The 216280-nt window shown below is 44.6% G+C and overlaps 3 protein-coding genes and 1 non-coding gene across 10 annotated transcripts; 1 reads left to right on the top strand and 3 right to left on the bottom strand.

Moving 5' to 3' along the window:
- Window positions 1–277: 277 nt before the first annotated feature.
- LOC142560198 (integrator complex subunit 12-like) lies at window positions 278–20161 on the bottom strand. Its single transcript, XM_075672121.1, has 8 exons — window positions 20028–20161; window positions 16408–16638; window positions 12863–13075; window positions 10979–11145; window positions 9787–9853; window positions 9188–9280; window positions 6080–6205; window positions 278–5343 (listed from the first exon to the last, which is right to left on the bottom strand). Exons 2-8 carry the CDS (start codon window positions 16585–16587, stop codon window positions 4930–4932), a joined length of 1260 nt encoding a protein of 419 aa, XP_075528236.1. The 5' UTR covers window positions 16588–16638; window positions 20028–20161; the 3' UTR covers window positions 278–4929.
- Window positions 20162–20614: 453 nt separating this feature from the next.
- Window positions 20615–105452, top strand: LOC142560196 (F-BAR domain only protein 2). Of its 7 annotated transcripts, none has more exons than XM_075672113.1 (23): window positions 20615–20834; window positions 39656–39747; window positions 44169–44343; window positions 49762–49974; window positions 57196–57475; window positions 63125–63358; window positions 71166–71258; window positions 79772–79865; window positions 84390–84572; window positions 85981–86005; window positions 86135–86195; window positions 86348–86389; window positions 87958–88091; window positions 89167–89202; window positions 91351–91424; window positions 93372–93541; window positions 93857–94002; window positions 94937–95149; window positions 97071–97216; window positions 100786–101002; window positions 101763–101930; window positions 102708–102960; window positions 104127–105452. In XM_075672113.1, the coding sequence occupies exons 1-23, from the start codon at window positions 20805–20807 to the stop codon at window positions 104147–104149; spliced, it is 3102 nt and encodes a 1033-aa protein (XP_075528228.1). In that variant the 5' UTR covers window positions 20615–20804; the 3' UTR covers window positions 104150–105452. The 7 variants fall into 7 exon arrangements, with proteins under 7 accessions (XP_075528228.1, XP_075528227.1, XP_075528231.1 ...); XM_075672112.1 differs by having other exon boundaries at window positions 84360–84572; XM_075672116.1 differs by lacking the exon at window positions 71166–71258.
- A 3337-nt stretch (window positions 105453–108789) lies between these two features.
- LOC142560197 (dihydropyrimidinase-like) lies at window positions 108790–169736 on the bottom strand. The gene is made up of 13 exons (XM_075672120.1): window positions 169451–169736; window positions 141121–141215; window positions 140675–140748; window positions 139693–139803; window positions 138903–139070; window positions 136059–136201; window positions 133831–133899; window positions 132181–132458; window positions 130997–131138; window positions 125582–125665; window positions 123967–124230; window positions 121708–121936; window positions 108790–109099 (listed from the first exon to the last, which is right to left on the bottom strand). The coding sequence occupies exons 1-13, from the start codon at window positions 169451–169453 to the stop codon at window positions 109014–109016; spliced, it is 1746 nt and encodes a 581-aa protein (XP_075528235.1). The 5' UTR covers window positions 169454–169736; the 3' UTR covers window positions 108790–109013.
- On the bottom strand, window positions 149392–149466 carry TRNAS-GGA (transfer RNA serine (anticodon GGA)). The gene has a single exon. It is a non-coding gene; the product is annotated as a tRNA-Ser (tRNA).
- Window positions 169737–216280: the final 46544 nt, after the last annotated feature.

The raw sequence follows: 216280 nt of genomic DNA, 5'->3' as shown, positions 1-216280 counted from the left end.
AGACTCACCGTCCTCAACGCGCGGGGACTGCTTCGTCCTCCCCCCCTACCTACGTGTAGGTTAAGAGGCGGGCACCCCGGCTTGGTGGAACAATAAAGTTTTCAAGCAATCAATCAATCAATCAATCAATCAATTGTCTGTGCTTGGGGGAGTACAAAAGACTAATGGGATCTGAGAGGCACGATATTTATGCCAGTTACAGCTGCACAAGTTAACAGGAGCTAAATGAGACCTTCACGTGCTTTAACTGTGTCGCACAGAAACTGCAGTCAGCAAAACAGTTGTTTCAGCATCTTTAATCTCATTTGCTTCTACAGTTAGTGTTTGCATTTTTGTGATGCTTCGTTTTTCTTTTTTTCTCTCTTTTATTGCTGTGATGGCGGTTCACGTTACATGTGTCTCGAGGAAGCAGGCCTCATGCAAAGCAGGCATATCACAATTTCAATTCCTCTACCTTGGAAAAAGAAATGGAAAAGAAAAAAATATTTCCAAAATACTTGTATGTTTTGATGACCCGTTATTCCACCGACAAGGGAGCAGTTGTGATTATAAATAACGCATTCCCCAACACCCATAGAAACAACATAAAACAAATGCCCTGAAACCAGCAAAGCACTTGAGGGAACGAAAAAAAAAAAAAAAAAATTGCCGGCTTACAACACTAGTTTGTGCAACAAAGGGCAATGCAGCTATGCAACCCTGCTGTAGGGTAACCTAATTTTTGGCATCACAAACAGCCCATGGCATACATTTTCTGCATTGCTTTTTTAAGACAACTGCTGATTCTTCCACAAAGTACCAAAGCTCATCTAAACGAGCCCTATTGGTTGCTTACTGGCAGTTCCAGCGAGCAAGGTGACTGACGTGGCTGGTGTGAATAATTCCATGGGAGTAATCAACAGGCATAATTGCAGTACATGGACTCGTCTAATCATTCTGCTTGTAGCTTCAGACATTGTTGTGGCCTTATCACAGTTCATCTTTCCATGTTTCCAAGCAGTCATATTTTTCTAAATACGTGAAGGCAATAATTTTTTTTGTGCACAATCGTAATCGTTGCGAATTGTAGCACTTATAATGCAATATCTTGCTGAAAATGATCAATTTTAGAAGTCATAAACCAGTTTGAAGTCGAAGCGACAATTTTTTTTTCCAAATCCATGTAACTACCAATCATTCCCATTCTGGCTGAACCTCAATGCTTGCAGCTCCCACAGACACTAGTGCCAAGTTCCCTCTAGTGGTCTTTGTAAAAAACTCAATGGCATGTAGCTGTCTGTAAACTGCACATGACACCTGTGATGCAACCATCGACTTTATCGCGTCCTGATGTTAGAGAGTTTGACCCTGTCAATATACGTATTACCATTTACAGGTTACCGAACTGCTGGATACACAGACATGGGCAGCTTAAAGCCCTTGAAAAATAGGGCAACTGTGCTGGCAGTGCCATGTTGTGGCACTCAGTTCAACTACAGTGTACAGAATTGTTACAGCAGTGGCAGATTACAAGCTACACAGCTGCTGCTGCAAATTCCTTGCCAGCAGTATAATCATTGATGTACACTTTGTGGCGGTCCTTCTTATTTTCTTTTGGTGAGAACGTTCATGGAACACAGCAATGTTTCTTATGCACTGTGGTTGAACAAAGCATCACAAGGGGGCGCTACCGGCCCTGCTACCACCTATGTCTCCAGTGTTCTGTAATTCTGTCCAACAGTGACAGTATACAGACTCACCGAGACATTAATTAACAGGGTACTGTACTAAAGAGTAATGCACCGGGTAGCAAGCACATTTCATGTTACGCCATGTCACGAAGACAATATCTCAAGACACTCTGCAGAGTCCACGTGAAGAGTTCTCATTTCGGCAGCATTCACTGGGTAATCCGAGCAGGGTCGCACTATCTACGTCAGTCATCCAACAACACACAATGCAGTGAATCCTGCCAAGGGGGCGTTACATGACAAAACGGTGCGTCTCGATGTCTTCTGTCTGTGACATTCTTTGCGCAACTTGGATCACAGCAAGCAAGCAAGGATGTGCAAGATGACAAAATGATTCAGCGATGAGCAATTCGCACAAGTATGACTAAGTCTTGCATCACTTCAGAGTTCATTTTCTGTATAGCCGCAGACAAATGAAACATAATGTGGGTGCTTGACTTCCATATTTTTTGTGCTGTGAAGCATACTGGATTATCTATTAAATTTAGTACAAACAAACACAATATTTAATTGAATGTAACTTCAGAATTTCCTTAACCAGAAAAAAAAAAGCTGTTATGATTTTCTGGGTCAAATGACTATCAATGAAGGATAAGTCTGAATAGCAGTGAGGTATTTTTCCTGGGAGTGGACAGCGTTGTATATGCTTCTGAACCCTGTGTGTAGTTATGAAGATGGTGAAAAATGCACCAATCACTCACTCTCACCTCGAGCTTGCAATGAGTAGAATGTCGCCCTCTAAATGAAGCCGAGCCGCAAAATTTACCAAGCGATGTGCGCTTTGATTATCGCATTTCATTCACTGAGCACTGGACTATATGAACAAATGGAATATGAAGAGGAAACTATAAAGTAGACCACTTCTTACGAGTAATAACTCAGTTGTGCTGGCACGTATCTGGTCGCCGAAAATGCTGTAGGACCTAAACGAAATGTACATCTGAAATTGTGCAAGCATCGCATGAAGTGGTGAATAGGGAAATGAAAGGATGTGCTCTAGTTAGCTTTAACTTATTTCATTTGTCTGTTATAGTACATGCTGCATGAGACACAGTTTGCAAATGTATAACAATGCCTTTTGTCCATCCAGAGCGCATATAGTGCTACAGGCTGTGCTCAGTTCCATTCATGCTGAGGCAATGTAATGCTTTTTCAACCCAGCTCGACATTCACTCAAAGGCTCATGGGTAAAAATGATATTGTGTGCTCTCACTCTAGACAGACGTGTGCACATTTGTATTAAAGTGGACCAGGTGACAGGTACTCACAACCAAACTCTGGGCAACATGAAGAACTGCTTTGCAACTGGATGCCCAAGGTGCTTTTTTAAACATTAATGTCTATGTCTTCTGATAAATATATGAGAAAAAAAAAAAAAACCGGGAAAGCTGGCTACTCAATATGCACACTGAAAACCATTCCTGGACGTGCCAGCATTGAAAATAAAAGCAATGCGCAGGATAGCCAACGGCTATGTCAAACGTGCAGGGTTGTCGACTATTACGGGAAATACTTCCTTGGTATGTAATACTACATAACTTCAACATTCCTTCTGCATTACAGGAAAATTTCGCCGATATGATGCCTCATAGAAATTTAACGAAACATTAATATGTGGGCTTGTATTTCAAATGTAAGCTTTCTATGAGTGCCTGAATGCTAATGAAATGTCAAGCCTATAGGATGACTGAAAGCTAAAAGTCATTATTGCTTTCTTAATTCACTTGTCGTATGGAACACACCATTACTTCTTGCACATCATACTTTTCCACAATCTAACGGCACCGGGAACAGCTCCATATCAACATTCAAGGACCGAGGCTTGGAGCGGAGAACAGATGAACCTGACTTGGAAATTTTACGTACAGACAGGGCTCAACCAATCGCTCTCTAGCACTAGAGATGGCTGACTAGATAGCCAGTCTGTGACTATGCCCTTGACATCTTTACTCAGTGATATCTGTAATCCTGGACTAAGAGCAATTAATGCACTAGCGATGTGTTGTTTCTGCATCATCTGCCCTCAACCAACCAGCAAACACATACAGAGAAAGGTACGTTATAAGTGTTATGTTAACGCACCTCCCTGGTGTTTGGAAATCACTCAGTGACTTCATCCATTTGTTCACTGACTTCACTACAGTGACATTTCAGACATGTGCATTGTTTGTCCCCCAATGCTTCACCCAGTGGCAAGCGTCCCCTCTTTATAAGTTTCACTTCCTTTTCATTCATGCATTATTTGGACAGGACTGAACTGACAACCTCGAAGCAGTCTTTGAAATCACCAAGACATTTTGCGGCTCATAGGGCTAAAACGGTTCAAGCAAGGTCTTGCGGTGATTAAAACTTCAAAACTTAACTATCTTCTATGGTACCTTCCCCACCAGATGAACTACCATTGAACTATTTTGACTGAGTGATGTAATCACACTGTCACCCACGCTCTAGATGCAGGTCAATGATGGCCTCCAAATACAGCAATTACCGTTTCCTTCAGAATGGAGAAAGTATTTACAATCATGGACTTGGAACATGAGTCGTGCTGGACACATACTGGACATATGTACATCTGTGGCAGCTCTTCACAATAAAACCTGCACAAAAGACATGCAACTTGCCACAGTTGTATGGGGACAGATCCAGCATAGTCATGATTAATTGGAAATCAGTGTTTTTTCGGTAACCGTATGGTATACAATATTATATCAGTCAGTGTCCATTACGCATTTACCAGGCACCTGGTATAAACGACAGCGCTTAATAAGGTGCACAAATCTTGACACTTTAAGCAGCAAGCGTCATTAAATGCAGCATGAAATTCTCGCCAGTTCAAACTTGCTTCATGCGTCAATACGAATGTTTCACGACGCTCCGCACAACAGGCTGCACTGTCGGCGCAGTACCTTAAGTTCACAGCGGATGTCTTGCCTTGCTGTTGTGTCCGGTTGGCAAGGCGGTCGCAACTTGGCTAGAGATCAAGCAAAAAAAAAAAAAAGTCATATAATCCATCAAGCTGAAGAACGGATGACACATAGTCTTATGATGTCCCATTTGGCCAGAAGTTCCAGACATGTGGCGCTTTTAAATCAATGCAGTACCGGGGTTGACACTATCGAGTCAATACAGCGTCCCGCGCAAACCATACTCCGGAGCCAGCCGCTGAGAGAGAAGACGAGAGGAAAAAAAAGAAATCGCACTACTTCGACGTTACTCGTCGCTTTTCCTGCATCTTTGCTGCGGCTTTCTTCTTCATTATTTGCAGCCGCTTGTCCGCAGACATAAGTAGAGATGAGGATGCCGACTTCCCATTGCCACCTGCAGTGCTCACGGGGACGAGTGCCGGCGGCGACGGGCCGGAGGAGCTCGATGACGAGGAATTGCCGTTGCCTCCGTTATTTCCTCTGGAGGTTCCGGTAGAGGAGGAACCGGACTTTATGGCGGTGGCAGCCGCGGCTAGGCTTGAGAGATTCTGGAATGCGGTGGGCAGCGGCTTCTGTGGCTGCGCGGTGGAGCCCATCGGCTTCAGCGGCTTCGGTTTGCTCAGGTTGGCGGCGAGGCCAGCGAGTCCGATGGGCTTGTTTGGGCCAGCAGAGGAAGACAGTGCAGGAACCTGGACGAAGAAAAAGGGTGGGGCGAAGAGGTTTGTGTGAGAGTGCGAAGCTGGGCGAAGCAGCTACAGGAGCACATGATGATAGCCAATGCAACCTGACATGCCTGGTTCGCTCTTGCTTGCAGCTTTAAGTAAGGAAGGTGCAACTTTTGAAGCAGCAAAAAGAACCAGCAAAAATTAGATTTTCTAAAAAACGATGCAGTAACTTGACCTGACATTTTCTCTTGAGAGACCACTGTGTCCTCTTTCTGGGAACAAAATGATGCCACTCTGAACCTGCAGATGACTGACATGTACAAGATAGCACTGTCATTCAAAAGGGCTGCCCACATTTTCATTATTTATGCTCTTCTATACCTTGCAACATGAAAGTATGAGATTTAATTTTGCATAGAATTACATGATGTGCACCTATAACTTTCTTTAATGTGTGGTGCACTATTTCTAGTGAGAAAAGTCTCTCCCCTTCGTATCGTTTCATGCTGTGTATTAAACAGAGTACAGCAATAAATGCTCTGCTAATTGTCATAGAGGGCCACTATTGTGTTAATCTTTGGCTGACTACGCTGGGAGGGCCAAGAATTTTTACATCGCCTGAGTGCCAGTCAAATCACATTGGTATGTCACCTCAGGACCAGGCACTCAGAGTGCGAGGCCATGCCTGTTATGCCGATTTCATGCTTGCAAGGGTGTGGTCTCCTCACAGAGTTACGATTGTGCGTCAGCGCTGGCTCACCTTCAACTCGGCGCGCTTGAATGGCTGAGATGTCAGTGGTGGGGGCGTGTCTGGTTTGTTTGGTGGCGTCAGCTCTCGTGGAACCCCAAAGGGTACCTTTGATGCTGGCTTTGGAGGCTTGATGGTCTGAAAGGAACACAGATGGACAGATGGACAATGAACTTTATTGATGATCCTGAGAGCTGAAAGGAACACACAAAAAATTCTCCCTTGAAAGAAAGAAAGGAAGAAAGAAAGAGACCATGACAGAGAGATATGTTTCTTGTTTTTCCAGCATTCCATTGCATGCCCAAAAAGCTAGAAGATTCATACTAGGTTTGGTAACATCGATTAACGATTAATCACTTCAAAGTATCTCGCAAAATGATTAATTGTCATCGATTTCCACCTTTCATTTAATTGACTTAATGGATTGGACATGTTCAATTCATAGTTTTCTAGAGTTTGACAGGAGTGGCACAAAAATTTTGAAATTGTACTAGAATGGCGGAGCACCAGCATTGACTGCGTGGCTGTGACAGAGCGATTGTCGACTGTTTTTGCAAGTCCTGAGTGATGCGAAGCGCTTCCCCTCTCTTCCTCCACGTGCCACCATGCTGCCTGAAACCGGAGGCTTGAAATGTCCTCGCAACTAATGGCATACTATAGAAACCCAGTCGCTAATTGTCATTTCACTCCTAGTTCACTAAAAAAGTGGCAGAACGTTCGCACCGGTTTGGAGCATGTATTTGACACAGCAATGGAGTTCATGTGAATTCCAGCAATTCTATAGCTTCCAAAAAGTGTCTATTCTCGCATGTTGGTTCTGTGGCCATTCAAAGAAGGTGTCGGTTTTACTCAAACAGCTCAGCCAATTGACATTCCTTCGCTCTGTTGGAAAGAGCATGTGGCTTCAAATCCTAAACCAGTAGTGTTCTTTCCCCCTGTGCGTATTGCAATTTCTTGCATATTTCAGCTTTGCCTTTGACTTTTGCCATTTTTCTTATTTCTTGTCTAACCGTACAGTACAGGAATTCACTAGTGCCATGTAACTTGTTTAATTCTGCTCTAATAGCCATTTTATAACATATGTTGTTTGTCTTTTCAAAGTGCCAACTCTATTTAGTCTTTAACAAATTAAAGATTATTCTTTATCAAATTTTATTAGCCTCATGCATGACTGACGGCAGCACTGGGAAAGGCGCTCCAATGAGGCAAGTCGGGGGAGCCGCCTCTATCGCCTGCTACGCTCCGGCTATACTATAGCTTCATTTTCACGCATTTTCTCACGCTCTGACTGCATCTTGCGTAGCGCGGTGCTCACCAATTACTATCTGTATTCTTTTTCTTCTAATTTTAGTTCTATATGACACTACGAAGACATTAGGAACATTAGGAAGACAACTGAATACTGTAACACTAGGGTTTTACATGCCAAAACCACCATTTGAATATGAGGCACGTCATAGTGGGGGACTCCGGATTAATTTTGACCACCAGGGGATCTTTAACGTGCCCTCAATGCACAGGACGCGGGTGTTTTCGCATTTCACCCCCATCGAAATGCGGTATTAGCAACACAACTAAAGTTGTATAATTAATGTGTCTGCCATATTACCACACATTGTGGTAGCCCAGTGGTTGTGACGTTGCACTGCTAAGCTCGAGGTCGCTGATTTGACCGAGCCTGCGGTGGCCACATTTCGATGGGAGTGAAATGCGAAAATGCTCGCCTATACTTAAATTTAGGTGCATGTTAACGAACCACAGGTGGTCAAAATAAATCCGGAGTCCTCCATCACGCCGTGCTTCATTATTATATGGTGGTTTTGGCACGTAAAATCCCGCCGCTTCATTTCTTTAATAAAAAAATTTTTGTATAACAACAGCACTCGCGGGCAGGGACAAGATCTCGTGACTCGGTCATAAAACATTGTGCTGAGCAAGTAAGTGAGAGTCTATGCAGCTTGTGAAATGAAGCACGATTGCAAGACTCATTCACAAGATTTTGCGTCGGTTAAGTGGTATTGTAGGTGAGTACAAATTTTAAATTTCACTCACAATTCTAGTCACTTGGTGTTGCATATATAAAACCTTTCCCGAGCAGAAAAATTTATATATTTTTTTCAGTGACAAGTGGTTTATCTCAAACACTATTTGCACCACGCACTATCACGTTTTGCAATTGTCAAGCATGCGTTACACTATATTCTTGCAAGTAAATCTCATTACCACTTTCTAATGCAAAAATATTGTTTGTTTAGGTCAGCATCTGTTCAGTGTACTTCTAGATTAGCGGAGACCACTCAGAAGAGATTGCTTCATCAGCATAAAAATAAAGATATTGCTATAAAAAAAAGGAAAACGCAGGAATGCCAGTGAACATCTTATTGTGCTTTGTATGTCTGCCCTTGCTTTAAAAAGATTGTCATAACAAGTACAAAATTTGAACCTGAAAGCTACAAGTCAAAACGGCAATTTCTTGACTACTAGACAACGCCTCTTGAGATCCATCCACAACACCATAGCGTGATTATGTAGGAATTTTTCAGTGTTATGTTATTATATTTGTCATTTCAATACTCTTTCTTTGGTGCAATAACCTGTGTTCATTTCTTTATGATGCCGTGAAATTACATAATGGAGGTTGTGGGCTTGTCAAGCTGCCAAATAGCAGCTTTTATGGGCCGCTCCTTTGTTCGTTTGTTGAAATAGACGGAAATCTATTTCATGATGGAAATGCTAAACCTTAATATGCCATATAATAAAGGTGGCACCAGTGTCTCGTAAGGTCAAACAGTATTTAGAACCAAGCACCTGTTCGTGAAAGGGATAATTAATGTTGTGTTATCACCCGGCCATGTGGAAGGAATGCTTTTGTACAAGAGAAAAGGAAATGAGGACAACAAGACCTAAAAGGCAAGGACGAAAAGTTGGCACATTGTACTGCTGAAACCGTGTTTCTCAAAGTGAGAGTGAGACAGAGAAAAATAATAAAAAAAAATAATACTTAGCAATGGTTCTCCAGAGTTTCTCGAGTGATCTCAGTCACTTTTTCGCAATTTGAGTGAAAGCGTTGACAAACCGTTGTTTTTTTTTTTTTTTTCAATTGCCAACAGGTCGACTCACCATTTTCTTCATGTTTTTCGTACACCGGGCGCAGTACCAGACGAGGCGAGGGTCGTTGACATCATAGTCGGTAGCTGGCGGCCTATGGCACTCCTGTATTGTTAGAAAGAAAGGAAAGGATTGGTTGGCTGATTGATTGATTAATTGATTGATTCAGTGGCATTACCATCCCAAATCAACACAGAGGCTACGAGGGACATTGTCAAAGAGCTCTGGATGATTTTGATCGCCTGAGTTTCTTTAGCGTGCACCGAAGTTCAGCGAACAAGAGTACTTGCAATTTTACATGGGGAGGGCCTCCATGCTTTTATTTAAGTACACATATGCAGCAGGGCGAACTGCTCAGAAAAAAAAATGTATCTGCGCTCTGTCTGATCAAAATGTGGCTGTCACGGCTGGGAACTCAAATAGAACTCAAACTCACAATGTCATTCTCAGCAGCGGCACGCCATGGCCACCGCGGTTGATTAGAGAAAAAGAAAAAAAGGTGAGGCCAATGCATACAACAGTGGAATAGGAGCAACAGTTTGTCCTGCTGAGCCAACTGTCACAGAATTAGCGAATCTGCGGACAACGCCTTGAAGTTGACAAAAACACACCTGGTGGTAGAGGCAGTGGCACTCTTGGCACTCGATCAGCTGGTTCTTGGCAGTTACATCCTGTTGGCTGTGAAGAGTGAAAGGTAGGAAATGCAGCTTTGAAGTGAAATTCAGCATTGCAACATTTATCAGCTTTCTTGTGGTATGCCTTCAGGTTCAGTCCTTAGGCAAGGTTTGGGTACGGGCTAGCTGGTATTCCATTGTTTCAAACATCACTTACAGCGCATGCAAGGACAAGGGACCAAAAGAACGATGAACACACGTCGTTGACGCAACATTGTCTTCATCATTCTTTTGGTCCGTTCTCCTTGTATGCGCTGTAAGTGATGTTTGAAACAATCAGTCCTTAGGTCTTTTTAACTCCATAGTCCAGGCTAAGCCACTGCAACTGTTCACTACAACATCTACTTGCGTGATGTAGATAGACTGTTTTATGATTGCAGCTCTTTGCATCACAGCTGCGGCCATAAAGTGTGTTTTTATTACAAGTGCGTTTCTTGTGATAAAAACACGAAAAGGTAAGATGACCTGTAATTGGGCACATTGCATAATGCATTGTTTTCTTGTAAAGTCGTGAATCGGACAGCAGCTTTACAAGAGTGCAGACGTGGCCTCTGCATACTTTCTCAAGAATAAATATGATTTGATTTGCCCACCAATGTGAAGGCCAAGAGACTTCTAAGCCAATAAGGTTGGTAGGATCCCACAGCTACAAGCTTGCAACTAGAAAGGAGATAAATTGCTTAGGCAGGATTGAAGGAGGGCTAGTCAAACTATGATTGCCAAAAAGAAGTAAAAAAGAAAGACGACAGTATAAAGGTTAGAATAAGAAAAGCAAAAAAAGTGGGAGCAAAAGTTTAGACTACCATGGCGTCAGCCAAAAATTTAAACTGTTCTAATGTATCGGCCATGCAAGATGAAAGTCTGTCAATGCAATGCATTAGTTGATCAAGAATTAGCACATGAGCTGCGCCATTTGAGTTCAAGCTGCATGTGTAGGCAATCAAACAAAAAATACTTTTCGCAGCATCTCTGGTCTGCACAATTTTGCCTGCGACTGTGAATGCACTCTTTGCATCTTCGCATATTGTGCTTAGTATCGTTCTGTATTCTTGCTGATGTGAAAATACTATTTGAAACAAATTCATAAGATCAGAGATAACATGGAGAAACAGCATCTCGTGTTACTCACTTGCACATCACACAGACTTGACCCATGTCGACGGTGAAGTCATCTCCGTCGCTGCTTGAGTCCGGGGAGGAGGATGAGGCGAGACGACTAGCTGGCGATGCAGACTGGGATGAGGCTAGTTGTGGCGACTCGGTGCGGGCACGTTTGGCTTCTAACAAACCACTCACCTGTACAGAGGAATAGTTTACACATTTGGTGATGCAAAAGTGCACACTCGAATGGTTAAACATTCAATCAAAATCAGTCTTGCTGCAGAATGCTTTCAATTAGACCAACAGATGACGTCCGAGGCCATGACGTCCTTCTAGCAGCTACATTACGCAAAAAACATGGCCTTCGAGATCAGTCTCCGTTACTCTCTGGAAGTTTGCGCTAAATGGATGGATGGATGTTATGAGCGTCCCCTTTGGAATGGGGCGGTGGGTTGCACCACCAAGCTCTTGCTATTATACTGCCTAATATCCTACCCACGTAAAAAAAAAAAGGGAAAAAAAAACACGATGAATTCCCATAACCAAATTTCTGACCCCCTATTGTGAACTTTGTTTTTGTTTGTCTCCATCTTTTGCTGTTTCCCTACTTTTCTTTAAACAATTTTCCGATCACCTTTTACTAATCTCTATTGCGGACATGTTTACTTTCCCCCTGCTCTCGCTGAACCCAAGGGCTTCAAGGAGGCCAGTAGTGCCTAAATCGACCACTGGGCAGATATCTTCACATTCTAATAAAAATGACTGGAGGGAGTGACATGGACACCACCTACTGGATGAGCACCAACCAAGTTTATCAATATTCAATCCAATGTTTTAAAGTCCTTCCAACTACTTCATCAAGGGTAAATTTGGGAAGCTGCAGCAGCATTTCATTGACCCTGATTGCGACCCTGGTGTTATTTTTTTGTGGGAAGTGACCTTGCGAAGGCCTCTGCATGTAATGTAGGTGACAGAGCTCCTAATGACTGGCTACTGTACTTCCTGCAAAAAACACTGTTCGGATCACAAGCCAGATTAATAGAATACTGCTGCAACTTCCCAATGCCAACCCTGGTAAAGAATTCAGAATGAGTGTAAATTTGGGTGAAACTTAATAAAACTAGTTGGTTGGTGTTTGCATTATTGGTCATATATTAAAAGTGCAAATGTAACAATTTTGGACACCAATAACAAAAGGAATGCTTTCATTCTTCCTATAAATTTGCAGTTCAGGTGAACAAGTCCCAATCGATGCGAGATGAACTGCTAACATGAAATGCTGCGTTTCCTCATGTCTACTCACCTGCACATGTGAAAAGTGTGTAAGCTGTCATTCTGTCAGAAAAACCTGCCTGATCAAATGCAACTGTAACCGAAAGCATCATAGAATAAGTTCTCAATAAAACATGCTAGCTTGTTTTCTTTAAGAAGCAACATAGCAACATTGTAAATTTGCAGATATTGTCAAGTGTCCACACCCATGAGGGGCATGAAAGGACACACTGAATTTGTGGTTGAGCAATCATTTCTGGTGACATGGGAATTCAAACATGACATGAACAAATATGATGTTGCTTTCCAGCTGAACATTTTCTCTTGTGAAACACCTTTATGTTCGGCTAAGATGTTTAGCTGCTACGGCCTTTTCAGTGGAAATTTGGCTGTCCCCTCTCACACCATTCACGTGGGTGTAGTAGTTTACTAATGTTTAAGAACGGCATCATGGCATGAAAGAGATGCAAGGAATCTTCCTTGCCTCTCCCCTCCTCCCCAAAAGAAGGAAGAAAAAAAAAAAAGAGGATAAGACCCCTTCCCCTCTCGACTATTGGCTCTGGTTCTTAGCTACAACTATTGCTAATACTAGCTAATACTCATTAAAAGGTAGCAGCGTCTAAATTCCGCAAATACTTGCCTCTAAGACAGGCGATGGGCTATCCGCCTTTGTCGCCAAGACAGGAAGAGGAGGTGGCTTGCACTCTAGAGGTGGTGGGTCTTTCCTTCTTGGCTCATCGCTGGATAGGCTTCGGATGGCCGACAGGGCGGGCGGACCTCCATTGTTGCCAGTTCCGGGCTCCTGCTTTGGCGACTGCCGCCGTGCCAAAAGGTGTGCCTTGCCATCATTCTCCTGTAATTACGAAAACAATGACAACAAAAAGAAATGCACGTAGAGAAACACACATACAAAAACCATACACGAACATCATACACGGAAATGCTAGGAAAAGGATAGAGGAAATTAACTTTTTTTTAAATAGAAAAGTTGAAATAAAAATTCCGGCTGAAACCATCTTAGGATATTTGAAGTAGTGGCTTAGCGCAAATAAAACCACAGAAACAAGAAAGTCAGACAAGGACAAGCGCTACTCACAATTGTTTAATGGAAGGAAGGATAGTACATATATATATATACCCTCTTGTCACGCATGTGCCTACCAAGCAGAAGGGAAGCCGGTACATGCACATCAAAGGCGGTTGCGTAAGAAGTTTAATTCGGCATCTAGTAATGTGATAGAAGGCTCACTCACACATCTATCTCTATACTTTCTTTCTTGTTTCCGTGGTTTTATTCACCCTAAGCCACTACTTCAAATATGGACGACCAACTAGCCCAACAGTCAACTCTCCTAGAATTCATCTTAGTATGACTGTCGATGTTAATGTTACTAGCACTGAAGCAACATAGTAACCATGCCATACTGCCATCGCCGAAGTATCTCGTGTATGAGGTGTGCTGCAGTCGGGCTGTAGCGGTGCTGCCGCGAAGTCTGCACATGGCAAACGTTGGAATATTTATTCAGAAGAGAGTGTCTGAATATATATGACATGAGTTCAATTCTACCTGGCACCGAAGAAATCTTGAAGAATCTTTACTTTTGTCATATAAGAGCAGCGCATACCCAGTGGCACATATCCGGTGACGAAAGTTGGTGTCATAGGTTTGAGCAGCATTTCCAATTGGCTTTGCTGAAAGTACAGCGTTCTGTGTCTATTTTATGTGTGCCTCTCCTCGTCTCGAAGAAGGAGGGGAACTGAGGGGCCCGACTTTTGTTAATTACAACCATATGAGGTCAAAGAGATAATGGAACCAAGTTTAAGCATGGTTTAACTTATTTGTATATCTAATTGAAGTGTAGAAATGATAAAGGGAAATGAAAGCGGATGAAAAAACAACTAGCCACCGGTGGGAGCAGAACCCACAACTTTCGCATTACGCAGTCAAAAGGACGTTTGACATTCTCTGTGATGGACTGAGTTGCGCTGGCTAAGGCTCCCAGAGTAACACAAAAACAAATGCCCAAGAATGTGAACGCTGGAACAGCCGCTGCCTTGACACAATTGGTAGTGCAACGCACGCATAATGCAGAGGTTGCGGATTAAGCTCCCACAGGTGGCAAGTTGCTTTAGAGCACAGCTCTTAGGTGCCCATTCCTGTGGCGAGCGTCGGCAGCGTTTGCGGTGTAACGAAGCGAACAAGCACAGCGAAAGATGAAAGAGGGAACGCAGAGAGGCAGATGAAAGCCGCAGACGGCGGAGACCAATGAGAGTGGCCCCTTCAGTGAAGTGCGCGCGGGAAACTGGTGTCATGCAAAGCCGCCCGACCGCTTGATGCATACTTGTATCTGGTCTCAGCCAGACTGGTTGTTTCGTACTATCGTCTGCTCGTGTCAGCTTTTGCTCGTGCTTGTTTCGATTGTCATGGTTTGCGATTGTTTTAGAGCGCAGATCTTAGGTGGCCATTCCTGGGTGAGCGTCGGCGGTGTAACCGAGTGAACGAACAAGCGGAGAGGAGGGCGTGGCGACAATGGCTACGAGATGATGCCAGAGCAGTGCACATCGGCTGATAGATTTGTCGGAGGTGGCTGCTGGCTCTCGTGGTCTCCAGGTTAGCGAGGCAGTCGCGGCACACTTTGCTCCGTTTGCAACATGCCGCACGAGATGGATTGTCCATGCCAGCCAATATATCGTGAAATGAAAACAGGTATACAGCTGCACTCAAATTTTGCATTAGGGAGTATCATAATGGTGAATTTTTTTTTACACTTGCATTCCCATTTAATTTATCATTTGTACACTTCACTTAAAACTACAAATAACTTCCCCTATGCTTTCTCTGGCTTCATTATTTGTCGGCTTCTTTGGGTGGTCTCCTCATCTTCATCAGATTCTGCGCTATTCCCCGTGTACGGTGCCAAAGAGGTTCATTGAAGCGCAGCATATACCTAGTGACACATGCTCAGTGACCCAAGCTGGCGTGAAGGGAACACAATTAGATACCTGCATAAATACTGCAAAGTGTGAGGAGTATCCTAAGAATGCTAATCGCACTAATACGAAAAAGGGAAAGGAAAGTTAACAGAAAGACAACTTGCCAGAGGCGGCAGTCGAACCCACATTGTCTGCATTACATGTGCGCGATGCTCTGCCATTGAGCTATGGCGGTGGCTGTCCTCATGTGCACTTTCTTGGGCACTTGTACTAAATCTAGCCCTGGGAGTGTTAGTCAGCGCCACTCATGAATTAAACACACACGCACACATGCACACAGGTATACGCTCTTTCCACTTTGAAACACAGAGACGGGTGCCTACCAGTGCCTACCACTGTCAATGTGTTGCAGCCAACTTTGGGAGGTTCGGGAAACTACTTAGTCCATCTTAATCGTCTTACTGCAGAAGGCTAAGCTGGTGGTTCGCCATGGATTGTCATGTTGACTATTTGAAGCGACTTTGACAGAAAGAATGGCAGATGGCATTCCCTGCCCATGCTCCTGCGCACTAGCAACGTCATGGTGCTCATGTTGCCAAATGTGAAGGATATCGACAGCTTGCACATCCGAAAACAAAGAGACTGCTGCAATGCATTGAGCACGAAATAGGGGCAGCCATCTTTACTGCTTATTTCAAAAGTGACTGTAGTACTGCCGCATGTTCGTGACGTGATATGTGAGGACTGGTGCAAAGCTGTGAAGACTGCAGAGGACTTGTAGCACAATCAATATTGTGTTATCGTTGGGATTGGTTACTCAATGCTACAAATGACAAGAAAAACAAAAGAATCAAAGGGAAAAAAATCGGGGACTCAAGTCACACAAGCCCAGGTGTTGCTAACCATGTCTGGGTTGCTGGCACTATCTCAGGATGGCCCCCACCAATAGACACAGCAGTCTGGATATAAAAAATGGGCATGTTTATGACTATTAACGCCTTGTGGTTGTGACTACTAATGCCTTGTGAACTCTGCCCTCACTGAATGCTTCCTGCTGCATTGTACTGCCATGGCAAAAAAAAAAAAAAAATTCAAATCTTGCATGAACGAAGTGGCTTAAAAGATTAGATGAAAACATAGTAGGTCAACTCAAAATTTTGATATTTCTTAGAATTAATCAAGTTTGAATTATGGTGAGGTAGTACTATATCAATAAGTAAATAAATAAAGTAATTAGAAAAGGACACTGACCAGCTTGATGGTGGTGAGGAGCGTCTTGGTATCCCTCCCCGTAGAGCCCCCACTGGCGCCCTGGCGTTGCACGAGCGTGTCTTCGATGAGCTGCCGCAGCTGCTCAGCCGAGTCCTTGGCTTTCGAGTGTAGCAGTCGCAGGGCCTTGAGGAACAGCGGGTCGAGCTCTAATTGAGCCATGGCAATGACGACGATTTTGCCTCGATCTACCCACAAAAGTGGCGCTCGTTCCTGTCAATAAGAGAAATTAAAGCTTGACCATTCCAATTCCAAACATCAGCAATGTGATCAGCAAGGTAGAAAAATTGAGCCTTGGGCCAAAAAAATGTTATGCAAGCGTCCATTACTTAAAGTAACTTTGAAAAAAAAAATCAAAAAATCAGTTCTCCACATCAAATAAGGCCAACCATGTTGCTTTGTCTACCCTGGAGTAAAAGCTGTGTGACTTGGAAGCTGACACCCAGAATAGTGTTCTTCTGGAAGTCATCTTCATTCCAACCCTCACATTGAATGAAGACTTTATTGCTTTGCCTATCCTAAAACGAGTTGTGAGACTTCAAAGTTGATACTCAGGAGAGTGTTTTTCTGGAAGTCTTTATTCAATGCGAGGCTCTGAATAAAGATGGCTTCCAGAAAAACACTCTCCTGTATAGTAAAATCTGAGGAACTGATTTTTCATATTTTTTTTTTTCGGAAGCAAAGGAAATGTAAAATTAGAACCAAGTGAGACAAATGAAAATGGGCCTCATATTCAAGACGAACACATAAAATTACATATATCTACAAGTTGTAACTTAAAGCATAATGATAAGACCCAGTTTTAATCCAATGACAATCAACACGTGCAGTATTTGTCCTTGCCGTTTGTACCAGTATTGCCAAAGGAGAATTGTACTTCCAAAGAGATGTGCAATTAATGGAATTAAGAAGAGTGGCAGATCATGTACACCCTTGAACAAAAGCACTTGGAAGCTAGAGGGTTAAAATGACGTTTAAAAGATAAAGGCGAGGGAAACACAGTTGATACTAGCAAATAATTTAACAGATTGGCTCAGGACATTTAAAAGATAAAGGCGAGGGAAACACAGTCGAGACTAGCAAAGAATTGAACAGATTGGCTCAGTGATAAAATTGGTAGTTGGAGTGTGGAATTGGTTGGTACAGGACATGGTAAGCAGAGACACCTGGTACTGGCCTTTGTCCTGCTGTAGACGTAGGGTGGTAATGATGATAATGCAGGCAAACAGTAAATGAGGTTGAGTTGGTTACCAACTCTGCAGACTGCAGGAAAGTGCCACTTGGCACTTTCAAATTGGTTAAATTATGAGGTTTTACGTGCCAAAACTACGATCCGATTATGAGGCATGCCGTAGTGGTTGACTCTGGAAATTTGGAGACCACCTGGGAGGTTCTTTTATGTGCACCTAAATCGGAATACACGGGCGTTTTCGCATCGAACAGGGCCACTCGTAAATGCAAAAATTGCCGAAAGGCATTCAGGTTGAGATAGGCATCGCTACAATATAGTTGCCCTGGACACTGCCCAATTCCATTATGTTTGCTGCTCTTTGATCCAGAGAGGGTGGAGCAACCATGTGAGGCACTTGAAGAAGGTAAAATGGCAAGTACAACAGAGAACTTTGGCGTCAATGTTTTAGGTGAAAACCAGTATGGAAATGTGAACAGCAGGCCTGGTGGAGACACCTGGTGGCACAGTGCTGAACTAAACTGTGTGGGCCTGCCGTTGTGTTTTACAAATTGGTTAAATTATGAGGTTTTACGTGCCAAAACTACGATCCGATTATGAGGCATGCCGCAGTGGTTGACTCCGGAAATTTGGACCACCTGGAGGTTCTTTTATGTGCACCTAAATCTGAGTACACGGGTGTTTTCGCATTTCTCCCTCATCGAAATGCGGCTGCCATGGTCGGGATTCAATCCCATGACGTTGCACTTATCTGTTGTGTTTTGTGGCTGTAAATCTGCCTGCTGTCAAAAAGGCATTTCTTAATGTGAACTCCCTAACAATATAGTTTTTTCTAACATGAAGTCTCACACAAGCGGTGAATGTTTCAGTGCATTCCAATTTGAACGTAGCATCACAAGATGCCACCACCAAAGCTGCTGTTCATGTCTACATACTGGTATTCTGTTAGGGTAGCTGGTATGGGTGTGCCCCTGGGGTAGCCATATTGTGCTACCCGGAGGGGGGGGGGGGGGGAGAGAGAGAGAAATTGAAAAGCTGCCCATGTTTACATACTGATATTCTGCTAAACAGTAGAAGCTGATACAGGGCTACCCCCGGCGTAGCCCTTTACTTGGCCAATTCGGGGGAGAGAAAAATGGAAAGCTGTTCATGTTTGCATAATGGTAGTCTGCAGAGTGGGCAGCTGGTGAGGGGCTACCCCAAAGGTAACCCTGTACCAGGCTACTCCTGTGGAAAGAAAGCTGATGGATGTATAGCTATAGACAATATTGCTTGAGGTTAACGCAACGAAATGGAGTTGGGCAGGCAATGTAATGCACACGGCAGATAACCAACGGTCTTTTTAAACCCTCTACTATGGTGGAATTTGAGATTGTCTTGAATACCACATTTTGTTTAGGGAAACTATCTTGCACCTATGATACAAAAAATCATAAGCATGGATTGAATTGCCCACGCTTCCTGAACTAGACCTGGGAGTACTACTTGACTGCTATTTATTGCACTGGTGCAGCATCTGCAATTTGTTTCACACCATACAGGCTCCTTTAAATTCTGAATGAGTTGCACAACTACAAGGAGTGCACTTGTGGAAGAGGTACCGCACGCCTCTTGCAGGAGCTGCCAGCCCTGTTCTGCATGAGGCAGCACATTACGATTATGCATGAACTGGCTTACAAAGGACACCGAGACTTGGATATACCTGATACACTATTTTTAATTGTTAGCCAAGCAACTTTATCATAATGAAATGTGCATGCCACACTGTTCTGGCTTTTTCCTGAAGCATGGGTATAGATGAGTTAATAAATAAAACATGAACAATAAAGCTAAATTTTTTCAAAAAAAAGTATTATGAAAAAAAAAGGAAAGTGTGCTGTTGGAGTTCAATCTGCAATTTATGCAGTAAAAAAGTGCAGTTCAACTAATTAAAAAATTTCTTTTTCTTGCATAAGTCTTTACAATAATGCAGAGGTACTAATGATCCTGTGCCATACATTAATAATAATAATAATAATATAACAACAACAACAACAACAACAATAATAATAATAATAATAATAATAATAATAATAATAATAATAATAATAATTTCAATGCCAATTTTTTGGTAGCTCGTGGCTGGACGATTAACTATGGGATCACTTAAACTGCTACACGCAAAAAAAAAGAAAAAAAAAGTTATCGAAGTGCGCAATTAAAAAAAAAAAATGAGTAAGTGGACGGACGTCTAAAACAAACCCGACAGGGGCAAGCGAAGGAGCGCTGATGGAAAGAGGAGAGAAGGATGGACAGATGAGAGGAGGTGAAGGACGCGATGCAAACAAAAGAGAAAGTGGGCTCATGGCGGACGCCTAGTTATTCATAGGGGCGAGAAAAATGTCTGTCACCGACTGTGACGGGCGGCACTTACGTTTTTGCTGGGGAAAATGAATTTACCGGACCTTCCTACGTTTATTTGGGGACTCACACCAGCGTGCAGCCCCTCCGATTAAGTTTTTTCGGCAATTTTTTGGCGAGCTCCGGCACGTCCGACTTGTCGGCGATTGGCGATGCCGATTGCGGTGCGACGGCCATAAAAGTTGAACGGCCAAGGAAGGCCGCCCTTGGACGCGTAGAATGTTAAAATATTTTGCGCGAAAGCACTTCTGTGCTACAACCATAGCTCGATGCTTTTATTAAGACCATAACAGCAATTTGTACAGTTGTCCGAAAAAAAAGTGGCACACACAGAACTTTCAGAAGCTGAACAGATCTGAACAAAGGGCCCTCTTACCTGCACCGCGCCAATATATGTCGGCATCTTAAATTTAAAATTATCTGCCGCTGTCGGAGATCTGTGGACGGTACAGTTATTAATTGAAACAATGTTTGACTGTTCAAATTTGTATGTATTTGCTGCTGGTTTTCGTTTTCGTCGTGCGACCAGTACGACACTGCGGCGCTGTACCCGACAACGGCCGATTCGACAAGCATGCGATGACGATTTCTCGTCGAGTCTCGTTTCGGGCTCTCGTTCGCGTTGCCTGCTGGCTGCTCTGCCGTTGTGGTGGCTGTGCTGTCCTGTGTGTGATATTTGGCCAACGCCATCGGTGAATCGGAACTCGACCCCCTTCCCCACCCAACGACAAGACAGCGAGGAATTTTCGCGGTACCCTCACACCACCCCTGCCATTCCCATGACTCCAAAATGACTGTGGACTTCCGCGACTACTTCTGGGTGCGTACCGATTTTGCCAAACTCGACCGCCGCGCGTTCGCGCAGCCCGCTAAGCGGGACACCACTTCCCCGATGTGTCGTTCCGATCACCCCTGACGATAGTGGCATCGGATAAACCCTGGCGAGTCCGCGCTCGCTTACGCCTAAATATTCAACCGAAAACGCTGCCGGACAGCGAGCCGCCGGCGCTACAGTGACAAGCGCGGCGAGTAATTCGTCCTGTGGCTTCGCCGCGAGCATTGGATGCATACCACGGTGGTGCGGCGGTGGTGTGTTGCCGCGGGTACGCGATACCATGCTTCAGGAGTGCTGTTTTATTAGTTTTTTCTTTCTGTCGCCCTCCCCGTCTCGCGTTGAGCGCCGTCGATGCGTGTAGACGCATCCACACCGCGATTCGAGAGAGGGTATACGTCCCGTCGTCGGCGTAGGGAAGGACGAAAGTGAGCTCGCAACGGAAATACATAAATGCACGCTTTACTACGCGAGAAGCGAGAAGGAACGCAGAAAGTAACCACGAAAAAGTCGTCGGACGTGATTAGTGCAAGCAGCATGCGTCCTCGCAGAGTTGCCCAAGAGATCCTCGTTAGTCGAACGGTGTTTTGGGTTTGCTTTCGTGAGCACGGAAGCATATGCTTAGTGCTGGCGCAAATCACCCTGCGAGAATGCGGTCGTGTTTGTGTGCGCAGCCGGGGTCTTGTCACACCGCACTGATTCGTGCTTGGGGCGACGGCTCGTTTGTGTGTGTGCGTTGTTTTGGCTTGTCAGGTGGTCGACCTCTCGTTCCGTGCTCGGGCGTGCTTGCGTAAAGTCCAAATGCGCACGGGATCGGCCCCACCGGTGCAGATAGTGCGGAGACAGGGATGGGCTGTTTCCAAGCGCATGTGCGGCGACTCCGGGTCTCTGCGGCAGCGGCGGGGTGTTAACCGCGTGACTCAGCTGTACGCGCGGTTTGTTTTTCGTGCTTATTCTCATCGGCTGTAAACGGGAGCGTTTACGACTGTGAAGCGCGTTTGCTCGCTTGATGCGGGCAACCGAGGCCGCTGAAACGCCTTGAAAGGCGAAGCTATGTTGTAAAGATATCGCCGTAGCTCTATGTCCGCTCACCGCTGAGGTAAACCTCGCGCTCTATTAGGTCATCGCGCAGTAAAACGAAATGCCATATGTCGTCTGCTCTCGTGGCACGAAAAAAAAGAAAAACACTCACGCACGTACGGTGCCAAAGAATTAAGCGCGTCGCACGCATCCTGTGCGAGCGCGCTTTGGCAACGACAAAAGCTCGCCACGATTGCTTCGTTTCACGCATCGCATGAACACAAACTGCGGTTCGTGACCGGAGACGGAGCCAGGCCGTCGTGGTTCGTTGAGCCGACGGTTGAGCGGACACGCGCACCCGTGTTGCCGGCACGGAGGCCTGTGGCAGGCGCAAGATGTCGAGGTTGACGCTTGCCGAGCGCCTCAAACACGCGGTTTCGATGTTTGAGCCTCTGTCCGCCGTGTCTGAACGTTCCGTACGGGCTACCGATGCGGCGTCTTTTAATTAAATGTGCAGTTCGGGCGCCGGCGCTGCTGGGTGCGATAATTGTGAGGGCGATTTGGGGGTTTGCGTTATAGTGGCGAGTCACGGCCTTCATTATCGGCGACGCATTCCACGTGATCGGCTGCCGAGAAAGAAGATGAATGATAAAAAACAGAAGCGATACAGAAAGAAGAGGCGCGCATGTGACGACGTGCCGACACCGTTGTCGCATCGTCTAGTTTTCTCCGTTCGTGCGTGATCTCCTATCGCGCTAGCACAAGCAGTCGTGCGAGAAAGAACGAAAGAAAAGGCGAGCAGGCGCCTACGATCAACTGCGTACTAGCTCGACTGCCGCACGGCGTCGCGAGAAAGTCGATTTCCGCCCGCCGTGCCCCCGGCCGCGACCGTTGGAAGAGATTCGAAGGCCTTCCATCGCGGCGATAAACGTTTGAGCGGCAGTGCCTGGCCAAGTGACGGCGGTGAAACCAATTACTGTGCGCGCGCTAACCTCTTTCGTAACAGTCGTGCAGCCAGCCTTTGCGCACTGAGGAGCGAGAGAGTCGTGATGTTCAGCCTAGCAACGGCGGCGTGCCCACGTTCCTAGGACACGCGGGGTTTTTGCACGAAACGACCGTGTGCGTGCAGCAAGCGTTGACTGTCCCATTCCCGCGCCTGCGGTATTGACCAAATTCTTTTGTCTTCTCTGTTCGCGCAAGTGGCACTTCCGTGCTGTGTTTAATGCGAATTAAACCTTTTTGATGACTCATCGTGTCTCCTTGTGCAGCAGGGCGCCACTGCTGGTAGTACGGACAAAACATCCGGTTACTCCGTCATGTTTCAATATGCAGCTGTAAGACGTCATGTTGCTTTCTTTCTTTATGTAAACATCTGCAGACAGTAGCTGTCCATACCCTTTGTTAGGCAGTTTTTGTGCCCTTGGTTGGTTCTTTATGTAATGCCTTATGGTCATGAATACTTTGTTTAGCGCGAAACGACAGGCACAAGAAAGACGACAGGACAAGGCGCTTGTCCTGTCGTCTTTCTTGTGCCTGTCGTTTTGCGCTAAACAAAGTATTCATGGATTCGCACCAACTAGCCCGCCAACGCACTGTGCCTTATGGTCAGTTATGTTGGGAAACATTTTTACCACATTTTAGGTGGAACTGTTTATGATGTTCATAACTCCGTCTTTCCTTTTTTTTTTCCTTGTGCATATGTACCGCATAGCTGCATGTAAACAGGACATCATTTTATCATATTATTCGTGCCCACTGCTGTCAGGCGGAATCGCATCAACTCCAGCTAGGGCCCTGGGGTTGTTTCACCTCTGAACAGAGCCTTTGAACAGCTGAACATTCAGAGTAACTGGGTGCTTGGTAATTTTCGCTGCAGCAGCTCTCTGTTCTTCGGATTAAGTACCAACACAAGGAGCTTCCAGGAACTGATATGACAACAAAAGTTTCATTTGTGTCTGTACAACTTGGACTTAGCATTTGTATTTATCATGCCTTATGTGTAGAAGCACTGTGGCGGCAAGTTGTGAGGGAAGGAGGTTCTCGGCAGACTCTTTTGCTTTCTGACAGCTTGAGATAATGAAGGTTCGTGAAAGCGATAAGGAATTTGTGTCAGCAAGAAAAGATACTGGAAGATTCTGTGTCACTGAGTTTTTTCTATGATGCAACTTTGTGAACAAGCGCACAATGGGTCTCGCTAAGACAAAAATAAAAAGCTTTTTTTTTTTTCAAAGGTCGTCTGATAACTTTGCACATATGCACTGTTTATAAACATTTATCAGTTATTACAGGAAAGAAGCCTGGGATCGTAGTTGGAAGGATATTTTTTCATTTTCCATTCCTTTTGCTTTCATCGTTGACTGGCATGGTGCCAGGTCTTCACTAATGTCATTGTTGGCCACTTGCTGCAATGGGTGATAAAAATGAATTAAATTGAGGTAAACGAATCCTTGCATGATACGACCCATGATGTGTGCTTATTTAAAGAAGCAGCAAATCGGAACGTATCCATAGTAGTGGCATGCAGTAAACAATGTGTACCGAAAGAAAAAAAAAATGCACAGATAGGGTAGTGCATTTCTAGTATATTTTTTTTGTGGGCAAAGGGTTAGATCCTTAAGCTTGTGCAAAATCCTTCTTGCTAGCTTTTCAAAACCATACGTGACCCCTTTCTCCAGTTTTAAATCTTATAAAAGTGATCTGTTACTTTGGCAAGTGTCTCCCAGAAGAGTAGCCTTCCCTTGACGAATTACACTAAGCAATAACCAGCCTTCATGGGCAGATAGTGACAAACAGAATGGGGGCAAGGCAGAGTCATTCATAATGCATACGGTTAAAGAACTGGCGCTGTGCCCAGAAAGTTCTCGACGGAAGAGGCCTCGAACACCCAACGTCGAGATAACGGTCTAAAGGCGGAAACCTCCATGACGTAACGTGTTTGTTTTGCTCTGCACATTGTGCAGAAAGTTTTCTGTTTTTCTTTTCTCTCGTGCGTACTGACTGACATTTGCAACAAAGCAAGGTTTAAAAAGGGCTTTTCCCGACGTTGCCATGTGTTGTTGGCTGTTGGGTCGATAGAGGACACGTTGTATGTTGGCTTAGCTTTAGAATTTGTGCTGTTGTGTGATAACCAAATGATCTTAACCAGACCCTAGAGGGATATGCATATTGTGCCAGACTGGTTTGGTGTTCCTTCAGAAGTCTCTCAGTGTTTGTTTAGTGGGAAAAAAAAAATCACTTGCAAGTAGATGGCATGAGTCAACAAGCTGTTAATTCTGCCTGGTTTGTGTTTTCTTTCTTTTTCTCAAGAGCCAGGTAAAATAGGATGGCAAAAAACAGACGCATGTGTTTGCTAACTTTAAACTGAATTTGTCTGTAGTCGACAGGAACAATATATAAGAACAGAAGCCGAAGGGGCAGTGAGGAAATGTAATGCGTGAAATAGCGTAGCATGACACCTAATCTTTCACTGTCTTGTATACTATCCTTATTTGTTCATAAGGGCTTACAAGTGCACACTTCATATGGGGCATAACAAAAACGCATGCAAACCAAGTTTTCATAATACAGAAGTTTACGAGAAAAATTGAAAATGTTCCACATGACTTTTAAATGCAGGAACTCTTTAACAACTTGGAATAATAAATGTAAATGACAATTATAGCTATCATTTGCTGCAGTCTTATTTCTCGGCCATAAGTAGAAAGATTCATTTTACACTGAGATTTCACAATTAAGGAAAAACATTACCATACGCAATAGGCTTTGTCCCAGTATTTGGCACATACCTACACCTCATGGCACCTACATTAAACAATCAGTTTGGCTCTCAGCTTTGCTTAGTTGTTTTGCAAATAAGTCTGTAGATGTGTCACAGTTGTCCAGAAAGGCAGTGCGAGATTACTTTCTGTGAAGCATGTTGTATATGCATGCTAATTTTAGCTGCGTTTCTTTGTATGAAATAAAAAGCATTCCTTGGCAAACATTTGCCACTTTTACACTATCTATTTAGCCGCCTATGCCTTCATGCTTTCATGGTAGTTACGTTAACTTGGTATGTACCAAAATTGACATAGTATGACAGTAGTGTATGACGAACATAAATGATAGATCATGACATAAATATCATGACGTGTGTCGTGTAGGTAATAAAATAGCCACCTACGTCTTGGTGCTCTTATGGTCATTTCGTTAACTTGGTCTGTACCAAAATTGGCACACCATGACAAAGAGTGTATGACGAAAATAAATGATAGGTCATGACATGAATGTCATAACACGCAGATCATGTAGGTCATGAAACGGCTGCCTACATATTGGTATGTGCCAAAATTGGCATAGTATGATGAGAGTGTATGATGAACATAAATGATAGGCCATGATATGAATGTCATGACATTCATGTCATGTAGGTTATAAAACAGCCGCCTACATCATTGTGTTCTCATAGTTGTTTCGTTGGTAGGCGCCCTGCACTCTGCTTCGCATAACATTGATTCCCACAAGGCATGGGATCTGCTGTTTTTTTTTTTGTTTTTTGTTTTTTTTTGTAAAAAGTCAGTTCCCTTATGAATTCGCTCACTGTAATAGTCTGTAGAGTACTTAGTCCGTGTGAGAGTGTCTGTAAATTACTGCTACCGTGTAAAAGGACAGCTGCCCACTCAAGTCGTCAATCTCGATAGCTAATCTTTCCTTGCATCGTTTATTCAAAGAGAATACATTAAATATGTACCCGTCGATCATGAATAATGTGAAGCACAGTTAATGCTCGACTTTTGACAATAAAAAAATGAGACTGAGGCTCCACTGCCTTTTTAAAGTATTGTACTCAAACCATGCCATCAAAGGCAACAGTATATGATGTCGCATACATTGCAGTACATTAACTGACGCGGCTCCTCTGTGCTGGAAAGGTACCGCAAGAGTTGCCAGGTGACTAGTAGTTGTCAGTATAACAACATACAGATTTGAAATGGTTGGGCAAAGAAGTGCTGGTGTGATGCATAATGATAAAATGTACTTGCATAGGAACAGAAATGCTACATGACTGTGTAATTTGGTGTGCGTGACCAGGGAACAACAGATCACACAGTGGAGGTGTGTTTCCCTGATATACATGAGCCCTTTGTCCATCAGAAAACATCCGAGTTACTAAATGACACTGATTGCAACATCTAGAAAGGCTATTGTCGGCTGGCACTTATGGCAGATGCCTTGTGACCTGCCAAAGGAACAAAGAGCGTGGTTGTTTGACACCATTGATGGTTTTGCTCTCGAGCATCACGCTGACTGCTGATAACTCTTGCTTATCTTGCTGGCCTTGCTCTTATTATTTATGCCACTTTATCTGTAGACCAATGGTCTTTCAGTTCTAATCTAATAATAGGGCACATGGGAGTCAGTGCAGTTTTATTGACTTATGCTTTAATTTTAGAGCTTACATTTTAGAGCCATTTTGGCCTACTCCCTTATAGTATGATTGAGTTACTGATAAATTAAGTTTGTTTCTTGAAGCTGTCCCTGTGTTTAATTTCTTTTGACATTAAAGTAGGTAAGTTTTGAAAGCCAAGTAATACCCATGCCACGCCTTTTCATAAGCGCAACACCACACAAAGGGAGCCCTCCACCCACCGGCGGCTTGCTGACGCCTACTACCTCCGTTAGCCATCCCGTGCCACACGGGCACAGAAAGTGACGCTAATTTGGTAATGCCTTAAATTCTAATGCCATTTGCGGATTGCCGCACGGACATGCTTAGTCATTTTAGTCTTCGTTAGTCTTGGACATGCTTAGCCATTTGCAGCGCAGTGCATACTCATCTCACTTGGCCATCAAATGTGTACTCTCGTTCCCAATGTCTCCACATTCTGACCACGCTAAACGAATTTGTAGTGAAAAACAATGAATACTGCCTCCACCAAGATGTTACGTGGAGGCATGCATAACAGGACAACACATTTACAATATAATTACAAGGCAATCAAGTGCTGAACCATATGGTCAACATTACATGCCAGATCAAAAAGTGTCTTCATTGACACTCCTCTTGAGGAGTAGCACCGTCACAATATATTCTTCACTTTCCTTGAAAAAAGAGCTGTTCTTTCGCAGTGTAGTGTGTTCTCGCAACCATCACAACTCACTTGGCCACAGAATGCATCGAAAGCCTCGGCTTCAAACAGCTTGCGGCTGGGTGCAAAAATGACATTCCTGAAGTAAACTACATAAAATATGCCCATTAATGTTTTTCACGCACTTTTTTAAACATGTGCTCCCTAAATAACTTTTTTGTATTGTATTATTGGCAAGCAACCTATAATGCTTCACTGCAGCTATCGCCATCACGACATTTATAGTCATTAAGTATGCACACATAGAAGCGACTTAAATATAATGGCATGAAGAAACTTAAGGCCCTACACTTTTAATGGGGCCAACCTTGCCCGTATGGCATGGGTATAAGTTACATGTATGAGTCAGAGAATGTGCAAATGCCATGCAAGCACCCTTCAGCCTAGCTGGTATGAAATCCTGCCATTATAAAAATAGGGATACGTTTTTATGCCCCTAATAACTGGTATTTATAATGTGTGAGCATGTGACATAGTTTAAGCTTCAAGGTACTTATGACATTTCCTTTCATAGGTTCATTTTTTAGAAACAAAGCAGTTGACCAATCAATGTGTTAACTGGTTGAAAGCTTGCAGTTGTTTAAGTATATGTATTTGGGGTCTTGAGGATAACAAATAAATAAACAAACATTAGAAATAATTGCATCTGTCAGCATTTACAGTGGTAGTCAACACTTATTGCTATTGGTGGTTATGTTGCGCGCTGAATTGGAGGTTTCAATCCTATCTCTGACTGCCTCTGGTTTTGTGGGCAGGTGTAGAAGTTTCCTTTCTGCGCTTGATAAGCCTGACAGCCGCCTGCGTTTTAAATGCCGAGTTCTGGCCTCTATGGTAATTTAATTTTGCACAGCAGGCTCCAAAGGCCCTGCCTGCTCCATTCTGTATAAAAACAGGTCTATATAAAAACAGGCCTGGGATGACATGCCAGCATAACTGATTTTTTTTTTTTTTTTACATACGGCAGCAAAGCACATTATTTAAGTTGTTAATCTCCCTGCATTTTCATTTGCTCTTCTCTCTTGAAAGGAATGAAGGCTTTAGCTCGGGGCAAACTTTGTCAATTCAAATAGTACATGTAAAATGCAGAAATGCTTTTATCAGACAACTGCTGGGCCGATTTGAATTAAATTTGCATTTGAGAGAGAAAGTTAAATTCTAGTGACTCTAGGGAGCATAATTTTGATTTTAAGACCTGGAATTTTTCTATAGAACTTGTCCAAAATCAATGAGTTTAAAATGTATAAAAGCACAAAGTTTACAAAATTATAACTGCAGTAACAGCAGATATAACAGTTCAGTAAACTGCATCTTTAGGGCATCTCAAATTGACAAATTTAAAATATCAGTTTGCAGCTTATGGGAAGTTGTATAGTGATGTTTACAAAAGTGTTGCAAAAGTCCTACATTGTGAAGTAGTTGTGATATCAAATAGCCCACTTTACAAAACAAGGAACAGAATAAATGCGAGGGAAACAAGGACACATGGCTGATCTTCCAACTAAATTAAATTTAGTGTCGAAGATCAGAAAATAAGAAAGAAAAAAAATGAATGAAACTTAAATGTTTGTCAAATAAAGTTTAGTTGAAAGACAGCCCTGTGTCCTCATTTCCTTCACATTTCTTCCATCCCTTGTCTCTCGTAGTGCGCTGTTCGCCATCATGACTGAACTGTTACAACTTGCCCAAATTACCACCCTACAAATTAGTACTGTATTTGAGAGCCATGTATGATACATCAATTTTGTCGACTTTAAACATTCACAGAATTATTATATTATTTTTACCGCTGAGTTACAGAGTTGTGAACTTGGTATTAGTTTAGGAAATTTAGCAATACTTGAACGATAATTTATGGCATAAATTGAAAATTCATTTCCTACAGTTACTAGATTTTAATAAAATAATAAAAACAGATCCAGTGCTTACTGAGGCAAAATTTCTCCATTGCCATGTAGTCTTCAGATAGGAGCTCCCGAGCTAAAGCTTCTTTTTATACCTGTGTCACACGGCCTTTCTTTATCACAATCAAGCCTGATCCGGATCGAAATTCTTGATTGTGATTGGCTCTCTCCTGTAGATTGCGCAAAGGGAGGGCAATAACGACCAAGAAATTTGATTGAAATGGCACTGTGTGACACCTGTATTAAATGTATGTTCATGCTTACAGCCAATAATCTGTACTATCTGCAACTGAGCATTCTAAATATGATTGCATTGCACAAACAAGGAAGGACGGGGTGGAACAAGGGAAGAGAATGGTTTTTACTCACAAGGTACCCTCCTCCAATTCATTGCAATTTTTAGATACCAGCATCACCTTGCAGACGAGTCACACCTGCTGGCTTTATTTGCCTTGGACAACAAAGGAATTACTGTCTTGGAGTCGGCACATTCCAAGGCTGTTATGAGAACTATTGCTAAACTTTGCCTTGAATCCGCTCTTGTAAGGTTGTGCCCTCACGCATTGCAGGCAAGCTTTAAGAATCAATTGGTTTAACTGTCTTCCACTGGGTTTCCCTGCGCGCTCATTACTGCCATTACTGCTGTTGTCGAGTCACTCCTGCAGAAATTTAAGAGCGACAAATACAGGAGAAAGTCTGAGCAAGCGCAGAGATTGGTGAGGCCGGAGGTCTTACCTTATATGCACTGTGTAACTCACAATTTAGCGAAGGTTGCAGACAGGCATGGGGTGCCAGTTGTATTCTCCGCGCAACGCAAGCTCGCCCAGCTGTGTCTATGCATACTTTGTGATGGGAGCAAGAAACGTGGTTGTTGTAAAATACATGCCAAGCCGTACACAAAATGTGCTACTGGAGTCGTCTATGTCTTGCAGTAACACATGTCAGCCACACTGGGCGTTGCGTAAATGAACATGTGCAGGAACATGAGCTGTCACTGAAAGCTAAAGACGGAGCACATTTGCCTAAGCACTGCAATTCACGTCCGTGTGAGCCACGACTGGACAAGATGCGGATTCTTGGAAAAAGCAGAGACACCACGGCACATGAATTGTTAGAGGCATTCCATATTAGAGAGCGAGATTCATCTTGTATTAGTGACACACCAGTTTCACTTTTTCATGCAGAAAGAAGGTTTTTTGATAGCTGGCTGGGATTAGGATGTTGCACGATTGAAGCTGTTCTAAATGTTGTGCATTCGCTTGCTTCTATATATTGGATCGTATACAGTATAGATTGAACAGTTGAAAGTTGGCGCACCCTTTATTCCCTCCCGTCCTTCCTTGTTTGCACCAAGCTATCACATTTATGGTCTGCTCAGCAGAATGAACCGACTAGCCCAGCAACATGTACTTCTGAGCATAAGTCTGCGGGTATGCCCTTCTATAGCATTGGAATGTGAAGACCTGTTCATTATTCAAGCAACCTAACCTATTCACCATTGGCCTCTCTGTTTTGCCTGTTACTGTTACCCAACGTGATGGTTTACTAGCTATGACGTTGCACTGCTGAGCATGAGGTCAAAAGGTTCTATTATCAGCTGTGATAGTTGCATTCCAATAGGGCAGAATGCAAAATAGCTCATTTAGCATGCCTTGGGGGGCACACCATAAACAACCCCGGGCAGTTGAAATCAATCCATAGCCCTCCACCATGGCGTCCCTCATAACGCAGTTTCAGAATGTTAAAAACCCTACAGTTTAATTTTTATTTCAACTGTTGCAGAATTTGGTTGGTGGGGTCACGACCTCCTCCTGTCTTATATATTAAATTCCTTTTCTGCTTTATTGAGCCTTTATTTTGGGGGGCGTGTTAATTTAAGCGCAGCCCACTAACGTAGCCTAACTTTAGCGTCCCTCTTCAGTACTTGAAAACCATTCCAGTGCCACCAAAAACTCTTAAGTTAAATTGATTATATTACTTACTAAAAGTGCAGTCCACTAACTTAGTCTATCTTTTGTTTAGTGTGTCTTTATAGATAGTTAAAGAATCATGCCAGCCCAGTAAAAGCAGCTATAGCTCCTTCACACAGCTCTGATAACCGGCGAACCTCACGCTGGGAAATTTGCGTCATTGCAGCTGCGTAAATCGCAAGCAGCACTTTCACAAGCTCCTTTCCTGTAACTTTGTAGCATTTCGCTGAATCTGACAATCACTTGGCAGCTGTTTGGGACTCTTCGAAGGCACGTAGACAATGGTCTGAGTCACATACGTTGCTCGTGCTGTCACGTGCACAGGCACAACGGTGTACAGATGCTTTGAGTCACGTGTATAGTGGAGTGAAAAAAAGAAAAAGAAGAAAGATTAGTGTTACGAAAGCGGAAGAGAGAAGCCCGCAGGCCGTGCAAATGAATGACAAGAGACTGTCACTACACTTACTCGTTCCACAGGATTGTGCAACAGGGCGAGGGCAGAACTTCCCCAGGGGTGAAACAGATGCAAAAAGAAGGAGGGAGCACCTGGGCAGCTGCTGTTGCACGTGCAAGTCCGTGCTTGGCTTGGGAGGTTTGCACTGTGGCCTGACTAGCTCAAACTGTGAGAATGAGAAAGAGAGCACCTCCCTAGGGGCAAATAAGATTGCACTTTTATAACGCACAAGCCTCGTGCACGTTTCATAATCTGAAAAGGACATGTTTTGGTTAAAGAACACGTGTCTGTGACATGGGAATGTGTGGGGCATTCTAGAAGGCTTAACTGAATACCCTAGGGAATGCTTGCAGCTATCTCCGAGCAAGGAGGAAAAAATAATCGTGAAAACAGTTGCAGGAAGATTGTCGAAGTCAAGTGACAGCTTCCTAATTGACCTCTTGAGAAAAGCTGCTGAGGAGGCTTATTGGTTGGCTCTTTTGATTAATGCTATGAGGTGGGGGGGGGGGGGGGGAGTGCTGCGACATTGCATTGTCTGCAGGATCAACCCGTGTTACAAACCACATTGAAATATTTGCGAGGGCATGCAGGGTGCACTTAAGTTTGGTGTCTTCATTTTATTTAAGGCACCTATGTTGGGGGTACTATATAAATGAAAGATCTGTTAGCATTTGCAGAAACCTGGATGGACAACTGTTAAATGCAACTTGGTGGGGAAGCCCTATCCAGTTTGATGGTGCCTGCAAAAAAAATTAGCCTGGAAAAGTGATAGAGTGGGAGCGCGAAAGTTGAAGTGGATAACCGGTGAATTGTAATATATGTGTGCAGTGTACTGTGTAAGGTGTGAGATGCAGTTAGCTTTAGAAAAGCTCATGGGAAAGACAGAGGCTGGCAATGTGACGACGACGAGAAAGCAGTAATAACTTGCTTTCAGCTTTCAAAAACTGGTATCAGGATGGGCCCACCAAGTCACCATCTTTGATTACGTTACCTCTGGGATCGGCCCAGATTATTTGACCAGACAGCCATCTCCATGCAAAGTGACTGGAAAACTAAAAGAATGTTGCTCTTAAAATAGTCTGTGCTGGGCTTCAGTTATTCTGTGCAGCATTACAAACATTGAGAGTGGGAATATAACTGCTTTGATGAACTTTTTTTTTTATTTAGCGATTTACTTATGTTTGAGGGTACTGAAAATGACTTAGCATAGTTGTATGAGAGGTGCTAAAGAGAAAATAACACTTGGCAGGAGGTGGAAAGTGATAGTCCACTTGAAGCTATTAGAGGGGCTGATTTTGAGTCAAAGAACGTTTTTTTTTATTGGTAAAATATTTTACTGCAGTATTCACCTGATAAGGGGGCTTAACTTAGTCATTTTTGTGTTTCATGCAGCATATCACAAACTGAGTCTTTTTCTTGTTGCGCTAGGGAGAAAGAATACTCACTTAAATGTGTAGCTTTTTGTCCCAAAACATTATGATGGCCATGACAGATTGATAGCCAGTGTAGACTTTATCAGAAATCTCTAAAAAAAGGAGCATATTCTCTGCGTGGAACATCACTGAGATTGCAGCATCTCACAAGAGTGCTTGCTGCTCTTGCATGTGATGTCATGTGAAGTCATGTGATTGTGCCTGCTGTTTGCTTGGATGTATGCCGAGTGGGACTTATTCAAGCTGATTCTTGTTTCACATGAGTAATTTAAATTACTGTACTATTTTTTTAGTACTATTTTGTTGTACAAACTTGTTGAATTATAGTAGTCTGCACATTGTATTTTGGTCCAAGCTTGAAGGCATAACAGAAATTGCGACTCATCTCCAACTTAGTGTGACAACAGTTCTTTTTATTTGTAGGTTCACATATTGTATGTCTAGCTATGTTTTTACCAATATTTAATCAAAATGTAGCTTCTTGTGGCTACTTCTTCCTTGTTGAATGTTTTAGGCTGCACTGCTTCTTCTAAATATTGCATTCAAGCCATGTGCTCAATGATGGCAGTGTATGACGTTGCATACATTGTCATCCCTTTAACTGATTCGGGTCATATTTGTGCTGGAAAGATACCGCAGTAGTTGCAGCGGTGTGTCAGCAACCTAACCTAACCTATCAATCTCCCACTTCATTACATTTTCGGCTTCGCACACAATTTGTACTCGGAACGCTTTCTGAACACGTACTCTAAGATGTGTGAGCAGCTTCACAGCGCAGCTTCTTGACATTTTTTAGAGATGAATGATTGGGCAAAAAAGTGCTGGCATGATGCATAATTGAAGAATTGTGTGCCTAGCTATGTTTTCGCAATAAATAAATCAAGCATGCTTTAGTTCCAGTTTTCTTGCAATTCGTTCCAAGGTTGAGATTACAAAACAAGAAGGCTTGGTCATGAAATGCTACAAATTATTATAGTTAAATTTAGTTAGCTGCTTAGCAGCCCACAGGGCACATCTTTGAGTTTACTCTGAAAGCCTCTTTAAAACATATGGAAAACAAACTATATTATTTTTTTGCATACACAGCTTACCATGCAGGGGTATCTAATTTGTTTACACATGATAAGCTCCAGGACTTTGTATGCAGCTTCCTTGGTCATAAGACAGCTCAACTGATATTACAGACTAAAGTTGCAGTTTTTGTTTGTGTGACTCTTGTACCTTTGGCGCTTTTTTTTTTCTTTTGAAGCGCTGTGTGTAGTGCCCGTTTGCTGTAACATTTCAAACATCTAGTCTGCATTCTTCGGTGCTTTCCAGGCTTCAGATCACAACATTTCTGATTTCATATGCAAAATTTTACACAGTGGCTGTTCTGTGTCTGCGCTACCTGTATCAGGCCTTCTTATATGGTCCGAAATTTCATTGTAGTTGGCCTTAACCTTTCAGCGCTGATGATTCCTGTAGGAATCATGATGTTTTGCAGAAAATATCTGACATTGAGAAAGTCAAGCAACAAAACTATTTTCAGTAATGCGAGTGTCAGCAGTGCTAATTGCATAATTTGTCAACTTTGAGCTGTAGATAAATACGGCTCTCCCTGACATTTCACATATGTCCATGCATTGCATCAAGCAGATGTTAGGCCTCCGTGCTCAATTTTTGGAGCCTGCTGAAGCCTAATGCATGCCTTGGGTGGCACAGAAATGTTTTTCTAACAATCCGGGGCCCCATTTCACACCATTATGATTGTGAATTATCTACTCTGAAGGACCATATTCACAACAACATAAGTTGTTGGCATTGGCAGTTAACGAGAAAAACCTTAGATTCATTGCCAGAAACTCTAGCGGGAATATTTTTATTTATTTCCCCCTTTATTTTGTCATTGAAGTGCACATATTATAAAATTTTCACTTAATTGAAACAATTTTGGACCAAAGAAAATGAGAGAGGCCCCCTGCATTCCAAGAAAAATGGCAGCAGCAGAGCAGAGCAGGCTTTTAGGTTTGAGGCGCGTAAAATGCGGATGAGCGTAGAATAAGCAAGGAGGGAATTACCAACACGGAGATATGTGGCCAACTTCGGTGATACCGTCATTGTATGACCTTTAACCACTCTTTCAAGCCAACTGGGAGCCATGGGGTTTGCGACACCACGGGACCACCATCTGTGTTTTTGTTGATGTATCCACTCTTCATCTGGACGTCTGAAAGCACTTGGCACGCATTTTTAACTGGTCTCTCCAAAAGGCAACGTAATGATTGTTATGTTTTCGAGCATCTGAGTCTTCACATCATAATTACACAGCAGGCAGCTGCATGAACATGAAGCTCAGAATTTTCCTGCCAGTATTCTTTTATGTTGAACCAACCACCAAGCTGTCAGACTTTTGATACTGCAGGCACGTAGTAGCAGGCATGGGCGTTTCTCTCGTTCGCACGCGCACGAGATTCAGGATTGCGTGTGCGACTTCCTTGGACGTAAGCCAGCTGCGGCCTTGGCGGAAGGGGTGTGGGGGCGGGGAGAACGGCTCCTTTTTCCATCTTATGTGTACGGCATGCCTCCCTTTTCTCGAGTTTCAGAGGCTGTCTTCTTTGTTCTAATTTTTCTTAGGCCTGTCGTTTTGCTTCTTTTTGAGACACCGCATATGCAAAGGGATGGGGAGGCGCCTGACATGTAGATTACAGTGCCCCCTTTTGGAGCATGCTGCGTGTTCTGTATTACCGGTACATTTCCAATGCATTGCCAAGGCTTTCTTGTGTCTTCAGCAAAGTGTTTCGTTGGTATGCGTGCGCGACGGGGCTTTGCATTTTGGAGGCTTCATAGAACAACCGTTTGGAAGAGTGCTAGTGGAAGGAAGGTAATTGCCTCACGTTTGAAGGAATCTAATTGCCTCAGGTTTGAAGGAGTATATAGTGACATTTCAACGGTACTTGGTTGATCGGCAGTTTATGTGCCTTGCACATGGGGCTGTGCTAATTTCACAGTGGTTAAATAAGGTTAATCGAGGTCTCCATTTAAAGTACGACATAACAACTGCATTGTTGGAGTTCTGATTCAGTGGCTCACTGGCCATTATGCAAGTGTATGGCATCCTGTTAATTAGATTGAGTAAACTTCATTTGAAAGCAAATTGTTTTTGATAGGTTGTGTAACATGTAAATTTAAGGCCTAGTTGTTTTTTGTCACAGGTTTTATTTGCTTTTTTGACTGGCTTACCTTGTCTGATTAAAAATGGGGTATTCAACACAACTTGTGGTATATAAATGAAGACATGATTAGATTGTGGGATTGGTTGGAATTTGTTTCATTTGGGCTGCTTAACTGTGCTTCTTTGTACAACTAAGCCTGATGTTGAGCTTTAAGCTGCATCAAATGTTTAACCAGTAAAAATGCCAGAATATTGTTTTTTCATTGTGAAATTGTTCAGCATTGCCATTTGTTGGGCGTGTTGGTAAACTGAAAGCATATTTAGCGCCAGCAAACAAGGACGGAAGTGAGACGACACCACAATGCGCTAACAGTTAGCGCATTGTGGTGTCGTCTCCCTTCCGTACTTGTTTGCTGGTGCTAAATATGCTTTGAAATTGTTCACCTGTGTTCAAATCTCATTTTAGGTGGTAGGCACGTTAAGCAAAGTTCGATTCATACCTTTCATTTCATTTATTCCATCGTAGTGAACTTGAAACTGTGTCGTGATTCACATTGGCGCTCTACGAGGCCATGCTGCCTCATAAGAGAGCGAAAAAAAATAATGAATGCAGGTTTGTTCTGGCTGTGAGGTGTGCCTGTGTGCACCTATTAATGTCATTAGGAAATTTGGGGCTGAGTGTGTTTCTTGGGCATTTGTTGTAGTGTACCCGCCGTGATTGCTTAGTGGCTTTGGTGTTGTGCTGCTGAATATGGGTATGCAGATATTCAAAACTTTAGAATAATGAATTGAATAGTGTCCTATTCAATTTGGTTTTCGAATTGAATAGTCACTATTTGTAAATGTACCCGCCATGGTTGCTCAGTGGCTATGGTGTTGGGCTGCTGAGCACGAGGTCGTGGGATCGAATCCCGGCCACGGTGGCAGCAATTCGATGGGGGCAAAATGCGAAAACACCGGTGTACTTAAATTTAGGTGCATGTTAAGGAACCCCAGGCTGTCGAAATTTCCCGAGTCCTCCACTATGGCGTGCCTCATAATCAGAAAGTAGTTTTGGCACATAGAACCCCATAATTTAATTTAATTTGTAAGTGTGGATATTTTTCTAAGACATTTCAAATATTTAAAGATGTCGGCTGCACCCAATTAAACATAACATCGGAGCAAAAGTACAGTAAATGTTCCCCCCACCGGGCATAGTATAGGCATAAAACAGAACTCGCATAGTGGAGCAGGCTACGTCACTTAGATAGCCATACCTTACATTCAATACAGCGATCATTCGTACTCTCTGAAGAGACCTGTGCATGTGAAGAAACTATTGTTCTTAATGCCCCCTTTGTGCTTTTAATGAACAATGCTTAATGTAGTACTATGTAATGACAGGAACTTGCTAACTCGTTCGAAAACTATTTGAAAACTATTCAAAAACTATTCTACATTTGATCCTGTTTGATTCACTTCTTGCATTTTTCTATTCATATTCGATTCGGTCTCAAAATCTCTATTCACACGCACCTACTGCTAAACATGAGCTCATGGGATCAAGTCCCGGCTGTGGCGGTCGGATTTTGATGTGATGAAATGCAAATACGCCTGTGTACCATTTATTGAATGCATGTTAGAGAATCCCAGGTGGTCAAAATTCATCTGGAGTCCCACTACGGTTTGCCTCATAATCGGATTGTGGTTTTGGCATGTAAAACCCCAGAAAAACATATGTTGCAATATTTTGCATACATGCTTTCTCACTTGTGTTTTATGTTTCGGCCTTCATGTTCATCCTGCCTTGTTGACAAACATTTGCTATATTCTCCACTAATTGTAAGGTAGGATGTGTTTACTATTTCTTTACTACAGGCAAATTATATTGTGCAAAATTGAAATTTGCCACCACATTATGCATGGTTGGGAAAGTTGTTGTAGAGGGGATACATCGTTTGTCTGCATCAGCCAAGCTAAGGTCCTTTTTGTTTTTCAGTTGATGAAACACGACACACTTGGGACCAATAACCTAAACTAGCTTGGTTTCAATTGTTGAATGTCATGGTAGGGATTTAATTACAGAACAGTTCGACTTGAAAATGATCAGGTTGTTCCTTTTTAGAGCTGTGAATGCACCCAGCAACTATTGTGAAAATGCATTGAAGCAATTAGCCCCATATCCCACCGTATCGTCTGTTACAAGCTGAATTTTGTACCTCAGAATTATTATTTAAGTACTGGAAACTTAACCAAAGCTCACAGCAGCATTTATGATAGGCTGGAATCACACATATTTATTTGATAGTTCATATAAACAATTACTAATTAATTAATTATTATACTAGCAAACTTTCACTCAAATAGTATTTTTTTTCCTTCTTTTTGGCACGGTACTTTTCTTCATGACCAGAAATAATGGTGAACAAAATCTAGCTTTCCTTGATGTGGAATAGTGTTCTGCTTTGTGCAGCTAACAAAGCCACATTCAAGGTCAAAATGAAGATTTGTCATGCTCAATTCACTTTTTCGCACATACTATGGTTACACAATTCTTTGACCAAAACAGTAAATGTAGTTCTTGCTGTCCACTCCAGCAAGACGCTGCAATTGATGGTCTGGGGAGTGTAGCAGGTATCATCTTTGGAAATGACTGAAGATATAGACGCATGTTCTAAAGGATAGGGTCCTCATGGGATTATTGCAAAGAGGCATTGGCTTCATGGTGCCATGTTGTCACATGCTCATGCTTCATTCTTTTTTTCTGCAGGGAGAAAAGAACAATGGCTTTGATGTGCTCTACCATAACATGAAATATGGCTATCTCGCAGCCAAAGACTTGGCGGAGTTCTTCCGCGAGAGGTAAGACAGCTTTCCTTTCTTGTCAGTGTAACAGCATTGCCTTCGCTAAGGTCCTGTTATTGTTTGGAGTATGAACGGAAAAAGAAATTTTCTTGCTGCATTACACTGAGCTGGCTATTAAGCTACGTTAATAACTCTTGAAGCCATGTGACGATCTTAGAAAAGCCTGCGGGCGTTTGCAAAGCATGTCCCAAAGGGAAACTTGCTCCTTGCAATGCCGGTAAGCAGAAGGGACTCCCAGGGTGTTGTCTGTTGAAGGTTGGGAAACATGTTGAACATTACTGGATGCTGGCTTGGAAAACACCTGTTTTGAGAGTTTCTATGAAGTGCTTCCGTGTTAAAAAGTTTCATGTGCATGAAAAAATTGTGGTTTCTTAAGCCTCTTATACTGCAGACTTGCTTTGAGACCTTTTTGTTGGCAGAGTTATGAAGAACCATAAATTGTCCCTTGCCACCTTTTTGGCTTCTTCCCTGTCCTTTTGTCATTTGTAGCACACCAGAAACTGCAACCCTTGGCTACGAGCGACATTCTTTTGGTTTCTTGTTCAGCTTGCAACTCAGCTCCTGCACTGCTCTGCGAACCGTGACACATTTTTGTTCCAGTTATTTAGTCTGTTCTGGCACTACCCTTCATCATATTTTTGCTGCTTGCTCTAAAGAATACAGGAAGTGTGTCAGTGAGGGATTAACTTGAGAACCAAAAGTGGGGTGGTGTCATCAACAATGCACGCTTCAGGGAACATACAGTGGCAATGAAGGGGTTTTTTTGTCAAAGGGTGTCATTAATTTTAAACTTTTGTTTAGATTGATAGAAAGTGCAGGAGGTGATCTTGTCGTTTTTTAAAGAATGATGGAAAATGCAAGAGAAGACGAATGTTGTTGGAAAGGATCAAACCCATGCCTCCCCTAGTTGCATGCAGTGCTTAGTAGACTGTGCCATGTATGCCTTGGTTGTTGTAAGTGCTGTACCCACTCACTGCACATATTTTCTTTTTTCTACTTCTGTTTTATATTTAGTTTAGGTAAAATCAATGATTAATGACTGCCTCTGAACAAAAGCACCCGCTTCCTGCCATTATTTCATTGGTTGTTTCACTACTGATCATCTCTCCTCTTGAAGATGCGGCTACACATCCTTGTGTTGCTATATATTCAAAGGAGCTCCATTCTATGTTCATTAGTTTTTGTAATTCAGTTTATGCAACATCTTATGGTCTTTATGGCGTTGTGACGTGCACTTGGCCAGTGTTAATTATGAAAGCCGCTAACGGTGTGTTTGCTTGATAATGTTGAGTACAAGCGGGAGTTGCTTCATTGGGTTAACCAGTGCAAAAATGGAAATGAACAAAGTACTGTTTCTCAAGACTAGCTAAGTACTGTGAATACTGGATGTGCTGTACCGAGCCAGGACAAGTGTGTGTTTACTATGAAGGAACATAAAGGACAGTGTTTGGCAGGGGAAGCGAAAAACATGTCGACAAGAGGCCCTGCAGAAAGCCTCTTTAACGCACATCCTCAAGCCTAACAGTTGCAGTAGCAGAGTGCTTCAAAGCTACCAGGCCGTTTCAGCAGGCCTGTTTGTTCTCCCTGCTGGGCTGTCCATCCTCCGTCACCGCCCGATTATTATCTTTGAGCACGGCCTCCTTCCCTCCTGCATGGCCGTGCACTTCCATTCAGGAGTTTCGTTTTCGTTTCTTTGTCTGCCCATTGGCTTTTGACGTGTGGTGGCTGCAAGAACAATGGGCCATCTGAAACAATGCAATTGCTTCTGAAAGGGGGCTGGCGATTGGAGCTGCTGGGTTGACCGGGAAGTGCAGTGATTGCTTATTGGGAGTGGTGGCAGCTTTGTCTGGGAAGTGAGTCTGCGTGCTTTTGTATGTGCTAGTCGTAGACAAGTGGGCATGGTGTGTGGCGGACAAGAAGGCTGTTAATACTACTGGGGAGAGGGTGTTCGTGTGGCGGAGCTTGGAAATAGTTACTTGGAGCAACAACCTTTCTTACTTTTGTGTGCAGTGCAAAATGCTGTTCTCTGTTTTGGGTGCACTGTAACACTTTGTGCGATGTTTCAGACAGATGTAGCAAAAAAGAAAATATGAGGTACTGTCAGTTTCTTAAGTCTTAATGTGTTCAAAACAGTGGAAAAAGAGGGGGGGCATCGAAAAAGAAAAGGTGAACGGCAACACACCTATAAACACTGCACAAGGTCATTATTTATATTAAAGTGCTGTGTCTATCATTTGCCTCGCTTTCTTGTGGTCCCGTCTGTTAGTGTTGCTTTTCCATGTTAGCCTAATTCAATTCAGTTGTTTTGCCATCTTATACACTTATACAGATGTTGCTTCATTTTTTTTTTCCACCAGCTATTGCCATTAATAAAAATTAAAACTTTGTTAACATTGTCAAACATAATACATTTTTCTGTCCCATTTTGTTAAGTTTCAACCTTCTGGAAAGCACATGAATTTTTTGCACTTGTGAAAAAATGGACGCCATTGACCTTTGAAAACTTTGCTGCATTGAAGCAATATAACTGGGTGCAAGAGAGTGGCATCCTGTCAGACAAGTGTGATGTGTGTCAGCACATAGGGGTGGACTCTCTGACAGGTTTTATTGCAGTTGTGGGTAATGCATTGTGGCAGACACATGTGCTATCTGACAGTGACGGGTTACTACTCCATCTGTGCATGACTCACATAGCTTATCCAGCCAGTTATTTTGTTTCACTGCATGCTTCTCATTGCTTGTCCAGCAACAGGAAGTATGCTTCAATAGGCTTGGAGTTATTGCATTCACTGAACAAGAGCTTTTCTAACCAATTATTTTCAATCTCTGCTGCTTTTTCAGCTCGCAAATTCATATCTTGTCACTATGGCCCAGTGGCTATAGCATTCTGTCGCTCAACAAGAGGCAGTAGGCGTGAATCATGACTTCTGTGAGCGCATTCTTGATGGCAACAGAATGCACAAACATTGTGTACCAAGCTTTGGGTGCATATTAGATGATCCCAGGGGTCAAAATTAAATGCGAACATAATCAATTGTTCAATCAATCAACCGTTCAATCAACTAATTTGTTGCATTTTTTGTGCCAGATTCTGTTTCGTCGTCTTAGAGTGTTTGAGTATGAAGAAGCTAGCCCAGCAACATGTCCTTTAAGCTTCAGTGATAGAATGAATCAATCAAGAAAATTCTGGTTGCGATGCCTACAAAGCAGGCCAAATGCAGACTACTCTTCATCAATAAGTTTTCGCCGGTACATGTACATCTTAGCATTATCACTACGACGAAATAGTGGTATGAAAAAAATGAGCACCAGTGCTTCTGGTTACATACAGCAATGCTGTGTTCAAACCAGAACATGCTGAAATGTTCTTCAGTTGTGCAATTCTTCTTGTTGGAGAAAATTTTATTTCTACAAACTGCATCACCGCAAAAGCATTTATGCCAGTATATAAAAGTACATAGCTATATAATGCTGTAAGGTGCCCACAGCAGTTTGATTGAACACAGCATTGCAAGGTGTTGCCATGAACATCATGTTATGTTCTCCTGGTCTGGGCATAAGTGGCAATGATGAAATTTATATCTGCTGATTAAGCCTCTCTGTTCTGGCTGCTTGCACTACTCTGAGCAGAAGACATGCTAGTGCTTTCAGTAGACCAGAGTACAATGAAAAGTACTGACAAAAAAAATATAAAATGCTGACCTCCAACAAGATTTCATCGCCATGCAATGCAAGTGTATGTAAACTAGTGCAGCTTGCACATGCATGATGGGCCAGTTGCCATGAAACAAGCAAAAGGTGAGTAACAAACAGATTATGTTAGAGGATGAGAACGTGTGGAAGAATGCCACATGCTTTTTATGTATTGCAGTCCAGACAGACCAGCTTCTGCTCATGGCTGACAGCACATTTAACTGGTTGCTTTTGAGCACCTAGAGCACTGTGCTATTGCATTTTGCATTTGGCTGGTTGTAATTAAGCGCTTGGAAAATATTTGCCTGGTTCATTCAGACTAACACTCCAGCTCAGTGTGCTCGGAGGCATTCTCACCTTTGTGCTGGGAAAACTATCGAGGTCCTACAGAACTCCGGCCACATGGCTTCTCCAATTACCCTTGGAGCAGCTGAAAGTTCAGCTCGGGCAGGCTTTCTATGGCTCTAACCTTGAGAAGGCATCACACCACTGTAAACCGAGTCAGAGCACTGTAGGAACCACTCGAACGTTTTATCAGATAGCCACGCTTCTTCTCTGACAACTAATTCAGAGGTCCACTAACCTCTGTTACCACCACGCCCAGTCTTACGTTCAGACATACTGGTAGTGGCCTATGTGTTGAGGCTGGTCAACAGAACTTGTGAGTGTCAGTCTTTGGGGCGTGGAGCAAGTGTCCTCCCATGAAAGGCCACGCTCCTGCGCAGGTCCCTGGTGGAGGAGTCCCACTCGAAGCTGCTGTCGAAGCTTGCCCGCCAGGCAGCTGGCTCCTGCTCGACGGGCACCTTCGGCCCCCTATGGGGGGTGCTGCGCTCTACCTCCGAGAAGCTCTCTTCACTCCACGCACAGATGGTGGCACAACTGCAGGACCTGGTCCGGGAGGTACATGTATTTCTTTTAAAGCGAAGCTTTCTTGCCGAGTTTCAGGCACTTTTTCGTACGTATCTGGCCTCTAACGCCAAACATGCTTAACAGGAAGGTGCATCTAGGAACGGTGCAGCAAAATAGTTTACGAGTTTGCCATTTCGAGCATAGAGTTTCGTACAATAATTACTAGGGGGAACTGTGGCACCAGTCTCTGTGGACAATTCAGCTGGCATGGGTTTGATGGTTAGTACATGGATTGGCCTAAACTTCATCCATTTGGCTTCAAACGGCTTTGTGACAACATCAATAATATTGTCCGACGGCCGGGTTTGAACTCGCAGTTTCTAGCATACAAGCCTGATATGAAAACCATTACACCATGGACACATGCTTCGACAAGTGGCTAGAGCACCCATTCTTGCGGGCAAGCCAGTGCGTTGAGATGCTCGGTGCATTTTGATCCACAATTGCACAAGATGAAACCAATGCATCAGAAACACCGAGAGTGCAACATGATACTGTGGACATCACTGAAAATTTTAATAAATTATATATATATATATATATGATGCACTGCATATAAGTATGCTTATATACTATAAACTTGCAGGGGCGCCTACGTCAGCAGGCATTTGGTGTGTTGCAGCACCATGTACCCGAGCACACAAGGGTAGGACACTCCCATGTCTAATCATGCACAGCTTAGCTATGTCTGGGGAAAGGGGGATCCTGGGGGTTGAGTCGATGCTGAGTGTTTTTGTACCTTTTGGTGGAGGCAACACGCCCCTTCGGCCTCAGCTTCACGTAGACGGCACCCCCGTACTCACCCACCAGCGGGAAATAGTTGCCTTTTCCTGTTGCTCTCTCTCTCCAACCTTCGTCTTTCTCTCTCACTTACAAACTTTCTGTCTTAACTTCTTTTTACTTCTGATCTTCCCAGATGTAATGGTTAACCTTGTGTGGAACAACCAACCTTGGCTGTACATGTTTGGTTCTAGCGGAAACATACAGTTGGCATCCGCACGACTTGTTTTTCATAATACCTGTGGTGTCCCCTTGTTGCGCTCCATGGTGGGTGGCTGGCGTTACTCCTGAAAACTGAAGACTTCCTGTAGATAGTTCCTTCCTCAAACATCCTGATTGACCTCGAAAATGAGGGTGCACTTAAGAAGTATTTAAATTTTTTGCCCCAAACACTGAAAACTTCCCCCACTATCAAGTAATTCACTCTTGAGAAACCAGGAAAGACACCGAGAATGATATTGCCTTTCCTCGTTTCCAAATGTCTAACTCAAACTATTGGCCCAGGCTATAAGGCATTGAAAGTGGCTAGTGGCGACCTCTTCTTGGAACTTCGTGACAAACAGCAATATGAAAAATTATGTAACCTTGTGACCTTCAGGGCATACCAGTTTCAGTGAACCCATACTGCACTGTGAATACCCTCTGCGGTGCCATTTACGATGGGAATCTAATGGAGCTGACCAAGACTGAACTTCTGGAAGAATGCAAAGAACAAAATGTTGTTAACCTAAGATGCACCAAAATGAGGCGCAATGGGTAAGAAATCTACACTAAGCACCTAATTCTCATGGTAAAAGTAGCACGAAGATAACAGCAACACCACGCAGAGAAATACACTGCACAGGCACTGAACTAACAACTAACTGGTTTATTGCACACAGAAAGGAATAAATACTGACACATGCACTTATTTATCCTTCCTTAAGGACTGCATTACACCTACAACTTAAAGGGCCCCTCACAAAATCTGGCCATTTTGAGCAGACAAGTGCAGAGCATACATAGTGTGATAACGATTGTGTCTGCAAAGTATTACATCGCTACGCACTGTGGAAAGACCTGAAATTTCAAACTGAACGCCGTTTTCCCTTCCCCTTGCGGCCGCCGCGCTCCAAGCTGGAGGATGACGTACACATGTTAGTGCGCCTACATACATGTGTTTGCACTGTGACACCACTCGTGGTGACACGTGACTTCGAGAATTAATCAAGGCAGGTGACTTCGTGAATTCTTCAAGGCAACATCTGTTATTTGTGTAATATGTTGCTTGAATAGACGAATTAAAGCTTAGAAAAATAATAAAACACACAAACTGTATGTCTGCATGTCTTTGTTTTACTTCGCACCACAGCAAGAGAGATGTATTTTCATTTTGTCCGCTTGTTCCCACGTCATGCAGTCACTTGCGCAAACACTGAAGCTATCTAATTTTCTACCGTGTTCCAGCACGGGATCATGCTCTGTGATCTGCTTGTGTCTGCCTCAGTATTCGTGTGGTATTCTACCTGACACCTGACCGCTAGTCTGGTGTCCTCTTGCACGTGCACAAAATCGTGTGCTGCACGAAACGAAACAATCACAACAGCTTGCACGTGACGCCATCAGCGGAAGTGCACTGTGCCGAGGGGCGGGGCGAAAGGAGAAAAGAAAAGCGAAGGCGGGGCCCATGATGTATGCATCACGCGATCCTCGAGGTCTGGTATGAGAGAATGCAGGGAAGGAACTTCGCTTGTGGAGGCTAGGTGGGGCAAGTGGAGAGAGTATCTCGCTTGTCAGTGGAGTTGCCTCCTTAATTTAAATCATGGGTTCGCAGCACTGAAATATTTCTATCTCATCTATTAATGAGCCGATGTGAAAAATTTTTGAAGCAATACGCCCCCCAGAGGATGTAACACGTAACAACTTCCAGTGTATAACCAAAATTTGCTATGGAGCCTGGTGAAGGGTCCTTTAAGGTTATTGCTCACCACAAGACATGTCTGCATGATTGGAACTTACTGGAACGTTATCAATGATTCTGTGCATTGTCTGTTTTCGCCGAAGCTTGTGTAATCCTATTGTATGTGGGAAGTTTATGGTGTAGCACTTTCTGGAAGACCCGTGGGCATTGCCGATTACTCTGGAAACTTCGATGACTCATGTATAAAAGCTGACACACTTGACCAGCAGATCAGATTTTCAACTGTCGCCGACTGTGTTCGCCGCTGTTGTTGTTCTTTGAGTGTAGCCTGTCTTTGAGAACACAGGTTCGCCCAATAAAATGCTAGTTTTGTCATTCACAGATTTATTTATTTCTTCACTGTCGCTACTGCGTGACAATGTAAACAATCTGTCTGCGCACACACCCTCATGCTACTGGTATTTGGCACATCTTTCGAGGAGGCTGAATTCACAATTGTGCAGGTTGATAGATGAGATGGAAATGCAGTATTCATGGTTTTTCTTTATGTGGAGAGCTTCAATGATTTTGCGTGCTTCCTGATCCACATGCCTGAATATGACGTGTTTGTTCACAAAGTGGTTTACAGCCACAACAACAACAATGTGCTGACAGATGGGATAAAGGTGTGTCCTTTAAAGCAACGCTAAAAGCAAATATTAAGCCAAGCTAAAGCAACAGATTACTGTTTGTGAATCTCTAAGGCATCAATATTATCGCGAACAGAGCCTTAATAATTGAGAAATTTAGGCAAATGCAGGACATGCTTAGAGACTCCCCCGGGACATTCAAGCACTTGCCCAATGACGAAAGCACTTCTCAGTTACATTGCATCACTAGTGCTCAACCACTCGTTGCAAAGTACATCCTTGCATTGTATGATAAGGTGAAATAAAATGCTACTTGTCCACATATATTTCATTTCTTGAAAAAAAAAAAAGGACTAATTGAAATTGTTCTTCACCACGATCCGAGTGGTCGAAAGGTTTCGTTTTCACTCGACTCTGCGCTGCCCACGCTTTTACGTTTCAGTAGTTTCGTTATTGCATAGTGCTGCGCTGGTTTTGCTGGCTCAGGAAACTCACACAAACTGCATTTAGCAGAGAATTCAACTGCCATGTGATGTTGCGGATGCCGAAACGGTCTGTGTCACTTGACCAAAAAGCAGCTGCAACGACTAATCCACCGCTCTATCTTGGCTCGGCACTGCCGTCTCTCGGGTGCTGTTTTACTTACCGACGGCAGGAAAGGCTGGTGGTGTTGTGCAACTCACCACTCCCCCGATCGGGTGGCGAGAGATTTGAATTTCGAAAAAGGTATTCGGACTCTTCAGATGCAATTTTCTCGTAAACTAAGTATTTTCTTGAAATGAGACAAGCGTTGCGAGGTTTCTGGAATGGTATTTAAACAGTCCTCGTCAACTTAGTATTTGCCTTTAAATTGTTGTGCTGGCATAACCTTTCGTTAAGGCAGGCATTATTCTGTCCAATATGCAATCTTCCACACAATAGTAGGATGTTATTAACAACACCACAAGCACAGGTAACGAATCGATTAGGATGGTAATCATGTCGTAAGTGCCTTTTCATTCCTTTTGCAATTTTTGGTTGGGGTGCCTTGGAACTGCTTGCTTGGTGAATGTTCCTTACGATTGTATTGTTTGGTGTTTGCTCCTTCCAACCTGTGTTTGATGGAAATTAGGCTGTAGGAATTCATCTTGAATGTTTGGGTTAATTCTGATGGCAGCTACACTGGATTGAACAGGACTGAAGGCTTTTACTTTCTAATGTCTAGTTAACATGTTCACTACGACAGCACATATTCAAGTCTCCATACCTGTGATGTCACACTGTCGGTAACTCGTCATATTCCTCTGGTATATTGTGGCCCACCGGTGAGTCACGAGGAAGTTGTGCTCCTTGAAAATTTTCCCAATGTGCAATGAGATGGTGCCACGACACATCAAACCAGACATGACACGACAAGAACTTTACTTGAGTCCTGAAGGACTGATATCTGGCTCCCCAAGATCAAGTTGGTGGCTCTGCCCACTATAAGACCGGGAGATGAAGTCCCGCCGCAATGTCGTGGGTCCTCTGGACAGCCTGGAATTGAATGAGGAGATTTCTGCTCTTGAGTAATTCCTCCCATTGTTCTTTCATGATGGATGGAGAGGCATTAAGGGCTGAGCACAGCCAGAGCATGTGTTCAAAAGAGCATGAGTCATGACCACATTTGGGGCACGACTGTGAGTGGTCAGGGTCTGTCCTGTTGAGGGACCGAGGAGTGGGATATGAACAAGTTTGCAGAAGTCTGAGTGTGCTAGCCTGAGGTTCGTTACAATAGGGGGAACTTTTGAGCTGTGAAAAGCCAGAGAGGTCGCCGCTTCCGTTGCCACATGGGCAAACTTCGTTATACACAGAGGCTGCATTAACCAGAAGCGACAATTTTTTCTCCATTGATTTCTAGCAGGGATGTCGCTTGCGCATTGCAGGAAAGGCCTGCACAGGGGAAATAACTGCTGTGACTGTTACCCGAGTAATAGTGAATGTGTTAAGCGGAGCACCCACCTTTTACGTTCTTCATTGTCATTGATTGATCCTTGACCATATTTTGAAGTTTGCGTCACAGTGGGCAGTTGAGTTTTGAATCAGTGCCCTAAGAGAATGGATGCCGACCACCATGTGCAGGTGCAGCGCTACTGCGAGGAGCAGCACCGGCGGCACAAGCAGGTGAAGGAGGAGGAGGCGCCAACGCTAGAGGTCGTGCAGGGCCTGCAGCAGACGACGGGGGCCTTGGCCAAGGCCCGCGAGGCCTATGCTGCCCGGTGCCTCGAGCTGGAGAAGCTCAGGAGGGAGTCCTCACCCAAGGACCTAGACAAGGCAGAGGCCAAGGCTCGCAAGGTGAGAGGTGGTGGCGAAGACCGCCTTCGTCCTGACACTGTTCTCCATCATTCACGATTTCCTCAGTTGCAAGATCCCTTGTTATGGTCTGCCTTACTTCTGCCTTTGCCTTCTTTCTACTGCTATGGTGGTTGGAAGTTTGAAACTAACTTTGCAGTGTCCATGCACCTGTCAGTCCGTTTTTGTGTTACGCCGACGACCATTGGCCCACTACATCATGCACAGCTTCACTGTGATCTTTGCCATAGGGCGAAGAAAAACAATCTTCTGCTTGACTTTGCCACTGGGTATTAGACATGTGCCTCTGTGGTAATGTGCAGTTGAAAGTCAGCCAACTTCCGTTAATTAGATCCTGAAGGGACAGTCGAAACTGGTCAAATTATATGGTGGCTTGAATGAACCCCTTTCGCCCATTCGGAGCTCTGCTGCACCTGGTGTTCCGTGGCACATTTTCCTGGTTTGTTGAGAGTGGTCCGCTTTGTAAGGAAATTGCTCTAAAATATGCTACAGACATTGCATTCACAAAATGTCTGGTTTATTTTGTTTGCAAAAGGCTTCTGTATCCGTTGCAGTAAACCAACTAGAAAGCGAGCGTAAAAGAGATTAAAACATGTGTGAAGGCAGTGTGTACTTTTGTGTTTTTTGCACTCGGAATGCCTCTTGGACTTTCGAACTTGGCCCTTGAAAACTAAGCACAGCAGTGAATGGTTCTGCTTCAGTTTTCGGTGGTATGTGGTGAAAGAAAGTGAGCCCACATGCCTGTACGCTTTTTTTCGAGCCTGGTACTCTAGTTGCGACGGCTACAACAACAAAGAGGAGTCTGGCGAGCCGGAAGCTTTCCAATGCTTTACAAACAATTCCTGCTGAAAGTGTAGACAAATATGTCCATCTAGTGCGTGAAACCAAACGCAACTAGAAAATATCCTGCAATCAGCTACCATCTATGAAAAATAGCCAGAAACAGCCGTTCTTTAAGCGGTCTACAAATCGTCGGTTACTCGAAGGCTGTTGCGGCCTGTGGATCGCCGCCTGTGGAAGCAAATGAGTTGAACAGAAGGCCGAAAAATATGCGAACAAATACTGTTGAACCACTTGGCAGTATTTGCCTTTAATGTTAGCATCGTCGCGATACAGAAAATAGCCTTCAATCAGCTGCCATCTATGAAAAATAGCCAGAAACATCCATTCTTTGATCATTCTACGAATTGTTGGTTAATCAAAGGCCGTCGCGGCCTGTGGATCGTCGCCTGTGGAAGCGAATGAGTTGAACAGAAGGCAGAAAAATATGCAAACACATGCCGTTGAACCACTTGGCAGTATTTGCCTTTAAAGTTAGCATCGCCGCGATACAGTCGTGTTATGCGGTGAAGCATACCAAGCTGGGAAAGGCGCTTGGATAAATTTTATTAAAGGTCCTGCAGGATATGTGTTACAGGATATTCGGTACTTCAAGTAAACGCTCACCACCTAGCAGCCACATCGAGAAACAGCCTATCCAGATTCAGGCTTAAAGCAAAGGAGTGAATTCTATCACGCATGCGCTGAATGCCTTGTACTTCTCAAATCGTTGTGATGCCAGGCATAAGTTGGAAGATGAAAAAAAAAAAGGATGTTGAAAGACTTTTGTTGTGTGCCATTATACATGTCATCGTAGTGGAAAGGCAGCAATGTACGATTTCATCTTTCTCCAAAAGAAGCAGGCAATGCGCGTCAAAGAGTGACTTGTATGAGAAACTTCCACATTGGGAAATTGCGACTGACACTACAGCGTAGTCCACTTATAATTGATACCACTTAACGATATATCGGTTATAACAATGAGTCGACTTAACAGTATCAACTTATGCATTATGGCTATGAAAAGGAAAACGATATATAACTATATTTTATTCACCGCGTATCTGATATAACGATCGAAATTTTGCCTTCTGGGTGGCATTTTCTATGCAGAATAATTGTCGCATTTGCTTTGCTAAGTTCTCCTGAAACGAACGAGGCTGAGACAGGGCGAAAAGTTTGCCTACATGAGTTCGCATATGCCGCAATTACCGTGCAGCACGTCTCGCTTGTGCACCAATTGCGAAAGCCACGGAAATGGCACCAGCTGCTTTGCATCCGCATTGCTCACGATTGTGGTCCATGCACCCGAAGAAGAGAGAGTTTAAAAAAAAAAGAAGTGAACGGCAAAGCGGAATTTCCACGCTCTCTCAGCGAGCGTGGAAATGCGCTGCAGATGCAACCCGATGCAGTGGACAGCCCAGTTAGTAGAAGATGGTGCCGACAAGCGCAAGGCTGTGCTGCGTGAGACAAAGCTGCAAATTTTGCAAGACTCAAAGAAGTATGAGCTCGCATAGGGGTGCCGTGATCATAACGGCTGCAACCAGGGGCCATGCCGAACAACTGAATATGTGGGCTTTGTGCGCTAGAACAAAACCTCCCATGATAGTGAAACCAACATGGTGGAATTCGCTGACATTACTGAGCTCTGGGAGCACGTTGCCACTGACGATGAAAGAGGTGGTGCTGCCTTGTTCTGCGAAGAGAGATCCGACGAGGCGATTGCTGTTGCGACAGACAGCGGCATTGTGCAGTGGAGGTGATGACAGCAGCGGCATTGACGACGAGATTGACAACGGCCCATTTTTGACACCAACTCCGACTGAGTCTCTTATTGATTTCATGCAAGCTAAATAATTGCCGGCAGTTTTGGCACGGCAGCTGGACGCGATGCACACCGTGCTGGTGAACCTGAAACTTTCGCGAAAGCAAGTGCAGATTTCTGACTGTTTCAACGCTCCTAATGCTTGACATGCTGTTTAGAGGTATAAATGTTTTATTTTTCCCTGCCTACTTTCTACGTCTATTGTTAGCACGAGAGGCAAATTTAGTTACGGAACTACAGAGGTATTTCGTAGTTCTCTCTTTTTTTTCTTTTTCTTTTTGTGTGTGTTACGGCAGTCCAGATATAGCAATGATAGATTATAATGATTAGATTTTTCGTTCATGATATCATTATAAGTGGATTGCTCAGTATGCTGGTTTGTTCAACACACTTTACTTGGGGCGACTTTTTTCTTACTGGAGTATAGATCAGCACTTTATTTTTGTTTATTTTAAATATCTTGCTAGCATTCAAATCGTGGTGTGTACTTAGTTTATAGGTAGGTGTTTTAATAAATTAAAGTGATGTATGGTTAAACTTCATTTGGTTTCGTTTGTTCATAGTTTTCTGTCCCAACATTAGTGTTACTAATGCTTTAACACTTTCCTGTGTGTGCCTATACGCATCAATGGTGTCACTTCAAGCTTTGCTGTGCTCGGGGCGCTTTTGGACAGCTAGCATCATCTAGCACATAAAAGAGGAACTATTGCTCTAGTTTCGCTTTTGTGTTTCTTTTTTTCACTGCGGGGGGATCTTTAAAGCGCTTTTTATAGTTGGGCGTAACAAGCTTTCGTAGCTTCCGACATGGTGTCGACGTCACGTGGAGGTGCCCTTACAAAACGGTGAATTTTGACAGATCCCGATGAGTCTGTGTCAGAATTTTTTTATGGTGATAGCAGCACGGTCTTGGAAGATTATTTTCATTCATTGGACTCCAGCATGGACGGCAAAAGTGCGTCAAACAGCCCCGGAGTGCCAACAGGTATCTGCCGGCAGGTTTCGTTTTCTGCTCCAAACCGTTTCATCACTGCGACGTTCAGACCTAAAGATAACTGGTGTGTTCTAAAGGTCACAGTTGTCATCTGCAGGGTGTCAATATCGTTTGAGCAGGACCGCTTGCTGGTGGCAGTGCAAAGAGTGTAGTTCTGCACAAGAAGGCGGCTGGGAGCGGACTTTGGCGTTGCGCAATTGCGCTCTGCAGTGCTGCGCGGCATTTCATAAGAGAAGCCGCACAATCACAATAGCCACTAGGGCTAACATTTTCCTTTGTATATGAAGAACTTCTACAGATAGAAAGCTTATATTTGCAGGAATGTTGTATATATAGCCTTTTTTGTTCAAACTGTGTATTCCAAATTTTTGTTTATGTTCTCTTAGTGCAAAGTAGCATCAGTGTTCCTTATGGAGCTCTCTTATTTTCGTAAAAAAGAAATTATGAAATTTTTTTTACAAATAATTGTTAATAAATGTTCGCTTGAATATTATACCATTAAAAAGCACGCTCCTTCTTCTGCAAATTGATACCATACATTCTAATATCAAGTATTTGCTGTAGTTAAAAAAATCATTGACTAGACTACTCAAAAAATGCCAATTTATCTGCAGATAGGAAAGTGTTAAGCAGCAGGAAGGATAACTAAGCTACAAGGCCTGAAGTTGATCATCACACATGTTATGCCGCGAGGTGACATATCATTTTCATAGCATGCTTAAGTTTAGGAGCAAGCAGAAGGTGCTGTTTTCTCATTCAATGGGATGGGTTGTCCGTTTATTTGCTTGCAAGAAATTTAGAAGGAAATGCAAACAGCACTCATTCCCGCTTTGGAACCTGTGCATAGGGCAGCTATATTTTACTTTCCGAATCTGTGCATGCAGCTATAAATGACATGACAGCTGGTTTAATTCGTTTACAAGTCATACACTTAATTTCACTAATACAAATTACTTTGCTCGAAAGAAACTACCAGTAAATTTGGGAAACCTTTTGAAAGAAACATGATTTGGTCCGATTGGTTGTTATTGACTTCTAACATTTCACAGGGGTTTGAGAATTCCTACGGGTGGCAGGTGTCTGCTGTGTTCCCCAGCCTGGGCCCTACCTCAAACACTGCGTTCTGCCAGCACGAACATTGTCCAAGACATTATCACATGTATCAGCTAACTATAAATTGTGCATCCCGACTTCTAATCAGAACCTAATCATTTGTTATTAAACCAAGACACGTTGACGAGGTAACATGACAGTTTTTAGCATCATTCTACCAATGCAGAACAACAGTATTTAGCTTGTGAAAGCACTGCAGACGTCACTGTCTATATATTGTGAGATGCTATATGTGGTATACTACAAGACGAGTCGCAGTGCAGAGTTGCCTATGAAGGTTGGAAACAATCAAGTATCGTACCTGCACCAGTGGAGCAACTGCGCCAACAAGTACTTGCACCTTTCAGGGAGGCTCGCTACACAAAAACACTTACCCCTCCGGCTTGCTTGAAAGGCTCTTTCTCTTTAAAAAAATCTGATGAAGCTCATTGGGCAGGCCGGACGCTTGCACGCACAGCGGAACTATTTCTGCAGTTTCATTGCCGAAATTCTTGAGAGTGATATAAATACGGTGATCCGCAGCAAGGACCTGTTCGGCTTCGGCAAAACATCTTGATTTGGCGTCATAAACGAGAGACGTGAATACAGCACCAAGAGAGCTGCCGTGAACCTGGATGTTGTAGCCATCCTTGTTTATGTGGACAGTGTTGCCAGCACAGGTAACGGATTCTGGAGTTGCCAATAGCACGTGTTCCTTAATTTACGCATGCGCATGCACTGTCTCTGGTTACAGTACAAGCTCCGAGATGCTTAAGTTTACTGGCAGGCCTTGGGAGTAAAATTAGATGGACCCCTGCTCTTTCGTTCGCTTTAATCGTCCCCTCAACACTTAGTTTTTTTCATCTGCCCACCTTCCTTTTCGCTAGCTTTACTAAAACGCAGGTGGTTTTTCTTTCCTTTTCGGTGCACGCTGCGTGCATGCTTGTATAACTAAGGAACACATACTACTTCCTGTTGATGGTCTCGTATATGAGCCACACATAATGATCCTGTTGAAGGGAGCTTGGGCCTTGCGTCAAACACCTACCTGCCTTACCAACAGCCAAGACTGCATAAACACTGAGTGGTCCATGGCGTCACCTCAAGGTGTAACCATGTGCATGCGATATTGAAGTGACACACTGCATGGACCCTGTCGTGCTTTCGTGTTTCTGCGTGGGGGCAACCACATGGATACAACATTGCGATAAGAAATTAGGAAAAAACTTACACCATTATCCAATTAGATATGATCACATGCCCATAAAGAGTTGCAAATGTGCCGTGATGTCAACACTTTAAAGGGACGCTGCAGTGAAAAATGATTTCTTCTGCATCAGTAAATTACCGTTCTACAACACCAAAAACACCACTCTTACAAGGATCAGACGTTTGGTAAGCCAGAAAAAGCACAAGAACGAAATAGGGGTGGCGCCGCCTACTTAAGTTCCCGCACCTAGTGTCTGTGACATCTTGGATTTTGGTGGCATCTTCTAGGGCCTACTAATTATATATAGCAGTACAGGTTGACTACATTGTGTTCTAAAGGAACCAAATAATAAACATGGCAAGTTTCGGGAACCTTTACTCAGGCAACGCGGCCCAAATGCGAAAGCATACTTTGGAATCCCTGACATCACGCTGACGTACTGGCGCTGGGGTTTCGGCGTGAAATTCAAATACTGATACTTGGACCTTCATTTTCTCATCTAATAATCAAGCTATTTTTTTGAAATGACTTCCTGCAGGGTTCTCAAACAATGCTTTATTAGTCTAAACTGGTTTATTGTTTCGCCTTAGTGTCCATTTAACTAGAGCATACTAAATCTAGCTTTAATACCATGCTTGTACTCTGTGAAAAAGTGTTCCGCATTGCCAGCATTGAATGCGGTGGTGCCATCTGATGTGTAGAAATCAAGACACATACGTAGCTCAGCAGCACCTTAAGCCTAACGGTTTCAAAACAAACTGCTGATCTCCATAATATTGACAAAAGATTCCTAATACTTTGTCCTCTGTAATACTCAGTGTTGCTAATACAGATTGCTAATACTTTGTCCTTAGTCAGAGACAAGACTAAGCGAAGCCACTTGTGCCATTTGTGTTTTGTTGTCATGACAGAAAGCAAAGTAGTAAGGACAAATTCAGATCAACGCACGCAGCCTTGAGGCTTTCACATTGCTATGCAGTCACGGTAACTGGTGGAAGCTATGCCACAGGCTTTCGGATGACAAGATAAATTTTCTGGGTGGCCAAAAATTGGCACTGCAGTAAGTGAAAGCGACAGATTGCCCTCTGCAACGGCCAAACTCGTCGCTCGAAGATCGCATGCCTGCGGTTGAACCTTTATTCATTGATTGACATGCTCTTCTGGTAAAATCATGAAAACAGGACACTTCATCACCTTTGTGCTTGTTTATTATTTTCTTTTTTTATGCCTCCTGCTCAACTCGTTTGCCACATTGTGTGTCCGTAGGCATGCGAGGAGTACCGGCAATTGGTGGAGCGGCACGGTGCGGTGCGGGCAGACTTTGAGCGGCGCATGGCTGGCTCCTGTCAGCGGTTCCAGGAACTTGAAGTGGGCCACCTGCAGCATATGAAGGAGTTCCTGGCGGGGTATGCGCGTGTACTCGACAGCAGCCATGCCCTCGTGGGGCAGGTGCATGCCGAGTTCCGGCAGCAGTGCGATGCCCTGGATGTCGATGCGCTGCTGCGTCAATTTGCAGCTGCCCGTCAGACGGGCTCCGAGAAGCCAGGTGAGGGACTGTTGTGGCTCTGTTTTCCCTTGTGAGTCAGTCACTGGATTGGTCACTAGTAGCTTTTCAGTGACGGCTCCTGGGTGCTGCCATTATCTGCACCGAACTGTTGCGACGAGCGACACCTCGTATTCTTGCTTAAAATTGTCCGAAGAGCTTGTTCCAATGCTTGAATGTATGCATTACAGAATTGGGCATCAAGCTGTAGTCATGTGAATTCATCACCGTCATGAACCTATTTACTACGTAAATGTCAGGATGGAGGCCTCTCCCACTTTGATTTCTCCTGTGTTGCACGTGCAAAACACCTCCTGTGACTTCATAGTCATGCACAAATAGAACCCCATAATTCAAGTTTGCGACTCCATAATGCCATAAAATCTGGATTCGAAAATAAATCGTTACGAAATGTGGTCCTGAATTTCGATGGCCATAAAATGAGGTGGAGTGGGGAATCTGGTTCGTCATTTCATTCAACACTTAGTTTTCTTTTTTCTTCACATGGAAGGCTGCTAGGGCAGCTAGCAGTTCATAACTAGGGGTTTGCGAATATTTGAATATTTTTAATATTTGTATTTGATTAAAAACTTGGTATTAGAGAATTTTAGAATATTCGGCTCAATACAAATATATGGAACAAATAGAATATATTGATGGCTATGCAAAAGCAAACACAGTTCTTTGTGTTTGCCTCTGTTTACCATATTTACACAATTATAACGCTCCCTCGATTGTTACGTGCACCTGTTTTCCTAGACGATAAATGAGGGGGGGGGGGGGGGGAGGGCAGGTGCTTTCGTTTGTAATATGCACAGCCATTTGCTGTGAGCTAGAAAAAAGAAAAGTCCTTTACAGTACCGCGCACCTTATGATTTCATACAGAAATACAACTTTCTCTGATTTGTAAGAACAGATTTACTCCCAATGAACTGAAGTTGCAATGAATAAAGAAAGTCGCAGGTTCACCCGGAAAGCAAAGCATCGATTGCGATGGTAAATTAGTGGACAGCAATATGAAATAATATAAAATAAATTATTGGCTGCATAAACTTGTAAACATTCACTTCGTAAGTTAAGAAGCATGGTGTCATGCGCGCCATCGATGACCGTGGATACTCGTCAAAACATTGGAGTGAGGAAGTGCGGTAGCAGGAACCTTCGTGTTGCCGCTCACTTCACCGGGAACCAAGTGACAAGAAAACAGCGCGGTGCGCCTAGACGCGTAGACTCTGTCCCCATCGCAGATCGTTTTCAACATAGCGCCCGTGTGGCCGCACCGTATGCAGCAGCTGCCGGAGTGGAACGCCTCTCCTTCTGTTTGCGCCAGTCCTGCAATCCTGCAAGCTAGTTTCGGGAACTTCGAAGGCCCATAATGCGGCCAGATTTTCGTCCGTCTCTGCACACGAGATCACTTTCCTTTAATTGCGGCACCGTGATGTAGTCAGCTTGTCTTGGCAGTCGGCACTTCCACGCTGATGGAGCAAACCCAGAAGATGGGAAGACAGACGGTGGACTAACCTAAGGACATGTACTCATTGTTGCTCAATGTCAACAAGCAAAAGTAGCTAGATGGCGATGTAAAAGTAGGTAGAAGTAGCTAAAAAATCCAGAAAGGAGCTAAAAGTACTTAATTGTTTTTTCAAGTGCATTTTTAACATATTCTGGGTCTATAACGCATGTATTGGCAGCTGTATTATCGTAAAAGGTTAAACACAGCTTTCAAGTCATGTTTTCTTGCAGGCAACTAAGCAGAACAAGTATGAACGAATAGTAAATGTGCTCCCGTTTTGATACCGGCAATTTAGGGCAGGCGTAGTTTTTGCAAAGCGTCAAGGCTTGCGCACTTACAGAAGACAAACCACGAATGCATCACTTCTCTGTAAACTTGTAAAAAATGGGCTACATATAGTACTTTAGGGACGTACCGAAAGGCCTGTGAAATCGAAATTGAAATTTTTAGCAAAATGTACGACTGTAAAAAATTAAAAACAAAAAACTGCCTCGTCGACACTGAGGACTTCTTTAACAAAATATAGGATTTTTGGTGCCTATTCTGTAGCCCTACGCCAAGCATTTTATACAGTAAAACCTCGTTAAACCACAGTTGGCCGGAGCTTGGAAAAAGTATGTACTAGACAGTAGTACTGCTTAACCAAAATAGTGTAAGATTGTCCACTTACCTTTCAAGAACGGAATTACGAAAGAGTGCAATGAAAGGGCAGAGAACACTCAGTATTTATTCACTTCGTGCGACAAAAGTATGCTATGTTCATTTGATGGCGCGGCGAGCTAGCAGTGATGACAGCAGCCTCAAACTCGCTCAAGCTACGAGCCAGCTTTTCCGCCAGTCCCCTCTACTCTGCAAACACCCACATGAGGCTGGCGTAATGCGCAGCATCTGCCACTGTCGGGCCTGAATCGCCCGTGCTGTCGGTTTTCGTGTCCTCCTCATCACTGTCGTTAGGCGACACTTTGGCATTAACAGAGGCAACGATGGTGAGCAGTCGAACCTCGAAAAGTCGTACCTCGTAGCTGACGTATTTTCACTGTTGCAGCCGCATTGCTGACCAACGTCTCCTTCGCGTTCCAAATGCCACATACCGTAGTTAACGGTAGATCCCTCTCGCATGATTCATCAATTTTTCTGCTATGCTGAGCACCTGGTTTTTGTCGTAGCTTGAACGACACCACCACACGGGTGACAATGCTCCGACTCTGGCACGGCGCCGAAATGATGCTGATGTTGATGTGGCTTCACCCTTCCAAGCGCCCGCTGCATTTCTGCTTGGAGGCTGCTACGATCTCTAAGGCTTGTTGAACCACAACGAGACGGCACACGCAGTGGCGCGAGCGCTAACCAGCCGCGCTGCTGCAACCGACCGTCCAACGTGGTGTAGTGCCAAGGACTGCATCACGACGTTCAACGAGTTTACACAGTTCCACCGCCTGGCTCGAATGAATTTCCCACTCCCGCACCCGGGGCTGAGCACGTGATGGCCCGGTCCCGTGTCATCACGTGCAAACTTATTTCGCGACAATATTACCTACCCGCGCATAGCTAGCAGGCTCCAAATTGTACGCAAATGCGATTGCATTGCACTAAAATTTCGCAAAATACCACCAATTTACAGTGGTGTAGGTGCCGCCTTTTTTTGTTTACAAAAACAACCAAGCGCCAGAAGCGGCCATGTATGCCGGAAACACGTCATGGCCGCCATCTTGTTTGTTGATCGTCTGTTTGAAGCTGAACGCATGTTGCTACGGACATGTGATGACAGTTTTCGCGCACCTTGTGCAGAGTGTGGTCTGCGTTTCGGTGAGAAAACTGCAGCAAAAACAAGAAAATCCATGTCCCAGCTACGTGGAATCGTTTATGGCGCTTGAGATGGTGGCTGCTTCATGGAGTGCCACGCATTGGTCCGCGATTGAGCAATTGTCCCTGAATACGCATCCCTTTCTTTGAGAACGCTGGTTTTGGGAGCCACCCGACAGGCATCACATGCGGATTCGGCGCCGGACGTAGATTTGCGCGAAGCGGATGTAATCTCGATCGATTGGCTTGCGGTATACGAGATACAATCACTTCTGCGCTCAGCACCGCACGCATTGGCACCTACGGGCGACAGCGTGCGCTGGGGAAATGCTGCTGCATGCGTGGAGCGCTGTTGCTCTGCGTCCTGTGCCAAGTTAACGCAAAGTCTCGCAAAAGTGATCGCATCTCCGAAGGCGAATGACCGAGAATACTGCTCCACAGCAGCACTACCACTGCTGATCGACGCATGTTGCGCACTTTGTACTGTCGGCAGTGCAGTTCTATATCTTCCAGCAGAGCTTGCCAAAGTAGGCTAACGGATTTTTGACAGTAAAGTTTAGTTCTGCAAGGCATTACCTATCTGTGCGGTCTCATTTCACAACAACAAAATTCTCGCAAGACCGACTTTTTTCGTGTTCCCCGCCGATTTCGTCATTGTGAGGTTCTACTGCATACACATGCAGGCATATGAAAGCCATGAACGCCTGGCAATAAGGTTCACCAGAGTATGATCGTTAGGAACATTGATTTAAACAAAACTTAATCATAGACTTGCTGAAGAAAACATGAAAAATGCATGTTTCACTGCATCACGTGTTGATAAGCAAAATACAGCACAGTAGAAAAACAAAGCAGGGTGCAATCTTCTGCACCAGACAAACAAAATGGTGGCATAGGCTAAAGCCGCGCAGTTCATCTGGAGTGCCAAACATTTCCGTGCACATGAATTGCAACATGCCATCACATGTGTGAACTTGCAGATTTGCAATGAATGAAACCATTTAGAATAGCATTCGATACACATAATGTGCAATAGAGATTTTAGCATACTTCTAAGTGTGCAGTCAACCACATTGGCGAACAAAAAAAGCACTATCTTACGTAACGGTAATCCGTAACATATGGCAAGGCCAGTGTGATAAAGATCTGTTTGCAGACTTGAGAAGAACAAAGCAGTTATACCGGATGAGTACAATATATACAGCACAATAAACAGGAAACTTACAATATGCACTACAGTTACACCTGCCTATAACGAACCTCCATACAACGAATTCCTCGACACTCCGAAGTTTTTCTATTCCCTGCCATCACTCCATAGAAGCACATGTATTTGTGACCTCTGTGTAACAAAGTGGCTGCGAGAGACACCCTGAAAATAACGAATTCCCTCCTATGACCACCTGGTGATTTGACCCTGAATTTTGTTATTTTAGTGCGAGCAGCAGCCGCATGCATCTCTTGTGGTTGCCCTGCCCCCGACGGAGCGTGAAGCGGTGTTATCGCATTTGACGCGCACATAGTAGCCCTGGTGACAGCGAAGCTTCCGCAGAGTGCTGCCGGTGCAGAGAGTGCGAGCGACGACACTTGTCTGTATGTGTCTGCATGCGTGTTGAGGCATCCCCTGTGTCCCTTGAGCTGGCCGGCAACGCGATTCTTGCCGCCGCGACCGTGTCCTTTCTCCTCCCTTCAAATATCCCGCCGCTCGCTCTGAGTATTGTTGCTGCCGCTTGCGGGTTGCCGGTGGCTGAAGCCCCTTGACAATTTCCAGTGGTGCGTCGGCAGCGCCACTCTCTTTGGTAGCTGCAGAAGTCTCTGCACTTCACTTCGTTAACCTGACATCAAGTGACACTGCTGAGAAGAAAAGGACTGTAGCTTTCCATGTCTCATGGTCTCCCTTTGTCTCTTCCTTCGTTTTTGACGCCGTGTACATGTGCGAGCCAGCTCCTGTGTCCACACATCCAGTCATTTCGGTGTATCATTCCAAGGATGAGTGCCTCGACAAAGAAACATAAAATATTGACTCTTGAAGACAAACTGGCCATCTTGGACGCTGTTTCTGGAGGCGAAAAAAAGAAGGCTGTGCAGCGAGAGAGGCCACTGCTGCACGTGCAAGAGGAGTCGGCCTTCGCCTTCACATTCTTATAAGTTCCAAGCATCCCCGTAATTTTTGTCAGTGAGCACACTACCTGTAAACACATAAGGGATTAAAGGAAAATGAAATTTTTTGCAGTTCTTTATGAGATTCTGGGAGTTTAGAGTTTAAGGTGCTAAGACTATATTGTCATTAAAAGAGGCACATGCGAGAATGATTTGTTCCCTGCCTTGTTGTGCAGAGGCGATCACCTTCGAAGAGCCCGACCCGAGTCTGCAGTTGACGCCGACGAATGCGGGTACCACGGGCTCACCACCATTCTTCACGACATCCACGCCTGCGCCAACCGGGTCTGGCTCCGAGAACGGGCCTGTGCTGCCAGCCGACTTCTGCCCGGCTGCAGCAGCAGCGGCGGCGCCGGCGCCATCTTCAGCTGCCACCAACGGTCCGCAGCCGCCTGCGGCAAAGAAAGAAGGTAAAGGGCGGCGTCACCGCGCCATGTCTCTCCTGGACCTGTTTTTTTTCTCTCCGTCCCTGTCGGCCACGAAATCGCCGGCCCCTTCTCCTCCCCCCGTCGCCAACAACATCAACGCCACTGCCACCACCACCACCACCACCGCTGCACATCCTGCTGCTCCCGCCGCGGGTAGGTTCTAACTGTTCCCCCACCTCATTGACATCGGGACTGAAAGGAAAATGCCGGACCTTTGCGCATATACTCTGCACCCAAAAATTCTAGATACGGTTGAACTTTGATAGAAACGAGCACAGATTAACGAGTTATCGGATATATTGAAGTAAATGAAATATGTGCTTATATCGAATATTTGATATAACAATTATGCTTCTTTCGTTTTGCGCGTCGGAGGCGGATTTGTCTTAACGAATTAGTATTTCCCAAGTAATGCTGCGTATCGAGCCTGATGAGCGAATTTTGCTTTGCGGTGCAGCTTCACGGCAATGATCGAGTTGCTGCCATGAAGCTGCACCAAAAGGGAAGGTTTGCGTTGCCGTGAAGCTGCATTGTGCTTCAACAGAGATCAGTTGTGAAAGCTTTGATGATGGAACATGCAAAACAAAGTAATTGTTTCTACAGCTTTGCTTTGTGCCAGCAAGTGTGCTTGCTTGCTTTTATATAGAATAGAACATTGCTTCAAACAGATAGCTTTGCAATTGTACTTTCCTATCGCCCCCTCCCCCCTCCCTTTCTTCTTCAAGGGTTGGTATTGAGCTGTTGGTTGCATGTATGGCAGGAGTATATGCGCAAATATACGGTACGTCATCCACAGGGTTGAGTTTTTAAGCAGCATACAGCTGTTTTCAAGCGGATGACACATTTTCCTTTCATGAAACCTCCACCTCACTGATTTCCACTCAACTTACTTCAACATCCCTGTTCCTTTGTCTCGCCTGCTGCAACACACGTGAGAATTGAACTCCTGTGGGGCTTGCTGCCATGCAAAGGGAACACATGAATACAGTAGAGCGGGCCACAATATTGTTGGAGATCAATTGGCTCCCACTTTTTATCACTTGCAATGGCTTGACATGTGCCATCGCCTTTGCAATCACACACCGTTGTATTCAATACCAGTTGAATCGTGAAGGTCTGTCAAATCCACTAAAACTATTTTGCAGTTATCCATATGGACTTCATTGCAAAAGTTTTAAACTTGCATAAAGTTCTTCTTCACTTCATGACACTTCCTTCTCTCTACTTTTCAGCATGTTGGGCATTTCTATGGTATTCTGATACTGGCAGGTAAACAACTTTCAAGGACTAACTTTACCATGGTTCATGAAAAAAAAAAAAAACATTGGGAAGCTTCACTTGAAGGGCAAAGCATTGAAGGCGATAGTAAGGGTCTATGTTGTGCTGAAGCTTTTTGGACGATGTTCCAACAATGTGTGGGGGCGACTTGCGACACAGCACGTGAGGCAAAGTGCTTATGTACAACAGAAACTACCTCGGCAGCTACGAGGCGTGTCGGAATGTTGGCAGGATGAGGAGGGCTGTCAGCGACGTTGCAGGTGCCGCACCTTAACGATGCATGAGATCAGATGAGATGGAAGGAAAACCGTTGGTGTTTCTAGTTCGAAGTTTGCCGTCTGTTCCGTTCAGACTATTGTACACTACAGTGCGGCATGCACACAGCTGCTGTACAGGAACGCTAGTGTTTGTTCACGCAACACTCATGCCAGTGGCAGAAAGCAGAATGCTGCTCCGGTTTTGTCGCAGAACTGATTGAAAGGAGCATGATAATCCGCCCACTTGGCTTTGTCACTTTTGCGGCCAAGCGTACCGTGTGTCTGTCGTGTCTGTCATGTCTCAGAGAAAAACCTTCTAACCCCCCACGCACAGACTGTGCACAAACTATTGATACTGGGAACAGCAGGACAACTTCATTGCTATTGGCTATTGCAGTAGAGATGTGGCTAGGTTTTTTGCTAGAGTGAGAATGCAGTAGAACCTCATTCATACGTTCTGACAAAAAAAAATATGATAGGAAAGTGTACTGATTGGGGTAACGTACAATCCGAAATAACTAGAAAATTATGAGCCATTCTACACTGTGAAGGTGGATGACCAATGAGGCTGTGCAGCACGCGACAAAGAGGTGACACAGAATTTTGAACAAAGGGGCGAACACATTTATTGACTTGATCAGTTGTCATCGTGATGAAAGGTGCGTGCACACATTTATTTTTATACATTCACATTCATTCGTGTTGTATATTCATTATACACATTCATTGTATACATTTGTGTTTTCATTCTGCGATATATCGAGGCAAAGAATTCGAGACCAGAATCACCGCACCGACTGGCAGTGGGCCGGTATTGTCAGCGCATTTGCAGAGGGAGGGGCAGTACGGGAACATTGGCATGACGAGTGCCATCGGAGCCAGCTGTGGATGACGACGACGACGACAATGACGAAGGCACGAGCAGTGGTACGAGTGTGGGAGGCAGTACGGGAACGCTGGCATGTGTTAAGTGGGAATGGACCCAGCCGTACCTGAAAGGAAAAGTTGAATTGATATGGACACTGGCTCACTCTGGGCTGGAGGGCAACGAGCTTGCCCACCAGTTTGCCCGAGAGATGGAACACTGGGTAGAGGAAGGTAAGCCACAGTCCATAATTAGTTATAGAGACATTACGAATCATTACAAGACGGAGAGGCGCCGTTACCCTGATCCTCACGAATCGCTTAGCAGAGAACAGCAAGCAATCTAAAGGCAGATACAGGCAGGATCCTTCCTGCACCCTTACCTTCAAAACAAGGTGTACCGGAAAGGTACGAGGAGGATTGTACTTTTTGCAAAACTCAGTTAGGCACGCTCCAACACGTCATTGGAGTATGCGATTTCGTCAAGGCGATCCCCCCCACCTCTTAACCCCATCCCTCATCCGTCCTTACTGAGCGATGGGAGACCTTGCTAACCAGCACCACCCTGGATTAGTTGTGTTGTTTCCTTATTGCGCAAACAGCGATCAGAAATCCTAACAAAAGCGTATCTGGCAGGCGATGCCAGATGCCCATCACGATGCCTGCATCAGTGAATGGTGGCGTGTTTGGGCTATCACCTACTAAAAGCATGCAGTACACTTCCAACGGCACTACACCCCATGCACTGTGACACAGATAGGTGAAAATGCTTATTGCAATAGGGTTGGTGGCGATAGCTGTGGATGGGGTGTGCAACTACCCGGGAGGAGATTTGCTGGTACCGGAATGAGAAACAGATGCTGTGCCGGCATTTTCATGTGCAATGAGTCGGCGAGTATTGCGGGGAAGCTGCCACGGCGTGTGGCTGCTATTGATAACGTGCATGTCTCACGCATTTTCTTGTTTACATGGGATTTATTGGCTGGAAAACATATCATAAGATCACTGGTGATGCAGTGAACGTTAGTGCCGAAAGATCGTGTTTTCTGGGAATGTATGAACTGGTAAAAAAATAAACATAACTAAATTCAGCCATTTTTTGTGTTCTGAATTGTGAATGTTGGCTCTGGGAAATCGGTGCGTAATGGGAACGTATCAACGAGGTTCTACTATAATCGCTACTATACACCATGACTCAGACTTAGCTTAACTCTTAGAGTGCCTGCGTAACTAAGACATTACTGCTGCTTTTTCACTGGTGGAAATTTTGGTCAAGCAGTTCAAGAAAAGCCTTGACTAATATCTAGGAATTTGGAAGGAGCGATTTGCAAGGCAACCCTAGTTTATCTCAAGGGACCATTTGGTTGTTTTCTTTTTCTTTTCAGTCATTATTACTTTGCACCCTGACTTGGCTGTTTTGACTCTTTTGTTTTAGCAACTAGGTGCGTTTCTCTATTCGTTGATGTTTGCTGCAAAATACCCCTTGCATAGTGGCAAGCCCTGTGAACGTTCATATCTCACATCCCTGCCTTAACCTGCCCGTTCATTCTTTTCTTTTTCTTTGCCAATCAGTTATTCAAAATTTCCTCTTCACTTTTTTTCTGCCACCACCAAGTATAGTTGAAGTCACTTTACCTCACTGATTTTTTTAGTTTTATAGCACTTGCTGATTATTTTGGCACTTATTATTATTATTACACGTCATTGTGAAGTTGAAGCGAGTTTTTTATGGCCTTTGTGCTGCTGGTACTAGCGCTTAAGATATAATAAGATGTAAGATGAAACAAGTCACGGTACAAGAACATTTGGCAGTAGGAGGCTGAAGCTGAACCTCGTTCAGTCTCGTTAATCTAACCTGAAGCTTAATCTGATTCCATTTTGTAAAGAAATGCTCATTGTATACACTGCTCATCTAATTTCACTCAGGTGCCACTGCTTCAATAAAAAATTGCTCAAGGTTGGCACCTTTTAACCTTTTACTGTTTTATCAGTATCACCAGCAAAAAGATCGCAAAGAACAGTTGTCTTTCTGCATGAAGTCAGTGTAGTTGCATTGTGCATATGTAATATTTGTTTGTCGCTGGTAAAATTGATGAGATTACAGTAATGAAGCAAATTTAACTTGTGTGTGAAAGAGGCAGGATAATTTTTTTCCCCCCACACTACCATTGTAGCATGCTGCACTGTCATTGCAGCTGAGTTTCCACGATTCATAATGGACATACTACATAACACTAATGTGAGGAATCAAGAAAATGAAAAGAAGAAGCCTTCTTTTTCCTGTGTCCTCATTTTTTTTTTACACACATCATTTTCATTACGACGCAGTACCATCTCACCTTTTCACCGCTCTCAGATGTTTATGCTCCTACTGACATTTTGACTTGCCTCTTTTGTTTCTTGCATGGTCCTGTACCCATCTTTGTTGTGCCCGTATATATATATATATATATATATATATATATATATATATATATATATATATATATTATTTCCTAAGAGTAGCAAGGACAGATGTGCAGGTGTTATGTAACGAGTACCCTGTACTGATACTGCTTGGTTCAAAAGTTTATTAGCCATAATGGTTGAGGGGGAAGCACTTTGCTTGTGGCCTCCACTTGAGACATCCATTCTGTGTATTGCATGCATCTAGTAACAAAGGGTATCTCAATAAACATTTTATCCTATTAGTAACACAACATTCCCAGACTGCTTCTTGTAGAAGAGTAAAAATTGGCAGATTTTGCAATTTTGTTTCTGAACTCTCTTGAGTTGAAGGGCTAAGTGCTAATTGTATGTTCAGCTCTAGGGCTTTTTTGTGTGTTTTGCGTATTTGTAGAGCCTGACATAGATTGTGTACGTTGTTAATGTCTGCCCAGCTTTAGTGATCAACTTAGTGAGCAGTTTTCCGGACAGTGACGCTATGCTTAATGGCCAGCATGATATTGCAGCATGAATAGGCCACGAGGAGATTGCTTATTTTTTATCACTGAATAATTTCTGTAGTTACATAGGGCTGTAAGCTTTTGTCCCTAATAGCTTATTCTGCCGACAATTCTTGCTAGTAAACATGTTGAACTTGAAGTATAATGTAGCTACTTTCTCAGCAGCACCTTGAAACTTTTTCCCAACCATAAGGATATATTGGGTTCTGTGTAATATATATATATTTTTTTCGTTTACAGGAAAACTGCATGAAATACAAGTTTATATGGCAGACAGAACTGTTGTAAGCAAAAGTGTGAATATTGTTTGGTAGAAACAGAGCTGGTCACACAAATGACAAGGTTAAGACATGCCTGAAATATGAAATATAAATTTCTCTGTAAAAATGTATGAAACAGTTGAAGCAGGGGGTAGTCTGCAATGAATACAATTTAGCAGGAAGGCAGTTTCAGATGTCGTTTGTGCACAGAGATTAACGAATAAAAGGAGCAATTTGTGCAGTGAAAAGTGCATTCAACCTAATGCTGGAAAATTTTTAGTTTCTGTTCAGCTACTAATCTAAAACCATGCACTCTGATAGTTGGCAACAGAATAACCAGTTGCAAGTTTAGTGCCTGTCTTTCTGTCTGATCTTTCCTTTAACTGGTATTCCCTTTTCTGAATTTTTGCGCTACAAAAATCATGTCTTACCGTGCATAATGAGTTAGGAAAAGACAGAAACAATAGAAAATTAACTCCACAAATGCCAAAGTTTGCGTGAGCTTGCAATACACATTAGACTGTCATATTTCTGTCATGTCAGAGAGCCCATTACCATTGTTAATTCAGTTATTTACCACATAACAACTTGTTGCTTGTCTCCTTTTTTTTTTCTGTCTTTTAGGCCTGTTTATTTTTGTGGTGTGTTTTGTTTCAGTGCTTGTGTGTGCATTCATCTGTGCCATTGTCATGCATGGAAATTCACTGGCTGTGTTAAAAGGAACACCGTGTTTACTTCCTTTCTTCCTACGTTTTGTTTCCCCTTATTTTGTTCCTTTCCCGGGTGGGCTGTTTGTATGTTCGTTGTTTCCGCTGTCTTTCTGTTGCACTACTTTGATGTGCTTGGTTGGTTTTTCATGCCTCACTTCCTGTTGTCTGGTTTTCTGCCCACTAGTATGTCAACAGAACTTCAGTGTGCCTTTACATTCATGTTTGCAGCAGACTGCTCGTTATTTTTTTCTCCCAACCCCCCCTGTTGAGCAGCGTGCAAACACGCAGACACGCCGCTAAGCCTGGCTGGCTTCTCGCTGGCTGCATTGTTTCAGCTTCGGTTGCTGCGCCGCCTGTTTTACATTTTTTGGCTTTGGCTTTGGCTTGGCTTCTCGCTCAGCCAAGCCGCAGGTGGTGAAGGCACTTTTTTAGAGCAAGATTGGGAGAAGTTCCGTTGAGTGAGTGGGCCCAGACTTTTACAGGCCCTTGTGCCTGTGCTTTTTTCTTTGAATTAGTCTATGTTTTGCAACTTAGGGAGTGCAGAGAAGAAATTAATTGAATGTGATGTTGCAACACTTAATAATTTGGATAATTAATTCACCACATTACGTTAGGCTTGGCACTAGGCATATTTTAGAACGGTATAAAGAAAAAGTTCCTGGGAGTGAACTGCCTAGACATTTACAGGCCTTTGTGCCTCTGTTTCTTCTTCTACTTAGTCTTTGTATTGTAGCTTAGTACAGAGAAAGTGTTAATTTTACATGATGTTGCAGGATTTAAAAATGATAAGTCACTGCAGTGGCTTTAGGCTTAGTACAAGGCATATTTTAGAGCAAAATTGTGAAAGAGTTCCTAGGAGTGAGGGGCTTAAACATCTACAGGCCCTTTTGCCTATGTCTTTTCTTTAACTTAGTGTTTGTTTTGCACAGTGAGCACCGAGTGGAAATTAATTCAACGTGATGCCACTTATTTAATATTTATAATTTAGTCACTGCCCTCACTTTAGGCTTAGCACCCACAGGCACAGGATGCGCCTGGTGTTAATGTTCAGTTTCCCCGTTAACAGTGCAAATCTTTCGAACTTGAGTTCTTAATCCTGTTCACTAATGATTTTAATGCAAATTGCAACAACTCTGCTGATAAGGATAGGTGTTACGTACATGTTGTGAACAGAGCGTTCACTTAGCCATTTGTTTGTATGAGGCTTAATAAAATCGCGCGTGTCAAAGCAGGCACGATAGGCATTACACAAGGTGAGCCTCAGCAGTGGAAGTGGGCAGGGCTGCTTTTACTTCTTATTTCGGATTTGTGTTGCTTTCGAGGCCATTAGAGATACTGGTCAATGAACAGGCCCTCCGGCGCAAAAGAAGCAGCAACAACCGCAAGGGAGCAACGGAGCATCTTGTGCCGGCACTGTTGAGGAAACGGCCAAATGTGACACCAAAGTGTACCGGTGGTCTCTCTTTCCCCCTCAGGCGCAGGAGTCGATGCCAACGGCAGCCAAGCCAACTCCACAGCTGCTCCCAAGAGAGAGTCACTTGCCCGAACCTCGCTGCGATCATCTAAATGTAATGTCCATAATTTAGCTTCCCCCAATTCTCTTAATCCTCGTATGGTAGCAGTAGCAATGCGTTGTAGAAAAGAGACTTTAAGAAGGCAGGGATGACATACCACTGAAACTGTTGCCGCTGGTATGGCAAGGCGCAGAAACTATCGCAACGTAGCTGATGTAAGCGTGGCTTAGCAGGGCAGGAAAAAAAAGCGGTAGCAGTGATGGCTAAGGTCAGTGCAAGTGAAAAGCAAAGCAAACTCTGGCTGCATCAGGTTCACAATGCTCTTCCTGTCAACTGTGTTGGCAGCTGGCCTTTGTGCAATTCTGTTTCCCAGGTAGGCAAGACTCATTCAGTCGCAGTAGTTCTTCATGGGTGCCTGTATTTGCAGGTTAAGCTAATGCTCATTGTATGCTCAGGTCATAATGTTTATTCAGACATTGCCTGTGGTGTTCGCTGCTGTCGACTGCAAATTGGGATGGAGATTGGCATGCACACAATAAAGTACAAAATGTGCCACTATGAATGGGTAGATAGCAAGTAAATGAATATGGAAACGTGATTGAAACCAGTTTAAAATGAACACTCTCATCTTCCTTCCAAATTTAGTGACCCATTGGTACTACTATTCACATTTTGTTTGGCTACGCTGCAACAGGGTTGGCTGTACCTCAGCAGCTGTCGCTGATAAAAAGAAAACAAAGACAGCATCTTACAGGCTGTTTTTGTAGAGGGGGCTAAAACATTGTGACAGACTCAACATTGGTTGCCAGATGCACCTTCAACTTGCCCTGAGTCTTCTGAGAACGACATCGATTTGCAAACCCATTTCCTGGCATTCTCACGTGTTACAGTGCCGCTCCATCACTTTTGCCTTTGGGTAATTGTAAGGAAGTGTACAGTCCCCACTGTGCAAGCAGTGTTCTTGCATTTCGGGTTTGATGTATGACCCATTAGCTCTTGTTGGCAGTACAAACCTGCTAGGTCTGCTAGAGACGTTGCGATTGTTTCTGCATTTTTGTCACTTGATGCAACATTATCAGTCTCTTCTCTCTTCACAAAACATTAAAACATTTTTTTTTTCTTTGAGCGATGACATCTGCTCCCTGCCACGCACCCTCCGTCCTTTGGAAGCACCCCACGCCACTCGCCTCCTTCACCTAACACGCAAACGCTTTTGACTAACCCGAAAAGCTCCTCTGCATGCCTTATTGGAATGGGAACGTGCAATGTTGGTCTCTCTGGCCTATCTGGCAAAGCGCACGATGAACCATTAACTGCTTTAGCCAGCAAGGCCGGTCACTTCAGAAGTTCACGGAACACACTGTTGGAGTAAGTAATTTTGTGTGCTATCTGAAGTTCGCCGGTTTTTAAAGATGTCCACTAAGGATGTCTGCATTCACTACAATTCGATGCACTCTGACTCCTCAGGAAAAGGAATAGTTTCAGCTCGCACACAAGTTCAAACTGTCAGAGCTGAACAACTTTGCCAGCACTAAAATTAAAGCAATTTATTAACTTAATTATGAACTTTAAAGTTATCGTGAACTAACGTCTTCTATGGGTTCACTTGCACACAGTAATTGTAAGAACATCTGAAAAACTGTAAGCCATGCTTCAACTGAATAGTAAGATATGGCATGTGCATTATGCAATAATTTTACTGTATGGAAGTGATGGATGCAGATGTGAATGGTTTATTGGGTGAACTTGTGCCCTAGAATTATAGTAAGAGCTAGAAGCACTCGTGTATGGTGCATTGCGTGCATTTTAAACAACTCCAGGTGTTCAAAATTAATCCGGAGTCCCTCACTATGGTGTACCTCATAATAAGATCGTGGCTTTGGCACATAAAATTCTGGAATTTAATTTTTAGTAGTAAGAGCTAGGCAGGTGATGGCGGCAATAGTGTCAGTACCCTGGTTGGTAGATTGGATGGTGCTGCTATCAATCAGCCTCTTGCTTACAGGGTGCTGTTGTAGATTCTGGACCAAACCAGTGGTGATTTCAACAATCCTAGGATTTGCACTCTGCGTCTTATGTGTTTGTTAACAATGGGCTGGGAGAGCTACAATAGTTGCAATGTAATAGCACTCCAATATGTCCACCACCATGAGTATTCCTGCACAAGGACTACATAGTGATCTAGGAGGCAGAGCAGTAAAACATAGATGGCACAGCAAAAGCTAAAAATTAAAACAAGTCGCATGGAAGTATGCGCAGTGCTGTAGGGGATCTAAAGAAAGCGTTGCTCTCTAGACAAGCTGTAAATGTAGGGCTGCACAGTTCTGGTTAAACATATAACTAAGTTGCAGTCTAGGTAAAAAGTTTTCAGTGCCACCATGCACATAACTCGACCTAGTTTCAGGCTGTGTACCAGAGCGCTCGTGCAAGTTTCATTGCTGCAATGCCTTATACTTTTTCATATGAGGGACAGGGCTGCTTGCACTGAAGGGGAATGAGAGATAAGGTGTAATATAGTAAGCAGCATTTTTAAAGTGCGTAGTGCATTTAGAAAGTTTCATGACAGTGATGTTGCAAAAGCTGTGATAATGCTTCCAAGATGTGCCACTTACAGAGTGGCATTTGTTTGTCAACGACTACAGCTTACAGTTTGGTGAGCTTATAGTTAGGATGTTTTTTTTTTTTTGCAAACAAAGCACCAGAGCAGCATTTGTCATAATTGCTTGAATATTTTCGTGAAGTTGCCAAGAACTCGCCAATCAGGATGCTAACCAGAATAAAGCTGAAATGTGTAATATATATATATATATATATATTATTTGCTATAAACAAGCGAGAAGAACCAAGAAAACTGAGTAGCTCAATTTATTCTTAGTAACAACCAAATGGCTTCTGTTGGCTTCATTTGTTTATCCACTATAAGTGCATTTCTTGCTCTAAACAAACATAAAATCAGCTAGATATCAGCTAGAATCAGCTAGCCAGTCCAGTTTAGTGGCTGATCTTCTTTATTTATTCATTTTCAGTACCCTAAGGGCCTTAGTGGGCTTTACATAGGGGGGAATTCGACTGAATGCATATATGCAATTTCAAAACAATAAAACCCTACTAATGGAATACTAACAAAGAACAGGGTTTCAATAAAAAGTAAAACAGACAGTGTGTGCTTGCAAACTAGCTTTAAAATTTTTAGCAGTAGCAAAGACTGCAAGTGGGCCAATCTGATAGCAGGATGACTGTTATGCCTATTGTAGCACCTTTGTACCTGTGTTCACAAATAATAGCTGCTTTATTTTTTAATAGACTTAGAAAAGGGCCTGTCAGCCACAGAAATTTGTTCGAAGTTGCATAACTGAACATCTAAAAATCCCAACAATGAATCATTTTAACGTTTAAAACAGTGTCTAGCCATTGGCCTTATACACTTGATGCAGCTTCATAATGTAAAGTTCAAGAAGGAAGGCATGAGAACAAAGGATGGATTCTGTTCTGTTCTTGTTCTGCCCTTGTTTGGATTTTTCCTGCACTGCAACAATTTTGTTCGGTTTGGCCAGCTTGGCCAGATATTAATTTTCACTTTATCTTTCTAGTTTACTTCATTGAGTATGAAATACCAATCAGTTGCATGGCAGCATACAGTTACATTGCAAGTACGAATGTCTTAATATACTCATTTGCCAAATGAACGCAATAGCAGCAGTTGAGGAGCCTTATGATAGGGCTTACTGTCGGAACACGAGCTAGACAGTTGTTAAAACTTTGACTTCCTTAGTATTTGAAAGCTACCCTAGTTACTTTGTCATGTTAATGTCATTGGCTATCATGTGAACTTGTAGGCATTTTATATGTTGCTATGGCATTAGTACCAGTTGTTACGGTATCCACTGAAGCAGCAAGTTTAGAACAGTGTCTGTGCCATCATATCACCACTTAGGTTTTCTTTTTTTGTTTTTTAATGCTGCTCTTGCAGTCTGCATTTACATGAGATTAGATCTGTCAGTTCAAATAAGTGCTCTGATAATCAAAATGAGTATGAAGTCATGATTCCTAAGCAGCTTGTTATTGTAATATTAGAGTGATTTTTTTCTTTTTCTTTTTTGGAGATAATGTGCACATTTTCCATGTTACAAACACATACATGCATTCCAAATGCACCTCACACCTCGCCTCATTTTTTCTTTATACTGGTGTTTTCCCACCACTAATGTTTTCTCATATTTGTTAACACTTTCCTCTTACCACTATTCGTTAATAGTATGGCATAGTTTGATAGTGTACCACTAGGTAAATTGGAGCATAAAGAATGAAAATGAGTAAAAGGTGTTGCTGCACAACCAAACTATAAGATGCTGTACTGTAATTAACCATAACCATGCCAAGACTAGTGTTACACCAGTGTCACACATATACACTGGTGTATGGCGTGATGTAAAGGTGCATTTCTCTTTTATGATTACTTTTTTGCATTTAAACTTCAGTGTAAGTTTTATCACACTTATAAGTTTGTCAATACATACTAGCACCTGCCCTTGCAGGTCAGGTTATTGAAAAATGGTTCATCCCTTCTGACCTGCTTTTGTTTCTGTCAACACAAAAAGCTTGTGCTTTTTGCACTAGGTGCACGGTAGTGAAGAAGCATTTCATGAATGGTGGTGGCAGTGCTTTTTTGGTTCATAAATGCTTGGTTGCTGAGGTGATGGTGCTTCTTGCCATCTGGCATAGCTGACATGTAGATGCTAAATTGCTTCTTCCCTTTTACCTCAACTCTTTTTCTTGTCATCACTTCACATCGCCACCCACCTCACCATCCTTTTTTTGCACCCTTTCACCATCTCTTGCATCACGCTTTTATTTTTTCACCCTTTGGGAGCAGCAGCAGTGGCAGCAGAAGCAGCGCGCCGGCGGTCACGGCGGTGGCAGTGGTGGTGACTCATCGCTTTTCTGTTATTCTCTTTTTTTTCTTTGAAATGTTCTTTTTTAGAAAAACAGTAAGAGAATCAGCAGATGGGTGAATGTGACAGTGGTGATGTGCTTTCAAGCCATGTTCTCCTCAGTTTGCACTCGCGGAATAAAAACTAAATATCTGTCAGCATTTCAAGACGTGCTGGTACCAGTACTTTTCCACTTCTGGTACTGGGATATTGTCAGTGTTGGTACTAGCAGAAAACTTCAGCATTGTTCAAGCGGCAACTGGAAGTGCAGCCTTATTGTGTAGTCATTGCTAGAGGGTATGTGCTGGTATCAGCATCTCTGCACTGTTGGTATTGTAATCTAACTGGTCTTGGCACCAGAATTTTTACACATGCTGGTACCAGTGCCTGCACTGCCGGTACCAGCAAGAAACTAGTTTTGTACATGTGGCCAGTGGAAGCAGCACTACTGTCTTTGTGCTCATAGATATTCGAGCATTTGTGCTATGGTGTAGTCATTGGTACAGCACAGAATGAGTCATTGAGGGCAGGGCATTATTACCTCTCATGAGATATTTGATGCTTTGACAAAGCATTTAAGTAGATATTACACTGAAGCAAGGTGGGTGGAAGGGATTGCCATTGTTATCAGTTGGCTATCCTTGGCGTTTATGTTTGAATTTCTTGGGAAAGAAAGGAAAAGCAAGTAACATTGGCTTAGATAATTTTACATTTCTTTTACAGAATGAATTGGTACCAGCTTGCCCTTGCCACTACTTCCTTTACTGTACCTTTTGCGACAGTGCTGTGAAAGTGACTTCTACCTCAGCTAGTTGATTATCTGCTGGGCAATAGGATTACTGTACAAGCTGTTAAAAGCAGAATGGGCTGTGCTGGATAATGTTGCTGACTAGCAAAATGAATGGTTACTGTGATAATTTACTTCTACCAACACACGAAGGAAGTGTCCAGCTGTTATGCAGTCATATTTGTACTGTATCTCTCACATTGCCTTGCGATTTTTCTACATTATGGTGACATGATGAGATGTCATTACATGGGCAACATTCTTAGTAAATATATTAAATTCTGGGGACATTTGAAATTGAGACTTGATTTATTAATAAAGTGCTACTGCTTAAATAATAGGCACATGGGCTATGACAGTGGTCAGCCATGCTTTGCTGTGTTTCTTTCAGTAGTCAGAAGGAGAGTTTGGCTTGCAAACATATCACCATTTTTTTTTTTTGAATATGCAGTTTTTTTTATGTGTGAGATTGAATTGATTCTTTAACAGAGGACTTCTGGTTCAACCCCAGTGAAGTTCTTCACCAAATACTGAAGCATACAAATGCTAAAGCCAGTGCTTCTTTTTATCCCTGTTAAGTTTTTCTCAGACAGTTTGATTACTTCTCACAGCTACGCTGGGGTTTAATTAGGGAAAGTTAACTGTGGTGGATGTAGTCTTCATGCGGCTATGAATGCATTTTTAATATTTTCTAAAGCAACATTCCCAGCATTGCAGACATTTAGTGTTTGGATTTTGATTCTGTAATAGTTGTCAGATTTGTTTTTAACAGTACCAAAACATTTACTGTAGCATTTCATACAGATAAGTAATAATCTGGCATGTTGAAATAGTGTCAGTGATGCATTGTTGCTTTTCCAGTCAATATTTGATAGCTGTCATTCATGCAGTAATAATTTAACCTTCTGCAACATCTAGATGTGCTTGAAGGAGTTGCAGAGAGAGGGCCCTTCGTTTTTGGTCAGAACCCAGTGTTTTTCATGCTTACATCCCATACAAGTTCTTTTAGGGTCAGCTTATGCATGCCTACATCTCTAATACTGAGGCAGCAAATGTTTGTAAACTCAGTAATGCCTGAAAATGAAAACTACGTCTCTAATGTTCATGGATAGCTTATACGTCGGAAAGGGACAATTTTATATTCTGAATCCATGCATAACCATTCACGGCAAGCGAGAAATGGAAGTTAGCAGCAGGCTAACATCTTTTTAACTTGCGCTGGCATGTGTAGCCCGCACTATTGGTACCAGCAGTTAGTCAACTGACAAGCCATTATTGCAGTCTTAATTCACTGCAGTGTGATAGCAAGCCATGTGACATTTACAGTATGTAATGCACTTTTTTTTCCATTATGTTAATTACAGCAAGAGTGCATCCAAATTTAAGCATGGCGTTAGAAATTCAAAAGAAACATAAACCTATCTTAATCATGGGACTGTGTACAGCTTTTCTGACGCCTGAATTTCTAAAACTAAAAGACCAAAAATGGAGGTCTACCTCCATAATGCATGCAACTTAATCTAATTTGTGCAAAAAGATGATATTGTGTTGCATGCACAGTTGTCCTGCGGACTACAGCATAACTGACCCAGAACAACGTAATTAATTATGTCACTAGTGCCTACATGAGTGTTAGCGCAGGTTTCAATATGTATCACATTGTACTGGTTGGTTAAAGAGGCAGGCCTTGTATACATTATAAATATTTTTTAGTATGCATAAGAGTACGCAATGCTTGTGTTTGCTTTTAATCTACAGCCGCTAGCTATATTGTAGTGAGTAGTTCTACCGTGCTTTGCACTGGTGCGTGCTGTATCTGTAAGCAGTGTCCGTTGTCACGTCCTGTCCTGTTCAGCTTAAGTATGCCCACAACAACCACGAAATACGTATTCCACTGGAGGTAGTGCCACTATGAGTTTAGAAGCTGTGTGTTTGTTTTGTGCAATACGTATATAGTAAAAGCCGAGCATACATGGAAGTGTCCAGAAACTTAAAGGACCTATTTGACTCAAGTGTAACATGTAGAGATACTGTATACATTTAGCACTAAAGACTTTAATTCGGTGCGTCAAAAGCAGGAATAAATACATAATGTGCCAAAACCAATAATGCAACTGCGGTTGCAGCATGCACGTAGAGGCATGTCCGCTGTTGTTGTGGATTCAAAGAAAGCAGGAACACTCAGTTTGGTGCTACTTAGGATAAGCAAGAGGGACAGTGTTCGGGAACTTGCTCATTCAAATTCAGAAACAGTAAATGCAGAACACAGGTGCAGTGAGATATAACATCTTGAAAGCCCTTTGTTCTGCACTGAACTGGATCGCTCTAGTGACAACCATTGTCACTGCTATGTTGGCGTATTGGAGTAGTAGCAGGAACTGTAAAGCAGCGTAGGGGACGTGGTCAGAAAGGAGGACATAAGCACTCACACAAATGCAAACTAACCAATTCACTTCATTTGCTTGTATGACATTGTTAGTCAGTGCCACTTTGTATTCATACGTCTTCCCTCCTGTCCACATCTTTTGCACAGCTTTACTGTTCCTAATGTCGAACCAGCTAGCTCACATGCTTCCATTCTTGTAGCAGCAGGCACATTTTCTGGCTCTGGGTTTCAGTGTGCAATCTTCAGACAAAGGAAATAACCTTGATGCACTTTCAATATTGAAATAAAATAGTTTAGAACGAAAAGAAAACCAGCGGAACTACACTCAAGCATCTTGGCTTAATCGTTTTGTAGGCTTAAGAAAAGAGAAGCTGTTTTTTTTTTTTCAGCTTCATTTGCCATTGCAAAAGAGAGGAACAGGATGTGTGATGGTGTTGTTCTTGGTGGGCAACTGGGTCGGCAGGGTTCTTGAGGACCAAGTGGGAGCGGCAAAAAGAGAAACGCAAGCGCAAGAAGGAGATGTCTTCCAAGGACGCATCGACCACGAGCGGAGAGGCGTGAGTGTCGGACTTGTTTTTTTTTTTTTCGCTTACGTTCCTAGTTTTTTTCCCTCTTCTTTCTTTCTTCCTGCATGGCTGGCTTTGCATTGCTCTGTGTGCGTCACCTCTCTTATTGTAGAAGGGAAAGAAGTACTAACTTGTAGATGAACCTGAGGCACACGTCTATTCAAGCTAAAGACAGGATTTTGTGACTGTGTTTGTGTGGAATTAGGCACCCCTTTTGTTTTTACACACAGTGATCTGTATCTTTCTGAAAATGGCCATCATAGACAAGGGAGTGCTTAGGTTTGCAGGGTGCTTAATATCGAAGGGATACAATAAAATGTGGTAAATTGTTTTACAGTTGTGCGTAGTCTTCAAAGAATACAAACCTTAAGTGTGTGAGGGCCACCTTTATCTGTACCAGCGATGGCTAAGTTTGTCCATTAGTAAATGTCACTACAGAATTTGTGCATGTGAAAATTGGTGAATGTGTGACTGTCACTAGTGTTGGCCATGACATGCACCCTCTCAATGTCTTAGTATCAGTTCGTAGAACAGTTCATAAACAGGTCTTTCTAAAAGCAATGTGTGACAGTTGTTGTTGTACTGTTTGCTAAGTTCTCAAGGCTGCTTGATTTCCCTATTGCGTTGCCTTGCTTTTTTTTTCTTGGTGCATTTCAACTTTAAATTTGGTCATGTACCTCTTGCTCTAGTTTACTAGTGACAAGTTTTATGGTGAATAGCTGGCAAGGGTTCATTACAGTAGAATGTCAGTGATACGATCATGCCTGATATGAATTTCGGGATGGTAAGAATTTTTAAGAAGTCCTGGCGCAGGTCCATTAGCTGAAAACATGCTAAATTTTGAATGTTTTGAACTGCTTTTTGAGCCACGCCGTATATGTACAAAGAATTGAGCTGCTGTGTGATATCCGGTGGAGCTGGCAAGGAGGTCCCGATGTGCCGGTAGCACCAGACACTGACTCTTGTCGGGCTCGCAGAGCGGCTGCGCCGATGTGCTGGCTGCATCACTATTGCCAGAGTGACAACCTACGTCACACTGCCTTTACTTCACCAACGTGCATCCCCTCTGTCCCCTCAAAAAAGAAAGGAGGAAAAAATACTTGTGCTCTGTGTAGTATCACGCAACTTGCTGGCTGTTTTTCAAACACCTTGCATGTTTATCAAAAACCGGCAATCACACACAACCCAGTCTTGTTGTGTCAGCAAGGTCAGTGGCATTCGCTTCCATGGGTAGCTTTACTTCCGTTGTCTTCGGTGCCTGATGACAATTCGAAACTTTGCTACCTTTGCACCTGTCAGATGCACGATACAAAGTAGCATTGCCACTGCAAAGGAAAGCACTCAGATTCCCTTGCACAAATTGTGTACTTATCACCGTGAGGCAGCAGCTAGAATGCAGCAATGAAATAAACTCAAGGTAATCAGATAACCAGGCAGGTCTTGAAATGTCGGCCTTCGAACATGCGGAGTGCGCAGCTTGCTGCTGCCGAAATGTGCTCGAAACAAGCGTGCCAGTGATTCAAATTCGTGCCAGCCAATAGGAGTGCTCCTTGCATGCCAAGTGACTGCAGTGACAAATTGCAATGCCAGTTTTCCCTTTTCGCGCTGGCTTTTGTAGCTTTTATATCTGCATGGAGAAATACAGCGCTGTGGCTACCGGAATTTTCCTTGTTGTGTTTACGGCGATACCAAAATGGCAGCTCTTGGAAAGCCGTGCTCACGCTATCAGCGGTGTGATAGGACCTCCAGAAGCTTGATTTTCTTCCCGATTTCAAAAACACCACACTAAAAATGTGCGGGTTTCTCAAATTCTGCTGCGCATTTGTTCCAAATATTTCGCTATAAGATAAAGGAAGGCCTTAGGACTGCAGAAGAATAAATAAGTGAAAAAATCTGAAATTTTGAGCAAGTCAGCGACTTCATTGCCGCGCCCCCCCTTACCTTTTAGATTTTTAAAAACATTCTTGGGTGATACGAATTTTGGGGGTTATCAATTTTTGCACTGTCCTGAGAGGCTTGTATCATGGAGGTTCCACTGTAGATGGTTTTCAGTTTCTCTTATAATTATGTGCTTAACTCACATCGCAAAGTGCCTCGTGTTAGTGATCGGCATAGCTCTCATATTGGGAAGTCGTTATCTTGCAGGCGTGTAATGCCTGTGAAATTATTTGCCAAATTTGCTTGCACTTGGAGCTGCTGTTATGAGCATTCATGAAATACTTTGACAAAGTAGGTAAGAGAACTAACCGGGGTTCTGAGTCATAGCTTACTGTGGAAGCACTGCATTTTTTGGCTCCTCTGAGCAATTGGACAGGATTGGGTTTTGGTAGGTGTAGCACGAGCTTGAGTGCATTCTGCACTAAATTGCACATTGTTGCACCAGGTCTAACACAGCTGTACATTCTGTGTCCGATTTTGTTAAGTGCTAACACATGTTAAAAAATGAACTGTGGACCCGTATAGCTGCTTTAACACTTTACCACTTGAGAAGTATGTGTAATGAGAAGTAGGTTGAACTTGCAAAATCTCTACACTTTCCACAAGGCAGTCGTTTTTCAGTAAGGGTCTTTTCACCTTGCACAGCTCAAGGATTATCTTTCACCATTTTTGTAATATGTGTTTTTTGTAGCACCTCACTTTTGCTCATGTCTAAGATGGTGTTGGTCTGTTTGGTGTGCGCGCAAAAGCTAACTGCACCCCTTGTGTAAGTTTTGCCACTTGACAGCTGTGTGTGCTCACATGCGCCTGCTCCGTGTTCACTAACACTGCTTGTTGTGCCAGCTTCGTTTATGTAGTGCTGTACGTGCTCAAACAATAGTAGACCTTGAATCTAAGTTGACACCCACATGCCACAAGCTTTTCTGTGATGATAGGCCACAAAGGAATAAGCAGCCTGCCAAGTACAACCGTATAGCTACGCTGTAAAAACAAAAATAAAGCGATTTAGCAGCAGCACAGCTTATCATGCAAGCACGCCTACAAGGTCAACACTACAGACAGAAAAAAATAACAGCACAATAGTATAGTATTATTGGAAGCGAAACAATAAAACTGACAAGTCTTCAATATGGTTAGTTGTGTAAATAAGTTGATACTTTTATTTTAAGGATGGAACTGGGCAGGCCATGTAACGCATAGGATGTATAACTGGTGGACCGTTAGCATTACAGAATGGGTGCCAAGAGATGGGAAGTGCAGTTGAGAGCGGCAGGAAACTAGGTGCGGTGATAAAATTAGAAAATTTCCAGGCACAAGTTGGAATCAGTTCACGCAGGACAGTTGTTATTAGAGATCGCATGCAGAGCCCTTCATCCTTCAATAGACATAAAAATATGATGATGATGGTGATGCTAACGACGACGACAACAACAACGACGACGACAACGATCTTTATTTAAGGTATGTGTTAGCAACAGCAGAAAATGAACTCCAGGCAGAGTGGCAGGGAGGGTACGAGAGGAGCACTCGCATTGAAGGCAGGTCTGTAATCGAGGAAGATCGCAATTTGTCTCAACGCAAACTCACAAAGCATGCCCTGCGAACATATTTAATCTTCTTAGACAAATAAAACAAAGCAACCTTAATTTTGAACTGTGTAAGTAGGTTGATCATTCTTTTATTTCTTAATTTTACGGCAGCATTTAGCAGCCAAGGCAAATAAGCTTCAAGCAGGGCACAGGTAGTTACAAAATTTTTGGTTACATTTAAGTTGGGGCTGTAATCAAGGATGATCACAACTCAAATTAAAGGGGCCCAGCAACACTCTTCTTTAATATGGTAAATAAACTTGCGTGATAGCTACAGAATACAATCAGAAATGCCTGACCACAATGTTATTCCCGTACATGTGCCTTGGAATCTACAGTTGTGCCTGGAAGACTGCCTGCCCTTTCCTTCAACTTTTTGAAGCCTCGTGCCACCCTTTCTTTTACACAAGTGAAAAATGCATATTAGTATGACTTCCTTAATTATTACAGCCGAGCAGTGCTTCCAGCAGAAGCAGATAAATGTTATTATTGATAAGGCGAGTGGCAGCATGCGGTGGTGGCGAATGATAAAACTGTGCTGATACAATGCCCTGTGAGATAAGCAGTGCTGCGGAGAATTGCGCCACTGGATCTTGAGGTTGTGCTAACACAAAAGCTTGATCCAGTGATGTACAGGGAGCCAAGGGCATTGGTCTGCGTAGACCTGGCACATAGCATTGAGCATGATAAGGTTGACCACAATAAGGGGAATGGTTTCAAAGGTTTGGCTGTGGCAGCATTTATAACTGCTTATACTAGGGGCGCTTAAAAAAACATTTTGTTTGAAAAGATTCATGAAGGCGTGCCCTTTGTAGTACCAGATGCGTTGCACACCGTCTGTAAACAGGTGTTGCAAGGCTCCCGTAACGTAAGTGCGTGAGAATCTCATGTACAAAGCAAATGCTGACCCTGGGCGAGTTTCAGATTGAGCGCAAAACACGTCTTCTCCTAAAGCAAGGCGGCCGCCTGGGTGGCGCTCGCTCCTCAGGGCACGAGCCGCTCTGGGCCGAGCCGGCGGCAGTGGCACTCTGCACGAACCGTCGCCGCCATGCGAGCGTAGCGCGCTCCGACGGCTTTCTGTTGAGCAGCCCCGAGCCACCTCCGACCTCGATTCGCTCTTCCACGTGCCGGTCCCCACGGCAACCACCTCAGTTGCACCGGTGCCCACCAGGTTAGTGGCTCTGGTGCAAAAACGGTGGCAGCGAGCAGTAGTTGGTATGCAAATGTAGTTCGTGCAAAAATGGTAGGCTTAATGTTTGATGTGTCCATCAGCAAAATTTTTGAACTTTTTTCCTTCTTTGAATTGTCCTGTTCACACGCCTTTTTAGATAAAATGTAGCATACCTGCCATGCAGGCTCAGTAGCAGCACCGTTCCGCTGCCGAGCAATAGGCCTTGGGTTCAATTCCTGGCTGCCACAGGTACATTCTGATGATGCTGCAATGCAAAAACGCACGTGCTGCACTTTGAGAACCACAGGTGGTTAAAATAATCTGGAGTCTTTTGCTACGGAACCTCTTTTAGCCCTTGAGTTTCTTCAGGACAACAAACCCAATCAATCAATCAATCAATCAATCAATCAATCAATCAATCAATCAATCAATCAATCAATCAATCAATCAATCAATAGTAAAAATATCTGAAATTGGCATCTTCACTGCAAAGAATAGCTCACATTGGTACCTTATCTACCTTCTGCATAAGAAGGTAGTAGTGCACACATACGAGGACACTGCTACAGGACTTGGTATTGTTGCTGTCTTAGGTCAAACTGTATGTGTGTGGCATTCACACTGGTCCAGTGAGGTGCCCCTTCACCTAGCGCTACAAAAGTTCCATCTGTATCGGTGCGTATTGTGTGGTGATGTTAAGTTCATTGACTAGTGGTTGTGTTGGCTTTGCCTACTAACGTTGCTGCTACGTTGCTACTAACAAGCTTATTGTATACCACGGCTACTGCACGTTTTTCACTGTGCTTGAATTGGTGTGTTCACCACTCTCCACCCTACTTTCTCACTTGTCTGCTAACTGCACGTTTCACACGTGACTACAGATTATCTATTGAACTGTGTTCTGTTAATTTGGACATTATCTCAGTGCACGGAACAAGGGAAATGAAAGTGTTTATTGCAAACTTTGTACTGTAAGGAGCCAGCTTATTAAGTTGTTGCAAAACCACCTTAGTGCATATAGCAGCTGTCTCGATGCTGTGTTGGCACAATAACAGACATGTGCTTTACATAAACATGATGCAATGTATGTAGACACAAACGGCATTCCATTGTTCGTTTCCCTCTATTACTACAAACAACAGTGATACAGTGTCATTTGATATTTTGTTCCGCAAATTGCTCCTTGTAAGCAGCTTTCAAAAGAGCGCACCAGCTAATCTTAATAATTTTCTCAGGTAGTCATCATAGGTCATGCAGATGATGTGTAATTGTATTGAACCATGCCTGGCATTTCACTTAAATGTCTAAAGATCATCCGGTTTATGAGGCATCGACTACACAAGGCGTTCAAAATGTATTCACACTGGTTTTGCATCTGTTCATTTCCCTTCCTGGCTGGCCTTCTCAGAGACAGCAAAGAATCTGAAGAACAGGTGAGCTCACCTTTTCTAACTCTCAGCTGAGCAGAGGCTTGACTGTTCATTGTCAGTGTACAGACTGAGTGTCAAAAGCGCTCCGTAGAGCTTTAGGACAGGCATTTTACATGGCGCTTTCTTCTGTAGAATGCCGAAGTCGACGAAGAAGGTTACACAGTACGGCCATCATCAGAGCGTCACAAAGAAAGTATCCTTTCTCTCGTACGGTGATATCAGACTTTTGTTCTTTGTGCTGGTGGATAGTAACATAGCAGTGTGCTGCAAGTTTGAGTGGTGCACTATCCTGTCAAAAAATGTGCTACCTTGTGTTAATATTTCCTTAGCCACCGGTTCCTTTAGATGACAGGGACAGTTTCTACTCAAGTTCAGACGGCGATTCAGGTGAGACATTTTTTTCTTCATTTATGTAATCTAATGATAATGTAATACAAATCTTTTAAAGTTAACAGTTGCATGTGCGAAGCTACAAGTGTTTTTGAAATTTTGGAACAAGTTGCACATGGGATATCAGCAGACCAGTGATAAAAAGCTCACCCTCTTTGGGAATCAAACCTGGCTATACTTTGCGGGAGACAAGCATTCTACTTTGAAGCTAGTCCCACACCTTCTAGTAAAATGTCATGTAAATTGCTACGACTAACTAGGGTACCACCTCCACAGTTTTTGTGTAGCACACGGCACATTGCTCATAACCTCTGTAGTTGTTCTACAAAAGATATTTCGGAGTCTCATGCCTGCTCATGTTTGAGTTGCGCTGCTCTTGCTGCCTTATCACAGCACTGTAATATGAGCATAAGCGCACTCTACCTGCAGCTTTCCATCATTTCAACTGGCAGATCCAACGGTAGGTTAAAATATAAATGGTGTGAAGCACAGCCTATCTCATGATGGTGATTATAAATATGAGAGAATTACTCTTTGAAACAGAGGCATGGCATGGTGCCAGCGCACTCCAGCATATGCTGTTGAAGTTCACACGCAACTGTTCTATCATTACGTAGTAAATCCCAACGTTGGGATTGAAGTGCCACTTGCAGTTTTGTTGAGGCGAACTAAGAATGATTAACACCCCTCCCGCATGCTTCTGAGATTAAAGACACTTGGGTGTTGCAACACTTGTTTCTCAGCATATTGTTACCATAACCACACATTTCATTACCACAGTTATGCTCTTCTTAAAGGTGCATGTATGTTGCAGTGAGGATACTTGCACACCATTAGTTGTTTCATTGCATCATTCGGCAGAGAACATAGCAGGTCAGTAGCACGTCTGTAGGACCAATACAGAAGAGTCTATAAGACGATCTGCCTAACTTTATTATAGTGCAGTACACTCCCTTGTGAGTGTTTTCTTTCCTTACGCTCCTTTCATCTATCATGCAGCTATGCCTCTCTCGCACATCGTCAGGCAACCGCTCCATCTGTCTGCCACTAGGGGATAAACATACAAACTCACACCAAACAAAAAGAATTCTAGCCTTGTTCCATTGACTGAAACAGTCACTATCGACATCTATGCACCAGCGTGTCTGGTATTTTTTAAATGTATCCTGGCAGCCGCATACTACTACAGAGTTCACGACAGCATTTCTACCAGATTTACCAAAGCCACATCAAAATGACAGTCTCGAATTTTCAACATATGCACCTTTCCAAGTATATACGTATGAATGCGTGCTGTTTGGACTGTTGCAAGCAGCTGCTGTTGATTTTCTAGCTTTTTCGAGGAGGTGCCTGCAACAACAAAAAATCTATGAGCGTTCGCTTGAATTTTCTGTCTTCCATTTGCAGTGTTTTCGCTGGAAAAGGTTCATGAGATGAGTTGGTGATTTTTGCCTTTTGTTAAAAAAGAAAAGCTCAGCATTCAGTTGTGTTAGTTCGGAAGAGATCTGTTGTTGCTGCTACATTTCATTTAAACATGCCTCCGCATGGTGTACTGTGACATGCAGACGATGAAGAGAGAGACAGGAGGATCCACATAGAAATCAAGCCCTTGAGCAACGGTGCACCAATGAGTGCAAGTGTTGACGAGCTGCGCGCCACCATTGGCTCACTATCACTGTCACCAATTCCCCAGCACTCTGTAAGTCTGGCATTTTTCTTTTGCGTGTGTGTGTGTGCACGCACACACACTCTTGTTTCTGTTTTACTACTGTCATGATGTATAGCAGCTATTGCACTGTAAGCATTGTTTTCACACACGCCACTATGGCTCAACGTCTGTGATCTTTTGCTGATGTACAAAGTTTTATTCCTTGCCACTGTTGCCAAATTTCACCGAAGGTGGAATATGAAAATGCCCAAGCACTGAGTTTGAGTGAACAATAAGGAGTGAACATTAAAGAATCTCAGTTCGTCAAAATTAATATGGAGCCCTTTTCTGTGGCATCTCTTGTGCTCCCTCTGTTAGGATGTTAAATCTCATTCAATTGATCATTCCGTGTTGCATAGTTCTTGAATTTATTTGACTGAATGCTTGTTGCTCGACTAATGGTGTTATACATGACATAACACTTCCGAAATAAGAGTATTGCAAAACATTTGGGAACTATGGCCCCTGAAGTCTTGTTGAAGCTAGCAGCTATAGAGCTATGGCTGTCAACTTTGGAAGTTGGTGCTGCTGTGTGGAGTTGGTTGCAACTTTATAATTTGATTATTGGCTTGTATACATGCAAAACTTTGCATGTCATATCGGGGGAAGAAACAAGTAGGATGCAGTTCAGAAAGTAAACTATCAGATGAACTATCAGACCAGCTAGACCAACTGCACTAGCACGCTAACTGTAGCTGTAGCTCAATTACTGCGTGCCATAGTTACATGCAGTTCCACAAAACATTTGACTGCATTTATTCCATTAATCGTGATTATTGCATATGGGGACGCACTTTCTTGTGAGTGTAACTTCAGTAAGCCTCAGGTCAGGTTCAGCTTAATCAAATTTAATGCAGCCTGCGTAACCATGGTAATTGACAACTTCACTGGTTTGGCTGGTTTGGTTGCCAGCCAGCCACTTGCGAAGTGAAATTTTGGGGCACTTGGCCTGCTGTCTGATATGTGTCGCACACTTCTTCAAAGAAGAGTTCTTGTCTACGTCTTCTTTCTTATTTTTTCCCTTTGCCTTGTCCTTTCTCCTTTTCCCACCAATGCCGTTCTGCAGAGTCGGAGGCCAGAAACGCTGTACATCAGGCACAAGGTAGCTTGTAGTTGCTTAGTGGCATGCGGCTGGCAATGAGTGTGTGGCCATAGCTGTGCCTGTGTTTGCCCCAAACCGCTGCCCGAGCAGTCAGGAGACCCTTTTTCTCGTTTGTAAAGCAGGCTTCATTGCAGGGCGCTGTGCCAATTTGATGGAAGCATAAGTCGCTTTCGCACTCAGAGTGTTTGTAATGCTCGCTTTTCTGCAAGTCAGTTGACCAATCTGACAACAGTGCAGTCAGTTTGCATTTGACACATTTGTAAAGCTGGATTTCCTGCAGTGCACTTTGCTTATTAGATAGCAGCATAGTCAGTATTGCATTCGATTTGTATATGAAAAGATTGTGCTTCTTATAGGATGAAAAATGTAGACATGGCACTTTGGTGAATCTATGCAGCAAAGCACCACACACTGGCTGCGCTTTGCAGTCATCTAAACTTTGATTGGCACCGCCGTTAATTGGTTAACAGTGCGTTACAGAGGAGCATGTTTGTCAGTGCATTTGCAAATTTGAAAAAGGCTCTGGTGTGGCTGTTTTTGAAGATGCCTTTTATTTACCATTCTTTTTCTGATGGCATTTGCTCACCTAAAAACCTGGCACGTGGCCTGTAATTGAGCTTGACATGTCATGAGCTATGCATGGTCACTTACAGTGAAAAAGACGACTGTTGCTAAGTTGTCTCATCACATTCTATCTTAATGCAAGTGTGTCCGTGGTTGCACATTAACATGTGAACTTATCATTGAGAGCTTGTCATTAATAACTGCAGCTGTTGATCTTCTTTCATTGTTCAAAAAAATTTTTTTTATGTGTGTTTACCGTGTGAAATGTGCATGTACGTGTGCATGCATCTGTGTGTATATACCATGAGTGTGTATGCATCTACATGTGTGCATAAATCTGAGCCTCTGTTCTTTTGGTTGGAAAAGGGAGAAATTTAGGTAGGTATTGCAGTTTATGAGACAAGTTCTATGAAAGGACATCTTGATTGCAATGTGTGTTCTTTACATTAGATATGGCATACTTACGCAATCTCTTTTCAAACTCATTGCTTCTTGATCCCCATTAGAATACTGTATATTCTCACAGTTCCCAGTAATAAGATACATAGTAATTTCTCTACAAATGGAGAATGTGAGTGGGTACTAACTAATGTGCCATTAACAACTTAGATGAATGCCTGTTACTTGCTCATGTGGTAGGGATCACAAAAGAAAGGGCTGAGTTCCAGACTTCGCTTTATTTAGCCTAGGTATCGTAAGTAACTTGTCCCTCCATCTGTGTTGGATTAAACCCTAGCTTTCTACATGAGGTATCTGTGTAGATGTTTGAAAGAGAGAGCATGGTATATCTAATGTAGGTCATTAATGATGAACGTCTATAAGTAGGTTGTGAAATAGTGAACAAATCAAACAAGGGTTATAATTTATTTTCAGAATTCCTACATTGGAAGGTGTTCAGGCTTAACACTCATGTTCATATTCAAGTGCAATACGTGAAATCCTGGAAAAAGATCTTGACACTCTGCAACGCTTGTAATTGGGTTGTTTAATTCATGCAGCTTTGTCTCATAGTTTAGTTAGGTAAAGCAAGGCTAATCCTTGTGCGATTTTTTTTTTTGCAGCTGTCTTTTAGTAGTGGTTAACATTGCACAGACACATGGTAGCACATGCACTTGGTACCACCTACATAAACTTGGGAAGATCACGAACCTTAAAAGACAGTGCTGTTTATTTGTGCAAGGCTTTTGCTCACTGATCTCAAATATAACCTCAACAGGTCAATCATAGTGGTAGCAATAACAATGTCTGACAACGACGAGGTGAATGAGGCAGCTCACAATTAGCGCTGAATTCTGGATTGCAGGGCATTCCAGATTAAGTGTGAAAAGAATATGATACTGTGAACATGTTGCATAGGTGCATGACATTAGTGATAATGTGCCAGAAGCAATAAGTAAAGGAAGCACATGACAAGCATTGCATACATGCATTGATCAGCAGTCTGTACAGGAAGATCGTGTTGCATGGCCATGTGCTTGGAGCTGGACGATTCCTTTTTACTGTCTCCCATGCAGCAGTGGCTTGCATGCCAGCTGTAGTTTCTCCTTGTGTGTGAATGCGAGATTGACAGTGCTAACACTGCAGGCACGGAGAGCGTACAACAGCGCCTCGTCGACGCCAGACGAAGCACCCAAGAGGCCAGCAAATCAAAGTTCAAAGTGAGCCTACTTTTCCTGCATATTGGAATCATTGCCTCTTGTTCTTGGCTGGCAGTTTTTTACTGTTTAGAAACTTATTTGTTTACAAGCTGTTGCAAGCCCTAAAAAATCGGATTGCAATTGTAATTGGACAGGCAACAATGGGCTTCGACATGGAGCTGACAGTCATAGGCGGAAGGTTTTCATTCTTCGGAGGGGGCTGGGGCCCAACCAGCTTTCCAAAACCCTTTTATATATATATATATATATAACCGTTGGTAACAGTTGCACTTGAAGAATGGTGCACTGAAGTCATGGCCTTATATGAGCATTTACGAGACCTCATGGTAGGAAACAGTTCAATTTCACAGCCCGAGACCTCTTGCACCACCAAGAATCTGGCATGTCTCGGTGGTGGAATGTTCCTTCGTGTAATTGTCGTATACTTCACTATCACTAATACTGCTTCGCCTTTCCGGAGAAACTGCAGTCTCTCTCTCTCTCTCTGTGTGTGTGTGTGTGTGTGTGTGTACACACACACTTCTTTTTTTAACTGGGAGTTTCAGTATAAGCGCTGCTGCACATATGACTGCTGTCGATTCTGATTTCGAGTGAATCCGGCTTCGCCTCATTTCGGCTACTGAGTGAATTATACAGGGGGTCCCCGCTATCATGCACAAGACTTAAAAAACGAGCAGTTGCGCTACTCGAAGAAAACCTAGTGCATATTGTTCCCAGTACAGTGTAGTAGCCGCTGAATGGACCTGTGACATCAAACTGGTCATTGGCCATGAAATGTGCTGTAAGGTAAGCTTGAGAAGTTAGTTGTATTGATGGTCGCTCATGTAGCAGCTTCTCATCTGTCAGTCACTCATGGCATCGTGCAAGTTTTTGAAATAGTAATGTGTCGTTTCGATGCGCTGCATTCGAAATATTTAATTTCATTCCAGTACCTATTTCTTACGTGCCTAAAGTGGGTGCCAGCATTCGTGGAACTGTTGTAACACTAAATACATTTTTTGCTCTTCTTTTTTTTGCCCCGAGGGCTCATTTCAGTGAAGTCTCCTATGCCAAATGTGTGTTAAAGGGATACTAAAGAGAAAAATAATTCTAGCTGTGTTGACAGGTCATCCTTCTACGACGCCAATAACTCTTACTGTTACAAGATGTTAGGAAAGTCGGAAGAAGCGCAGGAACTAAAAGTGTGCAGCGATGCCGCTATGGAGTTTAGGCACCAGCTCGCCTTGGTATTTGGGATTTTGATGGCATCTGCTCGCGCCTGGCTTATTGTTTACCTTTAACAATGGACTACACTCTGTTTTAAGTGATCCAAGAAATGAACTGGGCAAGTTTGAAAAATAATTACTGAGCCACAATGGCTCATATACAAAAAAAAAAAAAAACATTTAAAATCTGTGATGCCACACAGACGTACTGGTGCAGAATTAAAAAAAAAAGAGAGCGATAAATTACCTTTATTTTCTCTTTCAATAATAATGAGCATATTATTGTGTAGTTAATGAAAATCTAGTTTTACAAGAAATGTATTCATTGTCAGTCTAGACTGATTTAGTGTTTCTGTTTAGTGTCACTCAAAAAAAATATTTTTGGCAGGGCCCGCGAGAGGCCTGTCACGTTTCACTTCATAGTTCCCGAGTGGGCCCAGCCAGGTGACGCTGAGTTTACTCGCATCTATTGTGGACCCAATAAAGTTGTTTCGCTCGCTCGCTCGCTCGCTCGCTCGCTCGCTCACTCACTCACTCACTCACTCACTCACTCACTCACTCACTCACTCACTCACTCACTCACTCACTCACTCACTCACTCACCCACTCACTCACTCTCACTCACTCATGTGCAAGGCACAGAATCAGAACAAAAGAATTGTTACAGAACACAGGCCTTTGCTGCTGTGTTTGATGGCCCCAGTGGGTGCATTAATTTTTCTTTTTCTTTTTTTATTCGCAGGGACAGTGCAGGCATAGGCAGCGGCACGGAAGCTGACATGCTCGGCTTGTTCCCACTGGACACGAGCGCATCAACGCCCACCACGCGACTTCAAAGTCCGCTGGGCCAGGGTGAGCCAGCGTCGCAGCCTTCTGCATCGAGCAACGTTCCCTCCTGGGACCGATATGCAGGTCAGTGCAAGCATGATTACACATATGATTAAGAAGAAAAGAACAAAAAAGAAAACATGCATGGAAAGCGATATCAAGATTCAGACAGGGCTGAACTGCTGAGATATCTGAAACAGCCCGACTGTTCAAAAATATCTGGTGCCTATCACATTTGTAATCACATGTTACATCAGGTCTTTTCGAGCTTTTTTCTGTTGCGTCTTGTCTTTGAGCTTAGCCTCTGTTGTTAATGTAGCCATTGCGGCCTCCATTGTTGCCTGCTTGATATGAGAAACTCTTGTAAAAGTGGCATTTTTCTCTCGAAAACGCTTGCAGCATTGAGTGACTTATTCAGCGACAAGGCACCGGCCGACTCGTCGAGTTCAGAGGCTAGCAAAGGAGCGACCACCAGCAGAGGAGGAACGCCAACAAGTGCCTTCACAGGGCCTGCGCTACCAAGGCCACCGTCTAGACGATCGGAGGTGGGCCATCTTTGCGGCCACTGTATTTTCTGTGGGCTTTCTGAAATGCCTTGCTTCTTCATTCAGTAACTTATGGACTCCCTCATTTACTAAGCGGAGGTCCAAAGGAAGATGGAGGATTGAAGTGAATAGCAATGGTCGAGCAACAGATGTCGCTTGAGTCAACTTTCAACAAAGGGACTCGTCTTCTTGTCAAAACATTGACTCAAGCGACATCCCTTCTTCAACCACTGTTAATAAGTTCACTCACTTACTGTGTCACTCATCCACCCATTCGTGCATTTGCTTATTTTTTTTTTCATTTATTTATGGATTCATTTATTGAGTGATTGCTCACTGTCTCACTTGCCCGCTCATGAGTTCATTTACTTATCTGTTTGTAGATTGGTTTATTTGTTCGTTAGTTATTTTTCATTTGCTAGTTTATTGTATATATTTTTCTGATTCCTTACCCTCTAACACATTCATTCATGCATTCCATAACTAATGTGTTCATTAAATTATTAATTCATTCACAAATTTATTGTTAGTTCACTTTGTCTACTCGTTCATTGATTCACTTGTCTATTGATCAATTGAGCAGTTCAGTGGTTAGTTCATTCATTGATATGTTATTGATTCATTGTAATTCAGAAACATGAATTTGTGTTCTTACAGGACTTATCCTGTAAATTGTAAAGTCAGCTGCATAAGTTTGTGTGACGCGGGCTTCACAACAAACGTGAATTTGTGCTCTGTTATGGCATGTCTTTTCTAATTCAACGGCTCCCTGGGTATATCACAGAGGCTACTACATATTGAAACTTTGGATTCCTAACCGTGTGGCCAGACCTTTCGGGAATTCAGCTTTTTTCGGCTAGTTTTGTGTCCCATGAACTGTCGTGGCCGACTGTACATGCTCCCTCTTATGTGTGTGTGTATACTATGTGAGCAGGCCGTACGTGGTCGGGCGTCACCACTGCCCATGAGCCGGACGGAGAGTGTGGGCAGCCTGAGCAGTGACTTCAAGACGACGCCCATGCCCCTGGGGTCGTCACGGGGTCCCTCACCACTCACGATTGGCCTGTGCGACTCCATACCACTGGCTATCGCCTTCCAGGAGGTGGTACATGCCCGCTTCCGAGGAACTGACGAGACCCTCTGCCAGGTACTACATGGCTTGCTTCACAGTTTATGTACCATCATCATCATCATCAGCCTGGTTACGCCCAGTGCAGGGCAAAGGCTCCTCCCATACTTCTCCAACTGCCACGGTCATGTACTAGTTGTGGCCATGTTGTCCCTGCAAACTTCTTAATCTCATCCGCCCACCTAACTTTCTGCCGCCCTCTGCTTCGCTTCCCTTCCTTTGGAATCCAGTCCGTAACCCTTAATGACCATCGGTTATCTTCCCTCCTCATTACATGCCCTGCCCATGCCCATTTCTTTTTCTTGATTTCAACTAAGATGTCATTAACTCGCGTTTGTTCCCTCACCCAATCTGCTCTTTTCTTATCCCTTAACGTTACACCTATCATTCTTCTTTCCATAGCCCGTTGTGTCGTCCTCAATTTGAGTAGAACCCTTTTCGTAAGTCTCCAGGTTTCTGCCCTGTAGGTGAGTACTGGTAAGACACAGCTATTATATACTTTTCTCTTGAGGGATAACGGCAACCTGCTGTTCATGATTTGGGACTGCCTGCCAAACGCACTCCAGCCCATTCTTATTCTTCTGATTATTTCCCTCTCATGATCCGGATCCGGAAATAATCCGGAAAAAGTTTATGTACCATATCGATGCAAATACAGATTCAAGACATCTTGGGCACAGCTAAAAAAATTTTGAGCAATCATGGAGAGCTAATGGTGAGTTTTGAATAAAAACAGAGTAGAATATGGCCTTAAATTATTGTGTGGCAGTATTTTGCACAATATTTTATGTAATATTCACCCAGAGGTAAATTAGGGCGTAGTTAACCTGTTTGAGGCATTGGGCCTCGACCTTATGAAGGTTGAATTTTTTTGCAGAAACCGTGCCCTCATGGTCTTTTGCACTTTGCAGTAAACAAATCGAGTTGTCGGGGAACTGCGAGCACAGGAGAAATGCTGTCGCCTATAGACGCAGAAGCGTACAGTATGAGCAACAGTGTTCCACGCATACAATAGCGCTCCTCCAGTGCATGCTGTTGCCTGTAGACACCAATGACAAATCTGCACGCAATGCCTGTTGGGTGGTACATAAAGCAGCATTCTTGAAGCAGGGGTCACATATTCTTGGACAATCACTTTCAGAGTCACAGTACAACCCTAGTGCTCAATCATGGCTGAAGGCGTGACAGCCCGTGTTGCGGCCACCACCTCAAGCGCCATAAACAAGTCCATGTCGGTGGGATTTGGATACCTTTGTAAAGGGATGCGGCCAAGCCATTTGAAATGGGCGATCGATGAATAAGATGGTAGCCATGTTGTGTTCGCGGTGCACATGGTCGCTTCCAGCACTTTGCTGTCCTTGTAAACAAAAATGACGCCGGCCTCGCATGTGCTTTAATAGTATTTGATGCAATTTAAGTGGGGAGAAAGTGCATTTCAGCACATTTTTAGATGTGTTAGAGTTACATGGGTGGATATTATGGGATCTAATGTTCCGTCAAATTTCATCGATACGGGATTACAGTTTAGTGACGTTTCGTTGTTGAGAGATATGAAGTGCATTGAATCCTATGGGTGTTTGCTAGGGGTACAGAAATGTTACATTGTGGCGACAGTTTTATTGTCCAAGGGTGTTGTTATTGGGGGGTTCCACTGTAGAGGAAAGTTTGATGAATTTGCGATTGAGGTAGTAGAACACTGGAGTACTAGTAGCTTAAATGGAGAGAACACACGGAGTGAAGGGGCAATACTTTCAGGGCAATAAATTTCTGTTAGGTTTGGTGGTTTGTTAACCTGAAAGATGAATCTTAAGGGCCAGTAATAAACACAGACTAAAGACAGAAATTACGAGCTCGGTGGCATCATCCAGCACCATGTTTCAAAGGGATGCTCATAACATTTATCCATCCACATGAAATTGAACTGACTCCTTGTTTTCAGGTCAAGCTCCTGGGCGACATGAAGGTGTCCTTCCCTGCGGGTATTGTGCACGTTCTGACAAACAACCCATCGCCAGCCACGCTAACCTTCAGGGTCAACACAGCCCGTTTTGACAATGTCCTACCCAACAAGAACCTCATCACATTGTAAGTTGTAGTTGTGGGGTTTTTGGTGATTCTGAACAAGGCCACTGCTGCAAATTTCTCAGAAAGGTTTTGCTGGCACATGTTGAAGGAACATGCAAATGCTAACTCAAGCTGAATTGACAGCATCTCTGAGATAACTTAGTTGACTTGTGATAATTAAAAGGGCCCTGAAGTACTCTTTGAACATAGTAAGAAACATTGCCGATCTGTTAATGAGGCTCCTATGAACATGTGAGCCAGATGGTATTTCACTGCACGCAGCAGGAAATTTACAATTTGAAGTCAAGATCAGTGAAAAATTGGTCACCAAGTCTGTCATGCAGCGTCATGCTAAGCAGGTGCATCCACAACAGCTGTTGGCTGACTATGCGATTGCAAGAATGTTCTTAGTACTTATACAATTATTGCTCATTTGAGTTAAATAAATGAAAAATATATGTCTGCGATCTCAGAATGACAGAAAACCCCTTTCGTCTTTGCACTGTTGCACACACAACATTTGGGCATTGCTGTGTCTCCTGCACATGGCCTTTGAGATAGAAAGCATAGTGTAGAAATCGTGAACCCCCACGAGGTGCTGCCACAAGCCATCTTGCTGCCAAGGCTTTCAGCCTTTGGATGAGGCCAGCAGGGCATTGCTCCCTTGCCACCTCCCCTGTGTAGCTTCCAGCACACCAGTGGAAATGAAAGGCGAAATAAAGCCGCTCATCAGTCCGATAACTGCATCTAACTTTACTTGTACTTGAAGGATTGGAAAAACTTTTGTAGCAGGAGATATATGAAAGTGACGTAGTAATTTAGTAGTGAGGTCATTCTGTGATTAGATAGAAAAATGTTCCTGTGCCGCATTAAAATTCAAGTAACTGTAAATTATTTTTAAATCAAATTTTTGGGGCTTCCCACGACAGAGCAATGCTGTCGTTGCTGTTGATCAAAAAGAACTTGGCTGATGAGAGGACATTGACACATAAGAGTCGTCCAAGCATACTTGTGCGTTACGTTCTGGCTGCTCTGTGTTGCCATGAGAAAGCACCACTACACTAGTTGCACCTTTGCAGATGTGATATTGGTTATGTTGGAGAGAGAGACAGGGGCACTTTCTTCCTGCTCCTCTTTCACAGAATATTCGTAACTGCGAATCATTGGCCAATTTCATTGAAAGAGCTCCAGAAAGATGCGCCAAACTGCCTTGCACGTTTATCTATTTTCATAGCGACCTCTTATGACTGTTTTGGAGCACAAGATTTAGTAAGCATGAAAATGGTGTAAAAATGTAAGTGGCAACAGCAGTCTTTATATACGAAACCAGCTCCCCGTAGTGCATATGCCATTGCTGGCAACTGACCTTGATAGGTAGTTTGGCATCGTGTTGACTCAACCTGCAGAGTGCTATGCAGCCATACTAGAGACACGAGCTCTTAAGAATGTCTCATGCTTTCTTAGAAAGTATTAAATTACGTGCAAGGCTTCTAAGGTACGTTGAATGAATGAGGAAAAAGTCCATTGTCTAAAGTGTAATACAGTGAAACCTCATTACTATGAACAGATTAACAAACTTTTCAGATATCCCTTGCTGACTTCTTATGGTTTCAACGTAAAAATGTTTCAGTACTACAAACTTCAGAATACCAAACTTTTCAGAATAACGATCATTATTCAGCTTCTGTGTCATCTTAACAATGCCTTGGTACTACAAACTAATATTCCGAAGCCGAGGGATTCTTAGATTTCCATGTATCCCTCACCGCAGCCGAAACAGTAGGCTAGCGGACTACGCTTACGTCGTGGCGCACGGGTTTGGAAACATGGCAGAGAAGCTTTCTTTTTGTCTATTACAGAGGCTATTACACATCGGGTTTTGCGAGCGCGTGCTCCGCCCAGTGTATCATAGCAATGTAGGCGCGCCTCTTCCTTCTTTCACACTTCTTTCTGTGGCCATACCAGCTACGCACACGCGGTGAAATGTAACCTACATATTCGTATTCGCGGGGATGCCACACGGTCACACTTTGCACTTTCCGGATAGTGTTGTTTACACCCGCTTGCACTTTGGAATAGTTCAGATATCCGCCTCGAGTGACACAGTTGCGGTGTCACGGCAAGGGATGGGGAAAAAAACAACAACAAGAAACATTGCGCTTTAGAGGCAACATGGAGTTTACTCTCTGTCAGTAGTTGTCAGCGTCTGCTCTGTGCATGTCGCTCTATTATACGGTAGAGCACGGTGGCAGAATCTATAAAGAATAGCAGCAGTGCAGGCTGAGAGCCGACAGTGACGTTTTCGTGGATAGCTTGAACGGTGAAAATTCATGAACTGATGGATTGATGGGTGGAATAGTTAATTTTGGGGCTTTTGCTATAACGACCTTTAAGAATAACGAATGATTTTTGGCACTTCCATGTAATTTGTTACGTTGAAATTTGATTGTATCTGGAATCTAATTACTATCCAAACGCATTATAATGAGTTATGTAAACTCGTTAACAGGATGAATGAGAGTCAAATCGTAAATTCATGAATTGAAATGAGTTGACTGCTGTATTTCATATATGGTATTTCATATGGTAAATTATGGTAAGCAAATTGAAAATAGCTGCAACATGGGTAACTGATTTGTTGATGAAGCTGGTACGCACCGGTAGGACGAATAAGCTCCAGGCTTCAGGACTAAAGAGTTAATGGGACACTAAAGGCAAATATTACGTCAAGCTAAAGTGATGGAGTAGTGCTCGAGAATTTCCAAGGCGTCAACGTAATTGCAAGCAGAACTTTAATTAATCGAAAAATTCAGGTAAATGCAGGACATGATTAGAGACTCCCCTGGGACATTCGAGCACTTGCTCGATGACGAAAGCACTCCTCAGTTATATTCTGTCACTAGTACTCAACCACTCGTTGCAAAAGAACATCCTTGTATTGTATTATAAGACGAAATAAAATGCTGCTTGTCCAGTTCTATTTCAGTTTTAGAAAAAAGAACTTTTGAAATTACCCTTGACAAAGGCGCGGGCGATCGAAAGGTTTCATTTTCGCTCAACTCCGTGCCGCCCACACTTTCGCGTCTCAGCCGTTTTGTTATCGCGTAGTGCCGTGCTCGTTTTACTGGCTCGCGAGACTCTCACAAACTGCAAGCAGCAGAGAATTCAACTTCTGTGTGATGTTGCGGGGTGCCCGAACGGTCTACACCACTTGACGAAAAAGCAGCTGCAGCGGTGAATCCACCGCTCTGTCTTTGCTCCGTACCGCCATCTGTCGGGTGCTCTTTTACTCACTGATGGCAGCAAAGGGTGGTGGTGGCATATGCAACGTCACCACTCCCCAGTTGAGTGGTGGGAGAATTGAATTTCGAAAAGGTATTCGGACCTTTCAGACGTAATTTTCTCGTAAACTAAGTCTTTTCTTGGCACGAAACAAGCGTTGCGAGCTTTCCGGAATGGTAGTTAAACAGTCCAATTTGCCTTTATTGTCCCTTTAAAGGTTAGTGCTATGGCGTGCACTTGGTGGTAGCATATTGTTTGGTCAACGTCACAGCCAGCTGTCTCATTTGTTTCCTGCTGGTGCCTCGCAGGGACGCGAGTCAGTCAACGAGTGACCGGTGTGTTTACGAGTTCAACATGTCGTTGCTGACGGGCTTGCTGCGGCGGCAGCACGAGCAGACACCGTCGGCGTCCTACTTCAACATCGACATCCTCAAATACCATGTGCGGGCGGGGCCTGGTGCTCGGTCGGCACCCCTGCACCTGGTCGCCTATTGGAAGACGCAGGAGGACAACACCAACCTCAAGGCAAGTTCCTCGCCACACACCATTAGGTCTTGGCACGCCCACATACCATAATTATTCGAATCTAGGCTGATAGCTTTTTTCAAATAATCATATACCAAACTCTAGGGTCAGCTTAGATTGGAGGTTATTAAACAACGCTACAGTTTGTAATTGAAAATGATAAATAGTATGCATAGCTCGCACCACCTAGAAAAGTCAGTATTGCAGAAACTACTAGCTGCACCAGTAGCCAACTGAAGCACACAAGCGATGTCACTATTTTGACCTGTGTCGTGTCGGCGTGCGGCGTGGCCTGTAGCGTGGCGTCCCGTGGCCCATTACAGAAGAAGTAACAAAATCGAACTTTCACCATGCAACAATTTGCTGTGTCGCAACAATGTCTTTTTGTGTGTGTGTGTGTGTGTGTGTGTGCGTGTGCGTGCGTGCGTGCGTGCGTGCGTGCGTGCGTGCGTGCGTGCGTGTGTGTGTGTGTGTGTGTGTGTGTGTGTGTGTGTGTGTGTGTGTGTGTGTGTGTGTGTGTGTGTGTGTGTGTAAAGTGGGGGCACCGAAATGGAATAAAAAAGTGCAAAGGAGAGCATGTGGCCACAATCGAATGCCTACTTTGGGTACCTAATGTGGCTACCAAAGAATGTCGAAGAATATGTGTAAATATGACATGTAACGTAGTAAACGGTTGCTGCTTTTGCTATTTTATTTATTTCCCCCTCTTGAGTGCTAGTTACTCTGTCTGTGAGTTAATGCGCTTTCCCTTTTGCTGCAGATTGACTACGAGTACAATGCCAAGGCCCTGAGCCTGCCGGCAGGCACTGGGGCCACTGGGGTGAGCCAGCCTGCGTCAGCGAATCCGGCACCATCAGCACCGGGGCTTCCGCCATTGACAGGACTATGTCTGGGTGTGCCCATGGACGGTGGTGTAACGAGTGTGCAGGTCTGTAACATTGAACTGTGCAAACATTGGAGAACTGCGCGGAGTCCTTCAGTGACTATGTCTGCATAAATGATTGAACCTGCTGTCTTTTGCTTTCATTAGTGCAAGAAATAGAACAGAAATATGTATCTTGCCTTTGGCACTCTGTGCAACGAGAAATGACACACTTTCAGAGTGCCAGAAAGGTCTCATGACCTCTGCATTGCTTTGCCATGGTAATCAATTAACAGAACAACTTACCAATTAGTCAGTCAACTGAGCAACTGACAAATCAATCACTTGATCAGACAACCAACTTGTCAATCAGTCAGCCAATGAATCAACTGAACAATCTATCAGTCAACAAACCAACCGACTAACTGAATCAATCAAGAAATCAATCAACCAGTCAACTGAGCAACTGACAAATTAAGCAGTCAACCAACCAATTAACAAATCAAGTCAGTCAACCAGCTGATCAACCATCCGATCAATCAGTCAACCAAACAACTGACCAATCAATCCACTCATCAATCAATCAACTGAGCAACTGACCAGTCAATCAATAAATCAAGCGACCAACCAGCCAGTCATCCCGACAGTCAACCAGTTAACTTATCGAACAGTCAGTTAATCAGCTGACTAACAGGTCAATTAGTCAACATAACAACTGACCAGTCAGTAGGGCGACAAACCAAGCAACTGATCAATAAAAAGAACTATTCAGTCAATTAATCAGTCAATGAGCTGCTTTGAGGAGGCCTAAGAAGTTTCTGCTGTGACCTTGCATGCGCCCAGGCCAAGCCTTCGTGTGTGTGGAACGGGGAGACCCAGCGCGCCCTGTGGAGGCTGAATGACCCACTGGGCGGGACGGCAGGCGGTCAGCGGGGCGGGTCCGTGCTGGCACGCTTTGCCCTGTCACGAGGCCCCTCCACGCCTCGCCCCCTGGAGGCACGCTTCCTCTGTGAGGGAGCAACACTGTCCGGTGCCAGCTTTGAGCTGATTGGCCAGGGCTATCGCGTGTCTCTAGTCAAGAGGCAAATATTGTCGGGTGAGTAGCCACTGAGCTGTCTTTTATGTTGTGCATGTGTGTGTGTGTGCACGCACCTTCAAGCAGCTGCTGTCAGTGTAAATTCAGAGAAGCTGAGAATGACTAGAAAACCATTGCAGTGTTTCTTGGTTTGCCTGCTCTTGTGACAGTGACCTTATTCAGGCTGCTAAATGTACATTTGGGGCTGTGCCACACTTAGAAACGGGCTGCAGAGCACTATTGCTCTTATGCAACATGCATAACAGGGTATGCTGTCCAGTATTTTTTTAATTTTATTTTTTTCAATTTCAACATGCATTGATGGTATTCATCCTGTAACTTCTTAATACATGCAAGTTTGTTTCCACGAGATCTCAAGGTTAATAAAAGGTGTAGTGAGAGAGATGAGAAAACACATTAAAGTAAACAGGGGCTCTTAATAGAAACGAAAAAGGAGATTTTGGGTGGGCGACGCAGGTGGGAGCCTGGCTGTAATGGTTTCCTGAGCTCCCCATGTAACCCTGAAAATCAGTTTCAATGTTTCCGCATTTCTACACATGTCACAATGTTGTGACTTCTACACATTCGTGTTGCTCTTGTCAGTTATCCTTTTTTGAGCTTCCGCACCACATTCACCATAAGGTGTGTGAGAGGCTCAGTTGCTGTTAGAAAATTACTAATAGAAAATGTTTTTACTGCAAATGTCAGGTCAGTTGACAGAATTACTTCTGCCTGGATTTATGCCATCTCCTTCAAGCACGTCCCTAGGCAACCTTTGTTGAGGTGTATTCTCTAGTAATTTTAATAGTTCTGGAACCTTCCTTTGGTTTCCCAAAGATACAGTGCATCGATGTTAATGTGAAATTCTTGTATGATGAATAGATTTCTAATGCCCGTTCGTATTTGATCCTAGGGGTCATCTGTATGTCCTATGCGGAAGTGTAAAAGTAATAAGGTGTTCTTTCACATGGCGCCTTCACAGTTGTGATGAGCACCCATCGATGCCCCCGCATTTCTGCGGCCTGACCTTATCAGTCAACAGTGCAAAAGTGCACGACATGCAAATTTTTGTCACAGTGCGATGTTTTAGAGTGAAGTTTGTCAAGAATGCATTATGCAACCGTTTAGTTCCAGTACTACTAAAACTGGTCCTTTCCATGCCTCATATACGCTCGGTTTACGTGCAGGCAAATACCTATGTGAGCCGTGACATTTGCCCGCGACGGCGATGACGGGCCGTCCCCTACCACCTGTCCCCGCTTCCCCGCCGTCAAGCCCCGACGAACAAGACAGCAGCGCTCCGCAACCAACCATGGCGGCGGCGCCCGTGCCGGTCGCTGGTCCGACCGACGAGCGTGTCGCCACTCCGCCTCCCCCCTCCTTTGATCCACCTCCTCCGCCCCTGCCCCCACTTCTCCTTCGGAGACCTTCCTGCGAGGTCCTCCAGCCTCCTGTAACTCAAACCCAATCCGCCCCTGAAGCTCCGCCTCTTGTCGCTCAAACCCGATGTACCGCGCCCGATGTCCAGTCCCCACCCCAGCAGCAGCAGCAGCAGCACCAGGCCTCGCCTCCCCCTATATTCGCCCCGGCTCACATCTCGGCCCTCACCGTCACCGTCGTCGCAGCCAGCGTCTTCTGCCTAGCCTTGCAAATTGTGGCACTCTGGCGACGTAGCAGTTAGTAGGTCGACGAGGAGAAAACTCGATAAAAGTGTGCACCCATACCCGTCACTAGGGTGTGAGGACAGAGAATGGCACACTTATTGCCCTTCTCGATTTTTCTTCGCTCCGTGTCCTCCCACTTGCTGAGACGAGAGAGAGTTTGACAAGAGCCGACGAATGTTCCCTCTTGTAGGCAAAATGTCGAAGCGGGCTATCTTGTGTCCGTTTACTTGTGAAAACTGGCAGTCATTGCATCGTGCCCATCCTATTTCATGCTGCGGAGATGACCTCTGGAAGGTGCCCGTGGTACACAACGGTTGTGGTAGATGCCCGGTGGATACAGACCTTTCTTTCAAGACGACGCGAGCCAGAACATGTTTTCCCCGAGTGGCGACGGTGGTGGCGGCGGTGACGGCGGCAGCGCAGGTGTGACCGGCTTCATGGCAAACCTCGTGCAAAAATGTTTTCCTTCTCTTGTTGGCTTGTTGCCGACGGTGTAATATAAACTGACTGACGGTCGCACCTGCCCTGCTGTGTTTTCACCGTGCATTGTGTACATAGAGAGGATATTTTTTAACGAGACTCGATCCCTGTCTTTTTGCCTTATGCCTCCTTTGTGCTTTGCCTTCTGTTCTGCCTGCTGTCTGCCAGTTGCCATTGCAGACGACGTGCGTTCGCAGACTAATTACTGCTGCGGTTACCGTTGCCTCCGCCGTCGCATTGTCTGTGTTTTCCCGCGTGACCTTGTAAATATTGCAGTTAAAGAGAGACCACCTCAAGAACAGCCTGAAGTTGCTGCTTGCTCTTTCTCCCTCGTTTTAATTAAATAACTTGTCGCTTGTTCGGCAATTACTTGTTTGCTCTAGCCTTTATCTTTATTTTTTGGAATGAATGCGTTGTTTAAATGTACCATCCGTTGTTGCTTGACACTTGTCTAACCTTAAGTATATACATAATTATATACATTATATATATATATTATATATATATATACACACAATGTTGTTGATTTGATGGAATGCTTTGCTTTACATGAGCAACAAAAAAATAAAACTCGGAAAACAGCTTGTGGAGGAAGCAATAAAATTGCTGCCTTTCAGAGCAAAAACTGTTTTGTGTTATTTTTTCCAAGGTCCGTTAGTAGATTGTGAAACCCTTGAATGTGAAACTGCCATTTTTCAAGGCTTTGAAAGCCCTTGATTTTCATGTCGTACTTTAAAATTCTTGAATGCTGGTTTGGGCTGAGCTTAGCGAATTTCATTTGTGTATCCGACATTGGGTCTGTGGAAGCCAAGAGCCAGTCCAATCAAATTAGCATCTTGTTTGTGGTGGCCATGGCAGTATCACGCAACGTGATTGAAGCCAAACTTGTCGACCCAACATGTGATCGCATGTCAAAGTGCACGGTTAGTTTTAGCATTCCCGCTCTGCAGGAAGAGCCACAGCAGGGCAGCCAAACAAGTGGGTGCCGAATAAAAACTACTGGCATAGCTACTGGGAACCAAACGTCTCGGCAAAACTAGATTCTTGCTTCATGACCTCGACGCAAGAGGTCACTCGTTGGGCTGCCACTGAGCAAATGTGTGGGCTTCGCGGACCGTTCGTATCCATGCCAGTATCCATAGAGCTTCCTACAAAATTTACTGGAGGGAACTCTGGTGCTAGTTTCTATAGGAGCTGCAGGCAGGGTGGTTCAGCTAGCATCAGAATGGTGGTTAGTACATGGATGTGCCTAAACTTTGCCTTCGAATGGCTTTGTGACCCTCAAGGCGTTTTAAATGCGATAATTCATCATAATCTGTATGTGCACTCTTGTTGTGGTCTGCATTGAGAAATATAGGTCTGCTTTGAAATTGGGCCAGTACAGGCAGAAAGAGCTGCACAAGTAAAGCCACAAGAATGTTTGAAGCCGCAAGCTCAAAGATCAGATCCATGTACTACAGATCATTCCCGTGGTAGCTGAACAATCTCGGTGCCCTTTAGTAATTTTAACAGGAATCTCCGGGGTGGTGGTTTATGCAAAAAGGGCTTAGGAAACACATCTCGTTTTCGCTGTGAAATAAAAAAAAATTCTGATTGTTCAGGGCAGTGCTCAATTTTCAAGGTGTATGGCATCTTAGTGCTTTAATCCTTGAAAATACTTTGAAAAGTCCTTGAATGTCCTTTAGTTCTCTCCAGAAAGACTGCTACGGGCCCTCTTTTACACACTTGCTTAGAAACAGTGGGCAACTGGTAGGCGTTTCAGCTCAAGCTGGTTGCTGTTCCATGTCTATGTACTAATGACATTAGTTTCGAAGGCTGTAAAAATCAAGTGCCATATGAAGAAGCTTGGCACTTCCAACAAAAGGTGCTTCCAATAAATGAGCCCCCCCCCCCCCTCTTTAAGGGACACAAAAAGAATGTATGAAGTCGAGCTGGGACTGAAAGATTAGGTTTCTGCAATAACGAATTTGTCATTCATAAAAAGAAGAGAGCTTTTATAGGTGATAAAATGGCGCAAATGGAAAATTGGTAGTGACACCTGTTGTGGACTATGGTACCTCATGCAACGTCAACACTGACTAATTCAGAGGGCAGCAGCCTAATGGGAGGCCGCATAGAGATTCCGTCGGCTTGTCTGTTTTGGCTTGGGCGGTTCAAATTAAGTATCAGTGGGGCCTTTGTTGGCAATATTCAATGCAAAACTGATATATTGGCAGACAGAAATTGACGATAGACTTGTTGACAAGTAATCTATTGATCTAGGTCAAATATTTTCCTTTGGTGTCCCTTTAACCCATGTGATGTCACAAAATTCAGAACAAAAAAAAAAGGTCGAACCATTTTCACCACTGTATCGGCAGTCAGAGCCTCTTTGGCTGAGCAGTTTTTTCCTTCCATACTTCAGGCATACAAATACTCGACAAGCTCGGCTCATATGTACCAGCAGAATCAAAAGATTATGGATGCGGGATCTAAAAAAAAAAATTTCCAGGGCCTGTGCATGTAGCCTAGATTTCAAATGTGCTACCTGTACTAGTCTATGCTACCAACATAATGTTGTACTGCTTTAATGGCTGCTGGGTGAAACTGAGTTGACATTGAGCTTGCTTGCAGAATCCACATCCAAGTTTACAAACTTACGACCCCACCTGTGCAAAGAGGGTTCATGAGCCTTTGTGCATGTCACAAAGGGCTTCTTTACTGTTGCTTACTTTTGTTGTGTTTCTGTTCTTGTTTTTGGCACATAATCTCTATTTGGAATTATTTGCTTGCAACTTCGAGCACATTAATTTCTTTTGGGCTCAGAGGTGTCTGGGGTTATTCTCCGCTTGAGAAATGGAGCATTATGTACCCCTAAAGTATTGGTGGCCTTTGTGAAGGTTGGAATGTGCGTGTCAGTTTGGCTAAAGCTAGGACGAATATTCAGTGGAACATCAGTAGCTTTCCTTTACGGTACTGTCAAAGTATCTCATTAAATGTGATTCTGATCACTTGACTCTTGAAAAATCTGTTGGCACACTACATGTTCTTGAGGTGACCCGCAGTAGTTGCTATGCAGCCATGATATTTTGATGACTGAGCACGAGTTCTTCAGAATGCAACTGTCAAGGACAGGGATCGAACTGATTGGGGCATAATGCAGAAGTGCCTTAGATTTAGGTGCATGCAATAATGAATGCCAGGCAGTCAAGATTTCCAGAGCCATCCGTTACAGCGTCCTTCACAGTCCATTGAGCAGCTTTGGAACATACCATCAGTTGATCTCGGCACGAAAGTTGGAGAAAATTTTTTTGCATGAGTGTAACCATGCCCTTTGTCCGTGATTGTGCTTAAGCTCACTTAGTGAAGTCTTCAGAAGGTGTGTACTCAATGGCAGCTAAGGCATATTTGGCTGGCCATATTATAGTGCTTTGGCAGTGATTCAGTGGTTATGCAAGACAGTAACTAAGCTTTACTGAGTGCATAAATGTGGGCTTAAATGATGACAATGAAGCATGAATTTGAGTCGCTTACTTTTATAATACAGCTTTAATGCAGTATTTCACAGCACAGCATTAGTACCTCTACCAGAGCACTTCGAAGTGACCACTCGAATATGCGTCATTAATTGTAGGCATTGTTCTAATAACATTAGTTGAAGGGTACTAAAAGACAACTGGTGTGAGCCAGTGTGCTTTCCATATGGAAATAAGGAATGACTTTGATCTCATGATATCGATGCTACTTTATTTAGCGAATGCCGCGCGTACTGCGTTAAAAATAATGAAGTACAGATTGGTAAGGGCGACACAACAAGCACAACAGGGAGATGGAAAGAAATTTGATCGCAACCACTTCATAGGGTGGTGGGACAGCTGACAAGCAGCGGCGGCGATTAGGTGGCAGTTAGCGGAGTCAAATGCCACCGTCATGGAAGCAACGTGGCGATGTCTACCAGATGCCGGATGATCGTCCTCCCGGTGGGTTGTGAACACGGATGGCAGCTCTAGAGCCTTTGTCGTCATCGATCTGGGCACCTGGATTGAAAATGAACACACCATTAGAAGGAGAAAGAAAAGGGAGCTCTTTAACAAATTTTCATGAATGAATTCTGTCTTGTCCCAAGACCTTTTTGCTCTCTGTATGTTCATCATAAATGCTATGCTAACCATGCAACTCGCCCAATTTGCTGTATTGCTGGAGTCCTCAAGAGGTTGGAAGGACAGCTGTTCAGAAACAAAACAATCTTTAAAATTTCTATTTACATAGGGCTGGTTTGGTACCCTCGCCAATTTGTTCTTTTCACAGAGAAGATGAGACCATAGAAAATTTGTTTCGTGTCGGAGATTTATAACTAAGAAAACAAACCTTAGAGACGTCGCTCTGCTTTCTTGGATTAGCTTGAACTGCTCTGAACTTGCTATCCTAGGGTGCCTCGACTCTTGGGCACAGTGATGGGAAGGTTATCACTGCATTCCAGATTTTTTTTGTAGGATCAGTGATATTTAAACAGTAAATGCAAAATTTAATGTTTCCTTTTCTTTCAGCAAAATTGGTTTCAAATTGTTTTATTTTTCGTGTTTTCCACTTAATCCTACATTCTCCCAAAATCATTCTTCCAACACTTATCTGTTGATTCTAACATACATATACAAAAGGTTTGTTTTGTTATTCCTTACATTTCATATCTGGCCATTACCCCAGAGTGGGTGCGCCAATAAACCCAAAGATCTACATTTACAAAACCATGTACAGAGCACTAAAAAGTATTCTACAAATAAACGGCTATATTATGCCTAAATTCGTGCGAAAATTTAATTGGACCCTCTTTAAGTCTGATAAGTCGGCCTCGCCGTGCTGGAAGGGAATCGAAATAGGCGGAATTTAGTTCAATGAGCTGTGAAGATTGACGTCAGAGCTTCACCACGCTCCGCAGGCTCCGAGACCGCCAGCTAAGCAGCGCAGTCAATGTCAGCAAAACCATGACAGAGTTATGCATTTAACGGTGCTGCATATTCAACAATTCCGTTGATCTCCGAGATGGCAGTAGTGTTTCGCTTTGCCTCAGTCAAGGCCTTCCTCGAGCACAGCGACGTGCGCCATTTTTCCGACGCTGTGCACGAGCTGAAACGCGCGAAAATTACTCTAATTCGGTTCGGCCAGGTTCTGTAAGAGGGCACCACTTTCTCACATTCAAACAACAGTTTCATGGGCGTAGTTAGCGCAACGTCAACTTGTTGCTAACGCACACGAATGACAGCAACTGCAGCTTATGGCTGCAGCAACGCGTTGACTGCAGCCGGCAGGACACGGCGAAAGTAGTCCGTACTCTATAGTATTGAAAGGTGGCGCCGCGGCATGGCGCGGCAGTTCTTGTAGGCAGGCCTGTAAATATAAAGCGGGGTCTTGTTCTCTTTTCGCGCCTTCCGCTTTCGCATTGCGCGCCAAAAGTCAAGTTGGGGAGGTTGTGGATCGAGTGAAGGTGGAGAGTGAAGCTTCTTGGCTGCATGAAACGTGAGGTACTGCAACAGCGCAGCTTTATTTTGGCAAGTAGCTCTCCTTTTTTACGTGAAACAAGTACATATATTCCTTGAAAGCCGTGAAGCGCGATTTGAACCGCCGCAACACGTAACGTAATTCGAGGTTTCGGATTACCATGTTCCAGGCACGATAATTGATGTAACCTGTTTTAGACTCATCTATTTCGTTTCTGCAAGTTTATTGAGATTGTTTACACCATTTTTCACCCATTTCAAAGGTGGTGTGGGGGCTAGAACTCTTCTACGAACGCGAACTCTGTGTTCTAGCTGCCAGCGGCTCGATAGCGCAGTAAGTATAAAATAACACTGTTGTGTTCTGCAGTGATAAGCGCTTTTTCACCATCTATCTGCTCTACTAAAGGCGTGATTTATGTTAACAGCAGCCAAAGAACTTCTTGGCCCAGTTTGAACCGTGCCAATCGATGTAATATATAGGTGTTTTGACCCCGGCAGGCACACTTCTGGAACCTTGCAGAATTGCAGACATTTTCTAGCTAAACTTAATTTAATATTTATAAGATAATCAAGTTGGTTTTTACAGTTTTTGATGGAGTGTAATTGCACGGTACGAGTAAAAATGCTAGCATTATGTTCTTTGTTATCTACAAGAGCGGTCTTCACAGTGTTGTGGCATCAATGTGTTAGACATATAGATGTCACATGTTATGGCGATTTGAAAACTTTTCTTTTATGATGGCACACAATACACGTGCCTATATGTACTGTCACTGATAGCATTTAAAGTTGTATTAATTTGCCAGTCTGTGGCGTTCAGCCTACATATTTCGCATATTACTTCTGCTCATCATAAGTTTCTCAAACTCGCGTTACGTTCAGTGTTGTGCGAAATTGCAAATGCAGAGGGTTATTAAGTTGGAAGATTGAAACAATGGCCTTTTTTGTCTTTCATCTGAGCACCCTGATTCCTCAGTTAGTTAACCAAATTTATTTGCTACTCTTCATAGACAGAGGCCGCAACAAATGAAAAGTGTTGAAAGGTAATTTATGTGCGATTAAATGGGTTTGGAGTACATGTTCCCCACGAAACACAAGGTGACTGTCATGGATTTGTACAACCTGACATGCACAACATTGCTAAGGGGTGATAGTGAGGCATCTTGACGTGCTGTTACATACAAGGTATTTCCTTGTAAAACAATATCTGCCTAGTTGCTAGGCAAATTTTAACCTTTAAATCTGTCATTCAGAATTTTCCTTTCATATCATTTTGCTATTTCAAAGCTGTGTAAGTTGCACAATGAAGTGTGGCATATTTAATCCCCAGTATTATATTGCACCTTCTTTTTTTATTGAGTGTCATGCTTTGTGGTTTAATTACAAGTCTGAAGCGGCCTACCCACAGTCCTAGTTTAGCCTAAGGAAGTCGTCATGGAGTGTCCCAAGTAGTATAACAGCACTATGGATGAAGCAAGCTGCAGCCCGCAAGAAAGTGTGATTGTCGAGGACAACCATGCATTGGACAGGCACAAGGAAAGCATGGAGGGTAGTCTTAGCAACCTGCCTTATACCACTGCTTGTCAGTTGGGCCCTTTTTCTGTGCAGACACACACATGTTTAAACATTCAAGTGTCTCTACCGAGTATTTTTCTAGTGTTCCCCAGCTCTAGTCAGGTACTAAACATAAAAAGTTAATAGAGAGCTGCTAGAGTCCGGACTGTTAGAACGTAATACAGCTTACAGAATAGTGGAGACATTGATGACTGAAGCAGCAATGGTAGCCATCAGCTTGTGATGCTTTCTTCAGAATATTTTATCCACTACTATACACTAACAATTGTTGCTGCTGACACCTTTGCACCAGCACATAAATGCAACATAGTTGTGGCAATTATAGTTCTGTGTGCTCTGTCTGATGCCACTGTCACAATATAGCGTCACCAGTGCTGCTGTGTGAGGCAGCCTTCATCCACACATGCACTCAAGCGCTATTTTAGGGTGCTGACATCTCCAAAAGTACTGCCATTATTTACCACCAAATTTGGCAAATCGTCATTTTGATTCAAAAGGCACGTTGCATTGCAATCTATTGACATGTTCCTATAAGGGCATGAGATAATGAAATTTCTTTACTTCATTTATGTTGCAGTCTGCGAAGGAAACCTGCATACACCTACAACAAATATGTTGCCTTTCAATAAGAAATGTCTTTAAAATCAGTCAGAGGGGGTTGGTTGCTAAAACTGCATGTAACGAAAACATGTACTATTATCGCCTGTTTTTGCAACCGTACCATCCACACACCTTACTTTGGCATCATTGTGTAGAGGCGAGAAGCTACTACCCATGATGCATGTGTCATGTGCACAGATGGTGTTGTTGTAGCACAACGTGTGATGCAATCAAAGCTTAATTTGGCCTCTCCCTTGTTTGACACGAAGGGTTCAGAAATGGCATGAGTAGACCCGGGCAGCAAGACAGAGGAATGCTGATTCATGTCCACCACCTTTGACCATGGCGGGCCCACTACGAATAGGGAGCGAGTACGGTTGCAAGATTAGACTAAGACTTCCACTAGATGTATCGTACATTAAGCATGTAAGCCTTCTAATGCCTGAATAGATGTAATACACTTTACTTTGGTATCGTTGTGTAGAGGAAAGAAGCCAGAACTTGATCATGCATGTGCTGCGTGTGCAGATGGCACCATTGCACGCCATGCTTAACGCCACTGCACGCCAGCTACATTTAGCCTTGCGCATGGCGTTACGTTCGCACATAGCTTGGCAGTACGTTTTTCCATTCAAGCAGGAATGGTTGCATCTGAAGAGCTCACTGTGCCATAGTAGGTATAATTTATCAAACCCAAACTGGTGTTCCTCAGGAATTACAAGGCCTACAAGTGTGCAACTTGTTGCAGAAATCTCACGCTTACTCGGCTACGGCCAGTCTGCATTCAGCACTTGCAGACCAGAAATGGCGCGAAGAGTCTTGGGCAGTAAGACCATCCCTTTTGACAATGGCAGGCTGTGTCAGTCTCCATAGGGAGTGCAAGTGAAGGAGATGGCGAGGCAAGCGCAGGAGCCCCAACCATCTACGAAGGCGGTCAAACTCGAGTGCCAACAGTAGGGGTATCATTTGTGCCCAAACACTTCTTGCAAAACAAATGGGCCCACACTACGAATAGAGAGTGAACGCAACTGCAAAGTTTGACCTTAAGACCCCCATTAACAGTAGCATAAGTTAGGAATGTAAGCTTTCTAATGTGCGAATACATGTAACGTAATTATGCATAAGCATTCTTTGGCGAGTATCCCAGCAAAATCTGTCTGTCACGCAAAAAGTGTAATGCCCTGTATCTGCAAAAAAATGTGTAATTTGCAGAGTTAAGACATTTAATCGTTATAATAGTGAAAATGTATTCGGCTGGTAGCTTTAGAAACGATAAGGAACAATAAAAAAAGAAAAGAGAATTGATCAGAGAGAAAACTGTTCTTGTCAGGGCGCCTTGAAAGCTTACTTTCCCACATTACAGTTGTTATGCGGAGAAGCCTACTGTGGGGATGCAACGTACGTATAAAAATAACTGATTGGTACATATGATAATAGTATAATAGCAATAATAAATGATTGGTGGCATCAAAAAACTGGTGACGTTGCGGTGTCAAGGTCGTAAAAAAAAAGCAGCTGTGGGGAAACCGGTTGGGACTACGAAGAGGCCATGCAGCTTGCTGGCGACTCATATTCACGCTAGCTAGGAAAAGCAAGTAAGCAAGAGCAAACAGCCAAGCCAGAGAAAGCTTACGCACTAGTAGACAAATATTTTTAAAGTGCAAACAAGAGACACAGCGCAAAAGGAAAGTTATACACAGGACCTTTCTTTTGTGCCATGTCTCTTGTTTGCACTTTAAAAATATTTGTCAAATATGCACCAACTAGACCCACAGAAAGTTCTAAACTAGTAGTCAGTTCTGAGAATTCCTGTACAATTTTTCGTTCTGTCATTTCTGTACCCTTGCGCTAATACAACCCCTGCAGTATGAGCAAGATGTTTCACGTAACCCCACTGTGGCTGCATTTCCGATAGTTTTTTTATTTGGACACATGAAATTTATTTCTTTATGTTTGCATGTAGCACAAAACACTCAAGTATCGGTGTCCTTTTGAATGCTGAAAAGTGTGTTTCAGTTTGCCTGGAGCTAGGATGAAAATTCAGCAGCACGTCAGTAGCTTTTTTTGTGGTACTGTCAAAGTATCTCATTAAACTTTATGCTGACCACTCGACTCTTGAAAAATATGTTGGTACACTACATATTCTTGGGGTGACCTGCAGTAGTTGCTATGCAGCTATGATATTCTGATGACTGAGCATAAGTTCTCCAGAATGCAACTGTCAAGGACAGGGATCAAACTGAATGGGGCAAAACGCAAAAGTGCTTCGCATTTATGCACATGCAATAATAAATGCCAGGCGGTCAATACTTCCGGAGCCATCTACTGTGGCGTCCCTCACAGTCTACTGGGCAGCTTTGAATGCACACTCAGTCCATCTCGGCACGAACGTTACCCAGAAATTTTTTTTGCGTGAGTGTAACCACGCCCTTTGTCTGCGATTGTGCTTAAGGTGACGCGGTGAAGCCTTCAGAAAGTGTATGGTGGCATGGTGGCACGCGCTTGGTTGTGTAATCTCGTATCAGGAATGTGAAGTGCATTATGGCATGTTTTTGTCTTGCACTTTACACGTGAAATAAATGTGTTTTTTAAGTTATTCGCTAACAAGGAATGACCTTCTGTTGACTTCCGTCAATTCGACCCTGGCGGCAGTGACGAAATTTGTCGAATTATCCAGCAAGTAGAATTACACATGATGCAGAAAAAGTGCCCCACACACAGCTGATGTACTTGGCAGTATGCACCCGTGTCTAACGTACCCCAGAATCAAACATGCACCCACTTTCCATTGTCCAAAGCAGAAAACTAACATAGAAATGACATTCAAGCTCCTGAACAAAGTAGAAATATTATGCGCACCTGATTTATTGGCAAGAAAAACGGGCAAAGGGTCCAAGTTGTGTTGCACAATGGTGGCTGGTTTTCTGCAGCTTTGCTGCACGGCTTTTAAAGTCAACTTCGCCGCAGTACACTTCTTTTATGCGGTAAAGCATGCGAATGCCTTGAAAGTGGTTTTGGTTTCATATCCGATTGCACCTTTTCGGCCCAGTTTTCACGAAAAAAGAAGCAAAAGAAGGCACGCTTTAAAATCAGGTAAATACAGTAATTAGACATTCGTGAGGTATGGTTATTGCTTGAAAAAGCTTCCTAGGGCAGACTGAAAACATGTTTTCGAAGAGAGATGACACGTCTTGAGAGCATACACTGTCCCCCAAGGTCCACCTAGACAGATGCTGCCACTAAAAGTGGTCGCTATTATGGTCACTATAGAGGTCAGGCATGTACATGCTGACTAATCAAGTTCAAATTATCCCGCAAAAACCAATTTTTGAACTGAAATAATGAAAGTTCGGTCCTATAACCAGGACCTTCAGTTTGAATAAAATTATCCGAAAAATCAAATTAGCTGGAGTCGAATTAAAAGAAGTCTACTGTAGTTTATAAGATGTACATGTGTCTTGTGCGGAGCTTACATATACTGTATATTTTGGTGGCAGGGTGCAAGACATTTTCCTATTTCAAGAAATGTGATTACTTGCTTGGAACCAATGATCACGGGTACTGCAGATTGTTTGGGTAGCTTCTTAGTGGACTGACATTTTGATTATCAAAAATTGCTAAATTCTGCGGAAAGTTTGCCAGAGCATTTAGCAGGTGGTGGCATGTACCCTTTCAAAGGCTAATGCCACCCTAAAACATAGCAGGTGGTGGCATGTACCCTTTCAAAGGCTAATGCCACCCTAAAACATAGCAGGTGGTGGCATGTACCCTTTCAAAGGCCAATGCCACCCTAAAGCATAGCAGAGGCATGTATATGATAGTACCCTATGCTGTGCACTTCTCTGTTTCTGGTGTTTTCAGTATTCCATTAATGGTAATATGCATACAGGCAGGCTAGAACTCCTTACCAAGTTTCCAAAGCCTGTGGTCTAGTGCAGCCGTCAATAATGCCCTGCGACATTGCCACATTAACTGCATGAAACTGCACTCTCTGCCAGTGCTGAAAAGGCAGCTTGACAAAGTTTGGTGCATTCATAGAAATGTTGGCCTGCCTTTCCAAGGTAGTCTTATTTTGCCCAGCAGGGTGTCCACCAACTGGGAGTTGTCAGGGAATTTGAATAGTCTGAAGATACTGAGGGAAAACTTGGGAAACTTGTGCTTCTATCAGGGGAAATTTGGTGTAATTTTATTGAAAGTGAACGAAAGTCGCGCTAATGCTGGTTCCACTAACAGGAATCACAGCAAATTGTATTTGACACAGTGTTATTGGCTCGAGGAGTTTCCAGACTACAATCAACAACAGATTTTCCAGACGCTCGATTTTTCTGACATGCCTGATAATTCGCACGGCTTCGCTTCTACGTTCGCTGTTAAGCTTCTTGCTGTGTGGTGCTGTGTTTTTCATTGAAAGAATTCGCTGCTGTCAGCAATGGCATCAACTTCGCCATTGTAATCCTCCAGATTCGCTTCGAAGCTTGGAAAACACAATGCGTTGCATACGCTAGTTCTCAAAAAGTCAGCTTCGCCTCAGTACAGGAATGTTACGTAGTGAAGCGTAAGCGAAAGTATTGCGGTGAAGCATAAACATGGTAAAAGGGCGGTTGTCATAAGACACAGTATATATTCCTTAATTATACATGCATGCATCTGCCATCTCCTGTCACAGTACAAGCACCGATATGCCTAATTAATAATAATAATATTTGGGGTTTTACGTGCCAAAACCACTTTCTGATTATGAGGCACGCCGTAGTGGAGGACTCCGGAAATTTTGACCGCCTGGGGTTCTTTAACGTGCACCTAAATCTAAGCACACGGGTGTTTTCGCATTTCGCCCCCATCGAAATGCGGCCGCCGTGGCCGGGATTCGATCCCGCGACCTCGTGCTCAGCAGCCCAACACCATAGCCACTGAGCAACCACGGCGGGTGATATGCCTAATTAGTGAAACTGGCAGGCCTCCAAAGCTTTTTCGGACATGCCTGTGGCGATTTGAGCTCTTAAGGTTGACATGCATTCATTTTTTCAGACTGCCCGATTTTTCGGACATTCTCGCGGTGCTTAGGGCGTCCGAAAAATCGGGCGTTGACTGTACAACCAACCAAGAGGATGCTTCAAATAATCCATGGGGCGAACACGGGGCGAACGCATAGTGGAAGGAGGGAGAGAACAGAAAGGGATCCGTGCATTGAGGAATGAACAGGAAAGGAAGCATGCTGCCGCCTCTTTGAAGAAGCTTAAACTCAAAAAACAAAGTGTTCGCTGACGCCGAGATGCAGGGCAGGTATCCCTCATCTAAACCAAAATAAACTTTAAAGCAGTGCAACCCAACACTGAGGTGTTGTGTATGGGCTGGCAATATTTCAGGACAGTTGAGGCTGACTTTCCAGCTGCTGAGAGAGAATCTTAGTTGTGACAAAGTTCAGGCCTCATACCAATGAGCTTGCTATCAGTTGATAGAAATAGCTCATATTCGAAAATATTTTCTGTGTGCATCTACTTTTCATTGGTATTTGAAAATGTTCAACTCGATTTGGTATGGGGTTTGCCATTTTTTTTTTTCAGATATATCTTATTCGTTGCGCATTTTACTAACACCTTGCTTCTGTTTCCCTTTTGAATAAAATAAACATTACACCTTGGTATTCAAACTGGGGTGTTATTTTTTGTTTCAACATGCTTGAGTGACAGAATCGGGCAACATGGTGTCAGCCCGTCTTGACATATAACAAAGTTCTGTTTCATTTGGAAAAACTTGCAAAGGCACTCAGGGAATTTGGAAATGAAATGTCTACTTGGTAGACACCCTGGACTGGCCCAGTCGTACTTCCACTTGAAGGCATACTAAGTGTGCCGCTTCAACAGCTTTTTGTCTTGACAGGTAAATGGTATGTGTATGATCATGGCTGCTCACAATGGTGTACCTATGTTACTGTAGTACTGACAATGAGCAAAAAGAATAAAAGGAACCAAGGGGTTTAACTTTGGTACAAACACATGAAACCAAGTAAAGCATGAGGGAAATGAATTGCTCTTTTAAAGTGAAATGCAGAGTTAATCAGGAAAATGAAAATGAAAGTGGATTATAAGACAATTTGCTGCATGTTGGAATCGAACACATCTGCATTACGTGTGCAATGCCCTGCCATGTGAGCTTTAGCATTGGCTGTCTCGTCATCTGACCCCCTGGGCATTTGTGTATGTGCAGACTTGGGAGTGTAAGCACTCCTTGGGCCACCTGACAAGGAATTCAGTCACTGTGTGTCGGATTCATATGGAGGATACAAAACATCTCTTGTTTTTTTCAGTACTGTTCTCACTTTGCTTTCAGGTATGGATGTATTCAAATCACTCCTGTCACATTTCTGACATTCCACTTGGCATAAGCAGGGGGCTACACTTATGTATGCCTATGAGCAAAAATATACGGACCGCAGGCTCACCAAACAGCTGAATTCATTGGTAATCCACACACACAAACTAAATTGTTGAGTGCACTGGAAAATTTGCAACGCCAAGGCTGTACTGCAGTACTCAATTTCAAGTTACATCATAGGCAGAGAAGCTAACTGGCTTCATTGCAGAATCCCTGGTTCGTATACTTTCCCTCATGGCAGTGTCATATTTACTTGCACATTGCTCACACCCTCCACATTGGCCATTAAAAATTAAAAAATTTTTCCCATGAGTAGTCACGAGAACCTTGAACATTGCTGCAGCAACAGTTGTCCACTTGTTCTGATGTCAGTATTGACATCGACTTTGAATAGGTCAGGCCAGACTATCTTTATTTATTCATTTAGTGACCAACTTCAGCTAGTGCCTGCAAATAAAAGAAGTTAGTAGTTTCTGCTTGTGCAGAACCTGTGCTCTTACTACAAAGGTATGTGCTGTTTGGAAGTAATATTTTGTTTGTGTTCACATTAGCTGACATGAAAACCCAGATTTACAGCCACCGTATATTTCATTTTTCTGTTTAGCTCCAAAAACGTTCCATCACCAGATTTCTTACGCATAATTATTGCACCCCCAACTTAGCATCAATTTTCCTCAAACAAAAGCGCGAGCATAATGAGAGTAAATATGGCACATCAGTCCAAAGCCAGATGCCATTCAGCTGCGCTTGACAATAACGAAGAAGCCACTCTCAAATGAAATAAAGTCAAGTAATGAAATAATTGCTAACGAAAAGGGAAACCTGATGGAAGCAACTAAGGACTATGTAGACAATGTTAGGCGACTAAGAAATTAGGCACAGCACGATTCAGTTGACGCAAGGAAAGATACAAGTGAACATCTCTGGGAAAGGTCTTTCCAGGTCTTTTCTTTCGCAGTGGACATTAAGCAGGAAGCATTGTGAGTGAGCTAGTTAGTAGGAATTCATAGTTGTGTTAGTGTGGACAAAGAACAGGAATATCTGAAAGAGCATGTGTTTGTTCCTTACTAATGCGAAAGCATATTTCCCATGAGGCAGAAAATCGGGCATGATCAAGTGATGGTACAAAAAATTATCATCAATGACGTTATCGGTGTCTTGTATGATGTCATTAGTAATACAGAAGATAGCAAATTGCAAAGTAATGTTAATTAGTTGTAATTATGGGTAATTAATGTTAATTAATGTTACAACAAGTTAGAGTAAGGTGACTTATGGTGGAGTAAGGTGAATGAAGGTGGATTAAGGTTGGCATGAATTAGAGTAAGGTGGATTGAGGTCAGTACAAATTACAGCAAAGTAGATTAAAGTAGAGTTGCGAAGCACATGTGACAATTTATTTGCCAGCTGTGATTTGCCCCCTTTAAGATGGTTACCTACAGGCAACACATGAAAAAAAAAAAGATATTTTTCTTGATGAGTTTTGGTTTGGAGTGTGGAATATTAGGCTAATCATCTTTGGTAAGCACTGAATGACAGGCTGCAAGTGTCATTTGTAGGATTAGAGTAGGAACAGAGGACAGGGAAAAAGAAATTTGGCACACAACCTGCTTTCTTTTGATAGCGCAGGCAGATAAAAAAGACCGGTGGAATTTTCCTGGCTGCAGAGGTATCAGACAAGTAATGTAGAATAAATGCAATTTATGCCGGTTTCACTTGCCGCGAGAACTGTCTGTACAAATTCCACATGAAGTCATAGCTGGCTTGGGGGGAAGCTCACTTTCTATGTTCTGTTTGGTGTCGATCACAGGCAACAAACCTGTTGCTGAAAAATATTCCCGAAAATATTTTACAGCAAAGCTCTTAAAAGGACTTCCACGACCATTTTCCTTCGTGGCATGTTAGGTATCAAATGTCAGTTAAAGAAGAGCCAGCAACATAGCCTGCATCAGAACCTCTAATTCGCTTTGAAATGAAATGATCAAGAGTGATAGAAGAAAAGTTACCATGCATATACCTTGCTTGAATTGACAACTTCTTTGCATGTTTATCTTACCCATTAATTAATCATTTTTGGTTCTCACGTCGCATTTAACAAACTCCACCGTGGAGGTCAGCTAGGAAGGGTTCAAATTGATAAACATTTTGTGGGTATCGCTTTTGGGCCTTTCAGGTTTAGCATGCCGGCTTCATGTTCCCATGCAATACCTGTTCCCATCAGTATTTCATGGGCTTTTGCTTCTGAATCCAAGGGCCTGTCAGGCATCCCGCCTGCTGCTGATATAAGGGGCCTCAGCCCATCATCGCCAGATCTTCCCTGGGGACCTGTGAGGATGGTGTTGAGACCTCTGCCCCCGATGCCCCTCAAGGAGCACTGTTTTACATTTGAAAGGTGGGAAACATTTTTTTACTCAGCTTTGCTTTCCTTGATGTACGAGTTGCTTGGATTGGCATAGATCTGCGAACATTTCTTTCTTTACATCAAATATCCTTGTTCTAGGTGTATTTTGCACATTGACAAAATTAAGCATTTCTTTCAGGTATTTTTATGTCCTATCCCTAAAGGGTTAACTAAGTGCAATGAAGGCGACAATGCTTACCAGAGAGGCTGAAGGTGGAGTCCTGGAGGTTGCGGCAGCCACTGCGTGTCAGAGGCCGACTGTGGAACTCTCGGGGCGTAGCTGGGTACAGGGGTTCCTTGTAATATGGTGCGGGTGGTGGAGTCGACTGTGTCGCAGGGGCAGCGTTTGCGGGCGACACGGGCGGCTCTTCTACAGTCTCCGGTTCTGGCGTTGGGGCCGATCGATCGATCTTGCGTGGAATTGAAGCCTGTAAGGGAAGCCAGCGTCAATGGGGTTAGAAGGAAGCTTCAACTTAGGCGACAAAGGAAAATAAAGTACTTAATCATGTAAGGCACACCCTCGTGTAAAACCTGGCATGGGGCCTCACTCTGGAGTGCAAAAATATAGAAAAAAAAAAGGTTTTGCGAAGTGCATAACGTGTACCATAGTGCTACAGGAAAGCTGAAGCAGATATGTGTTGGTGAAGCAAAGTGACAAAATTATTTTGTGTGAGCCTTTTTTCATCTTGCTGACAACTGTACTCCTGCAAATATATTCTGTAAATATACTCCCTCGCCTGTTGCCTCCTTTCACAAAACAACTTTAGGGGAGGTGCTGGTTAATAGCCATAGTAGAAGCTGGGTACGATGCAGATCAAGTTCCTTTGTCAGGAGCATTGGTGAAAACAGGGACACAGCTTCTACTGCAAAGCTGTCTTGGGAATGTAAGATGTGCACCTCCCCCAAATGTGGACAAACTGAAAGAGATTAGGCTGCATTATTGCATTTCCTGCTTTGCCAGGCATTTGTGACAGTGAATTTGTTCAAGCTCCATGATGTCTGTTTTGGTCTGCATTATGCTTGAAGACTGGTTGTGGAACGACTGCACATAGCACTTCCTTGTGGTTATAAGGAACAGGTATTCATATCGCTTTTTTCTTTTTCAATTCAAGTTATGCTGATAGTGCCTTTGTTCTGGTTAATTTCTGTAAGCCATTGCACACTATCGAATGTGCAATGTAATTATGAGGTTTTACGTGCCAAAACCACTTTCTGATTATGAGGCACGCCGTAGTGGAGGACTCAGGAATACTCGACCACCTGGGGATCTTTAACGTGCACCTAAATCTACGAATGTGCAATGAGAGATGCTTGAACAATGAGTTGATATTAACATAAGGACTTGTTTATCTTTTTGGTTGAGCACTTTTTGCCGTCTGACAAATGTTATCACTCAGCGTGGGACAGATGTATCGAAAGTTTCTGGAGTGTTATCAATGGTTTTATCCGCTGTCTGTTGTCACCGAACCTTGTGTAATCTGATTGCATGTATGCGTGACGGGAATGGTGTACAACTTTCTGGAAGACACGTGGGCACCAGCGAATACTCTGAAACGTTTGATGGCTCGTGTATAAAAGCCGACGGGCTTGACCGGCAAATCAGGTTTTCGCCGATCACCGACTGTGTTCGCCGCTATCGTTGTGCTCTAAGTGTAGCCTGTTTTTGTGGGCGCAGGTCCGCCCAATAAAAGTTAGTTTTGTCATTCACAGTATTGCTATTGTGTTCTTTACCGTCACTACTCCGTGACGATATTACTTATTAACGTCATGTAACACAAACAGAGATTATTTGTCACTCCAAAAAGTGCGTGCATGTTATTGGTAGACTGTTTATGCAAAATTGCAGTGTTACTGGAATTTTGCTATAGTACTGTGACATCTAATATTTATTACAAAAGTAACACAACTCTAGAGGGACCAAAATTTTTGTTGCTAGACATTCTAAAATGGAAACCACATTGATGCAAAACCTGCTGCTACAGCTGCTGCTAGGATTACTATTACAGTTCTGCTAGTCTCAACAGCAGCCTCTCCTTTCATGGGTCAAGTCTGCCTGCTATTTATGCATGTATCATGGTACATTCCAGAATAGCTGCACATGCTCACTTTCATTTGAAATTGTACTACGGCTTTTGCATCACATACGTAATCTGACCAGGCCCCTTTGCTACAGGATCCTAACAACATTTAAGAACTTCCCAGTACGGTATGCATGTTTTGCGCCATATGATCCTTGATAGAAGTAATAATCTGGTGAAAAACGTTCACCGGCAAGAAGTTAAATAATGTATGCAAGACATATCTTATTTCACAGCAGTGCTGCCAACACAAGTACATTACAGCACATTCAGCTACGAGTGCTCAGTTTTACTGCATGTAAAAAAAGGAAAAAGGAGGGAGAGCAATGAGATGTGTTGTCTCTGCAATACATTTATGTGCACATAATGTCACCACTTGCCTCCCTCTGCCGGACAGCTGAATAGACGTAGCTGCAGTTGGGCGCCATCGGGATGAACTTGCCGACGCCCTTGGCAGCATGCACTTCTCCATTTTCAACGACGACTCGCCCCTGGGATATCACGAAAACCGGAGCACCTCGGCACCGGAATCCCTCGAGAATGTTGAAGTCACTGGCAGACTGGTGAGTCTGGGCCGAAAAGACGTGCTCCTTTTCGGGGTCCCAGATCACAACGTCTGCGTCAGAACCAGCCTGGATTCTGCCCTGCAATGTGGAGCCAAAGAGGAGATATCTTGGTGGGGATGCTGGTGGGTTAGTTCATTTTTGAAGTAATTAATAAAAAAAAAGCTAAGGCAGCACAACTAAATGACGACAAGAAAGCAATTGCACATTTGTGATCTGCGTTTGTTTCAATTTTGGTCCTCGTCTAGTTGCTAGGTGTGTGTGAAAATTAATTTTTGAGACCAAATTGAATGTGAATTGAATATTGCCAGAAGCGAATCCAATAGAGCATTCCATAATGTCTAATAGTTTTCGAATAATGATAAAGCAGTTTTTAACTATTAATGTAGAACTAAGCTCACATCCTTGTATGTACATAATTGCAACGTTAGAAAGCTTCTGTCATTACATTGCGCATCATGAACTGTTGTCCAATACAGGAACAAATAGGCAGTTTGTTTACATAGTTACTACTCTTCAGTGAGTGCAAATGATGGTGGTTTTGCCAGAATAACTTGGCTCCCTGAGCAGCCTAACAGTGCTCTGCTATGCAACTCCTTTGTTTCTTTAGCAAAGTACGATGTTGGGCTAATTGGTGCACCTTGTTTCTTGTCTATTGTGGTCGCCAAAATGAAATTTATCACACTTTTGCGTCAATTTTACGTTTGATTGCACACAATTGGTAATTTAAGATAATTTATTGAAGACCGAGTATAATTGGACAGAATTCTATTCGTAATTCGAAAGTTGAATATTTGCACCCCTTACTAGTTGCACTGTTTCGGCTTACTTTGGGGAACAAGACAGCTGCAAGGTTAAGAAATGAAGAAATGAATTTGTCATCAACTTGAAGCAAACTTGAAGCAACTCAAAGCTTCGAGTTGTTGACAAATTCGACTTCGCCCTGCCATCTGCTAGCTGCCTGGCTAGCTCAGATGGTAGAGTGGCTGCCCTTTTAAAGGCGGTGGTCCCGGCTTTGAGTCTCGGACCAGAATGGATTTTTCTTCAACTGCAAGGCTTTTCTTTCGACGAACCCGTATGGGTTTCCTTTGTAGCAATTGCTACGATTGGGTGGATGTCTCACTTTCCCTTAATTAATTACTTCTCTCCACCTTGCGGGTTTCTGCAGAACTATTATGTCATACAATAAATTACTTGAAAAGTCACTATTTTGCCATTGCGTAGCACATAACTCAAGAACTATAGCAACTACAGAGAAACTAAGGACATATTTGAAATCTTGTTGAAGTTCTCTGCGAGTGAGTGAATTTTCAAATTTCTAGTACAAATATTTAAAAATGTTCTTTCGAGGAGCATCTGCCCTTTGGGAGCACCTCCCTTCCCGACTTTTGTACGGCTGTGTGTGTGTTTGCCAGTGTCGCATCTTGCTTACCTTCCGCGGATAGATGTTGAAGATCTTTGCAGCATTGGCACTGGTAACGGCCACAAATTTGCAGGGATCCAACTTTCCGGTGTTCTGAAATAGATGTCGTAATATATTAAAGTACAGTAATGGCACAGTCCAAAATTTTTTCTGACAGGTGACAGTACCTCCTTTTTTTTTTTTTGCACACTAGCGATGTATTTTCTTGCGCCATGTTTGGCAGTTCAATCTTTAGCATCTGTATTAACAGTTCTTCACAGCTTAGGCAAAAAGGGCACTTCAAGCAGTGGGCGATGCTCCTTTCCAAACTGGCTGTGAGTTATGAAGTTAAGAATTACGTCACCAAGGCAACATGGACTAGTCAGTCCCTTCTCATTTAAATGGTAGCCGCTACAGGTAGCGTTCTTCTGACATCATCTCGTTGCTGTAATTAGCATTGGCCTAGTGTAATTATAATTTTTTTTTTACGATTCTTGAATGAAGCACTGCCATGTTTTATGTGTCGCTGTGCATTTGAGTGATGCTACAGGTGGAACCCTGTTATCCAAATGTGCCTTATGGTTTACTTTAAGCAATAGAAAACTTATCACTCAGGCTTCTATCATATTCTTCACCAAACAGTAAGTACTAGATGAACTAAAGCATTGATGCTATGCCCCTGTCACATGTCCCTTATCTCCTTGCTCCCTTGAAATACCTCTTATCTCCTTTGAGATAAGGGAGCATTAATTAATTAAATTAAATTATGGGGTTTCATGTGCCTAAACCACGATCTGATTATGAGACATGCTGTAGCGGTGGACTCCAGAAACTTGGATCACCTGGGGTTCTTTAATGTGGACCTAACTCTAAGTACACAGGTGTTTTCGCATTTTGCCCCCATCGAAATGCAGCCGCCGTGACCAGGATTCGATCCCGCGACCTCGTGCTTAGCAGCCCAACATCATAGCCACTAAGCAACCACGGCAGGTAGATGAGGGAGCATGAGGCTTCACAAAGGAGTTCAACATCACACGAGTTCCGTCATGTTAAATGGCAACATACTAGTTTTTAATGAAAGCTACCAAGGTTCTATTATGCATTGTCTAGCTTATACACATGCACATTAATTTTGCCTCTAGAGATGCTTAAAACTATTCTATTTAATGTTTCTGAAGAAAGAACATACAAAATTCATGGGAGATATTGAGTACTTCTATGAGAAGTAAAGCATATTCCCTTACTGTAATGCCACCAACCTTGTGCTCATTCATGTTCTTATGTACTGCAGGGATTGGCCACTGATTTTAGCTGTTCTTGCAGTGACCATTTAATGATGTTAGCCACAGCAAAGCACCCAAACAAAAATTAATTTTTCCTTTACATTTTGAGTGCCCTGGGAACAAGAGTACTCCCTTCGGTCATCACGGGAGATGGCTGTGCTCAGTTCACCAAAAGCTCCATTAAAATTCTTGCCCAAGGGTGACTTTGTGACAGCCAGTGTATTTATCTGAAGATAAATACTAGGGGTGTGTCATTATCAAAATTTTCGAATACGAATCAAGTATGCATGCTTAGCTTCAAACATCGAATTGGAATATCAAATAATGATATGCACATGCATTTATTAGCAAGTTGGGTTAACTTGTTGTATTGGAACATTGCAATAGCGTTGTCAATGTTAAAAAACGAGACTAGTGAGCTGTTATACTAAAACACTATGTGTTTGGATTATGTTGGAAAATTTAGCATCATTCCCACTAGCTTTTCTCGCCAGCCTGTGCTTTATTTATTTATTTATTTATTTATTTATTTATTAAACATACTTTCAAGGCCCAAAGGCACTACAAAAAGGAGCGGGAAAAAGATAGCAAGACGTGTAGCTAATAACAAAATATTACAAGGCATCTTGTTAAGTGATCTTGAACTCATGGTCATCAGTTATGCGGGTGATAGTAGAGGGAACATAGTTCCATGCGGTGCTTGGAAGTATGTTCCCTCTACGATGCTGGGAAAAAAAAAAGGGTCATTACACAATTTTGTGCGGTAAGACGGTAGACGCACCTTAAAGCTATGATCAGTCCTTGAATATATATAATGAGGTGAATGAAACAGGATGTCCTTCAAATCGTTGTTATAATAATAGATTTTGTGAAAAAGATTAAGATGAGGTGACTTTCGATGTAACTAAAAGTCAGACAGATTGAGGGTTTTCTTCATAGACGTGACACTGGAATGATTTAAATAATTCTATAAAATGAAACATGCTGCGTGATTCTGAATGCCTTCAAGAGTTTAAGTGTAGTCCGAGTAGGATTCCATATATGACACATGCGTACTCTAATAGAACGTACCAAGGTTTTGTTAAGTGTTTTTAACTTCAGGGACTATGGGGCATCAAAACAGTTTTGACGCAGATAATCAAGCATGCGATTTGCGTTGTCAGTTGCATATTCAACATGTGTATTCTACGAAAGATTAGTCCCCCTTTTAATATTGCCCACTGTCTGAACCTATGACGTCTGTCTGACTGAACTTTGTTGATGTATTTTGTCTGTGTATATTGCGCAAGGGGGCCGGGGCCCTTGTCAGGTGCTCTGTCGCCTTTAGCCTCGGCCCCCTCTTCGGCTGTGTCTGAGGAAACAATAAAGAAAGAACGAAAGAAAGGAAGAAATGTGGACACTAACTTATTTATAACTGTCAACCGATGGTAATAGAATATTATTGAAGGACTATGTATGTGGACTAAGACTAGTGGTGTGGCTAGAAACTTGCATTCTTTTACATTTAGTTGTATTAAGTGTCACTAGTCATTTACTTCACCGTTCAAATACCTTATCGAAATTGAATATCATATTGACCAGAAATAAAGACGGGAACAGCGGGAGAGAACACATAAACAACACGGGCGGTAACTTTCAACTGTTTTATTCCCGGCAGCCCGTGGGCATATATAGACATATAGAACATGCGCAGATCGCAGCAAACAAGAACACTCATCAGCCTAGCGTGGTAACCAATTATCAAAAAAATCTATTTACGATTGAAACAGCCTAATGGAGGTGTCACTAACACCGTCTTGGCCTTTCTTTTTTATGTGATAAGCCTCCATCAGTTTGCATGCAGTCTGGTCATGGCTTTTCCCCGGAATCTTTATCTCTTTAAAGAGAGGTGCACAGCGACAGGCATTGCAGTGTGCAGGCAAGTGCACCAATTCATCTTTCGTTAACTTTTGTTCATGTTCATGTTTGTTCATGGATCTGGGAGCAAAGCAAGGGTGAGGACAACTACTATGGCCGTAAGACCTAAAGTGGTGCCGTATATTCACAGGGTCACTCACAACCTAAGCAAGGTGGCAGGCAGGCTTGGAGTCCCCCTTGTCTTTTCAGCCCCTTTTAAGCTGGCGTGGCTCTGCCCCCGCACCTCCCATGATCCTAAAGAAAGGCAAGGCTGTGGCAAGAACCACACCAAGCCGTATGCAAAATGCAATGTAGGAGTTGTACATGAAATCCCCCTGGCGTGTAGCAAGTCCTACATAGGGCAGACAGGACAGTGCCTGAATGATTGAGCCAGGGAACATGAGCAAAAATTAACGAAGGGTGAATTGGCGCACTTGCCTGCGGACTGCAATGCCTGTTGCTGTGCAACTCTTTTTAAGGAGGTAGATTCTGGGGAGAAGCCATGACCAGACTGCACACGAACTGATGGAGGCTTATCACATCAAAAAGAAAGGCCAAGACTGCGTTAGTGACACCTCCATTAGGTTGTTTCAATCGGAAATAGATTTTTTGATAACTGGTTGCCACGCTAGGCTGACGAGTGTTCTTGTTTGCTGCGATCTGCACATGTTCTATATGTCTAATATGCCCACGGGCTGCTGGGAATAAAACAGTTGAAAGTTATCGCCCGTGTTGTTTATGTGTTCTCTCCCGCTGTCCCCATCCTTATTTGCAGTGAATATGATATGCAGTAAACAACTAGGCCAAACTGAAGTTCTTCTGAAGCACTGTCTAAATTGCGTTGAAGATCGAGATCATCAATATGGTTAGTAATTTTTTGGTAACCTGCACAGTCATTTGCAAACAGTCAGGCAGTTGAGGAAGAAAGGCAAGTAGGAGGATAATTGATATAATGAAAAGCAGGGAGCCCAAAGCAGACCCTTGCGGGGGCACCAGATGTTATGGCAGAATTAGATGAACAAAAGTCATTACTGTTGCATACTGACTACGGTTACAGAGAAATTCCTTAATCCTTGCAAGTACAGTGGGGTTTATGTTAAGTTGATTAAGCTTAAAGATAAGTAGATCGTGTGAGACAGAGTGAAATGCTTTAGCAAAATCCAAATATATGCATTCAGTATCAAAATCATGATCTGCATTAATAAGTCATTAGTAAAACATAGCAATTCCATTTTGCACGAACTGCTTTATGGAATCCATGCTGATAAATACTGAAGAAGGAATTTGATGCAAGGAATTCACTAAAGCGTAAGTATATTATATGTTCCAAGATTTTTACTGGAATGGATTAATATAATATGGGATGATTAATATTGGGAAAATGCACAACACCAGATTTATGCACAGGGGCCACCGTTCCTATCTTCCAATCAGAGGGCAGTGCAGACATCTGTAATGACTGTTTAAAAAGCTTTGTCAATATTAATGAAGAATAAACATCTGCACACGTCAGCATTTTTGATGAGATACAATCTGGACCGACCGATAAATATGCTTTTAAATTGACAATCAGCCGCCTTTCGACACCAACTGCAGCAGTAGGGATGGGATCCATTGGTAAGAAGTTAGTTAATGATATATGTGGAAATACTGTGTGGGTGCTCTTATGAAAATGAGTAATGAATGAGCTATGAATACCGCATCAAATGCCCGACTTGGAGGCATTTGACCCTGTGCCAGTCGTCACTCATTGCACTTTCTGTCAAGCAATAAACTCATAATCCAAGGTGGCGCGGCAAGAAAAAGAAAAGAAAGAAAGTCCACAAACCGCGTCTCTTGCTACCGAGAGGCTGGCTTTCCCGCAAAGTTTAGGTGTTTAGCGGCTAAGTGTGCTCTACAGGCGAAATTTCGACAGCATCACGAGAATGTCACAAGATTCCGCACAAAATCTACCTAGTATTCTTGGATTACATAGAAACAAATGCTAAGAACCATGTTTGCTCCCGCACAGTCAGCAATATATCCGATTTGATTCGAATATTCGTATCCAGCCGAATGTTCTAACATCTTCAAATATCTATTTTTCGAATCAGCTACACATATTAAAAATGTGATAATCAAACTTTCTGAGTATTTGCACACCTGTAATAAATATGTGTAAATACAAAGGAATTAAAAGTAGTGCTTGGGTGCCCATGTGACTGTGGTATTAATCTAAGTGAAAAAAAGAAAAAAAAAAAGAAAAGGAGGGTGAAAGTTTCCTCACCACTCCATTCTCCCACACAACACCCATTCGTTCTTCAACGCCGTTGACTCCATTTGGAATGCGGGTGAAGTCGTCCTGACCGACCGACTTCTGGGTGGTAGTGAAGGTGCAGTGGTCTGAACCAGTCGTCTGCAGCTCTCCACTGGCAAACACACACGCAAAGAAGAACAGTTGAAAGATGGCCTTACCTTCTTTTGCAATGATTCATGCACAGCTCATGACTCTCTCCAAGTGTAATGCGAAATCACTTTGTTTTGTTGAAATTTGAAATGAGAATGACAAAGTTTGCATCAGCTACCAAGTAACCACACCATTTTCCCAAACGATACCCATGCTGCATTGTTTGACTGGCGCCTTATGCTGCATCATATGGGTAGAAGTAAGCCATGTGTGTGGCGGCAAGGTTTTTTTGTGCCATGGGTGCTTGTTTCTCAGCACTGAGCATGCCTTTACCTCGAAAGAATAAAAATTCTGCAAAAAGCTGCAAATCAAATGATCTTTGAATGCCAGCGCGAAACAGGAAGGGGCAAGACACGTAAGCTGTGAAAGTGATTCTTGAGCGAGCTTAAAGGGAAACTTTACGTCAAATCCTTTTAAACATTTCTGCAGTATAGATTTCACCTTGCAGCAGAGTAAACTGAACACTTAGTGACTCTCAAATATCATTTTGAAAAATTTGAAGGAACACTAAAAGTGACTGCTAAATTTGTTCAAACTGATCAAATATTCTTTCATGGTGGCGACAATGAAGGTCGAATTTTCCCGTTTTGAATTTTACACTTAAATTGCAGTGTCAGGGTCAAAGTGACGTTGTAGATTTCAAAGCATTTTCACATTTTATGCCATTCTTGTGCAAAAAGGCTATAAATTGAGCCTTCAGTTTCTTTAGTATGCAATGTGCTGCTTGTTTATCCACAGACGATTAACACGTCCTGAGCAGTAGCTGTCAAAATCCACAATGTCATGGAAAGCTCGTGCAAAAACTTCGAAGCGTGTTGCCACCCGTCTTTCGTTTTTGCATCTTTTCTCATTTACCAAGATTCCTCATGGCAGTACTGCCAGTTTTGGTTATCCCAGAAGCATAATTTACCAATCCACACTAAGTGATTATATTTCTGATCAGCGTGGTCTTAACTGCATCAGTTTTACTTGTAGGCATGAGAGCAAACAAATAAGAGCGCCACCTGGCGAGCAGGTCCATGAGGTAACCTCGGGTGGACGGATCAGGCCGCAGAGGGGGCGACAGGACGTGAGCGGCTGCATGCTTCCAACATCGATTGAAGTAGTGGCTGCCGTCAGTGCCCAGGCCCACTGTAATGGGCTCGCCGAACACTACGCAGCCTTGAGCGCGCTTCCGCAGAATCACCTCGGCGGCACTTTTGCTCATGACGTGCACCACGTACAGCGGGCAGTTCACCTGGTTGGCCAGCACAATAGCCCGGTGTGTTGCCTCAGCCTCCACCTGTGTTTACAAGGGAACAGCGATCGATTATTTATTGATTAGTCGCTGCGAGACGCTCGTAGTAGCATTTTGCTGTGTAGTTCCAGGGTGACGAATAGGAAACCACATCTCCACTACTTGCAAAGAGGGTGTTTGCCTGGCAAGACTTAACACAGCTTTACAGCAGCCTGCCTTAACTATGGAGTGAATAACTGTGGGGAAGGATAAGCGAGCATCTTTTATCCTCTTGGTCTAGTTTCACTAGCATCATGGTCATCGCCTTCAGTACAGGTTGACTGCTTGAATCATTGCTTGACTGCTATGAAATACGCTTGAAACCTGCTAGCATTGGCCTTTACCTGTCTCACAAAGAGCATTGATTGATTCAGTCATTATTGACTGATTGTTTGGATCATTAACTGGTTTGAAATACTCTCAAAACCTGCTGCCATTACTGAGAGTTTCTCTTTTTTGAGGGGAGGGGGCTAGGAGGGTTGAGGTCAACAAAAACATTGATATGGCAGCTTCGAAGGACAGCTGGTCAGGGTTACAGGCAGCTTAGTCGGGAGGATGGTTCCAGTAAGAAGCTGTCCTTGTAAGGAGAGAATGCAAATGTGTTCGTGTGGCAGCTTGGGATCTGTATTTCAAGATCAGAGTAAGAGTAGGTCCAATTTAAGTTCAGTGTTGATAAAATGGAGTTTCTGAAAGTGTCATAAAGATTGATTGATTGATTGATTGATTGATTGATTGATTGATTGATTGATTGATTGATTGATTGATTGGTTGATTTGTTGATTTGTTGACTGGGTTTTTAAGCCCCAATACTATACTCATGCTGTGGGGCAGTGGAAGGCTTCAGAGGCTGGAAAACTGATTAAAGAAACAAACATTACCAAACACTCCCTGCCGCAATAATATATTTGAGGAAGTGAACACCAATAAAAAGAAATATGATATAAATAATTTTATGTTGAGCTGGTGATCATCAAGTCAAAAGGAATGCAAAGAAAGGTGCTGTGGAAATTGTGGGCTCATTGTTTGACTTCTTAATTCTAGGAGTGACTAGGCAGTGGCTGGCTTTTCATGCCTTATTGTTCGCATGTTTTCTTTTTTTCAGCAAGTAGAACAGTTCTGGGGTGTTAGATGCCAAAATCGCGATATAATGATGAGGCATGTCATAGCAGGGGTCTCTAGATTAATTTTGACCACCTTGGCTTCTTTATCGTGCAACCGATGCACGGTACACAAGCAGTTTTGCATTCCACCCTCATTGGAATGCAGCTGCTGCAGCTTGGATCGGACCTCGAGCTCAGCAGTGCAACGCCATAGCCACTGTGCTGCTACCAAGCTTTTTCTTTCTACTTTCTTTTTTTTCAAGAACCAAAATACTTACCTCTTCTTCTCGGCTGTAGAGATGGCCTTCTGGACCAGTAACCTCCATGCAAAGCAGCTTGCTTTGGTTCTGGAATAAAAAAAAAGAAAGGGGGGGGGGTAAAATAGGAAGGCCATCACTGTCCTACATCGCTCCTTTTTAGAAGCATGACAAGCTGTGATAAAGTCGGGGGACATGCCGTGTGACCATCCTTCAATTGCTGGAATTATGAGCTACAAAAGCTACATGGACTGCTATAGTGAACACACATATAAAATGATGCACTGCTCTTCAGCAGTGACCTTAGTGTCAGTGCACAGAACACTGTACTCATAAACAACTTTCTGTGGCAAGGAAAGGAAAGCTACATAGGGCAAAGTGTGCCTAAATTAAGAGCATTTCCGAAAGAAGTCCCACACTTTCATCTGCGTGAGTTCAAGCAGGAGAAGAGAAAACGCAAACTGAGTGTTAATTTTGACTTAATTTTCTGCTTTTCTCTTCGAAATGTAATACCGTTGGCAAATGTGAAACCGTCCTGCCTGGAAGCTACGCTGGCTTCGTATCTGTCCCCCAAAAGAACTAAAGCACCGTCAAACTCTGCTGCACTACTTGGCATAGTAACTGGAGTGCAGCCCTAATAGATTTCTCTGCATTGCCTTAAAAAGTTGTCTGCGAGTATAGCTGCGACTGCACAGAAAGGGCAAGTGTAAAGCAATATGTGGACAACATCGGAGAGGTTATGAGATCACACGTGATGCGGTCATATTTACCTCATAAAAGGTGAATTCACAACGCGACTGAATGCTTAATTCCCCTACAGAGTGAGTGGTGCATAAGCTTTAAGAACTTTTTGCCTAGTCAACATACCTCATAAGACGATACAGAAATACTGGCTTTTTTCATGTGCCTAATAACATCTTTAATGAAAGTAAATACTAAATTGCAAAATCAATTTACTGTTGGCTCTTGCACATTTAAACATTTAGAGACCACATGTTTTTTAATTATCATAAATGCAAATTAGGCAAAATTAATTTTAATGTGGTACAAAACAGAATTACTATTGGTTATTTGATGTACAGGTATACACCGCTTCATTCTAACAGATATACAATCACAACATCAATGCAAATACATGCACAACCAAGTCACTCTTGCTGCAACCAGTCAATGGCACAATTTGCTAGTGGTGCTCATGCGAGATCCACATTAATGTGGCCTTGGAAAACAAACACCTCAAAACAGTGAGTGAGCTAAAACGTATGTATTTGTTTGCATTAGATCAAAATTTTGAATCGTCACAAGCACTGTGTATTTCAGAACATTGTGTCGGTGGCTTAAAAGGCAACTTCACATTTTTCTAATTGGAACAAAAAGTCGATGCCACTCTATACATGTCTATGCGTTAAACTACATATGTGGAGTACAAATGTGAATGAATCGCCTCTTCAGCAGCACATTAAAGGGACTGACAACTGGCCAGAATGTGTTGCGATACGTTGATGGAAATGAAATGACCATGATTTATAGTGATAGATTGCAACACACTGTTTGCAATTTAAGTAGGAATTGTAAGTTTAAATTAGAAAAGAAAGTCTCAAAAACCAGTAAGTGGTGAGACGTGGCGGTAAAATCTTGGTACTTTGAATGTATTCTACGAGATTACTGTACATATGTCGACTGTTATTTAGTACAGCATAATTGTTGCTTAAAGTTGCAGTTGGTACATTATTAGACATTTGCGCATTATTCTATGTTTTGTAAATCAAAAAACGCACGCTGAACTCAGTTTCACGTGTAAAGGCGTCGTTTCACTTTCAATCCGATTGGTTTCGATTTTACTGGTTAAATACCTAAGCTGTTGGTCAGGAAACCACAAAAACATGTAGCTATTATCGCAGAAATCATTTAAAAATTTGGAAATTCGGAATAATCGCTATTGTGCTCACCTATCACTGTTTTCAGCATGCTTCCAGTGAATGACTACATCCTTACTGCAGATAGAAAAATTCTGATAAAGAATGTTCCACAGCGTTTTCCACGTTGGCACTTCATGATTAGACACTATGACTGGTAAACTTTCCATTGCACAAAAGAAAATGGCTACCATTAAATTTGGTTGTCAGTCCCTTTAATGCTTGAGTCGGCATAGGCACACTGGTCTCGTCCACATTATGGAAAGAGCTGATGGGAAAGGGCTCCCTCATTACATAACGTCGGGTATCATGTCTTGCATACATCACACAGACCTCGTAAATAATGTCGCCGTTCTCGGCATGGATGCGAGCCAGCGCTCCCAGTTTGCTACACGCCTTAAGTGCCTGGATGAGCTTGTGATCCTCCATCATGAGCGTACCTTTGTAGGCCATGAACATCTTGAAGGCATTCACGCCTGTGTAGGTCACGAAAAGAGAAAGCAGTGTAAACAAAGCTAAAGGTAAGACAAATCACGTTTGTCATCTCTATGCATCATTGAGCTAAAGGGCACTTCGAAGCAATGGCAGCTGAGATAAATACATGTTGCGAAACGGAAGCAGACTGAATCTTTTTATTTGGCCAGGCAAGAGAGAGAGCATGCTAAGAAGATAATGGAGTAACAATTGTTACAGACACATGGAATTGATGAAGTGTGTGCACACCATTCACAATATGTATAAACACTGGACTATGAGAAAGGGGCGTGATACAGGTTTCAAACACATACGGGTGAGAAATTTGTATGGGCTTCTTTTGGGGCTTCATATATTTTCAAGTGGATAACACTTTTCCCTTTCTCCATGTTGCAGATTTCTGAAATAATTGAATTAAATTAAATTCTGGGGTGCTACATCTAATAATCACAATCTGATTATGAGGCACGCCCTAGCAAGGGTCTACGGATTAATTTTGGTCATCTAGGGTTCTTTAACATGCACCCCATGCACTGTAAACGAGCATTTTTGCGTTTTGCCCGCACAAATATGTGGCCGCCAAGGCCGGGATTTGAACCCGTGCCCTTGGGCTTAGAAACGCAATGCCAAAGGCACTATGCCACCATGGCAGGTGTCCTGGTTAATTCAAATAGGAGAATGACTGCCCCCATAATGCAATGGTCCAGGTTTTGACCTTCAGTTCAGAATGATTCCTTTTTTCAACGGTGAAGCTGTCTTTCTATGAAATCCGTATGGTTTCCCTATATAGCTTTGTGCTACGCTCTGGAGGGTAACAGTATTTCCCGTTTCATGAAATACAACGCACATGATTAAAGGTGGCTGCATATTGGTGCAGGCAAAATGCAAAAACAACCATGTACAGTGTATGGGGTGCACGTTAAAGCACCCTAGGTGGTCAAAATTAATCCGTACTCTCCCACTAGAGTGCACCTCATAATTAGACTCATATCGCATCCGGTGTTCCACAGGGCAGCGTGCTAGACCCTTTACTTTTTCTAAATTACATTAATGACCTGCCTTCTAACATTTCTACTATCAGCCATCAGCAACTATCAGTCACTGCAGCCATCAGCAACTATTTGCTGATGGCTGCATTGTATACCGCACTATTGAAAGTGATGATGACCACCTCATCCTCCGAAAGGACCTTAGCCTTGTTTGTGCCTGGTGTGGTAAACTGCCTTATGGTGTTGAAATTGGCTAAGTGCAAAACAGTTTCCTTTATTCGTAAACAACCACTTTCTAACTTTACGTATTCTATAAACTGAAGAATGAAAGCAGCTACTTTCAGGAATTGCCGTTGGAGTGCTCTGAAATGACCAGTCGAATATGCCATTAAACTCCGAGTCTTTATCAGTGACTGTATCAGTCTGAACTGATTTACTGTTTTTCTTTAGGGTAGAGTTCCAAAAACCTTATTTTTAGGGGTGTGCGAATATTCAAACATATAGGATATTATCGAATATCATATTTTAATATTCATACTCGATTTGAAAACTAGGTGTTGCACACTTATGAATGTTCGATTAGATACAAATATTCGAAACAAATAAAGTATATTGCTGGCTGTGCGGGAGAAAGCATGGTTCTCAGTGTTTATTTCTGCCTAATCAAAGAAAATGTGATTTTCTGAGGATTTTTGTGGTAATTTCATGCTGCTGGCGGAACTTCGCGTGTAAAACATGCTTAGCCACTGGACTTCGAAGCTTTGTAGTAAAGCCAGCCCTCTCAGTAGCAAGGGACACGGGTTTGCGAACAGCAAGGATGCACTCGAGAGCACAGGTCTCACCTCCAATTCTGAGCTTATTGCTTGACAGCAAATGCGATGAGTGACGACTGGTACAGAGCCAAATGCCTCCAAGTTTATGGGAAATTTATGCGGTACGGTAAGGCACAGGTGGGCGAGAATATACTAGCAGAAATTACTAAATTTTTCAAAGCTAACATGAGCCAAATACACAATATTTTAATATAGCTGCTTACTAGATGAATTTTTTTACCAATAGCAATGTAACTTCAATGGTCCAACATGTTTAAGTAATTCAACTTGCTAACAAATGCATGTGCATATCATTATTTGACATTCAATTTGATATTCAATGTGAAGTATACGTAGTCAATTCGTATTCGAAAATTTTGATATTTGGACACTTCTACTTATTTTTGTTAATTTTTCGGTAACAGGGTGATTGATACAATAGAAAGTGAAGGTCAAAATTTCTTTTACCAAACTTTGGGCCAATGCCCCAGCACCAGAAAGTCAGTGTGACGTAATGGATTTCGAAGTATTTTGTCCTATTTCGGCTGTTTTAAGAGGTTATGAATCTTGCAAAGTTCGATCTCTGGCACTTTGAGAACACAATATAGGCCACACCAGCTGGAAAAAATTTAACTAGGCTCAAGCATACACTGTCGAAATTTGTGACATCACGACAAGTTGGTACGGACACTTAAAGGCAGTCTTTCATTTTTGTGCATTTTCTGGCTTAGCGAGCCTCTTCTCACAGCAGAAGTGGCTTTTTTGGTATTGTAGCTGGGTAATTTGCTAATACAACTAAAATTATTTTTCTCTTCAGTGCCCCTTGTATTCAAATGAAACTGTTATGTATCAATAGAAAAAATGATAAAGCAAGCAAGGATAGAAACACAAAAGTCCTCTACCTTTCTCCTTGGTCAGTGTTTCCATCTCCCTGAGGACATTCTCGTTATAGTCATCGAGGATAACCGAAAGGCCATAGTCGCAGCAGATGCGCTCGTCAGCCCTGCTTCGGTAATCTTCGTAGGCTTCAAGCAGGCTCATACTGGGAGACTTCTTGGTGACAAAGTCGACTGCATACAAGTGAGGAAGAAAAATTAAAGTATTAAATGCTGGCAGTTTTGCATGCCAAACCCATGATTTGGTTATGAGGCATGCAGTAGTGGGGGACTCCAGATTACTTTTCTCCACCTTGGTTTCTTTAACATGCACCTAAATCTAAGTACACGAACGAGCGTATTTGCGTTTCATCTGCATCAAAATGTGGCCACCGTGGCTGGGATCAAAACACTCTCTCAATGTCAGCAGTGCAACACCACAGCCACTAAGCTACCATGGCGGGTGTGAGAAAGGGAAAATAGGTACCTCTGTGCAAGGATGCATCAAAGAAATTATTATTTGTGAGGTCGTAGAGACACGAATGAGAATTACTGAGCTGTTAGCGCTGCATGAAAATTTAGACTCAAGATTTGTAAGCTTGTAACAAAGTGGCCACCTACAGAGCTACCATAATACTATATATAGCGTGATAATACACTAGCTGTGCCAAATAATTTCTAGGCAGTTTTTTTACAAATTTCGGGGGTATGTTAGCAGTGTTTAACAAATACGAGGGCACATGGGAATAGGCTGAGCAAATGCTGCATATCAGTTTAAAAGTATGTCAGTGAATGTTGCACTATGTGCGAGGCATACCGATCATGGTGGTTCCTCCGGCAAGTGCTGCCTTGCTGCCTGTGTAGAAGTCATCGGCAGTGCGTGCTCCCATGAAGAAGAATTCGAAGTGGACATGGCAGTCAATGCCACCTGGTGGAGAAAAATAGCGTGCCTTCTGCTGAACTATACGTTAGCTGAAATATTTCACCCATAGAGTAAATTAACTTTAATTTGATGCAGCAAGCACCAAGTCTTGAGCAAAATGTGCAGATCGTCTAAAATGCAGCACCACTGCTAGAAGCAGACACACAGTACCGGAAGACATTACGGAACACTGACAGCAGTTCACAAAATGACTACTTGTGATATTTTCAGAAGTATCCCTTGCTTTTCTAAATTTATTAGTGCTCAAAATCATTTACATAAAAATTCTTTTAATGTCTGCAACTTTTTTTTTTAAGTGTCTCACTGACAACTATATGCGCATACTGTTTTCTTCTAACTTGTTTTGATTTGCAAGTCATTATTCAGAAATCATTTTAAACTGCCTGCTTCTTGGCCTGGCCTCCTTAATGGGGAAACGTCATTGATTGGGAACAAGTATAATATCTCTTCGCTATGACATGCCAGCATGCAGGGCCTCCACATCAATGCATGCAACTCGTGAGCCTTGGTCCACCTGCTAAAGTGAACAATTATTGTGTTGTGCACAGCAAACTTCGGTACATGCTGTATGTAAGCAGAATATTAGATTAGCTCTGATAAAATTTAGACAGACTATCGAGATAAAATGTACAGAGAGACACTTTCAAAAGCCAATGTAATAACACAAAAAATTCAAAGAAGACACACAGAGAAAAGGTCCTGCTATATGTGTCTCTTTTAAGTCATTTCGCACTGTTATCACGAGTATTCAAGGTGAACCACCCAGCCCAGTCATTGTGCCTTTAGAAGTGTTTGTAAGGCTGTTTGAGGCACTCAAGCCTAAATTCTTTCACTTCATAACCCATTACCTGCTTACCTGGCATGACGTACATCCCATTGGCTTCTATAGTACGAGTCCCAGCGGGCACGGACAGGTCCTTGCCCACCTGCCTGAAATACGAAAGAGTCCTAAGTTTTTGTTTTATACACACATGAATGATTTATGCAAATAAGTTCTACAGGATATTGCAAGGTGGACAAAGCTTCACGTGCAGTAAAGTTGCCATGACCTGTTTGTACAAGATGTAACACAGTGGTATACTTAGGTTATCAAAACGCAAAAACTCCATTGTCGACGAAAAGTTTGAAATGTGTATCTTCCTTCTGTGAAGTTTGTGTTCTGGAAACACTGACAACAACTTATCTAAGTGCGAAAGCTTTCTCCACCTTGCGTATCTTGGCAGAAACATTTCAAAATAATGAGTGATGCAATGCATTATACCGCCTGGCAGAAGTGCATAGTGTCAGTCACTGCCAACTCACTTAATGACGCCATCTTCAATGAAGACGTCAGCATCAGCCATCATGTCATCGTTGACAACCTTGCCGCCCTTGATCAGCAACCTTGTCTGTGCACTCTGCATAAAGAACAGCAAATTTGTTTTCACTTAGACAATAACAAGTTTATTTTATTTCCAGATAAGACAGCTGGTTGGCAAGAAAAAAGCAACCTAAGCGACTGCTGAACAGACAAAGACAAGCCTTGGGAACCTGATGGATAAACATGCTCTTCAGATGCTGCGTGCACAATTGTGCATGTGAAGGTGATTGATCGAAATTAATAGCACTGATGAAAATAATTATATTCAAAACATGTTGCATACATGTTCCGATTGGGCCTGTGCTGCAGTTTTGAATAATATATAAGTGTTTTAGTAAAACGAGTTTGAAAGTAGTAGGCGAGGTGTTTGCTCTTGGTGTCTGTAAATCGCTCTGTATGTGTTCACTTTCATTATTTTTTGCCATGTTTCACATCAGGCCTATTTTTCAAATGGCTAATAGATGTTTCTAATGCTATGAATGAAATATTTGATGCCCTCACATCTTACATTCATGTTGAGAGTTCTTGCATGGAGTCTGAATTCTGTAAATTTGAAAAAAAAAGCTAAACGAACTCAATGAATAATTCAGAATTAATCTTTTTTGCAAGATGTACGCTAGTAATTATTCCGGAGATGCAAGAAACGCGGTGAAACTTCAACTCTTAATGGACAGAATTAATTGGCGCACGAAAGGGATAATTTATAAAATGGCGACATGGACTCCGAACTCCAATCAGAAAACAAATATTAGGAAGAAATTGTGCAAAAACCACCGACGATGATCGTCCGTGTAAAGCAAATCGAACGAATGAACGTTTTCCTTGCCGAGTCCGACCAACCACGAAAACGGGGAAACAGGCAAATAAATCTGTTAGCTTTAAAATATGACCATTGCTGGAGTCTTGGAAAACACTCTGGGACGAACCCTTTTTTTTTTCCTCGTCTCAATAATTTTTTCTTCCGAGCTGCATTCGGCAGTGAAGGAGACTTGCGGCCGTGACGGAAAGCGAGCTGCGCGCCGCGCAAGGAAGCGTTGGGAGAAGCAGACTTTAAGCGACAAAAAAAGGAAACGAAGAACCGGTTATTACTTTTTTTTTCTCAACCCCCCGCCTTCCGACTTTTAGTTTCAAAATCGGCAGGTTTGCAAGAGGGGAGATTCAGCAAAGTAAAGGCGCACAGCCAAGGCATACGGAACGAAATGTTGCCACAGCTAGTGAATATCTGAAGCGTTAATTCCAATTTCGTCAGCCTTCTGAAATGGCCATTTTATTTCCCACAAATACGGCTTTCTCGAAGCTGATATGAGTTTGCCAAGCGTCACACCGAGCTATTACTTTTTAAAACATTTATTGAACAGCATTGCGTCGCTCGGACTCAACTGCTTCAGAGTAAATAACAACGCCTATATCGTGCACAGCGTCACTTATATACTTGAGGTGTTTAGTCAGCAATTATGATGAAACTGTCGATAAACATGTCACAGTTGCATAATTTAATCGTTTCAATATATGGCAACCTCCGCAAAGGTGCACATTTCTAAATATAAAGGTAAGTTTAATTTGAGTTACAAGCTTGTAGGTGAAGATCTTAAATTCCCCTCAAGTGATCGGAACAGGATTTGGAGGAGCGCGATGGGTTGGGGGGGGGCAGCGCCAAAAAGAAAGAAAGGAACAACCGGTGTTGTCTGGCGCCGCGTCTAGTTCTTGCAAAATGTATGCGAGAACGTCATCATATCGTTACGATCAGCAGCAGGGATTGTCCATAGTGGGACGAAGGCCTTTTCCCAGAGGTCTCCAGTCACCGCTGTGAAATGTCACGCAAGTTGCCGTGCCGACGTTTCATTGTGGAATTAACGTCATCTTGCGGCACTTGAAACGTACTTCACGGCCCTCCTCTTCCCTGTTGGTCCTGATCTGATGTTGAAACATTTAAACTGTGTCCATTGTGATCTGCAATTAAAGTGCGAATTTTGGGCCGGTTGGTACATGTATTGCATAAGAAAACGAGCAACAGCGCAATACACAGGACATAAGAACGTGACATCGTTCGTCTCCTTCTTATGCCCAGAGTGTTGTGCTGTTACTGGATTTGTATGTCCGTTATGATGCGCAGAGTGTCCTTCCAAGTTTACTGAACGATATATGCACCGAAACACGCGATCTCATTGCACTGTCGGAACAATTAGTGTCATAGCCGAAACGATGTTCTAACAAACGGTTATTCTCTTCCTTGAAAGTTGTTGCGCATTAAAAAACGCGCCTCGCTGTACATAACGTCACCAGCTCGATTCGGGCCAACGGCCCTTATCTGGAAAGGCCACCGCTTCGCGGCCAAGGACAGTGTGACACGGTAAAAAAAGACGGCGTTAATCCATCTAATCAAACCTGTCTGCTTATCTAAAGTCGTTTCTGGCTGCCTCTTCCAAATGATATGTACAGTTAGCCAGTGTGCCAACACCTGCTTTTCTTGCCGTCTGCGAAGCGGCGCAAGCGGCGGCGTCGGGCTCCGATTCTCATTGTTGCCCTTGGCGGGGGCAATAACACCCTTGTTTCTCGTCCTGTCTACCGGACCCTGTGTGGGCAACCTTTATGTGCGTTAGCCACTTATCGAGACTATTAGGTTACCGAGATGATAAGCATGGTCGTGCCACATAAAAGACCTGTTGCATAAACAGCGCGAGCATGCACTAACACGCGCAGTGTAGAGCAAATCTTGACTTTCGTCCGTCCGCAGCTCGAGTTCGCATCCCCGATATGGTCTCATCATGAATATTTAATCTGCATGTTAGAAGCCATCTAAAACCGACCTAGTCGATTCATTTACTGCAATTACAATAGGCAGTCAAGCATAACCCAAATCAAAGTTCAAAGTTGACCTTTCGCTTCATGGACTAAGTACTATCATCGTGACGTGGCATTGCTGTGCTTGCTCCATAAATACGTTCATCAAGTGAAGTCGTCTTTGCTGCTGGAACGTGCAAGTTCCATATCACGACTGAAAAATAAGGCTTGTGGGGTCTCACACGTGCTCTCGGGACAAGGGAACGACAACACAGTAGTGCAAGCAATCAGAAGGGCATTTATTGCGCCTTTCATACATTAATGCTTCCTAGCCGACTCTGAACACGCAGACCATGCCGATGGGCGCGCGACAAATCCGAGGACGCCAGACTAACCGCGACCGGATAGTGAGCAAATGTGTTCGCCCGCCATGCTGGACACCAACGCCTAGTAATCGTTCGCGTGACGTGCGCGCGAACGGTGACGCGTTCGAACGATCATGTTCGTCCATTCCGGTGTCCGGCTCCTAAGCCTTTCCCGGGGCAGTACCTCAAAGTGGGTCGGCGCATGCGCAAAACATACGCACCACTCGCCGATCCCAAGCCCAAGAGCAACATCCAAACACCCTTTTGCGCCCAAGTAACCCCGCCGTTGGTTGGTACTAGCAGCTAAAGCACTTAGGGACTTTACTAGCAGCGCAACACTCGCGCCATCTCTCGTAATATGCCGCAACCACGCCAACCGCCGCCGGCGTGTGGCTGCGGGGAGAAGCTGAATTACAGGAGATGCGGGGAAAACAAAAACACCGGGAGACGCCTGAGAATCGCGCATCCCCACAGTTTCAGTCGCATCTATGCGGAGAGAGACGGACGCATTCGGCTTTGCCACGAGCACTGTCATGCAAACGGACAGTGATAAATTTAGGCAACTCCTGAAACTGCCGTTTTTATCCCAAAAATGTGTCATTCTGTATGCCATGTTCTGTATATCTATACGCATGCTTTAAACTACTCTTTCTTTTTTATGTGCACGAGCAATATGCATAGTAATTTTTTTAGATGTTTTGTACGCTACTCCGAACGGTAGTTTCTGTTCATCTAAATATTGTTAGTATTTCTTTTCTCCTTTTAATGCTTTAAACTTCACTTTCTTTTTTACACGATGCTCGATTACGTGCACGAGCAGTGCGCGAGATAAAATTTACACGTTGTTCGCTACCGCTTCTTCACTTGTAAGCCTGTTTTGCAGCGATCATTTCTACTCATCTTTGCGGCATTCACGCGTACAAGTGTCTTGCAGCGATGCCTCCTTTCCTCCCCCCTCGCTCATTGCTGTACTCATAAGGTCTGTAAGGTATCTTGAAATAAATTAAAATCTATAGCTGTCAGAATAAACGTCAGAATATATGGAGATAACGGAAACCAACATTAGGTGGTACTGAATCCAGTCGTTAAGCAGATTGATTGATTGATTGATTGATTGGGTCGAACTTCCCAAGAATCGCAGCTGGTTACGAAAGACGCCGTGGTGGAGGGCGTTAATTTTGGTCACCTAGTGCCCGTTAACGTGCACGCAACGCGCAGTTTACATATAGCCTGTTTGCTTTCCGGCCTCATATGAGTTTCATGCTCCGGCTGCAATTCATAAATTGCAAGATTGTCGCAAAATAATTCGAAAGTTCATTTGCGGATATATTTGTTGATTAGTTGAATATGCATTTCCATCTCTCGTGCGAGTAATGACTGCCGCTTAGAGTAATTCAGCTCCAGAACTACAATTACTCTATCTGCCACAGGCCATTTTTAAGAAATTCTCTATGGTGTGGGGGAAAACAAAGAAAAAACTAACCGTTATATGTGCTATCTTGCGTTGAGCTATTTGGCAAGACACGGTCAGCAAAGTTAGTAGGCAGGGTTCACGAAGAAAGATTCGGTCGCCCTAACTGCCTGGTGGAGTAGCGCTAAAACACAAATATTCACGCCCTGTAGAGTTTTGTCGAGAATTCCTTTGTTCCTGCACAAAACGTGACAGCAGTGCGGCCCTTCGTGACGTCACACGCTTTGCAACTTGTCAGACGCATAAGCAAAATTTCTTCTTCGACTTTGTTTTCTTTTTTTTTTTTTTCAGGCGTTGCCTCAACTCCACTCTTTACAGCGAAGCTGTTTAGTGGTGTCCAAACCCACGCCTCAGCGACGGCTGACCTCCGAGTAACACAAAACGGATCTCGAAGGCTATGGTAATGCGGGCAGCGTACGCCGGATGCGATTGCGGAGCCGGAACAGAGGAGGCATATAGGTAGCCGCCCTAATATAGGCGCGTGGTAGCAGAGCCAGCGCTGCATGTAAAGCGTTCGCAAAGTTTCTCGGGTAGACTCCGCGCGGTGGTAACGGTGGTAAAGCCAAACCTGGACCTCCGAAGGGCATGCCGAACGCCCTCCTGCTACAGCTTCGCCGTCCGTGACCTGCGAGTCGCTCGGGCTAGCATGTGCGTCTGCGAAAGTTTTTTTCTTTCCTCCAGCGGACTCGATAAGCTTATCGGCCTAAGCGCTCCGCCCGCCGCGCGACCGTCCGATCGGGAAAAGACGGGCGTCGACATCCGATCGCGCGTGCGCGCCATAGGCGATCGACCGAGCCCGCAATTCACCGTGCGCCGTTTCTACACCGTTGCGTTCTAGTGCAGGCGCTGCGTGGCGATCGCGGTGACGGGAGGGCGGAAGCCCGAGAACGAAGTCGGCGACGTTTTAAAAGAAGCGCAGCGTGACCCGGGAGTAGCAAGCGCTGTCGCCCCCGTGACGACCCGGGGTCATGACCTCTCGTCTTCGCCGGAGCACAGCCGAGCTAGTACTCAAACACACACGGGCGAAGGCGGAAGAGGATATGTGAAGCGAAGAAAGCGATGAGCAACGGGCCGCATCGGGCGACGGAACTCTCGCATATTGGGCGTGGTCGCGTCACATATCGAGCGCTGCCTTCGCGCGAGTTCCGTGTCGAGAACGCCTCGCTAGAAGCCGCGCTGCATTACGAGAGAGAGAGAGAGAGAGAGAGAAAAAAAGAAAGAAAGAAAAGACACTCAACTATTTCCTTCGGTCACGGTGCATGCATTTGCATACGCGGCTTGTTTCTGCTAGTTCTATCGCATATTAAGAGGGAGATGCTACTCGGAAAAAAAAAAATATATTTGTACTTGTGATTTGAAAATACTGCCATTCATAGAGTTTGTCATGTAGATTTCAAGTATGTCAGTACTTCTTGCGTAACTGCTGTATTATTTTTTAGTTATGTCCTACACAACTACGAAATGTAGTAATCTTTGGAGGCACTTTCTTGCGTATAAAGTTTTCACAAGAAGCATCGTGCTGGAGTTTATTTAGCTCGTTCTAGACCGCATTGTGCCGATATCTATCCTAAGAGCGTGTACAATTACTGGAACTATGCGAAAAAAAGGACACTTTAACAAATTCAAGAGCGAGAGGAATATTCCCGATCCGGCGCTGAAATATTTTGCTCTAGTGCATATTTACACCAACTTCATGTTTACACTGGCGTCTCCGTCACACCAATGTCATCTGCCATTGGCTTGTGGATTCCATCTGCGAGTGTTACCATCTCTGCCACTCCCGGTCGCCGCACTTTAGCTACAGCCGCCGAGCCAGCTAGCACTGCTATCTATCTATCTATCTATCTATCTATCTATCTATCTATCTATCTATCTATCTATCTATCTATCTATCTATCTATCTATCTATCTATCTATCTATCTATCTATCTATCTATCTATCTATCTATCCATCCATCCATCTATCCATCCATCTATCCATCCATCTATCCATCCATCTATCCATCCATCTATCCATCCATCTATCCATCCATCTATCCATCTATCTATCCATCTATCCATCCATCTATCCATCCATCCATCCATCCATCTATCCATCCATCTATCCATCTATCCATCCATCCATCCATCCATCCATCCATCTATCCATCCATCTATCCATCTATCCATCTATCCATCTATCCATCCATCCATCTATCTATCTATCTATCTATCTATCTATCTATCTATCTATCTATCTATCTATCTATCTATCTATCTATCTATCTATCTATCTAATAGCCGTACGCTTAAAAATAGCCGCCCTCTCCCTGCAATGCCGTGTCCGCTGGATTTTACGAAGTTCAATGTTCACGGGTCGGCAGGCACGCATTTGGACATATGAGCAGTAATGTTGAAAAACAGCGGTGATTGGTGGCAGTGAACCTGAAAACACCTCCCCGTGGAAACAGTTCCCGTGGAACAAAGAGCGGAACGCAAAAAGGAAATGTCACGAAGTGGAGCTTATCAGGCTTCAAGCAGTCAACGGCGCAACGTCTACGGTGCGTAGCGGCGTCATTCTGCTTCGGTTCAAAGATATAAACCAACCAACAAACAAAATAGCCGACGAAAGCAAAAAACGAGAAGACAGGGAAGTTAAAGGAGCACGGCTATGATTTTCGATATGCCACCTTTACGCTTAATTCCGTTGTACGCTCACTAATATATATATATATATACACGCTCCATTTAGTGACGCGTGGGAACTTACAGTCCGCCGGAACCCCATCATTCGGCACGGTACGTCAAAACAACAACGCGCGCGAATTTGACCGGCGACGCTGATCCACGGGGGAGAGAAACGAAGTAGACAGAGAAAACGACAACAACGTAGAACACGCACAACACATCACCAGCGCGATCCTGAACCGTGACGTGCGGCGAACTCCAAGCGTAAATGACGCAACTGCAAACTTCCAAGGGGAGAGAGGTTGACAACACCGCACGAGTAGAAAACGCAACGCGGCGGTGCGTGGGCGGGGACCTTCACACGTCGGTTCTATCTGCCAGCACCGACCACTCTCGCAACTCGCCTCACGTTTCCTCTCCTCAGCCATTTACCACACCGTGCCCCCCTCCCCCCCAAACCCCGCATCGGTTGGAACAGTTGAACGGCGGCGAGAACACTTCCTTATTGACGAGAGCGAAGCGTCCGTCAGCTGTAGATAGAGCCCCCCGACGGGCGTTTATATGCGTGTGTGTCGGCATCTCCGATCTGCGGGGATTTGTGCCGGAAATCGAAAAGCGGGCTTGTAAGGACTGTAGAAGAAAGCTAGCCTATTTGCCTTTACAACGGAGCAATAAAACCATGTAAACGCCGTTAATGACGGGAGAGAAACAGAGTATACAGAAAACAGCAACGCCGGTGTTTCCTCACGATGAAGTTGATAAACCAAAGGGTCACTTAGGCTTTGACGTAGTAGTTCTGCGGAAACCCGCAAGGTGGAGAGAAGTAATGAATAAAGGGAAAATGAGACATCCACCCGTTCGTAGCAATTGCTACAAAGGAAACCCATACGGGTTCCTCGAAAGAAAAGCCTCATAGTTGAAGAAAAATTCGCCCTGGTCCGGGACTCGAACCCGGGACCACCGCCTTTCCGGGGCAGCCGCTCTACCATCTGAGCTAACCAGGCGGCTAGCACATGGCAGGGCGAAGTCGAATTTGTCGACAACACGAAGCAAAGGCAAGAGTTTGACGTAGTAGTTCTGCGGAAACCCGCAAGGTGGAGAGAAGTAATGAATAAAGGGAAAATGAGACTTAGGCTGGGTGTTTGGTAACCGTGGCGCGTTGTGATCTTCGTATTATCACGCGTCGGTGCGGACGAATGTAATTGAACACGGGAGCTGCGACCGAACTGCATACGAATGCTCTCGCAGCATCAAGGCTACTAGGGGGCATTCGGATTGAACTGCTATATGGTTGCTGGCCTGAACAGATGCTCAATCAAATTTCTTGCCTGCCCTTGAGGCTGATACATGACAATATGGTGCAGTTCACCCACAGCTATAGCTCCTGTGTTCCAATTACTTTCGTCATCACCTACATTGTTTTGCCTTTTGGAGGGTGACCATTTTTCACCGGATCGACACTGCGATCAGTATATCTCCGAAACAGGTTCTGCGGGGGGTGAGGGGGGGGAGGAAAATTTTCTGCGTGCTTTATTTGCACGGTACAAGGGTGAAACAGAAAGTCACTGCCCCTATTTTTTATTAGCCGAGATAAGGTACATACAGGTTATTATAAATATACCTACTATTCTGCGTACCTCACGCTATTTTTCCACATAGCCTTCACACCTGCTCAGACGTTTGTCCTATCGCAGCACTAAATTTGAGATACCCCTGTCGTCAGTGAGCAACGCACGCGGCCTCCCCGAACTCTCGTTGTCATGCAAGACTTCACGGCCTTTTGCGAATTCGGAACACCACCACTTCACACTTCTCAGAGCGAGACATCTTTCTCCATACATGGGCTGCATTTCCCTGTGGATTTTGAAGGGCGGTCGTCCTTCGCTCCATAGAAAAAGAATCACACTCCGTTGCTTGTACTTCGTGGACGTGTGAAGCACAACCGCTAACTTCAACAACTCACAGCAGCGCCTTGCCGCGGAGCTACCGGCAGATAAGGCCGGGCCGGTCCAAGAAAGGTCTACCGCTGGGAATGGATATGTTGACTTCGCATTTACAGTCGTAATTTGGTTAAGAAGAAAAAAAAATGGGGCTAAGACTGATTCGCCCTCGTACATAACACGAACGTGGTGGGCAACACATCGCTGCACAAATAAAGTCAAAGAACATTCAGACGCCTACAATTCTGTCTAGAGCGGTGAGCTACGATGGAAAAAAAAAAAGAAAGAGAAAGCGTGCGCATTGCTGCCCGGTTTAAGACAATGCCTGTGAACAGAGGAAGGCATAAGGGCACGCGAATTCCAGTTGCTGTGTTGTGCTCAGCAGCGCAGCACGCGAGCTCTCTGGCAGATGTGTGCGGCCGCCTGTATGTTCTTTGTCCGCGTGTCTGTATGTGCGTGCGCTACCGCAATTTGAAGTTTGCCTACAAAACAAAAAGAAAGAAAAAGAAATCTGCGCAGAAGTACGCAAATCCGAGCAACTCGCTCATCGAAGACAGCGAAGCTATTTAGGGACGCGTGTGTGTGCGAGTGTGCAAGTGTGTGAGGGAACATTCAATGAGCACTGTCATCCCTCTGTCCTTGAGCCATGCCAGCAATGTGACGGTATATCCGCTTGACTGACTGTATGCCGCCATGTATGAGACGCGGGAGTGTTACTGCTATACCACCCAACAGGCTGTATAAATATTTCTCAAACTTGGCAATAGCCCGGAAGTAGTTTATTGGGTGCGCGGAAATGTCCAAACTACGCTAAATATCGTGACCGATAAGCAGTAAGTTTTAGCGGAAGTGATGAAAAAATTAGCATATGAGGGTAAGAAAAAAGCTATACCCACAGTAAGTTAGCAACGGGGCACGTGTCTGATTAGAAGCAGCCGCTCTACATCCTCAGGTGTGTGGCCGAACGATCAACACCGGATAATCCTTGTAAAAAATATCTACGGGCGAAGACTACGGCCTCTGAGATTGGTAAGCGGGGCAGGTACACGATCCCGGAGGCCACTGGTGAGACCCATGCGAAACTTTCTTAAGCATGATGCACTGCTTGCTCGCAATGCCACACAGCTGCTGGGTGCAAAGTCCTTTATACACTTCATTCTACCCGCTGTGCATCTGTGCATCGCGTTTCAATACCCGGGAATATTCTATGCAGCGCACCGAAAGCAAGAACGGCGTCCATGGCTAAGAAGCAAGCTGCTATCAAATGTGAGTACAGCAATATGCTTAACACTGCTCGACTTCCATGAGGTTCCAGGCAGGTCGTATATATAAGGTACTGAGATGACAGACACTGCACCGTACTTCGTTGACCAGCTCTCTTGCAAATCGTATACGTATTTCGGTGCACTAATCAGGCGATCCGGTCACGCTTATTAGTGGAGCCTCTGAAGAAGCTTTATTACTCGCTGGAGAAGTGTGGTCAATGGGAAAACCTGGCAAGCGTTCATTTTGCAGTTTGGTTTGCTTTGGTGCTTATGGGTATGGATCAGCACACTACGGGTACTGGCCATGAATCGTGACAGATCGAGCCGTGCGCTAAACGAAGAGGTATGCGTGCTCAATAGCGAGCTAAGAATTTTTGGCTTGCGTGTCCTCTTCTTTCGTGTCTGTTTGTTGATTTATATCTTGCGTTGTGTTTTCGTCCTGATATTTATAACAAGTATACGTCACATTTATTTCAGCACGCTAGTAGCAATCGTTCCTAACTGAAAGCACTTCAGAGGCCATTTACATGTTGCACTTGTCGTGGAAGCCTCAGGAGATGCACGCGTCATCACTTTACAACATGCTTAACGTCACCTTGGGCTAGCCTAAGCCATGTTTCGAGAACTGAAAACGAGTTTTATTAAACAAACAGATTTGTGTTGCGTTCCGTCATTCGCGAACGTTGGTTCGCGCGCGTGTCACAAACGTTTCGCAGAGCATAGCAAGGACAGCACACACACACACACACACACACACACACACACACACACACACACACACACACACACACACACACACACACACACACACACACACACACACACACACACACACACACACACACACACACACACACACACACACACACACACACACACTTGTGTGTGGAGAGAGAGAAGAGGAAAAGGGGGCCTCAAGTAAAATTTTTAGGGTCCAGCGCTCAGAGGCAGTTGCACAGGAACGTTCCCGCGGCCGCTCACGATCGTCCGTGACGTCACGGACTCCCGGGTGGCTCGTCACGCATGCGCAGTTGCGGCGAACCCAATGTCAAGGCACCCGGGTAGACACGCTTGCATCATTTCGACCTAACGACGCCGTCACGTTCAGCGCTTGGTGGCGCAGCGCTATCCAGTCCACTGCGCGGAAGCGTGGTTGCTTTGAAAGGCTGCTCGCCGTCTGTTTTCGTGTCACAATGACGCTACGTATGGTCGTTCCCAGGCAGCGACGTTAATTACGTGCACTGCGCACATATATTGCGCTATGGGTCGGAACTTAACGTGTCAAGGAAGGGACCCCGGCCGTCTAAGAAAAGGCCTGAGATCAGAAGAGTTTGTGAAGTAGGATAAAAAAGCCACCGGCGATCTCTCTCTCCCTCCCCCTCCCCCCTCTTTGTATATGTGCGATCGCCGATGGTTATTTTATAGCACTTCACAAAATTCACAAATAAACGGAAATAGATCTCGCACGGGCTCCATCTTGGAGTCCATGACTTGCTTTAGCAAGTTCAGGTTGCACAGATTACTGCTTATGTATAGTCACCGTTCGAGCCGTATACAGTAACACTAGTCACCGTGATAGTTAACCCGAACGTGACCCGCCGTGGTTGCTCAGTGGCTATGGTGTTAGGCTGCTGAGCACGAGGTCGCGGGATCGAATCCCGCCCACGGCGGCCGCATTTCGATGGGGGCGAAATGCGAAAACACCCGTGTACTTAGATTTAGGTGCACGTTAAAGAACCAGGTGGCCAAAATTTCAGGAGTCCCCCACTACGGCGTGCCTCATAATCAGAAAGTGGTTTTGGCACGTAAAACCCCATATAAAAAAGAAAAAAACCGAACGTGCCTTAATTGCCTTTTTGCTCCTTGAGCAGACGGTGCTAGTGATTTCTCGTTGGGGGTGCATAATCTTAATGCGTCCTCCTTCCAAAGCATTCAATGTTTTATTACAGCCCGCGTATGCTAAATTTGGCCGCCATAGATGTGGCTTCATTGTTCGGATCAAGTCTGATGGCGACTCTACGTACTCTTACTCATCGATGGCGAATGACGGCACTTGGCCTTTTCCCCATTTTCTTATTTTTTGCGTACTTAGACATATGACATACAAGAGGCTTCAAACAAGTTATCACAAACAAATTTAAACAGGAAGTGCATAACTTGCCATCGCGAGCATGATTTTGCGTGATTATACATTCGGCACACGAAATGCTTCAGAAAAGAGGCTTCACGAACGTGTGCTGACACTAGCTTGCCATCGCAAGCAAAAATTTCTCTCAAACCCTGTTTCCTTTTCTTTTGCCTGCAAATATGTGTGATGATACTTTCGTCCTCGTAAACTCAACATCATTGGCTACCAGGGCCGTTAGCTCACGTACGACTAATGTATTTGCAATATATTTCACGGTTAAAGAAACGCCTAATTAGTATTCAGGCCAACATAACTTTAACGTCTCTTTAAAGGGATGCCAAAAAGAAACAGTGATAAAGTACTTTTTTTAAAACTACATTCTCGTTGATTTGACGGAAATTCGGTCATTACGACAAAAAAAGATGAAGGCCAATTTCATTTTTTTAAGAAAAATCGCGCTAAGCTCCAGCGCCAGTACGTAAGTGCGACGTCATGGATGTAATATTTTCTCGTATCTGGGGCCGTTATGTCGAACTAACGTTCTGGGAACTTGCTAATTAAGTTCGGTTTCGGGTACCTCTAGAATACAACGCAGTCCTTCTTCGCCGATGAACAATTAAACCAGACGTAAGGGGGCGTCGGCAAAATCCATGACGTCACGGCGACGACGTTATGACGTCGCGGATTGGATGCCTTGATGCGCGCGCGGGTGCACGCATCAAGTGACTGGTAGCGGGGAAAGTTCAGGGCGACGTTGCCACCAGTCTCGTTTTTGCGTCTTTTCTGGCATACCGAGCGTCCTCTCATGGTAAGATTGTTATTTTTATATTCTAGAAGCATATTTTAGAATATAGCTCAACTTATTTTTTTTCCCTGTTTATTGTCCCTTTAACTTCATAGGGAAAAAAGTGCATTATGTGACTTATTGGGCTGATATCTATTGGTTGAAGAATTCTCCAGGCCCTTTTATCAAAACTGCACTATGATAAGTAATGTAATACTAATTAAGCGCTCGTTCCTGGTAGCCTTGCGCGGGCGCAGGAGGTGTCTTTTCATAGGCTTCGCGCTGGAGCGGTCCTTGCGCCATTCGTTACCTGGGCTTGAGTATCGAGAAAAGTCGACCGAGGAACATTTCCCAAGTGTTCGGCTCTTCTGACAACGTAGGATGCTTGACGCCTGCTTCGGCAGTGCCCGGAACGCGGGAGATCAGACTTTGTATGCTTAGAAACGCTGGACTGAAGCCATACGTACCTGAAGACTACATCAGTTGGGTGACGGACAATAAGATTTAAGAAACTTCGCTGTCAGTTCCTGCACTGTGCAGCGTTACAAGCTTTTGTTCGACTTTCTTTAATTATCCAAATGCCTCGCGGCACATCGTTCCCGAAAAAAAAAAAAAAAGAAGTGTTCTCTTTAACACTGAACCACACTGTATACGTACATGACCTACGCGAGTGGCGCAGAGCTTGATACACGATAGGAATAATTACGCAGTCTGCGAATCTGATCGTGAATATATAGACAGCGCGCTGCCGATCATCGAAGTTGCAAGTAAAGATGGAGTACATACAGTAACAAGTAGAGTTCGCAAGTATACAGCGCTAACGGGGAGTTAGAGCTCACACTGCACGCAACTTCAACCCCCGAGTGCGCCGGCTCGCCGACAATGGCTCACGAATAGCGATCCCGGAAGCCCCGCAAGTGAGTGGGAGGGAGGGAGGCTTCGGACGGGTAAACAAACTCGCGTGACCCCCCTTGTCTTCGCGCCGTACACTGTTTCGGTTTTCTCTTCTCCCGGCGTCCAGGGCTTCTCTCTCGTTCGTGTAGTACGCCTCGTTCATCTGACTTCTTGCGGCGCGTATGCAACGAGTGTCCACGGTAAAAACTCTCGCTCGTACGAGTTCCACGTCTTGCGGATACGTTCGCGCAAAAGGGACGCTCAAAGCGGAACACGAAAATCAGTTTAGTAGAAATCGGTTTTAGCACGCACTAGTTTAAAGCTTGCCCCGAAGTTGCAAAGCACACTAAAGTCCGACAACCAATACATTGTATTTAGATAACAATGTCCTTTCTTTCCAGGTCTTGCCTGTTTTGCCTGCCTCTGCAGCTTCTCTGAATGAACTTGCTCCAGTCAGGTACCCCTCTTGCATACTTTAACCATCAGATGAGCTCCAACGGAAGGATTGACGAGCAAATATTTTCGTCACAATTCTTTTTAAATTTCGTACAGTTCCCTACAAAATTCGTAAAACGAGCCCAATTCGAAAACCTTGTGAAAAATTCGTGAGAGTTGGCAGGTATGCTATTACTGTCACGCTATATGCGTCTTGTGTTTGTACGTGCGCCAAAGAAAAGTTCGTATAATTCGTACGATTAAATCGAACCTTCGTACGATTAAACCAGTTCGTAGTTGGCGCTCTGTGCGCGTGTGTCCTTCCCTTCATACGTCTCTTCTTGCCCCCAAAAAAGACAGTGTTTAGCAAACCCCGCCAACAGGCCCACGAAGAAGTCCCATTCGCATTTGTCGTGGCACCGGTGCTCCGTAAACTTTTGTGACCAACTGTACGTGCACGAACACACACACACACGATATAACACACATACACACGCACGCACGCCCCCACAATGGGGCTTCCGGGCAACGCGATGGCGGGGCTGTCGTAATGACTCCCCCCCCCCCCCTCCTCTTCTTCAAGGGCGATGGCGGCTGAGTGATGTGCAGTCAGTCGCGACGGCAAGCTGCAGTTCCGCCACGACTGTAAGCGCGCCTTCCAGCGATTCGGCGGGAAACGCGCAGAGCGGCGCGCGGCATCGTGGCACGTGTACAGGAGAGGGCGCTATCATCAGTCCCGCTTAATTGCATGCAGCAGCAGCAGCAGTCCCTGCCAACGCGCCGTGCGAGATCTCTTCCACACGGTCGTTACTGCGTGTACCGTGTTGAGGCACGTTTGCGAAAAGTGCTTCGGTGCCTGAACGCTTTTTTTATATCGTTTGATGTAACCATTTCATTATTGAACGAGTTATTGCTTGTGGAGAAGAAGCTGGCGACGCAGTGGTTGCTAGCACTTTTCGTTTTGTCGAACTGCACCAGTCAGGCACGTATGCCTGGCTTCAAATACAGTTACACTATCTTTGGCATTCCCATATATATATATGCACCATCTTGGGAATTATCTGCCTTCATGCCACCGATTCCCCAGCCGTCTGTTACTTTCCTTCATACGTGTCCCGTTAAGTGCTGTGGCCGGCCGTATGTGCATTGCCCGAAGAGCTTAAAATAAATCGAATCAAGCCATAACATGGGTCGTAAGATCTACCCACAATCTAGGTTCCGGTTCTCAAGATCTACTACAAGCTTGTCAATGTCTGGGTTCGATTCTTATGATCTACCCATAATCCGGGTTGGATTCTCAATATCTACAATATGGGTTGGGTTCTCATGATCTACCAGCAACCTGACTTAGGTTCTCAAGATCTACCCACAATCTGGGTTGAGTTCTCAAAAGATGTGCACACAATGTATGTTGAGTTCTCAAAAGATCTACCCACAATCTGGGTTGAGTTCTCAAAAGATCTACACACAATCTGGGTTGGGTTCTCAAGATCTACCCACAATCTGGGTTGGGTTCTCAATATCTCTCCATAGTCTTGTGTTGGGTTCTCAAGATCCGCCCACAATCTTGCGTTGGGCTCTCAAAATCTACCCACAATCTTGCGTTGGGTTCTCAAGGTCTACCCACAATCTTGCGTTGGATTCTCAAGATCTGCCCACAATCTTGCGTTGGGTTCTCAGAATCTACCTACAATCTTGGGTTCAACAGATCTACCTACTATCTTGCGTTGGGTTCTCAAGATCTACCCACAATCTTGCGTTGGGTTCTCAAGGTCTACCCACAATCTTGCGTTGAGTTCTCAAAAGATCTACCCACAATCTGGGTTGGGTTCTCAAGATCTACCCACAATCTGGGTTGGGTTCTCAATATCTCTCCATAGTGTTGTGTTGGGTTCTCAAGATCTACCCACAATCTTGCGTGGGTTCTCAAGATCTACCCACAATCTTGCGTTGGGTTCTCAAAATCTACCCACAATCTTGCGTTGGGTTCTCAAAATCTACCCACAATCTTGCGTTGGGTTCTCAAGGTCTACCCACAATCTTGCGTTGGGTTCTCAAGGTCTACCCACAATCTTGCGTTGGGTTCTCAAGGTCTACCCACAATCTTGCGTTGGGTTCTCAAGATCTACCCACAATCTTGCGTTGAGTTCTCAAGATCTACCCACAATCTTCCGTTGGGTTCTCATGGTCTACCCACAATCTTGCGTTGGGTTCTCGAGATCTGCCCACAATCTTGCATCAGGTTCTCAGAATCTACCTACAATCTTGGGTTCAACAGATCTACCTACTATCTTGGGTTTTCAAGACAGTGGTTAGATTTTATTTGAATTTTCAGATTTACTCAGGTCACTCGATCCGCACTGTCTCTTGGTTTATCCGCGATCGTGTGTATATGGGAGGTTAGTCGCCGCGGTATTTCAATGGCAGGTTAGCGCACGGGTAACGCTGAATGTATGGTTTCGACTCCCACCTTCCGCTAGCTGTATTTACGTCCGCTTTCACTTCACTTTTCCTTATTATTTCTACACTATAAACAAATAACAGGTAAGAGGAAGGCTTAGTTCGAGAGCTCCTATCCAAATTTGATGAGTCTTCTTGTATGTAAAAGGAGAAAACATACGCGAGAACCCAGTGAATGTAGGAAGATTCGTGAAGCCCGTATTTATTTTTCATAGAAAATTCTTGAAGATTGCAAGATTCAAGTACTAAATTTACAACTATAACGCAGCAGTAAACATCGGCACCACAATTTTATAAGCTGCGCATATCGGGGCATCTAAAGTGGAGAAAATTGATGTATTGTAGAGCGCCCTCATATATACCACTAATCTGTGACTAGGAAGTTTGCATGAACGTTGGTAATATCAAATGGTAATTATTTAGCAATTTGTTTGTTGAACTGCCCACAACTGAAACTGCGCATTCGTGCTCACTTACCCGTCAGTCACTGGTGAAATTGCCCGTCATACGCCGCGGTGGCCATAGGTGGCACTGACTAACACTCCTGGCGTTACATCGCACACAGATGTGGACGTGGGACCAGCCGCCGTCGCAGAGCAACTGGTAGTGCAACGCACGCGTAATGCAGAGTTTGTGGGTTCAGCTCCCACCGGTAGCAAGTTGTTCTTTCGTCTACTTTCATTTCCGTTTCGCTCATCATTTTCCACACTCCAATTAAATATACCAAAAATTTCCCCTACGCTTTCCTTGGCTTCACTATGTGTTGGCCTCACATGCTGGTTAACTTAAAAAAAAAAAAAATTGGGCCCCTAGGTTCTTTTCTCGTTCCGCGGATAAACGAGAATTTCGAGGTATCAAACTGTCGCCTTCGATACGTTGGGCATACGGTATGTTGGGTCAGTTGTTGCGCGGCTTTTCAAAAAGGCAACGCCTTTTCGCGGCACTGCACGCAACTGCGGTGGCCGTGACGTAACGCACTCGCGAGATATGCCGTCGTCGAGTGGCCGCGGCGGAGCGAGTGCGTAGATTAAAAGGGAGTGCCGCCTCTTGTACAGTACAAGGAGCAACGCAGCCTTTCTCAACGGGAAGATGTGCCGGTCTCGCTTCTCGGAAGAGCCACGTCGTGTACATAGATGGAGAGCTCTCCGTCTCCCTCTCTCTCTCTCACTCGTCGACAACGTGTGTATATATATACGCGCGCATAGCCACGAGCACGTGGTCTGATGGGAAGCAGTTAAGGGCCCTCTTAATTTGGTACGGGCCGCGTCCGTATACAGCCGACTGCGAAAACATTTAGGAACACGGAAGCTGTGCGCGGAGAGGCTGCGTTTTCTTTTCCTCGCGGCTGCGCTATGCAGGGTGACCGATAGAAAGAGCTTGGAACGGCTGCCAGACGACGGGGACGTGCGGGGGTAGTTTCGGTGTCAGAACGCCCCTGGACTGGAAATTTCTTCTTCTTCTTCTTCTTCTTCTTCTTCTTCTTCTTCTTCTTCTTATTATTATTATTATTATTATTATTATTATCTTCATTATGTCTTTTCTGAAAACATTCGCTCTGCGCAGAGGCTAATGGAAAAAAGTTGGGTGACATCTGGACTCCAAAATTATTATTATTTGCATATAGCTAGTGACACATTGTCTCCCTGCATTTGTTTTTGTATCGTCTAATACTCCGGTCACACGGGGCACTTTCGATCGCGATCGACCCCGGTCGGGCGATCGGGATTAAATTTCTCTATCGCGATCGGCTCCTTTGCGCAAGTTGCGGCAGGAGGGGGGCCAACAATGCCCGGTAGAGAATTTGGATCCCGATCGGGGTTGGATCGCGATCCGAAGGGGATCCTTGTGGCTGGGGTATTAATATTTTCCACGTGATAATTGGAGTTGTTGCGTTAACTGCCACGGAAATTGTTTACACATTATAAGTAATAAGAAAACAACAGGGACCCTATAAAAATTCTCACGGTTCCCTAAAAAAGAAAAAGTGGTCGTACCTATGGCTGTATGTACGAGCGTATGTATTGTATGTGTACTAAAATTCGGTATCATCCGAGGAACGGCCGAAGTTGAGGATGTCGGAGTAAGGTTGGAGGTTGACTCTGTCCTTCTAGTGTCTTCGACATGAACGAAGAACGTCGCGACAGTAATAGTCGTGCCTATTGGGAGTATTATATCCGCCACCACCGCGTGCCACTTCCAGACCCCTTGGTGACTGCTACTGTCAGTGCGCCTGCAGCCGTCACCAGCCTCGGCTACTACAGTCACGTGGTTTGGTACGGCAATGAAATAACTCTAGAACAAGGTAGGAAGCAAGGGTGAAGGAATGGAGGAAGGTAGCAAGGTATGAAGCGAGGAATGGAGAAGGTAGCAAGGTATGAAGCAAGGAATGGGGAAGGAAGTAATGAGGAGAAAGGAAGCTATATGTAGAAAGGAAGAAAGGAAGGCAGCAAGATAAGAGGGAGAGAAGCGCCGCAGGAAGGATGGAATGGAGCAAGTAAGCGAAGTGGGAAGGAAATAATCACCATGGGAAGGAAGAAATGGAAAGAAAGGAATAGTTAAGAAGGAAGCAAGAAAGTAATGGGGAAATGAATCGAATAACGAAGGAAGGAGGCTACGAGTGGCGAGACATAAAAGGGAAGAGTGACTTCAGACTTCATCGCAACTAAATTTTGCACTCGTAATCGATAGCCAGTCGTTAAAAAGTACTCGGGGGAAAAAGAAGGGGGAAGAAAGTTGCAATATATGATTTCCCGCTTAAGTGAACCGCGAAATTTCCCGACCATATATGGCAAGCACGTATGAGAAATTCGCTCATCAAGGGGACGGTAGCAGCACATTGGCAGGAAGTTCATGCCCGCGGCGATTGAATCGCGCGCGCGATAATATTTAAAGACGGAGGATGAGGATAGACATGATAATTTTGACCATGTACCCTTACATATTATATACTACTATAATCCTTGTACCAAATTCGTCATGTCCCCCTTTCTTACTTTCCCCTGACTATTTTCTTCGCTTAAAGTTGTTTTCTTTGCCTATACTGCCGGGTTCGCAGCTGGGTAGGCAAAGGTTCTGGATTGCAAGATAGATAAAAGTTGCGACCTTCGCGGCGGGCAAGCATAAACATTGTACGAGGCTGCACGCTGCATGTAATGAAAGTAAGCTCATGTGTGTGTATAGGATTTAATATGCGCCGCTTCACCTGGACTCCAACGTGTGCGTTGGACTTGCGTAATGTTTTTTGCTCTTTCAAGGTTGAATCTTTGTTTTATTGTTTACCCGCCGCAGTAGCTTAGTTAGTGGCTTCGCCGTTCGTCGCTGCCGCTGACACTCTGGCACAGATACACATCGACTCGCTCTCGAACTCGTGCCAGGTCAAGTGGCGTTTGGCAGTCGTTCCGTCGCCGCCACTAAAGCGGGTCACGTGGCACAGCGAGACGGCGTCACACGGTCGCCAAGGGCCGATGGACACGAGCGGCGAGCCAATAATAGGGAGGCTAATAACGGCGCTACCGAGAACGCCGCAAAAAAAGCAAAATTTCTCGAGCCCGCGTGCCGACATTGTCTACATTCACTGGTGACTAGCGCGACGCATTGTTGCGCAGGCTAGAACCACGCCTTGGGCTCTTAGAAGAACCGTTCGAAAGAAAGGAAGAAAGAAGGAAAAGTTAAGGTTGGCAGCGTCAAAGAGGCAGGCGTAGCTCTTTTATTTGTTGTTTTCCATTTCTTTTTGTGTTCAAGAAACAAAGAAATGCCAGAACAAACCTCCTTTACCAGCTGCACTGTTTTTGGGTGAGCACGCCACGAAAAATCCCGACCAACTATAGAGGCCAGCAGCTTCTCTGTAGAAAGTAAACTGTACAGGCATGCGTGCTTCTATAGAGGCTTCCAACCTGAACTCACTTTCCTTTGCCGCGGCTGCCCTATACCGAAGTGGTGAACCGGAACGCGTGCATGGCACATCGTCACGAGACGATATAGTTAGTCACGAATGCTTGGCCGAACGCTTGGGTGGGTAGCACGTATATGCGCACTCTTGAACAGCGAACTCGGCAGACCGCAGCATCGATTCTACGGTGGTTAGCCTCGTGCGCCGAGCGTTGTCTTGTTCTCTGCAGCGGTTTATGTGTACGTTTAAGCGGCCTGCACCGGCCAGGAGGTCCTATAAGGAATCTTCGGTTATCACTGGATACCGGAACTTTAGGCAATATACCTTTTTTTTTCTTACGTCCTTATCCGGCCTATTCAATGTATAAGCACAAACTATGGACCTACAAGCACTTTAGTGGCACTTTCATTGCGCCTGTAAATGCCTTTTTTTTTTTTCGATGTTGGTGTCTACATTGGATTTTCTGAGCCTACAAATGCCATCTTCCGTGCTTCGTCTTAGCCTTTGTTTATAATGCTGTCGTTCACTCGGGAACTTTGCTCGAGGCAGCCGACTGTTACCAACACAGATTTTTGTCGGTTTAAAGGCTGTATCAATAGGTTCGCCGCAGACGCGAGCATCGCTGTGAGAAAGACTCAAGCTGCGCTACGCGACAATACACTTGAAGGTGGCTGTAGGCGTACTTCGCGCCCACTCCACGTTTCTTTTTTAGCCGATTCCGCCGACAGGCGGAATCGGCTAAAATGATGATGGGCTAAATGATGATGGGCTAAAAAATGATGAGGCGCAATTGACATTGACGAGGAATGCAGGGATAATTTTAGACGTTTAGGAGAGGTTGGTCGACATCCCCAAACCAGAGCTGTTGCTGATGGATTTCGCAAGTTCAATCTGTCTTGGACAAAAATCCCCGGTTTTCGGTATACTGAAAGAGTAGTCGAAGATTCTTACCCGACGAACATTCTGCAATTCAAGTTGGACCATCGAACGTTCTGAAGCACAAATATGTGCCGCTAACTTCGGTGAAAGTTGAGCGCTCTCCTTCCGCATAGGTACACACTAGAGTTTCCTGCAGTAATTACTAGAGGAAACTGTGGCGCTGCGATCGTTCAGCCACCATGATAATGATGGGCAGTGCATGGATGTGTCTGATCTTTATGCTTCGGGCTTCAGAGGTTCTTGTGGCTTCGTTTACTATACGCTTTATCTGGGCCTTAAGTGGCACGCGTAAATTTCTTAAGTGGCTGTGCAATGCTTTAGTGCTTTAGAGTAATGGCAGTAACGATTAATTAGAGTATAATGGTAGTAATGGTAACTTTTACAGCACGCCGCCGTCCATAGCGGTGCTGCAGCAACACTAAAATCTGTTGCTAAGCTTTATAAGGAAACGCATGCAGGAAGAGCCGCGCGCTTCGCTTTGTTTTCAGCAGCGCGCCTTATCATAGTTATGCGGTTCGGATTATTGTTTTGCACTTGTTCTTTATTGAAACGTATGCCCTTCCGCATGCTGTATGCCCGCGATTATAAAGAATGCATGGCACTGTTTGACTGCTTGAAGCTTCTGCCTTACAGGGGTACGACGAGCCACTGCTCCTGTCCGCATGCTGCCGCCGGAATCGGTGCACATTTTCTTTTTTTTTTTGCTGACGGACGTGGACACAAAAAAAAAATGCCGTGTAACTATCAGCTTCGCTGTTAAATGATTCCTTTGCAAAGTCACGAAGCCATTTATTAAAGCCGTAAGGGCGTAGTTAACCATGTACTACGTATGTACTACTCCACGTACTAATCTATGTACTACTCATCATTGCCACGCTGGCTGAACTGCCCTGCAGCTCGCATGTGCACTAGCGCCACAGTTCCCTGTGGTGATCTCTTTGTGCGAAACGCTACGCTCTCGCGAGAATCTGCGCCGATCGCGAGGTGTAACGAGGCGCACGCATCCGCCCCGGAGGGACGACCTCGGCCCTGAAATAGAAGGAAACCTCGGTATTGCGCGCGGCCTTGGAAGTGCCGGTTATGGGCTTTCGCGCGCAATGGCAGCCTCTTGTCCGTGGCTGCGCTAACTCGTAAGAGCATGGACAAACCCTGTCCTCACATCACGGTTGACACGTTTGTTTGACTGGTCGCGATAGAGGGAGCGGACGCGCGCGCCACCTGTGAACGAACACGAAGTAGAGGAAACGCTACGCCGACGGTTTGGGGGGCAGCCAGTAGGTACACCTGTTTGCCCAGAGGTGACGCCACAATCGGTAGGCCGCCGAGTTTGGCTCCGATTTACGTTCGCCTGCTTTCCGAAGCATGTGCTCGGCGGGTGTAGATTTTTTTTTTTTTTTTGAACGCTATCGCCGTATAAGCTTTGCAGGGCAACCACAGACGCGACATCGATGCAGTGAAGGCGTTGAAAGGCAATACTGTGGCACAAACACCACCTGGCACGCGGTTGTAGTACAGGCTACACCGATCGCCAGACGCAGAGAAAAGTGCCGACACACTAGCACGCAACTGTTAAAGGACACGTACGGGCGATATTTAGCAACTTCCAGCGTGCACCTATGCCTGCCAGCTCTCGGATGCTCCGTGCCCACAATGGCCGGATACAAGCAGGTGAACGTTCATTGGAGGAGGTGTCACAATATATCATTAACGATAAAGCCAGAAAAAAAAAAAAAAGAGCAAAGCAGACGCCGTCCTATACACAGAACACACATACCCCACTGAATGGTCGGTCGATATTGTGTCGGTAGGCATCAGCAGTGCAATATCGTTTTAGGGTGCCACAAGCGCTCGACTGCCTCAAACCTTGCTAGTTCCATTTATTTATTTATTTATTTATTTATTTATTTATTTATTTATTTATTACCTGTGCATCGCAGGCTTAACTTGGGAGTATCGCCCGACGGGGGAATAAGATACTAAACAGTGCTGAAAAACGATACGCTTTAACTAGGGCAGAACACATGCTTACTATTAGGAGTCGTTACACAATATTTATTACTATTTTCAATCCCTTGACGACCACTTTCCTTTGCAAACCTTATCGCAATATATTTTCTAAAAGCGAAAGAATTCGCGAGGACGGAAGGGGAAAAGAATACCGAAGCAAACTAGCGAGCACTGAAAAGGATGCCGCTCGAAAGCTGTCTGCGTATCCACGCGTGTCTGGGGGGGAAGACCGGTTTCTTTCTCAATGCGCGCTGAGCGCAGCCACCCGAACTGACCGCAGGGGCAGCTGCTGCCCACGCAAAAAGAAGCAGACGTAGAAAAAAAGAAGCAGACGTAGAAAAAAAAAGCAACAGTGCAGTCGGGAGAACCAATCATGAGCGGGCAACCATGGAACACGTGTCCCGCTTGGACGTCTGCTTCCAGTAGCGTTGAGAAAATAAAATGAGAGAGAAAGAAAATAAATATGAAAAGAAAAGGAAAACGTTGGGCTAAGTAAAGTAGAGATGCAGGCAACAGAAAAAGAAGTGATGAAAAACTGAAGAACTCTTTTGAGCGGACGCCAAATGCAAAAACGTGCCAAGTGGACGGGTGCGCATCAAACGTACAGGCGGCGGCGCTGGAAGAATTTCAGATGTCTGGCCGCTAACGCGCCTTCCGTGTGCGCCCATTGCAGACGTCATATCGTTCAGTTGCCATGGAAACTATAAGTGATACAAAGGTCCCAGCTCCACCACGCAGTAAACACACATGAAAATACGACCACTTTTAGAAAAAGAAAAAAGGTGCGGTCACATACTCCGGTTCTGTGTGCCCTAGGCAATCACGTTACGTATTTTGCGAATTTTGGGGGTTTCTTGTTCCTACAATTGAGATGTAACTGTGTGGTGCATGAATACGTTGTATTGGGGATTTCAGTTTGCTTGCTTTCATTTTGCCGCTGTCACGGCGTACCTCTATTTGAATATCTGAACTTCGCACACTTGCTTCCGTGTAACGGTCTACTGGTCCCTGTCAATTCGATCACACGGCTTTTAGCGTAGCGGACCCTCCAGCGTATTGTCTGGTAAATAAGAATGTGATTCTGTATTTGTATATCTTCTCCATGCGTTTTTCTTCAAACGTCCTTGTGGTCTGTGTACATGTGCATAATCAGTGCGTGATGTTGCATTTATAGCGCAATACGTTGTCGAAAATGGTCAATTTGCCAAGTCACGAAGCAGTCTGAACCACAAGAATTAAGTTTAGGCAGACCCGCGTACTAACCGTCATTGAACATAACAGATTACCATGCTAGATTAATCTCCCCCCCCCCTCTTTATCTTTGAGTAATCGTTGTGTAGATTGTGTTTTCACTTACCTTTTTCCGCAACCTAGAATTCTGATTCATTAATTTCAACTTACAAATTGTTATCGCTTCATCCTAGTTTGTTTCTTTTCAGCAACCGATTCGTGGCCATACTTCCCACTGTGGGTATGCGCCACGACGATTCAGGTCACAAACAACAACAACAACAACAACAGCAACATTCTCATGTCTGAACCGCCATGCTTATAGCTTCGGTAGTGATCGTCGCAGGAAACTACAACACACGTGACCTCGCTTAGCGTAGCAGACTGCATGTGTAATGTAGTCTGCATTTCGCCTGAGAATCAGACCCGGATATGTTTTTGCTCGAGCTGTAAAATCTCCAGTACATTCGCAAAATATCTAAGCAGGTCCTGCTGAAAATCGACTGTTTTGGGCGCCTTTTTTTTGTTGTGCGTAAATCTGCTGCAGATAAGGTAAGCATAAGCGATAAAGGGATCACGTAGTTTACATAAAATAGGGGATCCGCGTAAGCGACAGGGTGGTGGCGATACCACAGAATAGGTGGTGTCCAAGTCCACGCGACAGTGACGATCTTCTCCGACTAACAGATATAGATCTCGAAGGCTATGCTTTTGCGGAGTACATGCGCCGGAAGTAGTTGCGGATCCGGAAACACATCTTGGCCGCCACATTTCAGACATCACCTTTATCCTCTCGTGCCGTTACTGCATCTGTTAAGTCTCTCAAAGAGCGAAGATCTTCATGATGCGATTTTACATACGAAATGCGGCTTGCACGGGGAACCAATAACAATGCAGATCGTCAGACACAGACAGTGGCCTAGCTGATATTTCGTTATGGTGGACAAACGCGGAAAACGATTCACGAGAACAGCTTACAGTTTGTTTTGCATGTGAAACAGCAGTGTTTACTCGACATCTTCGGTAATCGCCGCACGTGAAACAAGCCCGCAAAAACTGAAAACCAACGGCGGCTAACAGCTACTATAGAAATTTGTGTGCTTCCAGATACGAATTTTGTGGCACAGGCCACACTGTAATGGCTTTTCACCAAACGATACGCTTAATAAGTCGCGACATTTCTCAGCGAGCAATTAGTGACAAAGCATAAATTTACTTCGCTGCGTACGCCCATTAACGTAACACATATAATAGGAGCAAGGGAGCGTTAGAAGGGGAGTTCTTCACGTTGTAAAGTATTCAGTGCTGTCATGCGATATGTACGCTATGGTATGAGGAAAAAAACATGATTATGCAGATCGAACACACATTGGACTATATGTGAACCGAAGCTTTCGTAAGCGCTTAACTGAATGATATACAACTAATTGCGGTGAGCGCAATTTTGTTTGTTTTTATCATAGTCAACGTGTAATCTCATGCAATGTTTATGATTATTAACCGCCCAGGCCACAACTATAATCCCATCGAATACTGCACGAACGCAGAACGCTGTCCGATTCCGAAAAAAAAAAAAGCAATAAACAAGTATATCACGCCACAAAATCGCACAAATAATCATGCAGGATGCGGGCGCAGTGGAATCGATAGAACTGGCTGAATCACCGCGACATCGTCCACCCGTCTGGCCAAAACAACGCGAAGCTATAGACGAGATTAAATCAATAAGCCACGAGGAGCCCCATACCCCTAGGTGAGCGTGTCTGCGAGTAGACGACGCCTGCACGTACGCTTTACGGGAGCGATTGAACCGGTATCACCACACGTCAATTAAGTCAATTATCCGATATAATGCCCGAGTCGGCTATTAATAGTGCAGCTGACGCGGTCAACGAACTCCGAGGACGGGACGCGGAGGTCTATTAACAGAAGTAGCGACGCGGTGCTCGACAAATTGTCGCGCGTAGGCCGAAAGTAACGAACCGAGCCGAGGACGAGATTGCATGCAAGTCAACGAAGTTCGTTGAAACTTTGCTTGCAACGTCCTTTTTTTTTTACATTCGTGTTTATGCACTTCATGCACTCTTGGGAGCAGTAGAGCGCTATACCTGCAAAAATATTGCTCTCACACTGTATGAAGAAAAAAAAATAAGCAAGGAGGAAAGTAGGCGATCGCTACCCCTTAACCACGTCATGCACATCACAACTCAACAAACGTCCTATGTTGTCGCGTTTGGCTTCCCGGTATACGACCGCGAACCGCTTAGCAAATCGCGAACTGTTTGCGGGTAATTTCCGAACAACGCCACGCCGGCAACTATAAATACGTTCGTAATTCCCGCCGTTTTTGTTTTTCCCGCTACAGGAGCTGCGCACCGCTTCCTGTCAATCGGCCGTTGCAGGCGCGATGCGAATCTGTTTTTGAAGTTGCGCGTCGGTGCAGAGCGGTATCTCCAACCAAGGACGACTACTGTTGTTTTTTTCCCCTACTTCGACGAGCCTGCCCAGATTATTCAAGAGATGACGTCGCTTTCGAGACACTCCGAATGCGCCAACGATTTGATGCTTGTCAAGAATTAGCAGCCATGCTTCAATGAATGAAAGCTTGCTGGCGCAGTGTCGCTGCACATGAAAACTAGCTCGGCTTTTTCGCGCAGCGTTCTTCACCGAATCCATTATTTCCGGTAGAAGTAGGAGCGGGAACTACAAGCGAAGCTGCTACTACAAAACGGAGCGCATGAAGGAGAACAAAAAAAAAAAGTAAGTTTCCGCAACGGTCGGGAACGGTCAAGCGGGCGGCGATCTATGTAGGAGCTTCGCTTCGACCGCGGAGGTTAACGCCCCCGGTTCTCGATCAATTGACGCGGCGCGGCGTCTGGTGCACAGATCGAAAAAACATTCGTAAATTGAAGCGGGAAGAGCCACCTAAACAGCGCAACGTCGCCAACCGGCGCGGAAGACGGCGCGCCGAAGGTTGAAAGAGAAATGCGACCCCGCGCGCGGCAGCCTGGACTCACCATGATGCCGCCGTGTCGCCTTCCCGGGCCGGGTCAGTTGGAGGGAGGAAAGAAAAAGAAAAATGCGCTCTCGGAAATCCCGCAACGTCGGCTGTGTTTCACGCCGAGTGTCCCTTGCGAAGATTCGGATTCCTCAAGTCGATGCTGTCGCCGAACACACACACGCGGGAGAGCAAAACTTTGCCGATCGCCTTTGGCAGCAGCTGTCAAAACGCGCCGAATCCGCACGTTGAATGAAGCTCCCGGCGCGCCGTACCTTCTTTCCGGGCTACTGCTCCTGCGCTGTCGGCTTCGCCACCGGGGTGCGGCTGCCCAGTGTTGCCGGTTGGAATGTTGTTCTTCGCTAGAGACGGAGAAAGAGTTGAGATCGAAACCGAAACCGGCCTTTTTCCGCGTAAAGCCCAGATCGCGGGTAGTGGCTATGTTGAATTTGTTGGTAAAACATTCCGCGGAATTCAAACACGAACTCCTTCGGATAAGTTTACTCAGCAGAGAATCTGTTTCTTGCCCTTTAGGCATTTCGAAGGCGCTGCAAGGATAACTTCGAATTTCCACCCCTCATTCTTTGGCTAGTCTCCAACCAAAAAGGGTCAATTTCTTTCCGAACTATGTAAAAGAAAATCCGTAAAATATCGCAAAATGTGTGGAAAATATCACCGACGATTGCGATACTCCACAATGCCATATTTGAGCGCGGCTCTATGCGTGTTTTCATTTCGCGATATATTGGCTGGCACGGTCCCGTGCGGCACGTTGCAAACGGAGCGAGGTGTGGAGCGACTGCCTCGCTAGTCGGCTAATCGCGAGAGGCAGCGCGTGGGTGAAGCGTGGGGGCGGTTCCCAGCAGCCGCCGCCGCAGACAGTCCTCCGCTCAAGCAGCGCTTTGTTCGAACTACTCTGGCGCCATCTCGTATCCAGCGTCGCCACAGAGCCCGTCCTTCGGGGCACTACGCTTTTCTTCTCCCGCTTTCGCCGTACTCCCTCCTCCGCTTTCCTCCTCGCGCTCTCTTCGCTACCGCCGTCTTTCCTCAAACACTTCGCTACGTGTTCGCCCTTTCATCCTTCATTGTGCTCGTAAGCTCGGTTACGTGGGAGGCTCGCCACAGGAACGGGCACCTAAGAGCTGTGCTTGCTAAGTCGTTTCCTTCGAGACGCGCTTGGACAAAGATGATGAAAACAAATAATTGGGAACTATTCGCAAATTTTGTAACTAACCTATACATTTTAAACTTTTCAGTGCACGTCACCTATAGCATGCCCCCTGCCCCGAACTCTGTAAACGTAAAGTCGCTGCCACAGTTCATTATCCCAGGGCATCGGGGGAACATTCTACGCATTTCATATCGTGGTTCTAAGTAGGCATAAAAAAGAGCGTTAGCAATTTTAATTTAGCCTCCGTAATTAGCTCTCACACTTCAGTCTTTACCCGCACATCACCACTAACGTTCCCTCCAAACCTGAACTCTGTGCATTATGTAGTTCTCACAGGACACCAGGAAAACTGGTAAATAACCTTTCTAGGCGCCTCGAGTCCCATTTACAGCTTCACTGTAAAATGAGGAGCCCGACAACCCGACATGGTGCGCTTATTGTGGTGGAGTTCACCCACACAAAAAATGTGGTTTCTGGTGATGGTGTGCTCGTACCGCAAGTTTTTGTCGCTTCCTGCGGAACCATTTCTTTAGCATCGGGAACATTATATCTTTCTTCTTTTGTCAGATTCTGATTTAAGTAGACATGAAAGAGAACGTTAAATCGAGGCGTACTGTAAATTACCTGCCTAGGATACCAGAAAAGGCAACTGTTGCTGCGTGGGAAGCACCTTGGTTAGTCAGAAAAAGAATTGAAAACAAAAGACTGGTGACGAGGCCGCCTCGAAGGTGCCGCACCGGATCTCGGTTACGTCATGAATTTTCAGCGACGTCTGCTCGGGCGTGGCCATCTTTATCGGTAAATATGTACTACATTATATCCTAAGAGAGCCAAGTACTGAGCTTAGCAAGTTTCGAGAACCTTTATCGAGCCATAGCGGCGCAAGGACGAAAAGATAGGATTAAAATACGTGACGTACGTCCCGATGACGTACTGGCGCTGGGGTATATTCGGCGCGATATTCGCAAAATAGAATTGTGAACCTGAGTGTTCTGTTCCGATGTACAAACACTTGCCGCGAAATTACCAAACATTGAGCTTTGAAACAACGCTCTATCAATCTAACTGATTGATTGTTTCTCTTTAGTGTCACTTGTAACTCTGTACGAAAGGTTGTGTCCAGGCTACATTGTCTGAGCGAGGCTTCCTCGCAGTAACGAAGCCAGCGCGGCGTAGCATGAAAAGGAGGGGCAACTGAACGTAACTGTACGAGTATGTGTTGCGCCAGACTCGCTCGTGGTAGTAAAACAGGTCAGCAAGCGATGTACAAAATTAAGCATTTTGTTACGTGCAATCCAACAGCTAACCTTATAGATAAACTAAGGCTTTCCCGTAACCGACGACAGATGTAAGCATGAAATGGTAACCGGCAAAGAAGATTAGTTGGAGATGATTCTAGTCACAATCTAAAAAAAAAGATGGCTGTAGTGCATGTTCGCATAGGCGCACCACACCGCACCACTTATGCTGTGTACTGCTCCATATGAACGCAGCCCAGCTAGGAGAAAACCGGCTGAAAGCCGCAGGGCAGGCAGCGAAAGACGCCAGGGAGGCAGAGCGCACTGCCCAACTAGAAGAATGAATTGAATTCTGGGGTTTTACGTGCAAAAACCACGATTTGATTATGAGGCACGTCGTAGTGGGGGGACTTCGAATTAATTTTGACCACCAGGGGACCTTGACCACCAGGGAACTGAAGGAAAAAGAAATATTCAATGTAAATATCCCTTTCCGTTCGGCTGGCCGTGGAACCATCGCCGGACCGCTGTCTTGGCTTGGTCGTTGCACGACCTTTTGCGAACTCGCACCACCACCACCTCGCACGAATTCCCAAAGCGAGACACCTTTCCCAATGCGTGGGCTGCATTTCCCCTGTGAATTTTGATGGGCGTTCGTCCCTTGCTCGATAGAAAACGAGTCACACATCGTTGCTCGTACTTTCATATTTAAAACAGCGCAAATAACACGGACAAGGGAGGACACAGGACGAGCGCTGACTGCCAACAACACCTTTATTGGAGCCTGCGCAAATATATACAATTTGCAACAGGCATAAAGAGAGTGAAAGAAGGAGAGGGGAAGGCGAGTCATCGTCGGTCAACTACTGCTGCGCATGCGTCAATGACATTAAACAATATAAAATTTTATATTAGTAACAGTAGTTGACCGACGATGACTCGCCTTCCCCTCCCCTTCTTTCACTCTCTTTATGCCTGTTGCAAATTGTATATATTTGCGCAGGCTGCAATAAAGGTGTTGTTGGCAGTCAGCGCTCGTCCTGTGTCCTCCCTTGTCCGTGTTATTTGCGCTGTTTTAAATATGAATTATCCGTACCAACTAGCTCGCGCCCAAACCCTTCTGAGTTGCTCGTACGCCGTGGACGTGTGAAGCACGGCCGCCGTCTTCAACAACTGACAGCAGCGTCGTGCCGCTTAGCCACCGGCAGGTAAGGCCGGCCCAGTCGAAGAAAGGTCCACCGCTGAGAATGGATATGGTGACTTCGCATTTACAGCCGTAATTTGGCTGAAGAAAAGGGAAAAAAAATGGGGGGAAATACTTTCTGATTCGCCCTCGTGTAACGGCAGCGACCAAATAGGCCTCGTCATGTGCACATCGTCTGTGTATAATTGCTCATTTGTAGCCCTCTCCTAATGGACATGCTTCACCAACCAGCCTAACAAGGGGTACTCCCACAGAGACTTGCGTTTTCCCGCGGAAGTCATAGAAAAAGTAAAAAGAAAAGAAAGCTTTTTCCGCAAACCGCTACGCGGTTTTTCTTGCTCAAAATGCGCCGCAAGACCGCATTTTATCGTCCGGGCCGTTCCATACAGCATTCGTCACTGTTGCTTCCCTTGCTTGTCATCAGAAAAAATACGAATTGGTCCTTCGTCTGCACCCTTCAACATAGTACCATTGATTACGTAAACGAATCTCGAAGGTGATGCTTTGTCGTATACTGCTGACGCCAGAAGCGACGAGGTAACGTCATAGCCGCCATGTTTTGGACATGACTCGCTGCGAAGGGTGAAGGTGAAAGCAAATTCGCATTTTTTCTTCTCGACAAACCAGGTAAGGAATAGTGCCAGGTGTTATATCGAGCGACCCGGACCATAAAATGCTGTCTTGCTGCGAGATTTGAGCAAGAACAGAGCAGCGGTAAGCGGAAAATATTTTGATGCTTTGCAGGGGAAAAAAATGCGCCAATTTTTGCAAAGCGGCTGGATCCCGTAGGCAGTGGTATAAAGACCCGTGAGGGAGCACATCCTGATACCATACTTCTTTTATGCTAAGTCACCTTGAGCCGGCGACCTAAAGCTTAGCCTTGCTAGAGTGAAGATAAACTAAATTGCGCAACCTCCACCGTCTCCCTCGTTTGGATCTCACAAGAGGCGCACTTGTGAGAACTGTTGGCGCCCAATAAGCCAGGCGCTGAGCGGTTTCGCCACGGCCGGCCAACAGTCCTGCGTAGACCGCGCCGAATTGTGTGCAGCGCCGCGTGTAACTTGGAAAAGATATCTCAATCTGTGCGTTACACAGAGCAGACGTGCCCTTCTATAGCAGCCAGTTTGCGTCAAAATTTCGCAACCTTGTGTATAAGAACATGTAGGTGCATGAATAGGTGTGCATTGATGTCGATGAATTGACGGGCGGACGGACAGATGAAGCTGGACAAGGCAGGGCATGCAGGCAGGACAATGCAGACGTAAAGGCAAGGCATGGTAAGGCAGTGCAGGGCACGGCAGCTCAAGCAGGTCAGGGCAGGCGGGCAGACGGACAAACGGGCGGGTCGGTGAGCAGGTGTGACAACGCAACACAACGGCTGTGAGAGACACCGCAGTCGATCGAAGCTTGATTATTTTAATACCACCTCGCGTTTCCTTTAGCGGGCTCCTAATGCTCGCGGTGCGAGCGATTTTGCATTGCACACGCTTCGTTGAGTCCACAACGTTGCAGCTTATTACATGCCATTGAGTCTAAATTACGTTCGCGCTACAGCCCACACGTAGCCAATAGCGCTTTGACATTTCACGTGGGACGGTGGACGGTGACATTTTCGCTCCAGGTCGACGATTAATGGATACCCTGTCGCACCCGTGCCCGTGTCGAGGGCCGACGTGAGAATCTGAACGCGGAGGCGATCGCAGTCACCCACGTCTAGGATGGACCCTTTTCAACGCTGTTGTACCTAGATTGGTTTTCTCGTGCTAGTTTGAGTGCCATAGCTAACTATGGCTGCAAGTTCACCATTAAAACAGCAGTTAATTATCAAAGGCATGTTGTCTACTACACGAAAAGTAAGTTCGTATAGTGTGCGCATACATATTTGGCGAAGGAAATCGCAGTATATCAGTGAACACGCTCACCAAAATCCTTGTAGGGCTTCTGTTGCCCTCTATTCAGTTTTTGTTGACCTCAATAGACTCTGTTGACATGCAATTGAATATACTCTATTATTGTTGTGATGGCATATACTACAAATGGACCATATGTACACCGCCATGTTTCGCGCATAATACATTGCAGGAAAAAAAAAACACATGGTTGCTTATGAAAGGCCCGGGTCTTATCATTGGGAGAAAATGGTTTAAATTAAGACGTTTGTGATGACGGGGAAAAGAAATATGCAGTGTTGATTTAGCGGTAAATGCGCGATCAGTGCGCTAGCCTTAGGTCGCACCTTTTTGAGATACATGATTCGTGATTTAAACTGCGTTCACTACGTTGCAAGGTGTGCAGAAATTAACTCGACACACGTCTTTATATATCTATATACTTTTCTAAGCTCTCCCGCCTCTCTACGCCTATCACGTGACTGACTCCCAGCACTTCACACGCATGCCTTTCTTTCCCGCTTTGACACTCCTAGTGCTAATGCATGTGTGTGTGTGTGTGTGCGTGCGAGCGCGTAGTGAATATACTTTTGTGAAAGGGTTCGCGTTATGTTTATGTGTGAGACGAATATTAAAAATTTCGAATACGAATCGAAAAGCCGTTGCTATTACTTAGTATTACCTGTATGTTTCTCATTTTACAGTGCGTATATACCTCATCCTAATACGCTCTCGGTCAATGTGTTGCTTTTCTTGAGTGCTTTTGCTGTTGTTACGGGGCTGTGAACCAGCGAAGCTGTTTTAAAACAGCGTTCTATTCACAATACTTCTTTACCTTACCAGAATGAAAAAAAAAAGATGTTGCATTTGTATTTGTTTAGCAAGAATTTTATAGTCAAACATCGCTGTAACGAAACAGGATGCTATACCGAAATAATGGATATAACGAAGCAAGTGAAATTCTCCTTGAAACCTCCGTAAAGATCGATATTTCGGTACATGTAATCGTGGATATATAACGAAGTAATTCTGGGTACTCTTCAAATTCGTTATAACAAGGTTTTACTGAATTTATATGTTTCCGTATATTTTATGTAGGCGAACGTCGGGAGAAGTAAAACGAGTTGATGCTTGCGACAGGCAAATTGCCAGTGGAAGTCGTGGTTGTGTATAGTCGTGGTTTTAAAGGCGTTGTGCGTTCTCTTAAGCCAACTCAACGAGAAATACTATATAGCGCGCAACTTTGTGTACATTTAGAACCATAACACAACGGTGAAAATGAAGGGGGTTTTCGTCATGTTTTGTGGCAAGTCAAAGTTCATACTTGAAGCAATAACCGTAGGACAAATGTCGCCTTTTTCTGTCTTCATGTTAGCGCTACGGTTATTGCTTTAAGAAGAAGAAACTTTATTAAAGAAGAAGAAACTTTATTATATTGCTTTAAAAAAAACCTCTAGCTCGCGGCCGGCTCCGATGCCGCATGTTCATATGCATGTAAAACGTAGAAATGGTTTTATGAGATATCTACCGAACCGATTTGAATGAAATTTATTTCGCTCGAAAGAGAGCTAAATTAAGGCGACTGTATAGGAAACCGAGTTTAGGTTTAAGCCCTGGAACATTTTATTAACATTGCCGGGAATCAGTAAGCTTGAAGATTATAGAAGTGCGAATTTTACAAATCTGTAACTCTGCATCAAAAACAGATATCGCATTTCCTTAAGCTGCTTCCGTTAGAGCATCTAAAGCGGACAAAATCGATTTGCGAATGTACACTTCATGACAATTTTTTCACAATGTTAAGGGTTTTGCGAAAGTCCTATTCACATATTAGTGTTGTAGTTCAGAGCGGTGTATAATACATCAATTTTGTTCGTTTTAGATGTAATATTATGTGCAGATTGTGAAATTGAGATATCGGTTTTCATTGTTAAGTTACAACGTTGTGAACTTGATAGCTTATTTTTGAAATTTAGCAATAATCAACAATGTTTACCAAACAACTGGCGGCCTTTATAAATAAATTCGCTTCCTACCGTCAGTAGATTTCAACTTTTTCTTTTAAATGCAACAAATCTCGAGGAGCATTGGTTCACAAATGCGAAATTAAATTATCATAAGTAACAAATTTTTGAAAGAAAACGAGAAACCTATTTATCGAATAAATATAGTGAAAATTAAACAAAAAGTAGTAATTAGAACACGTCACAAAATATCTTGGCAGGGGCAACTTCTACGGATTCCGTAAACGACTAGACGCTTCTATAAGAATGCTTTTGCGGGCCGAAGATGGAAAGCAATGTCCACACCTTCGTCGCCAGTTGCGAACAACAGGTTGAGTTGCGAAGTGTGTCAGCAATATACGTGACATCCAACATGCCAGCCTGGATTACTGACACCTATTTCGCTGCCGGAAACTATTAAAGTCAAGATTTCTTTGCCTCTTCCTTCGACTTTAGCGCTGTTGCTGCTGCTTCCTTACACGCCGTGTCAGAGGATGGCTCAGAGCGTGTACATACATGGCAGGAGCGTGGAAGAGAATAAAGTCTACTCGAGAAACTCGTTTGGAACTTCGCGCCGTGTCGAATGTGCACAATGCCTTCTCGAGCTCCCTGCAGGCCGTCTTCACATTAGCCTCTGTGGTTATCCGTGACCCTCCCTCATAAGCACTGCAGTTTCTGCAGTGCTTACCTTTCGACTAACGTGCAAGTCCAGAGGGGACGTAGGTAGAAGTGGGAGACAAGATAGGCGACGTCAACGACGTTTCGGTATAACGGGGACACAATGCCCTCTGATGCGCCCTGAGGGACGCCGAAATGCTGTCTGAAGCTCCCTGGGGTACACAACAATGCCCTCTGGACGCCCTAACTATGCGTGACGCCTCCCCCCTCCCCCGGAAAAGCATTACAGAAGCTGCGGCGCTTGCCTCCGCGCTCACGTGCAAAAGCAACGACACTCCAGGGAGGAGGCAGGGATAATGATAGAGAGGGAGTAGAGAGAGGAGGAAGAGACAGGGAATGTGTACATTGCCATTTGTTGGGCGTGTTGGTAAAGTGACTTGGAAAGCATATTTAGCGCCAGCGAACTAGGACAGAAGTGAGTTGACACCACGATGTACAGCCGGATCCCGCACCGTTAGAGAGGGAGTAGTGATATAGGAGGCAGGGAATGGATACAACCGGATTCCGCACCGACGCAGTCAGCAAACTGGCGGCGCCTGTTGGAGTTCACGTAACATGACACGGGAAAAAATATATGCGTCGTCAGAAAGCATTGGTCATTTGGGCTCTCTTCAGTAAAAGAAAGTGAATGAATAACACTTCTCTGTCTGTTGTGTGTGCTACGGGGACAACAAACACAAGGGGTGCAGGCACGGTAACATTTCACATCACATCGCCACTGTCGCACCTTCAATAGCTTCGCTTACATCTATTCCTACATTGCGTTGGATCTGCGTGTTTGTTTTCTTCATACTGTTGGCATCGACTACATCAGACCTCTACCGATCACTACAGCACACAGACGGGTGCAAAGTGGCAACTGTTCGGATTGAGATTGATGAAAGATGATTCGATTGAGGTGCGACCGGCGTCCTGTTGGACCATTATTTCCGTTATTTCGCTTCTCCAAGCAAAAATGGATAAGCAAACAAGAACACAAGAGCTCGTTATCTACATTTATTTGTACGATAAATACCGGCGAAAACTGCGGTTCGACAAACACTGGCACCCGCGCGCATAGGTCCGTCGCTACCAGACACCGAGTACTGGCGTCCACTGTCGTTCTCAGAAGTCAAACATGACGCCGCAGTGGCTTCTTCCACAAGCACGGATGAACTGCCGCGCAGTCGTCGTCATCGAGTTCCCGGCAGCAGACGAACAAGGTCCTCATGCAGCACTCGAAATCCTGGGTGCTGGTCCAGGAAGGCAGTCAGCTCGCCGGATGCTTCGTGAGCCACCCGAAACCTTCTCGCATCCGCCTCTGGATGTGCAGCACGTCGGATCTGGCCATTGGCTCTGGCTTTTCATCCGTGATCCCTTCTGGCTCTCCCACGAATGCAGCTCCATGCTTGACCACTTCAAACGCGCCAATTGCTTCGCGTTTTCTCCTGTCCGAAGGCTTCGAGCGTTCCGACGATGAACGAGCTTCGAAGGCGTCGTTCGGCGACGCCACTGGAGTCGCCAGAAGCTCGCCGTGCCAGCAGAAGGTGGAGACGCATGCTTCTGTTGCGTTTCGGGGAACGCAGCGCCGACGCTCGTCTTCGTCAGGTTTCTGCTGCATCGTGAGAAGGGGGAAGAGTTCCGGAAGGGTTGCCTGAGCCTTGGAAGGAGACCTGCTGCGGGGACCGCTGCTTGTCGAGTCGAACGACAGCACCGGCTCGAACTTCCAGCCTCTGTCGCGCTTCGGGGCAGCGACGGTCGTCATCTTTCGAAGCCTTGACATCCTTCGAAGCCGCAGGTGCTCCGGGATCGGTTGGAATGGGCGAATCTTCGGGAACGTTGTTTTTTTGGCAGCCAGATTCCGACGCGGCAGACGTGGAACGAATTTCTCGCGAGCAGAACGTGCAGCTCGCGCCCGGACCGCGCATCCAAAGGTCCTTCTTCTTCTTCGTGATTTGGGAGAGGGAAAATACGCTCAGTTCTGCAGCCCATATGGGAGCGAATGATTTGACGCCGCATCGGGGCATGATTTGTGATGATGATCATGGTGCTTTATTTAACGGCACAAACCAACTGTGAGGTTAGGCCATGAACCATGTGGTAATACTTATTTATTTAAACGTACCTTACAGACCCCGAGAGGAATTGTGTAAGGGCGAGAATACAGTCAAAGCTTATAACATATACGATAACTGGAATACATATGTGAATATAAAGAAATCCATGGTGCGAAATACGTTAATATACAATCATATATAGTGTTACAATGTGTACACGGAACATACCGAACGTTATCATATATATGACAAAAATAAAAAAATGTAGAAAGCGAGAGAAATGAAACGAATAATGGAAAATGAAAAAGACACCGATAATAAGTTCATGAGGGACACGCACTTCCGCACTGATTCCACTTCAACTTTGTCTTAATTCTTCGATAGATGGCGGCACCTTCTTCGCTGCTCCTCGTTCGGACGGTTTTACAGCGACGCCGTTTGTGCGACCATGGACGCTGGAAAGCGTTACATGCTCCAGAAACACGATGTCATCTTAGGCCGTTCTGATTTGAAGTCGGTTGTTACGGACTGCTAGGCTGTACAAACACTGTTTGACACTGTTATACAAATGCAAAGAATTCTTCGCCACATTTCACGCTCTTTGCGACAGGTCGGTTGTGGGGGGGGGGGGGGGGGGGGTTGCTGTCTCGCCACACGTCGGGCCTCTGTAATAAAGAAAAAAGAAATATGTGGTCGAAACTGCGTATTCCGGTACAGCAGCCCAATACTCTAATCAGTAGGTGACGATCTCGTTTCTTTTTTTGCGTGCTATTTATTACAATGAAGGAAATGACGTACATACGGGGACTATACAATATTATGAGCCCAAGTTAATACGCACTCTCCTCTTGTGCCAAACGCACCTGCTCTTTGATAGGTTTAGAGCATACGCGTCACGTTTCAGTTCTTCGCGTTCTTTCCTGGTAACAGCTCGCACATTCAGACGTCGTGTTATAGTGCACCGTCTCCGTGACCGGCCCACTTCTCCCAGTAGTTTCCGTATCGCCGTGCCGATCAGCTCGGGTCGTAATGGAACCGGTTGTAGCGTATATCTTCCTGGAGTAAAAGGAAAAAGAAAAAGAAACTGCCGTACCGTCGTAGCCGTCATATTATCGTCGTTGCCTTACTTCTGACGTCACACACGTGCTCGCGTCCAACGTGACTGCTCGTGCTTTTACGAACAGGTTCGTCGATCCCGTAACTCTTCGAAGAACCCCGTACCGTAATGGACAGCCAGCTACCGGCAGAGTGCGTCGCATAACATCGATACCTACCGTGCGTGGAACTTGCATAACGTTTTGGTTGGCGTGTGAACTGACTATAGCAGGACAAGTTCTAATCAAACTTCGTAGCTCCACTTCTGACTGCACTGCATGGGCTACAAAAAATATGTTAAGAGTTTTACTTTCTATCGTCCGTAAATTACGACCACATTTCCCGGGATAGCAAAAATGACTCAATATACCTAGCTTGATATTCGAAGGCAACTATATCCGAATGTTCGTATTAAATTCGTAGCTTTCGGTTGCATTTCAACACTGCTAGTTATATTTGGCAGCGAAGTCTTTTCTTACTATTTCTTAACCGACGATGACGCTTCGCTTCCATTTCCGAACGTCTTTGGTAATCTAGTAATACGAATTTTATCGCATAGGTCAGTGTAGTCTTCCGAAGCAGGATATGAGAAGCATTGTGTATTCCTGGAAAGGTTTCACAAATGACTCGAATTTGCTTCGTCGTAATGGACATCCCATATAGTGACTTGGCCTTACCTGAAATTCGGAACTTTATCGTCTAGTTACAGCTTACACAGGCACTGCCACAGGCCAAATAAAAAAAAAGATTATGCAGCAAACAAAATAAAGACTGTCGTACTCTGTATTATACTCCCAGGATTAGTTCTACTAGATAAACGTAAATATGGCGAGTGTTCGTTTTATTTCACTAATCCTAGAAGTATCAGCCAGCGCCACCACTCGCATATATATAAATCGGCTAGTGATAGATAAAAAAAAAGAACTAAGGCAGGGGCACAGACGCTACCTACGAAGCACACACTACAGAGGGGAGCAAACTGGCAGCTGTTGGCATTGAAATTGATGAAAGAAGATTCGATTGATGTGCGACCGGCCTTCTCTTGGACTGCTTGGACTGTTCTTTGCGTTCTTTCACTTGTCCAAGCAAAACAAACAGGCAAACAAGCGAACAAAAGCACAAGAGATTTCGTTATCTACATTTATTTGTACGAAAAGTTGCTGCTCTCCCTGGGCTTATTCCTCTAAATTCGCGAAATACTCGGTAAAATCTGCGATTCGACGAATTGGCACGCGCTCGCCGAGGTCAATCGTCACCAGCCACCGCGCACTGGCGTCCACTGTCGTTGGTAGAAGTCACACACGACGCGGCGGTGGCTTCTTTCACGACCAGGGACGAATTGCCGCGCATTCGACGTCGTCGGGTTCCTGGTAGCGGACGAACAAGGTCCTCGTGAAGCACTCGAAATCCTGGGTGCCGGTCCAGGGAGGCAGTCAGTCAGCTCGCCGCATGTTTCGGGAGCCAAGCCGAGCCCTCTGGCACCTGCCTCAGGACATCCACCACGTAGCACTTGGACGCCTTCGGCTCTGGCTTTTCATCCACGACCACTTCCTCTGCAGTGAAGCTGGTTTCATTTTCGACCTCCTCGGACGCGCTTGCTTCGCTTTCCTTCCTGTCTGAAGGCTTGGTGCTGTCTGATGATGACCGAGCTTCCAAGACGTCGTTCGGTGACGTCACTGGAGTCGCCAGAAGCTCGCCATGCCAGCAGAACGTGGAAACGCGTGCTTCTGTTGCGTTTCCAGGAACGCAGCGCCGACGCTCGTATTCGTCAGGTTTCTGCTGTGTCGTGAGAAGAGGGAAGAGTTCCGGAAGGTTTGCTTGCGCGTTGGATGGAGAAGCGCTGCTGGGACCGCTGCTTCTCGAACCGAACGACAGCTTCGGCTCGAACTTCCAGCCTCTGTCGCGCCTCGGGGCAGCGATGGTCGACATCTTTCGAAGTCGCAGGTGCTCCAGGCTCGGATGGAATCGGTGAAGCTCCGGGAACGTTGGTATTTTGGCAGCCAGATTCCGACGCTGCAGACGTGGAACGAATTCGACGCGAGCAGAACGTGCAGCACGCGCCTGGAACGCGCATCCTATTATCCAGCCAGCTTCTTCTTCTTCTTCGTGATTTGGGAGAGGGAAAATACGCTCAGTTCTGCAGCCCATATGGGAGCACGGCGCGTAAGGTGGAGCCGCATCGGGGCATACATTCGAGGCACGCACTCGTGCCCCGATGATGATGATGATTATGGTGAGGATGATGATGATGATGCGAATTTATAACATGGCACATAACCACAACAGGGGATGGGCCAAGAACTAAGTGGCTGTGCGCACGGTTAATAACTTCAGGAAAACGAACTCGAAAAGGTCAAACTGTGAATTAGAAGAGCATTGTATCTGAGAGGTGAGACCAGACGAAATGGGCGGTTAAATTTAAGCGATGGAGAAACAAGATTCGTCGCACGATATAGAATAGAAGGAATTGAGAAACATATATAATAGGTATAATAAGGAAAGTAGGTATTAGCATGGTGAACGTTTCGTCTGCTTGAATAAAATCGCCTGCTGCGTCAAACACGTCCCTTTGAGTAAATCGTAGGGGCTTTTAACGAGTGCAATATTCTAGCGCTTGAATTCAAACCAAGTTTTCAAAGCTGCGCCTCGAGAAGAATTTTTCTTATATAAACAGGCGAAGGTTAAGAAACAAGAATCAGTAGTTTTTTTTTTCCTAGCCGAATTCGCACATTGGGCCTTGTCACCAGACCATGCCTGTATAAATATACGTTTGAGGGGGATGACAACGGAACTTAAGTAATCGTAATCTGTAATCGTCGTGATGAGCAGCACCTATTTTTCGAGGGAAACCTGAGGTGTTCAAATTCTGTCAAGGATTTCATTGATGATTCGAACTAATCTCTACGTAAATTGAAAGTTTCCTGCGGCTAATTGCTGTGACGTACGCCGATGCTGGGAGAATATACATTACTTGTCCACTCCGCGATTATCGTGCTAACGAGTCGGCTATTTCGTTCAATTATAACCCGCAGTGACCCGGTGCCCATAATAACCGTGTGAGGTTGAACTGTGAAGCTAGTGATAGGAACGCTTTGAAGACTGCATCGTGAATTTTTTTTTATGAAGTTCCGAGAAGAAAGGACGGGAGAAGAGAATCTGTGATAATAACAGATATCAATGCGTTCAGAGGAAGTTTGCAAAGAAAAAAAAGATCAGCCAAGTGAGTGGGAGAGAATGTCTGCACCCGCCTTCTCCTCGAACACTAAAGGACGCACACTTGTGAGGTAATCTTGCTGCTGGCCGTTGAAATACATGAACGACCGAAATTTGCGATTTTAGAAGATGACGTCAAATTCAGTTCGACGAGATGTGCACATGCGGATCAATTTCATTTCTGACATTATGGTTTGATTCTTTCCACAGAGGAACGTCTAAGATGTGAATGTGCAAATCTTCTAATTGCCTCTGTACAAAACAACCTCTGCAAGACATCTACGATCTGCCGGGTGTGAAATGGGGAAATGTGAGTGTGAAAATCGAACAAGAAAAAAGAAAAGACATCCAGGAGAACCCACCTGACGGTGAATGTCGACGTGAATGCGATTAGCATTGAAACAATCTAGCGAGACACCCTATCGGCACCGCTGAGACGCGTCACGTGTGTTTGCTGCATGCGGGCTCCTCTGTGGCGCCTCCCTCTGGACACGCTGCGCCATCTAGTGTCACGTGTAGGCCTTTCGGTCGTAGCGCAACAGTGCATACGCGATGCAGAGTGAGAACAAGACAGACACATAGCGCCAGCTTTCAACAAGGTTTTTATTTCCCTGGAACGAGTGACACTTAAAACCTCCCGTACTTCAGGTCACAGACACGTGCCCACTGTCAGTGATAATAATATGAACGCCGATGTAGTCGAATCGTAAGGCAAGCAAACCACACAGTCACTACTATCTCTAACGCATACAGAAAAAATTAGTATTTTTTTTTTACATTGACAGGGACGTCTTGCCCACACATGCTTCGTTGTATGACTGCGTGTGAGCACTTTCAACGATTAGGCGGTTCAATCCACATTTGTTTTCCTCCAATGATGAATGTATCTTGAAAGCGGAAAATGCAGCCACATTTCTGGCTATGAAGGCTAGAAAAAAACCGTCCGCCGACAATTTGTTCGCTTCTTTGGCGCTCATCCACTCTTCATCCAGCTTTCCCAAGTGAACTTTTCCCGCTAGATAACGGTATTCGATGTGTGAGACTAGTCTTGCATTCAGTAAATTTATTCCGGTGCTTCTTTTCTCGTGCGACACTTGTTCTACGACCTTGTCTAGTTTTTGCACGCAGACTCTCCAGCTTGTTCTGAATGGAGAAAGCAACAACAACAACGTTCACGTTGTCGCGTAGGACTATCTTGTTCGGGTTATGTGACCGCCAGTGTGCATACCTGATAACCGCAAAATATATTTTTTTTTGGTTTTGCGTTTGCTGGCGTCGAGGTTGCGCCCCTTCCTGACTGCGCTTTCCTGGAAAGCCCCTGAACAATCGATAGCGTCACGTTGCATGCTGGGAAACCCTGCTTCACTTAATCGCGCTATCTGCTGTTTAAAGTCGCAGTACATTAAATGCGACACGACTTTATTTAGTTCATTTGCTAAGATGCAATATCGCTATGCTTATTTTTACAAGTTTAGAATGAGCAGAATCATGATACTGAAGTGGCTTATTAGCTGGATGATGGTAATGCCAACATGCGTGGTCGCCGGTAAGCACAAAATTTTACCTCGAGGAATCTCATGATTCCATCCACCTGCTTCTCGAAGGTCAACGCAAGGGCAGTAAGACATCCACGAATAACATTAATAACACGTTCAGATTCTTTTTGAAAACACTGGAAGATCCCCTCAAGTAACAATAAAAAATCGTCAGCAAATATGAAAAAAAAAGAGCTATATACTGTTGGTTCCCTCGAGGTGTTCGCCAGTTCTGCGTACAACTTTGCGACATACAAGGTACATAGAACAAGAGCTAAGCAGGTCTCGGTACAGGCATCCTGCTTTTGCCATTCAAACAATAAGTCAATCAAATATTTTTCCTTTGATAGGAAGGGCCAGGACGAGAAGCCGTCATGGCTTGACTGAGGTCTCGACACCCATTGCATGGTGACACATGGCAATGCGGGGGAAAAAAATTAGACGTATATGCACAATAATGTTGACAAGTAATATTGCACGCAGCATATCTACGCTATACGCATGATGTACACAATGCACGTAAACTGCGATGAATTACAGAGTACAGATTTGTTCAAGATGACCGTGCCAAATCAGCATGAAAGTGACTGCATGAAACTCTTCACAACTGTGTTTTATCATAACGGAGGCACAAACGCATTGCATAGCCACAATACTCTAGCGCCTGTTGCCAACATAATCACGCCTGGAAGATGCCAAACCACGCCTCGCATCTACGAATCACTCCACACCGGCATGGTACAGTACCATTGTAACGCCACGCAGTGCAAAGTAACAGAGTAAAAAAATGCACATCCAGTCACGGCAAAGACCCTGGCTGAAGCACTCCGACAATTGAGTTACGCGGTGAAGAATTACGTGGCACCGATGCGGAGTATTCACCCACTGGTTAAATTTTAAAGTAGCGATTTAGTAATTCTAAAAATCTTTCGACCGAATTGCCGCCTTCGTTGCAAAACGGCATGGACAACGATTTCGTCAATGCTTTCCTCAACGCAAGTTAGTAAGTGATACAGCGGAATGGAATAGTACAGGTATTTTACGTCAGCAGAGAAAGCTTTTAGCGCTTTGCCAGCGTGCCCTTTTTAGAATTACAAACGTACGATTGGCGAGCACCACTCTTTGCAATGGTCTCCAAAAGAAAACTGTTGCTTGTGTTCATCGTTTGTAAAAACTACCACATCAATTGTGAGCATTGGGCTGCCAGTTAAAACAAAGTTTGGGGGGGGGGGGAAGCGATTTTGTTTTGTTTGCCTGCCAGGCAAAAAAAAAAAAAGAAAAATGATTTTTTTCTCTGCTAGTAACACCCGATTTACCCTCCAAATTAAAGAACAATACACAATGGCCGAAAACGAAAGACCCTACTTATATTCGCTTACAAAACCTCTATTGAGAAATAAAAGCGTAAAAAAAAAGCGTATTGACAGGGTAATATATAAGACCCAAGTAAAACACACACGCACTCGGGTGCCAACTGACAATCGTTTTGATTGAATGTTTGATTGCAAAAAGAAAGAAAAATACGCAGATTTCGTTATCTATATATATTTAGTGCAAATAAAAAATTCCCGCTTTTCTTGTCATCATTCCAATCCACCAATGGCAGCCTCCGAACTGCTGCTCGACGAGCTGGCACGCACGCGCAGACACCCGTTGCCAGCAGCCATTACCGTGTACTGGCGTGCACTGTCCTCTTTCGTGGAACAAGCCTAACACGACGCGGTGGTATAGGTCCCTCTTTGTCGAGGGATGAGCGGCCGCGCATATTCTTCGCCGTAATGTTCCCGGCATAGTAAACGAATGAGTACAGAAGTCCGGGTGCAGCACTCGAAATCCTGGGCGCCGGTCCAGGAAGGCAGTCGGCCGTGCCGCATGCATGCCGTGAGATTCAGCCAATGCCTTCTCGCAGCGCCTCGGGGTATGCACCACATCGAACTTGTCTTTCGGCTGTGGCTTTTCGTGCGAGATCAGTTCGGTCTGCGAAGTGTGGCTGGTTTCACGCTCGACAACCGAGGACGCGCTTGGTTCGCGTTCCTTCTGCGTCCGAAGGCTTCGTGCTGTCGGACGATGACCGAGCTTCCCAGGCGTCGGTGGGTGTTGGCCCTGGAATCGCCGGAAGCTCACCTTTCGAACAGCGCTTGGAAACAGGTGCTTCTGTTGCGTTTCCGGGAACGTCACGCCTACGCTGGTCATCGTCAGGTTTCTGCCGCATCGTTAGAAGGGCGAAGAGTTCTGGAAGGTTTGCTTGCGTGTTGGATGGAGAGCCGCTGCTGGGACCGCTGCTTGTCGGAGCGAACGCCAGCACCGGCTCGAACTTCCAGTTTATGATGTCGCGCTTCGGGGCAGCGAGGGTCGACATCTTTCGAAGCCGCAAGTGCTCCAGGCTCGGATGGAATCGGTGAAGCTCCGGGAACGTTGGTTTTTTTGGCAGCCAGATTCCGATGGTAGTCGTGGAACGAATTCGACGCGAGCAGAACGTGCAGCTCGCGCCTGGAACGCGCATCCGAAGGTCCTTGGATATAGCGAATGATTCGAAGCCGCATCGGGGCATGATTTGTGATGATGATCATGGTGCTTTATTTAACGGCACAAACCAACAGTGAGGTTAGGCCACGAACCATGTGGTAATACTTATTTATTTAAACGTACCTTACAGACCCCTAGATGAATTGTGTAAGGGGGAATACAGTCAAAGCTTATAACATATGCAATAACTAGAATACATATGTGAATATAAAGAAATACATGGTGCGAAATACGTTAATATACAATCATATATAGTGTTACAATGTGTACAAGGAACATACCGAACGCTATGATATATATGACAGAAATAACAAAATAGAAAGCTAGGGAAATGAAATGAATAATGGAAAATGAAAAAGACACCGATAATAAATTCTTGAGGGACACGCACTTGCGCACTGATTCCACTTCAACTTTGTCTTAATTCTTCGATAGATGGCGGCACCTTCTTCGCTGCTCCTCGTTCGGACGGTTTTACAGCGACGCCGTTTGTGCGACCATGGACGCTCGAAAGCGTTACATGCTCCAGAAACACGATGTCATCTTAGGCCGTTCTGATTTGAAGTCGGTTGTTACGGACTGCTAGGCTGTACGAACACTCTTACTGACACTGTTATACAAATGCAAAGAATTCTTCGCCACATTTCACGCTCTTTGCGACAGGTCGGTTGTTGGGTGTGTGCCGTCTCGCCAGACGTCGGTCCTCTGTAATAAGAAAAAAAAAATGCATGGTCGAAACTGCGTATTCCGGTACAGCAGCGCAATACTCTAATCACTAGGTGACGATCTCGTTTTTTTTTTTTTTTTTTGCGTGCTATTTATTACAATGAAGGAAATGACGTACATACAGGGACTATACAATATTATGAGCCCAAGTTAATACGCACTCTCCTCTTGTGCCAAACGCACCTGCTCTTTGAGAGGTTTAGAGCATACGCGTCACGTTTCAGTTCGCGTTCTTTCCTGGTAACAGCTCGCACATTCAGACGTCGTGTTATAGTGCACCGTCTCCGTGACCGGCCCACTTTTCCCAGCACTTTCCGTATCGCCGTGCCCATCAGCTCGGGTCGTAATGGAACCGGTTGTAGCGTATATCTTCCTGGAGTAAAAGGAAAAAGAAAAAGAGACTGTCGTACCGTCGTAGCCGTCATATTATCGTCGTTGCCTTGCTTCTGACGTCACACACGTGCTCGCGTCCAACGTGACTGCTCGTGCTTTTACGAACAGGTTCGTCGATCCCGTAACTCTTCGAAGAACCCCGTAGCGTAATGGACAGCCAGCTACCTGCAGAATGCGTCGCATAACATCGATTCCTACCGTGCGTGGAACTTGCGTAACGTTTTGGTTGGCGTGTGAACTGACTATAGCAGGACAAGTTCTAATCAAACTTCGTAGCTCCACTTCTGACTGCACTGCATGGGCTACAAAAAATTATGTCAGGACTTTAACTTTCTATCGTCCGTAAATTGCGACCACATTTCCCGGGATAGCAAAAATGACTCAATATACGTAGCTTGATATTCGAAGGCAACTATATCCGAATGTTCGTATTAAATTCGTAGCTTTCGGTTGCATTTCAACACTGCTAGTTATATTTGGCAGCGAAGTCTTTTCTTACTATTTCTTAACCGACGATGACGCTTCGCTTCCATTTCCGAACGTCTTTGGTAATCTAGTAATATGAATTTTATCGCATAGGTCAGTGTAGTCTTCCGAAGCAGGATATGTGAAGCATTGTGTATTCCTGGAAAGGTTTCACAAATGACTCGAATTTGTTTCGTCGCAATGGACATGCCATATAGTGACTTGGCCTTGCATGAAATTCGGAACTTTATCGTCTAGTTACAGCTTACACAGGCACTGCCACAGGCCAAAGAAAAAGAAAGATTATGCAGCAAACAAAATAAAGACTGTCGCACCCTGGACTATACTCCCAGGATTAGTTCTACTAGATAAACGTAAATATGGCGAGTGTTCGTTTTATTTCACTTATCCTAGGAGTATCTGCCAGCGCCACCACTCACATATATATATATATACATAGATCGGCTAGTGATAGACAAAAAAAAAAAAAAACCTAAGGCAGGGGCACAGACGCTACCTACGAAGCACACACTGCAGAGGGGAGCAAACTAGCAGCTGTTGGCATTGAGATTGATGAAAGAAAATCCGATTGATGTGCGACCGGCCGTCTCTTAGACTGCTTGGACTATTCTTTGCGTTCTTTCACTTGTCCAAGCAAAACAGACAGGCAAACAAGCGAACAAAAGCGCAAGAGATTTCGTTATCTACATTTATTTGTACGAAAAGTTGCTGCTTTCCCTGGTCTTATTGCTCTCCATTCGCGAAATACTCGGTAAAATATGCGATTCGACGAATTGGCACGCGCTCGCCGAGGTCAGTCGTCACCAGCCACCGCGCACTGGCGTCCACTGTCGTCGGTAGAAGTCAAACACGACGCGGCGGTGGCTTCTTTCACGACCAGGGACGAATTGCCGCGCATTCGACGTCGTCGGGGTCCTGGTAGCGGACGAACAAGGTCCTCGTGAAGCACTCGAAATCCTGGGTGCCGGTCCAGGGAGGCAGTCAGTCAGCTCGCCGCATGTTTCGGGAGCCAAGCCGAGCCTTCTGGCACCTGCCTCAGGGCATCCACCACGTAGCACTTGGACGCCTTCGGCTCTGGCTTTTGATCCACGACCACTTCCTCTGCAGTGAAGCTGGTTTCACTTTCGACAACCTCGGACGCTCTTGCTTCGCCTCCCTTCCTGTCTGAAGGCTTGGTGCTGTCTGATGATGACCGAGCTTCCAAGACGTCGTTCGGTGACGTCACTGGAGTCACCAGAAGCTCGCCATGCCAGCAGAACGTGGAAACGCGTGCTTCTGTTGCGTTTCCAGGAACGCAGCGCCGACGCTCGTATACGTCAGGTTTCTGCTGCGTCGTGAGAAAAGGGAAGAGTTCCGGAAGGTTTGCTTGCGCCTTGGATGGAGAAGCGCTGCTGGGAGCGCTGCTTCTCGAACCGAACGACAGCTTCGGCTCGAACTTCCAGCCTCTGTCGCGCTTCGGGGCAGCGACGGTCGACATCTTTCGAAGTCGCAGGTGCTCCAGGCTCGGATGGAATCGGCGAAGCTCCGGGAACGTTGGTATTTTGGCAGCCAGATTCCGACGCTGCAGACGTGGAACGAATTCGACGCGAGCAGAACGTGCAGCTCGCGCCTGGAACGCGCATCCGAAGATCCAGCCAGCTTCTTCTTCTTCTTCGTGATTTGGGAGAGGGAAAATACGCTCAGTTCTGCAGCCCATATGGGAGCACGGCGCGTAAGGTGGAGCCGCATCGGGGCATACATTCGAGGCACGCACTCGTGCCCCGATGATGATGATGATTATGGTGAGGATAATGATGATGATGATGCGAATTTATAACATGGCACGTAACCACAACAGGGGATGGGCCAAGAACTAAGTGGCTGTGCGCACGGTTAATAACTTCAGGAAAACGAACTCGAAAAGGTCAAACTGTGAATTAGAAGAGCATTGTATCTGAGAGGTGAGACCAGACGAAATGGGCGGTTAAATTTAAGCGATGGAGAAACAAGATTCGTCGCACGATATAGAATAGAAGGAATTGAGAAACATATATAATAGGTATAATAAGGAAAGTAGGTATTAGCATGGTGAACGTTTCGTCTGCTTGAATAAAATCGCCTGCTGCGTCAAACACGTCCCTTTGAGTAAATTGTAGGGGCTCTTAACGAGTGCAATATTCTAGCGCTTGAATTCAAACCAAGTTTTCAAAGCTGCGCCTCGAGAAGTATTTTTCTTATATAAACAGGCGACAGGTTAAGAAACAAGAATCTGTAGTTTTTTTTTTTCCTAGCCGAATTCGCACATTTGGCCATGTCACCTGACCATGATTGTATAAATATAGGTTTGGGGGGGGATGACAACGGAACTTAAGTAATCATAATCTGTAATCGTCGTGATGAGCAGCACCTATTTTTCGAGGGAAACCTGAGGTGTTCAAATTCTGTCAAGGATTTCATTGATGATTCGAACTAATCTCTACGTAAATTGAAAGTTTCCTGCGGCTAATTGCTGTGACGTACGCCGATGCTGGGAGAATATAAATTACTTGTCCACTCCGCGATTATCGTGCTAACGAGTCGGCCATTTCGTTCAATTATAACCCGCAGTGACCCGGTGCCCATAATAACCGTGTGAGGTTGAACTGTGAAGGCTAGTGATAGGAACGCTTTGAAGACTGCATCGTGAATTTTTTTTATGAAGTTCCGAGAAGAAAGGACGGGAGAAGAGAATCTGTGATAATAACAGATATCAATGCGTTCAGAGGAAGTTTGCAAAGAAAAAAAGATCAGCCAAGTGAATGGGAGAGAATGTCTGCACCCGCCTTCTCCTCGAACATTAAAGGACGCACACGTGTGAGGTAATCTTGCTGCTGGCCGTTGAAATACATGAACGACCTAAATATGGGATTTTAGAAGATGACGTCGAATTCAGTTCGACGAGATGTGCACATGCGGATCAATTTCAATTCTGACATTATGGTTTGATTCTTTCCACGGAGGAACGTCTAAGATGTGAATGTGCAAATCTTCCAATGGCCTCTGTACAAAACAACCTCTGCAAGACATCTGCGATCTGCTGGGTGTGAAAAGGGGAAATGTGAGTGTGAAAATCGAACAAGAAAAAAGAAAAGACATCCAGGAGAACCCACCTGACGGTGAATGTCGACGTGAATGCGATTAGCATTGAAGCAACGGACGTGAATGCGATTAGCATTGAAGCGATCTAGCGAGACACCCTATCGGCACCGCTGAGACGCGTCACGTGTGTTTACTGCATGCGGGCTCCTCTCTGGCGCCTCCCTCTGGACACGCTGCGCCATCTAGTCTCACGTGTAGGCCTTTCGGTCGTAGCGTAACAGTGCATACGCGATGCAGAGTGAGAACAAGACAGACACATAGCGCCAGCTTTCAATAAGGATTTTATTTCCCTGGAACGAGTGACACTTAAAACCTCCCGCACTTCAGGTCACACACACGCGCCCACTGTCAGTGATAATAAAATGAACGCCGATGTAGTCGAATCGTGGCAAACAAACCACACAGTCACTACTATCTCTAACGCATCCAGAAAAATTAGTACTTTTTTTTTTACATTGACAGGGACGTCTTGCCCACACATGCTTCGTTGTATGACAGCGTGTGAGCGCTTTGAACGATCAGGCGGTTCAATTCACATTTGTTTTCCTCCAATGATAAATGTATCTTGAAAGCGGAGAATGCAGCCACATTTCTGGCTATGAAGGCTAGAAAAAAACCGTCCGCCGACAATTCGTTCGGTCCTTTGGCGCTCATCCACTCTTCATCCAGCTTTCCCGAATGAACTTTTCCCACTAGATAACGGTATTCGATGCGTGACACGCGTCTTGCATTTACTAAATTTATTCCGGTGCTCCTTTTCTCGTGCGTCCCCTGTTCTACGACCTTGTCTAGTTTTTGCACGCAGACTCTCCAGCTTGTTCTGAATGGAGAAAGCAACAACAACAACGTTCACGTTGTCGCGTAGGACTATCTTGTTCTGGTTATGTGACCGCCGGTGTGCATACGTGATAACCGCAAAATAATTTTTTTTTTGTTTTGCGCTTGCTGGCGTCGAGGTTGCATCCCTGCCTGACTGCGCTTTCCTCGAAAGCCCCTGAACAATCGATAGCGTCACATTGCATGCTGGGAAACCCTGCTTCACTTAATCGCGCTGTCTGCTGTTTAAAGTCGCAGTACATTAAATGCGACACGACTTTATTTAGTTCATTTGCTAAGATGCAATATCGCTATGCTTATTTTTACAAGTTTAGAATGAGCGGAATCATGATACTGAAGTGGCTTATTAGCTGGATGATGGTAATGCCAACATGCGTGGTCGCCGGAAAGCACAAAATTTTACCTCGAGGAATCTCATGATTCCATCCACCTGCTTCTCGAAGGTCAACGCAAGGGCAGTAAGACATCCACGAATAACATTAATAACACGTTCAGATTCTTTTTGAAAACACTGGAAGATCCCCTCAAGTAACAATAAAGAATCGTCAGCAAATATGAAAAAGAAAGAGCTATATACTGTTGGTTCCCTCGAGGTGTTCGCCAGTTCTGCGTACAACTTTGCGACATACAGGGTACTTAGGACAAGAGCTAAGCAGGTCTCGGTCAATCAAACAATAACCAATCAAACAATAAGTCAATCAAATATTTTTCCTTTGACAGGAAGGGCCAGGACGAGAAGCCGTCGTGGCTTGACTGAGGTCTCGACACCCATTGCATAGTGACACATGGCAGTGCGGGGAAAAAAAAATTAGACGTATAGGCACAATAACGTTGACAAGTAATAATGCACGCAGCATATCTACGCTATACGCACGATGTACACAATGCACGTAAACTGCGATGAATTACAGAGTACAGAGTTGTTCAAGATGACCGTGCCAAATCAGCATGAAAGTGACTACATGAAACTCTTCACAACTGTTTTTTATCATAACGGAGGCACAAACGAACTGCATGGCCACAATACTTTAGCGCCTGTTGCCAACATAATCACGCCTGGAAGATGCCAAACCACGCCTCGCATCTATGAATCACTCCACGCCGGCATGGTACAGTACCATTGTAACGCCACGCAGTCTAAAGTAACAGAGTAAAAAAATTGGAGGACGCTTAAGCTTCGCCTTCAAGAGTGGAACGCGACAGCATTCCCGTCGACCTGCCAAGGGGTGTAAGACAATGGGCTACGGCGCAGCAACTACGCGCCCCGCATCGGACGCGGTGAGCGTCGAGCAACGCAGCGTTCGGCGCGACAACGAAATGTGCGCCTGAGCAAGCGACGCACGCCTGAGCCTTAGAAACAGCTCGTTTCTAGGGCAACACCGCGTTCACTAGAGGCGCTTTTGTACCGCTTTGAAGCATCGAACTCGTGGCTCCGTGTGTATGATAATTTCGCACATGCACGTCCAAGTGAGGTAGCCAGTCAGGAGGCTCAAAGCGCAACCAGAGCCTCCTGACTGGCTACCTCTCTTGGACGAATTGTGTAACTTGAAGAAATTCTAATGTGAGCACACCGGATCAAGACTTGATCCAAGTGTTTCCTTTTATCATTCATGTTTCTCTGTTTCCACCACCTGTAAAAGAAAACAGGCAATAAAGAAAAAAAAACTCGTGGCTCAGTGGTAACGTCTCCGTCTCACACTCCGGAGACCCTGGTTCGATTCCCACCCAGCCCATCTTGCTAGTTGTTTTTTATTCATGAAGTGCCTGCTGGGATTTATCGCTCACGGCCAACGCCACCGACGCCGGCTTTTCTGCGACACGAGCTCCTTAACGCTGTCGCGTTAAAAAAATGCACGTCCAGTCACGGCAAAGACCCTGGCTGAAGCACTCCGACAATTGAGTTTCGCGGTGAAGAATTACGTGGCACCGATACGGAGTATTCACCTACTGGTTAAATTTTAAAGTAGCGATTTAGTAATCCTAAAAAGCTTTGACCGAATTGCCGTCTTAGTTGCAAAACGGCATGGACAACGATTTCGTCAATGCTTTCCTCAACGCAAGTTAGTAAATGATAAAGCGGAATGGAATAGTACTGGTATTTTACGTCAGCAGAGAAAGCTTTTAGCGCTTTGCCAGCGTGCCCTTTTTAGAATTACAAACGTACGATTGGCGAGCACCACTGTTTGCAATGCTCTCCAAAAGAAAACTGTTGCTTGTGTTCATCGTTTGTAAAAACTACCACATCAGTTGTGAGCATTGGGCTGCCAGTTAAAACAAATTTGGGGGGGGGAGGGGGGAAGCGATCTTGTTTTGTTTCCTTGCCAGGCAAAAAAAAAAAAATTTTTTTTTCTCTGCTAATAACACCCGATTTACCCTTCAAATTAAAGAACAATACATAATGGCCGAAAACGAAAGACCCTACTTATATTCGCTTACAAAACCTCTATCGAGAAATAATTGCAACGCATACGTATCGTATTGAAAACACATAGCGCATTTGCAAGATGGCATTAGCATCTCTTCAAAATCGGCCTCCGAAGTATAGTCGAAGTTTCATCCGACTACAGATTTGTTGATTTACTACTGAAAATTTATTGATATTCCGCACTTGTACTGACCCGATCCGCGATTCTTACGTCCAAGAACTTCACATTTTTGCTGCATACAAAAACAGAATCAATAACCGAACTGCAGACAAAAAAAAAAAGCGTATTGGGAGGGTGGTATATAAGACCCAAGCAAAAAACACACACGCACTCGGGCGCCAACTGACAATCGTTTCGAATGAATGTTTGATTGCAAAAAGAAAAGAAAACACGCAGATTTCATTATCTATATATATATTTAGTGCAAAAAAAATCCCGCTTTTCTCGTCATTTCAATCCACCAATGACAGCCTCCGAAGAACTGCTGCTCGACGAGCTGGCACGCACGCGCAGACACCCGTTGCCAGCAGCCATTACCGTGTACTGGCGTGCACTGTCCTCTTTCGTGGAACAAGCCGAACACGACGCGGTGGTATAGGTCCCTCTTTGTCGAGGGATGAGCGGCCGCGCATATTCTTCGCCGTAATGTTCCCGGCATAGTAAACGAATGAGTACAGAAGTCCGGGTGCAGCACTCGAAATCCTGGGCGCCGGTCCAGGAAGGCAGTCGGCCGTGCTGCGTGCATGCCGTGAGATTCAGCCAATGCCTTCTCGCAGCGCCTCGGGGTATGCACCACATCGAACTTGTCTTTCGGCTGTGGCTTTTCGTGCGAGATCAGTTCGGTCTGCAAAGTGTGGCTGGTTTCACGCTCGACAACTGAGGACGCGCTTGGTTCGCGTTCCTTCTGCGTCCGAAGGCTTCGCGCTGTCGGACGATGACCGAGCTTCCCAGGCGTCGGTGGGTGTTGGCCCTGGAATCGCCGGAAGCTCACCTTTCGAGCAGCGCTCGGAAACAGGTGCTTCTGTTGCGTTTCCGGGAACGTCGCACCGACGCTGGTCAGCGTCAGGTTTCTGCCTCATCGTGAGAAGGGCAAAGAGTTCTGGAAGGTTTGCTTGCGTGTTGGATGGAGAGCCGCTGCTGGGACCGCTGCTTGTCGATGCGAACGACAGCACCGGCTCGAACTTCCAGTTCCTGATGTCGCGCTTCGGGGCAGCGAGGGTCGACATCTTTCGAAGCCGCAAGTGCTCCAGGCTCGGATGGAATGGGCGAAGCTCCGGGAACGTTGGTTTCTGGCAGCCAGATTCCGACGCGGCAGACGTGGAACGAATTCCTCGCGAGCAGAACGTGCAGCTCGCGCCCGGACCGCGCATCCTATGCGCGCATCCAAAGGTCCTTAGAGTCAGCGAATGATTCGAAGCCGCATCGGGGCATGATTTGTGATGATGATCACGGTGCTTTATTTAAAGGCACAAACCAACTGTGAGGTTAGGCCACGAACCATGTGGTAATACTTATTTATTTAAACGTACCTTACAGACCCCTAGAGGAATTGTGTAAGGGAGAGAATACAATCAAAGCCTATAACATATACAATAACTAGAATACATATGTGAATATAAAGAAATACATGGTGCGAAATGCGTTAAGATACAATCATATATAGTGTTACAATGTGTACACGGAACATACCGAACGTTATCATATATATGACAAAAATAAAAAAAAATGTAGAAAGCGAGGGAAATGAAACGAATAATGGAAAATGAAAAAGACACCGATAATAAATTCATGAGGGACACGCACTTGCGCACTGATTCCACTTCAACTTTGTCTTAATTCTTCGATAGATGGCGGCACCTTCTTCGCTGCTCCTCGTTCGGACGGTTTTACAGCGACGCCGTTTGTGCGACCATGGACGCTCGAAAACGTTACATGCTCCAGAAACACGATGTCATCTTAGGCCGTTCTGATTTGAAGTCGGTTGTTACGGACTGCTAGGCTGTACAAACACTGTTACTGACAGTGTTATACAAATGCAAAGAATTCTTCGCCACATTTCACGCTCTTTGCAACAGGTCGGTTGTTGGGGGGGGGGGGGGGGGTTGCTGTCTCGCCACACGTCGGGCCTCTGTAATAAAGAAAAAAGAAATATGTGGTCGAAACTGCGTATTCCGGTACAGCAGCCCAATACTCTAATCACTAGGTGACGATCTCGTTTCTTTTTTTGCGTGCTATTTATTACAATGAAGGAAATGACGTACATACGGGGACATTACAAAATTATGAGCCCAAGTTAATACGCACTCTCCTCTTGTGCCAAGCGCACCTGCTCTTTGATAGGTTTAGAGCATACGCGTCACGTTTCAGTTCTTCGCGTTCTTTCCTGGTAACAGCTCGCACATGCAGACGTCGTGTTATAGTGCACCGTCTCCGTGACCGGCCCACTTTTCCCAGCACTTTCCGTATCGCCGTGTCGATCAGCTCGGGTCGTAATGGAACCGGTTGTAGCGTATATCTTCCTGGAGTAAAAGGAAAAAAAAAAAGAAACTGTCGTACCGTCGTAGCCGTCATATTATCGTCGTTGCCTTGCTTCTGACGTCACACACGTGCTGGCGTCCAACGTGACTGCTCGTGCTTTTACGAACAGGTTCGTCGATCCCGTAACTCTTCGAAGAACCCCGTACCGTAATGGACAGCCAGCTACCGGCAGAGTGCGTCGCATAACATCGATACCTACCGTGCGTGGAACTTGCATAACGTTTTGGTTGGCGTGTCCACTTCTGACTGCACTGCATGGGCTACAAAAAATATGTCAAGAGTTTTACTTTCTATCGTCCGTAAATTGCGACCACATTTCCCGAGATAGCAAAAATGACTATCAACAATATACGTATCTTGATATTCGAAGGCAACTATATCCGAATGTTCGTATTAAATTCGTAGCTTTCGGTTGCATTTCAACACTGCTAGTTATATTGGGCAGCGAAGTCTTTTCTTACTATTTCTTAACCGACGATGACGCTTCGCTTCTATTTCCGAACGTCTTTGGTAATCTAGTAATATGAATTTTATCGCATAGGTCAGTGTAGTCTTCCGAAGCAGGATATGTGAAGCATTGTGTATTCCTGGAAAGGTTTCACAAATGACTCGAATTTGTTTCGTCGCAATGGACATGCCATATAGTGACTTGGCCTTGCCTGAAATTGGGAACTTTATCGTCTAGTTACAGCTTACACAGGCACTGCCACAGGCCAAAGAAAAAGAAAGATTATGCAGCAAACAAAATAAAGACTGTCGCACCCTGGACTATACTCCCAGGATTAGTTCTACTAGATAAACGTAAATATGGCGAGTGTTCGTTTTATTTCACTTATCCTAGGAGTATCTGCCAGCGCCTCCACTCACATATATATAGATCGGCTAGTGATAGACAAAAAAAAAAAAACCTAAGGCAGGGGCACAGACGCTACCTACGAAGCACACACTGCAGAGGGGAGCAAACTGGCAGCTGTTGGCATTGAGATTGATGAAAGAAGATCCGATTGATGTGCGACCGGCCTTCTCTTAGACTGCTTGGACTGTTCTTTGCGTTCTTTCACTTGTCCAAGCAAAACAAACAGGCAAACAAGCGAACAAAAGCGCAAGAGATTTCGTTATCTACATTTATTTGTACGAAAAGTTGCTGCTTTCTCTGGTCCTATTGCTCTCCATTCGCGAAATACTCGGTAAAATATGCGATTCGACGAACTGGCACGCGCTCGCCGAGGTCAGTCGTCACCAGCCACCGCGCACTGGCGTCCACCGTCGTTGGTAGAAGTCACACACGACGCGGCGGTGGCTTCTTTCACGACCAGGGACGAATTGCCGCGCATTCGACGTCGTCGGGTTCCTGGTAGCGGACGAACAAGGTCCTCGTGAAGCACTCGAAATCCTGGGTGCCGGTCCAGGGAGGCAGTCAGTCAGCTCGCCGCATGTTTCGGGAGCCGAGCCGAGCCTTCTGGCACCTGCCTCAGGACATCCACCACGTAGCACTTGGACGCCTTCGGCTCTGGCTTTTCATCCACGACCACTTCCTCTGCAGTGAAGCTGGTTTCAGTTTCGACAACCTCGGACGCTCTTGCTTCGCTTTCCTTCCTGTCTGAAGGCTTGGTGCTGTCTGATGATGACCGAGCTTCCAAGACGTCGTTCGGTGACGTCACTGGAGTCACCAGAAGCTCGCCATGCCAGCAGAACGTGGAAACGCGTGCTTGTGTTGCGTTTCCAGGAACGCAGCGCCGACGCTCGTATTCGTCAGGTTTCTGCTGTGTCGTGAGAAGAGGGAAGAGTTCCGGAAGGTTTGCTTGCGCGTTGGATGGAGAAGCGCTGCTGGGACCGCTGCTTCTCGAACCGAACGACAGCTTCGGCTCGATCTTCCAGCCTCTGTCGCGCTTCGGGGCAGCGACGGTCGACATCTTTCGAAGTCGCAGGTGCTCCAGGCTCGGATGGAATCGGCGAAGCTCCGGGAACGTTGGTATTTTGGCAGCCAGATTCCGACGCTGCAGACGTGGAACGAACTCGACGCGAGCAGAACGTGCAGCACGCGCCTGGAACGCGCATCCTATTATCCAGCCAGCTTCTTCTTCTTCTTCGTGATTTGGGAGAGGGAAAATACGCTCAGTTCTGCAGCCCATATGGGAGCACGGCGCGTAAGGTGGAGCCGCATCGGGGCATACATTCGAGGCACGCACTCGTGCCCCGATGATGATGATGATTATGGTGAGGATGATGATGATGATGCGAATTTATAACATGGCACATAACCACAACAGGGGATGGGCCAAGAACTAAGTGGCTGTGCGCACGGTTAATAACTTCAGGAAAACGAACTCGAAAAGGTCAAACTGTGAATTAGAAGAGCATTGTATCTGAGAGGTGAGACCAGACGAAATGGGCGGTTAAATTTAAGCGATGGAGAAACAAGATTCGTCGCACGATATAGAATAGAAGGAATTGAGAAACATATATAATATTTATAATAAGGAAAGTAGGTATTAGCATGGTGAACGTTTCGTCTGCTTGAATAAAATCGCCTGCTGCGTCAAACACGTCCCTTTGAGTAAATCGTAGGGGCTCTTAACGAGTGCAATATTCTAGCGCTTGAATTCAAACCAAGTTTACAAAGCTGCGCTTCGAGAAGTATTTTTCTTTATAAATAGACGACAGGTTAAGAAACAAGAATCAGTAGTTTTTTTTTTCCTAGCCGAATTCGCACATTGGGCCATGTCACCAGACCATGCCTGTATAAATATAGGTTTGGGGGGGGATGACAACGGAACTTAAGTAATCATAATCTGTAATCGTCGTGATGAGCAGCACCTATTTTTCGAGGGAAACCTGAGGTGCTCAAATTCTGTCAAGGATTTCATTGATGATTCGAACTAATCTCTACGTAAATTGAAAGTTTCCTGCGGCTAATTGCTGTGACGTACGCCGATGCTGGGAGAATATAAATTATTTGTCCATTCCGCGATTATCGTGCTAACGAGTCGGCCATTTCGTTCAATTATAACCCGCAGTGACCCGGTGCCCATAATAACCGTGTGTGGTTGAACTGCGAAGGCTAGTGATAGGAACGCTTTGAAGACTGCACGGTGAATGTTTTTTTATGAAGTTCCGAGAAGAAAGGACGGGAAAAGAGAATCTGTGATAATAACAGATATCAGTGCGTTCAGAGGAAGTTTTCAAAGAAAAAAAAAGACCAGCCAAGTGAATGGGAGAGAATGTCTACACCCGCCTTCTCCTCGAACATTAAAGGACGCACACGTGTGAGGTAATCTTGCTGCTGGCCGTGGAAATACATGAACGACCTAAATTTGGGATTCTAGAAGATGACGTCAAATTCAGTTCGACGAGATGTGCACATGCGGATCAATTTCAATTCTGACATTATGGTTCGATTCTTTCCACAGAGGAACGTCTAAGATGTGAATGTGCAAATCTTCTAATTGCCTCTGTACAAAACAACCTCTGCAAGACATCTACGATCTGCCGGGTGTGAAATGGGGAAATGTGAGTGTGAAAATCGAACAAGAAAAAAGAAAAGACATCCAGGAGAACCCACCTGACGGTGAATGTCGACGTGAATGCGATTAGCATTCAAGCAATCTAGCGAGACACCCTATCGGCACCGCTGAGACGCGTCACGTGTGTTTACTGCATGCGGGCTCCTCTCTGGCGCCTCCCTCTGGACACGCTGCGCCATCTAGTGTCACGTGTAGGCCTTTCGGTCGTAGCGTAACAGTGCATACGCGATGCAGAGTGAGAACAAGACAGACACATAGCGCCAGCTTTCAACAAGGTTTTTATTTCCCTGGAACGAGTGACACTTAAAACCTCCCGTACTTCAGGTCACAGACACGTGCCCACTGTCAGTGATAATAAAATGAACGCCGATGTAGTCGAATCGTAAGGCAAGCAAACCACACAGTCACTACTATCTCTAACGCATACAGAAAAACTTAGTATTTTTTTTTTACATTGACAGGGACGTCTTGCCCACACATGCTTCGTTGTATGACTGCGTGTGAGCACTTTCAACGATTAGGCGGTTCAATTCACATTTGTTTTCCTCCAATGATGAATGTATCTTGAAAGCGGAAAATGCAGCCACATTTCTGGCTATGAAGGCTAGAAAAAAACCGTCCGCCGACAATTTGTTCGCTTCTTTGGCGCTCATCCACTCTTCATCCAGCTTTCCCAAATGAACTTTTCCCGCTAGATAAACGGTATTCGATGTGTGACACGCGTCTCGCATTCAGTAAATTTATTCCGGTGCTTCTTTTCTGGTGCGTCCCTTGTTCTACGACCTTGTCTAGTTTTTGCACGCAGGCTCTCCAGCTTTTTCGGAATGGAGAAAGCAACAACAACAACGTTCACGTTGTCGCGTAGGACTATCTTGTTCGGGTTATGTGACCGCCGGTGTGCATACCTGATAGCCGCAAAATATTTTTTTTTTGGTTTTGCGTTTGCTGGCGTCGAGGTTGCGCCCCTTGTGACTGCGCTTTCCTGGAAAGCCCCTGAACAATCGATAGCGTCACATTGCATGCTGGGAAACCCTGCTTCACTTAATCGCGCTATCTGCTGTTTTAAGTCGCAGTACATTAAATGCGACACGACTTTATTTAGTTCATTTGCTAAGATGCAATATCGCTATGCTTATTTTTGCAAGTTTAGAATGAGCTGAATCATGATACTGAAGTGGCTTATTAGCTGGATGATGGTAATGCCAACATGCGTGGTCGCCGGAAAGCACAAAATTTTACCTCGAGGAATCTCATGATTCCATCCACGTGCTTCTCGAAGGTCAACGCAAGGGTAGTAAGACATCCACGAATAACATTAATAACACGTTCAGATTCTTTTTGAAAACACTAGAAGATCCCCTCAAGTAACAATAAAGAATCGTCAGCAAATGTGAAAGAGAAAGAGCTATATACTGTTGGTTCCCTCGAGGTGTTCGCCAGTTCTGCGTACAACTTTGCGACATACAGGGTACTTAGGACAAGAGCTAAGCAGGTCTCGGTCAATCAAACAATAACCAATCAAACAATAAGTCAATCAAATATTTTTCCTTTGATAGGAAGGGCCAGGACGAGAAGCCGTCGTGGCTTGACTGAGGTCTCGACACCCATTGCATGGTAACACATGGCAGTGCGGGGGAAAAGAAAAATTAGACGTATAGGCACAATAATGTTGACAAGTAATAATGCACGCAGCATATCTACGCTATACGCACGATGTACACAATGCACGTAAACTGCGATGAATTACAGAGTACAGATTTGTTCAAGATGACCGTGCCAAATCAGCATGAAAGTGACTGCATGAAACTCTTCACAACTGTTTTTTTTATCGTAACAGAGACACAAACGAACTGCATAGCCACAATACTTTAGCGCCTGTTGCCAACATAATCACGCCTGGAAGATGCCAAACCACGCCTCGCATCTGCGAATCACTCCACACCGGCATGGTACAGTACCACTGTAACGCCACGCAGTGCAAAGCAACAGAGTAAAAAAAATGCACGTCCAGTCTCGGCAAAGACCCTGGCTGAAGCACTTTGCCAATTGAGTTACGTGGTGAAGAATTACGTGGCACCGATACGGAGTATTCACCCACTGGTTAAATATTAAGGTAGCGATTTAGTAATTCTAAAAAGCTTTCGACCGAATTGCCGCCTTCGTTGCAAAACGGCATGGACAACGATTTCGTCAATGCTTTCCTCAACGCAAGTTAGTAAGTGATACAGCGGAATGGAATAGTACTGGTATTTTAGGTCAGCAGAGAAAGCTCTTAGCGCTTTGCCAGCGTGCCCTTTTTAGAATTACAAACGTACGATTGGCGAGCACCACTCTTTGCAATGGTCTCCAAAACTCTTGCTTGTGTTCATCATTTGCAAGAACTACCACATCAATTGTGAGCATTGGGCTGCCAGTTAAAACAAAGTTTGGGGGGGGGGGGGGTGAAGCGATCTTGTTTTGTTTCCTTGCCAGGCAAAAAAAAGAAAGATGTTTTTTTTTTCTCTGCTAATAACACCCGATTTACCCTTCAAATTAAAGAACAATACATAATGGCCGAAAACGAAAGACCCTACTTATATTCGCTTACAAAACCTCTATTGACAAATAATTGCAACGCTTGCGTATCGTATTGAAAACACATAGCGCATTTGTAAGATGGCATTAGCATCTCTTCAAAATCGGCCTCCGAAGTATAGTCGGAAGTTTCATCCGACTACAGATTTGTTGATTTACTACTGAAAATTTATTGATATTCCGCACTTGTAATGGCCCGATCCGCGATTCTTACGTCCAAGAACTTCACATTTTTGCTGCATACAAAAACAGAATCAATAACCGAACTGCAGACAAAAAAAAAAGCGTATTGAGAGGGTGGTATATAAGAACCAAGCAAAAAAGACACACGCACTCGAGCGCCAACTGACAATCGTTTCGATTGAATGTTTGATTGCAAAAAGAAAAGAAAACACGCAGATTTCATTATCTATATATATATTTAGTGCAAAAAAAATCCCGCTTTTCTCGTCATTTCAATCCACCAATGACAGCCTCCGAAGAACTGCTGCACGACGAGCTGGCACGCACGCGCAGACGCCCGTCGCCAGCAGCCATTACCGTGTACTGGCGTGCACTGTCCTCTTTCGTGGAACAAGCCTAACACGACGCGGTGGTACAGGTCCCTCTTTGTCGAGGGATGAGCGGCCGCGCATATTCTTCGCCGTAATGTTCCCGGCATAGTAAACGAATGAGTACAGAAGTCCGAGTGCAGCACTCGAAATCCTGGGCGCCGGTCCAGGAAGGCAGTCGGCCGTGCCGCATGCATGCCGGGAGATTCAGCCAATGCCTTCTCGCAGCGCCTCGGGGTATGCACCACATCGAACTTGTCTTTCGGCTGTGGCTTTTCGTGCGGGATCAGTTCGGTCTGCGAAGTGTGGCTGGTTTCACGCTCGACAACTGAGGACGCGCTTGGTTCGCGTTCCTTCTGCGTCCGAAGGCTTCGTGCTGTCGGACGATGACCGAGCTTCCCAGGCGTCGGTGGGTGTTGGCCCTGGAATCGCCGGAAGCTCACCTTTCGAACAGCGCTTGGAAACAGGTGCTTCTGTTGCGTTTCCGGGAACGTCGCGCCGACGCTGGTCATCGTCAGGTTTCTGCCGCATCGTGAGAACGGCGAAGAGTTCTGGAAGGTTTGCTTGCGTGTTGGATGGAGAGCCGCTGCTGGGACCGCTGCTTGTCGAAGCGAACGCCAGCTCCGGCTCGAACTTCCAGTTCCTGATGTCGCGCTTCGGGGCAGCGAGGGTCGACATCTTTCGAAGCCGCAAGTGCTCCAGGCTCGGATGGAATGGGCGAAGCTCCGGGAACGTTGGTTTTTTGGCAGCCAGATTCCGACGCGGCAGACGTGGAACGAATTCGACGCGAGCAGAACGTGCAGCTCGCGCCTGGAACGCGCATCCGAAGGTCCTTGGAGTCAGCGAATGATTCGAAGCCGCATCGGGGCATGATTTGTCATGATGATCATGGTGCTTTATTTAACGGCACAAACCAACAGTGAGGTTAGGCCACGAACCATGTGGTTATACTTATTTATTTAAACGTACCTTACAGACCCCTAGATGAATTGTGTAAGGGGGAATACAGTCAAAGCTTATAACATATGCAATAACTAGAATACATATGTGAATATAAAGAAATACATGGTGCGAAATACTTTAATATACAATCATATATAGTGTTACAATGTGTACAAGGAACATACCGAACGCTATGATATATATGACAAAAATAAAAAAATTATAAGTGAGGGAAATGAAATGAATAATGGAAAATGAAAAAGACACCGATAATAAATTCATGAGGGACACGCACTTGCGCACTGATTTCACTTCAACTTTGTCTTAATTCTTCGATAGATGGCGGCACCTTCTTCGCTGCTCCTCGTTCGGACGGTTTTACAGCGACGCCGTTTGTGCGACCATGGACGCTCGAAAACGTTACATGCTCCAGAAACGCGATGTCATCTTAGGCCGTTCTGATTTGAAGTCGGTTGTTACGGACTGCTAGGCTATACAAACACTGTTACTGACACTGTTATACAAATGCAAAGAATTCTTCGCCACATTTCACGCTCTTTGCGACAGGTCGGTTGTTGGGTGTGTGCTGTCTCGCCACACGTCGGTCCTCTGTAATAAGAAAAAAAAAAATGCATGGTCGAAACTGCGTATTCCGGTACAGCAGCCCAATACTCTAATCACTAGGTGACGATCTCGTTTCTTTTTTTTCTTGCGTGTTATTTATTACAATGAATGAAATGACGTACATATGGGGACTATACAATATTATGAGCCCAAGTTAATACGCACTCTCCTCTTGTGCCAAACCGACCTGCTCTTTGAGAGGTTTAGAGCATACGCGTCACGTTTCAGTTCGCGTTCTTTCCTGGTAACAGCTCGCACATTCAGACGTCGTGTTATAGTGCACCGTCTCCGTGATCGGCCCACTTTTCCCAGTAGTTTCCGTATCGCCATGCCCATCAGCTCGGGTCGTAATGGAACCGGTTGTAGCGTATATCTTCCTGGAGTAAAAGGACAAAAAAAAAAAAAGAAACTGTCGTACCGTCGTAGGCGTCATATTATCGTCGTTGCCTTACTTCTGACGTCACACACGTGCTCGCGTCCAAGGTGACTGCTCGTGCTTTTACGAACAGGTTCGTCGATCCCGTAACTCTTCGAAGAACCCCGTACCGTAATGGACAGCCAGCTACCGGCAGAGTGCGTCGCATAACATCGATTCCTACCGTGCGTGGAACTTGCATAACGTTTTGGTTGGCGTGTGAACTGACTATAGCAGGAAAAGTTCTAATCAAACTTCGTAGCTCCACTTCTGACTGCACTGCATGGGCTACAAAAAATATGTCAAGAGTTTTACTTTCTATCGTCCGTAAATTGCGACCACATTTCCCGGGATAGCAAAAATGACTCAATATACGTAGCTTGATATTCGAAGGCAACTATATCCGAATGTTCGTATTAAATTCGTAGCTTTCGGTTGCATTTCAACACTGCTAGTTATATTGGGCAGCGAAGTCTTTTCTTACTATTTCTTAACCGACGATGACGCTTCGCTTCCATTTCCGAACGTCTTTGGTAATCTAGTAATACGAATTTTATCGCATAGGTCAGTGTAGTCTTCCGAAGCAGGATATGTGAAGCATTGTGTATTCCTGGAAAGGTTTCACAAATGACTCGAATTTGTTTCGTCGTAATGGACATCCCATATAGTGACTTGGCCTTACCTGAAATTCGGAACTTTATCGTCTAGTTATAGCTTACACAGGCACTGCCACAGGCCAAATAAAAGAAAAAATTATGCAGCAAACAAAATAAAGACTGTCGTACTCTGTATTATACTCCCAGGATTAGTTCTACTAGATAAACGTAAATATGGCGAGTGTTCGTTTTATTTCCCTAATCCTAGGAGTATCAGCCAGCGCCACCACTCGCATATATATAAATCGGCTAGTGATAGATAAAAAAAAAGAACTAAGGCAGGGGCACAGACGCTACCTACGAAGCACACACTGCAGAGGGGAGCAAACTGGCAGCTGTTTTCATTGAGATTGATGAAAGAAGATTCGATTGTTGTGCGACCGGCCTTCTCTTGGACTGCTTGGACTGTTCTTTGCGTTCTTTCACTCGTCCGAGCAAAACAAGCAGGCAAACAAGCGAACAAAAGCACAAGAGATTTCGTTATCTACATTTATTTGTACGAAAAGTTGCTGCTCTCCATGGTCTTATCCCTCTAAATTCGCGAAATACTCGGTAAAATCTGCGATTCGACGAATTGGCACGCGTTCGCCGAGGTCAGTCGTCACCAGCCACCGCGCACTGGCGTCCACTGTCGTTGGTAGAAGTCAAACACGACGCGGCGGTGGCTTCTTTCACGACCAGGGACGAATTGCCGCGCATTCGACGTCGTCGGGTTCCCGGTAGCGGACGAACAAGGTCCTCGTGAAGCACTCGAAATCCTGGGTGCCGGTCCAGGGAGGCAGTCAGTCAGCTCGCCGCATGTTTCGGGAGCCAAGCCGAGCCTTCTGGCACCTGCCTCATGGCATCCACCACGTAGCACTTGGACGCCTTTGGCTCTGGCTTTTCATCCACGACCACTTCCTCTGCAGTGAAGCTGGTTTCATTTTCGACAACCTCGGACGCGCTTGCTTCGCTTTCCTTCCTGTCTGAAGGCTTGGTGCTGTCTGATGATGACGGAGCTTCCAAGACGTCGTTCGGTGACGTCACTGGAGTCACCAGAAGCTCGCCATGCCAGCAGAACGTGGAAACGCGTGCTTCTGTTGCGTTTCCAGGAACGCAGCGCCGACGCTCGTATTCGTCAGGTTTCTGCTGCGTCGTGAGAAGGGGGAAGAGTTCCGGAAGGTTTGCTTGCGCGTTGGATGGAGAAGCGCTGCTGGGACCGCTGCTTCTCGAACCGAACGACAGCTTCGGCTCGAACTTCCAGCCTCTGTCGCGCTTCGGGGCAGCGATGGTCGACATCTTTCGAAGTCGCAGGTGCTCCAGGCTCGGATGGAATTGGCGAAGCTCCGGGAACGTTGGTATTTTGGCAGCCAGATTCCGACGCTGCAGACGTGGAACGAATTCGACGCGAGCAGAACGTGCAGCACGCGCCTGGAACGCGCGTCCTATTATCCAGCCAGCTTCTTCTTCTTCTTCGTGATTTGGGAGAGGGAAAATACGCTCAGTTCTGCAGCCCATATGGGAGCACGGCGCGTAAGGTGGAGCCGCATCGGGGCATACATTCGAGGCACGCACTCGTGCCCCGATGATGATGATGATTATGGTGAGGATGATGATGATGATGCGAATTTATAACGTGGCACATAACCACAACAGGGGATGGGCCAAGAACTAAGTGGTTGTGCGCACGGTTAATAACTTCAGGAAAACGAACTCGAAAAGGTCAAACTGTGAATTAGAAGAGCATTGTATCTGAGAGGTGAGACCAGACGAAATGGGCGGTTAAATTTAAGCGATGGAGAAACAAGATTCGTCGCACGATATAGAATAGAAGGAATTGAGAAACATATGTAATAGGTATAATAAGGAAAGTAGGTATTAGCTTGGTGAACGTTTCGTCTGCTTGAATAAAATCGCCTGCTGCGTCAAACACGTCCCTTTGACTAAGTCCTAGGGACTCTTAACGAGTGCAATATTCTAGCGCTTGAATTCAAACAAAGTTTACAAAGCTGCGCCTCGAGAAGTATTTTTCTTATATAAACAGGCGACAGGTTAAGAAACAAGAATCAGTAGTTTTTTTTTTTTCCTAGCTGAATTCGCACATTGGGCCATGTCACCAGACCATGCCTGTATAAATGTAGGTTTGGGGGGGGATGACAACGGAACTTAAGTAATCATAATCTGTAATCGTCGTGATGAGCAGCACCTATTTTTCGAGGGAAACCTGAGGTGTTCAAATTCTGTCAAGGATTTGATTGATGATTCGAACTAATCTACGTAAATTGAAAGTTTCCTGCGCTTAATTACTGTGACGTACGCCGATCGATGCTGGGAGAATATAAATTATTTGTCCATTCCGCGATTATCGTGCTAACGAGTCGGCCATTTCGTTCAATTAAAACCCGCAGTGACCCGGTGCCCATAATAACCGTGTGAGGTTGAACTGCGAAGGCTAGTGATTGGAACGCTTTGAAGACTGCATGGTGAATGTTTTTTTATGAAGTTCCGAGAAGAAAGGACGGGAAAAGAGAATCTGTGATAATAACAGATATCAGTGCGTTCAGAGGAAGTTTGTAAAGAAAAAAGAGCAGCCAAGTGAATGGGAGAGAATGTCTACACCCGCCTTCTCCTCGAACATCAAAGGACGCACACGTGCGAGGTAATCTTGCTGCTGGCCGTTGAAATACATGAACGACCGAAATTTGGGATTTTAAAAGATGACGTCAAATTCAGTTCGACGAGATGTGCACATGCGGATCAATTTCAATTCTGACATTATGGTTTGACTCTTTCCACGGAGGGACGTGTAAGATGTGAACGTGCAAATCTTATAATTGCCTCTGTACAAAACAACCTCTGTAAGACATCTACGATCTGCTGGGGTGTGAAATGGGGAAATGTGTGTGAAAAGCGAACAAGAAAAAAAAGGACATCCGGGAGAACCCACCTGACGGTGAATGTCGACGTGAATGCGATTAGCATTGAAGCAACCGACGTGAATGCGATTAGCATTCAAGCAATCTAGCGAGACACCCTATCGGCACCGCTGAGACGCGTCACGTCTGTTTACTGCATGCGGGCTCCTCTCTGGCGCCTCCCTCTGGACACGCTGCGCCATCTAGTGTCATGTGTAGGCCTTTCGGTCGTAGCGTAACAGTGCGCAATGCAGAGTGAGAACAAGACAGGCACAAAGCTCCAGCTTTCAACAAGGGATTTTATTTCCCTGGAACGAGTGACACTTAACACCTTCCGCACTTCACGTCGTAGACACGTGTCCACTGTCAGTGATAACGAAAATTAACGCCAGTGTAGTCGAATCGTGGCAAACAAACCACACAGTCGCTGCTCTCTGACACTACCAGAAAAATTTGTTTTTTTTTTACATTGACAGGGACGTCTTGCCCACACATGCTTCGTCGTATCCCTGCGTGTGAGCGCCTTCAGTGATTAGGCGGGTCAATTCACATTTGTTTTCCTCCATAGATAACTGTATCTCGAATGCAGAAAACGCAACTATACTTCTGACAATGAAGGCTAGGAGAAACCGTCCGCCGATAGGTTGTTCATTTCTTTGGCGCTCATCCACTCTTCATCCAGCTTTCCCAAATTAAATTTTCCCGCCGCATAATGGTATTTGATATGTGACGCGCGTCTTGCATTCAGGTAAGACAATGGGCTGCGGCGCAGCAACTACGCGCCCCGCATCGGACGCGGCGAGCGTCGAGCAACGCAGCGTTCGGCGCGACAACGAAATCTGCGCCTGAGCAAGCGACGCACGCCTGAGCCTTAGAAACAGCTCGTTTCTAAGGCAACACCGCGTTCACTAGAGGCGCTTTTGTACCGCTTTGAAGCATCGAACTCGTGGCTCAGTGTGTATGATAATTTCGCACATGCACGTCCAAGTGAGGTAGCCAGTCAGGAGGCTCAAAGCGCAACCAGAGCCTCCTGACTGGCTACCTCTCTTGGACGAATTGTGTAACTTGAAGAAATTTTAATGTGAGCACACCGGATCAAGACTTAATCCAAGTGTTTCCTTTTATCATTCATGTTTCTCTGTTTCCACCACCTGTAAAAGAAAACAGGCAATGAAGAAAAAAAAGCTCGTGGCTCAGTGGTAACGTCTCCGTCTCACACTCCGGAGACCCTGGTTCGATTCCCACCCAGCCCATCTTGCAAGTTGTTTTTTTATTCATGAAGTCCCTGCTGGGATTTATCGCTCACGGCCAACGCCACCGACGCCGACGACGCCGGCTTTTCTGCGACACGAGCTCCTTAACGCTGTCGCGTTAAAAAAATGCACGTCCAGTCACGGCAAAGACCCTGGCTGAAGCACTCTGACAATTGAGTTTCGCGGTGAAGAATTACGTGGCACCGATACGGAGTATTCACCTACTGGTTAAATTTTAAAGTAGCGATTTAGTAATTCTAAAAAGCTTTCGACCGAATTGCCGTCTTCGTTGCAAAACGGCATGGACAATGATTTCGTCAATGCTTTCCTCAACGCAAGTTCGTAAGTGATACTGCGGAATGGAATAGTACAGGTATTTTACGTCAGCAGAGAAAGCTCTTAGCGCTTTGTCAGCGTGCCCTTTTTAGAATTACAAACGTACGATTGGCGAGCACCACTCTTTGCAATGGTCTCCAAAAGAAAACTGTTGCTTGTGTTCATCGTTTGTAAAAACTACATCAATTGTGAGCATTGGGCTGCCAGTTAAAACAAAGTTTGGGGGGTGGGGAAGCGATTTTGTTTTGTTTGCTTGCCAGGCAAAAAAAAAGAAAAATGTTTTTTTCTCTGCTAATAACACCCGATTTACCCTTCAAATTAAAGAACAATACATAATGGCCGAAAACGAAAGACCCTACTTATATTCGCTTACAAAACCTCTATTTAGAAATAATTGAAGTATCATTGTTCAACGCTCACGTATCGTATTGAAAACACATAGCGCATTTGTAAGATGGCATTAGGATCTCTTCAAAATCGGCCTTCGTAGTATTGTTGAAGTTTCATCCGACTACACATTTGTTGATTTACTACTGAAAATTTATTGATATTCCGCACTTGTAATGGCCCGATCCGCGATTCTTACGTCCAAAACTTCACATTTTTGCTACATACAAAAACAGAATCAATAACCGAACTGCAGGCAAAAAAAAAAAAGCGTATTGACAGGGTGGTATATAAGACCCAAGTAAAACACACACGCACTCGGGCGCCAACTGACAATCGTTTTGATTGAATGTTTGATTGCAAAAAGAAAGAAAAATACGCAGATTTCGTCATCTATATATATTTAGTGCAAAAAAATAATTCCCGCTATTCTTGTCATCATTCCAATCCACCAATGGCAGCCTCCGAACTGCTGCTCGACGAGCTGGCACGCACGCGCAGACACCCGTTGCCAGCAGCCATTGCCGTGTACTGGCGTGCACTGTCCTCTTTCGTGGAACAAGCCTAACACGACGCGGTGGTATAGGTCCCTCTTAGTCGAGGGATGAGCGGCCGCGCATATTCTTCGCCGTAATGTTCCCGGCATAGTAAACGAATGAGTACAGAAGTCCGGGTGCAGCACTCGAAATCCTGGGCGCCGGTCCAGGAAGGCAGTCGGCCGTGCCGCATGCATGCCGGGAGATTCAGCCAATGCCTTCTCGCAGCGCCTCGGGGTATGCACCACATCGAACTTGTCTTTCGGCTGTGGCTTTTCGTGCGGGATCAGTTCGGTCTGCGAAGTGTGGCTGGTTTCACGCTCGACAACTGAGGACGCGCTTGGTTCGCGTTCCTTCTGCGTCCGAAGGCTTCGTGCTGTCGGACGATGACCGAGCTTCCCAGGCGTCGGTGGGTGTTGGCCCTGGAATCGCCGGAAGCTCACCTTTCGAGCAGCGCTCGGAAACAGGTGCTTCTGTTGCGTTTCCGGGAACGTCGCGCCGACGCTCGTCCTCGTCAGGTTTCTGCTGCATCGTGAGAAGGCCGAAGAGTTCTGGAAGGTTTGCTTGCGTGTTGGATGGAGAGCCGCTGCTGGGACCGCTGCTTGTCGAAGCGAACGCCAGCTCCGGCTCGAACTTCCAGTTCCTGATGTCGCGCTTCGGGGCAGCGAGGGTCGACATCTTTCGAAGCCGCAGGTGCTGCAGGCTCGGATGGAATGGGCGAAGCTCCGGGAACGTTGGTTTTTTGGCAGCCAGATTCCGATGGTAGACGTGGAACGAATTCGACGCAAGCAGAACGTGCGGCTCGCGCCCGGAACGCGGATCCAAAGATCCAGCCAGCGAGTAAGGCGGCGCGGCATCCGGTATGATGATGGTGATGCCTTTAAAATGACATCGACACCTGCCCACTCAGGCAGAGTGGACAAGAATCGGGCGCATTTCTGAAATTAATTAGAGGTACGAATGCCGAAAAACGTGAATACGCCCGTCATCTCACCTGTAAATATTGTCAGGCTTACCCGCTTGTTTTCTTTAAAACTGACGGTTGCGCTAAAAGGGACGAACATACTGTGAAAAGACGACACGACGGCGAGGGAACGCTACTGACGACTGGTTTATTTTTGAAAAGGGTTCAATATTTAAGACAATCACAACACATGCGCACAACCGAACTGCGCCAGCCTTCTCTAACGAATAATAATATCGCAATAATAATATTGCAAGCAGTCACGGGAAGTGAAATGATAAAACACCCAAGCAGCAAGAAGTGAAACACATGACCAATTGATCAAAAGCCATATGTTACGGTTAGCGCTACCATCAGTTTTAAAGAATACATCACCAAATAGCCAAGCACCAAGTTTTATTGCCGCTTGTTTTATACTTATTTCTGTTTTGTTCGACTCTCCTCTGGAATCTTCAGTGCCCTTCTCCGCCCCTCTGCATAGTCGAATGTCAGAGGTCCTATGCACTCCGGGGAACATCCCTGCCTTCGAATAAAGAGCTTAGCTATCTTTTCTTGAGCAGTCGTCAAACAAGTGAGCGATGAGATTAACAACGAAGGATTTGTGAATGAATTTTCCCACGCGTCGATGCCGTTGGGAAGTGTCCCAGTGTCCCAGCGCAGAAATCTCGAAAGACTGCAGCGCATGCAGGAGAGTCCAGCGGCAGGCCAAGTTGTCGCAGCGTAATTTGTGAAGTCATTTTCCTCTTGGAGGACAAAAATTGGCAATCCGATAAGTATAGTGATCTATTAAATCGAATTCGTTGCAAAAAAAAAGAAAGGCAGGACGGGGAAATTGGCAGGTTGGATTGTTGCGTGTAATATTGTTTGGGGTGGGGTTCGGCACGGCACCCTCTTCGGTGTAACTTCTGTAGTATTTCATGTTTTACGATATTTCCTGCTTCAAGGGAAGTGTACAGTGGAGGTTGCTTGACATGATTTTGACATCCTGTCGTGCAGGGCCAGCGCGCATTCGTGCCCGGGGTGCCTCGTTGGCTAAATTTGTCTTTTTCGTGAGATATGCCGGCCCGCCGTTCGTTTTTCCGTTCCTGCCGCTTTACAGCAAAGGCGTAGGTGGCGCTGGAAGCCCTAGAAAATACTATATGACTGTTTTCGCGATTCATCTCCTGGGACAGCTATACGAAGCACGTAATGTACACTTAGGGTAAATGTAGGGTATGTTAGGGGCGATGCGCAGGAAATTTTTAGATTGTACGTGTGGAGTATATTTGGAGGGCAAATGAAAATTCCTAAACTCTCGTTCATTGCTGCTTGTTCGGAGGTGGTATGTGAAACGCTTATAAAGTGTCCCCGCTGGTCCCTATAGAAGCAATTGGTGTAGCAATTCTATATTTGCACAGGATGGGTGCTATGTTGTGGGTGACGTGTATCTATATACCGAAAGTTTCAAGTGTTGTATAGGTTAAAAAGTTCTGCACACATGTTTGTTTACTTTCATCCTATGTATGCATGCGATCTCACGCTATGTTTATCCACCAAAAAGGTCACATATTTATTATGGGGCAATTTTTACATCTATGCACTAAAGGGAAACATGAAATTAGACCGATGCATGGTTTGAGAGGTCTACTCAGCGAAGTAGCGAGGACAACGGCGATGTATGTATGTATGCATGCATGTATGTATGTATGTATGTATGTATGTATGTATGTATGTATGTATGTATGTATGTATGTATGTATGTATGTATGTATGTATGTACTTACAACGTACATGCGTATGTAATTTTGTGATGATCACCGATTGAGGGATTGCTCTGTAATACTCTACACCTCTTCGTCTTCACCCTTCCCCACATTCCTGAATGACGTCCAGGTGTCAACCGCGCGCTGGACAGTTACGGATCCACTAGCAGGCTTTCCTTGTCAATCAATCTCTATCACTGATTGACTGACTAAAACTTCAAACGGACTTTTTTAATTGTCTCAATCTCCCACTGAACTAACATTATATGGGAAAGTACCGATGGCAAGCCGACTTTCTTTTTCGATTTGGCGATTTGGAGAAAACTTGAAGGAGCTATCG

The sequence above is a fragment of the Dermacentor variabilis genome, chromosome 10 (genome assembly GCF_050947875.1).
Source record: "Dermacentor variabilis isolate Ectoservices chromosome 10, ASM5094787v1, whole genome shotgun sequence".
NCBI classification, from domain to species: Eukaryota; Metazoa; Arthropoda; class Arachnida; order Ixodida; family Ixodidae; genus Dermacentor; species Dermacentor variabilis.
This window is presented reverse-complemented; position numbering and strand designations above follow the sequence as displayed.

What these genes read in the sequence shown, in the direction of transcription:
- LOC142560197 (XM_075672120.1), bottom strand. An exon ending in ATTGAAGATGGCGTCATTAA is followed by an intron (nt 140,749 to 141,120) that starts GTGAGTTGGCAG and finishes TTCGTATTTCAG; the next exon opens with GCAGGTGGGCAAGGACCTGT. An exon ending in TCAACATCTATCCGCGGAAG is followed by an intron (nt 124,231 to 125,581) that starts GTAAGCAAGATG and finishes TCCACATTGCAG; the next exon opens with GGCAGAATCCAGGCTGGTTC.
- LOC142560196 (XM_075672112.1), top strand. Translation starts at nt 20,805, where the DNA reads ATGACTGTGGACTTCCGCGACTACTTCTGG. An exon ending in CAGAGGCCAAGGCTCGCAAG is followed by an intron (nt 49,975 to 57,195) that starts GTGAGAGGTGGT and finishes GTGTGTCCGTAG; the next exon opens with GCATGCGAGGAGTACCGGCA. An exon ending in CACCAATTCCCCAGCACTCT is followed by an intron (nt 88,092 to 89,166) that starts GTAAGTCTGGCA and finishes GCCGTTCTGCAG; the next exon opens with AGTCGGAGGCCAGAAACGCT.
- LOC142560198 (XM_075672121.1), bottom strand. Translation starts at nt 16,587, where the DNA reads ATGGCTCAATTAGAGCTCGACCCGCTGTTCCTCAAGGCCCTGCGACTG. An exon ending in GCCCATCGCCTGTCTTAGAG is followed by an intron (nt 11,146 to 12,862) that starts GCAAGTATTTGC and finishes TCCTCTGTACAG; the next exon opens with GTGAGTGGTTTGTTAGAAGC. An exon ending in CAAGTCTGTGTGATGTGCAA is followed by an intron (nt 9,854 to 10,978) that starts GTGAGTAACACG and finishes CACTCTTCACAG; the next exon opens with CCAACAGGATGTAACTGCCA.